The following is a 288,358-nucleotide window of genomic DNA, read 5'->3' as shown; positions in this document are numbered from 1 at the left end:
CTAGCCAAGGAAATAAGCCCAAGTTCAAAGAGATATCCTGCCTCAGAGGTAGAGATATCAACCGTACCTTCTGGTATCTATACACATACACATGCACAAGATGTACACGCACATGTATGCACTAACATCCAATAAATAAATCTCTTAAAATATTTCTGTGTCAAGAAAAAAGTTGAAGCCTCATATGTCCCTCTACCGACAATTTCTTCCTTTCTCCCTGCTAGCCACCCCCCTGAATTTGGAATTTATCATCTGAACCTGTTTTTATACTGCATATATATTGGGCTATAAATAATTTGGAGCACCGTTTTGCATGTTTCCAAACGTTATATTACCAGGCTGCAGAAATGCTATGCAATTAGATTTCTTTGATTCACCATTGGGTTCTTGCTATTTATCTATTATAACCACGTAGAAAGAAAGAGTGGCATGGAAGGGAACTGGGAGAGGAAACAGGGTCAGGACCAAGGAGAACTAGAAGGCAGGTGGCTCTAACACCATGCTTCCAAAGCATCCGTTATCTGTGTGTTTGTTGCTAAGAATGGAGCCTGTTTTGACCAGTTTGTGCACATTTTCTGTGCGCATGACTATGATTGTCCCTAGAGGGAGAAATAGTTCAATTCCAGCAGGTAACTCGTTAATGTTTTATTTGTTCTCTGAGCACAGAATCTTCCTCATCCCATGTGTACAGCTCCCTATAAAATGAAGGTCTGAGCCATGTAAGCTGGTCACCCTTCCATTCCATTAGGCTACAATTCTGAGAGATTTGCCTTCTTATAACCACACATCTGACAAGGACCTGTGACATCTACATATTCCCGTAAATGCTTGTTTCTAAACTTACTGATGGAATTTTATTATCTGTTCTTATGCAGTGTTTAAGCACGTTTTGATGAGGCTTACTTTTTAAAGTTGTCATCAGGACCACTTCCCCCCTCCATTGCTGATTTGGTGAGCTAGCTAATGCATCCCGGGGTGTGCCAGAGTCATCCCTACTGAGCTTCTCCAACAGGTAGAGAATATGAACAACCAGAGCAACCAAGCAAACAGACACTGCCAGGAGCGGGCTGCTTCACTGAACTAACTAACATAGGAGCCAGAACACGTTACGACACAGCAAGTGGAATGACTCTGATGCCACATCTTGAGTTCTGCCATTAGATGGGCTGGAGAAAGAAGCTGGACACATGTGGGAAAGAACACTCCAGGCAAAGGCAGCAGCAAGAGCAGCACTGGTGTGTCATGCATCAGGAAGAAAGGCCACAGGTAGGAACAGGGTGGCCAGAAACAGCAAGGGAGGTAGATATTAGCTAGGAAGCCCCCTGCCTGCATGAACGGTGACAGGGATGAGAAGGTGTGACCTGGAATATGATTTAAAGAGTCGGCTCTCTCTGAAAGAAACACTGGCAAAGGCAGTATCAGAAGAATGCACTTGGGGACAGGATTACCATCCAGACTCTGTGTGTATACATAAGCATGTGTGTTGGGGAGGGGAATGCTTTAGACTAGAATTTCTTAACTATAAAACTGGTGGTATCTTAAATGCAAGACCTACCACAGTGGGGTCTGGGCTACCTACAGATGACATCCACCTGTGAGACACTATGCACCTGGGATGGCAGGTGGTACACCTGGCCTCCACCCATGAGTCGATATACACACTGAACTTTTAGATTGTACTCTTCAATCTAGGAGCCGCCATGCTTCTGGGATGGTGGCGGTATACCCAGCCTTTACCCATGAGACATTATACACTTTGGCTAGTGGATGGTACAAATGGCCTCCATCCACAAGACACTATACACCTAGGATGGTGGGAAGTACGTTAGACTTGCATTTATGCCAGCAAAACCCTCTGTACCCAGGATGCTCAAAGTCCTCATAGATTTCCACGTACCTGACAGGCACCTCTGACTGTGAGTCACTGCAGTGACTTGAGGTTTCATCTCCCTGTGAGGTCTGGGGAGTCTGGAGAAATTCTAACCTTATCCTTTCCACCAGCCCAGGGTCCGACCATTCCTTGATGAATGCTCTTCCCGTCTGAGTAGTTGGGGTTTCCTACTTTCCAGCCTTGGCAGGAAGCTGATGGAGTCCTGAAGAAGACACCAACTGTCCACCCAAGGGTGTGTGTTCATGGAAGCTCCTCCACACTCTGGGGCACTCTGACTTTAAATCTGTCCTGACTCCACCATTTGATGGCCTCATTCTTTCAAAGCTGCCTGGCAGCCGGGTCGTTTTTCCACGGAAGAGCTGAAGTCTTCCTTCTTGTTCTTGGGCCCTCCGAGGACATAGGCAGAGCTGGAGGGAGTTACATTTCCTGTTCTGCTTATTCAGTGCTTTCTAATTAAAGGATTTCATTTTTCCCTGAAACGTCCTCATTCTTCTGTTAAAAATGTGCATAAAGAATGTACAATTGTGTAGGCATAATCCTGTCATTTAAAATGAAAACCTCTGACAAGCCCCCATCCCTTATAGGAAATGCCGTATCAAACCTCCATGTTAATGCACACAACCTTCACCATAAGGAATCGAATCTCTGTAGTGCAGTCTGTAACAAACTGTGGCAGTTCCCAAGAGAGGACAGGAGGCTATCAGGAGGCCACCTTGAGTCCCAACCCTGCCAGCCACGGTCCTCCTCACACATAACACGGCCTCTAGGTAGCATGATGAAACTCATAATCCCAGAACTTGGGAGGCTGAGGCAGGAGGGTTGGCATAAGCACTAAGCCAGTCAGAGCTACATTTTAGGGTCTTCCTTAGTCCCCCAGGTACCCAAAAGCCTGACTCTCCAAATGTTTTCTCTGCAGGCTACCTTCTCAGATGTTCCTATCCCAGGGCTGAAAACAGGCCACTGCTTCCATTTTATCCCACACATTCACACACCTCCTGGGCAGAGGGAGACAGATACAGGGGTGGAATGTTTAACGCCACTATCCAAACTCACAGTCCACAGGGACCTGTCCTGTATGTTGAAGTCAACAGTCACTTCTGAATGGGAAACTGACTCCTTCCCTTTGTCAATGAGTGACCCGGAGGCTAGAGCAACAGAGTGGGTGCACCTGGGCCATTTGCAGAGGGGTAGGGTGAGGCTTCTGAAATATCCAAAGCAAGTCTTCAGACAGAGTAGTTGGGACAGATGAGGGGTGAACCCCAGGATCTGGAGGCAGAAAGAAACTTTGAGATCACAGCAGTGGCTAAAGAGCTTTGTCACCAGAATACCTACCACTCTATTTCAGGTTGTTTTCAGTATTCTGTGCTGGTCTTGGTGTGACAGAGATGCTCCAGGCAAAGAAGTCTTAAAAACAACAACAACAACAACAACAACAACAACAACAAAAATCTTTTGGGCTCCAGCATGGGGCAGCACAGAGCATCTAGAATAAAAAGCAACACTACTTGTAGTGAAGGGAAAAGATGAATTTTAGTTAAATATTACAAGAACTGGGGGTGTCATATTGCTGGAGTGCTGAGGAAAGACTAGGTGGCATCTCTGAATTCTAGGTCAAACATCCCAGGAGACAGTTGGAGGGAGGCCGTCTCATTTCAGTGTGGGGATGGCAATTATTTTTTTAAAGATTAATTTATTATATGTGAGTACATTGTAGCTGTCTTCAGACACACCAGAAGAGGGTATCAGGTCTCATTACAGATGGTTTATGAGCCAGCATGTTGTTGCTGGGATTTGAACTCAGGACCTCTGGAAGAGTAGTTAGTACTCTTAACCACTGAGCCATCTCTCCAGCTCAGGAATCCTTAGAGGTGGCTCTTCACCAGGCTTCCTGGGGAATGTGTGAGCTTACTGTGACCACCGCTGAACTGTGTGCCTTTGAGTGACACCCAGTAAATGCCTCAGTGTGACTGGACTCACTCAGGGCATCTCATTCAAAGACAGCATGAGTTTCACCCAGGTAATAGAGATGGCCCTAATCCAATGTGACCAGGACCATTAGGAAATGGCTCAGCTAATAAAGTGTTATGCAAGTGTGAGCCCACAGAGCACAGGGACTCCAATGGAGGAGCTAAAGAAAGGGCTGAAGGAGCTGAAGGAGTTTGCAACCCCATGGGAAGAACAACAATATCAACCAATCAACCTCCCAGAGCTCCCACGGAATAAACCACCAACCAAAGAGTACACATGGATGGACCCAAGACTGCAGTTGCATATGTAGCAGAGGATGGCATTGTCTGGCATCAAAAGGAAAAGCCCTGGTCCTGTGAAGGCTCAATTCCCCAGTGTAGGAGAATGCCAGTGAGGTGGGGGTGGGTGGGTGGGAGGAGGAGCATCCTCATAGAATCAGGGGGAGGAAGTATGAGAGAGGGGGATAACATTTGAAATATAAATACATAAAATATCCAATAAAAAAGGGAAGAAAAAAAGTCAGGCACAGCATTGGAGAGGTGAAGGCTGGATGGTCCTGTGGACTGCTGGCAACTCTAGCTAATCAATGAGTTCAGGATCAGTAGAAACCTGTCTCAAAACTAAGGTGGTGAGTGGCATGTGATTCCAATCTCTGATTATATCCTTGTCATCTATGTAAACCCCTGCGGTGGTGTGAACATGCCTGGCCCATAGGGAGTGGCTCTGTGAAGAGGTGTGGCCTTGTTAGAGGAAGTCTATCACTGTGGGGGTAGGCTGTGGAAGTCTCCCCTGTGCTCAGTTTCCACCCAGTGGGGAAGAGCCAGTATCTCTTGGCTGCCTGTGGATCAAGATGCAGAACTCTCCACTCCTCCAGCACCATGTGTGCCTGCGTGCTGCTGTGCTTCCTGCCATAAAGAGTAGACTAAACCTCCGAATCTCTAAGCCAGGCCCAATTAAATGTTTGCCTTTATGACAGTTGCCTTGGTCATGGTGTCTCTTCACAGAAACGCACACCCTAACTAAGACAACCTCCCTCTCCCATCTCTGATTAGATCATTTGACTTGGGGCCTGTTCTAAGTTCTGAACTGTCTCATTTCTAGGCCCTCATCCTAGTAACATTTTCAAAAGCCTCCTGTGGCCAGTTAGATCACACTCAGAAGTTCTGGAATTAGGATGTGGACATACTTTGCTAAGGACATAATGTACAGTTTTCACAAACACAGAAAAACAAGCCACTGATAACAGCTTCTCGCCATTCCAGAGCTTATGCAATAAAAGCATAGGGGACATAGGGGACACTGACAGACTAAAGAGCAGCAGATTAGACTAGACAGGCATTATATTATACCACATTCCAGGTGACTAACAAGGGTCTGGGGAGAAATCTGGGACAACAGATAAGTGGTCACCATCTCATGCCCCTTGCCCTGACCCTCAGAGATACATACTTACCCTACCTATTTCATGCGGAAAAAAACCATCATGGGCTATCCTTAGAAAGAGTGACCTGGGGAGGAAAAGGCTGGAAAAGGCTGACTTAGCTGAGCTGGCACCATTTAGTTCTCTACCTTAGGTGAGGAGAGGAAGCTGGTAACAACACGACATCATTCTCACATTTGAGGAAAATCTAAAGGCACAAAAACTACCCTGATGCTTCCCTTCTAAGTGCTCAGGAAAACTAAGGCCATATACAAATAAGCAGGGGCCAGAGAGATGGCTCGGTGATTGAGAGCACTTGCTGTTCTTGCAGAGGACCCAGGTAGAGTTCCTAGTATCCATGTGGTGGTTCACAATCATCTGGAGCTCTAGTTGCAGAGGATCTGATGCATTTTTTTTACTTCCTTAGGCTCCAGCATGCATGTGGTGCACATATACATACTCAGGCATGCATGCACGCCCCTCCAACACACAGTACATATTAAAATGGATAGCTAGATAATGATGATGATGAAGATAGATATCTCTTTCTTCTTCTCCCTCTCTCCCTTTCTCTGCATACATGTGTGCTCCCTTTTTCTCTTCCTCCTCCCTGTTTTCTCCCTCTCCATGGCAATAAACCTGGCTATATATAGTTTTCAAAAATGATAGAAGAGATAGATAGATAGATAGATAGATAGATAGATAGATAGATAGATAGATGATAGATAGATAGATAGATAGATAGATAGATAGATAGATAGATGATAGATAGATAGATAGATAGATAGATAGATAGATAGATGCAATAGGAAGGGACTGTGGTCAGACGCAATTCACACTCATTATCTTTTGAAATTATGTTGAACAGAATCACATACTAATGGACAATTAAGACATACCAGATAGCGCTTCATCAGAATAGATATAAAAACCAATTTCCTATGTCTAAGATAATTTGAAGGGATTATGAAATTCCTTTCCCTGCTATGAGAAGTAGCAGAACAATACAAAACAGCCCATTTAGCTGTGCGTGTTGGCACATATCTATAATCCTATCACTTGGGGGGCTGAGACAAGTTAATGACTTTGAGGCCAGCCTGGGCTACATCACAATAGTCCTGTCTTATTAAAAATAAATCTGAAAGTTGAAAGATATACTTTTAAAGAGAAAAAAGAGAGTGGATGCTGTATACACACCTGACTGCTGGGATCTCAAGGGATACACTAGGAAAGTGACCATGGGAAGTTGCTGAAAACTCTCTGAGAAAGCAGGAAAGATGGTACAATGGTTAGGAGTGCATCCTATTCTTGCAAATAGGTCCCCAATACCTACATCTGCCTATAACTCCAGCTTTAGAGGTTTCTACTGCCTCCACTCTCCACAGGCACTTGCACTGGTGTGCACATACACATGCACATAATTAAAAATGAAGGAATTTTTTTTAAAGAAGCTTAACAAGATGGAACAGAATAAGAGGAGGTCTTTGATTTGAGTGCAGAAGATGGGCATCTGCATAGAGCAAACACCAATTCTAGAGATCAAAGTAAAAGCCTCAGAGAGTGCACACTCCACTTTCAGAATGAAGAGGGGTGCACACAAGCAGATGTGGGGGGAAGCAGGAGCCGAAAGGAAACAACACGGACTCAGAAAACACAGTTAACACTGGGCTCACTGCTGAATGAGTTTGTGTCCAGACAGTGATCTAGAGTTGGCCTGCAAAATTCTTCTAGTTACAGAAGGAAAGTTTTGGGTAAGGACCATGAGGAGCTCCAGAGGAGCCACAAATGCCTTTCAGAGTCAGTTCCTATCTGTACAGCAATAGCAAAGCTAGCCAACAGAGATCTACAAAGGAGGGATGAACCATGACATTTCTGTGCACAATGCAGTAAAGCTGTCCACCATGGTCCCTGACACAAGCCAGGAGCTGAAAAATCACCAGGGTCTACAACTTGCCACTAGTCCATCCAGTTCCAAAACACAAAGACCACTGAGATCAAGAAAGTGAAAGACAGAATGGCATAACCTGAAGACAAGAGAACTGAATTAGATCATAGAGACAAAAAAAAAAAAAAAAAAAGGAAGAAAAGACAGGCAGAACATGCAAGATCTCTGGTGTGCAACTAAACTTTCTGGTTCTCAGTGGGGAGAGTGGGAGGAAAGATAAGGTAAATGCACAGAGAACACTTTCAATAAAATTGTAGCTCAAAATTTCCAGGCTTACAGAAGACATGATCATCCAGGTTAAGCATTTAAAGCATCAGGCAGACAAGCAAAAAGAGTTTCCCCCAAACATATTATAGTAAAGCACTAAATACACAGAGGAATATGGAAAGCTGCAAGACAGAAGTACCAAGTTGCATATAAAAGTTGATTTAAATAAGATAAACCTGTTTGAATAACAGATTTCTCAACAAAACCCTGTAATCCAGGTCATGAAACCATATGCTTCAAACCCTAGAAGAAAGTTAACTGTCAACCCAGAAAGCTGTATCTAGCAAAGGTACCCTTCATAATTGAAGGAGAAATAAAAAATCTGTAATAAACACAAAGTTAAAAATCTTTGGGACTCCCTAAGCTAGCACTATATTTGCTTAAATACATCAACAGACCAAGAGAAAGAGAAAAATATTCATGTGGATACCAGAATTATAGACAAGCAACTGAAGTTTGTGAAAATATAAACACTATTAAAAAACAATAAAATGCAAGGTAATCATATATCTTGCAATTAATAACTTTAAATTCTAATGACCCCAATTCTCTAATCAAAATGCACAGACCAGTAGACTAGATTTTAAAATAGGGTCCAACTATTTGTAGCCTGCAAGAAATGCTCTTTATTGGCAAACAAACAAAGCCTTAGATTAAAGGTATCTAAAAAGATGTTGCAAAAAGCATGGCATTCAAAAGGTAGTGAAGTAGAAACCCTACCATCTAGTGAAGGAGGCTTCAAATCAGCATTAGAAAATATAGAAGTATAGACTGATTGATGATCTACTCTATCATGGTAATATTCTAAACAAAACACAAAACATCAGCACATCCAATTTCATAAATTCCACTGAATATAAAGGTAGAGATTGACCTTAACATAATGACAGTTGGTGCCTTAAGTATCCCACCCTCACCAAGATATAAATCTAGACAAAAAGAGCAATAAAAACACATCAGAGCTTAATGACATTATAGATCAATTGGACATAGCAGGTATTTTATAAAATGTTCCACTCAAAGGCCACAGAACACTTTCTCCTTGGCAGCCCATGAAACCTTCTCCAAAACAGGCCATATTTTAGGACCCAAAGCAAGTCTTAATAAATATATGAGAATTTGAATAACCCCCTATATTCTATGTGACCATAATAAACTAAAACTAGAAGTCAGCAGTGAGAGAAACTCCAGGATGTATGCACTTATGGGAATTGAAAAAATATACCATTTAATAATCAGTGGGTCACTGAAGAAATCTGGCAGAGAAATCTAAGAAATACCTAGAATCAAAAACTGAAACCACAGCATAGTAGAATCTATGGTATACAATGAAGGCAGTTATAGAAGGGTTTTTATATCTACAAATGGCCACTGTTTAAAAAGGGAAATCTAAAATTAATAACCTAATGATGCATCTTAATATCAAGCCCTTATCTTCAGTTCTTAGTAGAATATGGACAAGAAAATACAAATTTGGTAGCCAGGGGGAAAAGATCAGAGGAGAAGTGAACTGTATGAAACCAAAAAGAACAATACAAAGAATCAGTGCAATGAAGTGGGTTCTTTGAAAAGACGCACAAAACTGACCGACCCTGACCTGAGCCACTCAGTAGGTCCTGCTATTAAAAACCCAAAAGGGGATAAGGTGAAACACAGCCCAAGAATGGAGTTACATAAGAATTCTAAGTGCTTGTGAAAAAACTCCAAGAAAACAAGAGTCTTGTGACCTCCATTTCTTCAAAACACAAAATTGTCCTTGGAATGTGTTTTCCACCAAGACAGGAGTGAGTTCACTTCAGTGGCTGTTATTTTTATACCTCTGGGGAAAACATGGTTTTGCCACATGTGTCTCATCCCTGTGATTGTACACTTGCTCGTGTGAGTCTTCTCAACCCTCAGAGTATAAACTGCCTGATTCTCTGAATAAAGTTGGCTACTGCATGAGACTTTAGACCGCCTCCATTTTAGGCTTCCTCTTTCCCAGGTTCATGCCACCAATGAGGGTAGTGAACAAGTTACATCCTAACAGGACCTGGAGTTGGCTGTGAGATAAGAGAGTGGGGACCCTCCCAGGAAGAGGCGGGTGTGCAGAACGGGGCAGAAACCAGGGACGGTTTTGCCTTGTATGAAGCTTGTACGTCTTTGTTTTTAAAGAGAGGAGGAGCACAAGTTTAACATCACAGATATTAGACTGCTTGCAAGTTGGTTGTGATTATAATCTGTGGTTTCCAGGGGCAAAAAAAAAAGGAAGTTTAGATGAAGAAGTATGGGGCAGACCTTGAAAGACTATTGAAAAGGCACATAGTCTAGGGGGAAAGATCCTCATTCGGTTGTGGGCCGCTTAGGCATTAATTCAATCCATTATTAAAATGCTAAGGAAGATAAGAAGGATATTAATCATGAGGAAGAGAGGGCAAATTCCTTGAATGCATATAAAACTTGTAAAAGATGTGAAAGATGAGATTTTCTCCATTCAGGCAAAATCAAAAGTAGAAACAGCACCATCCACAACTCTGTTGGTGATGCTGGTCCCTTACTGGAGCCCCCTTTAGACAGGGATCCTCCATGGCCTGAAAATGATTCCAAAGCATGGGGTGAAGAATCTGATAATCAGTCTAATTCCACATTGCCTTCATTTCCTGATCAGGATTTCAGAGACACTTTGAAAATGTTAACTTTGCAACCTAAGCAAGCTAGAGTATGGAAGGGAGAAGGAACTCATTTCCCAGTTCCTTCTTAGCCACATGAGCTGCACTTGATAGTTCAGTGCACTAACAAGTCTATTTACAAGTCTAGAAGGGGAGACAACAGCACTAGACGGTCCTCCCATTATCATCTCATGAGGCAAGAGACTAACTACAGCTGTTTGAATCCAGACTAAAAGAAGCATTTGTGGATCCCTCGCTGCCTTTAAACTTACTCATTTTCTCCCACTAAATTGTCTCCTACAGATATTATAGCACAAGAGGACAAACCTTTAGGATGGATTTATTTATAGCATAAGGACAACAAAATGCTAACTGCTTACCTTACCTTTCTTGCTCAATTAGTAAATCAGAGGAGGACCTGATGTCAACAACTATGTGGATCTGATCATTACTGTTTTATGCTAGTTACCTTTAACTAGCAATCAGTTCTCAAGAGCATTGTACAACGCTGTGTGTTTTCTAATTTCATTTGGAGATGACAATGGAAGTACAGGAAATAGCTATGCAGCTGATAAACTATGGAATTCTCTCATAGGAGCTCAACTGATGACTACAAAAAAAGTGTTCAGTCTTCTCCCATTCCATAGGCAGATACTTATTTTATTGATAACTGATCTAATGGCATATTGGGGCTTTGTGGTCCACATAGTTATCAATCTATTAATACCTTTTTTTTCTCAGGAGGTGGAACTGGCTATTTTGACTCATCTGTTACAGTTAATTCATAAACCCTTAAGTATTATTTCTGCTTCTGTCGGGGGATTATTTCCAGCAATAGAAACTAATTTGTCTTCACATCTTATTATACCCACGATAGGAACTAAAACAACTGGTAGAAACCCACACACACCCCTTGTTTGTTGCTCATGCTCATGCATACTCTAACCTCCTTGATTTTATTGTAGAAGGAAGTAATCGAGCTGATGCATTAACTTGCCCTGTTTTTTACTTCTCTAAGAAGAAGACTTGGGAGGTGGTATGCATCTGTAATTGCAGATAGATCCACTGAAACATTATTGATTCCTCTTCAGCTCCTCTAGCCCTGAGCCATCAAGGACACTGGCAGAGGGAGAGAAGACAGAGGACGTCAGCAGAAAGAGAGCAAACCCAGCTAACGGGCAAAAGGAGCTGTTGAGCATATATAGCCTCAGAAGCCAAGTCTGCCCACCTGGGGCCAAGTTAAGGACTAATCACCAAGGGAGCAGCTACTTTACTCTGTTGATGACTGGACCTTGGGATCATAATAGACTCATTAATTCACCTGAAGAAGGGATTCTCTTTAATTTTTCCTTGGGATTTAAATCACTTTGTATCTACACAAGACATCAAAACACTTGTATTGCTATTAAAGGTGAATATAGGGTTATACTCTACCAATAAAACTAGACATACTTTGGATTCTGTTCTTGGTAGTAGAGTATTATACATGAAATTTTCACTGATTTAATATCATTCCTTTTGTTTATAGTTTGCTTACTTCATGCATCAAATGACAATTTGATTTATTGACAAAATCCTAAGTCAAAAACACTCTGAATATCCTGCTATTAAAAAGTAAAAGGGAGAGGTGGATGTCAGAGCACAGTCCAAGAATGGAGTTATGTGAGAATTCTGAATGCTGTGAAAGAACCTGAGTATAAATTACCTGATTGTCTGACTAAATTGACTACTGCATGGGACTTTAGACCTTCTCAGTTTTAGACCCTGTATTCCCACATTCATGCTGCCAGCCAGAGCAAGAAATACCAAGCTAACTAAAGCATACAGAGTGGGGATGCAAATTAGTAAAATATGAAGAGGAAGTGGAGCTGACCTTGTGCTAGAGCTCTCTATACCCAGACCTCACTGAGTGAGACCTGGTCCCACAGAACTGCTGGCACACATGAGAGCACAGGTAAGAGACTACTACTTCTGAGGGAGCCTTCAGAACACAGGAATGGAGAAGCAGTTTGGGACATGATCCTTCCACTTTTTGTCTGTGCCCTGTGCTGACCCTGTGCCACAGGTCTCTGTACCCAGGCCCTAATGTGAGAGAGCTGGTCCCCCAGTAGTGCTGACACACAGGTTTACAGGAGGGTCAAGCCACTGTCAAGATCAGCAAGACCAACTCACACCAGAAATAAGCAGCAGGAGGCAAGTCCAAGAATCTATGCAACAGAAACCAAGGCCACTTGGCACCATCAGAACCTAGTTCCCCTACCACAGTAAGTCCTGGATACCCCAACACACCGGAAAAAATTCTGATGTAAAATCACAACTCATGATGATGTTAGAGGACATTGAGTAGGTAATAAATAACTCCCTTAAATAAATACAAGACAGCACAGGTAAACATGTAGACACCCTTAAAAAGGAAACACAAAAACTACAAAAATTCTTTAGAGAATTATAGGAAAACACAAGCAAACAGATGAAGAATTGAACAAAACCACCCAGGATCTAAAAATGGAAATTAGAAAAAAAATAAATAAATCACAAAGGGAGACAACCTGGAGATAGAAAACCTAGGAAGGAGATCAGGAGTCATAAACGCAAGCATCACCAACAGAATACAAGAGATGGAAGAGAGAATCTCATCTCAGGGGCAGAAGACACCATAGAAAACATTGACACAACCCTCAAAGAAAATATAAAATGCAAAAAGCTTCTAACCCAAAACATCCTGGAAATTCAGGACACAATGAGAAGGTCAAACCTGAAGACAATAGAAATATAAGAGAGAGAAGATAAAGGTATTCCTAACATAAAGGGCCAGTAAATATTTTCAACACAATTATAGAAGAAAATTTCCCTAACCTAAAGAAAAATATGACCTTAAGCATATAAGAAGCTTATGGAACTCTGAGTAGATTGGACCAGAAAAAATAATTTCTCATGTCACATAATAGTCAAAACACCAAATGCACAAAACAAAGAAAGAATATTAAAAGCAGTAAAGAAAAAGGTTAAGTAACATAAAAAGGCATACCTATCAGAATCACACCAGACTTCCTGATAGAGACTATGAAAGCTAGAAGATCCTGGGTAGATATCATACAGATCCTAAGAGAACACAAATTCTAGCCCAGGCTACTATATCCAACTCAATAAACATAGATAGAGAAACCAAGATATACTCCATGACAAAACCAAATTTACACAATATATTTTCAAAATCCAGCCTTACAAAGGATAATAGTTGGAAAACTCCAATGCAAGGAGGGAAACTACACACTAGAAAAAGCAAGAAAGTGATCTTTCAACTACCCTGCAAGAAGACAATGACACAAACATAATTATACTTCTAACAACAAAAATAAGAGGAAACAACAATCACTGGTCCCTAATATCTCTCAACATCAATGAACGCAATTCTCCAATGAAAAGACACAGACTAACAGACTGGATACATAAAGAGGAACCAACATTGTGCTGCATACAGGAAACACACCTCAGTGACAAAGACAGAAAATACCTCAGAGTATAAGGCTGAAAAACAATTTTTCAAGCAAACAGTCCCAAGAAAGAAGCCAGAGGAGCCATTTGAATATTAAATAAGATCAACTTTCAACAAAAAGTTATCAAAAAAAATAAGGAAGAACACTTCATATTCATCGAAGGAAAAAGCCAGCAAGATGAAATCTCAATTCTGAATACCTGTGCTCCAAATGTAAGGACACCTACATTATTTTTTTTTTAACTTTATTTTAAAAAACAAAGATAAAAGAAAAAAATTTAAATATTTTTGCATAAATGTATACAAATACATTTTTGCCAATGCTTAGCTTTTTTTTTTCTTTTTTTTTAAGGTTTGATACTCTGCATTAAGGTCTTACTAGTTACAATGAGCAAAAAGTACATGTAAAACAGGATGTAACCCGGAATTAGTCAACGTTTTCTTGGTGTGTAAGGATTGAGCATAATGGTTTTTTTTTTTTTTTTTTTTTTTTTTTGTTTTGTTTTGTTTTGTTTTGTTTTGTTTTTTTCTTGAACTTCACATAGTCTGTGAGTTGTTTCTGGGGCAGTCTGAGCCTCTGGGGTTAGCATCCCACTATCAGTGACTGCATATTATGTCTGTTCTTTTGTGACTGAGTTATCTCACTCAGGATGATCTCTAGATGCAACCATTTTCTTAAGAATTTGGTTAAGTCATTGTTTCTGATAGCTGAGTAGTACTCCATTGTGTAAATGTACCACAATTTTTGTATCCATTCATCTACTGAAGGACATCTGGGTTCTTTCCAGCTTCTGGCTATTATAAATAAAGCCGCTATGAACATTGTGGTGCATGTATCTTTGTTGTATATTGGAGTGTCTCTGGGGTATATGCCCAGAAGTGGAATAGCTGGATCTTCAGGTAGTACTATGTCCAATTTTCTGAGGAATCGCCAGACTGATATAAGAGTGGTTGTATCAGTTTACAACCCCACCAACAGTGGAGAAGTGTTCCTCTTTCTCTACAACCTCGCCAGCATCTGCTGTCCTCTGAGTTTTGGATCTTGGCCAACCTGACTGGTGTGAGGTGAAATCTCAGGGTTGTTTTGATTTGCATTTCCCTGATGGCTAAAGATGTCGAGCACTTCCTTAGATGTTTCTCAGCCATTCCATATTCCTCAATTGAGAACTTTTTGTTTAGCTCTGTACCCCATTTTTAATAGGGTTGTTTGATTCTCTGGTGTCTAGCTTTTTGAGTTCTTTGTATACCTTGGATATTAGGGCTCTATCTGATGTGGAGTTGGTAAAGATCTTTTCCCATTCTGTTGGCTGCCATTTTGTTTTCTTGACAATGTCCTTAGCCTTACAGAAACTTTGAAATCTCATTAAGTCCCATTTGTTAATCTTTGACCTTAGAGCTTGAGCCATTGGTGTTTTGTTCAGGAAATTTTCTCCTGTGCCTATGTGTTCTAAGGTTTTCTCTACTTTCTCATCTAATAGTTTCAGTGTATCTGGTTTAATGTGGAGATCTTTGATCCACTTACACTTGAGCATTGTAAAAGGAGATAAGAAAGAGTCTATTTTCATTCTTCTGCATGCTGAGTGCCAGTTGGACCAACACCATTTGTTGAAGAGGCTGTCCTTTTTCCATTGAATGTTTATAGCTCCTTTGTCAAAAATCAGGTGACCATATACGTGAGGGCTCATTTCTGGATCTTCTATTCTATTCCATTGATCCACACGCCTATTTCTGTACCAGTACCATGCAGTTTTCAGCACAATTGCCTTGTAATATAGCTTGAGGTCAGGGATGGTAATTCCCACAGATGTTTTCTTGTTGTTGAGGATGGATTTTGCTATTCTAGGTCTTTTGTTATTCCAGATAAAATTGCACATTGATCTTTCCAACTCAATGAAGAACTGGGTTGGAATTTTGATGGGGATTGCATTGAATCTGTAGATTGCTTTTGGTAGGATGGCCATTTTTAAAATGTTGATCCTTCCAATCCATGAGCATGGGAGATCTTTCCATTTTCTGAGATCTTCCTCTATTTCCTTTTTTAGAGGTTTGAAGTTCTTGTCATACAGGTCCTTCACTTGCTTAGTTAGAGTCACACCAAGGTATTTCATAGTTTTTGTGACTATTGTGAAGTGTATCTTTTCCCTAATTTCTTTCTCCACATGTTTGTTTTTTGAATATAGGAAGGCTACTGATTTGTTTGAGTTAATTTTATATCCAGCCACTTTGCTGAACTTGTTAATCAGCTGTAGGAGTTCTCTGGTGGAATTTGTGGGGTCACTTAAGTACACTATCATGTCATCTGCAAAGAGTGATGTTTTTACTTCTTCCTTTCTGATCTGTATCCCTTTGATTTCCTTTTGCTGTCTAATTGCTCCAGCCAGGACTTCCAGTACTATGTTGAATAGGTAGGGGGAGAGTGGGCAGCCTTGTTGAGTCCCTGATTTTAGTGGGATTGCTTCAAGTTGGCACCTACATTCTTAAAAGAAATCTTACTAAAGCTCAAAGAACACATTGCACCTCATACAATATTGGTGGGAGACTTCAACACTGCACTCTCATCAATAGACAGACCAGGGAAACAGAAACTAAGCAGAGACACAGTGAAACTAACAGAAGTTATGAACCAACTGAATCTAACATATTTATAGAAAGTTTCATCCTAAAACAAAAAAAATATACCTTCTTCTCAGCACCTCATAGTACCTTTTCCAAAATTAATCACAATAATTGGTCACAAAACAGGCCTCAACAGATAGAAGAAGATTGTAATAATCCCATGTATCCTTTCAAATCACCATAAACTAAGACTGGTCTTCAATAACAACAAAAAGGACAGAAAGGCCACATACACATGGAAGCTTAACAATGTCCTACTCAATGATAACTTGGTCAAAGAAGAAATTAAAGACGTTTTTAAATTTAATGAAAATGAAGGCACAACATGCCCAAACTTATGGGACACAATGAAAGCAGTGGTAAGAAGAACACTTATAGCTCTGAATGCCTCCAAAAATAAACTGGAAAAAACATATACTAGCAGCTTGACAGAATACCTAAAAGCTCTAGAACAAAAATAAGCAAATATACCCAAGAGGAGTAGATATCAGGAAATAATCAAATTCAGGGCTGAAATCAATCAAGTAGAAAAAAAAGAAGTATACAAAGAATCAACAAAACCAGGAGCTGGTTCTTTGAGAACATCAACAAGATGGATAAACCCTAAGCAGAGGGTTCAGAGAGAGTATTCAAATTAACAAAATCAGAAATGAAAAGGGAGACACAACAACAGAAAAACTCATGAGATCTTACTACAAAAGCCTATATTCAACAAAAGTGGGAAGACGGGATGAAATGGACAATTTTCTAGACAGATACCAGGTACCAAAGTTAAATCAGGATCAAATAATATATTTAAACAGTTCCATAGCCCCTAAAGAAATAGAAGCAGTCACCAATAAAAGCCCAGGATCAGATGGATTTAGTACAGAATTCTATCAGACTTTCATAGAAGGCCTAATACCAATACCCTCCAAACTTTTCCACAAAATAAAAACAGAAGGAACACTACTCAATTCTTTATATGAAGCCATTCTTTCTATGAGACTACCTAATCCACACAAAGACCCAACAAAGAAATAAAACTCCAGACCAATTTTCCTTATGAATATCGATGCAAAAAAAAAAAAAAAAAAAAAAAAAAAAAAAAAAAAAAAAAAAACTCAATAAAATTCTTGCAAACCAAATCCAAGAACACATCAAAACAATCATCCATCACAATCAAGTAGGCTTCATCCCATGGATGCAGGGATGGTTCAATATATGTAAGTCCATCAATATAATCTACTATATAAACAAATGCAAAGGAAAAAAAACACATGATCATCTCATTAGATGCAGAGAAAGCATTTGACAAAATTCAACACTCCTTCATGTTAAAAGTGTTGGAAAATCAAGAATTCAAGGACCACACCTAAACATGGTAAAAGCAATATACAGCAAACCAGTAGCCAACATCAAACTAAATTGAGAGAAACTTGAAGTGATCCCACTAAAATCAGGGACTAGACAAAGATGCTATCTTAGTCACAAATAATATAAAATATATTGGTGTGACTCTAACCAAGCAAGTGAAAGATCTGTATAACAAAAACTTCAAGCCTCTGAAGAAATAAATTGAAGAAGATCTTAGAAGATGGAAAGATCTCCTATGTTTATAGGTTGGCAGGATTAACATAGTAAAAATGGCCATCTTGCCAAAAGCAATCTATAGGTTCAATGCAATCCTCATCAAAATTCCAACTCAGTTCTTTGCAACAGAGACAGAAAGGTAGATCAATGTAATAGAATTGAAGACTCAGAAATGAACCCACACACCTAGAGTCAGTTGATCTTTGACAAAGGAGCTAAAACCATTCAGTGGAAAAAGATAACATTTTCAAAAAATGGTGTTGGTCCAACTGGCAGTCAGCATATAGAAGAATACAAATTGATCCGTTCTTATTTCCCTGTACAAAGCTCAAGTCCAAGCAGATCAAGGACCTCCATATAAAACTAGATACACCCAAACTAATAGAAGAGAAAGTGGGAAAGAGTTTAGAACACATAGGCACTGGGGATATTTTCCTGAACAGAACACCAATGCCTTATGCTCTACGATCAAGAATCGACAAATGGGACCTCATAAAATGGCAAAGCTTCTGTAAGGCAAAGGACACTATCATTAGGACAAAACAGCAACCAACAGAATGGAAAAATGTCTTTGCCAACCCTATCTCCAATAGAGAACTAATATCCAATATATACAAGAAGTTAGACTCAAGAGAATCAAACAACCCTACTAAAAATGAGAAACAGAGCTAAACAAAGAATTCTCAACTAAGGAATATTGAATGGCTGAGAAGAACCTAAAGAAATGTTCAACATCCCTAGCCATCAGGGAAATGCAAATCAAAACAACCCTGAGGTTCCACTTCACACCAGTCAGAATGGCTAAAAATGAATGAAAACTAAAATATAACCCAGTGTATGTGACACAGAGATAGAAATGCTCAGAGAAAATCCATGGCTTTACTTCCCTAAGATGGAAGAATAGGCTCTAGTGAGTAACAAGAAAGTCTGTCTTACAAAACTCTTACAAAACTACAAGAGCAAGAGCCAGACAGAGGGAGGGAGGAAGGGAAGGAGGGGGGAGGGAGGGAGGAAGGGAAGGAAAAGGGAGGGAAGGAGGAAGGGAGGGAGGGAGGGAGGGAGGGAGAACTAAGTCTAAAGCATTCACAAGGTTAGAGTGGAACAAAGAAGGGAAAGCAGAAAACCCAGGGAAAGAAATCAGAATCTCCATGACACAGAACAACAGGATATCTGAGAGGAGACCCAGTGAGGTTCCAGTATTGCAGCAGAAGTCAGAGGCTTCATACCAGACCAATGAGTCATGCAATGAACATTTGCACTAAAAGAAGTCTGGACAAAAGAGTACTGGACACACTGTAACACACTACAGCTTCCACAAGAATTTTTCCTCTGTCCTGGGGAGTTGCAAGGGTGGAGGGCAGGTACAAGGGGAGAGGGAAATGAGTGGGATTAGGGTGCATGATATAAAATTCACAAAGAACCAATAAAAAGTTTTTGAAAACAAGAAATATAAAAAGGAAAAATCAGGTGTCTCACATAATCTGATTTCAAAGCCTCGGAATTTGAAATGTCTTATTGGTGAAAGACATAACAAGATAGTCATCCCACAGGGGCCTGAGAGAATGAGGACCCTATGAGTTGCCTGTACCTTGACTATGCTGGCAATTATGTGGCCATGTATCCCCCAAAATTCCTAAAGCTGGATACTAAATCAGGTAAGCTTTATTGTCCACAAATGATAGATTAATCCTTAAATTTTTACTGTTATCGTGTGAGGTGCATTATACAGGTCTGCATTTAAGGTCTGAAGATGGGCCTGTATGTGCATTCACATGTGGAGATTAGAGAACAATTTATGTGTCTTCTTCTATTGCTTTTTTCCATCTTGTTTTTTGAGACAGGTTCTCCTGCCAAACCTGGCGCTTGTCTTTTTAGTTATGCTGACTGACCAGCAAGGCTGCAGGGTCTGCCTTTTTGTGTCTCCCCCAGCACTGGGGTTATAGGAACATATCACCATGCCCAGCTTTTCCATGGGTGCTGGGAATCTGAACTTGGAGTTTTTTTCTCTTTAGATTTATTTAGTTTTATTTTTATGTGCCTGTACTCCATGTGTGTGACTGGTACCTGCTGAGTCCAGAAAGTGGGCATTATATCCCATGAAGCTAGAGTTATAATCGCTAGCCACCATGTGGGTGCTGAGAATCAAATCCAAGTCCTCTAAAAGAACAACAATTGCTCTTTATGCTGAGCCATCCTTCCATTCCCTGAACCTTAGGCCTTTCAGCTTTTCCAACAAACAGTTTGTCCACTAAGCCACCTTTTCGGTCCTTGAAAGTTTGGTTTCTTAAAAGAAACAGGGCTCAGAAGAAAATTATTGTCCCATATGATCAATGTAAAGGCAGTTTTTCTTAAAGATGGAAATTATAAAACTAAATAATCTCAAGTATTCAAAGCAACCTTTGGCAACACCCAAATTTGGAGTACTACTCAGCTATTAAAAACAATGACTTCATGAAATTCTTAGGCAAATGGATGGAACTAGAAACTATTATCCTGAGTGAGGTAACCCAATCACACATGGTAAGTGGTAATAAGCAGATATTAGCCCAAAAGCTCAGATTACCCAAGATACAAATCACAGACCACATGAAGCTCAAGAAGAAGGAATACCAAAGTGCAGATGTTTCAGTCCTTCACAGACAGGGGAACAAAAATATCCACAGGAGGAAACACAGAGACAAAGTGTGAAGCAGAGACTGAAGCAAAGGCCATCCAGAGACTACCCCACCTGAAGATCCAGCCCATATACAGCCACCAAAACCAGACAATATTACTGAGGCCAAGAAGTACATGCTGATAGGAGCCTGATATAGCTGTCCCCTGAGAGACTCTGCCAGATCATGACAAATACTGAGGTGGATGTTTACAGACAACCATTGAACTGAGAACAGGGTCCCCAATGGAGGAGTTAAAGAAAGGATTGAAGGAGCTGAAGGAGTTTACAACCCCATAAAAACAACAATACCAACCAACCAGAGCTCCCAAGGACAAAACCACCATCCAATGAGTAGAAATAGATGAACCTATGGCTCCATCTGCGTATGTAGCAGAGGACGGCCTTGTTGGGCATCAATGTGAAGAGAAATCCTTGGTCCTGCCAAGGTTCAATGCTCCAGTGTAAAGGAATATCAGGGCAGTGAGGCGAGAGGCAGTAGGAAGTTGGGGGGTACCCTTATAGAAGCAGGGGGATGGAATAGGGGGTTATAGAGGGAAAATTAGGAAATGGGATAAAACTTGAAATGTAAATAAAATATATCCAGTAAAAAAATCCAGAGTATCAAAGTTTAAAAAGAAAAGAATAAAAGAGCAAGTTGAAACCAATTTCCCTGATGAACGTGTATACCAAACATATTAATAAAATACTTGCAAACTAATGTAGTAATACATTAAAAAAAGATTATACACAGTGACCAAAATGGTTTTATATTAGGGATGCAAAGAGTTCAACACACACATGACAATCAATGCAGTATAACACATAAGTAGACTCAAAGACAGAAATCACATTATTATATCAATAGATACAGAAAAGATCCTTGACAAAGTTCAACACCCTTTCAAGATAAAACCCTTGAAGAAATTTGTAGAATAGACACAAATCAACACAATAAAGTCTGTATGCAAGAAACCTCAGTCAACATTATATGGGAAAAACTAAAAACAACCTCTCCTAAAATCTGGAACAGGAAGAAGGTGTTCACTCTCTGGGTTTCTACTCAGCAAAGTATTTTAAAATGTCAGACTATGCAATAAGGCAAGTGAAAGAAACAAAATGGACATAAATAGGAATAGACCAAGTCAAAGTATCCCTGTTCAATCTTGTCTGTCCCCAACTTGTACAATAATCAGTTAAAGTATGCTTTTCTCATTGGTATGCATTGGCAGTGATCAACAAGGCCCCTCAAGCCTGTGTAGTCAGGAACTACACATGGGTGAACTAATTAATGTTGAATATAGCAGAGGAAATGGTGATGTCTCTCTTGAAAGTTGCATTATTCAAAGTGTTTCATGACTAGGTGACCAGGACAAGCTGTGCATCATCCTAGACATCTGAAGAATGTGTCCCCCACTGTACATTCATCATCACAGTGAGACAACACCCACCAGTGTACAGTCACCAATGACTATGGTGGGCAGATGTCCTCCAGTGCACAGTCTCTCATCACAATGAGGATGTTCTCCAGTGTACAGTCACTGACCATCACAGTGAGGAAATATCCACCACTGTGCACTTGCCCATCACAATAAAGATGTCCTCCAGTGTGTAGTCACTTATCAAAATGAGAAGATGTCCACCACTGTGGGTTGATGTTAAGATGTAACATAGTTAGTCAGTGGGGAGGTAGGCAGAGAAAAGGCTAGGGAAATGGAAGGGAGAGAAGATTCTAGAAGAACCAAGATGGAGCTTTAAAAGGACAATCTAGATCCAGGTGACTTTAATTGGCGATAGGTAGATATGAATATTTTAATGGTTTTTATAGGTCCATTTATCTCATATAGAAGAGCAGTTTGTATCTTTGTCTATTGGATGTAAGATTATTGTGTAGAGAATTTGTAGATTGAGAATTTAATATATAAACCTGCTTGAAAGGCTACTGGGCTTTGGAGTCATGTTTGTACTGGGTGGTGGAGGAAAGACACCAGAGTGGTCTTATCCACCCAGGTCAGAAACAACAGGGGCGGTGGAGTGTTCTTAGAGGCGGCCTGGAGTGCCAAGTGGTGTGGGGACTGCATGTGTATGCTTGGCTCCACACTAGAGCCAGGTTCGTGAAGTGAGACCTCAGGAGGCCAATAAAGAATAAGCCTCCTTTTAATATTTACCGCAACAGTTGCCCACCATAATGAAGATATCTACCACTGTGCAGTCACTCATCACAAGGAGGATGTCCTCCAGTGTGCAGTTACTGACTATCACAATGTGCAGTCACCAATCACCATGGTGGGGAGATGTCCAACACTGCACAGTCACTTATCATCATAGTGAGAGATGGCCTCCAGTGTACAGTTACCAGTCACCCCTATCACCCCTGTGAGCAGATACCTAATAGCTGACTATTGCTCTTCGATAGTATGGTAGCCACCCACTGGTAAGAAGATGCCCACCAGTCTGGAAATACCACTGACTAACTTAATTGGTTGCTTAACTTAGCTTCCTAGACTTGAACAAGTCTTCCATCTTCTCATTACACTAGCTTTTTAAAGTCACCTTCCTTGCCTTTATACTTTGTCCCTATGTTTAATTTGTTGAGAAATAAGCAACTGGACTTGGGTCTAATAACATGACTAGAGAATCCCATAGGATCAAAACCATGATGTTATCACCTGTTGTTCTCAACTCTGCCTTCCAAGCTCCCCATCACACCCAAAACACTAAATACTTACCACCACAGGCCTCAGAACCCATCCCTGAGTCACACACAGCTCACATGGATTGGACTAAACTGTATGAGGTCTTACACTCTCCTGGCACCAACATTCATGGCATGGACTTAGAACAGATGTCTCATTATTTATATGTATTTGCTTTGTCCTCAAAGAACAGGTTCATTGTGATTCTTACTCATGACCACATCCCATGTCCTGTGTGTGTGTGTGTGTACATGTATTATATGTGTGTAGTACAATGTCTGTATGTGTGAGTGTGTATACATGTAACCCAAGAAAGGAAGCAAGAACTTTTTCAATTGGAGAATAGATATCTTGAAAATAACACTAAAAGTTGGAAAATAATGAAGCAAGTTTCAAAATTCCAAATGGAAGGGTAGCAAGATGGCTCAGAAGATTAGGGTGCTTGCTGCCAATCCTGACCAGCTAAATTCAATCCCTCGGACCTGTGTGGTGGAAAGAGAGAACCGACTTCTACAAGTTGTCCGCTGACTTCCACACTGAAGTCTGCGGCATGCACACGCACATAGATAGAGCCACAAATAAGTGTAAGTAAATGATAAATTCCAAATGAACCCCCATCTAGGGGTATCTGTACATAAAGAATTATCAAGTTTCTAAACACAGGAGAAACCCAAAGTTTACCTAGTGGAACTGGAGCTATGGAATCTACAGTGAGGTGCTCCCAGCACCAAGGGCAAGGAGGACAAACCAAAACATCAGAGGAGATGAGAAGCCTTATCTGGTAGAATCCATCTTCCCAGCAAGAAACTGAAGAAATCCCTGCTGTGCCTGAAAGTGCTGAGAGGAGAGCTGGGAGTTTAGACAGCTCATGAATAAACAAAGCTTATTAGTCCTACAAAAAAAACAAAGCCACCATCAAGGAAGTAAGTGTAAATATAACAATCCCTGAACGGTTTCTGTGGAAGCAAACCCGACTCGCAGAATTTCTACTGGGCCCAGGTGTCCTAACACCTTGCATACAGAGAAGTCACTGCTTAGGCACTGGAGCAAAACCATAGCCCTACTCAGCCCTGTCACTATCTGACAGACTGCTGGCTACCCTTTCTGGGCATCAGCATACTCACCCAAAACACAAGGAGAAAATGTACCCTGTGCAGGTTTTGGAAAGAGATGCTGGGCCTGCACAGAGCTCCTACAAAGAAAGAGATGCCGGGACTGCACAGAGCTCCTACAGGCAGCTCTTGCTCATGGCACTGTCTCTTCAACTACCATTTCTATTTGCACAGAATTTTAAAACCGCTAATAGCTCTTCTCGCTGATTTTAGGCCAGCATCTGAAACCACAGAGGTGCAGGATTGACAGACATTAGAAGCAGCTACATGTGAACATGGGTAGGTTACATAGAGGAGGCTGGGGGCTCAATGCTGCATAGCTGGGGAAAAGCCATGTCAGCACAAGCCAGTCTATGCTACAAAAAAAAAGGGGGGGGGGATAGGGACTCTCTGGAGAACAGAAGTGAACCCCAGGATACAAGGGTAGACCTAGTGGAGAGGCTGCCAAGGCTCCAAACCCTGCCTTTCCCATGTCATGACCCAGGACACAGCCCAGAACACTTTGAAGGGAGCTGTACGTTTCCCTGTCAGCTGTGATGAGCTGCTACCTGCTGTTTAGATAGTTGCTAGAGAACACTGAGAAGTAGCTACAAATAACCAGGTTATGGCTCCTCCATACAGACACCATAGCCCAGCTCTTCATGGAGATCAGCTGGGAGGACACAAAGATGCTGCTTTTGTCTATGTGTGAGACCTCCAGGAAGCATCCTAGATCAATGGCCCCCCACTCCCTACTACTTTTCTTTGGAGCCCCCCACTCAGAGCAGGGAGTCTCATATCAACTTGGTTAGAGCACACTCCATAGAGATGCCATATGGACATCAAAAGAAGCTCCAGAGTCAGGATCCCTGTAGCACAGTTCCCTAACATGAATGACCCTGGCTATCCCACACGCGATTTTCCAATGGTGTTTCCTAAAGGGCAAAGAGAATTCACTGCTGAAGAAGCCTGGCTTCATCTGTGTACTCTGTGGACCTTGAAGGGTGCTTCCTTCTTCCTGGATCACTTCACAGGCTTACCATCAGTGGGCTGTCGGCATAAGCATGAGCTATTTCCCCTCACTTATAATAACCTCGTTCTACTATCTTCTTCCTGAAGTAGTTATGGTGTAATGATGTCATGTATTTAAGCTTGATAAACATAATTACTATCAACATTTAATTGATTCTTGATTACAATCAATTATATTTCTGAAACAATCAAGCATCCTACAATTAAAAATAATTGGTTCATTAGCACACGCCCTTACTTGACAATTACACAAATGCATTATTTATGTAATTAGACACATTTACAGTTCATTATTACACATTTTATGCTATTGTTACAAAGCTACTAAACTCTTTAACTTACTTTTCAAACCTCCTTTAGCTAATACTGAGATGGAACAGTGAGTTGCTCCAAACAGATCTAGTAGAAAAAGGAAGTTACCTACTGCAACACAAGCTATAAATCAGAAGCCTGAATAGTACATTGATTCCAAAATAATAATTAACCAATTTATCACCGTTATTTTCAGAGAAAGACATGAGGGCCCATATTTGTGTGCATCCAATTGTGTACTTCAAAAGTTAAGCTGATCTTGATTGAGATGAAAAATCTTCATAGAGTTGATCAGGAATGTTAAAAAAAAAAAAAAAAAAAAAAAAGTAACCATGTGATCCATGAGATGTTGCTCTGATTCAAATGGTACAAAGTCTGCCTATGATTCTTTTTACCTCCACTGTCTAACAGAAAGGCTTATTCTATTAAATGACCACTTTAACAGCACGAAAGCCTAATGACTGGTCATTATTGTCCTTGGTCATTATATCTCCTAGTCCCCCTCACTACCAGGATGATGGTGTTTCCTTCCATGGCAAACATTTCTTGAGTAGAGCATCCTGTCTAATGGTGACACTGGTGGTTCCCTCCATGACTCCCAGGACTAGTCTTTCCCAATCATGGCCTGACTTGTACAGCTTTCTTGTTCACCCTCAGACACTATAGACTAGAGATCAGAAATCATCAATCCAGGCTGGAGCTGAGAATGGGAACCAGAGCCAGGAGCAAACCTGAGCCTGAGTAGCTCCATTAAAGAGGGAGCATCACATTGATAGACTAGATGTGCTAGAGCTGATAAGGCAAGACCCCAGTGCTAAGGGTCTTAGCTAGGAAAGCTGGGAGTCTCCTCCAGGATCTCAATACCCAGGAACCAGGGCAGAGACTAAGCTGGCTCCATACTTCCTCGGAAGATACATAGGAGAAAAGTAAGCAACAGTCCTGTGCAAGGACTTCTTAAGCATGGCAGGATGTCACATTGTGTGCAGGAAGCCTACTGCATCAGTCAGTGCATCCACCTCTCTATGGAACTGGGGCCAACACCACACTGAAGGAAAGACCTGGTAGAGAACCAGAGTGTAGAAGAGAAAAGGAAACAGAGGGGGAAAAGGGGAGAGGGGGAGAATGGATAAGAGAGAGAAAGAGAGAGAGACAAAGACACAGAAGGAGAGTGACATATACGGAGACAGAGAGAAAGAGAGAGTGGGAAGAGGGGAAGGAAAGCTGAAGTGAATGAAGAATACCTACATTTATCCATGCTTTCACATCCACCAGAAATACATAGCAAGGTGTTTGAAGATCATTAACAGCCTAAGTGAATCCCTTGAGAGAGAATAGCCAGATGATAGCCTCTCCAGAAGTTTCCTTTCAAGGAGAGAGGATGTCCCATGGTAGCAAAGCCATCTAACAAGATGGGGGTCCTGAAGAAAAGAAGCAACAGACACCTAATTGTGAACTCTATAGAAACTATGGGAATTCATATCACTGTTGCATACGTGAAGACCGAATTAATCTTCCTGAAAACATAACAGAGAAACATCACAGAGGTATGAAGGAAGACCTGGGATACCGAGGGCCACCCAGAACATTCCACAGTGAGCCACACAGAGAACAAAGAAGTGAGCTGATGAAATGCTTTAGAGAAAAGCACAAAGCATTAGACTAAGCACATAAAGCCCCTGAAGGTATAAGAAGTCTCATACTTAACATACTCTGTAGTGAAATGTCACTGTTTCAGGGATAATAATGATCCAGCCATCACTGGAATGCTGGGTCGCTGCAAACATGCATAAAATATTAATACAGAAATATCTGCATCATGTATTAGGAAGCCATGGGCAGCACACAGGGTACAGGGTGTCGGTTATGAACCAGTGAGAATAAGTGTGGCTGAGCGATTCGGGAAAGCCCTCTGGGAGGATGCATGGGAAAGCAAACACTCAGACTCAGATGCAGGCTGAAGCAGGACAGGGTCAAGGAGACATTTCCATCCATCATTTATTCTTAAAATATTAACTATCCCAAACCTCATCCATTTCAAAATTACAATAAATAGCAAACATTGCAGCAGCAAAAATCCATTCTCCTTTTGGCTGGGGCTTATCCGAGTGCTCTGCTCAGGGCCACTGTCACCTCATGTTGGAGCACACCACCATCTGCAGCACCAGTGGCTGCAGCGGCAGAGAGAATGAACAGGATCAGGGTGAAGCACAGGGCCAGGAAGTGGTAATGTCACACAAACAAGCCTGGTTGCTGGGGGTTGGGGTGGGGTGCCTTGCTAGGAAGTGGGGGTCAGGTATTCATTATGCTTTTCACTGAGAGGACTGGAAATCAGAGGGTATTAATCACAATGAGTGAGTAAGCCCAAAGGCTAAGCTACACTAGAAAGAGAGCAAATCGATACAAGTGAACATCAGGGAGCCTCCTTTTCAGGCTCATCAAGATTTAGGGAAAAACGAGTAGCTTTTCTGTAGGAAGTCACTAAATACATCGAATGGATTTAAAAATCAACAATAAGGTATATAATAAAGGAAGCATTTTAATGTGGAAAAATGGCAGAATAGAGACATCCCTTGATAGACAACACTGGAGAATCCATTGGCACTGGGTGCACAGGCATGCATGCATACACCACACACCACGTATATACACATATTTGGTGCATATATCACATAGAGTAGAGGAGAAGAGGTTCTTAAGACCCATCTGAAAGGACACTGGATGAAAACTGGAACTCATATAAAGAAATAAGAAATGGTAGCAAAGGAACCACTTTGATAAAAAACAAATGCAGCATGTACATAATGTTCTTAACTCTTCTCTAATTTGAAATCAAGGACGAAATAAATAAGGACAGTGAAATGACACCAGTGGGCTTTTCTACTAAGGATATGATTTACAGAGGGCTGCTCCGTAGGTAAAGCACTGGCCTTCAAAGTATGAGGACCTGAGTTGGACTCCCAGATCCACCTGAGGGAATGCAGAGGTCTAGTCCCTAACCCCAGTGCTCCTACGGAGAGATGGGAGGCAGACACAGGAGAACCCACGGACGATCTCAAGCCAATCATCCCGGTGTACCAACACCAAGCAACAAAGACCTTGTCTCAAACAAGGTGGAAAGTAAAGACCAAGATCTAGCCACAAAACCTTCCACCCAAAATTTGTCCTGCCTACAAGATGTAGAGAAATAAAGATGAAGCAGAGACTGAGGGGATCCAATCCCCTTGAACCCACCCCATGGGAGAGAGCCAAACCCTGACACTACTAATGATACTCTGCTATGTTTGCAGACAGGAGCCTAGCAAAACTTTCCTCTGAGAGGCTCCAGCCAGCAGCTGACTGAAACAAATACAGACACCCACAGCCAAACAGTAGGTGGGGCTTGGGGTGTCATGTGGAAGAGTAAAAAGAAGGAATGAAGAAGCCTGAGAGGTCAAGGACACCTCAAGAAGACCTACAGGGTCAACTGACCTGGGACCATAGGGACTCATAGACAACCAACCAAAGAGCATGCATGGGCTGGACCTAGATCCGCTGGACACATGTAGCAGATGTACACCTTGGTTTTTATATGGGTCTCCTAACAATTGGAGATGGGGCCTTCTCTGACTCTGTTGCCTGCCTGTGGACCCCTTACACCTAGCTGGGCTGCCTCAGTGAGAGAGAATGTACCTAGTCCAGTTGTGACTTGATGTGCCAGGGTGGTGTTGGTACCCATGGCAGGGGGTCTTCCCTTTTCAGAGGAGGAGAGAAGGAATGGGGTTAGGCATATGAGGGTAGAACTTGGAGAAGAGAGGGCCGTGATTGGGATATAAAGTGAAGAAAGAGAGAGAAGAAGAAGAAGAAGAAGAAGAAGAAGAAGAAGAAGAAGAAGAAGAAGAAGAAGAAGAAGAAGAAGAAGAAGAAGAAGAAGAAGAAGAAGAAGAAGAAAAAGAAGAAGAAGAAGAAGAAGAAGAAGAAGAAGAGGAGGAGGAGGAGGAGGAGGAGGAGGAGGAAGAGGAGGAGGAAGAAAGAAAGAAAGAAAGAAAGAATGAATGAATGAATGAATGAAAGGAAGGATTTTTTTAAAGGAAGGAAGTTAGAGGCAGGATGACAAGGTAGAGGAAGGGGTTAAGCAAATTAGGGATCTATTGAAAACCCTTATAGAAACCCTCTATTTTTAAGATTGATTGATTGATTATATGTAAGTACACTCTAGCTGTCTTTAGACACAGCAGAAGAGGGCATCGGATCCCATTACAGATGGTTGTGAGCCACCATATGGTTGCTGGGATTTGAATTCAGAGGCCTCTGGAAGAGCAGTCAGTGCTCTTAACTGCTGAGCCATATATCCAGCCCATAAATTCACTATTTTTTAAATGAAATTTTACTCAAGAAAGAAAGAGAGAAAGAAAGAAGGAAGGAAGGAAGGAAGGAAAAAAGGAAAAAAGGAAGAAAGAAAGAAGGAAGAGAGGGAGAAGGAAGGAAGGAAGGAAGAAAGGAAGGAAGGAAGAAAAGAAAGAAGGAAGGAAGAAAAGAAAGAAGGAAGGAAAAAAGAGAAGCTGATGTTGTCTTCTGACTTCCTGTTGTACACACCATGGCACACAGACACCTATGCTGACATGAACCTACACACAAGACCACACATACACACACACACACACTCACACACACACACACACACACACACAAGCCTATATACACACAATTATAAACACACACACATAAAACCATACACACAGAGAGACAAGAGCAAAACCAAGTAAAAATATTTAAATAGTTAACTTACAAGAAATAATAACACAAAGGAAGGGAATTTGAATACTATGTGGCAGCAAATATTTTGCATACTATTGAAGTTAATTTTTCATCATTATGACACTAATCATTAAAAATCCAGTCTATATAATATATAAAGTGTTCTTATGATTATTTGTAATAGCCAAAATTGGAAACATAAGCATGTCCACCAGTTGATAAATGGATAAATAGGGTATGGTATGTCCATACAATGGAATGTTATTTGGCAATGAAAAGGGATGAAGAACAAAAAGAGGACATGAAGTTGGAGGGCCAGAGAGTTAAGGATGGGTCTGAGAGGCATTAGAGCAGAGGTTCTCAACCTTCCTAATAACATAGTTCCTCATGTTGTGGTAACGCCCAACCTCAAAATTATTTTTGTTGTTGCCTTATAACTGTAATTTTGCTACTATTATAAATCAAAATGTAAATATCTGTTTTTCTACTTTGTCTTTAGGCAACCCCTGTCAAAGGGTCATTCGACCCTCCAAAGAGTCATGGCTGAGAACCACAGCACTGAGGGGAGAGGAGTGGTGGTTAAACATGGTCAAAGTAAAATACACTGCACAAAGTTCCCAAAGAATAGAAATATTTTTAAAGAAGTAAAGTATTGATAAAAACTACAACCAGGATGAGTTGTAGTTAAAACACTGCTAACTCCAAAAAGTGGCTGTGAAGGGCCATTTATTGATTATTCCACTTATATGGAATATCCAGAATAGTTAAAACCATGGGACTAGAAAGTAGAAAGTCACTAACAGTAGGTAGAAGGAGAGGGCAGTAAGAAGTCCTGTGTCTTTTCTGCATTAAAAAAAAAAAGTATGTTCTAAAATCCTTGGTGATGGCTATACAATCCTGAATGCATACACACACACACACACACACACACACACACACACACACACACACACACACACACATACACACACCCTTCATAGAGTAAATTTTACAGCATATAACTTTAATCTCAAAAAACCTCTTTCTTAAAATCAGGTACCACAGCACACCCTTATAACCCCAGCACCCAGGAGGTGGAGACAAGAGGATCAGGAGTTCAAGGCCAGCCTCAGCTACATGGCAAGTTCAAGGCCATCCTGAGCTACATTAAACCCTATCGCAAGGAAAAACAGAATGAACCCACGCAAAGAGAAGGTTGTTGCTTATAGAAAAGAAAGTGTGCATTATAAACAACTAGAACTGAAATGTGAATTAAGAAGATACCAAACTGAGGAGACAGAGAGATGGTTCAGCAGATAAGGGCACTTGTTTTCAAGAGGAACTGATTCCACCGCATACACAGTGCTTCACAGCCACTTCTAACTCCAGTTTCTGGGAATCCAATGCCCTCTCTAGCCTCTATGGGCACTTCCTGCACATGGTACATACAGATATACATGCAGGCAAACACTCATACACCTGAAAATTAAAAACAGCAAATCTTTAAGGTATCAAATTGATAAGAAACCGGATGAGGCTTCACTCAGAAGTAACCTAAGAAGTGACTGACACCTCTTAGAGTTAGAGGTGTTTTCAGAGATGTCAGAAGATGCTAATAATGCAGCAGAAAAACCTGCAAATGAATAATAATGGGAGGGTGGGAAGCTAGACCACAACACCAAAGAGAACAGAAAGCCCAAGTACACAACTGCACAAAGTTACTCATGAAGAACCCAAGGTCAACAGAATTGTTGTTGTCATGCTAGAAGACAAACTGGAAGAGTTCCTCCCTTAAAAGACAAACCACACAAACAAAAAGCATAAATCGCAAAATGCTATCGGACCTCTCCCACGGCAGTAAAGACTGGTAATAAGCTTCAAACACCTAAATAGAACATTAGTGAAACTTAACGCTGAGGTTGACATGTCCTTCAAAACTCCAGTCAGTACTGAAGGCTCATCCACACCGCTTCCTCTAATGTTCATGGATCATCTCAAAAGAGTCTGTGGAAAGAAATGGAGAGCCAGAGGAAGACCATACATTGAAGACTATGGCCTTCTGGGTAGGAGATGCATGCTACTACACGCTTGCTGTGATCATTGGCAAAGACTTGTGTAAGCATGGGGCGGCTGGTGTTCAGTCATGGAGGCCGTGAGACCCCACCCCTGAGACTTTACATGCACTTTATGGTTGCTAGGAGAGAGGGAAACAATTTGTTCAGTGGTATAGCCACTGGTAGTGTGGCCAGTGCTCCTGTGAGTAACCCCTCACCCGTGACCACAGAAGCAGCATCAACTATATTCATTGGGTCTCACATAAAGTGAAAGGGAGGCTTGGGAACAGAGAGGAGACCAGTGGCAGGACACGAGGTGGTGATGGGTTTGTATATAATCAGTATGCATCGCGTATACATTATATGTGTGTATAAAATAGTCATGAGGAAGTAAGAGATGCGAAAACAAACAACAACAAAACGCCTTAAAAAGAAAACCACAATCGGAGACAACTCTTCTGTTCCACAAATAATTGTCAGTCTGGTCTCAGTTTCCCTTCTACTACTTCAAAGACTTGAAAACATGGAGAAGGTATTAGGGCTAAAAGGTGAGATGAGCCTGGTAAGGATCCAATATTGATGGTATAGCGGAAGCCAGAGGTTTTGACCCAGACCAGTGACTCATTGCAATGAACATTTGCAAGTAAAGGCAAATGTTTAGGCAAAAGGGTACACCGTGTGACACACTGTGACATACCTCAGCTTCCAAGGTAAAATTTGCTTTGTTTTTGTTTTGTTTTGGGGGGTGTTGCAAAGGTGAAAGGTGGGGAGGGGAGATGGGTGGAGCTGCGGTACACGATATAAAATTCACAAAGGATCAATAAAAAATCTTTTTAAAAAGAAAAGAAGTTTTGGATGGGTATAGCTCTTACCTGTAATCCTAACACTTAGGAGACTTGAGGTGGAAAAATAGTTGCAATTTGTTGGCCAGCCTGGGCTACCTCTAAAAACAAGAAGTATGTGGATAGCCTCAAAGCTCTATGCCCGGCTGAGATTTCAGAACTATTGTTATCATTTCTGTCTTCAATATGAATGAAAACCCCTAAGGAGAAAAAGTGGCATTAAAGCCACTTGATCAAACAAACCTAATACTCATCAATTAGACAGTTTGGACATACAATCTTTGATGATAACACAATAACACACTTCCCGTGAAGAAGCAGAGGCCTTCATGGCAATATGATGGGGGCAGCAGAGCCAAAGGAAAGGTAAAAGAAAATAAATGTACCAATTTCCTCAATTTAGATAGAAAAAATCAATACATATGCTTCATTCTTGATGTAGGCATCTAGACAATGTATGCTTTCTCTTCTCTAGGAAAATGAGTCACCATAATTGAATCAATAAGCAATAAACAAAAAGCCATGTATGGAATTGGGAATGACATTCAAGAATTAATGCTCTCAAGTTCCCAGCATTTTGGGGGCTGGTTTTCCAACTGTCGTGGAACAAGTAATGTTCGTGCTGCATTTCCAGGGGATGTATGAAGAAGGACAGGGCCTGTATTCCCCAAGCTACGATGTCCTTGGGACCTGGGTAAGGATGGATGAAAAGAAGCATGGGGTGGGTTTGATGACTACAGATGCTGACATTACATAGGGAAATGGAACACACATGGAATCTCAAGGAAAGCACCCACACTGGAACAAGGCAGACCTGGCCCCAGGAAGAATGGAATGCTTTGGGGATGACAGGATGAAACCTTTTCATGTGCTGGGAAGGCATTGGTGGGCACTTCCCCATAAAGGAGACACTTCTTAGCCCGGTGAAGTGCATATGTAAACCGCCAAGCCAGCAGCCAAGGCTTAAACACAACTGCCTGTGGTAAATCCAATGCTATTGTCACTGGAAATCTTAGAGGAGCAGGAAGTGTTGTGTTTGCCCAGAATCCTTTCAGCTTGTTGAGGTAAAAAGGGAGGGAGGATGTACAAATGGATAGATACATTCATAGGCACATATAAGCTACTTAACTGTATATGTAATTATTGGGAAAGAGAGAAATTGGCATTTCTCAAACATAAAAGAGTACCTACCTGAAAAAGAAAAGCAATCTTAAAACAATATACCTTTAGAAGGTTTCTTCTTATTCCCTTTATTTTTTTTTTTTATTTTTTTGAGGTTATAATTATATAGTTTCCCCTTTCCCACCTCCAAAATCTTCCCATATACCACTCCTTACTTTCTCTGAAATTCATGGTCTTCTTTTTCATTAATTGTTGTTGCATGTATATATAAAATGCTTACTTTTAAAATCCACTAATATAAATTTGAAAAGGCACATCCCTCTTGGGAGCCACCCTGAACAGTCAGCAGTGAAAGAGAGATACTGTTCTGATCAGTCATACTGACTATGGAGGTTGACCTTAGAAGACACTGTCAGGCTCTGGTGCTGAGAACCAGGTCCTCACAGGACTTGGGACAAGAGAACTCAGCAAAAGGGGAACACGGTGTCCACACCAACAGATCACTGTAGAGGAGATGTGTGCTCCTGCCAAACTACTTTATGAATTGGATACAACACAATTGCTGCTTTAATATAATTTTGAAGTGAAATTGACCACAAAGGCCATCTCAAAGACCAAAGAGCACAGGCAAGAGAATTTAGAAAGAAGAGAAGCATGTGGTATGTTTCCTGCTGAAATAAAGCTGGTCTTTGAAAAGAAGGGGAAGATAACCAGAGCAGAGCACACAGCACACTCCTAGGTCAGGATAGAGCTCTGGATATGGCTGGGGACCTAGGAGCCATTGGCACAAGGCAAGCTGTGCCCCTTGATCTGAGAAGGTAACCCACACTGCCCAGGGCTCTTACTCCATAGTATCTGTGTGATGGCCTGGTGGCTCCTTGTCATTTTTTGCTTGGCCAGGAGAGAAGAATGGTAATAAACTATGTCACACAGGGATATAAGAAGGATAAACAGGAGCCATCTGTAAGGCCCTGTTAATCGGCCTGGACACAGAATAGTCTGTAGGAGATATTAAATAAAACAGCTGTGTGTGGGTATTATGGTGCATGCCTATAATCCCAGCCCTTGGGAAGCTAAGTTCCAGACCAGCCTTGACCACAGAGTGATAGCCTGTCTCCAAGCCAATTAGCTAAACAGGTACATTTCATTCGAAAACTGAATTAAGTGGGAGGGCATCTAACAAGCTGTGTGTGCTTGGCCACATACCCACTGATGAAGGACTGCAAAGGACTATCACAAAACATCACTTCCAAGTGATGGTCAGAGAGGGTGAGGGGGTCAGTGCCTAACCCTGGGTGGATAGCGTGTTTTAATGCAACAGAAAGAAGGAAGATGAAGCGATAGCAAGTAGGAAATGCTGGAAAACTGAGAGAACCGGCACCTTTTAATTTTTGATTTCTATTCTATGTGAATGTGTGTATGCCTGAGTGCGTGGTTTTGCACCCAAGTCTTCTGCAAAGGCAGTAAGTGCTCTTAACCACTGAGCCATCTCTCCAGGAAGCATCAGAGACCTCAGAAAGACAATGAGAGAGCTCTGTTCATGGCACTCAAGTGCTCAAGTAACTCTCTCTCTCTCTCTCTCTCTCTCTCTCTCTCTCTGTGTGTGTGTGTGTGTGTGTGTGTGTGTGTGTGTGTGTGTTCACCCTTCACCCCAGTGCACCTCATGTGTGTTTCCCCAGGCTCCCCCCCACTTTGTTTATTTGTCAATTAGTTTAGGTTGACTGGCCAGCAAGCCCCCAGGGTCCACATGTCTCCACCTCTCCAGTATGGACATCATACAAGTCTGTCAGCACAGATTTTCACAGGGGTTCTGGAACTCCTGCCCTCACACTTACACAGTAAGCACTTCACCAACAGAGACACCCCCAAGGCCCCATAATTCTGTTGAACATGATAGGGGCAGCGCCTATCTAAAAGAGAAAATAGTCAGGCTAAAGACAAAGGGAATTCCTAGCATGAGATTAGGGTCACCTGCATTCTCCAGGTTTCATCTCACCGGAACCTATAGAAAAGCCAAGCAAACCGACACATCATTAAAGGAAAGTCTTTTTATTTATTTATTTTTTTGCATTAAAAATATGCCATTTCTATGGAACAGCATCTGCTTGCTACCATTACTGACCCACATGAACATCAACACTGTATGTTTTCTGGAAGAAGAGTGGCCGCCGGGGCTGGGGAGAGGGGGCAAGGATGCACACAGGCAGTGGTGAACTGGGAATGCCACTGCGCTCGTCTCTGTGTGCAGCCACAGCTTCAAAGACTGCTGCAATGGGATCAAATCACACAGGGGCACCACAGGAAGCCCTGCCCCCACTGTACCACTAGCTTACTGCTATATCATTTGCAGGAAATATGAGGCACTAAAACTCTGACACCACGTCCCTTAGAGAAAAAATTGCAACGGGAAGAAGGAACGGCACGACATGAATCCAGCCTCTCAAATGGGTCGGCCAAGCCTTGACAATTGATCTAGTGTGCCATGATTTATCCCAGGAAGACACTGACCCTCGAGTCAAGTAGAGCCCCCCAGACAATCTAAAAGCGCCATGTGGGCTGTGTTACGCAGCACTGCGGAGGCAGAGTGTGCCCTTGGCAAGGACTTGAAGATGTGTGGAGATGGCTCACCACAGCCACTGTCACAGTGTCTGTCCCTCAGTGAAACAGAGGAGCAGGGAAAGCAGTAGTTTCCACCACATCCATCGGTACCCAGGAATTATCTAGCCCCAACTGTTCTAAAAGAAACAGTGCCTGTGCCCTCCTTGCACAGGAAAGGACAGTACACCCCCTCTGCTGGCAGCTAGCTTCAGGGACCGGTGTCAGTGTCTGGGCTCAGGAAGTAACATCTAGAGAACCAGCCAGAGCTCAGGTTCCTCGCAGAATAGAAAGGGACACACACCTTGGGTGACCTCCAGAGTCACCCATGAAGGCAACTTCTGGCTAGCCATGCCCTGACTGGCCCTTTGAGTTTGCTAGACCCCTCCCCATCCAATGGGCTCCTGGGTGCTTAAGGATTCTATTCATGTCTGCTACGATGCCAGAGACCCAGAGTGTGGAGGTGAGGTGGTGAAGTTCTGAGACTCCATGCCACACACTAAACAGAAAGCACAAGGGTCCCTCCCAGGTTTCAATTTCACTGTTCCCACGGGTAAGATGTTCTTAAGGGCACATGGGGTACCAGAGAAGGAAGGACAATGTGCCGTAGTAGCAGGAACAGTTTAAGAACAGCAGACCAAGCTCCTTCTAGACTCTTCTACTCTCTACTTACAGGTCGATCCTGACAAGCTCACGTCGTTTATCTTTTCTGAATTCCTTTCATAAAACTAGGCTGTGACTCCAGCTCAGCTCCCTCTGCCTTTCTCACATGGGGGGGGAGGGTACAGTCTGGAGAGTTGGTGATAGTATGTAGGTCATGGCTCTGACAGACAGGACAGCCGTGGTGGGTGGCTTGGGATGTTCTTCAGAAAGTGAAGGATGCTTCCAGAATTCTGATGCTCTGTGAGATCTGTGGAAAGCAACCCCACCCGAGGATGTGGCACAGGAAACAGGGTGAGTACCATGAGGTCCCTGTGGAAGCAAGCCTGCTCCCTCCTCTGCCCCCTTGCTACTCAAGTTTATAAGCTAACCTTCCTGTACCCTGTGCAAAGTGCCGCCTGGCCTCCGGCACTGGATTGTGGGGAAATGGACCTGACAAAGCAGAGACCTGAAGAAGCTGAAGGAAGGACTGTTTTTCTAGAGAACTCTGCCTAGCCCTAGCGCCCCCCACACCCCCACCGTGCAGCTCACCAGATAAATCAGCAGAGCCCCAAGCACTGCTTTGCACTGCTGTCTGAGGCTGGGATTTACCAGAAGCGGTTGTCTCCTCCTTTGTGACAGAAACCGTGCCAAAAGCTTCGATCCTAGCTCAGTGTGTCCCTGAGGCCGCCACAGAGGGTTACGCCTGTACCACCAGTGCAGATGGCTAACAGACGTGGCCTCCACGGGCCCCATCCCACATACCAAACTACCCGAGGTCCTGTGCAAAGTGCACTGGGCTTCCTCCCACGCTGCAGGGTCATAAAGGCATCCTCAGACACAGCAGCTCCGCTATAGTCAGGGACGCTCATCGGGAGGAAAAATGGCCTCTCGAAGAAGTGTGCCAGCAGCCGCTGATCTTTGTCCATCTCTGCAACAGATGCTGAAGCACCAGCTAGTCACAAGGATGCTGTGAGGCTGACAGCTGCCACTGTGCCTGTTACTGCCATCCTACACACGTGTGAGCACACTCACACAGACACTCGCGTAGCACAGAATAAGCACACTATGCCCCCTATCCTCTCTAGGCATTCTCTTTAGAGTCCATGTTCCTTCTTAACGGTGGTCACTTTACTTCTGGAAGGCAAAGGCCCCTCCCGACTTAATGAGCTTCCAACTTGCTGGCATCTACCCGACAGGCCTCTCTTCCCGGAGGAATGGTACTAGTTCTGAGGAGTGGTGCTACATGCTCCAAAAGGCCAAACCATCTGTTCATCTCTCATCCACGGAGATTGTATGAGCTGCCAGATGTTACGGTGTCCCTGAAAGTTCTCCCTGCTTTTAACAGCCACAGGCAGAACCAGAGAGGGAACGGCCTGTGGAGTTGAAAGGCTGGTGGCTTGGAGCAGCACCTACAATGGGGGTACTCAGAGCCAGAACTGCTGGGCAGTTAGTTCTCAGCGCCCTGACTGTCCAGGGGCCGAGTCGTCATGCACCTCCAAGGTTTGTAGTTCTCAGCCTCCAAGGAAGGACACTAAAAACTGCCTGGAAACGAAGTCATCAAGACTCAAGACAGACCTGGACAGGCCAGACAAGCCTTAGCAGCTCCCCCTAAGCCCCCCCAAGATAACTCTGGGAAAGCCAACGCTGGGGACATGGGAGGTTGTCAGAGTATGGGTGCAACTGTCACCAGAGAGAGACAACTGGGAGACTCTTCCTCCCAGCACCACTGTGGACCTGGGCAACATTGCAGCTCTGCCTGCCACAGCCTGAGGCCACACATGTGTTCTGCTCTTCAGAGCCTACTTCCAGAAGCTCCAGGGACATTGTGTAGAGTTTGTCTGAGACCAGTATGCCCCACTTACACACATGCTCAAGGTTTGTCTATGTTGTATGCCCCACTTACATACATGCTCAAGGTTTGTCTATGTTGTATGCCCCACTTACATACATGCTCAAGGTTTGTCTATGTTGTATGCCCCACTTACACACATGCTCAAGGTTTGTCTATGTTGTAGCATCACAGGTCAGGGTTGACGGACAGGGTGGCGCGGAACTCTGTTTGCTGCAGTAACAAATGACTATGAACACAGTCCCAGGAAGCACAGGCGAGGGACAGTGTCTAGGTTCTGACTCTTCAGGCACAATCACTCCTTGGTGGCCTAAGATGTCTTTGTTGATGTCATTCCTTCATCCATAGTGCCTATTGCTTGTGTCCACCTCTCTCCTCAGCACCCCCACCGAGCCATTCTGACTACCTTTCTACCTTCTTCTACCTCCCACAGGACCCGGGATGATACTGGATAAGCCCCAGTGCCACCTGACATCACAAGTCCCTGGCATGCAGAGACAGGCATTCATGAATGCCATTATGGTCAGCTTAGTTCAGGGGTCAGAAAGGTTTCTCTCCACTTCCATGATAGCTGAGGTCGGGCACCTGAAGCAGAGTTGGCCATGTGAGATACCATGTATAGGGCAGTGCCCCCAAGGCACAGCAATATCTGGAGGTGTGTAGAAGGCAACCATGGGGGTGCAGCTAGCATGGAGGAGAAGGATAGAGCCAAGGACCAGGGGCAGCCAAGCGGGGGCCTCAGATTTACTGAGGGCAATCAGAAACCATTCAAGGGTTTAAGCTGAAGAACGACCTTGTCTGATTTATATTTCTAAAAGATTGCTCTCTTGACTGACATTTGAAATGATATTTGAGATGCGCACTGAAAGCCCAGGTAGGATTTAGAACAAGGAGAGGGGGAAGTACACGGGTGCCAGACGATCCTGGCGACAGGAGAAAAAGAGGGGAGTGGAGCCAGTCCCTTGGATGAGGCAGAGGGGCCAAGGCTGGAACTGAGGAACCCTCTGCAGCAGCAGGGAAGGAGGGTGGGAGTCTGTAGGGTGTGGGGTCGGCTCTGTGAAGCTCCTTGAGCAATCGATAGGGCCGAGGCTGCGCTGGCAGCGCCTTTACATCATCATTAGACACCATTAAAGAATCAATAATTGGAATAAAGGGGAATCTTTGCAAAAGGTCATCTCCAGCGCTGCAGATACAGATCACCCCAGGCAGAGCCTGTCTGGGGCCAATACTCTCCACAGACACGCTCCGTTCCATTCAGGGAGTAGAATAGGGAATTAATTCACTCAGGGAGCTTGAAGGTAAGATCTGTCCTGCCTCCGCTTTCCTACTCATTCCTCTCTCCCTCTTTCCTTGATTCTAACACACAGACAGTTGTAATAGGTCAGAGAACTCTATAGGTTGTGACTGTGTGTATAGGAGGTGGAGGTTGAGTACAGGGGTTGAGTCTTATCCTGGGACAGGGGGATCATCCTCTAGAGAGGGGTCACCAGGTGGCTGAAAGCTGTGAAGACCTTAAGCTCAGGTCTAAGAGCCCCTCAGCAGAAGAATCCCCTCTCCCAGAATCGTACAGGAATCACCACAGTTTTTGCTCTAGTTTTCTCCGACTTTGTCACCAAAACAAAGAGGCGTGGGTGGTTTTCTACCTTTGTTAACAAATAGAAGAATGCATGCTTCAGAACAGAACCCAGGATCGTGAGTACTGTTAAACATAGTGCAAGGGAAAGCAGTAGATGGGGAAAATATGAGCTCTGTCTCTTTAAAGCCCTGTGCTGTCAGGGCAAATTCACTGTGTGTGGTCTCCCTCAGATTGAGAGAGGACAGAATCATTGCTAGAGGTGTCAGCTGCAGCAACCGTGCCTGCCTTATTTGTAGAGAAAAAGAAAATATGAACCTTCCCTGTGATCCACAGGCCTTTATATATTCTACGGAGTTGCTTAAGCCTTAAATTAGATGAACGCTGTCACAAGCAGCTCCGGCTTAGGGTGGCCGTGCCTCTGTCAGGCGCAGGAATGATGCTGCCACCACCCGCCACCACCAGTGTCTTGTTTGTCTCTCTTATTAAAAGGAAGGAGACCCCTGTGGGAAGGACCAGCTCTGGTCCAACAGAGGAGGAGTTAACCCTCCTCTTTCCTAGTGAGCACAAACATCATCCACATTCTCAGAAACAGTGATCTTGGCTCTGCCCAGGGACAGTCCTAGGCTGGCTCTCTCTTCAGGTCAGAACTGACTTGTTTCCTGGAATTCTGAAAAGGACACCCCAGGCATATGCCTGATTCTAGTTGCGCCTATTAATTTGTCCTCATCTCTTACATTTCACAAGATCCTGTGGGTTTATCAATGCTTCTGTCCATAACTCCAAACCAGAGGTGTACAGAACTACCCTCACTAAGGAAGAGGTCCAAGGACCTCAGAGGATGCTAGGTCAGCATTCTTGAGCCACTTTGGCACAAGGCACAGAACCATGTTTTTTTGGAAAAGGAAAGGGGGATTTAAAAAAACTGGGAGGGAAGGGAACCATTTTCTTCAGTGATGTAGCCACTGTCAAGACGCCTGAGCCCCAATAAATATCTTTCATTTATGTTCCTGCAAGCCATCTTAATTAACTCAGTGGCTCACACACAGAGAGACATGAGAGGGGAGATGAGAGAGAAGTGAGAATAATTACCTATATACATGCATAAAATCACAAATAATGGTAAACCCAGGAAAGCAGTGTCTAGAACCATGCAGGCCCAGGGGGGCAGACTTTACATCACAAGTCAATGGAACCTGGGGCCCATTGATGTCCCAGAGATCTTGACAGCCTGGTTCCTTCCCTTCAGGCCCCGATGATCCTGTGGCATCCTGGCACTCATACACTGAGCTCAAAAGATGGGTCCTGCTCATGGGGTCTTGGGAGGCAGATAGTTCTAACTTTTCGTTTCATTCGGGGTGATTCTAGTTTTTCATTTTGTTTGAACCTGTGAATATCACTGTGGGATATGAGCAGTGAAGGTCTGTCGAAATAGCAAGGGAATTAGCTCTAGTTGTGTGGCTACAATCCTCACTTCTAGAATTACCTCAAAGAGAACATGAGGTGGAGTCATATACATGTTCTCCCTTGGTCATTCTGCCATGGCAATAACTGGATGCTTTCAAGCTTTGTGGTATCTGCTCACATTCTGTAAACTTGAGAATTCGAGGGAACATTTTGCTGGTGGGAATAGTTCAGAGTCACAAAGTAACACTGGGCAGTCAGCCCGTGGTTAGAGGGTTCAGCTAGGAAACAGAACCAGACTCACTGAAGCAAGCTCACACTCAACACAATCCATCAAGCCCTTCTTGACCCAATCACCTTGCAAATGTCATCTTGTTGAAAGTCTTGCAACTCTGCAACGGGGATTAAATGTCAGTGTGAGTTTGAATAGAAACACCCAAACCATGGAGCATGAGTTTCCCAATCATTAGCTCACCCTGAGATACTCCATGATGGCTACGGAGACAAGATAGGTGGATTTTGGACCTCATTTGTGCAGGGAAGCAACCACTATCCTCAGCTAAAATGTACAGTCTGATAAGCAATTTAAAAATTACCACCCATGAACTTGACTGATGAAATCGGGTCACAGAGACCAGTGGGTTTCTTGCACTGTATCAGAGGCAGGAGAGTGTTACACACCAGAGAAAAGACTTACACAGATGCCTTGCTAAGATACATAAAAGAGGGACACATGAGATGTGCAAAGCTGTGTCCTTCTATGTCACAAGTTTAGCTCAACTCCATTGCTCCAGCTTTGGCACTACCATATCACTTCTGGCTTTACAGCCTTGCCAGACATGTAACCTGGCACCCCTTCACCTGCAGTGACTCCTAGCATTTGTGCTTACTCTTCAACCTGACTCCTTGCATTCCTGAGGTCCCATTAGCTTTTCCATTTCTATATAATTCAGCTGTTGAAGTATTCTGTGATTTGGGGATTATGAAATTAGTAACTGACCAAGAACAAAGTCACTGGAAACACTGTAGCCTCAATAAATCTGATGTCTTGGCCTGCTCTTTGTATGTCCTTACTTGTTTTTTGTCACTGTGATAAGTACCTTGAAAGGATTAATTACAACTTACAGGTAACAGTCCATGATCAAAGAAAGATAAGGCAGGAATCTGGAAGCAGGAACTGAAGCAGACCACAGAGGAATATTGCTTACTGCCTTGCTTCTTCTGGCTTGGGCAGTTATCCCTAAGATGCAGCACACACCGACCTGCATAGAGGTAGTACCACCCACAATAAGCTGGGTCCTTCTGTGTCAATCAGCAGTCAAGAAAATGTCCAGAAGCTGGGCATGTGGTACGTACGTACCTTTGATCTCAACACTCAGGAGGCAGAGGCAGGTGAGCTCTGTGAGTCTGAGGCTAACCTGGTCTACATAGGCAGCTGTAGGATGTTCAGAGCTATAATAAAGAGACACCACCTCAGAAAGAATAGAATAAATGAGTGGAGAGAGAGTGAGGATGGAGGAAGAGGAAGAGGGAGAGAGAGAGGAAGAGGGAGAGAGAGAGGGAGAAGGAGAGGGAGAGAGAGAGGGAGAGGGAGAGGGAGAGGGAGAGGGAGAGGGAGAGGGAGAGGGAGAGGGAGAGGGAGAGGGAGAGGGAGAGGGAGAGAGAATGCCCCACATGCCAATCTGACAGAGGCAATTCTTCAGCTGAGGTTGCCTTTTCATGTGATTTTAATGTGTGTTAAATTTACAATAACAACTAAGAACAGCATAGCTCTTTATGGAATGATCTTTAAAAAGGAGACACAAAGAAAAAAAAAGAGCACAGAGATAGGGTAAAGCACAGGTTCTCTAGCTAGTTCCATAACTGCCACAGAATCATAGAACTGGTCACAAATTTCCTCTTTCTAGGAATGCTAACACATGTCCTCTTCCCATGCCCATAGCTTGGCTTGTAGTTTCTGAAGGTCAGTACTTCAGCTCTGTGGCCCTTCAGCAGACAACAGTGGAGTATCTAGACCACCACAATCTTCCACATAGCACTGCCTCTTAGGTACATCTGTAAATGTGGGTACATTCACAGCCCTGGGGATGTGTCCAGGCATGTATCAGGGGTAGTTTCTTTGGAAACTGCCTGGAAACTCCAGTGAATTCCCTCTCTGGGAGCCCAGTGTCCTTTCCCATTCACATCTACCCTATCCTCTTGCAAGTGATCCTAGATGTCTCAAGTAAGGTGCAGTGTCCTGGGCCCTCTGAGAACACTGAGTGGTTTCAAAGAGCAGACACAAAAAAACCCACCAAGAGCTACAGCAGAAAAGCATCTGAGGAAACGAGCGGGCCACATGACATCAAAGTTGAAAAGGACACCCCCAACACACCTTGGTCCTTCTGGAATATGCTTCTTCCCCAATGAGCCGGACCCCTAGCCAGCAGGCCATGCATCTCCGTTTGTCTGGCTGTCTCTGTAGAAGGAACAAAGGAAAGAAGGCAAATTGGCCCATTTAGGAGCAGGCAAGCGGGCTACGAAGCAGTGTTGACATTCTAATGACTTGTTTCTGCTGCTTCTCTCCTTTCTCCTTCCTTTAATTCCCCAGGTACCCATGTATTTGTGAACACAGCTGCATACAGATATGCATACATAACACAAATGTACACATGAGTACATAGGAACACCCACATATCACACACACACACACACACACACACACACAGGTGCACAGAGGCAGATGCCAACACATTTGTACACACCAGCTAACTGCATTCATATACATGTCTGTGTGTACACAAAGACACCTGCCAGAAATATGTGTATGCTTATACACAGGGCAACTCATGGCTGGAGAGATTCACAACTGGGTTTTTACTCTGGGTCTGCCCTGTTGATGACCTGCTGCTGTGAACCAGCTTCCTGCTACACATCAGGAAAAAGAAATATGGAGCCATTATCACACCATTAACTCAGAGCTAATGGGCCAGGTTCATCACCCCTTTTTTCTGATGCGAGGTAACTGCACAGACCTGCTCCATCTGAACTGTGACTCATCACCATGGCCACAAATCAGCCTTGCTGGACAAAAGGAGCAGGGAGAGGCAGCTCCCCTAGACACAGATTGTGAGCAGGGGTTGTGTATGTTAGGCAGGAGCTAGGGCCTGCAAATAGCTTATAGTAGGGTCAGGCCTCCTAGAAAGTTGCCTGAAGAGCATTTGATTTCTATGTGAAGCTCCTTTTAGTGGGAGGTGTGGAATGAGAGTATTTACCACTGTAAAGGCAATGAAACCTGGGAGAATGGAACTTTAAAATTAAAGAGTCTTATGGAAGAGTTGGGGGAAGGATTAAGGTACCCATCAAGGGCAGGGACTCCACAGGAAGACCAACAGAGTCAACTACTCTAGACCCTTGGGGGTTCCCAGACATTGAAGCACCAACTGAAGAGTGAGCACAGGCTGGACCTAGGCCTCTCAGCATACATGTAGCAGATGTGCGACTTGGTCTTTATATGTGTCCCCCAACAACTGGAGAAGGGACTGTCCCTGACTCTGTTGCCTGCCTGTGGTTCCATTCCCCAAACTGGGCCACCTTGTCTGGCCTCAGTGAAGGAGGATGTGTCTAGTCCTGCAGTGACTGATGTGTGCGGGCTTGGAGGGGATGGTTCACAGAGTGGGGGTTCCCCCTTTTCAGAGAAGAAGGGGAGCAGCGAAGATCTGCATGAAGAAGTACTGGGGGGAGGAGGGCTGATATTGGAATAAATGAATATTTTATAAATGAATAAACAAGATTTCTTTTAAAAGAACCTCATGCAATTGCCAACTTTATTCAGAGCACCAGACAATTTCTATGCTGAGCATTAAGAAAGACCGTATAAGTAAAGTTCTTGTGAGTTCAACCTGTATACAATCTCAAGGACAAGCTGCACATGGGAAAAAACATGTTTTTCCATAGAGACATATAAACAAATAACAGTAGCCAGTTTTAATGAGTAGTCAGAAGTAAACTCACTCACCTAGCACATTTTGAGAACAACTCTGTTTCTGAAGAAACTGAGGTCACAAGATTCTTGTGTTATTTTCTTAGTTTTCTTTTCATAAGCACTCAGAATTCTCTTCAAACAGCTCCATTCTCGAACCATGTTCGGACGCTAGTGGCCAGGCCTGCCTGGGTGAATGGTTAGCATAGGGCTCACCCTCTGCCTGTGGGCTCTGAGCAAGTCTCCATCTCCCTAAGCTTCTGCTCCCTCAGTAACCAAGGGAGGCAGGGGAGAAGAGAGAGGAGACAGAGAGGAAAAAAAGAGGTCCCTAAGCTGCCCTACATTCCCTTCACACAGGGACAGTCAGGAGGTACCATCTATGAATGAGGGTACACAGCCCTCACCAAACCCCCAAATCTTCCAGAGTCTTGATTTTACTTAGACTTCCAGCCCTCAGAGAAGTATAAAGTGAATTTCTGCTGTCTGGGTTCCACATCTGCTCCCTTGTATGCACATGCACTGCAACACGCCCACCCAACACACACACACTGCTATAGCGCTTATGATGAGCAAGGTTGTCATCTGCATACAATTGTCTGGGAGACAAGCTCCCAGACATGCCTGTGAGGAAGTTTCCACATCAGGTTGACTGAGGAGAAAAGATCTAGTTTACCTGGCCAGCACCATGCGATGCCTCAGGATTGAGTGCAGGGTAAATGATGCAGAAGGCAAGCTGAACACCAGCCAGCGCTCATCACCCTCTGCTTTCTGATTGCAGACACAACGTGATCAGCTGCCTCAGGTTCCCACACAAGCAAGCCAAGAGAGCGGGCAAGGGTGAAGAAGGGTGGGCCATGGTGGTTCCTCACTGTGGCTGAATACTGAGCTGGCATTGTAGGCTCAGTAAGGAGAGAGGACAAGACAGGAAAGTGACAGAATCACATGCACACACACACACACACACACACACACACACACATGCCCTCACACTGCTGCCTCATGCCCTGCCTGAGGGTCCTGAGCTCATGCTGTGAGGACCAAGTCAAGAGATGGGTGGAAGTAAGCTCTCTGAATTCTGCCTCCCCAAGATCCTAGGAACATTATTACAATCTGTTGTCAATGATACATGACTTATGTTTTCCTAGCCCCCATAGTTCACCACTGGGGGAGCCCTGACTGGCAGGTGGGGCCAGCTAGTTACTATTGGGCAGTGTTCCATGCCCTGATTGGAAACTTTTTTATAAGAATTGATTGAACCCACTCACCCTGGCCCTTAGAAAAGCAGCCCTCTATGTTGTCCTTCCTTCCGAAGTGACACACTTTCTCTCATGCCTTCAGAACTCCCCCTGCCTGCCCTGCTCTGAAACCCAAAGCCTCAGAGTAACCAAGTCTACCTTTTTGCCACCTTCCTCTAGCTTGTCTCAGAACTGCAAACAAGGTCTGGCTTTGCTGTCCTTCCACTTGGCCACTAAGATAAAAACCTAGAAGCTGGCCATCCATATATGGTAACCTGACTGCCCTCCAAACTTGGGGTGTCTCGTGGGGAGCTATATTGTGTGAGGGATCAGGAAAGCATCATCTCATTGGGGTGTGGGTGAGACTGTCTCTGGGCAAAATTTGCCCTTTGTGTGTCCTCACTTGAAGGCCCTGCTCAGTAGGACAGAACAGACTGTACTGGGGTACAGTCCCCACCACCCCATCTCCTAGTCAGTGTCTATGGGTCATCCCAGGTTAGAAGGAAAGGGACTCAGGTGGGAGGGAGCTTACTTACCATCATGTGAGTGATCCAGATTGCTCTCCTGATGGCACATGGTCTGTAACCAATGAGCCACGTCCTCTACAGCACAGACATGCCTGGAAGGAAAGCCAGGAGGAAAGGCTGTTCTCCAGGGCTGCTACTTCCCAACTGTGTGACCCTGTGAGTTAATTAACCTCCAGGAGCCTCCTCTGTAAGGAGCGTAATGTGCATCCTGGGCTGTCATAAATGCAGAATCCACTGGTCATTACCACTGAGATAAGGGAATAAATACTGTGGACTTTTCTTTCTGGTCCCCACCTTTCCTTCTGACCTAACCCTTTCCTAAGTCTGGCATGCCATTGCATATTTACATCAGTTTTATGCTAGGTATTTCCCGTAAACCAAGTCAAACTGTCAGTGAAACAGAGCTAGCAAAAACAAATGAACACACAGACAGTTTCCCATGCCCCCCGGCTTGCCAAGGGCTCATGTCTTCCAGAGGGGTTCCCATTGATCGCCCTGCCCTTCCTGGTCCCTGACTCCTGACCCTTGACCCCTATTCCCCCAAGGAAAGAGCTGATCAGCAGCTTTCCTGCCGCCATCCATAAACCTTGCTGAGTTAGACCCTCATCCTTCTTTCTGATTAGACCTTCCGCTCCATTTGTCATCCGTCCGGGTGATCTACTTCCCTCCAGTCTGTCAAGTTGCCCCATAACCTCGTTCCCAGGGACTTCAATCTCTCAAAACCGGACTCAGATTTATTGTGAAGAACGTCCCCGGAATAGGAATTGCCTTGTCTCTCTTTGAAGGAAGATCAAAGCCCACAGGGCCCCTTCCCATAGGATGCTCTGATCCCCTCCCCCACCAGGCCCACAAAGCTGCATGAGCCACAGTGACCCTGACACCATGGTTGGCAACTAACAGACAGTGAGGACCACAGGAGCATGACATCAAGGTGACATCTCAGCTATAAGGGGGATCCCCCAAAACCAAGAACAGCAGGACCAGGCTCAGAAAGATTGTAACCTTGCCACAACCTCACTCCATTTCCAGCTGGGACCCATACTATCAGAAGTGTAAGTGGGTAGCATCTAAGACCAGCAGAATTTGTTCAGTTCTCTCCCTGAGTAAATAAGATCCTCTGGAGATGGCTCTGTGCTGATGTGACCTCATCCCCAGAAGCCATACAACATCAGAAATGTCAATAGGAACAACTGGCCCATCTCTGATCACTAGCACTGTCAGCTGATGAGCCAAGTGTCTGGTTGCCTAGGGTTGGTGGGAAGGTGCGCTGGCTAGTTTTATGTCGACTTGACACAATCTAAAGTCATCTGAGAGGACAGAACCTCAATTAAGAAAATCACTCCAGAAGATCAGGCTGTAGGCAGGCCTGTGAGGCATTTTCTTAATTAGTGGTTAGTAGGTGAGGGCCCAGCCCATTGTGGGTGGTGCTAAACCTAGGCTTGTAGTCCTGGGTTCTATAAGAAAGCAGGCTGAGCAAGCCATGGAGAGCAAATGAGAAAGGGGCACTTATCCATGGCCTCTGTATCAGCTCCTGCTTCTAAGTCTCCTGCCCTGTGTGAATTCCTGTCCTGGCTTCCTTCATAGATGGACTATGATATGGGAATATAAGCCAAACCCTTTCCCCCCCCCCAACTCGCTTATTGGTCATGGTGTTTTATTGCAACAATAGAAACCTAACTAAGACAGGAGGCTAGTCTAAGTTTACCTACCACATAGAACCTTCCAGAACCATTTGCATGCCCCTGCACCTCTGTGAAGAGACACCACGACAAAGGGAACTTGTAGAAGACATTTAATTGAGGCTCACAGTTCCAGAGGGCTGGAGTTCATAACCATCATGGTTGGGAGAATGGCAGCAGGCAAGTCAGGATGCTGCTGGAGCAGTAACTGAGACCTTACAGGTTTGTTTGTTCGTTTTAATTGGATTTTTTATTTATTTACATTTCAAATGTTACCCCTTTCCCTGGTTTCCCCTATGCAAACCACCAGCCTATCCCCCTCCCCCCTGCTTCTATGAGGTTGCTCCCCCACCCACCTACCCTCTCCTGCTTCACCACCCTAGCATTCCTCTACACGGGGGCATCAAGCCTTCGTGGGACCAAGGGCCCCCTCCCCCCATTGATGCCAGATAAGGGCATTGTCTGCTACATATGTGGCAGGAGCCATGGGTCCCTCCATGTGTACTCTTTGGTTGGTGGTTTAGTCCCTGGGAGCTCTGGAGGGTCTGGTTGGTTGATATTGTTGGTCTTCCCATGGGGTTTTAAACTCCTTCAACTCCTTCAGTCCTTCCATTAACTCCTCCATTGGGGTCCCTGTGGTTGGCTGTGAATTCCACATCTCTATTGGTCAGAGTCTGGCAGAGCCTCTCAGGAGACAGCTATATCAGGATCCTGTCAGCAAGCGCTTCTTGGCATCAGCAATAGTGTCTGGGTTTGGTGGCTGCATATGGGATGAATCCCCAGATGGGGCAGTTTCTGTATGTCCTTTCCTCAGTCTTTGTTCCATTCCTTGTCCTTGTAGTTCCTTGAGACAGGAGAAATTCTGGGTTAAAAATCTGGAGATGATTGGGTGACCCCATCCCCCAACCAGGGACCTTGTCTAACCTCTGGATATGGTCTCTACAGGTTCTCCCTCCCCTTTGTTGGCTGTTTCAGCTAATGCCACACCCACTGGTATATCTTTATCCACAAGCCCAAAGCAGTTGAGGGGGGAGGGACTAATGGGACATGACATGAGCTTTTGAAACCTCTAAGCCCACCCTAGTGACACATTTCCTCCAACAAGTTCACTTCTCCTAATCCTTTCGCAAACTGTTGTATTCACCATAGATCCAGCATTAAAACCTGAGCTCATGGAGACCACTGTCATTCAATCTACCACCACAGTGCCCCTGCATGTTCATTCCTTCTGTCTTTTCTATTTGGTCACTATTGGCAGGGCCTTGGTGGTCCCACCCTTCAGAGGAATCTGGATTCTTAGCGTCCCCGTGGAATAGCAGAGGACTTTGGTGACCTAACTCTGAGGAACATACAGGATAAAAACTAGATCCTGCTAGAGACCTTCCTATCCTGTGACCTTGGAAAAATCAGTCCCCAGCCCCCATACTATAACCGGCACACTAATCACAGCACTGTTCCCAGAGCCACTGAGGATGAGGAACAGAGGAGAAACTCAGCTGACTTACGTTGCTTATGTTTCCAGTGGCTTCCTTAGCTCATCCTTGTCATGGGAGGCTTTAGAATCCTGGGGTCTGAGTTGTAAGATGGAAATACTAGGTTGGGAGGCGGCTCCAGAGGCAGCGTTGAGAGGAATAGGATCTATACATGTGCTCCTCAGCCATCTTAGAAGACAGTAAACCTCCCTAGGTCACATGCTGCAAGGGGGTAAGGAACTCCCTCATAAGCTGTTATAAGCCAATGAAAAATCAGGAGGCAAGGCTTCACAACCTCACATCATGGAGAGTTTGGGGCAGGCCAGGTTCCTAAGGCTTAGACTACCACCTGTGCTCTGGGTTCCAGGCATAATGTGAACCCCAGATTGATTCTTCTGTGGATCGGAGAGAAGAGACCTGAGCTTCTGCTGCTGCACCGGGCTGACTCCAAGTAAGAGCTAAGTGAAAACACAGCAGCTGATGTGCCCATATGCCTGGGAATGCGGAGGGTGTCCTCCAGGGAGCTGAGCTGGATTGTGGTATTATTGGCTTCCAGAAGGAAGAGGGAGAGGAACAGAGTTCCTCCTTGATCTAGGTCATGTGGCAAAACTGGGGACAGATAAGAATCTGCCTCAGGAGACCAGGGTTCTGCAGTTTCAACAGGAAGTGTGTGGGCTGCATGTGACCTGTGTGCTGTGGCCAGGTTTACTTTCAACCTCCTGATTCCTGGAGCTAACAGGAGTGGAGTTTTCCCAGAGTTACGTTCTGCCTCCTAAATTTTTAAAGGCTGAATCTGTGTTTTATTAAAACAGCAGCTGGGCAAACCTTCAAGCATGCCCTCTGTATCCTTTTCCAGGCTCTGGGGAGGGCCCGCTGCAAGGCTGAAACAGACAGCCTTGTGCGGTGGCCATGGCACCTGGGGATGATTTTTTTACTTCACTGTGGCAACACAGATACACATTTCCCTTGAGAACATGTCTTGCCCAAGTTTCTTAATTAAAACTGCAAGAACGGTTATGTTCTTAGCCAATAAAAGGAGGCTTTTCTAAAAACATACCCTTTCCTCCCCTGGTGCTAGTCTGACTCAATGTCCTGGGACTCCCGCACATATGGGATAGACTTGAGCTAAGCTTTTGTATATCCACAGCTTCTCTTAGACACCCGGCATCACCTGCTCAGAGCAGCCTTGTACTTCTCTGGTCTGGCCTTCCTCCCTATCTAAACCGTTCTTTCCTCGGCTGTAAGAACCTTTGTGCCTTGGGGGACCATGGACCTACGTGGGGTTATTGCCTCCTTGGCTTACCTGCCCATTGAGGAACTTACTCCAGAGCTCCGCTTTAAAGTCAGGAAGGAGTGCTTCCTCCTGGCATTTATCTCCAATGTCCCCAAGGCATTTCTTAAGCCCAGTGCCTTCCACCCTCCTAAGCCAGTCTTCCCATAGCTCAGGCTTCTCTTTATGAAGCAACCCCACCATTCCTGTCCTGGTACATGTTAAAATAAATACATGGAGGCTTGTGAGCACATCATTTGTGTCTATATGCGTATAGGTGTACATATGTATGGGTGCATATGCACATACGTGCCCATGCATGTGGAGACAAGGGTCAACCTCAGTTGTTGTCCCTTGGCTGCCATCCAACTTGTTTTCTGAGATAGTCCCTTACTGGCCTAGTGTCCACCAGGACAGCTATGACGGCAGGCCAGTGAGCCTCAAGGATCTGCCTGTCTCTACCTCCCCAGAGCTGGGGTTACAGGAGCATGCTACCATTCGCTACTTTAAAAAACAGTTATGTTTTTGAAGGTCTCACACGTCCATATAATGAATTTCAATCATATCTATCCAATACCGCCTCCCTCCAGCCCCTTCTCCTGTCCTGCACTCCACCTGTCTCCAAACTTCTGGGTTTCGGTGATCAAACTCAGCTTCTCAGACTTTCCCAGCCAGCACTTTATCAACTGAGCCCTGTCTCCGGTCCCTGAATAATTTCTTAAACAAGTGAAAAGCCAGAGAATGTGGGCCTCTTGCCTGTTGGTACGTCAAGCCAGTCCCACTGTAATTCCATGTCCCCACCCATGGCCCATTGTGCTGTCCTACCTACTCCACATCTCCTTATGGAGCCTCACTCTTGTCCCTGAGGATCAATACATCATTGTCCCCGCCCACTGCAGCCACACTACCCTCTGATGCCCCAGTCTCTGTCCCATTCTCTTATAACTCTGTTACGATCCTGCAGATTAGGCAAGGTGACAATGCTACCTAACTGCCCTCCTCAGGAGGACCTCCGAATTTCCTAAAATGTCCTGCTCCATCATGAAGGACAAGGGAAACAGGGGCAGCATAGAAGACCCCTGCCACAGAGACAACAGCGAGGACCAAGAGGTAGGATGGCCACTCCCAAGTTTCAGTGTGGGGAAGAGGCATCATTCCGTATCAGGTACCTGTTGTATGTAGTGACTGGAGACAGGTACAAAAGGAGACTGGCCTAGCAGACACTGAGAAGCAGAGCATCACTATAGGGACATGCAGCCCAGCAGGGGACGAGTCTGCAGGTCTGAGAACTGAGGCTTCTGTCTGGCCCTGGTGAAGCCTTCTAACCAGGTGGGACTGAAGCAGTGTGGTGGGCCAGTGAGGGGAAGCACGGAAAGGAGCTAGGGCTATGCAGGATACTGGTGTCCCTGAGGAACAGTCACTGGATAAGGCGCAGGACTAGGGGATGCCCACCAGTAACAAGTTATCTTCCCCCAAGTGTGATACCGACCTTGGAGTAATATCACTGAACACAAAGCTGACTGTGCATGACCATGGAAGCTCGTGGCAGAGATGATGCGATTTTTTTCCTTACCGATTAGAAATAAAGTGTGGTGCTCATCATGGATATAAGCGCCACACACACTCAGCACATTTCCAAATCCATTCTGTTGTGAGGAACTCTGTGTCACTGTACCAACATGAATCAAGAAAATGGAGTACATAAGGAACATTGTCACCAAAAAGCACAGTTCTGTGCTGGGGAGCCCACGGGGGACCCACTATCTCTTCTTGGAAGCCTTTCCCTGGGGGACTGTAGGTGAGACTCAAGAAAAAAGAACCCTACTCGAAAGGAACCAGCTTGTAAACCCTATGGTGTCTGTCCTTTGGGATGTGTACCCAGAGCTAATGCTCCCTGCTGAGCACCCATGGCTTTGGGAATGCCCAGGCAGCCAGGGCAAAGAGCTCATTTGGCTGGGTGGTGGGTGCCCTGGGTGGCTCTGGGACCTCCAGCTGCCATTCTGAGCCTTGCAACCTTGCTCCATGCAGCACATTCAGAGCCATTACCTTCCTGCAGGATACATAGGAGGTTCATGGACCGTACCACTTCTCATGTGCTGGGCCTCTGATGTCCAGGTGTCAGGGAAGCCCTGGGATTCTATTTTAATTATTGATTAGATTTGACAATTCCATGTGTGTATAAACTATGTTCTGATTGCTGTCCCCACACCTCTTGCCTTCCTCCCACTCTTCAATCCATCTGTTTCCAACATTCACATCTTTTTGCTTTGTGACCTACTTGAATTTAAACGGGATCATCTGTATGGCCTTGGGCTTGGAACTATTAGTTGGAAACTGGCAGGCTGTCCCGTGGATGCCCAACTGACTCCTTCTCCTCTAGAATCTGTCACTAACCAGCATTTCATCAGTAAGGGATATGGCCCATAAGCCCTTCACCATCCATGGCTGACTGTTAACAAGTTCAGTCATGTGTAGGTCCAGAGCCAGTAGGAGCTGCTATGAAGTTAAGGTTGTAATGTCATGCCCAAAGATGGCACTTTGAGATTCTTCCCTCCATCCTCCAGCTCTTGCGTTCTCCCCTCCCCATGTTCTGCAATGTTACCTGAGCCTTAGATGGGATACTATAAATGCCCTGCTTAGGACTGGGCTTTCAGTTGCCACCTATGATGGATGATTCTACATCCACCAATATAAAAGTAGATATTTAGAAGGTAGTTTGGGGCTGAGAAGATGGCTCAGGGGTTAAGAGCACTGACTGCTCTTCCAGAGGACATGAGTTCAATTCCCAACAACCACATGATGGCTTACAATCATCTGTAATGGGATCCAACACCCTCTTCTGGTGTGTCTAAAGAAAGCCACAGTGTACTCACATACATAAAATAAATAAATAAATCTTTAGAAGGTGGTTTGATGCTGTACCAATTTAGTTAAGCAATAACAGTAAGTCCCTCTCCTAGAGCCTAGATCTCCTAGATCTTCCAAAGCATGTGTTTTCAACTGGGTTTGCAGTACCAAGTATAGGCTCTCTCCTATACAGTGAGCCTCAAACCCAATCAGAGAGTAGTTGGTTAACCCTATTACTGCACAGATGGGTACAGGCAGGTTGGTATGACGGTTCACAGCATTCTTACAGCGTACTCCCATTCAAATGGCATGAAGTAAATATGATCATTGTTCAAACAAACAAATCTATGTCTCTCTTCTCCATGGGAACTCTGTAAGGTTAGGACCTTTTGAATTTCCCTGGTTTGTTGATCCAAGAGAAGCATCTCCAGCACCCCAGGCCTTCCCATTCTGTGTCCCATCAACATGGGTGTTGTTTCCACACCATTTAAAATTAGATCTGCTTAGGCTTCACAGAATGAACGGTGGTTGGTAGGAGCCTGGTCCTGTGACAGCTGGGAGCTTTCCCAATGGGCCGAAGACTATAAGAGTATCCTACACCGGAAGCCTGGAGATCTCCCCAGATACAGAGACAAGGAGGGTCAGTAAGCTGATGCCAATTAATAATTAATGGCCCTGGGTACTAGAACCAGACAAGTTCCATGTGCTTTGAATAAGCTTAAAAAAATCTGTTTGCTTAGTAAATCTTTAATAAAGGCACATGTTTAATGTATAAAATAATACAGGTGCGGCCGGAAAAAGAAAAGGTGGGTGGGGGCTGAAGAGAAAGGACTGAGGAGAGGGAGGAGAGGGAAGGAAGCCCCAGCCAGGTCTCCCAGACTTACCAGAGGTACGGTTCTTCTTATAGCACACTACTCATATATTTTGCCTGTGTTTCATTCTTCAGTGTCTCAGAGGAGTTTAATTACTGGGAATTTCACTATTGTTGGCCTGTACAACCTATTTTTATATCATTTATTTATTTTAAACAGTCTTGAATATTTCTAATCATATTTGAAGGATTACTTGTGGTGCGGGTATCAGAACGGAAGTCAAGCCAGGACCTGGTACCTTACAGGTGTGTGCTTTTACCACTGAGCAGCACTACCAGACTTCTCCAGGCATGTTTGAGAGTGAGATTCTGCAGGTTGGTGGCAGGCTTTTCTTAGGAGGTGGACAGGGTTCCACAGGTATCATAATGAACCATCTTTTACTCCAAGGTACCAACACTCCACCAACTCTGCCCCCTGTGCACATATACTGTTCTCTCGGGTTCTTTGGAGAAGAGGGGTTTTCCCCTCTCCATAGAGTGGAGTGACAGCTGCCACTGCCTGTGTCCCACAAGGTAGATCTGCCTGTAACTGGCTGTCTCTGTTCGGTTCACCTCTACTGTGATACCCTGTATCCAGCATCCCTCCTGCTTCCCTTGTCTGCTTCTCCATCATATGCACACCACGCATACCTGCTGAGCAAGAACGCCTCCCTCACCCCTGCCTGCCTGTGCTCCAGACAGTCTCCTAAAAGTTGTGTGCTGATGGCTTAGCTCCTAGCTCATGTTAAAGAGATCTTGGGAAGGAAGGAAATAAACACTGAGCCCAATCTGTCATCTTGAGCCAGAAGTCTAGTCCTCTTTTGCAAACAAAGCATCCTTTCTGACTGGCACAGAAGCCTACTCTCAGAAAGCAGGGGTGGGGGTGGAGGGGAAAAGACATTGTGTCTAGGGTCACTTTCTGAGGGTATGCAGTACTCAAAATGCCTGGAACAAAAAGACAGAGACAGAGACAGAGACAGACCCATGCATGAGGGGCAGAATCTAGTCAGCTGGGGCCCTTCTGGAAAAGAAGAGAGGAAAATGACAGCAAAGAATTTACCATGTGTGCTTGGATTCTGTGAAGATGTCCCAATTCTGTGAACACCTTCCCTAACTGCTACATTGTCACAGTATGTCACACAGACATGTCTAATGGCATATGTGTGAGGGCACATCTAGATAGGCACCTTCTGCAGTCTGGAGTCCTTGAATTCTATCCCATATATACACATACGTGTACATATACATACACATATACATACACATGGGATATAACATTTTGTCTCCTGGAGATAGTAAGAGCCAGATGGAGGATAACACAGCCTCACCCATGGGCCCCAGCATCAGAAAGCAGAGGTTTTTAACTCACTGACTGAGGGTCAGAAAGCCCACTGAACTCCTCAGTGATTATCTAGGAACCCAGTTCATCAGGTCCCTGAATTCTTCACTTCCTCTACTTGCAAAGAAATGCTCACTGGGTCAGGTTGAGAGAAGCATGGAGAGCTCTGATTTTGGGATGAAGGATGCAACCTGGATTTGAACCTGCATCTGTGTGGTCCAAAGGCAGGGCTCTTCCAGCACATCACTGCTATCTCCTAACACCACAGGACACCACACAGACCCCGACACCACCTAGTGCTACCCTAACACCATACCAACAGCAGGTTAGAACAGTGCTGGTGCCACATTAGCATCACACAAATACCACACTAACCATGTTAATCCTGTGCCAGCACCATGCTACCATGCTAACATGCCCTAACCTCATACTAACACCATATAACCACACCAGAACTGCACTAAAGCCAACAGTATGTACCAATCACTGCAAAAGACCATGCATCAGCTTTACAAGAGAACACTGGACACATGTCACGACATGAACAACATGAACAACAGGAACGGAGCAACACCTATGGCAACCAGATTGATAAACTGAACTTCTCATACATGTCCCAGGCCGAAGTTCCTCATCACAATATGTGACAACAGACACCAAATCCTGCAGTTCCAAATACCCTCCTGGTACCATGAAAATGCTTCTGACGGCTGCCACAATGTGCCAGCAGAGCTCAAAGAATATAGCAATAGCCTGGTTAGAGCCACTGGAAGTGGGGACCTCAACATATTCTGGGTGCTCACTAATCTTTAATAGATGTACCTGTATCCCTTTCATGCTTCCCTCGCAGAAATGCTTGGTAGAGAACAGCCACCACCACCCGTGCCCTGACTGGCACACTGCTCCCAGAGTCATGCTCAACGGGACTTCTCCAGCATCTCTTTTGCTTGCTCACTCTTGTTCTTCCTTTGCCGTTGACAGTGCCTCAGTCCACTTGGAGGTAGACAGTTTATCTACAGTGACCTGTGGGGTCCTCATAGTGACGCCATCCTAGGTACAGGATGGGTAGTCATGGGTATTTCTGACTCTTGACTACAAGGTACACAAAAATAGTATAGAAACACACGCACACACACACACACACACACAGAAAGAGAGAGAGAGAGAGAGAGAGAGAGAGAGAGAGAGAGAGAGAGAGAGAGATACATGAGCAGAGACAGGGGAATCTGTATAGAAGGGTAGTTTGTGTTAGAGCTGGTAGCCTAGCTGTGATGATCTTATAAGGCAGCTCACAATATGTTTTCTGGAGAGAATCTGGGTAAAGAATCTATGGGCCCTTCCTGTTGTTTCTTACTATGAGCCTGTAATTGTAGCAAACCAAGGCTTCTTAAATACAGGAAATACATATTTCCCTGACCTTGCAAACGATGTCTGACCTGCATTTCTGGTTGGGCCAGGGAATGGGTGGCAAAAATAAGCACTTAAGTCAGCTAGGACTTCAAACCACCATTCAGAGTACCAATCTTCAGTTTTGTCCTCTGTTCCCTAGAGACACGGGGGCTGGAGAGAACAGCTTCCCACAGACTCCCTTAACAAAGCCTGGTGCAACACTAATGGCTACCAGAATCATTCAGGTGAGTGAATTCCCTCCACCGGCACAACATGGGTTCTGAAAGGAGTTTCAGCAGCCAGCATACAAATCAAAGATTGGGCAGAGCTGCCTTCTCTCGGTGGTTCTCTTTGCTTCACTAAACCATATCGCTCAAGTGATCTGGGCAGGCTGCGCGCTGCTTCCCCCGGCACTGTGCCACAAAACCCTGTCTACAGAGCCAGCATTCCCCGGCGGATGTGCTCGATCCTTCCAGCTGTCAGTCAGAGTGCCCGAGAATGATTCTATTCAGGGCACTGCATCATCAGAGGGAAGGCGGTGATGGGGAGTCGGGAGCCATGCGCTTTTTAATTATCTGCAGATCTCGACTGCAAAAATGATACTTCTGTCAAAGCGAAGGGTAACTAACGATTTTTCTGTGTGTGCTCAGCAGAGTGTGCCAAGAATTATGATAAGGGCGACACCTCATCCGCTCAGACCTTCCAAAGAAGGCTTGAGTTTCTCTCTCAATACTGAAGAGAGAAAAGAAAAAAAAAAAAAAAAAAAAAAAACTACAAGTGAAATCTGTGGGTCAGAGCAATGGACCTGTTTGATGAGGGTTAATGGAGACAAGAGATAACAATACCTCACCACCATCCTGATGCTGCACTCTGTGGTCCAGTCAGGGAGAGACTCAAATCATCCAGGATGGTGTGTTTATTAGGGTAACAAACTAACACATGCTCCATTCTGACCCAGTCTGAAGCTCAGATGGTTTGCAGCCAGGCAGCACTCACAGACCTCCTGCAGGGCCTAAGGACAGGCCCTAGTCGCCACCTGTGACTCTGCTAGAGAGCCCTTGCACCCAGATGTCCTGAACATAGGACCAGGGCCACTCCCGTGTGGCCACAGTGAGAATCCCCTGTGTTCTTGCTTTCCTCTCCCACCTGGCCATGACCACTGCCATCAGGTGAATTGCAGAATACATAGGGACTCTGAAGTGACTCGTGGGCTTCCTTAGCAAGCTGTGCATATCTGCAGCAGACCCAGAGAAGCACAATGCATTTATCAGCCCAGACACTATTATGAAACACAGCAGACCAGCATCTTAGTCAGCAGAAGGCAACTCACTTATAGTCATACAAGATGCAAGTCCATGACCAGAGTGCCAGCAGGGCCAGGTGCTAGCAAGCCCTTCTCTCTGGCTCAGAGAGCACATGCCTTTAATCAGACAGATCACCCTGGGCCTCTCTTCTCATCAGGACACTGATCTTGTGATGGGGACACCACCCATGGTCTCATTTCCAAATACCATTACACTGAAGATTAAACTAAAACATCTATGACACACGCTAAAATCACCTTGCATCTTGTGAGACAGTCCTTATGAGCCCACCTCCTCCAGCTTTAAACAAGGGTTTCTTAGCATATGCATGGTTTGTGTTTCTGACTGAGTATCTGTGAGCAGACCGTTCACTATGCTCCAGGAAGTTGTACGCTATGCCTGATCTCTATCCACTAGATGCCAGTAACACCCCATAACTGGGACATTCAAAATTGTCTGCAAAGATTCCCGACAGTTCTGAGGGAGATAAGAACCCCCTTGGTTGGAACCACAGACTTAAAGAGTACTCCTATCTCACAACACAGTTGGTACAGGGTATAAACCAAGATCACTCTTCATCCTAGGAATCAGGAAAACCAGACTCTCAGAGTTAATGCCAACCTTGAGATGCATTTGATATCTAAATTATCTATTTAGCTACATTCAGCTTTTATTGCTGTGCTCTGGAGCTGAAGGTGAACACACAGTGGAAACAGAGAAGGCTTCAAGCACCTAAGAGGAGGGACATTTACACCATGGAGATGTCAAAATCGGAAAATACAAACCCATAGGAAGAAAATACGAAGTCCCAGGATGGCTTCAGCCGATGACTTCAGATTACAGGTGAAAGCTAAAAATGTTGAACACAGTTGCATATGGTCAATCTCATTAGGAAGACTGGGAAGCAAAGCAAAGCTCAGCCTTTGAACCCAACTCAGGGCAGGGGTGAAGAGACTAAACCATTTTTGCAGAGGTTGGTTCCCAGCACCCACATTAGCGCTTTGCAACCACCTGTAACTCCAGCTCCAGGGCATCCAACATCCTTCTCTGGCCTTGGTGGGCACCTGCATTTACAATCCCATATACATACACATACACATATAAATAATTAAAAATAAAAATGAATCCTTAAAAAAACTAAAGATTGAATACAAGCAAGCAAGGAAGGAAGGAAGGAGGAAGGAAGAAAGGAGGGAAGGAAGGAAAGTAGGAAGGAGGGAAGAAAGGAAAGTGGGAAGGAGAAACCTACTGTGTAATTTCAAACTCCTGACCAAGAAAACTCCCAGCCCAGATAGTTTCGCTGCAGTTCTGCCAATGTCTAAAGGGGAAGTGAGACATACTAGACCACAACAGCCCTGAGTTCACAAGTCCAGCATGGATGATGTCAACAGTATGCAGATGAGAAAACCAAACACAGCCTTCATGGATGTAAATGCCAAACTTCTTGGCATGATGTTAGCAACGGAAACCAGTGAAGCTGGGTAAGAACAGCAGATGCCAGCAGAGGGCCTTTGTGGGGCATAAAACAATCAGCCAGCCATCCACTGTGTGAACAAATTGAAAGAACCCACACAATCTTACCAAACAGACACGTGATGCATTCAACAAAATGCAACTCCATTCCTGTAAAAGTTCTCAGTGTAGAAGGGCAGAAAAGAGTCTCCCAACCCTCACACAGGTGTCTCTGAAATCCAAAATGTTATCACCACACTTGCCCCAAGAAGCTTGCCATCCTCCCTCTTAGCTGTGCACAGCAGACCTCAGGGAGCTGAGCCAAGTGTGTGCTCCCAGATCTGACGTCCCCAGCCCTAAGCTAGAGTCAGTGTGGAACTCTTCCACATGAACAGCCCATGTCTTTCTGCCTCTCTCTGGGTTGACAGACTATATTGCTCAGAGCCACAGAAGAAAAATTTAGTTCAACTTTTGCAAATATATCTGCTTTGCTCATTTGCATTTTCCTTCCTTTATCCCAATGAAAGGTTTATGTCTAAACAGGACTGTTCTAAACAAGTAGATGCAACAAACACATGTCTACACACAAGAATGATAGACAAGGAAGATGGAATGCAAGCTCTGCCAACTGTGACCCAGAGGGAGCCTGGTGACTATAGGCTGTAAGGAACAATCTGGCTAAACACAGTCCACCTGTGGCCTTCAGTAGATACCTGCTTATTCTAACTGTGGGACTCAGCAACCTAGATGGGAGAGCCTGAGAGAGGACCCAAGTTTTCTGATACTAGGTGTGGTCAGATGTGGTCAAGTGTGCAATATCTGACTTGCCTTCCAATCTTGTTACATCAATGGCTTAGTGCAGGAAGGCCACTGAATCCTTTTGTCCTACATCCCAGCCATGTGGGCATCCGGTGATATTATCATCCAGCAAGGGAGGGATCTCGATGCAGGCATCATGGGGAGGGGTGAGTTGCCTGCCTCTCAGGTTACATAGAGGGTCATCTGCTGCCACAGGTTTGCACTTCTCTTATTGTGGACACTGTGCTGTGTTAGTGTGCCATGATTGATTGACAAGCCACCTACAAAGCTATGTGTGAGACAGAGAGAAGAGACAAGGGGAAAGAGAAGAGGGTGTGGTCTTAGCTCTCTGAATAAGTTCAGAGTGATTGAGAATCAGGAAATACCTGCCAGATGTCACTGCCTTTTAAGGCAGTTATGCAGGAGAGGTTTAACTAGCTCATTAAAACCTCCAGCTCATCTGAGTTTGCCTCACCCAAGGTCATCCCACAGCCAGGTTTCCGGTTCTTACACTGTGCCATGTTTTGATGAAAGCCATTACTCACCCAAGGGAATGGGGAGCTACAAACAGAATGACCCCAGACTAAGAGGACAAATGGTATCAACCCTCCCTGAGTCTGGCAATGCAGCCCACCTCTTGCCACACTAGGGTCTTTCATAAAGGCAATCCTCCTGGCTTGGCTGTGCTAACCCCACTCCTGCCACCATCCTGACACTCAGCACGATCTAGAGGAGTTTCAGAACACACACTAAGACATGTCCCCCCAGTGGAACCTGGGCCCACTCCATGGAAATCCCAGTGTCCTTCAAGCACAATGGCTTAATTTATTGCTGTTGACACTTTAAGTGGACTGCAGATTAATTTGTGGCATGAGGTCAGTCGAACGTCACTCTGCCATCTCCAGGGTTTGCCCTGCATATCTAAGGTCTATTATCTGCTTTGTTCCAGGACAGTAAAGAATTCTTCTTTTAACACAGAAAGAAAGGGAAGTAAATTATAACTCTCCGTCTTCCTAAAAGAAAGAGGAGAGGAAACTTATTTGTCATACCAAAATAATTTATATTCTGCAAAGTACTAATTTGTGGCGATAATTTGAAGTTTAGCCCCCTCTTTGGTGACAGAGTGACTGGGCCAGGGTGCTCAGACAACTGGCATGCCACTTATGATGTCCAGATTTTTAGTCACTGAAAGACAAGCACATATTAGGCTTTACCAACATCTTGTTATGCCTAATTTATGTGCCTTTTGGAGCCCTGGACACATCTCCAGCAGCAATAACCAATACTCTGCCAATAGGCATGGTAAGCTGGGGTGCCAATGTATAGGCAGCATTCTATGCTGTTTAGAGGTACAAAAGAAGTTGGTGCTACATCCAACATGACTCCAGGGACTTGGCCTGATGAGGAGCAGTAAAGAATAAGAAAAAGACACACACACACACACACACACAAGCACAAGCTGGGGTTGGGTAAACTACTCTTGGATGGTGCTACAGCACCAGGAATCTCATCATATTATTATGCACAGCTGGACAAGGAGGTGTGGTTACTGCATACAAGTAAACAAGGAGGCAGGGTTTGTGACAAGGAGGAGATTCTCATCTCTGTAAGAGCTGTCTCTATAGAAGGAAAAAACTATAGTGGGCATTTTTTTTTTTTTTTTTGCACACACTATCAACACCCACACTCAGATCTATCAAGGCAGACTTTGCCATTGTCCTCTGAGCCTCACCCAGGGAAGGTGGGTGTACTGGTTAGTTTTGTGTCAACTTGACACAAGCTGGAGTTATCACAGAGAAAGGATAGTTGAGGAAATGCCTCCATGAGATTCCAACTAGTGATCAAGCAGGGAGGTGGTGCCATCCTTGGGCTGATAGACCTGGGCTCTATAAGAAATCAGGCTGACCAAGCCAGTAAGTAGCATCCCTCCAAGGCCTCTGCATCAGCTCCTGCTTCCTGACCAGATTGAGTTCCAGTCCTGACTTCCTTTGATGATGAACAGCAATGTAGAAGTGTAAGCTGAATAAACCCTCTTCCTCCCCAACTTGCTTCTTGGTTATGATATTTTGTGCAGAAATAGAAACCCTGACTAATAGGAGAGCCTGCTATTTCCTTCTGGGTTTAAGGCATTGGGGTACTTAACATGACCGTGCCTACGTGAGCAGCCCACATTCACTCATGTTGTTCTTCACGCAGGGCTTTCTACATGCCCCACATGTGTCTTCTTGGCAATAAGGCCAAGGCCCTTCCAGCATATTCCTGACCCTGCTTCCCCCTTTTGTACTCCCAAATTCACCCTATTTTCCACTCCAGGCTCCAAAAGCATTCCATTCCCTCTTTAGTCCTTCAGATGAATATTTTGTTCCCTGTATAGTGGGAAGGGTGTGTGTGTGTGTGTGTGTGTGTGTGTGTGTGTGTGTGTGTGTGTATTTTCAAGTGCACACCTTTGGGGAGGTGTGGTAGTTAGAGAACAAACATTAGGCATCATTCTTCAGGCCCCATCTCCTTTGTTTTCTGTGTCAGGGTTCACTGGACTGAAGCTTACTGATTAAGCTAGGCTGGCTGGCCAGCAAACTCCAGAGATCAACCAATCTCTGTCTTTCTAGAGCTGAATTACAAATATTACAAATGTGTGCAACCATGCCCACTCGGCTATTCTTTTCATACATTTATTTTGATTATATTCGTTTCTCTCCCCAACTCCTCCCAGATACCCCCCTCTCTACCCACCCAGCTACATGTTCTCTCTGTCTATCTCTGTCCCTCTCTGTTTCTGTCTCTGTTCTCTCTATCTCTATCTCTGCCACTCTTTCAACACTCCCCCCATACTCATAACAACAACAACAATAACAACAAAAACCAACCAACCAAATAAACAAACAAAAAAATCCCATGGAGTCTCCACGGAGTATGGTTGATATTACAATAGTCAGTCCAGTAGAGAAAACTGATTTTTCTCTCTCCCAACACGTCAAATAGCTTCTTGGTTAGGGCTGGGACTTTGTACTCACATTCTCTTCTCCCTGGTGGGACTGTTCCTGGCTTAGACTTGGGCAGGTCTTGTGCAGCATGGTGTCACAGCCTCCATGAGTTCTTATGTGCATGAGCCCTGTTGTGTTTGCAAGACATTTTGTTCTTGGAGTCATCGATCACCTCTGTCTCTTACAATCTTTTTGCCTCCACTTTTGAATAAATCTCTGAGCCTTGAGGGCAAGGGCATGACACTGACCACTTAGGACTGAGTGCTTCAAGGTCTCAGTCTTTGGACACTGTCCAGTTGTGAGCTACAAGAAGCTTCTCTAACGAGGTCTGAGCCATGCTCTGATCTATGGGTAGAGAATTGTGTCACTAGGAGTCATTTGTTGCTGGTCTTTTAGCCGAGTAATAGTAGTGCCCTCTAGCCTCAGGGTCTTGTCCTCATCGGCAATGGCAGCTAAGGGTTTCATCTGAAGGACTGGACCTTAAATCCTATCAGAAAGTGGTTGGTTACCCCCAGGGAAAAAAAGCATTGCCTGTGTGCTTTTGTATGTGGGTGTTAGTTAGACCTTAAGCTTTAGGGTGTGAATGTATGTGATACCTAGTTAGGGACTAGGGGAGAAGAAGATCTCCCAAGGAAAAGAAAAATAAAATATAGTGTTAAAAAATAAAAGAGAAACTATGATGAATAAATTGGGTGGGCAGGGGGGTAAGGTAAAGAAGGGACTATAAGGAGGTATATAAAAGGTAAGAACTTTTAAGGTAAAAGACATTTTCCCACATTTCCTTGCATTAATCTGACAGTATTCTGGCAATGCCTGCCTTATCCTGGCCATCTTGTAGTTATTGAGGTAAAGCTCTTCAGACTCACGTCCACATGATGTTATACACACATGAGAAATCTCAGTCATGGTGCATGCACATAACAACCTTGACCATGGTCCACATGTGAGACTCCTCTGCATGGTGTGAACACGGGACTCCTCGACTGTTGTGCACACAATGGGGCCCTCCTACCATGGAGTAAGCAAAAACCTCTTTGCATAGACTATGCACAGACAAAAATACAGTCCATTTCTCCTTGGTTAGCAGATACGTGTTAAGCTGTCCATCCAGGGTAGAAGACTGCTACCTGCCAGTTCCTCACACTGGCTGTCTTTCATAAACTCAAATAAATACCTGTATTCCATGCACAGACCTAGTCATTTTAGTAGCATGTGTCCCCCCTTCCTGCTCCTTGGTGTCTTCTAATATCATTTGCCTCTTCAACAAACAACTCTCCTTTCTTCCAAAGCCTTCAGACATTTTCAAGTTTCCCTTAGGATTACACTGCCTATTCACAAGAATTTTTCTCACTCCCTAAGATTGAACTCCCTGAGAGCAGGAACATAGTCACACTGTTCCTAAACGTACTTATGAACAAGGCCCAGAGCACCTGCCATGCCTTGGTGATTTTCCCTCATTTCATGTGTCTGTATCAGGTTCCCAACTTGAGCTGAAAGCATGCTGTCCCTCTCCTCCACCTTTACTGAGTGAGCCACAGCACTGGCCAGCCAGCTGGTGTCTGCTGTTTCCTGCTGAAGATGCAGGGGCAATGGGCAAACTTAGTACCTTGATTAAGAACAAAAGAGAAATGCCAGACGTAGTGGTACATACCCTTAATCCCAGCACTCTGGAAGCAGAAGCAAGTGGAGCTCTGGTTTACATATAGAATTCCAGCCTAGCCAGGACTGCAGAGTACAAGACTAAGACAAGAGAGAAGAGAGGGTGGGGGACTTCAGTCCAATTGGACAGAGGCAGGCAGGGCATATCTCACTAGAACAACTGGGGGTGGGGGGTTGGCTCTGATATGCCTGCCTACAGGGCATGAAACAGTTACTTATGCAAATTTATAGGCCCGTGTGTATAACTGCACAATACAAATCAGAACTAACCCATCACAGTACAAACAGAGAGCCCCAGGCGCTTCAGTCTGAAATGAATGCTGCTCCTGCAGCAGGCTGTTCTCGGCCACCTTCATGGGTCCCTGGACAGAGTCTCCTCAGCACACAGCATCAGAACCAGAAGTAGCAGGTATGCGCAGAAGAGGCCAGCACCAGGCCGTACGCAGCCACAGACTTTCATCTGTCTGACCTAAACATGACTTCAGGAATCCCTCAGCCACCTAGGTGTGAACATTTGTTCTGGGGTTGGGGGTGGGTGGGGTGTGGGTGGCAGCAGCGGTTAAAGTGACTCAGTCATCTCTGCACACACACCCCACCCCCAGCCATCTCTACTCCCACCATTCCCGAATTGCAAAGCTGTGGCTCTCATCACAAGGCACGGCAGAAAGACCCTTGCAAATATACACTACTCCCTCTTGCAGATAAAGAAGCTGAGCAGGGAAGGTTCATGGCAAAAGGCAGAGGTAAAAATCTAAAAAGTCTGAGCCCAGGAGGATTGGCCTCTGAATTCCTGTTCTGCTGGGGCTGCCCAGCAGGTGTGATTCCCTTAATGCCAATAGCACAAACTCAGCCAACAGCGGACTGGAGACTTTTGGCCCACCCGATTCGCCCACAGCCTAATCCAATTCTCCCTGTATTTCCTCAGAATGGATTTACCGGGAGAGGTGTACACTGGACTTAAGTTAGAAGGTTTACCTTACAAATGAAGGATTTGTGAAATGGACTGGGCATGAGACAGAGGCATGGGGCAGCTCATCTTTAAAGGCTGGTCTGTGAGCTCTAGCTATGAACATGTCTGGAAGAAGCTATTCAGAGAGCACTTAACAGGGGGGGAGTCTCTACAGCAAGAAAAAAACAGGTAGTTCGGCAGCCCAACCTTGACTGCCTGTGGTACTCCATGAGTGCTCAGGATATAACCCCTGTGTCTTTGTGTTTATTCTCTCTCTCTCCCTCCCTCCCTCCCTCCCTCCCTCCCTCCCCCCCTTCTCTTCCCAGGCTCCATCCAAATCAAGGCAGGAAGACAGAGATGTTAGGGTGTCTGATAAAAGTCTCCCCAAAGATTGTAATACATGACATCAATTCCACAACATAACCCTTGCCTGTGCACACTTTAAATCCCTTCTTGAATAAATGTAACCCAGAAGCTAAAGCTTAAACAAAGGAGTGGCTCACCTTAATCTTCCCTCAACTTAATCACACTCAACGTCTTGCATATTTCAAAAGGAACACACATTAGCAGTGTTCGGTTGTGAACATGTGAAGGTCACGCTGGATTTATTCTCCACAGCTGGAAGGAGAGCTGTGGAAACTGTCAGGAAAGACGGTGTTCGTGTTGCCTTCAGGGGCCTGGGACTTCCAGCCCCTTCTTCATCACAATTTCCCTGGGGAACAGTCTAGGCTGGTGTCAAAGGTCAGAGTACTCTGGGAACCTCATTGACATTAGGTGGAGGTTTTTTAACTACACAGAAACAGACAGTTCAGCATTAGCTCTAGGAACTTCTTAACGATGAGGGTGTCTTAATTCTGTTGCAGAGAAAGGGCCCAAGAAGTAGAGCCCTTAGGTCCATCTTAGAATCTTCTCTTGGCGTCTTCAGGACATTGCTACTACCATGGAGGTCCTAGGCTGCATTCCGCACCCTGCATGGGAGCTGATGCCTCCACTTCCTAGCCTTGAATGACTAGGTTGAACCATGAAGCTCCGCAAAGGTAATAAATATTTCAGCTGGTTTTTGTCTGAAGCACTTAGCAGAGCACTAAGGCCCGGCATGCACTTGGTGAATGGATGGCGTCGAATACCTCTTTGTGGTGACCACAGGTGGTACATACTCAGGGAAACAATTTTACTCTATTGCCTATTGTTTCCGTGTTTGGTAGTCATCCTTCCCTAAAAGATCTGGGCAGTTTTGGAGGAAGATCTGTCTCTTTATTCTTCTAAATTTATCCTAGTAATGACATTTATTAGAGGACCGTGGCCCAGGCACTGTTAAACGAATAACATCCACTGATAAACACGAGCTGTGCTTAACCTCTGACCTTTTAACCTCTGACCTTTCAATATAAGCCTCCGAATGAGACATTTTCCCCCCAAAACTATTATGTTAAACATGACATAGAAATGCCAGTGAGCTTGGAGGGCTGGAGTGCACCTTAAAGGTAGAGCATGTACCTTCCATGTTAAAGGCTTCCAACAGGAAAGGGCTCAGGCGCACACACACACAGAGAAACTGGAGCACACATAGGCTCTTGGGCTGCCTCTCTGGGGAGGACAAAGCCTTTTTTCTCATCCTGACAGCTAACCTGCTGCTCAACCTGAGACTTCTGTCCTCTCCCCCAGCCTCATAGACAGCATGTGTGCTCTGAGATTCCTTTCAGGAGAATGGGACAGCGCTGTGAGCAGCAGATGGAGTGAAAAGGGAGAAGGTGCCCAGGGGATCCAGCAAGAGATCTTCCTGGAGGGAACATGGAGTCAGGCCTCCTACAGGGGCTATAGCCTCCTGGAAGCCATAATCTCTAATGAGTGCCACACAGCTGGCCAGCTGCCACAGCCCTGTCCAAATAGTGTCCAGACATCTACCACTCTGTACTGATTGCCAAATATGATTCTAACACCCACGATGTTTTTATCAAGCTCAAACCTGCTTCCTGTTAAGATTATTCATTAGTTTTCACAGATGTGTGTTCTTGAGCTTCGAAGCCTGGACTCCAATTTCACATCCACAAGAGTCTCCAACCAAGGTCACACTACCCTTGCCCTGAACTATCTTTACCCCATTGAAGTCCAAACCGTTCCAGGATATGGAGATGAGGCCACTCTATGCAGTACGCAGCCTGGGGAGGTAGCACAAGCTCCGTGTACCCTGGGCGGTGCTGAGCAGGGGTGCAGGGTGGAGGAAGGGCCATCGGCTGGGCCAGCAGTTGGCAGGCTACAGCTGTGCTGTTACCTGGTCACTACGGCACCAGTGAATACATATCAGTGAATGAGAGGTGCCCGTGGGTATGCGGACTATGAAGGTGGACACGTGTGACCTATCTAACTATACTTCAAGCTAGATGCCCTGTGGAATGGGTTAAAGTATGTCTGACCTGAGTGGTACCTTGGGGCCAGCAGGGTCCTCCTGAGTCCCTGCCCTGTGTCTGAGTCAGGACAATCCCATGACTTCTATGCACATGTGTGATACACCAGTATGACCATGCACTGAAGCCCAGGGTACACATGGTGCCCACTGTCCAGAGTACCTCAAATCAGACATCTAGGCCAGCTTTATCATCAGGAGGGGTGCCTCTACTCTACTAGGAGCAGACCTTGTCCAACATGGAGTGAAGCAAACCTTCTCTCCCTCCTCTCCCTCTCTTCCTGTTCCCATGTGCCTCTATTCTTTCTTTCCTCTTGGCTAGGTTAGAAATTCTGGTATCAAGTAATCCCTGTTTCAGCCTTCCAAGTAGCTGGGAATACTGAAGCTGGCTAGCGTATCCTTGTTTGACCACAGCTTTTTGCTTGAGAGAAGTGTTCCCAGCATAGAGGAGTCTGCACAGCACAACGGGGTGGGAGGGGTGTCACAGGACAAAGGGATCTCAGTGGCATGCACTCTTGCCACTAGCCGTTCCTAATTTCGTATCTCACCCTCTGCCTTCCTGAACCACAGGCTGCTGTGCTTAGTGCAACTCCCTCTGTAGTACAATCTAACTAACCTAGAGATTGGGTACATATGGATCTCTGCAAGGCCAAGAGCAGCCGCCTTACCCAGACACACCCTGATGTCTTCCAGACAAGGCAAGGCCCTGTGTGGCGGCAGTTGGTGTTCAGTGCTTCTCTGATAGGGGACCACAGCAAGTCCTCAGGTTCCATGCAAAGGCTTCAGGATTGTCCACTTGTATTGGCTGGTTTTGTGTCAACTTGACACAAGCTGGGGTTATCAGAGAAGGGAGCCTCAGCTGGGAAAATGCCTCCATGAGATCCAGCTGTAAGGCATTTTCTCAACTAGTGATCAAAGGGGAAGGGCCCAGCCCATTGTGGGTGGTGCCATCCCTGGGCTGGTAGACCTGGGTTCTGTAAGAAAGCAGGCTGATCAAGCCAGGGGAAGCCAGCCAGTAAGGAACATCCCTCCATGGCCTCTGCATCAGCTTCTGCTTCCTGACCTGCTTGAGTTCCAGTCCTGACTTCCTTTGGTGATAAACAGCAATGTGGAAGTGTAAGCTGAATAAACCCTTTCCTCCCCAACTTGCTTCTTGGTCATGATGTTTGTGCAGGAATAGAAACCCCGACAAAGACACCACTCCACATTGTTTCCCATGTACCCACATCCTCTGTGTCACAGGCACTGTCTCTTGGGGCACCTCTAAGTACTGATGACATCACACTGACAGCTGCCTGTCAGGGACAAGACAAAACTCAGAGGTCACCACACACTAGCCTTCCAAAGATGCTACCTGTGCCACTCTGACTTCTGTGGCAATACTGGCTAAGGAGATGAGCCAGGGCCCAAACCATGATAAAAGGGAGGGTGTGGGACCAAAGTTTTTTGAAGAGCTGCTGTCCCGGGGAACCCTACTGAAACCACAGCATAGATGTTGTCCAGTTTGTAGTGTTGTGTAGGGATGCACTCCACAGCATCCTTGTCTTGATGAGGATGTCGAGGTCAGCACTGGCAGGTAGCACACTGCCTAAGGGCATCAGGTGTGCCAGAGGGGAGCAGAAGACCTGGTGACCAACCTCACACAGAGCTTTGAGAGCAAGTATTAAAGAGTTCCACCTTCCCCTTCAGGAGAAGGGCCATGTCACCTTCAATTTATGGCTAGAGACTCCTGCCCAGAAAAGTAAAGAAACCTGACCTGATTCATCAGGAAGCCCCCCTACCAGTCAAACCTAGCCCCCAGGGTATCATGACCGCCTGCTTTACTATCAGTGCTGAAATTTAAAAAATCAATGCATGGTGTGGGGCAGGGTTAAAGCCACAGAATCACCTGGGACAATGCACTCCTGTGTCATGCTCCCACATGTGGCCACAGCCAGGCCTGAGTTCAGGGTACTTACACAGTAAGATCCAACTATTTGTGACTGGTGGTCTCAGGGAAGCCACGTCCTACTAAAGCTGGTTTAGCAGTCAGACCAATAAGAATGGCCTGAAGGAGCTGAAGGGATTTGCAGCCTCATAGGAAGAACAACAATATCAACCAACCAGAGCTCCCAAAGTCCCCAAGGACTAAACTACCAACCAAAGAATACAAGTACACATAGACAGATCCATGGCTCCTGCCACATATGTAGCAGAGGATGGCCTGGTTGGGCACCATTGGGAGGAGTGGCCCTTGGTCCTGTCAAGGCTCAATGTCCCAGTGTACAGGAATGCCAAGGAGATGAGAGGGAGTGGGTAGGTGGGTGGGTGAGCAGGGGGAAGGGGATGGAATAGGGGGTTTCTGGAGAGGAAACTGGGAAAGGGGATAACATTTGAAATGTTAAAAAAAATCCAAGAAAAGAAACCAAAACAAAACAGAAAGAATGGCTTTAATGGCTTTCACCTAGTATATGCTACCAACGCCGAAATACATGCCTAGGACCAAGTCTGATGCACACTTATGGGAGGCTGAAGCCAGAGAAGCTAGAGGCTATTCTTCTGTGGAATGCTCCTCCTTTCTACCAATAGAGCCTTCTCCCCTGGCCCCTGCACTATGGGCTAGGTCCTTAGCACCTGCCCCCCATCCCCCCGCCTTGACAGCTTCATCCATCAGGGGTGTGTACCTCAGCCCTCCCCAGTCTGCAGTGTAGCCAGCTCTGAGATGGCAATAGAAAGACAATTCCAGCACAAGGCTTTCCATACGCTTATTAAGCAGCAAGACACAACAGGGCATGAATTATTATGCAATAACTCGTGCCTGGAAGCAATTTCAGACGCAGAAGTCGGCGGATTCATCATTATCATATATTCGGTTCTATTTTTCTTTTTCAGGCTATAAAAAATCATGTCTAAATCTCCTAAAACCATCATAGTTACATCAAAAAGTAGATTGGGCTATCAACTTCGACAGTTTGAGATAAGCCAGGCGCTGAGCAGGAAACACTCTTAAGAGTTCTTTACTTAGGTTTGGGTTCTGTTACTGGGAGATGATGATAAATATGTGATTTCTTACTCCTACTCCTGCTTAAAAAAAAAAAAAAAAAAAAGAATACAGCAAAAAAAGGACGTTCCCAGTTAAGGGAGCCAGGTATGCCTCTAAGATGCTGCTGCCCACACACCACTGCCCCCACAAAAGGCAAGCAGCACGCAGCAGGGCAGGACTGTGGTAAGGGGGAAGCCATTCTCCCGGGGACAAGAAATCGTGGAGGCAGCCCTAATGGATGGATGGGTATGGGATAGCTCAATGCTATTCCGTGTCCTCATAGGAATATGGACATGGCACCTTGCCATCCCTAATGAAGAACGGACAGCAATGACAGGCTGCAGAGTCCCTTAAAGAGACTTAAGGGAAAACTCAGGATTCTGTGGCCACCCTTTCCTGGGACATTAACGATGGCCTCAGGCCAGCCGGAGGGAGGTGCCACTGGCAGCCGGAGGTAGCTCATTACAATAGACACCCAGCTGTAGGCTCTGGCTTTGGGCCCAGCTGCGGGACTCATTAGTTACATCGGAGAAATCAGTGATGCTGGAGAAATTTGAGTTCGAGGTCCCACCTATCCTGTGGAGAAAAGTACCTTCTCTACTGTTCCCATAGGGATGGGGGACAAGACCAGTGTCACCTGATGGGGACAAGTGAGGTGGTTAGAGCCTCAGATGGCACAGGCTGCTTTGGTTTTCAGCCCCCAAAGCTGTCAGCTGGTGACTTCCTCTTCTGAACCTTGGCCACGCCAGCACCTTATAGTATTCAGTCTATAAACCACCAGCACCTACTTGGTATCTACACTAGTATCTACTCCCAGTGCCTACCCACCTCAGCGTCTACCCTAGTACCTACCCTAATATACCTCAGTACCCACCCAGTACCTGCTTAATTATGTTAGTAACTGCCCGAATGCTTGTACTAGTCCCCACCCTAATATCTCTATCAGTACCTACCTTACTCCTGCTTTAAAAAAACATACAGTCGAAAAGGAGGTTCCCAGTCAAGAGTGACAGGAATGCCTCCAAGATGCTACTGCCCACACCCTGCTGCCCACATTATGCTGCCCACACAAAATGCAAGCAGTATACCCATCTCACTACCTCCTTTATTATCTGCACACAGCACCTGCCTGAATATCTACCCCAGAATCTACCCTAATGTACCCCAGTGCACCCCCCCAGCAGCTGTCCTGACACCTATACCCCAGTATCTGCCCTAGAATACCTGACACATATGCTGCAGTACCCACCCGACTCAGGACCTGCCCCAGTGCCCCTTGAGTCCCCCACAAGGCCAGCAGCCAAGACATAGGAAAGCACTGAGCCTTAGGGTCGAGCAGGCTGTCTGCTGCTGTGGTGCCTTAGCTGACCTCAAAGCCCTGGATCTTCATCTGCAAAGACTGGAAGACTGCGGCCAAGAACACCCTGAGATCAACAGGAATCAGGAAATGTCCATTCATAGGAACACAGCAGGGACTCCAGACAGAGGGGCTGAAGGCACAGCACGACATGTGTACCTCAAGACCATGCAGCTCTCCTGAACATCACCAGGACAGTGCTGAGTGACTGGCTTTGTGTGCTTGGCGATATCTTAGGAGCGCAGAGCACCAAGAGTGAGTTCATGTACCACAGCATCACTTACCATGACAGGTGGGCACGGATTGCCAGGTTCAACTGTCACACAGCAAGAGGAGCAGGCAGAGGTGAGCTAGAGGTGGGGGTGATTTGCCCAAGTGCTCCTAGCTCCAGCTCTCTGTGTAATTGGTCTGGAAGGCTTTTAACACTTGCTGATAGCTGCAGACCTCGAGAGTAGCTCAGTTATTTTCTGCATCAAAGCAGCGACCAAGCCAGCCCAGAAAGCACAGCCCCTTAATTCTGAGACTGTGGTGGGGGCTGATGGGTGTCCTGACAAATGTGTGCTCGGTCACATGCAGCTATTAGCACAGCACTACCCAGGACCAGAGGGTGATCTGCACTGACCTTGGGGAACCCTGACCAAAGTGGGCCTCTGTGGTATTTGTGTTGAAGGGCAATGCCCCCACAAAAGCCATTCCTCAGCAGGCTATGAGGCTCTGCACCAAGGAACTGCCAGGCATGAGCGGGAGGAACTAAGAATTATGACCATACCTGGTTTTAAATCACAGCTTGGTGACAGGCATTCCAACAATGATCCATGAGCAGTGGCACAGGTCTGCATGGCATGGCCTGTGGTTAATCTGTGTGAGTCGGTGACCTGGGTAGGGTCAGGGTGCTCTGCCGAGTTGCTGCTGGAGGCGTGGGACTGGCTCTGCTCTGGAGAAAACTAAGACACGGCTGACCTTCCATGGTAACCTCACGATGCTTTCTTTGCAACAAAAGCCAACAACCAGAAGCAGATCAACCCTAGCCTGTCCTGACAGTCCTGCCTAGAGGGACACCGAAGCTGGTTGTGTAGATGGATCTGATGGGGAGGCAGTGTGGTCAAGGTGCTCACTCAGATTGTTTCACCATGCCTGGCACGCCCACAGTCTTCACCCAAGAGCCAGAGTGCATCCTGGCCATGTGTGTGCCTGTCACAGGCAGTTGTCATGTGTGTCTCCTTCAGTGGAGGCAAACACCCAAGTGAACAGAACGGGGACTGTGATTTCATTTCACAGGCGAGGAGACGCCTCCTACGCAACTCTGAGCTTATCTGAGAGGCAGGCTCCCGACCAGCAAATTGCCACCCACCTACATACTCTGCACTTCCTCAGGAACTGAGTGAGAAGGCTCTTTAAGAAACAGATTTGGGATCTGCTCTTCTTTAATGATGATGTCCATTCCTCTTGGGGAAGCTCATCAACTTCCATCTACTGAGGAAGGGCTTAGGAGCTTTCTGGACATCAACTATTTCAAACATCACTGGGAGAACGAGACATCCAAATATTACCTGAAGGGGATGACTTGCTCTTTCCCACCTATAGTACCACCAGCAATCACAAATAATGAATCACTATTCCTCCACTTTCCTATCCAGGTTATGTCCCTCTGCTCCTGCACCTTACATGCCAGGCACATCTGCAACATCCTTTAGTTGTCTGTCTGAGAAACGAGTGTGCTTTTAAGGTGATTTTTATCAACCCGACCCGGATCAAACTCTCAAGCTTCCCAGTTGCTCCTGTGACCCATCTTAGGTCCACACTGGTACCATGCCCTGCCAGTGTATGTATCCCAGCTCCCAGATACCTCCCGCCTTGTTGCCTGTGTGCATGAAGGATGGCCCAGTACTGGTCAAGTGAGCCCGGCGGACCTTTCAACCCTCACTGCTGTTCCTCTCCTCCGCCCTTAACTATTTTCCATTGATTTATTTATTCTTGTTACATCCTGATCACAATCTCCTCTCCCCCCTCTCCTCTCAGTCCCATCCTCATACCCCCTCTCTCTCTTCTCGAAGAAGGGGAGGGCTCCCATGGGGAATTCCCCATGCTAGAATTCTGTCAAGCCACCCCTGTAGTGCCTCTTCACTAACAACTGGCACACAGGATGGTCTGGGTCACGTCGCTCGCTGGCCATGTGCCTTTGCACTCCATGTATCCTCATGCACAGAGGGAAGGGTCCCAGTCCACCAGGAAGGTGATTCATGTGTAGACGAGAGCTCTGTTGGCACAAACTAGCTGCTTGCCTCCCAGCCTCAGTAGCCTCGGCAACAGTCCATCAGGACCCTCTGAGTCCTGCCTGTACTGGCTGGTTGTGTGTCAGCTTGACACAAGCTGGAGTTATCACAAAGAAAGAAGCCTCAGTTGAGGAAATGACTCCATGAGATAGAGCTGTAAGGCATTTTCTCAACCAGTGATCAAAGGGGAGGGCCCAGCTCATTGTGGGTGGTGCCATCCCTGGGCTGGTAGACCTGGGTTCTGTAAGAAAGCAGGCTGAGCAAGCCAGAGGAAGCCAGCCAGTAAGTGACATCCCTCCATGGCCTCTGCATCAGCTCCTGCTTCCTGACCTGCCTGAGTTCCAGTCCTGACTTCCTTTGGTGATGAACAGCAATGTGGAAGTGTTAGCTGAATAAACCCTTTCCTCCTCAACTTGCTTCTTGGTCATGTTTGTGCAGGAATAGAAACCCTGACTAAGACAACATTGCTCTTAATCTAGCAGAGCCCAGGGTCCCTCAGTTTGGCAAGGCCACGAAGGGCGTCTGTGAGCAAGGTGTGCACAGCACCTTCTGTATAACCCCTCATGGCAGTTTCTATCCAAAACCCTTAAGTGCAACACCATCATAGTTGACAGATGAACCTCTTATGCAGAGAAAGGCACCCAAACCCATTACGAGTCATGGGACCCATATTGCTGCCCTGAGAAGTGGTATGCCCACCCCTCTCCCAGCAAAGGCCTGAGAGGCCAACCTAAAATCCCCACACACCAAATCTTGTTCACATTCATTTATGCTGACTCCACTTTCCTCTCTTGCACTCTGGCCCAGAAGACTGACTCTTCTAGGTTCTTCCTGACCACTCCCTCTTCTGTGATGGTGACTGCCCTGACCTGCAGAAGCTCTGGCTTCAGAGATGACAGATATGGTACATGGCTTGTCTTCTTCTCCCTTTTCCAGCATGGGACATCCGATGTTCTGGGAGGGTTTTCCAGACAAGGAGACACTCGTTTTGGGAAAGGTGGCTGAGGGCAGAATTCAGAGGCACTCCTGCAGATGTGTCTGTGATGGTGAGGAGACTAGGAAAATGCCCAGGGCCCCCATGGGTATTATAGCTATTATCTTGGTTCCTCCAGGGATGTCAGTGCAGGGGTGGGGAGTGGTGATGGGAACCTCAGATGGAGATGAAGGAGGTCAGCATACCATGAAGAGGCCTCAGGGGCTCTTGGTACCTACTGAGTTTCAGACCCTCATCCAACAGTATCCTCTGCTCCAGATGAGGACCATATAGTTGAACATTCTTAAAATGTCAATTATGGGCTGGAGAGATGGCTCAGTGGTTAAGAGCACTGACTGCTCTTCCAGAGGTCCTGAGTTCAATTCCCAGCAACCACATGATGGCTCACAACCATCTGTAATGTGATCTGATGCCCTCTTCTGCTGTGTCTGAAGACAGCTACAGTGTACTTATATATAATAAATAAATAAATCTTTAAAAAAATTCTTACAATTTAAAAAAATAAAAAATAAATAAATAAAATGTCAATTATCCAGGAAGGCATTTTATACCTGAAGAAACTAGATGAAGAAAGATGGCCAAGGTCAGGCCTTCATGGATCTAACAGAATACCCAACTGAATACCCAACTGCCACACCTCACCCTTGCCCTGCTCTTGTTTGCCCCCTGCTTCTCCCAGCCTTAGTCCAGCCTGTCCTGGGATTCAGAGTATAAAGCAGTTTTCTCTTTCAGTTGCTTTATGTACACAGGGGTGAGGGCAGGACTACGGGAGATCTGGTAGGGCCCTGGTGCTGTGGGCAGCAGAAGGCCCCGGAGCACTCATAGAAGCAGGTAGAAAGAAGGGTTTCCAACTTCCTTATGTGACTGTGGCAGTACCAACAGGGGCCATGGGAAGCTTCAGGCTGAGGATGTAGACTCTTCTTCTCTGACCTATCAGAGGATATGGGGTCTTTTTGGTTGTTCTGCCACTGGCCCCAGACGTAAGTGTGGCTTGAGAGGAATAGTAACTAGGAAACTTAGTCCTCAGGGAAGTGGTCACAGGATCCAGAAGGAGGCTCTAGGAATTCCAATGTTCTGGGAAATGGCCCATAAGGTCCAAAGGAATTCCTCATAAGAGATACTGCTCAGCAAGCAACAAGGTGAGGAAAACAGAGGTTATTCGAAATTACATAGCTGATAAGGAACTTACACCCAAAACAAGGAACCCTCAAAATCAATACTAATTAAACACACAATTAATTACCAACCAACTGAATTTACGGGCTTTGCCAAGGAGGACGTCAGATGGCTAATGAGTTCATGAGCTGTGTAGCAGGGGCAAGGTCTGCCGCGTATGAGGTTGAAGCATAGACTGTGGGTAAGGAACAGGCTCTACAGGGAGAGGAAGCCATGAAGCCTGGAAAGTACTAGACAGTGTACAAAGTTATATGCACAACTACCATGGACACTGAGATTCACAATTTGTTTGTTTCTTTGAGACAGGGCCTCACCATGTCTCCCAGGCTGGCCTCGAACTCACAGCAATCCTCCTTCAGGGTGGGTGCTCGGACTACAGATAAGTATATCACACCTGGACCTGAAACCCATTTCTCCTTGGAGCAGCACCAGTGAACCTGGAAGGGTCAGGGTCACTAGGTAGTCCTTCAGCTCAGGGGTTGACTGTCACATGCTTCCAGATGTGACATGGATTTGGTGACAGGGCCACAGCTGATCAGCCCCTGCGCAGAAATGAAAGTGTCTGTTCCCAGAGACTAGTGCATGCATTAGGGACAGCTCTACTGTTGACTACCAATCACAAGCTACGGAGAGCCTTTGATGGGAATGTTGCAATTGCTATGGGTCCCCACAGCAGAGTGTGGCCTGCAGGAAGAAGCAAGATGCCCTGGTACAGCTACCCAAGTATGATACTCTATGAAAGTGTCCACAGAAAACCATTCCATAGAGAGGAGGATCCAGATAGCCATGCCAAGAGCTGTGTGAACCCAAGACGGCAGGGAAGAGTCTGTGGTTTGACAAACCATTTTACACTGTAAAGATCCATAGCATGTACTGTGAAAGTGACATCATCCAGCAGGGCAGTGAGCATGTCTATGCACAATGTCTGTTCCTGCCTGTGCACAGGTACCCAGATCCAGGTTCAGTACGTGACCCTTAGGCACGCAATGTAGGCCATTCAGAGGAAGCAAGTACTCCAATTCCCAGGTATACAGATATGTCAGGTTAGGGCTTCAGACTGATGCAGAAGTTTGATGGACAGGCTGTGGGACTGGCTGGAACATCCCCTCTCTTCCATTTCCTCTCCTGACAGGTAGGAAAGGTAGGGTATCTGAGTAAGGAAACAGGGCCTGCAGGAACAAATGGACACCCCACCTACTGCCCTAGTTCCAAGGGGGCTTCTCAGGTGTGATCATGTGGCAGATATACAGGAAAAAGCTCCAGGACCCACACAAGAGGATAGGTCAGCAGTTTCCAGGGCTCCCTGAGGAACTGTTGGGGGTATGTGCTGCTGGCTGCCCAAGATGACTCTACGTGACAGAGACCAGCAAAAGGCTAGCTGGCCAGTTTGGTCCTACAAACAGAAGCAAGGATGTCCCAAAGAGAGTGAGTCCAACTTTACTAAATGTGCTGGGCAATTTTCTGTCAACTTGACACAAGCTAGAGTCATCTGAGAGGAGGGAACATCAATTAGAAATGTCTCCAGAAGATCATGCTGTGGGTAAGCCTATAATGCATTTTCTTAATTAGTGATTGATGATACGAAGGGCCCAGCCCATGGATATCACCCCTGGTCTGGTGGTCCTGGGTTCTATTAGGAAGAAGACCAAACAAGCCAGTAAGCAGCACTCTTCCAAGGCCTCTGCATCAGCTCCTGCCTCCAAGTTCCTGTCCTGACTTCCTTCAATGACAGAGGACAATGTGGAAATGCAAGCCAAGAAAAAACCCTTTCCTCCCCATTTGCTTTTCCATGGTGTTCCATCACAGCAGTAGTAACTGTAACTAAGATGCAATAGTGACCACTAACATCCCAGGCTCCCAGGGGTGGGCACTCATCCACCTGGGGCCAATAGTCCCCAGGAGCCTTGCCTGAGGGGTGGCACTGTGGGGAGGGCACACCTGTTCACAGGGGAGGGATGGCACTGTGGAGAGGGCACACCTGTCCACAGGGGAGGGGTGGCACTGTGGGGAGGGCACACCTGTCCACAGGGGAGGGGTGGCAATGTGGGGAGGGCACACCTGTCCACAGGGGAGGGATGGCACTGTGGGGAGGGCACACCTGTCCACAGGGGAGGGATGGCACTGTGGGGAGGGCACACCTGTCCACAGGGGAGGGATGGCACTGTGGGGAGGGCACACCTGTCCACAGGGGAGGGATGGCACTGTGGGGAGGGCACACCTGTCCACAGGGGAGGGATGGCACTATGGGGAGGGCACACCTGTCCACAGGGAGGGATGGCACTGTGGGGAGGGCACACCTGTCCACAGGGAGGGATGGCACTGTGGGGAGGGCACACCTGTCCACAGGGGAGGGATGGCACTGTGGACAGGTGTGCCCATGGCACTCATTTTTTCCGGGTGTGATAGAAAACACAAAGAGCCAATGATTTCCTCAGTGGGGCAGGGGCCTGAAAGGAGGCTGTATATAACCCACTGACTTTATTTGCTTGTAATCTCAGGACAACAGGAAGGTGGAAATACACTGGGGAAAAGTTAAACTCCCAACACCCTTAAAACAGAAACCCGACCAGAGACTGGGCATCCATCAATTCACACAGACACAGCTGTGTCCAGTATGGCTCCCTCCCATGCTGAGCAGTGTGTGGACTGCATCAGATGAGCTGCTGGCAGAAGCTCCATGTTCCTTAGAGCTCCAGGAGAAGCAATGCTGGTTCTCCCAAGGAGGGATCTGTGAAGGGAATTACCTCGTAGCTGCAGATTTCTGAGATTTTGCCAAGTACCAAGCAGGAGTGCCATGGGCTGCTAGAGCAGTATGTGGTACTTCAGTGCCCTGGGGACTCTGTTGATTACTAGTCTCCCATCGTAACTCAGGGAAGCAAACAGCCATGGGTCAGCTGAGGCCCAATCCACAGCATACACGCTGTCCTCATGTTCCTCATAGGTGGCAATAACGTTGTCCTGAAGTGGTTCCTTATTCCTACAGCCCAAGAGATAGAGAACTGAGTGAGCCACAGAAGATATAAGAGTTCACAGAGGAAAACATGGCAGGAACCATATGCAGCCTGTGTGGGGCCAGCATGCTGAAGCTCTAGAGCCCTCAGGACAGCTGAGGGCAGGGGACAACCTGTAGGTTATAGGCGTCATGGCAGTGCCTTGTCCCCATCTTTGGGACTGACTATGGGTTTCTGGGGTAATCATCTGTCTGGTATATTATGAGGACCCTGTCTAGGGACCAGGCCACTATGACTAGTAGAGAATAACAGCAAAGCTGCTAGCTAGCATGTGAGCCCAAAGGACACTGAAAGCAGTCAGGCCAGCTCTTGGCTGCACAAAGTAGCCAGAATATGGCTACAAAAGGCTCTGCCTAGGATCTCAGCTGAGGCTGCCCAAGGAACTAAGAGGAATGTTTTGTTCAGGTATATAGCCTACCTGGATGTGGTACTGGGTGGGGTAGCACCCTTTCTCTACATCCTTGGTAGTCCTCATAGAAAATCCAGGGCTGTACACATTGCCAAGGAGCAGGCCTCCTGGCCTGCATCAAGAGGTCTGAAACTCCAGGGCTTCCTGTCTGGAAAATGCAGCCCCAGTCTGTTCCACATACACAGGCAACTTCTCAGAAGGCTCAGCTGCTCAGCACTTTCTCCCCTCCCCATTTTACAGAATGACTTCCCAGCACTGAATGCAGTGGGGGCCCTGAGTGCCTGAACAAATGCTTCCTTTCCCCATTAGATTGCTGGAAATCTTAATGTCCTTCACCCACCCTTGAATTTCACCTGCGATCTAAGGTACCAAGAGCCCCTTTCCCAGCAGGTAAACCAGCCAGTGGTCAAAAAATACTTTGTGACAAATACCGGGAAGCATCTCCACAGGAAATCCCATTTTCCTGAATTCAGTGGCATCAACATGGCAGGATGTCACTAGGACAGTCTGCCAGCCACAACCCCCTCCTCTGCTTCTTCAATGCTTCCCACATGGGGGGCAGCACTCACATTAATCACTCTGCAGACGAAGGGAGCAAGTCAGTTCCTCCCCTGGCAGAGGGGAGGTGAGAGACGGCCTCCTTGGCAGAAGCCCCATCTACATGGCACCCGGGAAGAGCAGCTGGAGGCTCTGCACCTGTGCTCAGCAGTGCACCAGCGGGAAAGTGACAGTGGAGGAACAAACCCTGCAGCAGAGCCACACAGAGGTGTCTCCTCACAAAACAACTAGCCAGATGCAAGGAAACAAGAGTGTGTGGACACAGACCAGTACAGAGGCCTGCACTATGCTCTGGGCTCTCTAGCTGTCCAACTTGTTGGGTTTCACTCCAGAGCCTCCTTTTTCTGCAATCTGGGCATGAATTTCTGGAGTGTGCCTTGGGGAAAACAAGGTAAAACCACTGTAGAGGACAAAAGCATCTTCCCCCAGTGTGGGCCCCACCAAGCAAGCTATGGGCCCTGCCACCTTCTCTCACAACAAAATGAGAGCACCCATGCTGACTTGCACTGGGAGCCCAGGCAGGAACCCTACAATCATAGCAAAGGGTAACTTCAGAGTCCTATGTGTCTAAGAAACAGGAGCGCAGGCAAGGAGGGGATCTAGTCATCTCCCAGTCATGGGCACAAGTACCCGTGCGAACAGGTACATGACAAAGGGCTTTAGAAAACACTGGACCACAGCGGTGTGGCTGGGATGTGCATACCAGGACACTTTGAGCACTGCCTCAAGTCTGAGAGGCTGGACTGACTCACTGAACAGGACTGAGACCCCTATTAACAAGCTGAAGGCGATAAGGACATGGTCAGCATTAATGAACTATCCACTGAGAATCCTGACACTGTGATAGGGTCACAGGGAGCCTCAGTCACATTGTTGCCAGTGTTTAATCTGGAGACAACAGTAACCTTTCAGATGTGGCATGTGGCATTCAGTAAGACAACAGAGAATATAGATACAGGCTCAAACCACGTAGAAGGATACCTATAACGGCACTGTTTCTTATTTCACGGCTAATAACTGTGACTGCAGAGAGGAGGGGACATCATCCTTATCACACACAGAAATCTGTCCCAAATGTCACCCGTGATCATAGAGCATTCTTCATCAGAGTCACTCGAAACTGTATCCCTTACTTCTCAGCATGGTGCTCCTCTGGGTCACTGACATCATCGTCGTCTACTAGGTGGCCAAAGGGCTCTGAAGAGATAGACACCATGTTGGACAGGATGACTCTGCTGTCGCTGCTGCCAGTGAGGACCAGCTGGTCATGAGAGTGGTTGTAGCGAACGCTCCACACCCTGCAACAGTCATGAGCAGATGCACAGTTTTGAGTGTTCCTGACCTTATTGGAAAGGGTTGCATTAGGAGCAATGTAACCAATCAGCACTGACATGTGGGACTTTTGGGAAGGAGCTAAAAATCTACTAAGTGTAGATCCAAAATATACTTTTAGGACCTAGCAAACAAGACCAGAAGACTGAGTGTTGGCTTGTACCTGCAGAGGGAGAAGGCTTGTCACTTAGCATTCCACCTTCTGTGAAGCCACACACAGATTAACCACAACCTGGAATATCTAACAAAGTCGCACACATCTTTTCAGCCAGGCACTGCCACAGGATCCCGGACAAGGCCTGGGCATCCTCTAAGTATCAGGTCTGATACTGGGGCCATTCCTCCTCTCAGTGGCCAGGGACTCTGCTGAATCTGACCTCCCGATCCTTCCAAGACTGCAGAAGGCTCTAGTGCCTACCTATTTGGAAACTGCAGTAGAACTTACATGCAGAGCTGTGCTCAGCACAATGGACAGAGCTAAACTTTCTGCTTGGGCTGCAGCAAATTACAGCCATTCATCCAATTCATCTGAACTGCACAGGGAGGACCCTAAGGCTCTGCAGACACAGCATCACTTCTGGTAAGAAATTCACAAACCCAGACATAGAACTAGAAAGGAAAAGCCCTGGAGGGGCCTCCTCACCTAGGGAGAAATCATTGGAAAAGTGAATCTCTTAGCCAGAATTTCCTACACATACACACATCATGCATGCATGCATGCAGGCATATTCACATCTCCTATATATACACAAATACAGACACACAGACACATTATACATGTGTACACAATCACACATTTCCTATACATACACACATTCAAACACATGCACACACACATTTCCTACACACATACACAACCACACATTTCTAAAACATGCATATATGCACAAACACACATTTCCTATACATACATACAAATATTACACATGTATAGACATTCACAGACTTTCTACATACATACACACTCACACATTTCCTATACACATTACACATGCACACATTTCCTACACACAAGCACATGTGCACATGCACATATAGGCTTTGTTGGAATAAAAACATGGTTTCATGCCATATTTACTAGTCTGCATCACACCCCTTTCTCTCTCTCAGCATATGGTACACATCCAGACAATATTTGGAGAGGATGAATGGTCTTGGGCGTCCTTCCATATCCACACATACAGATACGCCTCATTCCTTCTGGCAGCTGCATAATCTCCCCTGCACGGATGTCACCAAATTTCCCTAACCAATCCCCCACTGATGGACATTTGGGTCGCTTCCAGGTTCCACGCGTGGCAAACAATGCTGTGTGAACATCTGCGCACATTCACGTTTCCACGCTTGAACCAGCGCAGTTGAAAGAGGAACCGAATCTGGTGTTTTTCTTCTTTTCCTACACTTATAAATCACAAACATTCACATTTGGAATTAGTGTTTCTTTAGGAAGAATAAAACTGGGCTGATTGAATGATTCACAGCAGCACAAACTAAGCTGGTTTGTGCTTTTCCAAATGGTAAAGTAATTAGCAAAATAAATTACATAATCCCCTCTTCCCTAAAGCAGCATGCAAATGGGTTTCTGTACCAGTGGGAGTGCTCCTCTAGGGTCTTCACAGGCTCAGTGACATTCCGTGTGTCCCAGAACTTCACCTTGCAGTCATCTCCACAGCTGGCGAGGTAATACTGCTTGTTGGGGTTGAAGTCTAGGTCACGCACCAGCTGCCCATGAGCGTTCTCTATGCAGTATATCTGGCTGGAGAGAGGACAGCACATGTAAAGAATGAATTGACTATAGAAACCACCTCACGTTTCCTGGCTCCACTTAGTCCCCCAGCTAAAGGAAGAGCTGGCCCATGCCCCTGCTAGCAGCCAAGCAGAGGGAATCCTAGCCTGGGTGCCTGGGCTCATCCACGTTTCTCCCCCTGAAGAAACTACTAATGGTAGAAACAGTGCTGGCATGCCAGGATTATATGTGCGGGTCCCCAGGCCAACTGGACAAGTGGACAATGGCTTGTAGATATCAAATATGATTTGGTGGGTCAGTGAGATGGCACAGTGGGTAAAGGTATCTGCCACTATGCTTGATCATCTGAGTTTGATGCCAGGGACAGACTGTGAAAGGAGAGTCAAATCCTTTAAATTGTCCTCTGCTTTCCACATGTTCACCAGCCCTCACTCCCATCCCCTCTAAATAAATGGATGCAATAGCTTGTAAAAGTATTTTTATAATGTATTTGGTCTCTTGAGAGTGGGAGAGGCCAGGGGGATAGTGACAGCCACGCAGAAGCTGGACCCTAGTGGCTCTCCAGCACAGAACGAGAAAGACGAGAGAAGACTGGACGGCATGTGTGATAGGTGGGAAATGTTGCTATTAGGAGAGATTGTAGAAAGAAAAAACAGGAGACAGGAGAAATAGAAAACCCAGGAGAAAAAAAATGGGTTTGCTTATTCCATGTCTGTTCCCATCCCTACTAGTTCTCAAAGCAGGAAGTATGGGAAGAGGGTTTCTGAAATTAGCCAAATGGTGGTTTAGAGTGCAGATGCTCAGTACACACACACACCTGAACATACGTGCACACTGTTTGCACACATATGTACTACTTACTCACATGCACACACACTTGTATATATTCACGTTCACTGTCTCTGTTTCTCTCTTCTCCTTTTTCTTTTCCTCTTCTCCCTACCCTAAACCCACCCCTGCTTCTCTGGCTGCCTCTCACAGGGTCTGAAATCCAAAAATTCTGGTCAGTAGGGTCTTCTTGATGCTACATATCCAAAACAGAGTCACGTTCAAGTACAGGTGGGCAGCAGCCCCAGCTAATGCTGGAGAGGGTATTCCAGCTGTGCTATCCCTGTCCTCAGGGAGCCTCAAGCCTCCAGGGCCAGCACTGGCTCCCTCACATGCTACGTAGCTCCAGTGGCATTTGGGGAACAACCTGGAAGTCTTAATTACCTTCCACACAGCAGAATCATATGTGTCCTGCAACAAATATTAACTCAACTCCTTTCCTTCTCCAGTCTGATGGCATTTAATCAATTAATCTGTGCATGAGTGAGATATGGGCTCATGTGTATTCATGTTCACGAGTGCAGGTGCACATGTGTGGAGGTCACAGGATAACCTTTAAGAACCTGTCCTGTCTTTCCACTTCAAGTTCTGAAACAGGGCCCTTTTGCTACTGTGTAACCTGTCATCTGCCCTTGAGTCTCTGGACATCCCCTAGCCTCTGCCTTCCACCCGTCACTCAATACCAGCAAGGTGTTCTGGAATGACAGATGCTTGTGTCTGGCTTTTATGTGGATGGGACCTGGGGATATGAGCTTGGGTTGTCAGGATCACGGGCAAGTGCCTTTGCCTATGGAAGTGTCTTCCCAGTCTGGCATTTGACATCTTCAGCTAGCTCCTCCTATACATTGCACTTTTTCAATGTCCTAGTATCTCTAGCTCCCCAAAAATCAGATGCCCCAAATTGTAAGAACTCTAGGGTGACACAAGGAAAGCTGTAAAATAAAAACTGCGAACCACTCTGGGGTCAAGGGCAGTCACAGGTACACTGTGATCCAACTGAAGCTTGCTTCCATTTCTGGCAGCACAACTTTAACACGTGCCAGAAGAAACAGTGCAGGCAGCCTGGCTAGACAAGAACAAACGGCGGTTGCCAAGGGAGTCACCATCACCGAGAGGAGCAAAGACTCTCCATTGTGCTGACAGTTCTTTGGTCGTCACAGAGACACCCTGGGCACAACAAGGTCACTGTGGGGAGCTGCCAGCCAATGCTGTGTGCATCTTGTATTTTGGTGTGTGAGCCAGTCTTTGAGCTTCTCATCTTTACATTCTTCAAAAGGCAGCAAGGAGAGAGGCCCAGAGGACAAGGAGAAGTGGGCTGTGTGGGATATCCATCACGGTTTGAGTCTACGGCCTCCAGCTTGATCAGGAAACCAAATCACTCCTTTGTGCAGATATGCACAGGGGAGGAGTGCCGACCGGTTATTTATCAGCCCTGGATTTTCACAGGGGCCTCAGAACTAAAATTAAAGGTGTTCCCCCACCGTGGAAGAAACTCACGTTATTACATGACATCCGTCTCTTCAGCTCAGTGATAAATGATGGTGTGCTAAGGGGATAAACTGCATCTTAAAGAAGCCTGTGCAGGCTCCTGTTGCCATGGCAACAGACATCCCACCATCACTCCTCTGCCTATCAAAATCACAACTGGAACAGAAAAATCGCTCTTGTTTGTTCCATTAGAGCTGCTGGTTGTTGCGTATAATTACTTAAATGACAAAATATGATTGCCCAATAGGTATGGCTCTTGAAAGCACGGAAATGGCCAGACAACTCCACAAGGGAGGCTTAGGCTGGGGATTGAAAGTGCCAGCCTACAGCGCTAATCACAGAGATGAAGCATCTGTGTCGCCATGGGGCTTGTGAGGCACCACAAAGCCCTAGACTTGGTTTCCTCCTACACTGCCTCTGACACAGGAAAAACTAAGGGACATCACAAAGCCAACAACGTGACAGCTCCCTGCAATGGACCTACCAGCTTAATTTGGGGTAAAAATAATTCCCACAGAAATAAGATGAAGACAGCAAGCCATGTGTCCCCAGTGCCTCTGGCTTTCAATCAACTCCTTCAAAGGAAGAGGAGGAGAAGGGAGAAAAGCAGGAATCCACCGTGTGGGTACATCACTGACCTCATGCTCCGTGTATCCCATCCTCGAAGGGTGGTATCACTTGCTGTGGCCACCTGGGTACAGTTGTGGTGTGGGCTCCACCGCCCCGCGGTAAACTTCAGCTGTCCCCTTCCTTCCAGTGCTGCTGAGCTGGCCAGCTGGGTATGATGGGTATTGTTCAAAGGAGAGAAGAAAGATCTGAACTCTTTATAAGATTCTTAGGATTTTATGGAAATAATTAGAATAATTTGGAGGTTCAGTCATTGTTTTCCCCCATTAAAAGGCAAGACCATTTGAACCTTATTGGACAAATAAAATAAAACAAAACCATGCACAGCAAAAAATAGAAGGCACATTAATAGCTCCTATTGTGGAGGGCTTGCTTCAAGTGTGTGATTTGAGACAATCAGCTCAAACTTGAGGAGAACAATATGGAATAACTCAAACATCTGGCTTTCCCAAAGAAAGAGAAAAACCAAGTCTCCATAGCCAGCTCCTTCCAAAATGGCACATGTTCTTTAATCAAATGTTGTTCCCAATATAATAATACAATCTCTTTCCCCTTTATCACGAGGAACACAGGATCCTCACAGGGGTTCACTCAATCTCCACAGGCTGGTGAGCCCACAAAGCTGTCTTTTGGGGTACTGAGAAAAGGCAGGCCTTGGCTCTAAGCCTGAGAGAGAAGCCCACTCCACTTTCCCCCTGCCTGAGATCTTTTGGCAAAGGCCCACAGGTCTTTCCATGTACCATTTGGAGCTCTATTCATCTACGTATCTTAAGCACTATCTCTTCTGCTTCTCCAACACCTCACACCCACTACTGATGAATTCATGTAAACCTTCAAACTGTGCTCCTCAGAGTTCCCTGAGAGGCTGTGTGGCCTAAGCATCTGGAGACAGTCAGGTTAGAGGGGTCTTCTGGGGTTGCTAATGAGGCACAATGTCCCATGGCAGGACCAGGTGTCCATGTGCCCTCCAACCATTAGAAAAACACAGGTCTGAATCACAGTACTAGAAAGCAAAGTCACGAGAGCACAGTATGGAAGAGACATCAGGGCTTCTGGGGAGGGAATGAGAAGCCATCCTCATCGGAAGCTTGGGCTCTCACCAGTGGAGGCCAATCAACACAGAAGTATATTGAGGCTGGAGTTTTAAGATCTCTACATGTTTTGAAAAAGCTGACGGGACACTGGAGACCCTACAACAATCCTGGCTGGGCACAAGAAGACAGGCGCACAAAGGTGGGGGCATCATGACAACTACAGCTCTCAGCTCTTGCGACCAGATAGTCTGAAAGCCATCACCCAGCACAGCATGTGTGACAAAAGGTCACAGGCAGGTGACAAAAAACATCCTGGCAGAAAAGAGTTCATGGAAATGGCCACAGGTGCCCAAACAGTGTCTCAAAAGTGGCTATGAAGATGCAGCTCCTATTCATCTCCCCCAGGCACGTAGAGAAAAGCACCCATCTTCTCTTCAGACAGACTAAGAGCCAGGAAAGGCACAAGCAGTACTTTGTCAGAACGTAGCCCAGGATGCAAACCTCTGTTTGCCGTCTGCTGCAGTGAGTGGCTTCTGCCCAAAAGGACTTCACTCCATTCTCTGAATAGTGCTAATTCTCTATCCCAGAAACACACTCTGTCTCTCTCTGTCTATCTACTTCTGATTCAGCAGCATGCTGTTTAGATAAGAAGCCCACATCTGAAGATCCACAGGCCTTACTGTCACAGACCTGATCTTTCATACCCCACCCTCACCCCCCAGAGAGCTGAGGGCCACTTCTGCTCTTGCATAGAAGGCATTTACTGTTTCCTGGGGACACTGAGAGAGTTATGCAGGTACCAGAAAAATACCCAAACAAGAGGACAACATGAGGGAAGAGAAGAGACTCCCTAGGTCTTTGGACCTTGTGCCCTGGAATCCAGAAGAGGGCATTTGAATCACCTGGGAATGGAGTTACAGATGGTTGCAAACCATCATTTTGGTGCTGAAACTCATACCTGGGTCCTCTGTAAGCTACTGTTCAAAGCCACTGAGCCAGCTCTCCAGCTCTGGCTCACGTCTTTAAAAGGTTACAGGTTCAAGAAGGGGCAGAGCAGGCTCACTGGTAAAGCTGTATGGGAGGATGCCTGGCACCATGCCAGGAGGAATGATCCTCCTCCGACCTCACAATGTCCAGCCCACTCCATGAAGGCCCTGTGGCAAAGCCTAGCCAGGAGGGTTAAGCACAGCTTTCCCCTGCTGAGCTTCACACCTGTGGACAGGTCTACATTTCTGAAACAATAAGCTGGTAGTTAATAAGTCACCGATTAACCAACAATTAATCACACAGTCAAACAGAAAGTGCTTACTGCTGTGCAAGCGGTGTCTGCTCAGTTACCTGGAAGTAAAGGCAGCAGAGTCAGGCAAGGTGCATAGAGCTAGCTACTAGTTCATTTCCTTGGTTATATCACCAAAAGTCACAAGACACAGATGAGGAAGCCTTGGCTGTCTCAAGCATTCAAACTATACGGCAATGAAGAAACATGGCAAATGTGTGGCTGGGGCTCAGTTAGCAATGATGGTGTTCATTTCCAAGACTTCCCAGCTGCAGGAGAGACTGTAGTTTTCTGAGAGGCAGCCACAAAAAGGAGTGAGGCACTCAAGGCAGAGGCAAGAACAGGAACAGGACATCCTCAAGACAGCCAGGAAACTGAGCTATGGGAAGATGAACTGCCTCTGTTGGGGCTAGAGACAAAATGCCTGTGGCTGGGCCATAAACATTCAAAAGTGGTCTCAGCGACTCACTCTCCTGGGCAATTGATCCGTAACTAGCCCCACCTCAGGGACCAATCTCACTGTGAGAAACCGGCTCAGCCATCAGGAGCTGTGTTCTCCAAAAGCCATGTTGCTGAGTTTGGAAGCAGGTAAGCCTCCTGTCAGTCACTAGCCCACAGATCCAGAGATAGTTCATGTGGCGGGTCCATTGGATCACACCCAGGTCTCAAGTGGTACATAAAGCCCACACATATCAGTGTGGGCTGTGTGAGACAGGCAATGTTCTGGCCAAGTGTAAGACACAGCAGAGGTCCTAAGCTGATATAGCAGGAAGTTCAGAGGTCAAGGTGAGATTGAATAAAAAAGAACCTCAAGTTTAGAGACTCCATAGGTCCTCTTACATCACAGATGGGAAGACTAGATCTCAGGCGGTGTGAGGAGCTCACTTATAGCCAAGCAGTCAGTTGAGGAGAAACCAGGACCTGACCCCTGACCAGACTCCCGAGGCAAGGAAGAGAGAAGATAAGCCTTAGAAACAACCCACTCCAGCATACACTGCAAGGATGGCTGTCAGCCTGTTTCCTTGCAGCATGGAGATAGCTCAGCAAGATCCCACAGGGATGACAAACATGTCATGTTCTCAGCACTCGAAAGTATGCAGGGCTTCCTGGTCCAAATGGATGATTAAAGGCATCTAGCAAACACTTTCAGATGAAATGTCTCTAACACCAGAACACAAACAAAAGGAAACACCATCCAATGAACAAAATATGGTGACCTGTATCTTTCTTGAGCCTCACATGGGTATATTTCAGAAAAGCCCTGGAGTTGAAGTAGTGAAGAGCTAGGAAGCAGCCAGGAGCAAGCACTACATTCAAGGTGGCCCTGCAAAGGGCATCAAGCACCTCTGTCCCGCTTCCTTTAAGGAGAAGCAAGGCTGGGGTGCTCACGATGTAGGTACCAACGAGCAACCTGAGAAGGCTGTGTGAAGGGCAAGGCAAGCGCAGCTTCAGTGACAACTCTGACTATTCTACCCTAAGCCCCTTCCAGCCTTGAGCCAGCTGCTTGAAGCCAGTGACTAGTTAGAAATGACATAGGAATGTGCTTGACACCTGCACAGAGGAATCAGCTCTTTGCGGGTGCTGCAGGGATATTGGTGTGATGGCTGGAACTGTTGCAGCTGTCTTGTCCGCATCATGACAAATCAGTGATAGGTGGATATGGCAGAGCAGAAGGATGGGAGGAGACCTTCATGCGGTTGAGAAACTGAATCAATCAAGATTGGATCTGCTTTGTCTTCTTTATTCTTGCATCACTGTCCAACTCTCCTTTTTCTTAAGCCAATTTTGCACTTGGAGACAAATGTAGCCTGTTATCTCGTAACACCATCTGAAAGTACTGAGTACAGTAGCTGCCACCCACTCACCCTACTCCATCATCTCAGGCTAGAAACTCCACTCCAAGCGTGGCCCAGCTCTGCTAGCTTCTGAGGATTAGCCTAGGCAGGTCACTATGTCTTAGGAGGAGTGGCACTGTAACTCCTTACAGTCCCAGTATAGACAGTCCTTACAGGACTGAGTGTACAGGACCAAATAAAACATCGCAACTGTCTGGTACATGGTGGCTGCACTAAAGTTTTTTCTTCATTTTGTCATGATGCAATATAGTGTGTGGGTCATTTCAGGAGCTCAGGGATGCCCTGGGAATCAGGTCAGGGCAAAGGTACAGTCCATGTACAGCTAGTGGGACTGATATTCATGTGGAAGCCTGGGTTTAAGGAGGGCAGACTAACCTGCAGAAAGAAACCACAAGACTGAGGTAGCCAGGCTTACAGTGAGAATCCGAAGTTAAAACAGCAAAATGACCTTGAAATTATGTACTTTGGCTAAAAACCAAGCATACTGAAGACCATGGACAAACTGACATAGCTGCTAATGAGACTAAAGTTACTAGAAAGACCTCCCTTTTCAATGAAACAGAAGGAAGTCTACTTGAGGGCACCTCAGAAACTGGGCAGATCCCCTGGGCTCACAGGGATGAGAGAAAAAACTACAGAAAGACTTTCCCCTGAGACAAAGCACCCAGGGTTCCTTCTTTTAGAGGAAGCCCCCCCCCCCCCAAAATGTTCTTGTAGGATTTCTTTTGCTGTGTTCAGCCACCCAGGCATTCAGAGGCTGTTACCAGTCCAAGAAGACCTGGCTGCCACTCAAGCTGGCAGAAGACTTCGGCATCATCCACATGATGCTAATTTTACAGGGATGCAGAAAATGAGAGCTGCAGGGTCATGGAAGCTTCCACCAAGATTTGAGAGGAAAGACTGGGAGGTCAGGCAGTGTATGAAAGCGCAGTGTTCCCAACAGCAAGGCCCCTGAGAGAGTAGGGTGGACCTGTCAGGGTGAGATCTCAACATGTTGGGGTAAAAAGAACACAGAACATCTACAAGGGAAAGCCGTGGGCACTGAACAGAGCCAGCCCAGGAGAGAAGCCCTGTGCTCTGCAATTGGCCAGGCTATAGGCACACGGCCACCAAAGTCCTCTGGCCTTCACATCATACGGCTGTGTGCTGGTTGCCAGAGTTAAAACTAGGGATTTTAACATTTATCCTGCTGAGTTCCAGTTTTGCTTTGGCCCAGTCTTTCATTACTGTCTTCCTTTTCCTTCCTTTTGAAATGGAGATGTTTACTTGGTGCCATTATGTACTGGAGTGAGCAGTTGGCTTTTTGAGTTATATATGGCACACAACTAAGAGTGGCCTTGAGTCAACATAGGCTTTTGAACGATGTTTGAAATGTTAAAACTACACACTGTTAGAGATGGGCTTAAGTCACTTTGCATTATAGGATAGCCATAACCTTTGGGGTCAGAAGAAGAATGTTACACTTCAAATATGAAATGCTCTCTCAGTCTCATGGTTTGAATGGTTGGCTCCCAACTGGTGGTACCATATTTTGGGAGGGATTGTAAATCTTAGGAGGCAGGGCCTAGCTGAAGAAACTAGGCTATTGGGATGTGCCTCTTAAGGAGGTACCTTGTCTGAGTTCTGTCTTTGTTCTGCTGTGCTTCCTGGCCACCATGAAGAATGTTCTGCTCTGTTCTCTGCTCCCAACAGGGTGTGAACTGCTCTGCTCTACCACCATAATAATGGTGAGCTGAAACTGAGCAAAATATGTCTTTCTTCCTTGTACATCATTTGTAACAGGAACCGTGACACAGCAACAGAAAAGCTAATGCAGCCAAAGACCTGGAGACAAGGTAACAGATGGGATCCTGCCATATTTGTGTGGGAAACACAGCTTGTGACACAGAAGCCAGTGTGTCATCTATGTACATATCAAGGGTGCATTTCCCTGGGATGGTGTGCTCTGAATTGTACTCCACTGGCTAGTTTAAGGGTCTGGAGGGGCCTCCTAGGAAAGGGAGTCTTCCTGCTTAGAAAATGCGCATAGGTATGGGTGACGGCATCAGGTAGTAAATTATGTGTCACAGCCATGTACTCAGGATATACCAGACATGGTTTGCAGGCCTCTGCTTGCACTTCACCTTGTTTTAAAGAGCACCTTGGTCCTGGAAGGCCACAAATGCAAGTTCACATGTATTTGCCAGGATGGGCCAGGATACAAAATTTGTTTCTATGACACCATTAGACCCAGTGACCTCTGAGGAGAACATCTTAGCTACAGTCAATTTCTTGGCCAGGAACAAAGACTTTGGTGAGGAACAACTAAGCTGCACTATGTCCACGGTGTGACTTCACTTTATTTTGTTTTTTGAGATAGGAACTCTCTAGGTAGCCTAAGATGACCTTGAACTTGAGCTCCTCCTTCTTGGGTCTTCAAGAGCTGAGCTTGGACACACCTAAGTTTTTCATGCTTGAATATTGATCATTACTTGTTGACTTTGAGAATATCATTTATTCAGGACATAAATACAACCTGCTTTCTGGTGTCTCAGTTTCTTCGTTCTCTATCTCTTGCCTCTCTGTTCTAGGATCTTTGGTGACCATTATCAATAATCTAGTTTGGATATCAAGTACTATAACATACCATACATGCATACATGTATGTCCCCATGCATCAGTGTGCCCATTCGTCGACCAGTGCGCCTATCTATCTAGCCTCCCACTCAGAGGCCTACCATTCACCCACTCACTCACTCACCTCTCTGTCAGGTAGTCGCCAAGTGCTAGCCATACCAGTTAGAGAGTCTATCCTTATGCAACTCTGCTACTACATTCCATGCTCTCTAACTCAAAATGCAGATGAAGATGCTTGGACAGTCGAGCAAGGCAACCTGCGAAGGCTCATCCTGTTACACACCAGCATTAAACAGGCCTTCATTCTAAAGCCTGCAATACCAACCTGGTGACAGGCATTCCCTTGCTTGTACCCCTTTACCTCAGCCCTGACCCATGCCAAGGCATTGTCTGTAGCCATAGGTTCTCCAGTGGGTCACCTGTAAGATGACCCTGGATGTGGAGAGAGGGTCATTCAAAATTGAGACTGCACCACAACTCCACTGTTAGCAGCTCCTTTTCGTAAACATATTTAGTCCTAAAGATGTGGATCTACTTGTTGCCAGGAAGGTGCCCCTACAGTTGGTGATACCAGACTCAGCTGTTAAGACATATGACTCCAGTGTTGGGGATTTGAAATGTTTACAAAATCTAAGGACACAGGTAAGAATACTGTCTACTCAGTCACTTAGTAAATTACAAAACTCTGCACCTTAAACATAGTTTGCTTTAAACGAAGATAGCTTTACATATAAAGCTCAAGTTCAGCTCTGAATTTACTCTGTAGCATCAAGCAGACCATGAATACTTGAGGCTCCTGCCTCGGGCTCCCAGTACTTGTGATAGTTTGGATATGCTTGGCACAGGGAGTGGCACTATTAGGAGGTGTGGCCTTGTTGGAAGTGTGTCATTTGTGTGGGCTTTAAGATCCTCATCCTAGCTGCCTGGAAGCCAGTCTCCTCCTGTTTGCCTTTGGAATTACACACAAAACTCTCAGCTCCTCTTAAGCCATGATTCCACCTTGATGATAACAGACTGGACCTCTGAACCTGTAAGCCAGCCCCAATTAAATATCATCCTTATAAGAGTTGCCTTGGTCATGGTTTCTCTTCACAGCAGTAAAACCCTAACCAAGACAGTACTCAAATTACAGATGTGCCACTACACCCAGCACAGCTGTCCTAAGTGCAAGTGCACTGGTCTGCGCATCAAGTCTAGGTGCTGACGATGATACTTTCATGATCCACCAAGGCTCACAACACATTAGAGTGCAAGACTCATAAGAAAACCAGTTTTCGGGGCTGGAGAGAGCACTGACTGCTCTTCCAGAGGTCCTGCGTTCAATTACCAGCAACCACATGGTGGCTCACAACCATCTATAACAGGATCTGATTCCCTCTTCTGGTGTGTCTGAAGACAGTGACAGCGTACTCATATAAATAAATAAATCTAAAAAAAAAAGAAAGAAAAAAAAAGAAAACCAGTTTTCCATTTATTTTTTTACATGTCCACCAAAAGCTTTACAAGTTTCATTAATGATCTTGTTTTCAACATGTTGTTCCAAATTGTTCTTTTCCACAAATCAAACATACCCTCCCTGGGCACAATGTCACTGACCACTGTAGCCACTCAAACTGAAGTCATGAGCCAGTTACTGAGATTCCCCCTTCCTAAAGGATAGAGACAGGGCCTGGGAAGGTGAGGATCTTGGGAATCCCCATTGCTGGAATAAGCAGGCCAATCCTGTATTTGTCACTCATATCAAGTCCCCTGCAGAAGGCTCCTTTGGCCTCTTTAAGCCTTTTGCTTTCATCTGCAAGTCAGAGGGCCAATGAACTCATAGCCAGGAGACCCATATCTCAGTTTAAATGTATTCAAACATGGGTGAGAACTGACTGCTCACTGCAAAGCTGCCAACTGCCTCTCCAAGGCTACCAGGAACCACTGCTGACATCAGCTGGCCTACGCCTGGCACGTAGCTCTTACAGTTAGCCTTAGCCCTAGGTCACAGGCAATGCATGAACAATGCCTGTCGTCTTCACTGTGCTGCCAGCCACTACTGCTCGTCCTGCCTGCTTGCTTTCTTCCTCCCATTCTCCCTGGGACTGGCTAAGGAAAGACTCATGCAGGGCATTCATCCCCATGGGTGTGGATGTTAGGGCTTTTCTTGGATTAGAGACAACAAAATTCCCATATCATCCAAGTCTCCATACATAAGGCAGGAAGGGAAGATACCAAAGGAAGACCTACTAATAGAAGGTACCGTAGACCGTCTTTCCTCTACTCTGTTCTGCAAAGCAAACTGTAGCTGCTGCAAGACATAAGGCAATGCCAGGAGGAAGAAAGCAAGAGGCTGCCCAGGAGGAACTTGGGTTATTCACAGGATTTTTTAAAGCCTTACTTGTCTCAGATGTATAGCCAGAGAAGTCACAGCAGTAAAAACTAGTAGAAAAGACCCAGAAATGCCTTATGAAAGTCTGTATACCCCTATAAAATGTGTGTATAAGTAAGCCAGGAAACTTCCAGATAGCCACCACTCTAAACACCTCAGTAGAAAAGCTCTAAATAGAAACACGAACTCTCATAGTCACCTGGCTGGTATGAGACCCCATTATCCCACTGCGCAGAGTCTAAGATGTGGGACCTTAGATAAATATAGCCTGAAGTGGCTCACAGACCTCAATGTATCACAGAGAAACATAGGCACCTAGGAAGACCAGTATGTAAGCCTTTAGGATGCAAGGTTGCTCGGGTTCTCAGGCTTACACACCAAGAGGAAGAGTATTGGGTACAAGTGGGTATAAAAAGACATGGGAACCTTACATGCATTGGCAAAGTGAGAGAAGCTGAGATGAACACGTCAAGTCTCAATTCTGTGGCATTCTGGGAAAAACAAAGCTGAGCAAATCGTGACAAGGCAAGAAGATAGGGGGTTACCAGAGGCACAAGACAAGAACAGAGAAAAGCTAACACTGGGCCTTGAGGGCTGCAGTGAGCTCCCCTGCAGGAGCCCCATCACTGTGCATCTGTCTGGACACAGGGTCCAACCCAAGGGCAAGCCTTGCGTACTGTGGAATTTGGGGGTGCGATGCAACAAGAGTGGCTAACACCAGGAAGTGCTGTCTGGGTTGCTGCTGAGAGAGCTGGGCTACTGCCTCTCTTGGGTCTCTGCTGCTCTAGAGATCAAATTCAGGGCTTGCTAGCACGTGTTCTACCAGAGTTAGAACTCTGCCCTTTTAACTTTTAATTTTGAAACGGGGTCTCACTAAGTTGTCCTTTCTGACCTTATACACACTCTATAATCAAGAAAGTCTTGAAATTGCAATTCTCCTGTGTAAGCATCCTGATTAGCTAGATTATAGGCCTGTACCTCGTAAAGTCTTTTTTTTTTTTTTTTTTTAAATCTCTTATGGTAGAAGGTAGAGGGTGGTGGGATAACAGAGTGTTAGGAAGAGATATGACAAAAATATCTTTTTCAAAATGTAATAAATGCTAATATGTATACTAATTGAAATTTAGTTGGGTAGGTGAGGAGGTGGGGCTGAGGATCTGGAATTGGGGGAGGGGATAAATAATTAAAATATATAAAATTCTCAGTGAATAAATAAAAAGAGTAAAAAAGAAATCAAGAATATCAAACATGTTGATACTAAAAAGATGAAAAGATAGGTAGGTTACCCGGCAGGAGAAAACACTTCCAAACTACATCCAGTTCTGGAGAAAGGAAACCTAAAAGTCAAAGAAATGCTTCCTGTGTGCACTGATCATCAACTTCAGGCAGTATTGTGTCTCTGAAGCACGCTCTGCTCCTTCCATGTGGAAGAGCCATCACCCCGAGGAAGCCCTGTGTGGACACTAGCGGAGGTGCCACCAGACTCTGTTTTCCACAGGACAGAAGCACTGATGTCCACGGAGCCGAGCGAGCAGATGGGAGCAGGGAGGTAGCCCATCCCTTCATCGGGGTCCACACACCCCACAGACCCTCACACTCCAGGCCTCCCCAGGGCTCAGCTAATGATTATAAATGGCAAAGGATCTCCAATTTAATTGCAGAAGGTAATGATGCAGTGAGCATAAGATTAAATTTACCACAGAAGGCAATATCCTCAAACAATAGAAGAAGAGAAGCCAGTATGAGGAGGCTGCAATCGATGGGAAGGTTCTGTATTAAATACCACGGCACTGGGTCACAAAGGGGTATTGACAGAACTGCTGACAGCAGATAAAAAAGGGGGAGAGAAAACTAAATTGGTCTCTGCAGAAAATAAGTTACAGATTAATCACCCCGACATGAAATGCCTTAGCGATGACTTGGGGTGTGAAGATGTGTTTACTATCTGACCACAGCGCAGGACAGCAAAGGTCAAATGGAGCCTTCTCAACTCCAGTGTGGCCATTCGGGCCTCTGCTGAGCACATCCCCTGCTAGTGCTTGGGGAGGCCGTGCTAGGTCTTCCCCAGGGTCACAGCAAAGCCTGCCAGGAGAGGAGTGTCCTTTCTTTTTCTGGAAAGCATGGCAGCTAACACACAGCTGAAGAAGGAATTAGAGGGCTGGCGACCACAGTCCAACCCCACACCATCTCCTGAGGGTAGGGGCTGTGGGTGTGTTCTCAGTGTTGGACCTGCCCACAAGTTAGCCCAGGCTCTCTCCCATGTCTGACCTTTTACCATAAACACTCCTGTGGATTTGGGTTTATCACATAGAATGTGAGTTGTCTTTTTAAAATGGTTTGTTTCCCTTAAACACCATCAGTGCTCTAGGAAAACAGGCCAAGTCAAACTTTAGACAGCATGGCCAGAGTTTTTAAGTGTTAAATCGTCACTTACTACTCTAAGAAGTCTATCCTCTGCCTCATATCAGCATATGCACCATCACCCATGTTCTGTCTTTAACGAGGGGCACGGTTAATGCTGCACCAAGAGAGCAGAGAGCTCAGTCAGTGCCACGGGAACAAATAACCATAAGCCATGGCCACCTGAGGAACCTGGGGGCTCTGATGCTGAGGAGGTGACCATGTGGTCCCTGGGGACATGACATTTGTTTCATTGCAGGGTTCCAGATTTTTTTTTCTTTCTCTAATGGATACTTTGACAACACATACAATGAAATTATGAATGCCTGTGAACACACATTTTAAAAAGAGAAAGATTTAAGGAACCAAACACCAAACACACACACAATACTTAACTCTACAAAATACTCAAAATGAATGTCTGAAAATAAACTGACTCCCAAGAAAGTGATAAAATTTATTTTTAAAATCCATGTAAATACATTGGAAAGATAGTCAGCACCGTGGAATTACGTCTGCATGAATGTCCCCCCTCAGAGTGTGACTTTCTTTGAAGAGAACACTCTGGAACCTGAAGCCATCCTCAGTGAGCCTCAGTATCACTCACAGTGCTTTCAACTTATACCCACAAGGCCCAGCACTCAGTTCTCGGCTTCATGCCCCAGTCTCAGCACCATTCTGAATTCAGCCAAAAGGTGCAACTCCAAAGACCACCCAGTGAGAGCGTCTTCCTTCTTACTCACCACAGCCTGGCTTGAGCTGGGCTGGAGGTCCCACAGAAGGATGTGGCTGTCGGCCAGGGAAATGACTTTCTTCCCATCCCCCATCGGCTCCCACACGACACTAAAGAAAAACAAATGCCAAATATTAATGTGAGCAATGGGGACCACCACGGCTATAGCCTGCATCTTTTACACACTACTCACACTTCTGAAGCTCTTTCCTGGCCCAGAGCCTTTAGTGTTTATTAACACTGGTTATCTAGTGACATCTGTCTGAGACACTTCCATTGTTCAGTGTCTACAAAGTTATGTGTCAAAGCTGTGACCTATCTTGATGGGACCTAAGTCTCTATAAGAGGAGAGAGCAGAATTTGTAGTCCCTGTTTCTGACCACCATGTGAGGACAGCAAGAAGGCAACCATATAAGTCACAAACAAAACAGACAACAAATCTCACCAAGAATTAAATTAGCCAATACCAGAATGTTGGCCTTCCAGCCTCACAAGCCACAAGATGCCTCCAATGCTCACACTACATAGCTCCCTGGTAGCTTAAGCTCAAACAGCTGGCCCAGGAAGATGGGCAACTGGAGAAGTTACAGGAGGGAGTTGATTTCACATGTGAATCTTTTGTCTTTGGTAGGACAAAGGCAACACCTTGCAGGGGTCAGTAGGGCAAAACTGAGAACTGCACTGTACTCCAGATTCTAGATGGGACACCCACTTGTGATAGAAGCTATTTCCCTGTCTGAGCCAATCAGTCAGTGCCCCCACTGCTGCAACCCAACTACTCTAACAATGGATCTAGAGGGTTAACTGTAGTGAGAATTTTGGATTCATTAAAAACATAAAAATGTTATGTGAATATGTTTTGTCTTAATCCTAGGTGTGGGGTATGCAGCTACTTCATATTGTCCACAGCAGTTATGATTTGTCTTGTAATTTGGCAAGGGTGTGATTCTACCCGCTGAAAATAGTTTTACGTTCGAAATTCTGGAGACTTTTGAGAGTATATAAAAATGCCGGAGCAGATCAGCTGCGGTGTGTTAAGTGGCCGTGAGCAAAGAGAAAAGAAGAAATTGGATATCCTGATGCCTAAGACCAACATTGCCTCACGATATTGATGCCCCCTTTCTCCCTCTTATCCTTCTTTCTCCCCTACCTAGTGTTGGAGGGGAGCTGAGAAGGAATAAGGTTGGGAAAGGGCGACAGATTTAAAAAAAAAAAAAAACCAATAGAGTAGCAAAAAGTATGGCTATGGTAGCAATGGTAACTGACTCAGAGAGCTGGGGTGGTTGTGATCAAGGCACACATGAATAAGGGTTTCTTTTGCTCCACATCCTCTCCAGCACTTGTAGGCTGTTTTGTTGATCCTTGCCATTCTGATTGGAGTAAGATAGAATCTAAAGTTGTTTTGACTTGTAGTTCCCTAATTGTTAGAACTGAACATTTTTTGAGATGTTTCTTAGACTTTTTTACTTCTGAGACCCCTCTTTTCAGATCTGTAGCATATTTTTTGATTGCAAAACAAAACAAAACATCCTCCCAATAGACTAAGGACCTAAAACACTGAGACTGCTGGAAGAGAATGCAGGCCACCCGACAGGGCAGGGTAGGAAAGGCATTTGTGGATAGGATTCTTTTTGCCTAGGGATTGAGACAATGACTGGCAAGTGCAACTTCATAAAACTAAAAAGCACAACAATGTAGATTGTCCTGTTCTATTTTAATGTTAATTCCACTTCCCCAAGAAGGGCTGTTTAGTCATGTGACTCCAACTGAACCTTCCCATTTTAATTAATAAAATAAAGGAAATCCAGTGACTGGGCAGGTGAGGTAAGTAGAGAGGGCTGAAAACTCTGAGGAGGTCAGAGGATGGAGGGTGAAGGTTGTCGTGGCAACATGGAGTTTCCCAAGGACCAGCTAGACCCAGGTGATATTAATTGGCATTAAATAACTATGAACATTAAGGATTTTATAGATCTAGCATCTTATATGAAGGGCAGTTTGTATCTTTGTCTATTTGATGTAATCTTGTTGTGTAGAGGGTTTGTGGATTGAGAGTTGAACATATAAACCTGTATGGAAAGCTATCAGGCTGTAGAGTTGTATTTGTATGGGATTTGGGGGTAGAGAAACACATCGGGACAGAGGTGGAGAACAGGTGGTAGTAAACCGCCAAGGGAAGGGAGCTGCATGGACAAGTTGGGCTGTGGTGGTTTGGACCAGGCTCCAGAGGTACACATGGCTCCGTATCAGGGTCGGGCCTGAGGAGTGAGACCTCAGGGCTGGAAAAGAGATAAACCATTTTTATTTTTTAATATTTACTGCAACACAACAATCAATCAAGATGATGCTGAAGATAAGAAAAGGAAGAAGAACACAGAATGGGAGAGACTCTTTGCCAGCTATACATCTGGCAGAGGGTTAATATCCAGAATACATAAGAAACTCAGAAGTTTAAAAAAATTAAGAAACAGGAGGTAAGGGGACTTGGGGATCTAAACAGAGTTCTTAAACAATTTTAAAAAGCTAAGGAATATCTCAAAAATATGCTCACCATCCCAAGCTATTAGGGAATTACAGATCAAAGCAACTTAGAGATTCTATATTACCCAGTCAAAATGGAACCAACAACAAATGCTGGAGAAGATGTGGAGGAGAAGGAAATCCTCATCCACTGTAGGTGTGATTACAAACTGGTCCAGCCACTCTAGAAATCAGTGTGGAGAGCCCTCAGAAGGAATCTATTTTAGCCAAAACCCAGCTATACTACTCCTCAGCACATGGCCAAAGGACCCAACAACCTGTCCTACAAATAATTCTTCCTTCATGTTCACTGACACTCTACTCACAACACCTAGAAAGTGGAAACCACCTAAATGTCTTTCAACCGAGGAATACATACATACATACATACATTATTTACACTGTGATTCATTACAGTAGCAAAGGTACACTTATGAAGCAGCAATAAAAATAATTTTATAAGGCTCCCCCCATGTCACCACAACATGAGCAACTAACTGTACTAAAGGGTCACATATTAGGAAGGTTAAGAACCACCACTGGTTTTATAAAATAGTTGTTGTGGGATCTTCTCTGAGATCCATGACTTCACTAGCCCTAGAGAGTTGCTGGGTTTTTAGTACTAGGCATGATTTCCCTTTTGTTGAGTGGACTTTATGTACAACTAGAGAGTCGTTGGTTATTGCACACCACCTCTGCACCCTTAGGGTTGTCGTGACTTACTGGTTGCTGCTTTAGCTCATGGGTATCATATCTTGGTGGACTATTGGTTGCTTCACTCTCTTGGATGTTTGCATGGAACTTTCTAACACTATTAAACTAGTCTTCAATAATTTAAATGGCAGGAGTAGAGATCCTGAGGGAAAGTGCTGAGTGGGGGGGAGGGGAACCCAGGGACGTAAAATAAAGAAGACAAAACAATAGCTAAGATCAGGGGCTCTTGCATAATCTGATGCAACTCTGTCAAGAAGTACAGCGGCTTGTATACTGTTTGCAGGGGGATGGCCAAGATCAGTAGAGAGCTAATTGACAATACTGGCAAAGAGAACACAGGATGCCTCAGATGCAGATGCCTTAGGACTGATAACCACAGCTCAGGGGGAGGAGTTGACTCCCCAGAAACTTGACCCCTTTGAGGCACTGGCTCCAGTATCAGATAGGCCTTGCCATGTCCATTCTTGGACAAGGACACAAAACTAAAGCTCCCTTTGTTATCTGGGTTATCACACTCAATATGATCTTATCTTGGTCCACTCATTTACTTACAAAGTTTATGATTTCTTTCTTTTCTTTCTTTCTTTCTTTCTTTCTTTCTTTCTTTCTTTCTTTCTTCCTTCCTTCCTTCCTTCCTTCCTTTCTTTCTCTTTCTTTCTTTCTTTCTTTCTTGTCACCCCAAGGGGTGGAGATCCACAGGTTGAGAACCAAGACACTATACCATAAATTAAACTCTAAATATTTCTTTGTATAGCCACAGGTAAGTATAGGTCTTATCTATGTATATCCTTGTCTATCTAGATCTATGGTATCTATACCCTCTCATCAAGAAGCATCTCCTAACAGATGAAGAACTTTGCAGAACTACAGCTGATGAAAATGCAGAGAACAAGTGAGCATTAGGTGCCTAGACAAATACACAACCCAATTCCTGAACCTAAGGCTCAGGGTTCATAGAAGGTGAGGTGGAAAGATTCTAAGAGCCAGAGGAACAGTAAGTTTGGTGTGAGATTTTATCTCTTAGATATATCTGTGAAATCTCACTAGTGTGGGTTAGCCTTAGGTGTAGGGGTTGGCTTCTCTTCCTTCTGAGCTGTTTCCTGTCTATGGAGACATAAGCAGGGAGCGTCTTCCAGTTATCATGCCTTTGCTGCCACAACAAACCGTGCCCTTTCAAACAATGAGCCCAAATAAATCCTCCCTCCTTTATGTTGTTTCTGTCAGATATATAGTCACAGCCATGAGAAAGGTCACCTGTACACAGAAAACCAGCTATGCATATCCCATGCCAGAAGCACAAGACCTTGTGATCAAGGCATTGCTCCTGCTAGCACAAGACTACAGTGGCACCTTTTCCCTGAGCAGCATGATATGGGGCCACACACTGCTCCACCTTGCCTCCTCATTGGCAGATCTGTCAGTCTCTGAGAAAAAGCTCACATTTCCCAGTATTTTGAACAGAGGAGAAGATAAAATGATTTTCAAGTGGCTGTAGAAGTAACTTTTGTGTCAAAAAAAGAGAAATATATTCTAATTTGAAAAGAAGCCTCACATGCTTAAGGCTCACAGGAGGCAACATTCATTTACTTTAGAGAATAACCTGGTTTTGAGTTATTACAGCCATTTGCAAAAGCTCCGTGTCCCAGACCCAAGTTCTCTGTCATTATTTCTGAAGGTCACAATGAATATAAAACCTAAAAGACAACATCTATGAAGCCTGGAAGAGGCAGGTAGGCAAGGCATGGTATTTGCCAAATTCAGAGAAGCTCGTTCCTACTTTTGAACCCCAAAGGCTGGGTAGATACATGACAGTATCACAGGCTGGCCTAGGGAGACCAGCTGACCCTGCAGTTTACTAAATACTCACTGAACAAGGACACAGACAAGGCTAGAAATAGTCATGGGGCTGCCTGCTGGTAGACAGGACTCTCCCTGAAATAGCTGCCCTGTGAACCTAGTGTCCTGCAGGTGACACTAGGAAATTTCCAGGCACCCAATCATAAGCACACAAGCATGTTACACACGCCTCTAATCTGAGGTAGGGATTATCACTGTTCTTCACTGGCCCAGAACTGAACCAAAAAGAGCAAGTCAGCTATAGGGAACCACAGTCTTCAGTATTAAGCACCTCCCTCTTACCACCTCTCCCACAGACAGAGCCGTGAGTCAGCCTAACTGGACACATCACTTCTCACACTGTTCACAATGTCTGGCTTCCTGGCCCAATGTCAATCCTCACAGCCTAGACGAGCACTGCACAGGAGAGCACTGAGGAGAGGTGAGACTTCTCTCTGATTCTTACATGTCCAGTATACCTAAGATGTACAGAGGAGAACTGAGTAGATCCCATGTACCGGGTACAGCTCAGGGAAGAGAAGCCCGTTCACAGGGCTGCATCCCAGGAATATAGGCTCGTCCCCAGGAAGAGGGCTGGCTACTAGGGAGATAATTCTTGTGACTTTTGGGAAGCAGGTAATTAAAGACCTGCAGACCTTTGACGGACACAGACTCTTAGGCCCTTATCCAAATGTGTCCACTCTCATTCCCAAGTGTAAACTGTAGTGCAGCCTCATGTTGAAGTCAATGCTCACACTCATCCAGCTTGTATGCACTGCCAACTGCGTTACTGGCAATGTCGCTTCTTCACCTGGATGTCCTAGGTACCAGATGCAGACCTCTGCCATGCTGCCCCTCTTCTCAGCAGAGGTATCTGTAGGGACACAAGTTTGAGAGCAATCTTCTATGTCCATCATTTTTAAACTCCACAGGCAAAACTAAGCTTGCTAATTTTATCTTTTGAGAACCACACACCATCATATTTTATGGAAATACTGCCTGGTCAGTTTTAGTTCCATGCAATTCTCAACAGGAAGCCTGATACAACAATAAATACTGCAGTAACAGGATACATGCCAGACGCTGCATGTCACTACTACCCTATGCAAGATACTGCATAACACCGCCTGCCATGAGCTGGGTGCTGCATGCGATCTCTTTCCTTAATGCAGATACTCACCACTGCACACTTAACGGGGATACGTGTCACTGTAAACTTAATGCAGATACCACTACACATTTAACACGGATACTCACCACTACAAAATTCCCTCTTACAAGTTCTTTGCTACACCCCATAAATCTTGCTGTGATTTCACTATCATTTGTCTACAGACATTTATTGCCCTAAAAGTGCTGACTTGTTCTGTTAAGCCTGGTGGCTGAAAAGCACCTATAGCGTTCTCTCTCATCCTACTGCTGTTGGGGGCTTAGCACACAGACTTGCTGTGTGTTTGTGGTCCTGGTTTCCCTGATCTTCACAGGGTTTGCTAATGGCAGCTCAGCTGACCCTCTTTACTGCTCCCACGTCCCATGTCCTCTCTCCTTCCTCAGTGAGTTTGGAAAACATAACCACTCAAATCTAAAAACTTTTGTTAACAAAGTAATAAGCAATCCTGAGTGGGCCTAGAAGAGTTTTCTTCTGGGCATGAAGTTCAAGATGGCACCAGCATTGGTGACAACTCATTGAATTGTGGTGTCAACCTATTCTGCACACAAAGTCAAATGCCCAAGTTAAAACATGTGAAGTGAGAAAAACTGGTATCTCTCACATTCTCCCCTCCTGGGAGGACAGACTGCTTGAGTCACATTGCTCTCTAGGTCATCTCTAGCATGCAGCGTGCAAATAGCACATTAAGGTTCCTGGAGAATTGTCACCAGCCATTGGTATCACTGTGAAACCTCTGTTCTTTCTTAAAATCACCCTGGTCATTCTAGGTCAAACACACACACTTCTATCCACAGTCTTCACAGAAGTCAATAATATAGATTTCTGTGATTGTTCATATTTTTTTCATTTTCTGTGCATTAGTGTTTTGCCTGCATGCATGTCTATGTACCATATGAGTACCTGGTAACCATGGAGGCCAGAAATGGACATTAGAGATCAGATCCCCTGGACCTGGAGTTACAGACAGTTGCAAGCTGCCACGTGAGCATTGGAAATCAAACCCTGGTCCTCTGCACAAACAGTAAATGCTTTTAGCCACTGACCTATCTGTAGCCCCAGAATTTCCGTGTCTTTAAAATATAGTTACTACTGTATGACAGTTCTGGGCTTTTTTCCAATTTTTCACACAACTGATTTGTATGGTAAAGCAGTAGGTATCTTGGCGATACACTTCTTGGCACTTGTGAAGATCAAATCAGTTCTCAGAACTGCAATTTCAGGCTCAACAGACAGATGTGCTTGCAGACTCTTCCCACAGAGGTGCTTCCTCAGTTTTGGTCATAAATGTGATCCTGGCCATTCTGTTAAGAACTCCCAACCCTCTCCCCCCACCAAAGCTTACTTATGTGCTGCTCTGATTTACATTTCCATGACAACAAGGTAGTTTGTACAGCCTGTAAAGTGTGACTGGCTGCCTCTGGTTCTCTTGTGAACCCCTTGTTCTTTATGACGCAGTCTCTAAAAGGCACCCTTCACAGGAACACGTGCTGACTTGTGAGGACTCATTCACCATCAGTGTCTCAGTGGAACAAATTCGCAGTGAGCAGAGGCCTGAGTGTGTGAACAATTACAGGACCGGAGAATCCCCAGTCTTTCTTTTAGAGCTTAAATTTAATCAACTGTAAAGTAAAAACCATAAAACTACTCATAACATTAAGCAAAATCCATAATTTGTTCAACAAGAATTTGAAAATCTAAAAGTTAGGAGCTGCTGTGTGAAGCAGCCTGAGGAAGTGTAATCAAGCCTCCCCACAAGGGTTGGATGGTAAACAGTGTGGACCAGAAGAGCAGTGTGGTTTCTAGACCAGCAGAGTGCTCCCTGATGCACAAAAGCAGCTATTGGCAACACAGGACCGAGCCATGGCAGCGCAATGCGGTGAAACTTTATTTACTCGAGGGCCCCAGTGAGTGGGAGGTGAAAGCAAAGGATTAGCAGGGATACAGAGCTCTTCTGTTCTGAGTGACCCACTGTGCTGAGTCTTTTCTCAGTAAAATACCCAAGGCATCCATTTAATGTCAATTTGTGCTCTGCTCCAAACATGTGGGCATCCTCCTCATTATCATCCTTCTTGCAATCTTGAAACAGGCATGGAACCCTCAGAGATGTGGCCAAGCTCCCTCATGCATTAAGAACAAGCACCTGGGAGGAGAGCACATGCTGAAGTCTTGGCTGTCAGGCCACGCGGCCAGCCTCTACGGATTATACCACAGAATATTAACCCAGGAGTTCAGAGGATACCAAAATGGCCCAGGCTTGGCCACAATAGCCCACGAAAGGGGCTGCTGGATCCCGACAGAAGAACTATAATCTCATCCTGCTCATTCTGTGTCCTGTGACTCTACCTGTCCCCAACCTCCCTGTGAAAGCACAGTGCTCTGACCCTGGATGGCAAGCATCTGCATTCACGTCCCAGAAGTTCCCGGATACACCGGTAGCCTCCTTCCAGCCCTTGGCTCACTCACAGCACTCTCCCTTCCAACAAAACGCTACCTTTCCTGAGTGGAGGACTCAGCAGAAAGAAGACAGACACCTTGTAGCCAAAAACCACATCTTTGAGAAGAGAGTGCAAGTCCTGGGGTTTAGCAGGCCACGGGTAGAAAATGCTCATGAAAGAGCTTTCTTTTTCTAAGAAAAAAAAAAAAAACCTGAGTAAGGAATTTCAATGAAAGTCATTTTTATGAATGCAAAAGTCACAAATGATTTCTATTAGCAACCTAGAAGCTGAGGTGCAAGCCTACAAGCAAAATTTCCCCAGAAACAGTAAACTGAGGCCATAAGAAGAAAAATAAAGCCAGCATGGTGGTACACACCTTTAACCCCAGTACTCTAGAGGTAAAGACAGGAAGATTATTGTGAGTTTAAGGGAGTTACTTGGAGCTGCAGATGTGATGTCAGCAAGGGAATGCAGGTCACATGACATCTGCAGTCAGGATGTAGGGACAAGTGCTGATGCTCAGTTCCCTTTCTCCTTTCTGGATGGTTCAGGAACCCAGTCTCTGAGATAGTGGCCCCTGTGGTTGTGGTAAGTCCTCTTCAGCGAATGCTTTATGTATACTCTACATGTGTTACAGAGTCTGGGAACTAAGTGTGGGCTTACACATGATATCCATTCAGGTAGTAGCAGCAGCAACTCTGGTCACTAGAAGCATCTTTTGAAAACATATCCATGCACACCCACATGCACACAAGGCAATGTGCCAACAATCAAAGCTTGATGTGACACACTGGTATTTCAAAACTTGTCTGCAGTGGGCTGAGGCCTTCAGGTTCTTGCTTTACAGCTGTCTGTCTTTCCTGTTCAGAAGCACAGAAAACCCTTGGGGCCCTGCAACTAGTGTTCTCAGGCAGGGCCCAAAGTCATGTCATCTCTAAAACATGAGTAAGTTATAAGTAAAGCTCTAACATGTTTCCTAAAGACTGCATAATTTTAAGGTATAGGGTGACCAAAAAAATAATAGAAATTCTTTGTTTGGGCAATCACTCCTTACCCATTACTAAATGTTGGCCAGCACTAGGATTGGTCTAAATGTAAAGAGTTTGGGATGAAGAACACCTTTATCAAGCATTACTGTAACTGACTCCCATGTGTTGTCTGAAGGCTGGAGTCTCAACTCCATCTGTTTACCATGACCCTTAGGTTAGAGTTCAGCAGAGGAAGGCATGCTTTGTAATCAGGGCCAAGTCACATTCATGTTCCACACATTTCCACATAAAACGTTAGCTGAAGAGAACTTACCACAACCAAAGGGACCACCATCTCAGAGCCTGGGATCCTGAACTAGAAAGGAGAAAGTGAGCTGAGCACCACCCTGACTACAGATGTCATGTGACCTGCACTCCCTTCCTGACATCACATCTGCAGCTCCATCATGACTTCACCGCCATAATGAACTATACACTCAAACTAGGAGCCCAAACAAGCCCTTCCTTCCCAGATTCCTGTTGTCAAATACTTTGTTAATGAATACAACTCTGTTTATACAAATGCACCAAAGAGTTCCAGAGAATGGTTTTAAGGGGGGAAAGTCAGCAGCAGAGGCCAGACACTAAACTCTTGGCTCTGTAAAGCACAGACACTTAGCTATGTTTTGCTTTCCTGTACATATCAAGTCCTGGATCAGAGTCACCTTCACAGTACTTGGCTTAGGATCATCCAAGTCAGGCGGGTGCCAAGCCATGGTCCCAGGTGCTCCGGTGACAGCGACTATGCCAGTCTTTTTAAGGCAAACTGGGAGAAGCAAACAACCATCCCATCAGAACAGAGGAAGCTCCTAGACACTTCCTTGCAGGACAAGTTCAAAGTGGGCTTAAAGATCAGGGAAGAGAAATCAAGGATGTTCTAAGAAGAAAACCAGAGGCACTACACACAAGATCTATCTCATCCTAGTCAAGGTGACAGTGCAGCTTCCTGATGCCACTACCATAGCCCCAGCCCCAGGAAGGGAGCATGGGGAAAGACCTAAAAGCTGAGATGTTTCAGAGTCAGGCTTCTTAGAGTCTCTGACAGTAGACTCCCAAAAAACATTGCAAAAAAATTTTGACAGCTCACCAATTAAAATCGGTAGGCAAAATAAACACACCACCACACAGAAGGCAGACAAAAGAAAACTGCCATCACACAAAACATGCCCCATGTAGAGCCCAGTCTTCCTTCAGATAACTGTGGTTCCTACAATTCACTTGCAGAAGGCAGAAACCCCACAGAGAACACACTCTGCCCACAGGCTTTCCCTCTGCTGTTGTTAGGCATGGGTCTCTGCTAGGAGGATGTTGTAAGTGATGACAATTCTTACTTCCCGGTTTGTTTTTCCCTACAACATGTACTCGCAAAAGACACTGGGAGAAAGAACTCTTGCTTCCTCCAAGCAGCATGGAGCTGCAACACTGAGCACGGCTGGCAGAGCTTCTACAGAACTGCAGCAACAATGACCTTTAGCTCTGGTGTTGTTTTACAGGTTACTCTCCTCTGGCATCATGTTTGTGATAGCTGTACGACACAAAATCCAATAAAAAGGGAAATTCCATCTTCTTGTATATCATCACCATGAAACCAGTGCTATAAACAGAGGAAACAGCCTACAGTTCCTGCCATCCTTTCCAAACTAAGTTTTATTTATTTATTGTTCATGAAAACCACCTACTTTTTTATCACATTCTACCAAAATAAAAGACATAAACAATATTAACAAGTCAAGAATATAGTAGAATTAGCACACAGCCAGTAGAAATGTGTTCTGTCCCAATACAACCATGATGCAAAAAAACACAAGCAAGGGCTGACTGGAAGTAAACCCAATAAAGTTATAGCTGAGGTCCTTTGAAGATGTCACCAAGGGCCACAGGAACAGGATGATGGCTCCAATTCATCAAGTCTCATGTTCAAACAAAAACCACATTTTTCTTTAAGTATGTGAGCCCCAAACTAATAATTCTCCATCAGCACCTAGGGAAGGGACAGTTCCACCACCATCAGGAGACTCTCAGGGCAACCCCCATACAGCGTACATCGGCAGTCTCCAGACATGCTCATGCTTCCTTAGTGCAGGGCATCTAACAGAGGGTAGGGCAGTCCACACAGGTCCCACTGCATGAGAAGCAGTAGCCACAGCTGCCAGGTTCTCCACATACCACTTACTGAGTAGGAGAGGGCAGAGCTTAGGGTAAGAAATGCCTGTGTAAAAAAGTAAGTCAACTCTTTTAAAATATATATTACATAAGAAATTCAATGTAATAAAAATTTTCCTCGGATCACAGAACAATGCTCCTGTGGCACACAGATCTGGTTAGTAAACTTCACACAAGTGCTCTAAGGATTGAAAAGGCAGCTTTGAGAACCATCAGAAAGTCAACAAGCCCTTCTGATCTATCTGCAGAGGTGCACGGCCTTTATGCTGTGGCATTAAGAAACACTTCCAGTGACAGAGTCATGTTGATATGTTGCCTGGGAGCTTTCTGACAGGTGAGCATGTAACTTCTGACACCAGGTGACTTGGTTATTAAAAGTCTGCTTATTCTGACATCTCACTGGGACAAACTTATGGCACTATCAACCAAAAAAAAAAAAAAAAAAAAAAAAAAAAAAAATCCACTTTCAGGCAAACAGAAAGCTAAAATCACAGCCTGGAGGTGAGGTGAAGGTGGTTATGTCAGGTGTTTTTCTCTTCTTTGGAGTACAACATACAGTTAGCAATTCAGTAGAACTCCACAGTATGTGTGCTCAACTTGACTGAGAGAAACCTTCCACCAGTAAGAACTCAAGAGCAAAGATAATCAAGAGTCTGAAAGTAACAGGAAAGCTCCCCCACCTCCATACAAGAGAGACACATGCAAGAGACACAATACCTACCCCTGGATACACTGCTGCTTGGGGTGGAACAGGGTTGAAGGACAGATAGAGCACACAGGACTCTGCTATAGCCTGTTCCTATCTTAGAGCTGAACAAGCAGAGCTGCCTTAGGTCATCCTAATTATTGTGGGGAATTCAAAATCCACACCAGCCTAACCAGGCTCATACTTAGAGCAGACTCCTTTACACAGCTACTAACGCCCAACACTCTCCTCACAGGACTCCTCCCAAGAGTCAGGAAGAACACAGCAAGCCCAAGTTCCCCTGACTTCCAAACACGCATTACATAACTCCAAATATTCTTGTTCCTAGGTCTCAGAAAAGTCAAAGTTAGCTTTTTAAATTATAGTAAATTTTGAAGTAAAGAACATGCTAATACAAGAAGATCAGAAGCCTTTCTGATCATCCAAGTAAGATGTCCTTCTTTGTCCTCTCATCTCTCACCTCCTTAGAAGTGAGAGCTATAGAGAAACGTCCTAACACATGGATCACCATACTTTTAGATTTATAATTGTTATTGGACCTCAAGCTTCAATAACAGACCTTCAATACCACTGATGGTCTCATCAAAAGCAACAAGGCCCTGGGAGCTCATCTTCCTGTGGATGCAGGAAGACACAGAGATAGAAGCCACCAGTGAGTTGGACAGAGGGACTTACTTCATCAGACTCCAGGTCTGCAGGGAATATAAGCTTGAATTTTTTGACATCAAGACTGGTGGGAATGAAATTCTGTCATTAAAAGCTGTCCAGTTTGTAGCACTTGGTGGTAGCAGTCAGAATGGACTAGCTTCCTCCCTTTCCACAGGGCATAATTGTGCTCTGTTTCTTCCCATGTTCTAACTGATACTTGGTTCAGGAAAGGACTAACAGAAACACACTCTTGAAACATTTTATTTAAGGGAAACATGAACTAAAATTTGAGGAGATTACAAATTTCTCTTTGCTGTAAATAATGACCTATATTTTCTACACTGTATTTTCAGATTTCTGCATTTGATTCTTCCCGGGAAATTCTGTCTGTGCATTGCATTTTAATACTTAATTTTTCAAATACTCATGGGGAAAGGACAATGACACACATCACCTTTTACAGTGTCACTGAGGAAACAGCAAAGAACCTTCATAGTACCCTTTAGCATCATAGAACTGTCCTTTTCCTCCACAAACTAAGCAATAATCTAAGAGACAAGTTTGGTACTGAGCAGCAGTCAGGAATCAGCTTGTGCGTGTGTGCTCAGAGACAACAGTAACATTGAGATGACTCTTCTAAAGTCGTGATGGCCTAACAATGACCTGCACTGACCACTGGCAGATATCTGCTGTCTCAGCACAGTCAGAACACAAACTTCTGAAACCTTCCCTTAAGCAGCTTTGCAGGACTTTGGACAACCATCAACTCACTCCTCACAATATTCACCCTATGACAGCATCCTCGGTTTCCTCAAATAAACTAAACTTAGAAAGGAAAGAGACACCAGGCCAGGTCTTCTACTCCTGACAAATACTCTGGGTCCCCTCCCTATCCTCTCTCAACACCACTCCTGCCCTTTACTTCCTAATCACCATCTTGCTATGCACACCAGCCCTCCCAGGTGTCCTGCATGCTCAGCCTGGCTGGCATTTCAGTGTGATATTTACTCTCTCCGTAGGGGAGGGGTCTTCTTCTCCAGCAGCTGGCTTGGAAAGCAGGGGTCAGTTGGCTGTGCAGTGCCACAGCTATTCAAAATGCTGCCAGAGAAAGTAATGCCTGCATGGAGCTGCATGCTTAAGAACTTATGAAACCTACTATGATACAAGCCAGATCCTGGATACAGTGGCTGGGAACATGGCACAGTGGGCTTCTATTAATTTTACATACATCTTCAAAGTTTCTGACTACTAATAAAGCAAATTCTCCTATGAAGAAGATCTGCATCACCCAAGAGACTGGTTTGCAGAACTGCTCCATATACTACTGGAAGAGGTGCACACAACACAATGTACTGAGGTTTCTATTGTTTTGGCTTTTCATCTGTTGACCAAAGTGCTCACTAACAAGCAAATAGAGATCTCTTGATCACCAGGAGATAGAGAGTGGCAAAATTGCCCTGCTGTGGCTAATTGGCCATTAGACCCATGGTGACATTGCTATATTATATTGCTCTTGGTAGGTAATCACCTCCTTTCCTTCTCACAAATTGAGTTCCAGAAAACCTCTCCTTTATCAGGACCCCAAACATGCTGGGATGTGCCAGTTGGGCATGTACAAATTGCTAGGAAGCATTCAGGCCTGGTGGCCCAGAGCTGATACACCTAATCCATATTAAACCATCACGTAAGCATCAGTCTAGCCACAAACTCAAGGAGAACTACACAAAACATAATTGGAAGTTTTTTAAAAGACCATTTTCAGGCTGGAGAGATGGCTCAGTGGTTAAGAGCACTGGCTGCTCCTGCAGAGTACTCTAATTCTGTTCTCAGCACCCACATGGTGCTTCATGCCATCTGCAGCTCCAGTTTTAATGGATCCTCTTCTACCCACCATGTGGCACCAAGAACACATGTGGTACAGAGACATATGTGAAGGCAAAACACTGGAAGCCTTCTCTGATGCAGTGAAGCATCCCCAACACCTGAGGCAACAGTCAGATTCCAAGTGATGATAGCTGCTTCTGCTCCTGTGGTGGTGAGGCAACCCAACAGTCCTATAAGGAGCCAGCAAGCCTGTGCACTCTGCTTCACTCCCCCAGGCTACAGGACACTGGCAGATCTTTCCATGAGATCAGTGGAGAAACAGCCCTGGCTCACTGACAGGGTGTCTGTCTCACAGTGGTACTGAGTCATCTCCTGACACTGGGCCTGGCGCTGTCCGTGGTGCTGAAGACACACTTGCCCCTGACCAGACTCAGCACTTACAGGGAGCATGCTTAGGAAGGAGGACAGGAGCCCAGGACTATGCCTCTTCTGGAAGAACATCTGATGGGTCATATGCTGGAATGCAAGCCTTTCCTATCAGGAGAAAGACTCATCATCTCCGCTCTGTATCCAACTCCTCTTTGCTACAGAACCAAAAGCAGACTGCTCAAGGACAAACTGTTCTTTTGAGATGGCCTCGAGGAGCAAGGTCCCTGACTTGTTCCTTCAGTGGCAGACACACTTCTGACCTGCAGGGCGTAAGTAGCAGCAGAGACAATACTAGGGCAGTAGGACCTGAACTCCTACACATAAGCACAGGTTGTTTGTGAAACCTCCAGTGATAGTGAAGTCACTAGTGTTCCATCATCATGTAGTTACCAGAGGAACCCAAGTGAAGGGTGCACAGGGCTCCCTACAACTGCTAGTGGGATTGTAATTAAAGTAAAACACTTAAAACAAGCAAAAGTGGGAAAAGTGTGCAAGGATGCACTGAAAAAAAAAAAAGAGGGTGAGCTATTTTGAACAGTAACACCAAGGTCAAACTCACGAGCACTCCAGATGAATCTAAGGACAGCCAACAACCACACGCACTGGACCAGCCATTATAGCATGTACATAGGCAGAAGGCAACTGAGCAAGCACTTTAATACCCAGTTTCCTACAGGGCACACAGGTGTGCCATGTCCTTCTGAGTGGTGTGTACTGGAGTACTTGCATGCTAGAAGTCAAGGAAGCCACCTTCAGGTGCCTCATCCCCAGGTATCAGCTAACCACACAGCAAGGTCTGCTTAATCTGGTAAAACAATCACTGTGTGTCATGAACTCTGCAAAAGAACTCTGTAACTCACAGACTCTGTACTCAGACAGTAGACTGACAGCACTCAGGTGTTCATGCTGGCAGCTTAAGGACACATTGGCTTCCCCTTGCCTGTGAAATTAGGTGATGCCAGTACTTAGAGTGACTCTAGACAAGCAAATGGCTACTGACCAAGTAGAAACAGCAACCATGCAAACAAATCCCCTAGGACTAGCACTGAACCCTGAGAGTCTCCACATAGCTTAACTGTGACAACAAGACTGGTCTCACAGTGCCCAGTTTCAGGTGCTACCTCCAGGTGAGTCCTCCTGTAAACATGACTCACTGCTTCCTGCTGGAGCACAGTACACACTGCTGACAGCCAGGGTATGTTACAGACTCAGGTCATGGCAGGCTGTTGTGCTCAGGGTCTCTCCTAGGTACAATGACTCCTTAAGATCAGATCCCCTGACCTTCACCCATCATCCTTGAACCCTGACAGAGGGTGTGCAACAGCTGTTTAATAGTTTGCTGGGCTGGGTTTGTTTAAGGGGCTGAGCTGACTGCTTTCAGAGGATCCATGTCTCCTCACAGAAATGTACATGTGGACATGGGCGATTGCACTTAAGTGTATGGTACCAAGTAAGGCAACGATTCTTGCTGAGAACAGACATGCAGTGATGTCTGAAGCTATGGCCACTGTGTGCATGGGTAGATAAAGCCAACTTCTAACCACATAGAGAGGAACTGCCCAGAAGCCCCACAAATGGTAGTCACATTTCTTCATCACACATGCCATAGGACTGACAGGAAATAAGAGGAAAGGACAGAGATGGAGGGACCTGGGGACACTGCCAGGTGTGTCCTACCTTCCTATAGAGTCAACAGCAAGAGAAAGTTGCATCTTTGAGGCTGAGGTGATGGGTGATTGTCATGAATGCTACATGGGGCCAGGCTAGTCTAGTACTGTCAGGTGACTGCAGGCAATGTGAATGGGAAGAGGGAAAGGGTGGGATGTGTTTATCAGCACTCTTGGTGGGAGGTGTTCTATAGCTGTGACTATCCTAGAAAACACCTGAGACTAAAAGTGACAATCAAGTATAAACATCTTTGTAGAGAAAGAGTAACAGAAGTGGGAAGCAATGGGAGGAAACTGGATGAAGTGAAGGAAACCTCGCACACAGCACCTGAGCAGCCTTTAGGCTTCTTCCCAGTGTATAAAATATGTATCATCCTACCAGGCCACGTTGCCTTGGGCCGAGTTGTCAAGGTGACAGAGCAGCTCCAGGGTCTGAGCAGTGCTTGCAGGGTCGTCAGGGGACTCGTGGCTACCGGATTCTAATTCCTTGGGCATCCTCCACACAGCTGCACACGCCTGGACTCGACTGTCTGAAGCTAAGCAAAAGAGAAATGTCAGCAGAGCTCCATCCCACATACACTCAACACTTAACCAGCCTTTAAGAAGGGCACGCTGCTCCCAGAAATACTAATGTGTAGGTAACAGAGTGCAGAGTCCACCCAACCTGAGCAGCAGGGAATCTACCATCTCTGGCTTGTCATTCTGCTTGAGAACGTAACCTCCTCAAACTCTGTTTCATCCTGTTCTCTGACAGTGGTTTTTAAGAAAGGGAACAAGATAAAGGCACTGCCATAATTGCCAGGCCGTGCTTGGGGTTTCTATTCGTAGCTTCATGGAATCACACAAAAATGTCGAACACTGAGGTGTTCTTCAATTGTCTAATGTTCTGCCTTAGTTTGCCTGAAATGACCTGTGTCTGGGCCAAGAGGGCCGACTAAGTGCTACAAGCTGAAATCCATGTGTTCCTCATGGCAAGCTAGCATGTAGGAGGACAGCAACCACCCAAGGGCACCTGCACAGTGCCCCGTGTGAACATGTGGCTTCCTACCATTCTCAGATCCTGGATGCCCAGTATTCTAAGGTGCTCCAGGGATCTGGGTCTTCTTAGAGTACCCTGAAAATTCATGTGTAGATATAGAAAATAAACTCATCTGAGAGAGTGGACTCAGCTCTCCAACCCATGCCAGGGGCAGGCTTTGGGCACCCCAGAAAAAGAGAGGGTGTTTTAAAATACAGTTTTAACTAGATTCTAAGATATACACTTTAAGCTTTGCTTTCCATTTGGTTTTAGCTTGGTTTGGGTTTCATTGTTGTTTCTGTTTTCTGAGGCAGCCTCATGTGGCCCGGGCAGGCTTTGAACTAGCTATATAACCAAGGATTCCACTTCCCAGGTACTGGGATTTGCAGCTGGAAATGTGCTAAACAGCATCCTTTGGCATTAAAGATTACCTCAATGAACAATCCCTGGTGTGAAATCTGCACTGGGAGTTGGGGGAGGGGGGCAGTGAAAAAGCAACAGCTCTGTGGAGGGAACAGGGTGGGGGCGGGGGGGTGGAAGGGTCCATGAGCTGTCCAAGCAGTTGTTCTGTGAGGTCCTCTAGGTCAGGTCCCTGTTGTGATGGCAGATGCTCTGTGGGGTAATCATCTGTCTTACCCTGGCTGCTCACCAGAGTCCTTGATCAAGTCAGTAAATAATGAAACTGTGCTTGTGGCATGGTAATTCCACTTCCTAATACGCTCTCTCCCTTCAAAACCCATACCAGCCGCAGGTCCACTCTGCTTACTGAGAGTGCTTCCTCTCTGTTTACCCGGTACTAGCCTGAGCTGATACCCACACCTGAGCCTCCTGTAGAGCAGTCAAGGTAATACTGTCCACAGACTACACACTTGCTTCGGTTGCTATACCATCCTGTATTTCGCCTCACAAACAAAAAGAATCTGTTTCTTTTCTTTTTTTTTTTTTTTATTTATTCTTGCTTTTCTTCTGTTTTAAAGATATATACCCACATGGACAGACATACAGAAGAGGGAAAGCAGATGGCTCAGTGCCAAATGACCTCCCATACAAGAAAACTGACCCCAAGCAGCAGTGGGACAAGCTTGTTCTCAACACCCAGACTCGCACTGGCTGCCTACAGAAGCCGGATAAACAAAAGAACAGGTAAGGAAAAAAGTCAGGCACAGTGGCCCTAGCCTGCAATTCCTCTAATAGGGAGGCTGAGGCAGAAACACCATGTGTTATATAGAAAGATCCTGTCTTGGCACAAACAAGAAAATATACACAAAATCTAAACAAGATCAAGGCCAGCAGTTTTGTTCTTAGAGCAGGAATATAGGTTGGCATAGGCTGGCAATATCTTGGGAGAAAGGTGATGTCACAACAGACAGATACTGTAAAGCATCACACAGAGATGTTAGATTCATATTAAAGATGCTCAGAATTCAAATGAAATAGTAAATTCATAGAAAGACCAACATTTAAAAGAATTAACAAAAGAAATAAACTTTCTGACTAGACAGGATATATTTAAAGCCTGGAGAGATGGTCAGTTGGTAAAGGCAATGGCCCTCAAGCCTAAGACTGAATTTAATTCCTGGGACCCACAAGGTAGGAGAGATTGAACTCCTATAAATTGTCTTCTCATTTCTATACCTATGTGTGCGCACACATACACACATGAATGAATGGAAAATTAATTCTTACACAGAAACCACTAGCTCAGCTAATTACACCACAAATCTTTCCAAACATTTAAACAAAAGACAAGATACCAGTATGACAGTTTCTGCCTATAACCCCAGCACTTACAAAGGAGAAGAAATGAAAAATTCAAAATTTGCTGTGCTACAAAGTGAGATACAATCTAGACATGGGAAGGAGAGGGAGAGGAAAGAAAGGAGGGAGAGAGGAAAGGAGGACTGAGGAGGATGAGAGGAGAGAGGATACAGGGAAGAGGGAGGGCGCGGGAAGGAAGACTACCTATTTAATAGCAAGAATCTAGAAGTAATTATAAGATATCCTATAGCCCCACCTCACTAATATAGATATAAAAGTGATAATAAATAAAGCTCAATGGTGTATACAAACAGCATCACATAAAAATGAGGTTGGCCAGAAGATGGCTTAATGGGTAAAGGCACTTGCCTCCAGCCTGGCAACCTGAGTTCAATTCTCAGAACCCACAGAATGGAAGAAAAGAATCAGCTCCTGCAAGCTATCCTCTGACCTCCACATATACACTGTAGTCTAAGTGTGTCACCAACACACATAAATGAATGAATGCACACTTGAGTGAAATGATTAAAAATAAATGAGAAAATGAAGTTGGTTCTGAATTAAGCAACCTAATATCATTTTAACTAAAGGGAAGCTAAAGGGAAAAAAAAGTATGATCACCGAAAATCAGAAACAACCAATACAGTTCAGCATTGTTTTACAATACTCTTTGAAGACTAGAATTGGAAGAAAATGTAGTCATAGGGGAAGGAAGAGAAAGGGGGAGGAAAGAGTTGGAAGCAAAAGTAAAATCCTACAGACATGTAAGCATTGGAGATGAAGTGTACAAGCGAGAAAGGGAAGGGGCGCGGCTTCACACAGCCAAGGCCACTTAACAAAATAAAAGGAAAGCTACTTCATCTGTGTGGAGACAGGAAAAGAAGAAATCACACTGCCACTGCTAGCTAGAAAATGCACATGAATCTGCATCATACCCTCAGGAGCAAAGCATCTGAACAGTGATGGGAAACTCAGCTCTCTGTCGACTGGTTACCAGCAACAAGACGGAAGATTTAAAACGATGCCGAACAAAAGCACTATGAGCTAAAGAGATTGCTCTCAGTAAAAAGCAGCATGGCACTCTTCCAAAGAACCTGAGTTCAGTCCACACATGACATGTCATGTCATAAACACCTGTGCCTCTAGCCTCTACAGCCACCTGTGTGCATGTGCACCCACACACATAAAAATAATAAAAATCTTTTTAAACATACTGAAAAATTTAGTGTCAAATAATATTTTAACTAAAAAAAGTACGTGTGTGTGTGTGTGTGTGTGTGTGTGTGTGTGTGTGTGTGTTTAAACAAATAACAGTGACAAGTAAAACCAAACAAGTAAACAAATGGTAGAAAGGCCATGTTCATGGATGGAAGTTTACTCAGCACTGGATAAAATTTATGGGGAGTAGAAATCAAGACCTTGCATAAGAGTTGGGCAGTGGTGGCTCACACCTTTAATCCCAGCACTTAGGAGGCAGAGGCAGGCTGACCTCTGAGGTCCAGTCCAGCCTGATCTACAGAGTGAGTTTGAGGACAGTCAGAGCTACACAGAGAAACCTAGTCTTGGAAAAACAAAGAATCTGCATGAGAATGTGCACACCCCAGATACCCAACAATCTTGAGAAAGAAAAACAAAATGGGGGTGATTTACAAACCAGGTGTCAGTTTTCTGTGGGTACAGATGGGCAAGTGGTCCAAAAGAGAACAAGAGTCCAGAAAGGACTTCTATCAATACAGTCACTTGATGTTCAGCAAAAATCCCTCTGCATGAGAGTGAACAGAGGCCTTTGAGCAAATGATGTCAGTTTTGTATCCAAATGGAAAAGACACCTTTCTCCCTTCCGTAACAGTCCCAAATACCAAGAGCAGATGACTGGAGATGATGGCAGAAGAGGAGCCAGGACAGAAATGTGCCAGGCACACAGTAACACCTCACAACCTGAGGCCAGCAGAGTCCTTCAACAGCAGAGGCACACTAGCCACTAGAGAAAAGACAGACAACAAGCAACATAGCCCAGAAAGCTCTGAATACCCCAGAAACAACTCACTGACCATATGAAGCTCAAAAAGAAGGAAGGCCAAAATGTGGATGCCTCAGTCCTTCTTAGAAAAAAAAGTAAGTGTATAGCTTCCTCTCAGAGTGGGGTACACCTAGACCTTAAATCATTAATAATTCAAGAGCTAAGAATGCAGCCTTGTGGCAATCCTTGGTATTTAAAAATCATTATGTTTAATCTTTACACACCAAGAGAACTTTGACTATTTCCATGTTACATTTTGTTTTATATGTACTTTATGCTCATTGAAACTAGTAAGTTTTCAATTAATACTACCAAACCTTTAAAAATATCAAGTACTGACAAAAATATTCATAGTTTTATGCAAAATGCCTTTAAAACATGTACATTTATTTCTGTTTTAAAAAATAAAGTTTTTTAAGTTAAAAAGTTTTTTAAAAATTAAGCATATCTACTCACCAAAACACACTATTATTTGAGCTTCATCAAAATACAACTGTATTAAAAAGAAGCAAAGCAAAGGAGGAAAAGCAAAAATGGGAGAAACATTGTATTACACAGAACTTACTAAGGGCTGTGCCCAGAAGTTATAAAGAACCTTTCAACTCCATAATAAAACAGACAGCACATTTTAAAAATGGTATCAGACTGAATGAGACACTTTAGCAATGAACATGTATAAATGGTCAGCATGTTCCAGATACTCCACACCTTCAGTAACTAAAGAACTGCAAGTAAAATTGAGGACAAAGCATACCCAGCAGGACAGCAAATGCCTAATGCAAAAAAGACAACTTGGAGTATGTGAATAGTTGAAGAAGCAGATCTCTCACGGGTTGAGGAGTGAGAAAACAGCATACACACTTCCAAAACAGCAGATGACCCAACAATTCCCATCTTAAGAAAGCCTGCTCAAGCTTTGCGGCAACTTCCAACCATCTGGCAGTTAAGCCTGGTCCTTCCTCTAGTGGCCATGTGTAGACTGCTGCAGCCAAAAGTCAGGAAGGCCTAAGCACCGGGAGGGACCTGAGGAGCACTGAGGGGATGAAAATGAGGTGGCTCTCCCAGGGGCACACAGACAGGCATCCAACAACAGTGTTCCCTGCCTAACATGCATGCACATGTGTGTATAGACAGATACAATGAAAAGGGTAATGGTGAGTGAGCAGAAAGCTGAGAGAAGGCAGCCTTGACCAAGGCTCAGCTGAGCCAGTTTAAACCTGGATCCACTGACTATAGAGACAGCAGCCCAGGGGTGAGGAGCCTGCAGTTCTAGAACAGTATGCACCATAATAATCACTGGGCAAAGATTTACAAACACCTAGCTATGGCAAGGCCTACCAGAAAGGTGTGCGCTCATACTACCACGTGGAGATCCAGGTGTCACCATGACACTCAGGACCAAATGCCAAGTAAAGTTCTAAATTTTACTTACAGAAGGCCCTCAGAGTGGGCTCTCTGTGTCATCTCCACAGTCCATGTATGTAAGATGAGACCCACGGGAACGGCAGTTTGGGGATGTCCATGTCTATGGCCTGTGTAGTCACAGAGCTTTTGAAACTGCTGGCTCCCTCACACTGCCAGAGGGTGGTAGAGACGCCAGCCTACTCCCTCCCAGAACAAAAGGAAGGCTGGAGACTGGATACACAGAGAAACAGTGGAAAGCAGAGTACAGTCTTCCATGGAGCCGTGTCTGCTCCCCTACAGCCTACGGACTACCTCACAAGACATCACACTGATCAGTGTTTGGTGACATCATGCTAACTAGGCAGGAGGAAAATGCAGAATGCCTCAGGGACAGGAGATGCAGCCACCCAGATTCAGGGGCCTGGCACATCTGTCAAAGTTCAAAAGGCCAAGCTATCCAGAGAAAAGCAAGAGCTCTGTGCCTGCTCCATGAGAAAGGAAACCCAGAGCTGGACAGACTTACTCTACAGCCAGCCCAGCAGTCACAGAAGGCTGTCAGTTGAGGACCAGAAAAGCCTGTAGAAAGCTCAGAAAGGAAGGAGACGACCCTGTCACATTCCATCTGGAGGCCTTGCAGTATGGAGCAAGTCAGTGGAAGAACGTCACAGCAAGCACAAGAACAGTCCCACCACTGTCTTTAAATCCTGACATCTATCTCCAGCAGAGTTATGCATCCTTTGACCATACTGACAGCTCTGACCACACTGCTGGGTCAACAGGTGATCCCCAGATTATGAGCCAACGTGTCCCATGTCACTCATGAGACTAGCTCAGTCCTAGGCACCGGTTCTAAAGCAAGGCAGGCCAGTAATGTACACCCAGACCGGAAAACATGCAAAAGTATATAGTAGAGTCCAGGCCTAATACGACCCACTGCCCCCCTGTACATGGGGCTGGAGCCACCTTCACACAGGGTCTTAGGAACCTATACACTTAGTTGAGGAAGAGGAAAAGGCAGAGCTGGTGGATCAACAGGGAAGGCTCAGCTTAGAGGTAAGAACTAAAACTACACAGTAGGCACTAGCATCCATTCTTAGGAACTGTTGACCAGACAGACAAAGAAGAAACTACTCAAGACAAGACCTGAAACACTGCTCTGTCCTCAAGCCATGCAAACAGAGATGGCATTCACTCAAGGCATGACCGACGGCCCAGCTGGATGCTTAGCAGACTAGAAAGGAAAGATACACCATCAGAACAAGGACTAGATATTCACCTGGTGGCAAGCAGATGTTTCAGGCCCCATCAGCCATCAAAGAGCATTCTCCATTCTCACTGTAACAAACACCTACTCTAGGCTTGAGTTTGGCCCTGAACTCTGAGCCAGTCAGTACACTGATGCCCTCAAGTATATTCACACATACAGAATCTGAACAAGAAAGCCATTGAACTACTGAGTGTGCAGACTGACCCAGGAGCCACTGTCCTATCATACCGCCTTTTCAAAGATGGTCAGGCTCTGCAGAGGGCAACCCAGCATCGCTTAAGCTGTGAGCACAAAACATCACTGTGCCCCAGCAAGTGGCAGGGACAGTCCAGCATCTTTACTTGTAGCTATCAGAAATTGTATGTATGTATGACAGATAGTATTATGTTCTGAATTGTGTAAGCACTGAGATGAAAAAAAAATGAAACCAAATTAATATAGGCATTACTTTACAACCGCTAAAGTCTATTTCTTTAACTGACTTTCAGGCAAACAATAGACCTCTGGTTTTGAACCTTTCCCTCGTCTTAGTGAAATTTGTCTTTAGACCAACATTCCCTTATGCATACCCCAGCCCCTGGTTAACCACCATTCCCTTGGCTCTATGGCTAGATGAAATGGGATAATGCAGAACTGTTCTTCTGTGTTTGGCTTGTTACACCCAGCACAGAGTTGGCCACGCTCACCCCAGGTCTGCTTCCCAGGCTGATGGTATCCACTGTGCATGTCCTTCCACTGAAGCTATTTCCACAGCCACATTCACAGCACAAGTCCTACTGCCATCCCGACCTCCCAACCCCAGCCTCATTTTCTACTTGTCAGGAGCTCTTTCCCAGTTTTCTGGCCTACCTATACACTCTCACAGAAACACACATATATGACAATTAAGGGAGACAGGTATGGTGGTGCACACCTCTAATCCCGGCACTTAGGAGGCAAAAGCAAGCTGATCTCTAAGTTTGAGGCCAGCCTGGTCCACAAAGCTAGTTCCAGGTCAGCCAAGGCTACACTGGGGGTTGGGGGGGGCAACAGCGAGAGGGGGAGGGGAGAGGGGAGGGGTGGAGGAGGGAGGAGAGGAGAGGAGAGGAGAGGAGAGGAGAGGAGATCAAGGGATGGAGAGATGTGTTAACCCCACAGTTCCAAGTTTGACCTCCAAAACACAAGGGAAAAACAAACTCTGGAAAAAGTTTCCTCTGAGTTCCACAGGCATGCTGTAGTGCACTGACTCACATTCTCAGACACACAATAAATAAAACTTGATTTTAAAAGATGACAAACTAGGATACACAGAGTGGTGTTTCCTTCCTAAGCCAAGGTAGCCTCCCTCAATGTATTTTCTATTTCCATCCATTTTCCTCAAACATTCATAGAGAAGCAAAGACTTCTAATATTTTTCACCATCATCCCTCAGCACGGAACTTGCTTGCATTGCTTGACTTTGAAAACCGCTGCTTGAGTTGCTGACAGAGTCTCAAGCAAAATCATTCAAAGAGGGGCTGGAGAGACAGCTCTGCAGTTAAGAGCACTTCTGTTCTTGCAGAGGACCTGATTTGGTTTTGAGACCCGCATCAGGCAGCTTGCAACCACTCCAGCTCTAGGGGATCTGACACCCTCTTCTGGCCTCAGAAGGTACACACATGGAACACGGACACTGAACACACAGGCAGACAGGCACGCACCCCCACCACACACAAATAAACTAAAAATAATAATAATAATAATAATAATCCGTCAATGCATTTTGGCTGGGGATCACGATAGGATTTACAACAATTTTAGAAAAACCCTGAATGTGCTTCTGCTGTTTTGTTATGTATTTTTTCAAAGCTGTCTTCTCAGCATTGATCATGATGATCACAAAACCAAAATACTGATCAACTCTGAAAAATGTTGAAGATGTCCTGTGTCCTCCAGTATCAAGTACTCAGCCAATATTCAATTCTATGTGAAAATAAATAAGCACATCCACCTCCTGTGTGGGGTTTTTCATCTTTAACATAGTTACATTGTATGTACACCAGAGAATTGTTTTAAAAGCAATTTCTTTATGAATGTGAAATGCTTGATACGCATAACTACTTTATATACTAAGGTAGCATAAATATGTCTCAGGCAGGGGGGGGGCTAAAGAGGAAAGGTACAGCAATCCTTCCTCCCGATGAATGTAAAGAGGAGCCAATTAGCAGACACTGCTGGAAGATGCCTATGGGTGGAGGACAACACTAGTGTCCCCATCCCAGGGTCTGGCTAGTTTGCTTGTGCAGTGGACATAACCAAACCTTATCAGACACTTTGAAAAATGTTGCAAATCATCGTTTATCAGTCCAGCACCAAACTGTCAGCCCTGAAGACACAGGAGCAACGCTGCACAGACCAAGCAGGGAGCGTTCAGTGGGTATGAATATGAATATGCATGCAACAAGAATAAAACAGGACATAAATTTGGAAGAGAGCACAAAAGGGGGTATATGGAATGGTTTGGAGGGAGGAAAGGCAAGGGAGAAATGATGTAGTATTATAAAATAAAGGAAAAGTGTTGTGAATCAATACATTTCTCTAAAAATTAGTAAGTAAAAAAGCAAAAAGGACTGTCAAGTGTATGTAAATTTATTTCGAAAAATTACAACTTCTGTTCCAAAGCTTATACTGAAATTTTAATGGGTTCAAGAACATCCAAAATTACTCACAGAAAGATATTAACACACAAATACACCAGGGAGACAAGAAAGCTGCAGGTGTCTCACTCCGGCAGCAACTGCCCGCACCATGGCCCCAGAGATAAAGCCAGCTTAATAAGAACTGTGGTGTCAGTCCAAGGAAACAGTAGGCACTACAGGAAAGTCTGCACCCTCAGAAGCTGATGAAATTTAAGGTAAACAGAGCTAAGCAAGAAATACAGGAAGTATGCCACAGAGACACACAAATTGGTTCTGAAACTCTGAGGATTTCCAGAGCTGCATGCATCTCAGCAGAGCAGTCAGTGCACATCCAGTGGATATCAAAGAAGCAGAGGTGCTTTCAAGGAGGAAAGCCCACTTTCAGAAGCAACGGGCTCTAATAAGCAGGGAGGCATTGATTGGGCTTTCATCTCTATTGTAACACCTGCCTGAAATAAGGAACTATGATGTAACCACCCGGGCAAGATTAATATTACCATGACTAGGAGCTTACAGAGGGTACCAGGCACAGACCCTGTATAAAACAAAGCCTCAGCATGGCACAAGAGATAAGGTCTGTGTGCAAACAAGACAGCATACCAGGCACAGCCTCTGGACAGAAACAGGCCACCACAAGGAGACAGGATCTGCATTCAACCAAGCCAGGGCACTATAAACAGCTAAGCTGGGGCGCCAGGCACAGCCTCTATGCAAACAAATCAGAGCACTGCTGCACACAGCAACCCTGTTCATGTGGCTACAGAGCCAGAGAGCCACAGGGCAGCTAAGCTAGAAAGCAATTCAATTGTCACTCAGTAATCACTCAGTAACCTGGCCTCTCTATTTTAGCAATGAGGAAACTGAGGCTAGATGAAGGTAACTGACTCTTCCAAGTTCACAAGGTGCATGATATTACCAACAGCAGAAATAAAATAGAGCCTCTTGCCTCAGAACAGTCCACTGCTTTAAAAGAAAAAATACTAAGTTCTGCCTTTAAGACCAATTTGATGCTTCTATTTTTTATATGAAACACAAGAGCTAAAAGCACTTAATGAGATAAAAAGATAATCAGGGCAAAATGAATGGAAGAGGCATACTTGAGGCTCCAACTGTATCCTTGGAGTGTGCTGTGTGCAGTAAGGGATTAGAGTCAAAAGGCTTAGAGGAATTCAAAGGAGATTAGAGCCTTTGTGGGCTGAATAGCAGCTGCAGCCAGCTTGCTAAAGGGCTAACAATGCCCAGGCTGGGGGACGTGGTGTGATCCCCAGCTGGAGGAGGAGGAGGCTTCCACCGGCTGCTGCATAATGAGCATATTCAGAGTCTAAGGGCTATTTTTAGAGACTGCAGCCACCTCAGCACCTGGTGCAGACCAGGCAGGTGAGTGAGAGGAAACCCAGAGGCAATCACCTGACACAGGATAGCTCCCGGTGCGCAAAGAGCCCTGGCACCTGAGACTAAGAATACCTTCTCCAGTGGCCTCCAGGGTGCTTCAGATGTGGTCACAGGCAGAATGCACAATCAGTATGAGGGATGATACACAGGCTGACTGTAGTGAAGGGATGGGGCTGTAGGTATCCCAGCATAGCATCACGTCTGTCCCCTTGTTCGGCACTTGTCCCTTTCCAGGCAAATATAGTAGGGCACAGGCAACTCTGGAGTTTCTGAGCAGGTGTCAGGTGCGTTCCTGCTCACAGTGGAAAGGCCGGCTGTGAAGTGGGCTTGAGAGAAAGGGTGTTGTCAGCAATACAAGAGTTCTAGCCAGCAGCTCCGGTGCACTTGAGCACTCACTACACGATTCACTGCAGGTCCCAGGAGAGCTCTGTCCTAAGTGATCAGGAAACAGTCATGGCCTTTTGTGCCATTCCTCACCTGAGACAAGTCACAGACCAAGCCCTCAGTCTCAGGATGACCCCAGCTCTCCCAAAGAAAAGTAGCTAAACCTGTAAACACTGCCTCTAGGACCATGGACTGGGCCAATTCCTACAGACTGGACACATAGGTCTGTGCTCATGTGGGACTGCAGTGCTCTGTCTCAAATCCAGCTCTCAGAGGCTGGCACTGACTTCCCTAATTCCTGAATGTGTATCAGAAAAGATGGCCCAGAAACTTGCAAGGCCAATCCTTTCTCTCTGGCAGCATACCACTTTTGGTATTCAGGACAGCCTGTCATATTAAGGAGGACAGGAAAGTTCTAAAAAGTTTAGTTTGAAAATAGCCTGTCTAAAGCACCAAACATTACATCATGGATGGCACAAAGCAAGGCTTCCATAAATCCTGAGTTGGCTGCAGTCCTTTTTTCCCAGCCCCAAGGCAGAATCTGTTGGCCTGAGCATAAAGCTTGTAGAGAAGGATGCACATAGCCAGGTTCTCCAGCAGGGGGTGCAGTCCAGGTGTGCCACTGCTACACAAAAGAGCACAGGCCAGATTTAACACTGAGATTGATGCAGCCCTTCTTTTCACCAGAGCAATTGGAAAGGGTCCTCAGAGACACCTATTATTACCTAGCAGGGCCAGGTACACACACACACACACACACACACACACACACTGTCCTGCTACAGACCTGTATCATTCCTTGAGTTCTCCACAAAAGCTGGCCAGGGGCTGAAGGAGTATGTACTGGTCAAGTCTGGCCTATTGCCTGTTTTGTGTGTCCATAAGCTGTGACTGGCATAGAAGGACAGCAGGAAGAATGTGGGACCGTGCGGCCTTTAGAGCCCTGCCTCTTTGGTCCTTTCTAGCTTCTATATCCATGTCCTGTTACCAACTTTCACTTCGGCACTAACCTCACTAGCACCCTCTGCTCTGTGCACACTGCGCAGAGGACTTACTGCTCTTAAGAAAGACACTGGAAGGAGACTGCAGAGGGAGGCTAGCACAATGCAAGCATTTAAGTGGTCACTATCATAGGCTTCTTTGTGCCCTCTGCTTTGCTCTGGTCCCTTATTCCCCAAGCCTCTCCACAGAGACTGTGGATAGCTTCTTGCCCACACCAGCCCTAGAAAGTGGTTCCCATTCCCACTGAAGGCTGACAGTAGTCTCCCAAGCCTCTGCACCCCACGGATGTTTGGAAAGCGGTCTGTCAATGGCTTGCCCAGAAGAGGCAGTCAAGCTCTGGACTGTTCCGGCCCAGGTTCTTTGCCTTCTGGACCTGGACGACACTACTCCACAGGCTCAGCACCATTTCAAGGTCTCTTTTCCTTAGGTATCCTGGCATTCTACCAAAAGTCTCCTTCTACATGAGGGCAGCTACTTCTTTCCTCTCTAGTAATTCTTCTCTGAACTTTGCTGTTTAACTTGCCATCTGCTTTGTACCCAAACCAGAATGCACAGACCAGTAGGGTGCCAAAGACCTCATATTATCTGGTTAACAGCGGCCACTGGGGTTGGAGGGTTTCCTTAGATGGCCAAGGAAAACAGGTACACAGGGGTGGAAAGTAGGCCCCATGGAGTTCCCAGCACTATTACAGTGACTCTTCCAGGACCAGCGGCCTGGAGCAGCATGAGGCACTTTTGCCACTAAAAAGCCAACTTGTGGCCTTTTTGGGACTGGAAGGTACCACTTGACTTGCTGACAGTGGGGCTGCACCCAGTGACCTTCAAAACTGGTAGTTATACTTAAATCTTAGTGTGTGGCATCACACTGGCATCCACGGAGTCAGGGAGCAAACGAGGACACCTTCAGTGAGATAAACACAGCTGGATGCTAAGGTCTGAAAGCCAAGTAGTGAGTGCCCTTTACACACACCTTCTCCTGTCAAGAGACAGTCCAAGCCAGACATGGCAGCAGACACCTGCAGCTCTGGTACATGGGAGACTATACAAAGCTAATAACTCTGGTCCTAGTGGAAGAGAAGAAACTCCATGACACAAGGAGGACTGTGTCACATGTGAGTGTGGGCAACCCTGTTGACCATAGCACAGGTATATGCCACCTGTTCCCCAGTGGAGTTTCATGCTCTGTAAACACTATCACTTCAAGAAGGTAGCGAAGGAAGGTGCTCAATCGGGACTCTCCTACACAATGTCCGGTGCTCACTGGGGAGTCCTAAAGCCTGAGACTAAGAAGGAGGCTGCCCTCAGCATTCAGAGATCTACCTCAAACATGGCTCTACACAGGAGGGCTGCTGAAAGAGACTGAAGGGAAATCCTAGGAGACAAAAGCCAGAGAGACAACCCGGACACTCGCACTCTCCAGAGGAGTCAGTCTGAAACAATGCCTTCGCTCGCTGGTAGGCAGGCTATTTGACTAAGGCATAGACAGTACAGGCCTGGCCCCGTGAGGAGCATTTGTGACCAGGAAGCCCTGCTCTGCTGCTGCCAGCAGTAACTAAGGCCTGATGTGCACTGCCTATGCCCCCAGTGACTAAGATCTGTGTTGCCCCAGTATCCTCTAGGATGAAGGCGTCGCAGTGTCCTGGATGAGGCCCTTCTTTCTGAAGTAGTATGGTTGCTAGGCACCAGTGACCAAGCCTGATATCATAAGCAGAAGGTAGGTCTTCACAGACATCAGTAAATCTGTGGATGGTTAGACTGGGTTGTGTCTAAGATCATATGTCCAGGTGAAAAGGACCACTAAGTAGCTTGACACCTGCAGCTGAAGGCTAGTGACAGACACAAAGGATTGAAAGTAACATGTTCAACACTTTATTTTACTTATCAGCTGGCAATAGTCTAGGACTTCTGATGTTAGCAACACTGACAACAATTTGCTATAAAGTTACTAGACAAAGTTTCTGCTGCACCGTCCATAAAATTACTAGACACTATTAAACACAAAGCTTACTTTCAAAAGACACAAAGAACACAACCAAGAGCAAAAACCAAAGTTAATCAGAAGAGCCGGTGTGAATACAGCTTCCCTGTCAGTACTGGAGCCTCCTGAGACCCCAGGACTCACACAGAGCAGGAAATTAAGCTGCAGACATACATGAGACAGCTGGGGCTGAGACCTCTGTGTGATGACCAAGGCTCTTAGATTAACGCCTGAGCAAGGAAAGATGATTCTCAGCTGCTACTGGAACCATTAAGAACATATTTATCCTCTACATAGACACTGCTTTCTATTCTGAGAAAGGGTCACATATGTGGCTCCTTTAAATGTCTGATTTGGGGGGAGGGGTGCACAGAAAGATGGCTCAGTGGGTAAAAGTTGTTGCTACCAAACTTGGCAACCTGAGTTTAATCCCTGAAACCCATATGATAGGAGACAACTGACCCCTACAAGTTGTCCTCTGCTCTCTGTGCACATTGTGTGGCTCACATAGAGAAGCAGCACACGACGGCATGTGTGTACAACCCACACACCACCAGCACAATACAATAAATACCTATTTTCTTTGTGTTTGTTTTCAGAATTCTACAGCAGGAACTCAGTCCAGGATAAGAGTGGCAGAGTGGAGAGGAGCAAGCAGTCTAGGGCCCCAGCTGCCACTTCCCAACAAGAAAAGGCAGCCCTGGGGAAGAAGCTGGCAGTCTACCCAATGCCCATAGCTCCTGCAAGCCTAAGATAGAACCAAGGGTTACAGTGAAGTGGTAACTTCTGCTTCCTGAGTGGTCAGCAGCGGAGGAAATTGTCTGGACTTCCATGTCTGAGGCTGTGGCCGAGCACCATCTAAAGAGGGAGAAGAGGCTGAGCTACCCTGAAGGCCTGAGGAGAGAAGCAATCATAAATTAGGGCCTGTGGGCAAGTCTGTGTGGTACTGTCTTGATAAGACTGATGTGGAAGGGCCAGCCCACTGTGGCTGTTGTCACCACCAGGTAGGTGGCTCTGGGTGGTATAAGAAAGCATGCTAGCTAACAAGCCATGGAAGAAAAAACAGTAAGCAGCATGGTCTCTGGCTCTGCTTCTGCCCTGGCGTCCCTCAGTGATGGGCTGTGACCTAAGAGATGAAATAAGCCCACTCTTTCCCAACTTTTGGTCATGTGTTTATCACAGTGACAGAGCAAATAGGACAGATGGTGAACACTGTCAACCTGACAGGATCTACGAGGGCCTAGAAGATAAGCCCTGGGGCATGTCTATAAAGGAGTCTCTGGACTGGGGTAGTTGAGACAGACTGGCAGTGCCATTCCATAGATTGGGCTCCTAGACTAAAGAAAAAGGAGATTTTCCTTTTCTAAAATAAGATGACCAAGATAACCTATGGAAAAGAGTTTATCTAGGGTTTATAGTTTCAAGGGTTAGAGTTCAAGGTGGAAGAACAAAGGCATGAGGACAGGAATATCTAGTCACTTACGTCTTAAATTTGCAAATAAGAGACTGAGAACGAGACACTGGGAATGGCACATTTCAAAACCTCAAAGCCTGCCCTCAGTGACACACCTTCTCTACAAGACCACACCTCTTAATCCTTCCCAAGCAAGTCTTCAAACATATGAGCACATGGAGCCACTGTCACTCAAGCCACTCGTCACTCTGCTTTCTAACTGCATGCCTCACTCCTGCCACCACGCCTTTCTCAGCACAGGGCTGCACCTCCACTGTGAGTGGCTTTTATTTGGGGGTTACTGCTATTGCAGCAGTTGCTTTTCCCCACTTCGGTGCAGGGGATTTCCTTTGGGGAGGGTGCGTATTTTGTCAAAACAGCAGGAACAGCAACTGACCACAGGACTCAAGAACTCAATGGAGGAAAAGGCACAGTGAGAAGTGGCATCAATAAAACACAACCAAGAAGAAAAGATTACTGAGTAGAAAACAGGAACAAGGAAACTCTAAACTCAGGTATCAAAAAACAAGCAAGAATGCCCGGTTAAATTTGAATTTTACAACTCTACTGGATGTTATAATAATGAGTAAAGCAGTCATATGGAAAAGCAAAACTAGAGCATCTAAAAACTCTGGGCCATGGTCAGGACACCAGATCTAAGAACTCAATCCTAAGAAGTAGCTGAGATAAAAACTAAAGGCATATAAAATATATTCAATTAAATTAGAGCAGAAACTTCCCAAAATCTGAGTTAAAAGTTTACATTTTCTTCTTTTTAATCATGTGTATAAGAGAGGAGCTGTACATGAGTGTAGGCGTCCAGAGACCAAGTGAGTCAGATGCTCCTGAAGTTATAGGAAGTTGTGAACTACCCAATATGGGTGCTGAGAATCAACACCAGGTCCTCCGCAAGAGCAAGCAGTACCTGTTCTTAACGACTAGGTATCTCACCAGCCCTAAGTTTACAAATTCACCATCTTAGATGTTTTCATTATCTTTATAAAATAATAATGGTGGACCAGAGGAAAAAAATGAGTGAGGACTCCAAACCACAAATGAGAAGACTCAAGACTGAACTCCTGCCTCCTCTACTCACCTGGTCCCTCCTGAAATGTGCTCACCTGTGGTCCTGCGCTGCTTCTAAGAACAGTAGCTCATTTATCTCGTTTAGTGCCTGGTTGCAATCTATTGACCCTTTAACTAACTTTAATCAAAAAAAAAAAAAAAAAAAAAAAAAAAAAAAGTGCTGGGGATGTAGTGTCTCAGGTTGGGAGGAACTGCTGATAACAGAGCTTGGAGCCTGAATCATTCCTCTTACCCTTGGAAACAAGATATCCTTTAAAATCTCCCCCGTTTGAATCCTGGAGCGGCACTGTACTACTTTCTGCCCTGTACAAGAGGCACACCCAACCAGGCCTCAACCTCTCAAATCCCTCTTTTCCACTCCATCCTCTCCCTCCTATCCCTTCTCCCCGTCCCTCTGCAGAGAATTGAAGCCAGTACCATCTGAAGTGTCTTCCAGTGAACTGCAGCCCCAGGCCCTGGCAACTTTCTGAAATCTGGGGAGACTTGTGCACAACATATCCTGAGCTGAGAGAGAGAGAGAGAGAGAGAGAGAGAGAGAGAGAGAGAGAGAGAGAGAGAGAGAGAGAGAGAAACCCCCGAGGCTGTAGGCAGCCCCAGGCATTTTTACAGAGCCCAGAACTCACTGTGGCTAGAGGAACACACCTACAAGTCATCCTCAATCCTGTAGAGGTAGAGCAGCCTTATGGGAACTTATGTAAACCGTGATACAACTCACAAACAAAACTGAGCTTGAGTGAAAGTTGGCCAAAGAAAGGACAGAAGAGAACAGACCTGCACCTCCACTGACCTCAGTCACCTCAACCTTAAAGATGTTCAAGTGAGTGATGGAATACAAAGGCGAGTGAATAACAATACTGCCAAATTTTAAAAGAGGCCTTTTGGGACTCTTCTTTATTTTTTAGAATTAAATAAAGTGTCTAGAAATAAAAATGACAGTTATTTTAAAATATCTCACTTGGCAATTTAACAGCAGTTCAGAAAATTCCTGTGCTGAAACTGATTGGGATAAAGATGTCAAGAAAGCATCGGACACAGCTCAGGAAACTGCGGAGGTGGCATGGAAAAAACAGGGTGCTATGACAGCTGCCCCACAATTAAGTGGGGTACAAGGGAAAATCAGTGATGCCAAGGCCTGAAAGCTTTACAGAATCTGAAGTCTGAAGAAAGAAATATACAAATTCTCTGTCAGAAAGTATAACAATTTCCAATCAGCATAATAACTAAATCAAATCCATTCCTGGGCTAGCTATAGAAAAGTGTAGAACCTCTAGGAACAGACAAAATCTGAAAATGACAGACCTGTGAGCAGCCTGAAGCTAGTTTCTCTGAAGGAACCAAGGAGTCCAGAGCAGTGCATTCTGGGCTGCATAGAGGGTGTCCAGCCAGCAGAGCAAGACACTCAAGAAACATGGGCTTTGCCTGTGCTCACAATCCCAACACACATGAGACAAAGACAGGGGAGTTCTCAGGCAGCCTAGACAACATAAGAAGACCCTGTCTCAACCTTCCCCACCCAAAAGAGAACCATAGGCTTTCTCAAGTTATCGGAAGCATAAGAATTGCTCCCCGAAGACCCTCTGTAGGCAGCTTCTAAGACACCCCCCCCAAAAAAAGAGGCACCATGACCAAGAAGGTTACAGCTAAGAAAAGCCAATGGCAACAACTGAGATAGCATCTAGACATGGGGGATTCTGATGAGAAAAGTAATTTTAACTCTGTGGTTGATGAAAGTGAAATTTTAAACCTGTCCAACAATGTACGGAGTGTGGGTGCAGAGGCATTCTCATTTCTTACAATGTGGGGAGGATGGCAGGGACTATTTAACGTAAGTTTTACATTCAATATGAACAATAAACCTCAAGAATAACCACTTTTAAGAACTGAAAAGCACCAAGTAACTATAAGTAACAAAGGGCTACTTAAGGCTCACAACCACTGGAGAAACCAGAATAACAAAGCTCACATAATATCAGATGAGAGATTCCATGATCACCAAGCTGTAATGAGCTAATTCATCAGCTACAGACTGCCAGACAGTTTGTAAAAACTAGCACAACACTAGGCCAGGAGCTAGCTCTGAGTGAAAAGGCACTTGCCTCCAAGCCTGACTTCCCAAGTCAGTCCCGGGAGCCCACAGACATGGGAGATGAATGACTCCAGAAAATTGTCCTTTGGACCCCGAACCAACACATTCACAGTAAGTAAATAAATGTATTTTTTAAAAAGTCAGTGAAACATTCTTTTCAAGAAATAACCCTAAACTTAAGGGCACAGACAGTAAACAGAAAATGATAAAGTATTGGGAACAGCCAGAATGTTTAAGGGCATAATCAAAGTTTCAATCCACTGAAATATACAGAAATCCTTTCAAGATAATTCTTATTTTGTTTAATTGTGATATGGCATCGTGATATAAAGTCCCCATGTTCTCATTCCATCCCCTTTCCTCTGCCTCCCACAGACTGGGGTTACAGGTGTATGTCTCTGAACTTTACTTTACATGTTTGATAAATATGTCACAGGAATGAGAGCCATTAAGACTCCCCTTTCATTAATTGAAATTCAATGGTAAAAATTAAGGCATCACAAGATTTAAATACAACTTTTCTCAAACATAAATATAACATACAAAGAGTCATACATAAAGCACTAAAAACTTCAAACACTTGGCAAACAATCACATTTTATTTTTCATGAATGTCTCTACCACAAGAAACAGACTCTACATCACATTGTAATGTTTGAAAACCACCAGGAAAGATTAAGAGACTAGGGAAATCTTTTATCTTCAAAGATACATCTTCCTCTTAAAGGTCCCAGCAAACAGAGATGACCATGGAAGCGAGAAAGAAGCCATTACCTCCCAGTGTGATGCCTGCTGTCCTCAGACACTTAATGCCAGCATCACAACCACGGACAAGGCAGCTGCACGCAAGGACAGAGCACACACAGAGCTGGGCTCAGGGCCATAGCCAGATGTTAGCTGATAGATACCACAGGTGCCGATGACCTGGCCCAAAATATTAGGGCAAGCAGTGAAAGGACCACACTAGAGAAGTAAGCCACTCCACTGGGAGATGGCACTGGTACTTTCAAACATATTCTCAAGACAAATGCACTCGGTTTTCAAAATGGCCATTTAGGGTAAGGATTAATTGTTCACTTTCTTGTTGTTGCAAATGGTATACTTGAGATTTATAAGATGTTTCCTTCGTGATTTATTGGAGGTACAGTAGCTTCTCTGACAGACTCCACAGTCATCCATGGTGAGTGTGCTGAAGTCCTGGGATGGCAGGTACTCAGTGCAAGAGCCTCTCCTCCATAGGAAATGATGCTTTCCAAGAAACCTAAGAGGCAGCCCACAGGAATGGAAGGCCATCTTCCTGCTACTCTAAAGGACTATTTTTCTTATTTTTTTCAATTGAAGAACTTTATTTAAAAAAAAAAAAAACAAAGATAAATGTACAGATTTTAAAAGCATTTCTGCGTAAAAGTGTATGTATACATTTTTGTCGGTACTTGATTTTTTTAAAGGTTTGGTACTATGCCTTAAAATCTTAATAGTTACGATGAGCATAAAGTACATGTAAAACAAGATGTAACCTGGAAATAGTCAAAGTTTTCTTGATGTGTAAAAATTAAGCATAATAATTTTTCTTTTTTTTTTCTTTTTTTCGTTTTTTTTTTTTTTTTTTTTTTTTTTTGGCCTTTGTTTTTCTTGAACTTCATATAGTCTGTAAGTTGTTTCTGGGGTGTTCAGAGCTTTCTGGGGTTAGTATCCAATTATCAGTGACTGCATACTATGTCTGTTCTTTTGTGACTGGGTTACCTCACTCAGGATGATATTCTCTAGATGCATTCATTTTCTTAAGAATTTGGTTAAATCATTGCTTCTGATAGCTGAGTAGTACTCCACTGTCTAAATATACCACAAGTTTTGTATCCATTCATCTACTGAAAGACATCTGGGTTCTTTCCAGCTTCTGGCTATTATAAATAGAGCTGCTATGAACATTGTGGTACATGTGTCTTTTTTGTATGTTGGAGCATCATTGGGGTATATGCTCAGAAGTGGAATAACTGGGTCTTCAGGTAGGACTATGTCCAATTTTCTAAGGAACCGCCAGACTGATTTCCAGAGTGGTTGTACCAGTTTACAACCCCACCAACAGTGGAGAAGTGTTCCTCTTTCTCTGCATCTTCACCAGCATCTGCTGTCATCTGAATTTTTGATCTTAGCCATTCTGACTGGTGTGAGGTGGAATCTCAGGGTTGTTTTGATTTGCATTTCCCTGATAGCTAAGGATGTCGCACACTTCCTTAGATGCTTTTTCACCATTCGATATTCCTCGATTGAGAACTTTTTGTTTAGCTCTGTACCCCATTTTTAATAGGGTTGTTTGATTCTCTGGTGTCTAACTTCTTGAGTTCATTGTATACCTTGGATATTAGGTCTCTATCAGATGTGGGGTTGGTAAAGATCTTTTCCCAATCTGTTGGCTGCCATTTTGTTTTCTTGACAGTGTCCTTAGCCTTACAGAAACTTTGCAATCTCATTAAGTCCCATTTGTTGATATTTGACCTTAGAGCATGAGCCATTGGTGTTCTGCTCAGGAAATTTTCTCCTGTGCCTATGTGTTCTAAGGTTTTCCCTACTTTCTCTTCTAATAGTTTCAGTGTACCTGGTTAAATGTGAAGATCTTTGATCCACTTACACTTGAGCTTTGTACAAAGACATAAGAAAGGGTCTATTTTCATTCTTCTGCATGCTGAGTGCCAGTTGGACCAACACCATTTGTTGAAGAGGCTGTCCTTTTTCCATTGAATGTTTACAGTTCCTTTGTCAAAAAACAAGTGACCATATATGTGAGGGCTCATTTCTGGATCTTCTATTCTATTCCATTGATCCATGTGCCTATCTCTGTACCAGTACCATGCAGTTTTTAACACAATTGCTCTGTAATATAGCTTGAGGTCAGGGATGGATTCCCGCAAATGTTTTCTTGTTGTTGAGGATGGAATGACTATTTTTCTAAAGTGGGAAAAGCCCAGACCACCAACTCCTTTCATCCAGTAATCCATAGCCTTGGGTCTATCGGCACAGGCAAACAGTAGCCTCCACTTGAGTTTGCCACCTGGTCTAAAGCTGTGACTGATACTCGCCCCACAATCCTTGCTTCACATTGACTGTTCTAAACAGTCCAAGGACAGCTGTGCTTGTGGGCCTGCAACTGTGCTAGGTGCTATGGGTAACACTTGCAGACTTCAGGATCACTTGTTACAGATAATGTTCTCTGCTGGTATAGCCTGGGTAGACAGCTCCCTATGAGTCCCAATTGTTCAGTGCTGGAAATATGGCTCAATGATTATAAAAACTTGCTGCTCTTGAAGAACCTAAGATAAGTTCTCACATCTACCTGTGACTTCAGAGAATCTGATGGCCTTTCTAGCTTCCAAGGGAACATGTGTGTGTGTGTGTGTGTGTGTGTGTGTGTGTGTGTGTGTATTTTTCTTCAAAAAAATAGTAAGTAAAAATAAATCCCTGTTGTCTTAACAAAAATGTAAGTATAGCTAATGTGAAAAATAGCAGCCTGAATAGACTTAAGATACTGTCACAGGCATATCAACTATCTGAAAAACCTTTAAGAGTTACAGGTTATACTTTCAGCAATACAATGTGGAGTCACCTGGGGAAGAAGACAATAAAATGAGGACACAGACACCGTGGTTATACATCACAATTTGAATCCCGTATTGATACCCAACAGAGCTCTCCAATTCCTCTGAGAAGACGAATCCCACCAATATCTCAGCCCAAGTCCTCAGTCCACCTGGGCTTCTACTCAACTGGCAAAACCCATTTATCCCAGCTGTGTGTTGTCTTGGTTAAATACTGATTTAAAATACTAAAGAGACGTTTCTGTGAAAATGATGTACAATGTTCTTAAAAGCCTCAGGAATAGCAAGCTATTAAAAAATCCTGCCAACTCGGAAGACAAAAACAAAAACAAAAGAAAACAAACAATATGCATACAGGGGCAGGGCTCACATCAGCAGAGCCTCTACATTCAGACTGTGCATTCCCTCCATGATGCTCTACAACTAAAACTGGAAACCCAGAGAGGGATTTTATGGGAAGTGTTATGAAAAAGGGGAAACTGGTGTAGGAGACAGAACTCGGTGGAATGCCTTGATCTCTATCACAGATAAATAGCATAAAAATTATGACAACCAGTGCTGAAGAGATGGCTCCACAGTTAAAGTGTGTATGTGCAGTGCACTTGCAGAGGATCCAGGTTCCATTCCCCGGACCCATGGCAGCGGGCTCCCAACATCCTCTAACTCTAGCTCTAGGAAAAAGCCAATGCCCAGCCTCCATGCATAGGGTATAGCCACGTACAGACATACACACATACACAAAATTTAAAAATAAGTAAGTAAATAACCAATGTCATGAACACACATCTACCTAAAACAGTGGCTTTACGTGAGTCTCCAAACAAATGTTGGCAAACAATAATGCTTATGGGAAAAGGGCAACCTGCCCATGGTTTGCTTCTTAAGCAATTGACCAGCCTTTGTTGATGAGTGAGGGCCTAGTGTCTCCTGAGTGTGTGGGGTCACTTGGGTGGTGCTCTATCTGAGTCTGCTATCTTGTAAAATCCTAGTTCAGTTGTGCAACATCTGTGAAGGCAGCTATCTTGTGTGTGAGCCTCAAGGACTACTCAGAAGACAGAGAAGTAAAAAGCAAATCACTAAGAGTCCTTCCTCTCCTTCATGGCTCTGGCTGGGAGCTGGAGCATCACTTAGCATATCAGCTGAATGGAACACAGGAAAACAATTATAACTGTTCTTCCCCGCCCCCACCCCTCACACACAGAGCCTTTCCTGAAACTGCATCCTTAGTCATTCCTGAGATTATCAGGAATGCACCTGCAGCTGCAGTGCGCCTCAGGACATCTCTAAAGCTTGACTCCAAGTCCTTTCAAATGATAAACCCCAGAGGTCTGGAGGGCAGCAAGCAGACTGATGGCGGAGCCATCTACAGCCACTCTCTCCAACCCAGGCTTCCCTGCCTTCTCCAGACTTCTGATTTCCTACCTAACATGAATATGTCTCCACCCACATAGGCTCTGAGAATGCCTTCTAACAGGGTTGCAGTACCCAGAGCCCTGTCTTCTTTGAGCACAGCTCCTATTTCACTATTCCCCTAGACCTGCAGGACACCTGACAGGGAAGTCAAGACATAGTCAGATTCAACCATGCAGCAGCACAAGCTAACAGCCAAAGTGCTCTCTCAGGGATGGTGAAACACTGCAGTCAGTAAAGTGCTTATGTTGCAACATAATGACCTGAGTCTAAGAATCAGGTAAAAGGCTTCCAGAGCTGGGGAGGCAGAGACAGATGAGGAAACACTCAGGCTTGCTGGCCTTGGTCTACTTGGCAAGCTCCAGGCCTGGCCTATGAGACATATCCCCCCTTTCCCCCCACAACGCCTCCCTCTGGAGCTACAGTTAGAGACTGTTACGAACCTGCTGACATGGGTCCTAGGAATGGAACCTGGTTCCTCTATGAGTGTATCCTCTTGGACATCAAGTAGCAATGTTAAAATTCTGTCTCTGCTGTTCCCTTCCAACTTTTCATGTACAGGATGACCTATTCCCATAGATATCTGTCCCAGCCACTTCTTTAATGAAGCTGGTGGCTCTCTCCCTGAGTTAAGCCTGATTCAAGGAGCCCTGCCTATTGGAAAGGTTTGCCCTTCTAGAAATGAAGTAAATGCAGGATGCAAATGTCTCCAGGGGATGGATGAGACAGAGTGTGAGTGTTTCTGCTGTACTGACACCCTGTTACCTAGCCTGGCCTGGCCTAATAGAGAACTCTTCAGTCTCTACCCCAGGCAAAGGAGGCAATTGGCAGGTGAAGCAGAAAAGATTGATACACAGTTGATACATATGTCTGCCTGCTCTCTAGAGCAAACTTCCATAACCAAAAAAGGGCAGTGGCACCCACAAAATGTCAAACTATTTGCTCTCTAGAGAACATTCTTATTATAGAGAAATGGTGGGTCCACAGCATGAGCTGAAGCCTCAGAGCTGAGAGATGGGGTTTTACACCGATCAGAGCACTACTCAGGCACTCAGCCATGTCAGACATTAATTAACACCCTTGCAAAAATAAAAAAAAAAAAAAATCACACCTTCATTCTTTGAAAATCTAACGATTTGCAGACTGTTGTGTTTAGGTTTCTACTATTTTTCCTTGGGCTGAAATACCAAAAAACACTCTTACAAAAATATCCACTTGATACAATTTGCACCTAAAAATCTTGGTTTTCTGAGTAAATGCAAGGAACATTGTTCCACCTGCTACAAAGAAGGTGTGCAGGGCAGCCATCAAGAAAGTCTACTTGACCATCAAAGGAAGCACGTCATATTTCTGGCTTCTGCTCATCAGCTGTCTGACCACAGGCAAGCTACTCTGGGAAGTTCATAGCCTTTAGTGCCTTTGCCTGTAAAATGTAGACAGGTCTCAATCTCTGGGGACTTTGGAAAAGAGAAAGGAAAAATGAGCATTGCCCTATGCTTGAGACAGGCTGACAGCAAAAGAAACAGGTCATCAGTAGGGCCAGTAACTAACACAAGAAGTCAGTGTAAAAACAGCTCCACTAAGCCTGTGCATGCAAACTGACCATGGCAGAGAACACCATGGTAGATGTCTTACTTAGGGTTTCTACTGTGTGAAGAAATACCATGACCATGACAACTCTTAGGAAACAACATTTAATTGGAGCTGGCTTACAGTTTCAGAGGTTTAGTCCATTATCATCATGGTAGGAACCATGGCAGCATCCAGGCAAACTTGGTGCTAGAGAAGGAGCTAAGAACTACATCTTGATCTGAAGGCAACTAGGAAGAGACTGTTCCTAGGGAGAAAGGTCTCTTCTGCCCTGGGTATAGCTTAAACATAGGACCTCAAAAGCCCATACCAACAGTGCCATACTTCCTCCGACAAGGCCACACCTCCTTTGACAAAGCCACACCTCCTAATAATGTCACTTCTTGGGCCAAGCACATAAAAGAGAACCAGCAGGCCAGCCTTACATGGAGGAGAGAGCATGGCTCTGTGCTACAACAGTCCCCACTGATGACAACATATCACAGGTCTCGGGATTATAGCTCACAGCAGCCCCTGGGGAGGGAGCCTCATGCTTACTGTGTCGTGCTGCATCCTGTAGCTCACAGCTAAACTTTCACACGTGTCCTTTGGTAAAGGGAGAGAAAAGCAGTATAAACTCAACGTTCCATCTTTTTTTTCTTTTATAATCTCTTGATGATGATGATGATGATGATGATGATGATGATGATGATGATGATGATGATGATGATGATGATGATGATGCTAGGTAAAGACACTTGCCACCAAATGTGATGACTAGAATTCAAGCTCTAGGACCCGCATGGTCAAAGAGGAGTGCTGATTCCCACAGGTTGTCATCTGACCTCTGCATACACACCCCAGCAATCGCACACATCCATACATACACAGACACAAAATAAATGTAAAGTTTTTAAATAAAATAGAAAAAGGGGAAATGATGCAGCTGATTACTTTGTGATTTTTTCAAGCTGTTGGGGAGAGGAGACACCCCATATGTCCAGTCTTATGCTGCAAAATCCTGTTAAGCCCTGTTTAGCACATTGGCAAAGTCTTTTCATGTCATCCTTTCTCTTCACGCATTTTATATTGTTATATGCATCCTCTAATGGGTCAAGAAAACTGTAAAGAAGTTATACATGGACACTGACTCCCTGGGAGGGACTGGGGACCAGGCTATCCTCCATGCGGCACTCTCTTCCCTCCTCCTGCTGCCTTAGGGAGAACTGGTTCACTTTGGAAGAACTGTATTAGCTGACAGCTTGCAAAGATTCTTCTGACCCCAGGCCTAGGAGAAAGGGAACATTCGTGTCATCAAATAAATGGCACTGGGAGGATGTGGCATTCCCACATATCAGAGCTCCACCTGGGCAGATGCTTTTGTGCCCTGAGTGACCTGTCTCCCTCACTGAAAATGAGGAGGCTGACAGCAACCAGGCTACCTGGCTCACTCCCATTAGCATGTCCACAGTTGAAAAAAGCTCCTGAGTAGGAAATCTGGCTGCTCTCTGACCTATTCTAGCCTTGCTCCAATTCTAGCAGAAACAAGTAAGCCCTTCTGCTTTAGGGATGCTCTTCTTCAATTCCATCAAAGGTTCCCACAAACACAGCTGCAATGTGGCAACACCCACTGAGACACAGAAAGAGAGAAAGTAGGCCTGCGTTCAAGGGCACTCCAGGGCAGATGACGCCTCTCAATACCATTCACCTGCCTCAGCTATGCACCCAGTGTCTGGGTTCTGCAGTGACATGAATGGCTCCTCTCATCTCCATTCACCTGTACACTCAGGGTCTGGGTTCTGCAGGTGCAAGGCCTGCACTACTGCAGGGATCTGCTCATGTCCCAGGGTTATTTCTGTGAATCACCTGCCTGACCCTACTGAACATTGTTCCTTAAGCCAGTTTTTTATTGGGGACTAAGCACTATCAAATTGTTTCCTGGGACCAAACAGAGAAAAAGGGTTGCCTGGGCTCATAAATACCTAAACTAGCTTTGCACCTTGGTGTCCAAATGCCTGACTAAAACAACCTAGAGAAAGAACTGATTTACCTTGGTTTCAGGCCAAGGTCACTGGCCTGGCTCTGTGAGCCTGAGACAAGGTGAAAGCAGGGATAAAAAATGCAAGGTGGTGCAGTGTATAAGTGGTGAAGTTTCTCACCTCAAGGGAGGCATGGAGAAAAAGACCAGAGAAAACAGTTCCTTCAAAGACATACCTCCAAAGCCCTACCTTCTCCAAACAGACCCAGCCCCCAACAGTTTATTTAAGCTATCTTTGCTCCTATGAGCACAATTAGTTACACTACTTATATCTACTTTGAACCATGTGCAATCACAGTTTGGCTCATACTCATGAGAGAAGTCTACAACTGAAAAGGAAAGAAAATTGAATTTCTCTTTTTATACAAAGGTGCCTCTGTTTTGGGGTCCCACCCCCACTTTCACAGCATTGTTAGTACTGCTGGACATCACCAACCAGAGCACACACTCTTGAACAGGCGGGGTCACAGGCAGTTCTAAGGTGGACTGGCGTGTGCGCGTGTACACACCTACAGGTCTATAGCCTTATGAAGGAGGACAGAAAGCAGGAGAAGGAGCCAGGGCACACCTCTTCAGAGACAGCCACACAGGTGAAGCTCAGCACTGGTACCAGACACGTGGAGCAAAGCCTAGAACTCAGCAGAGCCTTGCAAGTTCCCTTCCTATAGCCAATTCCAAAACACTGCTGATTCCCTGCACTGTTACACAGTGTGAATAAAATTCATCCTTGTCCATCTCAATATCCTGAAATTGAAATTCTATGCTGAAATTTGATTCCAAAAGAAACCATTTAAAATTTCCACATTCTTCAAATATACTGTGTTTATTTCAAATCTCTATAGATGAATCAAAAAGAAAGAGAAAAAAGTAACACATTATTTGAAAAGAAAAAGGGATTAAGATCCACGTTAGCCCAAAAGACCCCTTATTAGGGATGTGATGATAAGAAAGTCCATTCAGGATCCAGCATGCTCAGGATAGAGGCAGAGGTGTCATGCTCAGCAAAACACGCCTAGAGGAACAGCACTGGGAGGAACAAATGTCAGTAAGGATCTGGTCTAGGAAAACTCCAGGTGAAAGCATGCCAACACCAAGGTTCATGTAACACCACCAGAACTGCTGCCACCCGCTCCCATCCTATGCCAGTCAAGAAGGATCAGCAGCTTGTTCTGGTGGGTTATCTCTCCCTCACAGCAGCAATGCCCACACTGGGGACCCCACTCTGGGGACCCCACACAGGAGCCTGATAACCGTGGCTGGACACAGCTGACAAGCAATGCACTCTGTCCTCTGGCCTGTGATCTGGAGCAAGGAGACTTGTCACAGGCTCCCATTGGATGGTAATTCCTCTTCTCTCCTCCCTCTCACTGTGCACTGTGTCTAACCAAAGACAGAACTGCACTTCAATTCCTTCCCTTTAACCTTGGAGATGGCGACTAAGGTACCTACCACCCATCCCACAGAGTGGCACAGACTGCAAAACCGACTCTTGGCTGGTGTGTACTCTGACAGGGCAAAGCCAAAAACCATGCTGCCCGGGGGACAGCTGCTGAAGTGAGAGCTCCAAGGCTGTGCTCCACTGGGCACCTCTGCTATTCTCAGAAAAGCCAGGAAGACCCAGCTCGTGCCCATTAACACTTTCCAGTACAGGAACAAGGGGACTTACTTGTAGGGGCCCCACCCTTCCTGCTGACAAAAAGGCTGTGTGGCTGCCCACTAATGAGCCCAGTGTCCCCCACACCTGAGACCACATACAGAGGTATGAAGAAATAATCATCTCCACAACGGTTCTCAACAGCACCAGTTCAATGAAACAACAGAAATAGCCAGCACACCTACAGCTTGATCAGCCCTTCCGGTGCCTTTCATTACTGCAGTTATTTACAGGCATTCCATTCCAATTAGTCTTCTGGCCGTGTCTATAGTCCTCACTCAAAAGCATACAAAACACACAAGCCGTGCCATTGTGTGCAGTCCTGGGAGCCCAGCTGCCCCTGACCGGTGCTCCCTGCTTTTCTCAGTATCAAGGAGGAAAATAGGAGAGGTAACTAGGAGAAGCCTAACTGGGCAGAGGCTTATTCTGTCCCCACCTCCTAAGGTGCACCGGGTCACTCAGAATAGCTAGCCTGGCAACATCTAGCCCTCATACCCCTATAGACTGTCTAATGCCACACACTCCTGTCTCTACATTCTGTCACCTATGAAGCTGCTGGTTCTGTGAGCAGTGTGTGTATGCGTCTGTGTTTGTGTGTCTCTCTGTGTGTCTGTGTCTATATATGTATATCTCTCTGTATGTCTCTATCTGTGTGTATGTGTATACATGCATATATATGTATATATGTATATGTAGGGAGTATTACTGAAGATGGAATCCTGAGCCACACACCTGCAAGGCAAGCTCTTTACTACTGAGTTACAACTCTAGCCATCTACTAAAAGAGCACTAGCTACATTATAGAGAATCTCACACTGCAACAGGACCTGGCCACCTTGGAACAAGCTGGGCAATTCAGCCAGCCAGGGATTCTGTAACCACGTGTACCAGAGACCCCAGTCTAGAAGAAGGGGTTACAGATACGGCGGTAGGGGGATGCTCTAGCCACAGAAAGGACTAAAATCAGGGGCCACAGCCCATGACACAAGACAACAACAACATGATTCCCAACAGGCACTACAATGTTTGTTCTTCAGAGGTGGAGAGTTGGCTCTGAGGGTAAGATCACTTGTTCTTGCAGAGGACTCAGGTTCAATTCCCACTACCCACAAAGTGTCTCACAACCATTAGTAACTGCAGTCCCAGGGGCTCTGACATCTTCTGATCTCCGAGGGCACCAGACAAGCATATAGTATACATGTGTACATACAGACAAAACACTCATATACATAAAGTAATGATAAAATCAGGTTGAGCAGTCGTGGCACAAGCATTTAATCCAAGAGGCAGAGGCAGGGGATCTCTGTAAATTGAGGCCATCCTAGTCTACAGAGCTAGTTCTAAGATAGCAAAGGCTACATTAAAAAAAAAAAAGTAAAATTCATATAAAAGCAAATAGTGGTTTTCAGAAGACTAGACTGATTCCATGACAGCCTTCAAACTGGCAGTTAAGGAGACTAGGCTTGAGAATTGGACAAGTCCAAGCAAGCCCAGGAAAGTCAATTACTAATAGAAACAAACAAACAAACCCAGGCTCTAGCCTCCACGCCTAATAATGGTTCCGGAATGTCTAGAGATAGAGTAAGATAAAGCTCATCTACCCCAGAATTCCAATGTGCTTTAAAATTGAACCTGCAAGCTCACTAAGCTGTCTCTCTATCTTGGTAATGAGAGACCCCAGCATGCTGGACTTCTGCAGAATAAAACACTCTTTGCATTAACATACTATTTGAGTCCAGGGTACCATTCATCGGAGAATCACAGACCCTTACTGTTTTAAATACCTGCCTTCATGTACCTCCAGCTATCAGGGTCTGCACGTCAGAAAGCTATAAGACACAGCCCAGAAGATGCAGGACACATACCACCAGAGCTGGCTTCCTATGAGGCACAGCCTGAACATACAAAAACCAGGGAATGAGCACACTGTTTTTAATGATGTATCCAGGGGATGTCTATTTTTATCTCAGAAGCACCTGGGCATGTTCCTAAGCAAACATAAAGGCAGCTCTCTCGGGGTGGGGCATCTTTTAGTCAGGGACCCCAACAACACATAAACCAGTGACTGTCAGACCCTGTACCCATGTATCATAAAGTTGACCTAGAGTACCCTTGGGGCTCAGTGCCTGTGGGGGCTTGAATAAGAATGGCCCCCATAGGCTCCTGCATTTGAATGCTTAGTCAACAGGGAGCAGAACTCTCTGAAAAGATTAGGACTATGAGGTGTGGTCTCACTGAGGATGGCATTGAGGTTTCAAAGACCTATGTCAGGCCTATGCTCTTTCTCTGCTTATAGATCATGATGCAATAATCTCAGTTCCTCCAGCACTTGCCAGCATGCTGCCATGCTGCCCCCACCCCGCCATGATGACAATGGAATAACCCTCTGAAACTGTAAGCCAGCATCCAATCAAATGCCTTCTTTTAAACAAATTGCCTTGGGGAAAATAGAATAGATTCTGTAGGTGGACTGAGGGCAGGTGCAAATGGGAACAAGAGGAATCGGGTGGGGATTGGGGAATGGAAGAGGGAGAGAGAAAGAACTGAAGAGATGACTGGAATTGGCAAACTGGGGGAGGGGACGGCAATAGAGAAACCTGGTAGTGTGGAAACTACCTGTAATCTATGAGAGTTACCCCAGTGAAGTCCCCTAGTAGTGGGGAATATGGAGCCCAAACTGTCCATCTTCTATAACCAGGTAAAGCTCCCAGCAATAGGACTGGGACATCAACTCAGCCACAAAACCTTTGACCTATGATCTGTCCTGACTGTAAGATGTGCTGAAGTAATTAAGGATGGTACAGAACTTGTGGGAATGGCCAAACAATGACTGGTCCAACTCGAGGCCCATGTCCCTAGACTTGTCCATGCCTGCCACTACCTGGATGGCCAGGAACCAGAGTCAGGACAACCCAGAGACCTAAGAACCAAACATGACTGGCAAAAAAAAGTCAATAAAATTATTCTTAATGATATTCTGTTATACCAATAGATTAGTGCCTAGCCCAGTTGTCATTAGAAGGGTGTCATCCAGCAACTGATGAGGTCATATACAGAATCAAAAAAGCCAAACACTAGGCAGAGCCAGAGGAAACCCATAGATGAGGGGGAGGAGGATTGTAGGAGCCATAGGGAGTAGAGAACAAATGAGACCATGCCTACAGACTCAACTAAGCAGGGGCAACTCATAGAGGTTCACATGGACCCTGTATGGGTCTGAGCTAGGTCCTCTGCATATACTTTATGGTTATGTAGTCTGGTGTTTGGGGAGGTTTGAATATGCTTGGCCCTAGGAGTGGCATGATTAGGAGGTGTGGCCTTGTTAGAATAGGTGTGGCATTGTCAGAACAAGTGGGTTACTTTGGGGATAGGCTTTGAGACCCTCCTCCTAGCTGCCTGGAAGATAGTAGTCTTCAGATCAAAATGTAAAACTCTCATGTCTGCCAGCACCACATCTGCCTGGATGCTACCATGCTTCCCACCATGGTGATAATGGACTGAACCTCAGAACCTGTAAGCCAGCTATCATTAAATGTCCTTTATAAAGGTTGCCTTGGTCATGGTGTCTCTTCACAGCAATCAAACCCAAACTAACACACTACACTTGTAGGACTCCCAAGAATGGGAGTAGGGGTTGTCTCAGACTGTTTTGTTTGTGCTTAGGACCCTTTTCTTCTGCCTGAGCCTCCAAGTCCATGATATGAGGGTTTGTGCCCAGTCTTAATTGTATCTTGTTATGCTCTGTTCAGTGGATATCCCTGGGACCCCCACCCCTCTCTCAACAGAGTAGAAGTTAATCTGGGGAAGAGGGAAAGTGGAAGGAGGACTGGAAAGAGTGAAGAGAAACTGCAGTCAGGATGTACTATATGAAAGAAATAGAAGATGAAATAAGAAAAAAAGAATTACCTTGACCTTGATCATATGTCTCTCCACAACAACACAACAGTATCTAAGACAATGCCCAATCACGAATACAACATATCCAGCTCACAGTGCAATTTGATGACAACCTGCCAAGGACCAGCCTCGGCATGGAAAGGGGTTCTGAGAAAAGGGTGTCTGGTAACAGAGAAAAGAACAGCAGAGGTTAAATCATGGATCCAAGCTAATGACCTGTCTTCTACTTCATACAGCTTTTCAAGTCTGCTTCTCTCTATGTTTTGCTTTCTCTCTGATCTCTCTGTTTGTATTCTTTAAGCTTGCTATTCTATGAGATCTCTTTGTCCATGTCCTGTGTGTGTGTTTGTGTGTGTGTGTGTGTATGTTGCATCTGTGTGTCTATGTGCTTGTCTCTGTCTGTCAACTCTCCAAGCAGTTCTCTTTTTATCAAAAAAAAAAAAAAAAAAAAAAAAAAAAAATCCTCTGGATAAGCTAATCTCCTGAAAAACACAGGTTCTATTCAGTCATTTACTCCAATTCTTAAGAGACAACAAGCATACATTTTTTTTCTTAACATTATAAAAGAATTCAGATCTGTCTGCCTTTCTAAAGCACAAACAATAAGCTAATTTGGTGGGACCCTGACCTGAAACTACTATTTCTACCCCACCTAGGCCTAACCTTCTCAATCTGCCCTAGGTTGACCTGGAATATGCCTGCCTTTGTATCTTTCTGACAAGCTGGCTCATAGTATAGCTGTCTTTGTTCCTTGACATTAATGAAGCCCTTCTAATTCATATTGCATCCTTACATTTTGCAAAGTTGAAAAATTATATATTTTTGAACCTATGTGTCTAGAGCTCTTTCCCATAGACTTAAGGGCTGTCTTTGAAGGTCCCAGTGTTTACCATTTTACTGAGACATTAGCTACACCTTCACCTCCTGGACTCAAGCTGTCAGATTATCATGGAGTCATTAATGTTAACAGAGAGGACATTCCTCAAAGGAATGTGAAAACATGTACATTATTATACAAACAAGCCTTACATCTCCCAGCTATTGAGAGTAGTGGAGGCTCACACTGGGACCCTGTCCTAGGGGCAGGAACATGTCACTATGTCACTTTGTCCTCACCAGGGCCACACCGAGCTTGGCAGCAACCCACTAGCAAGGAACACGCTGAGGCCACTGTGACTCTATAACATGTCCAGTTGCCAGGGTCCACTCCCTCTTCTTCTGGACCCAGGCTATAATGGGGCAGTGGATCTGCACTAGAGGACTTAGAATAGAAGAACATCAGGCTACATCCTAGATCTAGCTCCAGGTTTCAGGAAGGTAACATCTGCTGCTAATGTTACTTATACACAGAGACTTGCTGAGAAGGTAGCCTGCCTCAATGGCATACCTTGAATGAGTGAAGGCATGCTGCAGCCTCCATGGCCCCCACACTTGATGGCAGAAGCTGAGACCAACTGTTTCACACTTTCCTAAAAGAAAAGAAAGAAGTCCCCTTGCCCTGAAGACATCTCTCCTTCCCAACACTGTTTTTCACCAGCTCTTCCCACTCCGCTCCTCTGCATTCTCAAGGCTTTGCTGAGTCTGTGCCCTTCTCTCCATTCTTGGAAGAGACTCTCCTACATGTGAAGCCTGTGTCCACCTTCCAGGACTGTAAAAATGGACCCTCTTCCCTACTAACCCTGCCTCTCAGGTGTGAGTCAGAGACTGGCAGGTGGTGGATGCCACAGGGAACAGCTGAGCCTGAGGTCAGATCAGGTGGCAGAGGCAGCCTGTAACCCTGAAATGTCACTTAGTTGGTAGGAAGGATATTTGCTCTCAATTGTTTATTCACTCAGAGGTCTTCTAAAATACAGATTGAAAGCAACTCAACAGTAATCCCCCCCACCCCAGAGTAATTTTCTTTTGGTAATAGTTCTGTAAATTAATATACAAAGTAATAGATTTAACTCTGCATTTTCATAATACTTTGTTCTTACTGATCCCCTTCTCTGCCCCCCTACTGGATATGGATCATGAAGCTATAAAGGAGACCATGAGAAAAATAAAAATCTTAGGTGAGAGGAGAGGAACATATATGTGACAACAACACTGAGTTTGAAGTGCATGCTGGGAGTACTCCCACAGTTCCAGCACACTTCATCCCAACTCTCCCAGTCCTCTGAAAGTTACCACAGGGCAGAAAAAGGAATGACTGCAGAACACCAAATGTCAATACTAAAGAGGTCTGTCTCCCAGTCTGCCATGGTGCTTGCAGGGTTCCCTTGCTTCTCTGTTGGTGTCAAGTAAACAAGTTACCAAGGAGGCAATAATGTGGGGAGGAAGTGCTTCCAATGACAAAGTCAGACATCACTGTGGTCCTTAAAGAGGCAGAGTGAAGCTGTTGCTAGGCAACAGCTCTGCTACCCTCCAGTGGGCTCAGGTATCTGCTGTGTGGCCTGCCAGCTCATGTCAGAAGGTGGCAGCAACCTGACTTGGGCCCAAATGTGCAGATCACAGATGGGATGACCTTTTACTGTCTGAGAGAAGGCTTTTTTTTTTTTTTTGAGAACACAGCCACTGTGGCACAGGAAAGCACATGTCAGAAAGTAGGCATTTCATAATAAAGCTGCAATGGGAGGTGTGCGCATAAGGTTGGAGGAATACTATTTCAAATAAGATGCAGTACCCTCAGATCGATTCGTGCACACGCCTAGCCCAGCCTATCCCAGCAGCCACCTTGAACCTCTCCAGGACAGGCTGTGTGAACACACACCAACTCCATATCATCCTGCTCGAGAGTACCAAATATTTCCCCCAAGAGCCTGCCCACCAACACCTCATCTGACAAACACCCAGGCTGACATCTGAGCTCTGTAGAGTGTTCCAGGGACTAACTTGTCCTTTTGCTCTCTCCCCGCAAGGGTGTTACTGTGTTCTTCCCTGTCTCTGGCTGCGGGGAACCCTGTTTTCAAGGTAAGAGGCAAATTTCTGCTGCTCTATCATCTACTTCTCAGGGCTTACTGTCTCTTTCTCGGTCACTCTGCTGGCTTTTCATCACCTTCAGAATTGTGGTTTCAAACAAAAAAGCCAATTTCAGAGCATACCTTCTCTGTCCTGACAGAGGGACAGTGAGTCAATGACCTGGAGCAGGTGGCTGCACTTTAGTGACCCTGACTATAGGGTCACTTGCTTGCTACATAATAGCAGGAAGAGGGGCAAGCAGCAGGTCCAGACCCCTCATTACTCTGCCGTTCAGCCTCTTGTTCCAGGCTCTCCTAGTGCTCCAGTGCTCACTGGCTTCCTAGTTCCCTCCTAAGCTCTGTTGAATTTCATGGCTGCTCTCTACACATGTACTGGGCATATTCATCAACTCCACAGCTGGGCTCATATAATGTTGAGTGGTGAGCGGTGCCATATGTAATCCATACCCTCTATCCCCAGGCCCCAATACTGGGAAACATGGTTCACCCAGCACATGAGATCTTGAACTTGTCTTGATCCTCAAGTTCTCTCACACCAGACATTAAACATACCATCTATTGTGCCGTTCATTCCATGGGGCTCTATTTACTCTGCTCAGCCTAAAATACCATCCCCTGACCACATGCTTTCTCTCTGTCCTCAGAATAAACAGAGTTTATTTATACATCATGTGTTTGGTACAGCAAGGCCTTGCCTGTTGTTGCTACCTGCTTGGAGGGGATAAAACATGCCACTGGTCCTCACACCAATGAAGCTCCATGACGAAGACCTTTGCCAGCTCAGGGCCTTGTCCTCAGTTCTAGAACACTGCCCAACTCTCCAACTCCAACAAATCCTTAGTAGCTGGTGAATGCATGATGCTGACGTATATGATAAGCACAAACAGACTAAATATATGCAAAATACTTTAAAAACAACAGATCTCAAAATTGATGATTTCTTTGTAAAGATATTTCATCCCTAGATGCTATTGTGAACTAGGTGTGGGACATTGGAATTGGGGCTGTTGGTTGACCCCAGGTACCAAAGCCATATGTTGACAGCAAGATCGTCTTTAAGATCCTTTCCTAGAGGTCATTAGTGCTGAGTGTTCCCAATAATCCTTGCCTTTAACCATCTGTACTGGACATACTGTGGTGGTCTCAGAGGCAGCATGGTGGAACACGTGTGGCTGACCCCAGCAGGCATAAGAGACGGAGAAGCACAGTGTTTTCCAACACCCAGTTTCTCAAACTGTGGGTCACAGCCTCCATCTGAGTTCATGCAACTGAACCCACGTTAGCAACAGTAGACGGTTCTGAACATATAGCACATATTCCTTCAAAGTCAAATATGTCCTAAATGTGAGGTGTTTCTGCCCACGCTCATCCATGCTACACCCAACAGCATTGCCACAGCCTTGGCTCTGCCCAGAAACACCAAAGAAAGGAGCCTGAGATACATGAGACCACAATCACCGTTGCAGTTCCTGTACTCCACAGGCAAAGTCTTCTGCTCTTTCAGAGCATGATGGTTTAATTACGGGGCGAAGGGTCTTCTAGCACCTTCTTCCTATGGCCATTCCTCAGCATGCATAGATTAAAGTGTTTGATTTTTTTTTAATTGATGTTTGAGTTGCTGATTTGAGTTTTGTGAGGAAAAAAAATCATTCAATAAATTTTGGCTTAGGATTAGGGCAGAAGTTCCAACAATTTCTGAACTGAGACCAAACATACTCGTACTATGCACTTGTACAAAGTGGAGTTTAAAATGAGGCAGGAAAATAGAAACGGAGGGGCTGGGAAAATGGATCAGTGATTAGAAACAAATAGTTTTATTGAAGAAGACCAGGGTCAAAGGCCCAGCACCCACATCGGGTGGCTCATAATTGCCTATATTCCAGATCCAGGGGTCTGGTCTCCACTCACATGTATGCATGTACACTCACACACCCATGCATGCACACACACCTTCTATAAAAGGACAATAAAATGAGGAGGGAGTCCCAGGGATTGGCATGGGAAAGGCAGAGCCTCGCGCCCCACTTTCACTAGGCTCATTAAGGTAGCAAGCTCCAAAGGCCCAAGTTATACAATCCTGGGAGAGGCAGGCAACTATGTGCATGAAAGAACTCCATTTGCACTTTCCCTCCCTTCTGAAATCAGACCACAGGGGAGACGTGGAACACGCCTAGGCCCCTTTGCAACTCTTAATTTCTGTAACTCCACATGCATCTGTGCAAACTCCCTGGAAAGAGACACAGGAGACTGAGCTCTCTAGCACCTGCCTTCCAGACTCACATCCTTGCTTGTGACTGCTTGCTCAGCACCAAGTCAGAGGATCCATCAACTCTGACAAACTGAAGATACTCCACATCCTGCAGTGTTAAATATTCAGCTTACTACAATAAAACAGCAATGGGGAGGTGACTTTGTAGACTTGAGGGCTGATGTGGCCAAGCCCAGGGGTCTGATGACTGGAAAAGCTACTTAAGAAGGAAAGGGAAACACTGCTGGCCAAGGCCAGTAAATGGCAGGGACTACTGCAGCCTCCTAGAGGCCAGAAAGAAAATGTTGTACTCTGTGCACTGGCTTCTACCACTTTCCTCATTCTGCTAAGGACTTTTTTATTTTTTGAAGCAGGGTCTTTCTGTATATCCCTGGCTGACTTGACACTTGATATATAGACCCAGGCTAGCCTTCGCTCACAAATATCTGTCTGCCTTTCTATTAAGTACTTTAATTATGATGTGAATAAAGTGTTGGTTTGTGAAAAATAAAATGCAGCCAAAATGAATTCTTTGTAAAAATAAACACACTCATTAACATGTAAATTTAATCTTTAATAAATGGTAAAGCAGTATGTATGCCACAAAAAATCTGTGTATAATAAAGCTTTAATTTAGTACCAGCAAATGTTTGATTTATATACTTGTCTTACATACATATATACCCAAGCACATGTGAAGAGGTTGTGAATGGGAAGTTTGAAGAGCACTGGTTTAACCCACCAGACCCACTGACAGCAAGTTCCAAGTACTTATGGGTGTAACAGGTGTTCCCATAGCTGCGCAGGAGCCTGCCTATCTGCATGGGCTATGGACCAGGGATGAGCAGGGTAACTTCTGCTCACACTGCTAAGAGGGCCTTCATCTGGTGGAGTGATAAGGATATGTACTGGACACTGAAAAGCCAGGGCCCACCAAATGAGCAAAGCTCATACACCAAATGCCAGTACTAACAACAGTAGAGACAATGCAGGATGAGGTGAGAGCTCAGAGAAGAGCCACAGCCCCATCCAGCATCACTACACACACTTAGTGGCCAAGAACTCAGGTTTTATAATTAGAATCCACCCCAGTGCAAAATGGGATGCTGTACTATGTGACTATTTAAAAGTCACTATTTCATTACGTACCTGAATGTCTGTGTGCCCGTGTGCTGGGCACAGAATATCTATAGCTCCTATGCTGTCTGTTTCAAGAGTCATCTAGGTGCTGAATGCATTATGATGTAGATTGAACTGTATTACAAAAGTGATGCCAAATGTTTCAAAAAGCCTTTATCTAATGTACTGTATGGCTCCTAAGATAACAGTTTTAAAGCAACCAGAGTTTTCCATCTATTCATCTTTATTAAGAAACATACTTAAAGCACACATGGAGTGATACAATGAGTCTGTGAAAGAAGAATGGTCCCAGAATCTTGCCTGTACTCTTCCTGTAATCTGAACAACAAATCTGTAGATCATGATCCTTCTAGAACAGGAGTTATCATCATTCAAAAAACAACTGGTAACCAAATAGAGAATAAGCCAGACAAAGCCACATGTCCTCAGGCAATATCACACAGTGCTCTCCTGCTGACCCAGAGCTGATTGCGGGCTGCACTTGGGCCTCGAAGCCCATATTGTCCCGCAGCCCCACTCCTGGACTTTGAATGGATACCTTACATCAAGACTTGTCCCTTCCGGCTACATGCCAGCAGCATTGAGAAAGGCTACTCCGCCAATATGTAGGTCTACCTGGGAAGTATTCTGACCGAGATGAAGCCAGCACATGGGTTCACAGGATCCCTGTAAGACCAGCCCAGCAAGCAGCTGGTTAGTTGTACATTTTTGTTAAAGGTTCATCATCTGAAACTTACATAGTAAAAAGTGTCTGGTGCCTTCTGGATCTACTTCCTCTACTGCGTTGAGCAGGCTGTGAGGGACAGCAGCCTAACCCTGACTCATGTCCTCCTACTTCCTGTGCTTTCAGTATATACCACTTTCTGTATGTATGCATTTCTCAGAGAGGTTAAGAAATGTCGCCCAGGGTATTGAGCCTCAGGTTAAAACTGTCACCCAAACCCAAAAGTGACTAACACTTGTACTTTCTCTGACTCTAGCAGCCCTGTGATGAATTGGAAACAGCCAGGCAAGAGCCTTTAATCCCTCCACAACAGCACAGAACAGAAAACAATGCCAAGATCATAATAGATTCTGGTACTCCAGAAAATCTTAATGTTTAAGACAGAGAAGGAAATATTTTGTCCCCTACTCCCACAAAAAAAAAAAAAAAAAAAAAAAAAAAAAAAAAAAAAACACATTATCAGCTAATCTAGAAGACAAAATTATTAGCTGGAATAAAACAAGCTGATTTTTCCACATTAAACAAGACAAGTTATTTTAAACCAATCTTACCAAATGTCTACCTGAAGCACCGGCTTTCAAGCTCAAAGTAGCCATAATCTTCTTCTACAGTACACCCCATTCCCTTTCCCAGGGGCCCTTCATTTCCCTTCACTTCCCCAAAGAGCCCAACACTGTAGACTGACTTGATCTGCCAAAGGCTAACCTCAGCAACATCTTTGCAGCACCCCAGCCCTCCACATGCTTCCTCTACACTCCCAGGACCAGAGGATGGTCCAGAAGGAAAGAGCATAGCTCTAGGTGGACTTGGGAAGTACTGGTAAAGGGCAGTATTGAACGGGACATATTGGGAAGAAGGTCGTATGTAGATGAGAAATGCCCAGTGGACAGCCAGCCGCCCATCAGATACTAACATCAGAGGCCAGCATGACTGGAACTCAGAGAAACCCTGATTCACAGCCTGTCAGCCACACTGCCCAGTGGCCTTGTGTGCATCCTAACCTGTATCTACTACTCTGTGCCTGCCCATGTCCACGATATGTGAGCTAAGGAGTGGGAACAGGGTTGGGGATGGGGGCTGCGTGACGCTCTAACATACCGGAGGTGAAGACTTAGCTCTTAGATGTCAGATCCAGATGGAGTCAGGCTTCTCCACCACACCGAGCCAAAATAAGACAGCACTGTTCACATCACATACTAATTATGAGGCAGTACAGCAGAGCTCAGTGAACAGTAGGTGTCTGAGAAATCTCAGTGCCCAAACCCCAACAACGAATGAAGGGTGCAGTCCCTTCTGTATCTGAGGCTTTGTGATGAGGTAGGCCCAACTTCACAGTCAGCCTTGCTACATGGGGAACATAGACTCTCCTGCTTTTCCATGGTACTGCAAACATTTCTCAATGCAGCTAGTAGCAACTATGTATCCATTACAGCGCCTCAGCTCTGTCACTGCAGCAAAAGCACCCACAGATAATGTGAGCTTCTACCCACCTCACCTCACCCAGAGTACTGGCACTTCAGTGCTAGCTCTACCCAGGGGATAGAGATAGATAGATAGATAGATAGATAGATAGATAGATAGATAGATAGATAGATAGATACATACATACATACATACATACATACATACATACATACATACACATACATATATACATACATACATAGATACATACATACATACATACATACATACATACATACATACATACACACACATACATACAAATATATGAGACACATATGCTCACAAGTACACACCCAAATACACAGTCATGTGTAGGTTTGATCAAATTATGAACAACAGGCATCCTGTCATTTTAGGTGCAATCTTATCCATCTGTAAGATGTCTCCCCAACCTGGAATTATCCATCCTAACAGCACAGGTAGGGGAGTGGTCTGGGCAGAAAAGACAAAAGACTCAGTTCTAGGCTCAACACCACCACCACCTGTCTGCACCAGGCAATCTGGACCAACTGCTGTCTTTTCAGGACAACAAAAGTCTGCCAAAGCAACAGCTTTCCCTGCAGGTGTGCTTCCTACCCATAGGCAGTGGTAGGTGTGCAGACAACCACTGGTCCTCAACACGCTTCCTTCCTTCCCTACATAGGCACCTACCGCCTGCCACGCCCTGCAGCCATGTCTGCTCACTCACTCTGAGGCTTTGTCATAACTGGTTCCTAAAAGGGTTTGAGAGCCCCTTCCTTGGGTCCCCCCCCCCCTCTCTCTCTCTCTCTGTGTGTGTGTGTGTGTGTGTGTGTGTGTGTGTGTGCGTGTGAGTGAGTGAGTGAGAGAGAGACCCTAAAGCCTTGCATGGTCCTGTTCCCACCCCCCAGACCCCCAGACACTTTTGCATGCCACTTTCTAACTAGCCCCTAGAAATCACATGGTGTGGGCTCCAATGAGCCTGTCCAAATTCTTTCTTGCCACTACCAGTTTGCACCAAAAGGAAGGAAGAAAGGAAGGAAGGAAGGCAGGAAGGAAGGAAGGAAGGAAGGAAGGAAGGAAGGAAGGAAGGAAGGAAGGAAGGAAGGAAGGAAGGAAGGAAGGAATCTGTCTTGAGAAGAAGAAAAACACTGAGGCCTGCCCTCACTTTAAGGCTAGGACCACCAAGTCTGCTTAAGATAGTCTAGGGACCCTAGAGGTGCAGATAAACCTTCAGGGGCTTGAGACTCAGTTTCCATGAGATAAGGCATATGACAACAGACATTCATCTCTTCCCCATCTCATTAACAAGCACAGAGCTTCACCTATGAGCGAGCCACTGAATCTGTATAAATGCTGGGACTTCTAAGCCAGGCTGCTAACCTGAGAATCTTTCCCTCCTTTCCAGGGAGGTCAGGCTGGCAGCAAGTGAAGGATAGTAGTTGGGGACTGACAAGGGGCCAGAACTATCACCTGCCTAATAGACCACAATTGTGTTAGAAACAAAACAACTTTGAGAGATACATCTGGTCTTGCAACACTGGTCTAACAGTTCAAATTTTTCCTCCCCATTCAGACGTACTAGATGTTGGCTCAGATGACAAACTGAGGGGTGCAATACAGACACAGCCACGGTGCCAAGGGAGGGGATAATCATGTATCTCCTCCAATGTTTCATTCCACCGTTTATATTACCCTAGGTCTCAGCTGTGGCAGGTGTTTTCATTAGAACACAAGGGAATAGGAACAAATGGGTCAAGAGGCCAGGAGGTGGGGCTACACATTAATTAGGACTTGACAGGACCACAAGAAGACTTGGGGAGAGGGAGCTGCCAGATGCAGTGAGGCAGAATGTAGAAGACTTTTTAATGGGACTCCTGAGCCTGCACACATTGCAGCAAAATCTCCAGAGTGTAATGAACTCAAGACACTGCATATAGAATACTCCCTGGGCGGCTTGAGGTTTCCAAGCCATTTGAAAGCCTCTCAGTACACAGCAAGAGAAATCACTTCCTGAACTCCTAGCTCTAGTGTGATAAGGGCATCCCTGGCAGTACCTAGTAGAAAGATCATAAACCCTGCTGACTTCTATGCTGGTGGCAGAGCACACACAAGACCACCCTAAAGCAGACAGAAAGCTGATTTTAAAAGCAGAAAACAGAATTTGAAACTAGATTGCTGAGTTGTTTGTAGAAGACTTTCTTCCAAGTCAGTCACACAGTGAGCTTCGAGTGCTATTGCAGGGTGACCTGCAGGTGACACAGCTTCAGGCTGCTGCTCCACATTCAACACCAGCTTTACCACACACCCACCTTATCTTCACTCTACTCAGCTGCCTGGAAGCCTACTATACTCACCATGATGGTCACTGGGGGGACTCTCAGGCCTTGGCTCTGAATCACCCTTTAGCCTTCTCTGAGTACTGATTCTTCCCACTGCCCTCCAGGACCACCATGCCCCTGCACCATGGTCCTGCACCAAGGTCACTCTGGTGAACAGCTGTCTGTCTGCTGCCTGCCTTCCCCACACAATTTCAAGGGAGGCCAGGACTTCACACTGGGTGTACCCACAGTACAATGAATAGAAAGTAGGACAGACTTAAGCCAAAAGCAAGGTAGGAGGGAAGCTCTGAGGGGCCACAGCAAGGAACTTAGGCCCTATGACCCAGTTCCCTCCCCCATGAAGTGCTATCAAGAGTCTTAGTCTGGCTGCCATCAGCTTCACCACAATTTTATAAAAGGCCAATTTGGGGATCTTACAAAGCCTGATGTTGAATATACTTTTCACTTTCAGCAACAATCCATAAAATATGAGCCCAAGAACTGTGGAGTACTATGGAGTAGGGTGATGGAGGGAAGAAGTTGGAGGTAGTTTACAGAAGGAGGGATGGTGTGGTACTGGCAAGCCAGAGCCTGGCGTCTACATTAGCCATCCACTGCAGATGAGCCATTCAAGGGAGGGCCAACCCCTTGCCTGGGGTACAGAGATAGAGAGCCAACAAACCAGAATAAAGCTTATGTTTACCACCCTCTTTCACCACCTCTGATGTACACAAAGGACTTAGACTTGATCACACTGATCTGGTATGCGACTTGATTTCAGGTGAGTGCCAAAGGGCCAAGCCAGGGCCTTGGAGGAAGTTGGGAGATAATGTGCTCCTGGTGGGGTAGGGAGATGAGGAAAAGGCAGACCTTACTAGCATGCATAACCCTGGGGTCTCAATTATCAGGTGCCCCAGCAAGAGCTTGAGCAGTCCCCATCCACAGCTCCAAGAAGAGCATCCTGCCTATCCCTGGTGCACACAATCCCACTCTCCCCCAGCCCAGGAGCCCCAGCAGGAGCACTGAACACAGTCAGTATTTCATCTGCAGCACGTGCTGTCAGCTCCTGTGGTTCTAATTTCCTGAGGATGTAGTGCTGACATGATCTACGCTCTTCCTGACATTTCACCTTCCTCTGCTGAAAAATTCATGCTGGTCCTCATGCAGAATGCTCTTGCCTGAGCATACAGCAGAAGATGGACGCTGGCCTCCCTCACTCATATCTGCTGCCACTTGCTGCCCTTCTGCAGTCAGGGATGGAGCTCAGAAAGTCATCGTTTACAGACTTTAAAGCGTCTAATTTACCAACCATCTGCCACAGTTCAGAGTCCCTAGCTTCACACAGTATTGTCTACTCTATTTCTGCCACTTTGTCTGCTGAGACAAGGGTCCAGACTGACAGGCAGAAGAGTTTGAGAAGGAGGGCTAGGCAACCTTAGCTTCAGACTGGAGACTTGTCTTGGTTGTCTTGGGCCTGCTCTTGTTCCTATTCCTGAGCCTTTCTTGTCCCTTACCAGTCCCCTGGAAACACGCCTGATCCCAAAGGCACTGGTTCTATATTCTGATGAGGTCACTATGATGACCTGCAACAGCCATACTGTGTGCACTGGGTCACCTTATCATGCCCAGTCTCACACTGTGAGACTCCAGCCCTGCATAGCCTACCCTCGCTCCCTTCACACTACCTCGCCTTATACTGCCCTAGAGCCCCAACCTGATGTGCTCACCAAAATGCCAGTCAGCTTCCTTCTAGCCACAGGACCAGCACAGTCTGTCACTCACTCACAACTTCCCTGGCAAGTTGCCCAACCATGTCCACACAGCACTTCCATCTGTATGACACAGGTCATACAGATGAGAACGTATACACCTCCACATCATTTCCCACCACCCCCATGTCCTCACTACCACCACCACCTCCTGCCACCCTTACCATCCTGCCATCATCATCACCACTACCATCCCTACAAACACCAGTACTCCACCATCACCAGCATCCTCACATTATCCCACCATTATGACTCTACCCGGCCCCTCACCCTTCTCACTCCTACCCCATAACCACCATTTACACCATCACTACCACCATTCCCACCCAACCTTCAACACATGAGGCCAAGCACAATGTGAACTCACAGATGACAATTATACCTGATTTTTCAGACTCAGAAACAAAGTCATGAGTCAAACACATGATTCGGCCACCAATGTCCTCTGAATATAAAAGTGGTCCTATAAGTTTATAATAGGCTCCACTTTTTCTGGTCACAACACCTTGCTATACCTAAGAGAGACCCAACAGCAAGCAGCTCAAAATGCCCCTAGTACATACACACAGTGTGGCCTGCAGAATGTCACTTCTAATCAGAAACACAAAGCAGAATGTGTGCAACCTGGGGACCAGATGTGCTTTGCACGGGGTATGGCTCACGGAGCCACAGGAATGCAGAAGTGGTGAAAGGTGAGCTGCCTCACAGCTGGTGTGAGAACCTAAAGGTGACATAAGGACCTTCCCAAATCTCCCCATAAATAACAAATAAAAAAGACATTAAGGCTGTTACAGATTTACATATGTTAAAGTCCCAAGTCCCAGGTGACCATGTATGAAAATAGGTTTCTAGAAAGAACTAAGGTTAAATAGGTCACAGGGTAGGGCTGTGGCCTGACATGACTGTTATCCTTATAAAAGACAGGCAAGAGAGAATACAGAGGAAAGACCGCTGAACACCCAAGTCACAGAGAAAGCCATGGGAGGCATGAACTGCTAGACCATCCTCTTGGACTTCCAAGCTGCAGAGCCATTATGGAGTAAGTCTCTGTTGTTTAAACCCCAGCAGAGAGGACCAGCACAGAGCCTCAGCACCTTTGTGAAAAGGGTACACAATACACAGGGCAAGGAACCACTTCAAGGCCACCTTCCTGATGCAGAGCCCAGGCCTCTAAAAGCTAGGGAGACATACTCCCACTCTGTATCTCTAGAGCAGAACTGCAGCTGCTTCGGGAGAGGTGAGGGCCAAGGACAGAGAACAAATACCAGGCTGTGGGCAAGCACAGCAAATGACCCATCTGGAGTGGAGGGGGGAAACGGGAGGAAACAGGCTCAGTGTTTTTTATGGTCTTACTGAAAAAATTAATTCAGATTGGGTTTTGTCAAAGCACCCCCATGGGCTGAGACCAGGAGGAAGGACTATAAACAAAGCAACACTGATAAATAGCAGAGCACTGAGCTTTGAGGGGCATCCGGGGTGCTCTGGGACCAGGTCTTATTTAACATCTTCATTAGTGATCTGGAAGGAGCAGTAAACAGCACATTAATTACACATCCAGATGATTCTGAATTTGGAGGTGCTGCAGAAAGTCAATGAGGACAGAGAAATGACGCAAGTGGGACCCAGAGGCCTTTGTGAGGAGCATAGTATCCTTGGCTCAGGCTCACATAAAAGAGAATGATAAGAACAGAACACTCAGGGCTCTGAGTCAACACCTACTGCCCAAGTAGCAGTGTCTGGGCAGATGCAAGTCAGGTCTTCCCCACCCACAACTAAACAGTAAAAGACAACAGCACTTAAACAAACGCTACAGTCCAAAGCTCCCTTGACTGTGGTGACTCAAAACATTCAGGTCTCATGCAACACCCAACCCCAAGCTTGTGCTCCACACTCAGCTGAGGTCACTGTGGTACAGGTGCCAAGGTGAACACCCAGAAAGAGAATAATTATGACTCTTTGGACTTAGTAACAAAGATAATACTTGAGTTCCTAGAATTTTATTGCATTCTAAAGATATAAAAGATACATGTTTAATGCCTTTGAACTCATGACCTCTGAACTCAAATATGTAAAAGTTACTACAAACAAAACATGAAGTAACAGTTACAGCTCAATTCCACGGGACCAAAAAGAAAGAAACACAATGTCTATTTACAAAATGTACATCCCAGAAGCAAATCATTGAGGCCTATGCCCTTGGGCCAAATGCTGTTCTTCTGAAACAACAAATTCAAACAAATTCAACAAATTCAGAAGGACCAAAATCCCAAACATACTGCTCTGGAAAAAAAAAAAAATTATAAAATCACTTTCTAGAAGATATTTATTTACATGTTAAAAGACTTATTAGTAGAAAATGGAAATGTGCAGAATATGACATCAGCCACAGTGTGATAATAAAGTCACATATGTATGCAAAGCATAAACTCTCTGGGATAGCAGCAGTGGTGAGTGAAATAGGACAGTCCTAAAGAAAGGCACAAGGGGAAAAGCTGGTGACTGCACACAGCAGGGCAACAACAGACACCATGAAAGCCATGACAAACAAGCTCCGTCCTCAGAGGACACAGACCAGCTGCACACAGAGTCGCCTTCACAAATGCACATGTTGATGTGCAATGCACACAGAGCACACAGAGCAATGCTGCACACTGAACCTTTCTGAGTCAGACTGTCAAGAAAGAATAAAGCAAATGGAAGCTGTCTTAAGGTCCTCATTACATCACACTCCCAGCAGAGCGAGGTGGTGAAGACGGCCTGGTTTATGAACTAGAAATATAATGCTAAATGTTTCAGGGAAGTCAGCAGACAACCACTTGAGGGTAGGCCGTGAGACCTAGCTGACCCACATGAGCAGGAGCTCTGATCTGATTCTCACACTGTGACAGAAAGTATGCCTTCCTTCGGGGCCTGGCACCCTTCAAAGCACACACTCTCATGCACTTTTCTACCAGGCAGATTTGGATCCAACCCCATCTGCACAGAAACTTCTGGGGACAAGCTCACAGACACACCAAGGTGCTTTCTAATTCTGCCACACCTACTCCTGCTGCATCGCCTTTTCCAGTGGTAATCGAGAAGTGGGGTAGTACTCAGGATCTCCATACGAGATTGCAGCACACAACTGCAATCAGTACCAGCCTCCTGACTAATGGCACCTGACCTAGATGCTAAGCAGCCTTGTGCTGCTTGCTTACACAGTCACTAGTGATTCTTCAGTAGGGAAATGGAAAAGAGAACACAGGAGCAGCAAGGCACGGCACATGCATGCAATCCCAGCCTTCGGAAGGCAAAGGCAGCACGATCGCCCATTTGAGATCAGCCTGGTACACAAAACTCTCCTCCAAGAAAATAGCCTATTGGCTAGACATGTAGCTTGGTAAAAGTGTGTCTCCCAGGGCAGCCATCTTCAGCACACAGCTATTCCAGAAGGGGCAGCTCAACCAATGTGACATTTGCTCATCACAGAAAAACTAAGACTCATTAGATAAGGTAATGAACTTCATGCTAATTCAGTCAGGGATAAGCTGCACATTAAGAGTGGCTCAAAGTCTTCATCACCTAGTGATGTCACAGTACAGTACATTACTTATGTGAGTACTGATGTTGGTCTGGGGGAGCATGCCACACACAACTACACACTCTAGTGATAGTTAACTGTTACTGGTTTATGTATTTACCACACTAAACTGAACTGATCTACTTACCAAAGATATAGTGTTAAACAACTATCATGTTATGGGAAGTAGTATTTTGATACACCATTCTTTCTTGTGCTAGATTTACCTTTAAGTTTTTCTGTATTTGGCCCTAACAGAAGCAGGCTATATGAGATACACATGCCCTGTACCCTGATATCTGTCAGGCCACATCATCTAGGGGATATAAGCACTCTCTATGATGCTATGACAAAATTACCTAGCCACACAATTCTCAGAATGTGCCCATGTTATTAAGTTAACTTGCTGTATTTAAGTTTAAACTTAAATACAAAATGTTTCATTTCAAAACATATTGTAGTGTGAAAGCTAGTATGAAACTGCAGACAAGGTCTAGCAATGCTGAGACACTCACATTTCACATCTGAGGAGCACAAGGGTTCTGAAAAGAAGCCTGCCACCAACAGACTAATAGGAAGGGTACTTGGGAGCCCCAGCGTGTGAAGAGCCCCAAGGGTCTCCAGAGTGACAGGTCCTCAGCAGTAAGCTATTGATTCGTCTCTCTTTTTCAAAGAACTCTTTCTTGGCCCAAGATCATGAGAAAAGCTAGCCCTGCCGTTTCTAAGTATGTATTACCTTAAAACAAAGTTGGTATTCAGTCTTAATATCTGCTCAGCAAGCACGAAGGGAAGTAAGCAAAGACAGACGCCAGTGAGCTTCAGAGATATGCAGCAGGGCCCCGCGTGCAGCCAGGCATCCTCTGGTCCCACATTTAATTAGCATCCCCTCGACAGTGATCCTCATGGACTCTAATTGTTCTCCCTACCTCTCCTGGGTGCCATTCTCAAAGGACTCTTGATCATTTCATCTCAGAATTCTGGTTTTATAAAGAGAAGCCTTAAGATACTCTCTACCCAGGAAACCCTTCTTCTCTTAGCTCATTTTCACCATGCAATCATTTAAATTGAAAAATGTAATTCTTTTCTAATATTGCACAGAGATAAAGGGGAAATGGTAGCTTTTAACAAGCATTGTACCCTGACCCATGGATGTGGCCATTACTGTAATCAGAGCACTTAGGGTACGGGGGCCACAGGGTATCATGGACCACCTGCCTCAGCAACTTCATGCTACAGATAAACAAACTGAGCCAGGGAGACTCAAGCAGGAAAGCCCCTGGGATGTCCCTCCATGCTCCTCTGAAGAAGCCCCATGATCAACAGCAGGAGACCCAGAGCAACAGTCATGGGTTAACTTCCCTTCCCAGCACTTCAGGAGCATGCATTTCATGGTTCCACAAACAAGCTCAAGTGACAGCAGTTGCTCTGAAAAGCCATTTCACAGCCTCTGACCCACAGAGTGGACAGTTACCCTTACCTCATGAGAAGATACAACATTCAAACCACACAAAGCAACTGGCATTGCTGCCAGCCACATCTATCTGCCCCTCTGGACCACATGGTCTAGAACCCTGTACTGGTACTGTGTCCTCCTCTCTACCATCCTCACAGACCAGTCACAGTGCTCACACCCAAGCAACAACTTTTACCTAGGCTGACTATGCGGACAGCCATGTGGTGTTCCACAAAGACTCAGTTCCTCCATAAGAAATGTATTGCACTCATCTTAACAGAGCAGGGGTGCTGGGATGTGAGGTGGGGAAATGAAGATGCAGAATGCCATCCTGGAGAGTACCCCAGAGAGCTCTGAATACCCAAGCAACAACTCACAGACCATATGAAGCTCAAAAAACAGAAAGGCCAAAATGTGGAAGCCTCAGTCCTTCTTAGAAAAAATATACTAAGTGTATAATAGCACCCTCTCAGAGTGGGGTACACCTAGACCTTAAATCATTAATAACTCAAGAGCTAAGAAGATAGCCTTGTGGCAATTTTTGGTATTTAAAAATCATTATATTTAATCTTTACACACCAAGAAAACTTTGACTATTTCCATGTTATGTTTTCTTTTACAATTACTTTATGCTCATTGTAACTAGTGAGATTTCAATGCATACTATCAAACCTTTAAAAACATCAAGTACTGACAAAAATATATTCATATAGTTTTATGCCAACGTGCATTTTAAAATCTGTACATGTATCTCTGTTTTTTTAAAAAAAAAAAAAAAGTTGTAAAAAAAAAAAAAGATTAACTTGACAGCACTGATATTAAAATAATGCCAGGACTGAGTAAACACTGCCTAACACAATGGACTGCCCCACTGCACTTCTCAAAACACCCCATGTAGACACACCCCATGTAGACAAGCTATCTGTGAGCTCAACAGTTACAAATAGCCAAGATGGTCCTCCCTATCTTACAGACAAGAAAACTGCGGCTCGGAGGCAATAAGAACCTACCCTCAGAGTTGTGCTAATATGTAAAATGGTATGGTCATCCTTCCCTTCTGGACTGGACCCTTCTTATAACTGGTTGCTGCCTTTGGGAATGTGGTTGATACCATGTGAGAATGAGACAGAGTGGGCACCTCAGGCCAGATCAGAAATCTTCACAGCTATTCTTAGGACCAACTCCAGCTTCATCCTCTCTTTGAGGGATGGTAACAAAACCAAACATCATTTCTGGAACAGTCTGCTGAGTGTGAATGTTTAAAGGGCTCATCTTCCGACACTGAACTCAGGCTTCATTCACAAGCACAGGCAGGCCTAGCATCAAAGTTACCTTTGTAGGGTTTCAGCCCTGAGCAGGTGGCACCTCATGGACCATTCTGCTACATGCACCAGGTCCAGTTGCTCACAGTGCACCAGTCTACTCACTGTTGGCTAATTCATTCACATTCTGAGAGCTGGCCATGCCACACCACACCAGGTACCACGTGTGGTACACTCCACTACGACTTGTTATATTTTGAGTGTAAAATGTCTCCAACAAAATCATGTGTCTGACCAGTTACTCTCTCTCTATCTGGTAGCTTAGGGTAGGCTTTGAAAGCTATGGTTCAGCTCTGCTTCTAGCCAAAGACCCACTTCCAGCCCAAGTTCATAGCTTCCTGGTATATCACAATGTGAGCAAGAAGCCATAGGCTTCTGCTACCATGCCTACTGCTCCATGATGAACTAAGCCCTCTTATACCATACATCAAAATAAATTCTACCCCACCCCTTAAATTTCTTTTGTTAAGTACCTGTTACAATGGAAGAAAGGCAACTAATGTACTGTTCCTGGCAACAAGGTGCCAGGCACCTCTGATGCTAGTGGATGATGCTACTCCACCCATGCAGCTTGTAACTCAAAGCAGGCTCCTGGTCATATGTGCTCCTCAGAGTGCCCAGACAGTGGGGCAGACTTCTGTCAGCCACTTGTTACTGTAACCTGCTCCAGCAAGCCAGGGAGGCCCACAAAGACAGGGGCACTCTGATGACAACTCTGGCACTAGTATGCAGAGAAACTAGGATTCCCAAATCTGAGGAAGCCCAGGAAAACACAGCCACATAGCAAATCTTCTGCTCATACTTGAAGTTCTTTCATGACTATGTTCTCCCCTATCCTATTTGGTAGGAAGGGAGGGAGGGAGGGAGGGAGGGAGGGAAAAAAAGGAAAAAAAGAAACAAAGTGCATCTTGACAAAACAATGTCCTTTACAAACTATAAGTGTTTACGTAACAGATCTGAGTGGTCCTCAGTAGTCTTGTGCTTTATTCATGAGAGTCCTGTGAATTCTGCATTCTGCTTGCTAACATATCTAAATGCATTTTATACTATAAATAATCTTTTCACTGCTTAAAATCAATACAGTTGACACTAGAAAAAGATATACCAGTTCTACCCTATGAATCTGGCCCCCTCTGCAGCTGCCCTAGTTCCTACTACCATCACAGAAAGGCTGCATGAATAAGGTGTGCACATGGTGACCTAGAGGGCAAAGGTACACCACATTCAGGTTCTGGCCAGTCCACCTACCATATTCTAGCCATCCCAAGTACTAACAGTCCCCTAGTACTGAAGAACCACCTATGAATTCCTGTGGTTTAGGAGTCAGGAATTAAATTCTCTACGGATCTGTGCCAACCCTGTGAATGCACACTGCCCACAAGTGTACAGATAGCAGGAATCAATCTAAGGCTGAGACATGTCTTCCATGTAAGGCCAGAGAGTCAGAGGATACTTGTAGAAGAATCAGAAGAAAAGGTTTCAGGAATGGCATGTAGTCATTCAGAGCAGTAGTAAAGATTGAGGCCACCAGAACACATAATGTGGGGACCCTGTGATGGGCCACAAATAAGGACACAGTGTCAGGACAAGGGTGCCCTCTACTGACTGTGAGATCACAGCTACATGGGTATCAACAAGGACAGTGTCAGCAGAGGCAGAACACAAACCACACACTCACACACATGCACGCTTGTGTCAATGGTATGGGTACACATGTGTAAGAGAATACCATAAACATGCAAACTACACACACTACACACAGGGACAGTATGAACACACACAATACACTCTAATTCAGAAAAATAAAAATGCTTTCAAAGCAGGATAGTTGGGGCTGGAGATATGGCTCAGCAGTTAAGAGAGCACTTGCTGCTTTTTCAAAGAACTGGAGTTCAAGTCCCACCGACCTTGGTAGCTCCTACCTGCATGTAACTCCAGCTCCAGAGGCTCTGGTGTCCTCTTCTGGTTTCTGAGAACACCACACACATGGAGCAAACATTCAGAGACACACACATGTACACATAAAGATAAAATAAATCTTAAATACATAAAATAGCAAAGTCTTTTCACTGACACATGTGCTTTCCTTCTCCCACGTGTGAACTATATGAAAACCTTGTAAGTAACCACGAACCTTGTAAGTGAACATGAAGCCAGCCCAAGAGGCAAAATCCTTATAAGGCTCAACCAGAAGCATGTTTTGAAAGAGGCAGACTACAAAAAGCCCTGGCAGGCCAAAGGCAGTGATCTCTGCCTTACTTGAGTGCCTGAACTTTTTCCAGATGGCAATAACACCACCTTTACATAAGCAAGCAATCAAGACCTGCCATCTGTCACCACTGTCCTCATGGCCCACCAGCAATTTGATAGCTTGTGCTAAGTACTCACAAGTTCCATGTATGTTCTACTATGCAAATATCTCCATTTTGTTCATAGGGACACATGCTCTTTAAAGAGTTATCAGTACAAGGGCTGGGGACGAAGCTCAAAAGGAAGAGGATCTGCTTTGTATGTGAGCCCTGAGTTCAGTCCCCAAAACTGCTAAAATACTGATTAGAGCAAAAAGGTAGAGCTGACCTTTTATATCCTCACTATGCAGCTCCCAAGCACCACCCTAAGTTTGAAAACATCTGTTTTAGTCTTTATAGGCAATAGCTAAATACAGACCCATAATGCACAAACCCCTTTTCAATAACCTGTTTCAATATGTGCCTGTACATACATCCTTGGAGAGGCAGAAGCAAAAATGGATGAGTCACAGTTTGATAACAATTCTCAATCCTCAGGTTTCTTTATCTCATACAAGATCTTGCCCCTCTGAAGAGCAGCACTCAGCAAGAGTCCAACCTGTAGTCACAAAGACCTTTCTTTGCCTTTCCTCCCAAGAACTAAGAGGGTTTTGTCATCTGCACCACCTATTACCCAAATGTACTCTCAAGGCTCTTGAGTGCATGCGTATCCATCAAGATGCCACCATTCTCAGACTTCCAGGGACTGGGCAGAGTCTGCATGTCCCAATTAAGACACGACCTGAGCACTGACTGCTGTTGACAGTAATATCCACAACAAGATTCCTACACAAGGGCATACCTTTCTAAGTGCATTCCATGTGTGAATCTCTTCTTAAAGGCTACCTTCCCATGCTTCAGTCTCCAATCTTCCCAATAAGATCCACTAAGAATCTAGCACACAAGTGAAAGGGGACACAGACACTGACCTGAGAACACAAAGTCATTAAAAAGTGGTTCCCAAAACCTGCTGGCCTCAGCCCATCGATCTACTTCCCAGACGTTTCCCCCCAACCAGCTGTACACTTTGAGACACATGTCGAAGGCCTCAGCCCTGACTAAAGGTGCTACCCCTCCCACCATATTCCACTGAAGAGCACAGACATACACACTAACAAATGATCACATAGAAACCTAGTAGTTCATAGGTAATCTGCATGTACAAAAAAAAGATACAAGCATTCACTTGCAAAGTTTGATAGGTAGTTCTCCCTGAGAAGGGTGTCTTATGCAGTCACACATGGCAGATCTGTGACCTGTAAAGTAAGGCTTTTCTAGAGGCATCTGGAGGGAAGATAGGCACCAGGCCCCATGATGGTGACTGCCACCACAGATCATCTGAATAGATTGGGTACACCACAAAGCATGGCTTCTAAGATCAAAGATCTGAGGGACTCAAGTTCACCAGCTCCTGCTGGCTGCACTGAGAAGAGCTTAGCTTTCCTGAAAACAGTGCTGCCTACAGACCAAACCTGCAAACAGCATTCCTGGAATTCAAACTTACATGCTATCAAACTGCCTCCTTCCTAGAGACGGTGACAGATGAGAAAAACACTGAATGGTGGGCCAGACTGCCTTCAACATTTAGTGGAAAGAGCTAGTCTCTCAAAGGTCCTTGAAAAGATTCAGCATAACTAGAAGAAAGTGTTACACACATGGCAACCAGTCCTTTTCAAACCAATTTGCTGCTGTTGCTACCCACTGCCAGGTAAGCAGCTCAAATCACCATCAGCCCCATAAAGCTTGAGGAGCTGATAAGCCCCCAAGTGAAGAGGCAAAAATCTGACATTCAGATCCAGAAGCTCTAGAAACTGAATTATATCCATAATCAGGTCTCACAACAAGACTCCAAATGCACTTAACACTTCCCAGGGAACTCAGCAGAATAACCACTAAGCCACCAGCCTGTACTCTGGAGCTTGGGGACAGACAGCGCTGCCCAAAAGCCCATCTCTTTAGTGGTGGGTGTATAAAGTTGTACAGTGGGTGCTGTGGTAGCAAACCCCTACTGTGGGCAGCTGCTCTGGATCACAGCAATTGGGAAACTTATGGAAGAAAGAAATGTAGATAAACTGAAATGGTACTGATTCAACAGGAGTTAGTCTACAGCAAGCACCAAGGCCCAGCGGGAACTGAAAAGTGTGGACATGCTGGCAGAAGGCAGAGCAAGGCCGCCTCTGCCTTGGCCTGAAGTGTGATGTAGTCCCTCAACACTGGTCACCACAGATGGGGTACTGTGAAAATGTGAGGGGAGAGAAATAAATGGAGGGAGGAGTTGTTGACAGAGGGAACAATGACTGGAAAGCTCAGCTCTACACACCAAAAGCTAAAGAGGCTGACCTCAGGACAGCCTGAAGAATGGCATGGAAGTGTGGCTAGAACAGCCTAAGGAGGACGGTGGGTCTATGGAAGACGGTGGGTCTATGGAGGATGGGGGTCTATGGAGGACAGTGGGTCTATGGAGGATGGGGGTCTATGGAGGACAGTGGGTCTATGGAGCACAGTGGGTCTATGGAGGACGGTGGGTCTATGGAGGACGGGGGGTCTATGGAGGACAGTGGGTCTAAGGAGGACAGTGGGTCTATGGAGGACGGTGGGTCTAAGGAGGACAGTGGGTCTATGGAAGATGGTGGGTCTAAGGAGGACGGTGGGTCTATGGAAGACGGTGGGTCTATGGAGGACGGTGGGTCTGTGGAGGACGGTGGGTCTAAGGAGGACGGTGGGTCTGTGGAGGACGGTGGGTCTAAGGAGGACGGTGGGTCTGTGGAGGACGGTGGGTCTAAGGAGGACGGTGGGTCTGTGGAGGACGGTGGGTCTAAGGAGGACAGTGGGTCTGTGGAGGACGGTGGGTCTGTGGAGGATGGTGGGTCTAAGGAGGACGGTGGGTCTAAGGAGGACAGTGGGTCTAAGGAGGACGGTGTGTCTGTGGAGGACGGTGGGTCTAAGGAGGACGGTGGGTCTATGGAGGACGGTGGGTCTATGGAGGACGGTGGGTCTGTGGAGGACGGTGGGTCTAAGGAGGACGGTGGGTCTAAGGAGGACGGTGGGTCTGTGGAGGACGGTGGGTCTAAGGAGGACGGTGGGTCTGTGGAGGACGGTGGGTCTATGGAGGACGGTGGGTCTAAGGAGGACGGTGGGTCTGTGGAGGGCGGTGGGTCTATGGAGGACGGTGGGTCTAAGGAGGACGGTGGGTCTAAGGAGGACGGTGGGTCTGTGGAGGAAAGTGAGTCTGGAGAACAGTGAGCATATGGAGGACAGTGTGCCTGGGAGTAGAGGGCACCTAGGAGGAAAGACGACCATAGGGTGAGAATAAAAACCAGCACTTGCCCTGAGGACTTCAGCAGGCACCCAGTGAGTTCTAGAGCTCACCATGGACCATGGCTCCTGGCTACCTTCCATCTGCCTTTTGTGAATAGAATGCAATAGTGACCATTCCTGGCCACCACTGTGTACAGTATGAGCAGCAGGCAAGTCATCTGATGTTCCAAACCACCAGCTGGAGAAACACCATGCCCAAGGAACTTTGCTGACAAAACCATCAGAGTACTCTGCACCCACCACCTCAGATGGTGTACCCTGGATAACCAGCAGACCCTGTGGCTGAGCCTCTGAGGTCAAGAACTGGCTCTGCACATGGACCAGGACTCACCTTCATGCAACCAGCTCAGTGCAGAGCGGGACCTGTCAGATCTGAAGGTTCCAAAGGCCAGCTGATTTGTATTAAACACAAAGATCACCCACCTATCTAAATGTTACTTTCCTGAGACTGCTGCCTTCGTCCACAGAAACTTGGCTCTCTTCAACTGCTGGAATCTCCCTATTAATAGGTTATATCTCAACAAATCAAGCCAAATCAAGCCAGATTATATTATATTAAAGGCAGCCATATTGAGAAGCTGCTTGCTCTTGGGCAAGTTCACTGGCCCTAAGGATTGAGGCCATGGAAATCATAGGGGTTGGGGGTAGGGGAAGGATGGACATACTCAAAAAGAGAGAGAGAAGAGAAGAGGAGAGGGGGAGAGAGGGAGAGGAAGGAGGAGGGGTAGGGGAAGGTGGGGTAGGAGGGTAGGGAGGAGGAGGAGGAGGAAGGAGGGGAGGATGGAGAAGAGGAGGGGGGAGAGGGAGGAGGGTGGGGGAGGGGGAGGGGAGAGAGAGAGAGAGAGAGAGAGAGAGAGAGAATACAAAATGTCTGGATTATATGGGGAGAATATTCTAGGGGAAGAGTAGTCCAGCCTCTGGGCTAGAAAGTTCAGGGTTGAGGACAGGGTGTGCCAGGTAGGGACTGAGGAATTCTGGGACAACCTAGAGGCCAGGTCTACTTTGATATATAAAATGTACACTTCAGTCCCTCATCCAGGGTCTGAAACCAAACACCTAAAAGGAGAGAAGGTGAAGGCAGAAAGCTAGAATGGATGTGGCAGCCAAGGAACAGAGGCAGCAATCATAGCAAGGAGACTACAGACAGGTTGACTTCAGAGGTAAGTAGAGTCTGCTCAAGTGACATGGGTCAGGATTTGCATTACTGTTCCATACAGCGCAGGAAAGGAGTATAACACATTCGCCATCTCACATGCACCAGTGTGAAGACATGGGAGAGCTGTGTCTCTGGAGGCAAAGCAACAGACTAACACCTCCTAGAGAAATGCACTAAAGACAGGAGAGGCTGGATGTGATGGTTTGAATAAAAATGGCTCATTCATACAAATGCTTGTCCACAGTTCATGAAGCTGACAGAAAAGGATTAGGAGCTGTGGTCTTCTTGGAGGAAGTACATCATTGGAATTGGGGTTTGAAGCTTCAAAAGCCCACACCATTCCCAGTTAGCCCTTTGCCTCTGCCTCTGCGTTACCTCTCTGCCTTTCTCTCTCTGCCTCTGCCTGGTCATGGTTTCAGGAGTAAGCCCTCAGCTACTGCTCCTGTGCCATGCTTGCCTGCTTGCTGCCATGCTCCCTGACGTGGTGGTCAGAGACTCACCCTCTGAAACTACAAGCATGCTCCCATGTTTTGTTTTGTTTTTTTATAAGTTGCCTTGTCATTGTGTCTCTTCACAGCAATAGAACATTAATTAAGACAGGGAAATTCAATGTGAATGTCTTAATCAAATGGAGTAACGCTATGCAAAAAGATAAAAGTAAGAGATGTGTGTCGGCAGGTATCTGTAACCCAAGAATATGGGAGGTTTAGGCAGGAAGGTCAAGAATTCAAGACCAACTTGAGCTATATAAAAGTCCCTCTCATGGGAGGAAAAGAGGGAGGGAGGGAGGGAAGGAGGAAGGGAGGGAGGGAGGGAGAGAGGGAGGGAGGGAGGGAAGGAGAAAAGTCTCAGTGAATTATGGGAGGAAAAGACCTTCCATCAACTTTGTTTAATAAACATTTTTAAACTGGGAATGAGAAACTATATTTAAAATAAAGACAGGTTGGCTTGAAGTGAGATGCAAACAAGTGAACATAGAGAATCCTATGGAGGCAGAGTCTAGGGTAGTTCTAGAAGCAGGCTTCCTGAGAGCCACCCATCAGAAAGTGATTCACTCTGACATGAGCTTTTCCCCTGAAACTACCATCAGGAAAGTTAAAGAGAGCAAGGAGAATTAAGGGAGAAGTGAGGTCAGCTCACTGACTATCTGATAGAAATGTTGAAGGTCCCAGAATCTGGAGCACTAGGCTGGCAAGTGGAGGCCTGCCAAGCACAGGGATATACAACCAACATGAATACAGCATCACCGCTGCCAGAGAGGACTACACCGCAGCTGGTGACACTCTATGTCCCCAACATCAGACAGCAGGAAGGAGGCAAGTTGCTCCCATGCCTGTGGTGGTGTGGCTCACACCAGAGCAAAGACTCCCTTCTCAGGACTCCTCAGGTACAATACTCCTGAAACAGCAATCAACCCAGAAGTCCAAACATCCACCCCCAGTGTCAGTGTGTACAGACAGAACCTAGGTGGACGGTAACACCTTCTAAGTCACATACAGGCCCATTAGCAATATAAAATCACTCTCATATGACACCCCCAGCTGACACAGAACATTAAGCACAGCACTTACTTTTGTTGTAGCAGGTGGCCAGCACACCTTTATCTGCCGGGCTGGCACTGATGTGCCAGATCTCACCCGCTTGATGGAGGAGGACATTTTTATTTATAATGTTATTTTCGTCATCAAAGTCTATGATGTGGATCTACAAATGCAAGCAAAGGACAATCAGCATCCCAAATGGTTTTCTTGGCACCTTAATAAGCACCATGACTATAAAGAACCAAGTGCAAACTTAATGACAGCTATACCTTTGAACAGTACACACCGCTGCAGCTTAGTTCTCACCGAGCCCCTCCCAAGGACAGAGTGGCAAGTCCTCATACAGTGCTTCCACCGTACCAAGCTGCAGAACGCTGCCAGCTAGTCTTCTCCAGTCTAAATTCCTAAGGTGCTAAAAACCTCTACTCTCAAGAGGCTTGGTGAGGGCATGCCAGCCTGACAGATTCTCAGATCTGGTCTATGGTTGTCGGGAAGATGGGAAGTGGAATAGTCTAGAGTGACCAGGAGCAGCTGCCCAGTGAAATCCAGAGTGACCATGGGGCTGCTGCCCAGTGAGGTCAAGGGTTCAGAGTAACCATGGGGCTGCTGCCCAATGGGACTGGGTAACCGTGGGGCCTGCTGCTCAGTGAGATCTGAGAATAACTGCATGGGTTACTAAGGGTGGCCATGGAGGCTGCTGTCCAGTGGGGACCAGGTGAACTACTCCTAGTCTCTCTATGCTGGGCAAGACTCAACTCAACTGAGATGAGACAGTATTTTAGCACATTTTGGTTTACTTAACAATTAGACCAACATATCAGCACCTGTGACTCTACATTATTAATTACAACAGTGTTAAATGTAGGTCTCTGGGGGAGAAGGTTAACTACGCCATCTCCCTGCTTTTCTGGAAAAAAAAATTAGAGAAACTGAAATGATCTTCACACTCAATCTCTCTGTTCTATACTCAAGCCAGTAGAAAACACTTAATTTTAAAATACACATATTCTAGGAAAATAACATGGATCTGCACAAATTTCTTCCAAGAAAGCTCTCCAGTGGCATTGATTACTGTAATGAAAGAAAGAGTCAAAGCCACCTCAATGCCTGGGACAAGTTCAGCTAGTACCTGGCTGCGACAGAATCCCATGAAGCTATTTAGTACCTGGTAAACTATTTAGCAGCATGGAAAGTTGTCCATATGTATATTAAAGAAGACAGGAAAATAAAAGGAACTACATAAACATGGTACCCACTCTTGTTTTAGAAAGTACATGTGTCCCCCAGGACAGAGTAGAAACAAAAGAACTCATTCCCGAGGTGGGGGCCACAGCCTTTGCCTTTGAATCTCTGAGCTTTGCATTTTTACTGACTTTTCTAAGTGTTTACACAATAGCTGACATATTTATGTGGTACAGCTTCAGAAGGCTCCTTGCTTAACCAGGACTCTTCCTCCTCTTCGGGTAGCCAGTTTCGGCCACATACAATGTTAACCAGGCCAGTTAGCACAAACAAAGCCAGCACACAGTGCAGTCCCCTTCCCTGTGGGAGACTAGGATACAACCACCCTTTAAAATGGTGTTTGTGAGTTTCTCTCTACCCTGGAGCTCAGTTCAAATGTAGATGAGAAATGTAAGGTAGCAGAGACCAGACATGGCAATGCTGTGGATACTGGGCAAAACAACAAACCAAAAGTGGGTAGCATGTGTATCTCTCCCACCTCAATGCACAAAAAAAAAAAAAAAAAAAAAAAAAAAAAATTAATACAATAAAATTTTTCTAGCCACGCATGATAGCACAATGCCTTTAATCCACAGCACTTGAGAAGTAAGAACAGATAGTTTTTTGTGAGTTCAAAGACAGCAAGTTCTAAGCCAGGCAGGGCTAGATAGTGAGACCCTGTCTCAAAAAGTTAAAAGTCAAAAGCACAAGATGGTTCACAGATTTCACCACACCTGATGACCTAAGTTTGGTCCCTGGAACCTAGATGGGGGAAGGAAAGATTTGACTCCTGTGGTTGTCCTCTGACTTCCACACATACAATAAGTAAAAGTGGAGTTGGGGAAATGGCTTGGTAAGGAAAGTGTTTGCCATACAAGCATGCGGACCTGAGTTCAGATCCCCAGCACCCACTAAAAAGTCAGGAATGACTACATGCATCTGTAACTCCAACACAGTGGAGTGGAGACAGGAACCCCACAGCTCACTAGCCAGTGGGGGAAGTGAGCTAAGTACAGTAAGGGGATCCTGTCTCAATAGGATGGAGGGGATTAAAGAGAACACCCAATGTCCACCACTCTCTCCACAGGTACAGCACACACACACACTCACACACACACACACACACACATACACACTGGACACTGTGACTCCTCCAGCTACTCACTAGCTTTCCTTGCCTGAAGCCCTGACTACAACCAGCTCTCAACTCATAGTTCAATGATAATGACAGCCCTCCTGGGCTAGGGCTAGACAAGGCAGGCCATTTTCATGGTCGTGTCTCACTAATTTTCTCAGTCCCAATTAAAGTTAGTGACACTAAAAACACTAGTCTGTTTCGCTCCATCACATAAATCAGGAAACCTGGGACCCAGCCTGGAATCTGCCACTTCCTCACTATGTTAAAATAAGTGAGTACTAAGACCTTCTGGGATCTTACTTTAGCATTTATAAATTTACAGAATTTCATTTCTGTATCTATTTCACTAAAGCCAGTTTGCATCCTTCAGCTGTGAACTTAAATAAGAAATGGCACGTTAGTAAATAAAACACACTTTTCCAGTGCTAATTAGGCATATTAGTGTGTTTCCCTCCCTACTGAGTCGTCTACTGCAGGACATGATTCCCAAGGATGCTGGGAAGGTCAGAGAATCAAAGACACCCTAAATCCAAGAACCCCTTGGGACTGTGACTGTATCTTTTGAAACAATGAATAAGAAAAATACTTTGCACCATGAAACCAAGGCTTAACCAGGTTACTGCCACCAGCTGTCTTGTTTTATTAGATGTAAATCTAAAACTCTAAAATACCTGAGTTTAGGATTTTTTCCTTTTAACCTTTATTTTTATTTCATGTATTTGGTTATTTTGCCCCCATGTATGTCTACAATCACATGCATGCAGTGCCTATGGAGGCCAGGGGAGGACAGTGGTCACCCTGGGACTGGAGTCAAACCTGGGTTTTCTCCAGGAGCAGCCAGTGCTCCTTGTCATTGAGCCATCTCACCAGACCCAAATATAGCATTTTAAAAAGAAATTATGCAAAACACCAATGCACACAAAATAAAAACAAATCATTTTTAAAAGGAAGAAAGACATTATGGGGGGCATAATCAATAATACATCAGATGAGACCAAAGTTCTCAGACAGCAAAGAGCAGGACTCATAGAGGCAAGAAGGCAAGGTAAGCATGGCAGGGGACTGGCTCTCTTGGTCTCTGTCTCCCCTGATATCAAATCACACTTTCAAACTGCACCAGGTACAGAATCCCAGGAAAAGTAACCAGCAGCCAATCCTGGGGGTGCTCTAGCAATCCTGATGAAACAGACTGCTGGGAAATCCTTGACCTAAACCCATCAGCACATCTCCTAGATGTTTCTATCGGAAGCATGAGCAGACCCATTGTGCTCCACTGCATCCCAACTGAGGGCGGTGGCACAACTGCAGGACAAGGTGACTATGGTGGTTTGGATATGCTTGAGCCAGGGAGTGAGTAGTACTATTAGGAGGTGTGGCCTTGTTGGAGAAAGTGTATCACTGAGCAGGTGGGCTTTGAGAGACCTTCTCCTAGCTGCCTGAAGCCAGTCTGCTCCTATTTGCCTTCAGAACAAGATAAAGAACTCTTAGCTCCTTCTCCAGCACCTTATCTGCCTAGACACTGCCATGTTTCCTGCCTTGATCATAACAAACTCAACCTCTGAACCTGTAAGCCAGCCACAATCAAATATTGTCCTTTACAAGAGTTGCCTTGGTCATGGTGTCTGTTCACAGCAACGGACACCCTAAGACAATAACACAAAAGCCTACAAAAAGCTCTCGGGTATTGGCTTCAAATCCTCTAGCAGACTAACTCACAATAGGTTTAAAGTGAGACCTCCCTGATACCTAGCCCAACAAGCCCAAAGGATCCACTGAGGTAAGTCACAGAATGAGCTACTGGCACAAGAGCCTGGATATCATCATATTCATAGAAGAAACAAATATCTGATTTGATGGCCTAGAACTATAACAAATGCCAAAGAAAATCTAGGCCATTACAAGATTTCCTTGTAAAGTAAACAAATACATTTCTTTTAATATTAGAAATAAGCATGGGAACCAGAAAGATAGCTCAGTCATTAAGAGTGTGTACTGTTCTTGCAAAAGACCTGGTCACCTCTGGGCTTCTCATGCCCTTGTATTCACAGGTGCATACCCACACGCAGATGTATACACATATATGTAAATTAAAAATAAATCCAAAAAAATAAAAAATTGTTGCCAAGGTGTCTGACCTTCCTCAACATAAAGTCATCTGTGGCAGGGTAACAGGCATTAAACAGTCCTTAGTCCTCAGAAGATGTCCAGTGCAGATGACAGTAGAGAAGAACAAAATGAAGAAAAACAGATACAGAAAAAAACTCTAAAGTAGGAGCCCTACACTGAAGGGGCATATCCCAGAGAACGGGTAAGAGCAGAGGCAACAGCTGCTTCCAAACTAGGGAAGAAGGAAGGGGAAGGGGTCACATGGGCACAGCTGAGAAAGATGAAGACTCAGAAACTCTGGGAAGGACACTCAAAGTGTCCACATACCCTCTTTATGGCAGATCCAGAGGCCACAAACACATATCTTTTTGGAAGAAACTCTATTTTGTATGTATGAGTGTTTTGCCTGAATGTGTTTCTGTATATTTCTAGTGCCCAAAGGGTATCAGATTCCCTGGAATGAGAGCTACTCATGGTTATGAGCTACCATGTGGGTGCTGTGAACCAAACCCAGGTTCTCTGGAAGAACAGCCAGTGATCTAAAACTCTGATCCATCTGTCCACATCTCCAACCAACTCACTTTAGAAAAAATTTTAACTGTATTTTGTCAGCCCCTTTTATACATTATAGGTATATGTATGTGTCTGAGAATGAGTTTGTACATGTGAGCACAGAGAATGAATACTATCTCAATGTGGTAATAGGGACGGGGTGGAGCATGAGTCACCACTCAAAATAAAAATTTTGTTACTGTCCAACCTAAAATTGGCACGTTTTCATATTCTGATCACTTCTGATATTTCCTGAGTACCACTGTAGTTACTGTTATTTATATACAAAGCTTTTTCTAGGTTTTGGATACATAACAGAAGTGTTCACTTACAGAAGCTCTATCTAGGAATGACTGCGCCAGTTTTTAACTCCTCAGCAGCATGCAAGGATGACAATTTCGCCACGCCTACCCAGCACCACTGTGTGTCAACAGCTGTTAATGCTATTTCCTGGGTGAAACTATCAACTGGGCAAGGGCCTTCTACCATGACTAATATGGTATTACAAACCTTTTCCCAGTGTCAAGAATAATGTGATTTTCATGATATTTGTGGTCTCTCTGTAAGGTCCATAGAGCAGGCATGCTTATTTCTATTTTTATAATAAGGAAAATTAAGTCCAGCAAAGTTAATCTATTTGTTAAAGGTCATTCGGTTAGTACCAAACCACAAACTGACTCCAGATCCCCTAAGCATCCACTGAAGTGTCCAAAGAAGCAAATGAGTCTCTTCTTGTTGAGATGGGATCATGACCTGTTCCAGATTTAATTACACATAGTACTAGGAGCCACAAGAAACGGCCCAATGATCACATCTCCACACTGCTTCTTAGTCACTTACATAGTAAAACCTGTTTCACCAAGAAACAAAGCAAACTACAAAAGCAACAGAACAGGGCTAAGGAAGATGGCACTGTCTTTAAACTGCTCGCTGCATGATCGTGAAGACCTGAGTTTAGGTTGCCCACACTCACTTGAAAGCCAGGGATGATAGCACAAACCTTTGACCCTAGCACTAGAGAGGTAGAGACACAGACAGATCTCTGGAGCTCGTGAACCTGGCCAAGCCAATGAGCTCTAGGTGCAATGAGCTCAGCTTACAAGGTACTGCCTGGCTTGGCAGTGCATCTTTAATCTCAGCACTCAAGGGGCAGAGGCAGGTAGATCTCTTGGAGTTTGAGGCCACTTGGATGTACTTAGTTCCAGGCCAGACTACAGAGAAAGATATCTTACACTGTTACTTACTTACTTACTTATACACACAAACACACACACACACACACACGCAATGGAAGGAGAAGAGGGGGAAGGAGACAAATACAGACAAATGGACAGAGAGGGAGACAGAGAGACAGAGACATTGACAGGAAGAAAATACAATTGAAGAAAATACCCAAAGTCAACCTCTAACCTCCACATACACATGCACCTATGTACACACACACACACACACACACACACACACACACACACACACACACACCATGCACACACATAAAGAAGAAACAGAAAACAGAATATTTAAATTATTGCAATCAATCATTGCATAGTTGGATAATAGTTACGACTTGGAAATATATATTTAAATCTAATGAAAATTTTGTTTGTGTGGCATTAAATTTTTTTAAAATGTTGTTTGAAAAAATCAAGAGCAAGATGGATATGAAACTAAGAATAAGCTTCGTAATTAACATGTATATATTTGTCAAAAATAGTTACCTGATTATCATATTTAAGAGACTGCGTCCCAACCAAGAAGCGAATGGCATCTGTTTCCGCAGTTTGAGGTGTTAGAGCACGTGCCTGAGGAGGGAGGAAACGCATACACATTTATGAAGTTAGGCTTAATAGACCCAGAAAGTCGGCTGATCTCATCTGCTGAGTGAAGGATAAATCAGTAGTGTCTAGAGGCGACTGTACACTCCTAACACAATTGCACTTCAAATCTGTACGTGAAATAACTCTAAGTGGGCACTAATCTAAGCAATAAAGATACAAATTATTTACACAGCGATAGTTAAGTTGTGCAATAAAACTGCCGTGTCAGCGATAAATAGATTGGTTCAACAAATTATACTTCATCAAAACAACACAACAGAAAGGCTTCCAGTGATGCAATGCAGGTAGTTTAAGCCAAGTTCCCTGCAGAGAACTAGAAAAGCAATACAAAATACAAGGCCTCCATTGTGTGTCAAGAAGCCCAGGGTCTTTCCTTTGCTCCTGCAGGTTTAAGGCTGAGGGGAGCTGTGACCAGATAGGAGATTTAGAATGCAAACATGCATGGGCAGGGCCCACCACCGAAACACTGGAACAGATCTCAAGAAGGCTGGCACACAGTGAGAGTGCATACTCTCAGTCCTTCATCTGACAAACAGACCACTGCTCCTAGGCTGGGGAAAACTGCCAGCAACCAGTCTTCCACAGGAAGGAAACATCCAAAGTTATTATGCAGAAACCTAACCTCCAATCAAAACTAAGTCATTTCACAGTAAGACAAAACCACAGGGCCAAAAGAAGGGGGGGGGGGGGATGGAAAAGAGCAGAAAGTCCAAACGGCCCGTTCTCTGCTCTAACCTTACTGTTTGTGTACCTGGAAAAGTGGAACTCGGCATTTGCTACAGAAGCCTGCCACTCAAGGGGCTAGGCTTTCTACCATGCACCTCAGTTCAGCAGCTAGGACTGCAAGTTGTCTCTGGAGAGTAGAATGGCCTTGGGCAAAGTGCCTCTGCAGGAAAAGTCACTCCAGTTATAGGACTCAACTAAGAGCTACCAGCCACCAGCAAACTCAGAAGCCATCAGTCTTCCTGAGGTGAAGTCTAGAAAACTTAGGCCAGCATGAACTGCAGCAACTGTGCTTAGAGCATTCATAATAAAAGGCAAAATTTTAAGTTTCACACTTTGAGAAAAAAAAAAAGATTACCCAACTCTGACTGGTGCTTCAAGCTTATAAACTAGCTCAGCTCTTTCAGTGTAATCACTACCAGGACCCAGGCCAAGGCCCTGTAACATACACCTTACTTCCTGCTGTAGGTACAATAATGGCCCATTAAAAATGTCTACACCCTGATTCTTTGATATATGCATGTGTTCATACACTCAGTGAAGGGCTGTGCAGCTTCCACTAAGTCAAGGACTAGAGGAAGGAGAATGTCCAGGATGTTGTTCACTTGTGCTCAAAACCAGGACAGCTCTCGTGACTGCAGTCACAGACACATGGAAATAAAGCAGAGTAGAGGTGAGCTACAGAGGGGAACCTCGATCAACCCTCCAGTGTCATTTGCTCCTATTTACATGCAGCACTGAATGCCCATGATCCCAGACATAGAGTCATGAGTTCAAGGTCATCCTGGGGTACATAATGAGACCCTCCCTCAGTTATTGAGAAAAAGGGACCATCCAATCTGGAGGTCAAGCAGCTAAGCCACATATTATTAGTCTGCCAGAGATAACAGGTCTGCTGTGTAGGGCTACAAGTTTCGTGGCCCACTTTTACTGAGAGGTTATTCTTCACTTAAAGTACAGTTTTCCATGGGTGATTAGAGCACAGCAAGAGGTTTGCTGTTGGTCTCCTGGGCAGCCTTGTCTTTAGGACAGATCCTATTATGCTCTGCATAGACACATTGATCACTGGTAAGTATTTTGTCCAGAACTGTAGTATGAGGCTTACTTGACCTAGACTTATGTCTCTCTCCTCCCACTTCAAAGTTAAAGATTCTTAAGCAGCCATGACTATGACTGGACACTCCAGACCATGGAAGGGGGGAAGAGAGGGGACACCCTGTGTTCCTGGAAGATCTCCTCATTCTCAGAAAAGACAAGGATATGCCTTGTGTCTCAGCTTCTCTCCTTATCATTCGAATTATGGTCCTTTTGGATAAGAGATGCTGATTTGTGAGCAAAGCTCCCTCCCTTGTTTCCTTTAATGTTCTTTTAACCTTAACACTTCTCTCAGAAACTGGGTTTTCAGTAAGATGAGCCTCCAATAACACTAATAGTAGATTTAGAAAGATGTAGGTAATTGCAAGGACTCAGACAGCTGTTGCTGACTCTAAAAATGGAGGAAGGAACTACATAGTCAGGAATGTGGGTACCACTGGATGCTGGAAAGAGGCAACAGATGCTCACATGGAGCCACCCCAAAATGACAAAGATCCCAGTGATCGGTTTTAGTAAACAAAGGCCTGTGTCGAGCTTCTCACCTAGGGAAAGGTGAAAGCGTCTAAATTTCTATAATTTGTCACATCAGCAACAAGAAGCCCCTCCATCACTAGCTCACCACTGTCCACAGCAGCTCTCTCACAGTAGCCTTCTTCCTAACTATCACAGCTGAGCGCCTTATATATTCTCTCTCTCTCTCTCTCTCTCTCTCTCTCTCTCTCTCTCTCTCTCTCATATATATATATATATATATATATATATATGGTTAGTTAGTTTTTCTTTCTTTTTTCTTTGAAGATAATAAAAGAATAAGTTTAACAGCTGTCTTGACCATTCACTCTAAACTATTTGTACTGTCTTCACAGTTGGTACAAATTTCAGATTTTAGAAGACCAACCACACTGCCTCTGTGTCCCCACCCTTCTATCAGGGACAGCAACACTAAATTGATAAGTGTATTTAAATAAAATGGAGGAACTATCCACCCAGGGTGACACATGCACTCTACCATCTGGAAAAGGTGACCATCCACTCAACAGGCGAAAGGCTAAGGATGCAAGTCCACTCTTGCCTCCACTTCTGCACACTTGGATGGACATTTGGACAGCCTTAAACCAGTTTATAAAATGGTTAATTCTTTGTGAATCTAGAAATCTGCACAGACATGTACCAAAACTGGAGACTATCAGTAACACCTCAGAACCTTTGAGCTTTATGTGCCTTTTAAAAACCTAGTTTAGGCCACACTGACTGTTGAAAGGAAGAAGACACTCACCAAGGCTAGAACTCAGGCTCACCCTGGTGGGAAGAAAATAGAGGATGGGCTCCACCTTAAGATTAGTACATGAAGACCTTCAAATGCAACCTGAGATCACACAAATGACACAAGGCCTAGAGTATCCAAAAATAGGACCAGGGAGAAGACCCAACTGAGAGGGAATGCCTATTTCACACTAAAAGTCTTTTCTGCATTTCAAGTTGATGACAACAGTTGATGTATGTGTGTCTCCTGCTCTATAAGGACCAAAGTGTCCAAGAAATTCAAGTCATCACTATAGAAGACAAACAGCTAGAAAGATCAAAAGACAAACTACTGTTGTATTAAGTATCAAAGACACTGGCATAGACCACAGCAACAGGTAAACTTTTAACAAAATTACCCTCTGGCTCAATATTAGGCAGAAAAGAAGATTTGCAAATATTATCATTTTACAAAAGAAGGAAATCAAAATTAAGTGACCTCCAGTAGCAGCCATCCTAGAAAAGAAGAACAATTCCAGAATGCTGACATTCCTGGGTGAAGACAATAGGCAGGCACACAGGTCACTTCTCACATCATGCACGCTACCCAAGTGAGCAGACAGAATTCCAATGCCATTACTGACCTGGAGGTATTTTCCTCAATCTCACACAATGCACGGGTTGGTTGTGTTTGTTTTGTTTTTAGAAAAAACAGATAAGTGAAATTGTCACAAACAAATCTGAAATGTGTCTGCAAACATCTCAAGAATATTTAAACTAAGAGCCTTTCACTTTCAGGAGAGGTTATTTGTTAGGCAGACTTACTAAGATTGTTTCATTCTAGCATTTCTGGTGTCAGACTTTTCAGTAGCAGAGAAAAGAAAACACTTTACAAGATCTAAAGACAAACTGTTACAGGATCAAATATCAAAGACACTTGCACAGAACACAGTAGCAAGTTAGTTCTTAATAAAATCATCCTCTGGCTCAATACTGGGTAGAAAACAGGATTAAGTATAATCACTTATAGAAGTTAAACCAAAATTAAGTGACCTGCATTAGCAGTTTGGTCTGGTCAGGAAGATAGTCTCACAGGTTCCACTGAACCCATTCTAAGTCCGAGTTATTTTTAAATGTTTATTCATATATGTGAGTATGTCTGTGTGAGAGTAAGCCAAATGTGTAGAAGTGCCTATGTCCCCAGAACAAAGCATCAGACCCCCTGGAGTTACAGGCAACTGAGAGCTACCCAACATGAAGCTAGGAACCAAACTGGTATCCTTGAAAAAGCATAAGCACTTCTAACCACTTTCCAGCCCCAAGATCAAGTTCTTATAATGGGTCACAGACATTTCCACAAGCCTAGTCTTGATTCACTCCCCTGCTTCTATAATGGACATGGAAGGCCATGTGGATGTGATTGCCATTCAATAGATAAAGATACTAAAGACATTAAATGTCTTAGCATCTGCCCCAAAGCTATATAAGAAAAAATAATCAACAATAACAAAAACTAGACTTTCAATCTTAGATCTGCCTGACTCTAGAGCTCTAGAACAGGTAACATATGTAGCTGTAGTTAGAATAGCAACTTTTTTTTTCTTTCTTTCTTTATAGATTTATTTATTTATTTATTTATTTATTTATTTATTTATTTAATGCATGTGAGTACACTGTAGCTAACTTCAAACACACCAGAAGAGGGCATCAGATTCACAACATTATAGATGGTTGTGAGTTGCTATGTAGTTGATGGGAATTGAACTCTGGACCTCTGGAAGAGCAGTCAGTGCTCTTAACCACTGAGTCATCTCTCCAGTCCTTGCAGCCACCTTACCTAATTCCATGTGTCCTCTCATTCTCATACACACAGGCTTTGGCATGTTTTTTATGAGACATCTAGTCATTGGTCTCCATGAAGTACGGCAAGCCAGTAACAAAAACTGGAACTGAGGAAGGATCAAGATAATGGCAGAAAATAGTCACCAGGACGTTCAGGAGTCTACAGCACTCACTGGGGAACTTGGCATCTTATCCGGCTGCTTACTAAAGTAATGCATGGTTACCTGCACAGCAGATAGCCAACTGCAGCTAACAGCAGTAGTTGTGAAAGAGTAATGCTAACTTAGGAGAAACAGGGAAGAAAGAGCTGTGCTCTACTAAAGAGCAAGGCCAGGCTAGCCGTTTCCTGGAGTCAGGAGACTCTGAACAAACAGTCCCTCGCCAAGGCAGCAGGACAGCATGCCAGTAAAAGTTGGAGTGCAGGTGACTGAAGGACCATAGAAAAAAAAGAAGGAAGAAAAAAATAAAATAAAATAAAACACATATATTAAAGAGCCACCTAATGAGTGACTGGACTCACATGCAGAAGACTCAATATTCCATCCCAGCACCACAGAAACCAACTGATCAACTGAACCCACAAACCAGTTCACAGAACACCTCTGCCCTGGGCATGGTAAGCTGAATGCACAAGAGCTGTAACTTGTCTGTTTCCCCCTCTGCTGTGATCCACTGCACACAAAAGGCCTGGCACACAGTACGCACTAAGTAATTACTTGATGTCCTGACCAGTTTGTGGTCAACTTTATGCAAGCTAAAATTATCTAGGAAGAACTTCAACTGACAAAATGCTTCAATCAGATTTGCCTTTAGGGCGCATTTTCTTGATTAACATTTGGTGTGGCAGTGCCACCCCTGAGCAGGTGGTTCTGGGCAATACAGGAAAGGCTGCTGGTCATGGATCTGAGAGTAAGCCAGTAAGCACCATTACTTCATGTCTCTGCTTCTGTTCCTGCCCCCACCATGCTGCCTTGAGTTCCACCCTGACTTCCCTTCATAATATGCTGATGAGATGAAATTAAGCCTTTCCTCCCAAGGCTCCTTTTGGTCGTAGTGTTTATCACAGCAATAGAAAACCAAGCTAAGCTGGGTGGTAGGGGTGGTGCCTTTAACCCCAGCACTTAGGAGACAGAGGCAGGCGTTTCTCTGAGTTTAAAGCCGAATTGGTCTACAGAAGTGAGTTCTGGAACAGCCAAGACTACACAGAGAAACCCTGTCTTGGGTTAGGGGGAGGGTGGAGGTAGGAGGACAAAAACCTAGCTAAGACATTTGTCAACTGAATAATGACTAGATTCCGCCAGGAAAACAGGCTGCCAAAAATTATCTCAAAAGAAAGAGGGCCCGGAGAGATGGCTCAGGGGTGAAGAATAATTGTTGCACTTACAGAGAACCTAGGTTCAATTCCTAGCACCCAAATGGTAGCTCACAACTATCTGTGACTCCAGTTCCCAGGGATCTGAGGTGCTCTTCTGGCTTCTGTGAGCACATAGACACACAAGCAAGCAAAACACTGATCCACAAAAAAATAAAAATAACTCTAAAAAAGAAAGAAAATTCTTCTAAAGCTCCCACTGAGCTCACCCTGGCACAAGATTGATGGGCCCTGACTTTGTCACTTAATGTCTGTCACTTCTTTGTGCAAATTTTCCCCGTCTGCTTCTGCCATTCTGCACCCATATATCAGACATGCCTGTCTGTTGATAGTACACAGAGCAATCTGAACACAGTTTATTGAACATGTGTGTGTGCTGTCTCAGTTAAGTCAGGCTTGCCTGCCCACTTTGAGCCTAGAGGTTTACACTGATTACTGGGACTATGCATCTCATTTATAAACGATCACAGTCCCTGGACAGACCTCCCAGAAACATCTTCAAGTAACTTCCATTTCTACTTAGGTTTCAAAAAGAACACTAAAAATGGACTCTGAACATATTCCACACATTTCTTCTCATTCTATAACCTATCTGATACCCCAGATAGGTTAAACACTCTCAACAGGCTCAGTACAGATATCTAGGCATATCCTCACTCCATCCTTTATTATCTGACCTTAGCCCTACCATACTATCCCTCTATGCATCAATATCTTCATTCTTTATCTGTAAAATGGGTATATAGAATCACCTGCAAAGAGCTGACTTTCTTCTCCCATCAGAAGTCAAGGACAACTCCACAAAGTAATCATTACAAAACGGTGTTCAAAAACACAGTGTCCAAAGATTTTATTTTTATGGAAGGATCACAAAAGAAGGGAGTGAGGGGCAATGAGGCTATACCGGATTTGATCCCATAAAGATGTCAGATGTAATTTCTAGGACAACAAAGAAAATGATCGAAGTAGACAAGAGTCAAAGGCAGGGAGCACAGAATAGGCGTCCTGATTCTTAGAATGGGAGCAGGAAGGCTCTGAAAATGGCAGAAGTCTCCAGTAAATTCTTAGCAAGCCATGGTCTGGTCTGAAGAACTCCCTGGAAGATGGAAACCCCCATCCCACTATTAACTCGAATCTGTAATGAGTTTAATAACTACAGAAATAAAAAGTCCATAAGGAAAGAAGCAAGTATATTCCCAACCTGAGTGAACGAACTGCTTCACAACACCCACCCAACCAGCACTCCCCTCCTCCCAAAGTCTCTCTTTGACGCTCTTGTACTGAGTAGCATCCAACCTCAATGCTTAATAATTGCTACTCAAGGCCCCAGAAGTACGAGTGTAATGAAATCACCTGCGGAGTCGAGTGCTCACTCTCTGCCGTCCATGCCAGCCCTAGGCCTCACTTTGCCACACTCCGCGCGCGTCCCCTCTCCCCAAATCCCGGCCTTGAAGCCCAGAATCCTTGGAACCAGACTGAATGAGAGTGCGCTCACTGGTGAAGGCCAGGGGCTGGCCCTAAAATTCCGCCATGCTCACCTGGAATTCCAGCCCGTAGATCACCGGAGCGTCGTCTTCCATGATACTCTGCCTGCCTAAGTACTCAAGCCTCAGAGCCCGAGTCCCGCTTCACCAGGGATCGGCCAGAACCCATTCATTCCCCGCCTAAAAACGGACTACGAGCCCGAGACCGGCTCCCTGACGGCTCACTTCCTGTTTTCTTCGTCGCGTCATCAATACGCTCTTCCCCGGTGGCCAATAGCAGCTGTACCTTTATTCTGCGCATGCTCATTTGAGCTTTCATCAGAAACTGCAGCCGCTAGAGGTCCTGGGTTGGAGGGCGGAGCCATAAGCAAATGCTGCGGGAATGGACGGCCATCAGGGCGGCGCTCTTAAGATCCTGAGCTGCTCCCTTGAGTTCTCAAGTCCTGAGCCCTGAAGAGAGCAGTTAATTGGCATTATGATTGACAGAACTCTACTCCTAAACCGTGATCCTGAGTACCAGGGCGCTGCCCAACCCACTGCCAGGACCTTTGATCGAGCTTCAGAAGCAGGCTCTTAGAAGTCCATTTAAAGATGCTGCAAGCTTTAATCAAGACCATGGTGATGGTGTAGGTGAGCAGTGAAGTATAGCGAGCAGTGTGCACTTCATGTGACTACCCAGTCCTGCACAGCGACACAGCTAAGCCCATGATGTCCAGAGCATTCAGAGATGGAAAGCTTTATGTCCTGGCATGGGAAATACTGCAAGATAAGAACGCACCGTAGGAAATTAACTAGCCGGGTTCTATGAAGTTCTGGATCTACACACACGTTTCTTCTGTGTGACTGCTGCCAGTGTCTCCTGACTGACCTTCATGATAACAGTTTCTGTGATGCTACCATAAGCCCCCTTAATAGCCATCCATTGCCCACCTGTGTCTTACATTGACTTTCTAATAAAACCTCTGGCCACTAGCTTCTACCAATCCCTAAACTATTAAAGTCATAAGATAGCGCCTGAGACCTATAGCAGAGCGTTCCCTGCTGTGTTGTAACCCACCTACCCACTGCCTCCAATGAGTGCTTGAGAAGTGTGTTGTTTTATTGTTAACTGTAAAACGTCATCAAATTGTTATCATGCTGGGCAGAATTTAAGGTGAGTTGAATCTATGTTCCCAAGTTATAGTCACTCACCATTGACTCCAGAATAAAATCTTCTCCCCTTTGAGATGAGAGCTGTGTTTTTACATTGTCATAGAAATGTGACACAGAAAATGAAGAAAGCAAGGTCCTTGTGTTGAGACCAGTTCTCAACCAACCACAAGTTCAGCAACCAAGGCTGACTCTTGACACTCCTTACTCCTTCCCGCAACTTTATGGATGTTAGCACACACTGCCACAAACACAAGGTGGGGAATGTGGAGAACCAGCAAGCACAAAGACAAAGTTCTAGGAAAAAGCATCCTTGGTTGGTGACAAGCCCAAGGACAGATGATTTTCTTCAATCTCCTCTAAACAATTTGGCTTTAGGCCCCGCCCACAGCTCTTGAGCCGGAAATGCGCCGGTTCCCCTGGAGAGCTAGCAGCTCCCGAACTGAGCATGTGCGGAAGTCCGGGCTCAGTGGCACACGCAGTCGTACAAGCGCGCGGGACCTTGGATCTTGAGTTTATTTCCGGTCTTCCGTCATCTCTTCGGACCCTTTTCGCCTGTGGGTGACCCGACCTCAGTGGCGGGTGGCAGGTGAGGAGCGGGTCACAGTGAGGAGGGTCGCCGGGACTCTCGACCCTCCCACAGAGGGCGGCGTCCTCACGTTAATCACCTCTCTCGGCCACGCAGAGCAGCCCCAATAGCAATTGGGGCTTTAGCCAATTCTGTGTGGTCCCTGTGGTTTGGACAAGATGCACACCCTCCTGGCCTCGGTTTTATGTGTACAAAATGCGGGTTCATGGGCATGCTTAATAGGTGCCCGTGTTACATCACCAGTTCTCGTGCTGTTTTTGTTTTGCTCCTGCGGTCTTCGGTGTGACATATCCCCACCATGAAGCACTGCAGTAAGCAGACGTCGGGGTGAAGGGTATGGGGTGCCTTAGACATAACCTGAGTACTGAAGAATGAGCAGGATTGTGTGGGCAAAGTGTAAGCCCAGCGTTCAGGAGATTGTGAGGGGGAACGTTTAAGTTTGAGGTCAGCCTGGGCTAAATAAGGAGACACCCTACCCCTCGAAAGAAAGAATAGAGTCTAAAAACTAAAACAAGGGTTGACAGGATGGCTCAGTGTCTCCCACCAGTCCTGATAACCTGAGCTGGATCCACAGGGCCCACGTGATGGGAGAAGTGCTTCCATACGATTGTCTTCTGACCATAAATACACAAATGAATAAATAGGACACGGTGTTGGTGCTCAGCCTGTATCTGAGCAAAAAAGTATCAGCCAGCAGCCAGCCAGTGTTTAGTGAAATTGAAGTATGCATACACTGTTGCAGGGAATAGGGAAACGGCGGTAGAAAAAACTGTAGTTCCTTCTGAAAATAAGAGGTGACGACTGTTGGCAGTGATGGCACATGCCTTTACTCTCAGCACTCAAGAGACAGAGGCAGGCGGATCTCTGAGTTTGACACCAGCCTTGTCTACAGTGTGAGTTCCAGGTCAGGCGGGGCTATTCAGATAAACACTTGTCTTTAAAAACACAGTCAAAATGTGATGGTCATGATCTAACACGTTGAACTCCGGGCGTTGAAATAGGAATATGCTATACCAAAGAATTGAAATTAGAGTCTCCAAGATAGACCTTCACATCCTGTTCACAAAAGCACTGTGCACTTCTATAGGCTAGAAGAAACCTAAGTATCCATTTAACAGGTATAGAGGTGAGCTAACTGCTGCACGCCTGCAGTGCCGGGTTGTCATTCACCTGTCAGAGGGAAGGAAAGCCCTTCCGTTCATGCTGAAGCATGGGTGTTCTGCACAGTGGAGAATGAATGGCGGTGGCTGTGCTTTCCGGTTCAGATGAGTAGGCATTTAGCAGGCAGAGAGCAAATAGCACATAGACGGAAACAACCAGTAGACAGTAAAACCTCATCCGGTCAGGGCTCACAATAGCCAACAGAGAAGACGACAGCAGCCTGATTGAAAGAGGGAGCAAAAGGCATCAAGTTGGTGCTCACAACATTCCCAGCATCTGTTGGGGAAGCAGCAGTCAAGAGTGGAGGGTCCTGGACAGAGCAGAGCAGTCTCTGTGGTTACCTTCTAGCTGTTGTCAAGAGCTTGTTTTTACTTTCAAGATGTGTGGCTGTTCTCAGTACCCAGACAAGGCCCCTTGGAGGACACTAGGAGATAGATATGGCTGGGCCTGAAATGGGGACAGAGCGGGAAGGGCGGATCCCAGCTTCACAGTAAGGGCAGACCATATAGTGCAGTGGACCAAGGATGTCATGATGGATGCTTTATGATTCTACTTACTTGAGGTCCCTAGGAAATATAAAAGATGGGAAATAGGATGGTGTTTGCCTGTATGTGAGTACAGGGAGTTATTAAATGGGTATAAATGGGTTTAGAACTCTTTGCAAGATGATCAAAATTCTAGGAGTTAATTGGACAATAATGAGAATGTACTAAATATTTCTGAACTGAACACTTAAAAATGGTGGCTAGTAAATTTTATGTGTGTCTTATCCTAATTAAAAAATCAGTAAACTAGGAAAAGAGAAACTTCTAATTTTGTGCCATTTGGTTGTGGAACTGTTAAACATTTGTCCCATTGAGCGACAAGATAAAAAGAGCACAGAACTATGTCTCAAAACTGCAGAGGTTATGAGTTCAAGTCCACCCAGGTTATGTGAGATCCTCTCAGAAAAAAAAAAAAAAAAAAGCAAGTTATTTACCAATACTTGAAATAAAACCATGGTGTGATTCACAACTGTCTCTACTTTCAGACAACATGGAAGCGACTAAAGATGGTGAGCAGAGGGCAAGTGAGGTTTCTCCTCCAGCCCAGGCGGGTCCTGAAAACATCCCAGAGCCGGTGTCTCCGGAGGAGGGCCAGCCCTTGTACCATGAGGAGACCATTGATCTTGGTGGAGATGAGTTTGCATCTGAAGAGAATGAGCCCATATCCGAAGGTTCTCACAACTTCGGAGATAAGCTTAATGAGCAAATGATGGAGAGCGTGCTCATCTCCGACTCTCCTAACAACAGTGAGGGTGACATGGGCGACCTCGGCTGCCTGCAGGATGTCGGGGAGCCCCCCAGAGGTGCCACTGATCACAGACTGCCCAATAGCACAGGCAAAGAAATGGTAGACACTCTGAGTAATGGCAGTGAAACCGACGGAGACGATACTCCCAGAGACGTCTCAGACATGACGCCTGATAGCAGAGCCTCTCTGAAAGAAGACTCCACACAGGAAGATGTGACGGGCATGGCTGCACTGGAGAATGCTGGCCCAGAGGAATTGGGGCCTAAGGACAGCCTCGCACACCCAGAAGAGCAGACCTCGGAAGTGTCCTCCAGTCAATCCTCCTCCAAAGACGAGCCCTTGCCTGTCTGCACCATCTTCAGCCAGGTGTCCACTCCCTCCCAGCCACACTTGTTTCTGCAGGACGGCTTTGAGTCCCAGATGGTGAAATCGCCCAGTTTCAGTAGCACCAGTGAGACATCAGCCAAGACCCCTCCTCCGATGGTCCAGCCCAGTCCCAGCCTGAGTACATTTTTTGGAGATACAGTGAGCTCTAATTCCTTGGCCTCTGACTTCTTTGATTCCTTTACAACTTCTACATTCATTTCAGTCAGTAATCCCAACGCAGGTTCACCTGTTCCAGAAAAGCTGTCTTCACTCGCCGCCCCTGTGGAAGGAAAGTCACCAGATTCCACCAGCCCGTCTTACTCTACAAGGATGGACAGATCGGAATCGGGTATTTCTCGGGCCACTATGGAGGTCCCTGAATCTCCAAAGCCATTCTCACAGATCCAGGCTGTGTTTGCTGGGAGTGATGACCCCTTCGCCACGGCCCTGAGCATGAGCGAGATGGACCGGAGGAATGACGCATGGCTTCCCAGTCAGGCGACCAGAGAAGTCCTGATGTCAGTAGCAACCCAACAGTACGGCACCGTGTTCATAGACAAGGAGAACCTCACTATGCCCGGCCTCAAGTTTGACAACATTCAGGTAGGATGAGGAATGTTTCCATGTCCGTATCTCACTGCATGTAATCTCTTTCCAGAAATGTGCATACCAGAGAGACCTGCATTAACTCTGGCTTTTCTAGTTACTAGGCTTGACAGCCTCTATAACTGCAGCCTCCGAAGCAGAATATTCTGAGTGTGTTTCTTAAGCATGTGGATCCTACCTACTTCTTATTTCCTGTAGCAGCAAGTTGGCCTTCAATGCCTTCCGGTGGAATGCAGGGGAGGGCACGGATGGAGGCCTTAACCTCCTGGTTCCCCAGAGGGTGCCTTTAGGAACTTGAGGAAACCGTTTACTCTTGTTGGCTAAAGCATTGGGAGGTTAGCAAAATGCTAAGTGTCTGCAGGGGCTGGGGAGTGTTATCCAATGTAAAAGCATCTTCTCCAGATGTAGGCCATTAAGAAACTGACCAAGGCCAGGCCTGGTGGTGCTCCCCACCCCCAGGCAGGGGCAGGAGAATCTCTGTGATTTCAAGGCCAGCGTGGTCTACAGATTGAGCTCCAGGACAGCTAGGGCTACACAGAGAAACACTGTCTCCAAACATGACTGAGCAGGGTTACCTTCAGTGAGGTCAAATCTGGAAGCACTGTGATCGGTCCTCATCCTGGCTTTAGTTACTCGGGCCCTTTCCCGAAGCCACCATGAAGTAGTAGGGCATTCATTGGCTAGCAGAGTTAGGGAGCCACACAACATGTAGAGCTTCTTCCAAGAGTCAACTGTGGTGCTGTTGCTTTCTTTCTGCCTCCTCTAAGTTACCCTGATTTCCTCACCTCTACCTTATGGGAAGTGGAGTTTGAGCCAACACACCCACGCCTCGGAGAGGCACGTGTGCTGGGTGTTCACCTGATCGGTTTCTTTACAGCTCTACGTGATGCTGAAAAGCCTTTGTGTTCCTGGGGTAGAAAAGAAAAATGATTGCACTTCATGTTGAAGTGCTGTAGAATGTTTTTGCCAAAGGCTTGAGATTGGTTTGACAAAGAGTTCTTTCTGTTGGCTTTCCATGCAAACCAGGTTTTCATGATCGTTGCTGCAAAATGCAGCTCTTACTTCAAAGATAGTTTATTCAGAGCCAAATGTGAATGACCATGGCCTGGGAATGTGGTCTTATGTGGCCTTGAATAACATGTTCCAACATGGAAACATAACAAAAGAAAGTCATGAATCAAGTCACTTACCAGATACATGTGTGGGGAAATCAGGTAGGCTGTTGCAAGCAGTAGGAAGGTCTCCAATGCTGTCTGATATGCTTAGCTTTTGTGTTGCTAGAGCCTAGTGGTCTGTTAGGACCCCAACAACTGGAGTGGGGACTTTTGCTGATTCTGTTGCCTCCATGTGAATCCTGTTCCTCTAACTGGGCTGTCTTGTCTGGCCTTAGTGGACGAAGATGTACCTAGTCCTGCAGTGACGTGAGATGTCAGGGAGGGTTGGTGCCCAGAGGGGACCTCCCCCTTCTCAGAGGTGGAGAGGAGGGTTGGGGAAGGGGCCATGTGAGGGGGTACTGGGAGGAGGAGGGGGTGTGATCAGGATGTAAAGTGAATAAATGAATAAATTAATGGAAAAAGGAGAATGCTTTCTAAGGTGGGGCTGTGTATGCCTTTAATCCCAGCACTTGGGAAGGAGAGGCAGGCAGACTTCTGAGTTTGAAGCTAGCCTGATCTACAGAATGTGTTCCAGGACAGCCACAGCACTACCCATTGTGCGCCCCACCACCACCAATGTATTCTAGAGCTCAGTTAAGAGCACTGGGTACTCTTTGAGAGGACCTGGGTGTTGGAGTAAATACTTAAAAATATAAATTGTTTATCTCTCTACCAGCCTTGAGGTCTCACTTTCAGGCCTGATTTTAGTTTGGAGCTGCGAGCACCTCTGGCACCCAGTCTGAGCGCTGCTTGTCCACGCAGCTCCCTTCCCTTGGCAGTTTACTACCCCCTGTTCTCTGCCTCAGTCCCAATGTGTTTCTCTACCCCAAAATCCCACATAAACCCAACTCTGGAGCCTGACAGCTTTTCATACAGGTTTATATACTCAACTCTCAATCCACAAACCCTCTACACAACAAGACTGCATCAAATAGACAAAGATACAAACTGCCCTTCTGTATGAGATACTAGACCTATAAAATCCTTAATGTTCATAGCTATTTAACACCAACTAATGTCACCTGGATCTAGCTGGTTCTTGGGAACCTCCATCTTGCCACGACCTCTCCTCTCTGGCCTCTGACCTCCTCAGACCTCTCAGCCCTCTCCACCCTCTCCACCTCCTTCACCCCTGTCCAGTCACTAGCTTTCCTTTATTTTACTAATTAAAATGGGAAGATTCAGTTGGAGTCACAAGCCTAGGCAACCCTTCTTGGGAAAGTGGAATTAACATTAAAATACAAACAGCTTCAGGACAATCTACACCTGGGTTCAGTTTCCAGCACCCACCTTGGTAGTTTACAGCTCTCTGTAACTACAGCTCCAGGGGATGTGACAACCTTTTCTGGCACACATGTGGTGCACAGACATACAGGCAGGCAAAACATTCATAGACATAAAAGAAAATAATATTTTGAAAAAAATAATAATAAAAGGATATATTCTAGGGCTGGAGAGATGGCTCAGTGCTTGCTGCTTTTCCAGAGCACTAGAGTTTGGTTCCCAGTGCCGACATCATATAGCTCACAGCTGCAAATGAGCTCTTAAGGCTTCTGAAGACATTGTATTCAGGTACATACCCCATAGATAGGCTCTCTCCCTCCCTCCCTCCCTCCCTCCCTCTCTCCGTGTCTCTCTCTCTCTCTCTCTCTCTCTCTCTCTCTCTCACACACACACACACACACACACACCACTAAAAACTAAGTCTTTATGAAAGTGCATTCCAGTAGTGTTAGCTGAGAGTCAGGAGATTAGGTCAGACCCAGATCTGTAACTCTCCAGGCTTCTGAAATCAAGAAGCTCTAATCAGTCAGTCTTGCAGGGCCTTCAGTGTAGGTGTGACTTTCTTCTGTGAAGATGCCAGTCAGATGTTTTCCCTCTGACACTGTTGTGGGTAGAGTGTCCTTTGTTCTAAATCAGTTCCTTAAATACTTACACTGAGGTTTCCAAGTGGCTAATCTTAGTACCTAAAGGTCTCTTTTTTTTTTTTTTAATGGGATAACCTTTTTTTTTTTTTTTTTTTTTTTTTTTTTACTTATTTATTAAGCAACTCTGGTGGCAATCAAATTAAGTTAGAGAAGCCTTAGAGTTATGTTTGGAAAGCTGTGTTCAGCTGTAGTAGCATCCCTCAAGGACATGCACATTTTTATCCAACTGCTTTGCTGGATGGTGTCTTAGTTAGGGTTTCTATTGATGTGACCAAAAAAAAAAAAAAATGACCAAAAGCAACTTGGGAAAGAGAGTGTTTATTTTTGTTACAGTTCCATTTAATAGTTCATGCAGTGAGGGCAGGAACCTGGAGGCAAGAGCTGATGCAGAGGCCATGGAGGAGTGCTTCTTACTGGCTTGCTCCCCATGGCTGGCTCAGCCTGATTTCTTTGAAAACCCTGGACCACCAGCCCAGGAATGGCACCATCCACAATGGTCTGGGCCCTCTACCATCTATCACTAATTAAGGAAATGCCTTACAGGTTTGTTTGCTTATGGGAACTTTTTTAACTGAGGCTCCTTCCCTATTAGTGACTCTAGCATGTGTCAAGTTCACATAAAGCTAGCCCACATAGGTGGCATCTGTTCCTTTCCATCATGTGTAGTAGGCATAGAGTATCATAGATTTTCACTGTGACATTTCCATACACCACGTGTCCTTTGCTCATATTCACCTCCCATCACATTCCTTTGTCCCCTCTGTCACTGGCCAGCTTCTTTTCTCCAGAGTGCATTCTGCTTGCCATGGTGGATGTGCATGTGTGCATGCATGCGTGTTTAATCTGAGTTCCACATATGAAAGATAACATAAGATATTTGTCTTTCCCATTTATTGTTCTCTCTTGCTTCCCACCATGGACCCTTCCCTCCCCCAGTAGAGCCCCTTTCTACTTTCACATCTTGTATTTTTTAACATAGAGACCTCACTGGACAGGAAACATATAATATTTGTCTTCAGGTTCTGCTTTATTTCATTTAAAACAGTCTCCACTGGGATATATTTGCCTGCAAATGACATGACTTCATTCTTCTTTATAGCTGCATAAAGTTGCATTGTGTGTCTAGGCCATCTTGTCTTTATCTGTTGGTGGCGTCTAGGCTGGTTCTGCGTTTTGAATGTTGTGGGCCCTGCTACAGAACACTTGGATGGTCAGGTATCTCTGTGCTGTGCTTCAGTACACATGAACGTCAGGTCTGTGCTGGCTGTAGTACACGTGGATGGTCAGGTGTACTGTGGGGGCTGACATCATGTGCTTGACTTCCTTTGAGGGTAAACCTAAAATGGCGTAGCTGGAGTGTGTGGTAGTTTTGTTTGTTCTGTTTGGTTTTGAGACAGTTTTTCCACATAAAGTCCGGGTTGCCCTTGAACTTACTGTGTTACTCAGACTAACATCAAACTCATAGTCCCCCTGCCTTAGCCTCCTGAGCATGGGATCAGTCCTGAACCACCATACAATTATAACCACCTCATAATAGTTCCTTTTTCACAGAATCTCCATAAGGATTCCCTATAATGTCTATACCAGCTGACATTCTCCGGGCTCTCACCACGGTTCCGAGTGCTCTGTCTTATGTTGTGCTGTATATATCTACCATAAAGATGACAAATTATGTTTCAGATCTATATCTGAGCTGAAGAACTAGAAGTTGCCTCTAATTATCTGGAAAATGGAAATCACAGAGAATGTCACCTCATTCCTGTTAGGATGGCAGTTAACAAAAAGAAGGGTTATAGCAGTAATCACAGCGAATGTAAATTAGTAAGCCATTATGGAAGGCAGCATGGAGGTGCTTCGAGATATTAAAACTGGAATTACCATGTGATCCAACTGAAATCAAAATCTGTATCTTAGAAAAAGCTGAACTCCCATGTTCAGTAGAGCCATGCTCATAATAGAGCCATACAGTCAGCCTGAGTATCCATCTTGGGTGCAGAGATGAAGAGAACCTGCTTGATCTCCTTTGCAGGTAAACCTGCAATGGCACAGCAGGATTACTTTTGTTTGTTTGTTTGTTTTTGAAACAGTTTTGCTACATATGGTACATGCAGCTGATGGTTATCCAGTCTTTGAAGGACGTTATAGTAAATGAAATAACTCAAGCAAAGAAACACAGATACCACGTATTCTTTCTTCTAGAATCAAAAAATAAATTAAAAAAAAAAAAAAAAACCAAAACAAAAAACTGAACTCATGGTCAGGAGTACAGTAGGAATTGGTGGGAACCACATTTGAGGTGAGCTGGATGATGACCCAGTTATAGTACTCTATAGTTAACTTAGAATTTATGAGAGCAGGCTTTAAATACACACACACACACACACACACACACACACACTGTAATTATGGGTTGTGGTGGTGTTTGATTCATTTGTGTTATTCAGTACATCCTATCCAAATATTAAATCAGCTCGTTGGACACTCTGAATACACATAATTTTTTGTGTCAGTTAAATATCTTTTTGAGGACAGATAAAGCCAGGCATAGTTAGTGCACACCTGTATCCCTGTATTTTCGAAGTGGAGGCAAGAGATCAGGAGGAGTTCAGGGTCAACCTAAGTACCAAGGTGAAAGTCAAACTAGGTATGCTGGCTTATGTCAACTTGGCAGGAGCTGTAGTCATCTGAAAGGAAGGAAGCCCAATTGAGAAAATGTCTCCATTAGATCTTGCTATAGAACATTTCTTAATAGTGATTGATGGGGCCATCCCTGGTCTGATAGTCCTGGGCTGAGCAAGCCAAGGAGAGCAAACCAGTGAGCAGCACTCCTCCATGGCTTCTGCATCAGCTCCTGTCCTGTTTGAGTTCCTGTCCTGACTTCCTTCAATGAGGAACAGTGCTGTGGAAGTGTAAACCAAGTAAACCCTTTCCTCCCCAGGTTGATTTTGGTCATGATTCATCACAGCAATAGTAATCCTAAGACATTGGACTATATGAGACCTTGCTTTAAAAAAAAAAAACTATAAATCAATCAATCAATAAATGCTTTATCCTTGACCACATTCCTTTTTAAAGAATTAGAGGGCTGGAAAAGTGGCTCTGTGGTTAAAGTGCTTTATGCTCTTGCCAGAGACCCAACTGTTGTTCCTAGCACCAGGTCAGACAGCTCACAGCCTCCTGTGACTCCAGCTCCAGGCATTTATGCAGAGTCCTGTGTGTGGATGTAAGCCACTGTTTGCCTTAGCTTGGCTGTGGAAAATGTGTGCTTAGCTCAGTAAGAAGTAGCAGAGCAGGCTTCCAAAATGGACATGCCAGTTTATGTTGTTTGCAGCACCATGTGGTTGTCCTGGTAAACTTGACGTGTTGTCGTTGCTGCTGTTGCTTTACTTTACAGTCCTGGTGGCTGTGTCATACTATTTCCTTGGAAATTAAATTGCATTCTTTAATCACTTTCAATATCAAACACCTTTTGCTATATATGCTACTTTTAAATCTTTTTTCCTTATATTTATTTACTTACTGACTTTTAAAACTCTTAATGGAAGCGACTATTATCTATAGCAAATATTTTCTCTATTTTGGGTCTTCCTAGTACATAGTCTTATGGTGTCTGTTGAAGCCAAACTCTCTTTTTTTGTAAATCATAGGCCTATTGTCCATCTATTTTCTCCTAGGTGTTGTCAGTTTGAAAACTTATTACATCTTCATTTCTGAAGGCACAGGGACACCTTGTCTTCTGTAGCTCATGTGTACTTCCACCCAGGATGCCCTTAAGATTTCACCACTCTGGGGTGGAAAGATGGCTTGGTGGTTAAGAGCACATGATATTCTGAGGACTGAGATTCAATTCCAAGCACCTACATGGCAGCTTACAACCACCCATAACTCCAGTCCCAAGGGATCTGACACCCTCTTCTGACCTCTTCAGGTTTCAGACATGCACATGCACACATGCAGACAAAACACTAGAACATATAAAATAAATACCTCTCTAAAGGAGAAAATTTAAAGATCTAATCAACCCTGGGGCTGGGCTGTTGAGATGGTTGTGCAATCAAGACCACTTGCTGCTTTTTCAGAGGACCCAAGTTCAGCTCCCAGCCCCAGCACTCTGACCTTCGAGAACTACTGATGCCCCTCAGGAGAAGGGTGTGGTGTCCTCGCCTTCCCTCCATGACCTCCATCCTTTCCTGGGCTAAAGTGAACTTGAGGTTGCAGTCATATCACAGCCCACTGCAGCAGCACAGCTTCCTCTCCTTGTTCTTTATCCTCTTCCTCATCCATGAAGAATGTAATGCAGAAAATTCACCTTCAGTTTAGGAAGACAGCAGGCCCAAGATGTGTCGTAAGATGTGTGGTGACAGCTTTGGGCTGTCTTAAATGGGACAATTATTAGTCAACCATACCTTTCTACCCAAAGAGTCTGCTGTCGTAACTAATTCTTTTTTTAATTTTTATATTATTAGTTTGGGCAGTATGTTTATGTGCAAGTGTGCGTACGTGTGTGTGTGTGTGTGTGTGTGTGTGTGTGTGTGTGTGTGTGTGTGTTCTGCAGAGCATACTTGGAGACAACTTGATAGAGTTGGTTCTCCCCTTCACCTTTGCCTGGACTCCCAGGACTGAGTGCTGGTTGCCAGGCTTGTGTGGTGCAAGGGAAGCACAGTGCAGAGCCATCTTTACAAAAACTAAACTTGAAGAAAAAGAATTTTAAGGATAAACCATATTTACAGTGTGATGTCATTAGTGTAGAATGTCTCTGGGATACAGGAGATCCAGATTTGAGTTTGCCTTTTGCCCAGCTCTCTGCCCCCGGCAGCTCCAGAAATTCTCTGCGTTTGGCACAGGTAGGATTTCAGTAGTTCATGGGATCACACATTTTAGCCCATTTTTATTTGCTCGTTAAACATTGCTTGTAGATCACTCAGCTACTCTTCATGGCTACGATACTTGGAGTATTTTAACTTTATTCTTCAAAAGCAGAGATTACAAAACTGCTGCTACTAAATATTTGGCCCAGTGTAGTAAGATATGTGGCCTGGCCTCTTTAAGCACCAGGCTCAACCACCACAGAGCCAGATGACCTCCTGCTGAGGTAGGCAGCCTATCTCTCTAGGTGTCTAAGGAAGGGACAGCATCAAAAGGACTGGAGGCACCATCTTCAGCAAGGCTTGGGTTCTCCTGCAGCCTATGCAGCACAGGGCTCTGCACTGTCAGCTTCTTGGTATGAGCATACCGAATACATGTCCCCATTTGTCACTAACTTTATACAGCAACCACCTCATTCATGTAGCCATAGAGAATCAGGATCTTGTGAAGTCAGCATTTGGCATGTTCCATGCTTCATGTCAGATTGTTCCTGTCATTCCAGGCCCTTACCAACCTTTCTCCCTGGTGACTCACATGTGCCTTTCCTCCTCCCCTGCTCTTCTGTGACTTCTCTTTTAAAGTAAGCAAAATGCTTGAAGTAACACTTGATATCTTCCATCTTGCTTACAGATGGGCAAAGCAAAAAGAATGAAGTTAGTCAAAAATGGCCCAGTGCAGAGACAGTTTTAAAGTGCATCCTCCAACTCCAACAAGCCCAGAGCCCTGGGTACAAGACTACAAGAGTCCTGTTCATATTGGGCTTGGCTAGTGAATTTATCCTTAAGAAGCGACCACCAGCATGCTGGTGAAGGTAATGTCTCACACACACAAGGCATCCCAGTAAGCTTAAGGAGCTGTTTGGTCTTCCACATGGTGCTTCTCTGGGTGTGTCACCTCATGGGGGTTCTCCCCTGTGCTGAAAGTCTGTCATTGACAGGTTGTGGTCTCTCCTGAAAGCCTGATGCAGCTGTGATATACTACTTTCTTCTCAAAATAAAGAATAGTTGTAAAACTAGGAATCTTCTACAAGTTATGGCTTAGCTTCTGGCTGATTGTAAACATTTCATTATCTCTGCCTCTCTCTCCCACATTCTTTCCAGGGGGATGCAGTTAAAGACTTGATGCTTCGCTTCCTGGGTGAGAAGGCTGCTGCAAAGAGGCAAGTCTTAAATGCCAGCTCAGTGGAACAGTCCTTCGTGGGGCTGAAGCAGCTCATTGTAAGTAACCACACACTGATTTCAACTGTCTTTGATAAGGCCTGGCTTCCTTCTCAGTCCTTCCCTGGAAGTTAATTGCTCTAAATATAACACAAGAAGCTGTTTCAGAGAAAGCGTTGTTGTGTTTGCTGTCAGTCCTAGGAAGCGAAGAGCACCACATTAGCATGCTGATCATGTGAAATTCATTTGGTTACTTTGAACAATCTAAAGGCTACAGCCAGCCAGGTAGCAGAGACTCCCATTCGCTAGAACAAATATGGATAATTTGTTTGTTTTATTTGTTCATTTGTATTTTTTGAGATAGAGTCTCACTGTGTCACCCAGGCTGTCCTCATTTCCACAGGCTCAAGGGACCCTCCCCACTCTCTTCTTGCCTTGATGATAATTTCAAGTGCACTCCATTCAGTCTGGGCTTCCTGTTTAACTGGTGAATTCCTGAGCACTTTTAAAGTTCACCCTGTTCTGTGCACAGGTCTCTCTATTCTGCACTGTCAGCAGTACACGGGCTGATCCCTTCCCATGAATGCTGGACCGTGAAAGAGCTTCAGCAGTGTTGGTTGCTCCTCTGGATTATTAGGGGAAAGTCCTAGAAGTTGATCGCATGAGTCTCCCGTAGGAATCCTCAGACAGCCTTCTGATAAATGCTCTCAAATGGAAGCCTTATGTCAGACTCAGACTGCACCTCCTTCCCCTGCCTCACTCATGAACTCTGGTGTTACTCCCCACCATGGTGTCCATGTCTGAGTGTGGTCCGTGGGCATCCCTTGTCAAAGGGATCTGGGAAGCCTTGTGTTTGACTAAAGCAATGGCAGGTCCAGCCCTGGCCCTGACCATCCAGTCACTCTCCTGATTGCAATGGGCAGACCGAAGGATTCACTGAGTTTCTACTTTAACCACTCATTTTTTCAGGAGTTGTGTCTTGGGTTTCGATTTATTTTGCTTGTTTTGTTTTTTTCCCTGTCGTACTAGTTTTCTGTTTCAAGCAAGATTTAGGACCTAAAGGTATAATATTTATTCGAGAGGCTTACACTTTTATTAAGGATTAACTGCAGATTATCTAAATAAGGTAAAGGAAGCAGGTGAGGAGGCTCAGGGGGTAAAGCCTAGAGGGCTGGCTTTAATTACCAAGTCTGACAAGAAGGAAGGAGAAAACTGACTCCTAAAATTGCCCTCTTGACTTCCACATGCATGCTCACACACACACACACACACACACACACACACACACACGCACGCACGCACGCACACACGCACGCACACACACACAACAAAGAAAATGAAATAAAATGTTTCTCTGTCAGGTGAAGGTTAGCATATGAACTAAATTCAAAAAAGCTTTCTGAGTTTATGTTGGAGACGCCCTTTGTGGAGTGCTCGAGGCTGTGATTACACCTTTCACCTCAGGCACAGGCCTTAGCTGCGTGAGTAGTTTACGGTACAGTGCAGAGTAAGATAAGCCCCAGTCCCATACTGACACTAGTTCCACGTTTAACGCAGATGTGAACGGCAAGTAAACCTCACACGTCCTTACCTGGCAGAGCTTACAGAAGCTTGAGATGTGCCCTCAGTCACAGCTAGGGGATACTAGATGTCTTATCTTAACAGAGCAGTGTGGATTTTCTCTTTCATTGACAGGTTCTCTTGAATTCTGATGCCCAAGCCACATGAAGGATTTTTTTTTTATTTAAAAAGTGTATTATTTATAAATTTTAAGTTTGCGTGTATGTGTGGGTGTTTTGCCTGCATGCATGTCTGTGCACCATGTGTGTCCACAGTTCCTCCACAGACTAGAGATCATATCCAGGTCCCTGGGACTGGAATGACAGTTGATTGTTAGCCACCATGTGGGTGCTGGGATTCAAACCTGGGTGCTCTAGAAGAGTGGCCATTGCTCTTAACTTCTGAACCATCTCTCCAACCCCTACATATAGTTTTGACATCTGTCTTCCATGGTTTAGCAGGAGTCAGGCTGCCTCTGTAACTGAGCCACAAGCAGCAATGAAAACCTTGTCCCAGAGTGTAGACATGTAGGCCTTCCGGGACGCTGGGCAGAGACAGCCTCTATGGTGGCTCAGCCAGGACTTCTGCCCTTGGTGCTTGGTTCCTGCCCCACTGCTTCCTGCCTGGAGCTGCAGTTTTCATCCCAATGTCTTCTTAGCGGCACACATGACACCTGTGTCCTACAAAGGCCAAAGGAAAAGGAACTGAAAATTGCTCCTGTCACCGAGAGATTCGCTTCTTAGTCTTCAGTGGCTGGTTTTAATCTTCCTTTCTTCCCTGGTCTTTTGCGCAGAAAACCTTTTTGATCTTGTCCGCACACACACCCAAAAAATCCAGTCTTTTGGTAATACATCTAGCCTTTCCAAGCACTCTGTCCCCAGACAATAATGACTTCAGTGTCAGTGGGCAATCTGTCTATCACTTTGGATGCAGCAGGGCCATATTAAACTTAGCCCTATAATAAGTATCCTAAGGGTCTGGAAACTGCTGTCTTACCGACAGAATCTGTACACAGAAGGTGTATAGAGAACTATAGAGAATTGGCTCTGGGCAGGAAGCTGAAACAGTAGGGTCAGAATGCTGGTTTGGAAAAATGGAAGAAAAGAGGCTAGTAAGATGACTCAGTGGGTACAGGCTTACTGCCATGCTTGATAACATGAGTTTGATCCTGACATGGTGGAAGGAGAGAACCAATTACTATACGTTGTCTCCTACATCCATGTATGCACATGACATTCACACCCACCCACATACATATGTGTATAATAAATAAAAGGTATGTTTTGAAAAGAGAAATGGAAATTAAGCCAGGCAAGGTGGTCACATGCTTTCAGTATACAGGAGGTCACTACTTTGAGATGAGGTGGTCCTAGTCACAGACTGAGAGACAGAGACAGAGAGACAGACTGACTGAATTAATGAATGAATGAATGAATGAATGAATGAATGTGACTGACTGACTGACTGACTGACTTTAGTACTCTTCTATTGCTGTGATTAAACCCCTTTAAAGAAGGAGGCTGGGCTGGAGAGTTGGCTCAATGGTTAAGAACACTGACTGTTCTTCCAGAGGTCCTGAGTTCAAATCCCAGCAACTACATGGTGGCTCACAACCATCTGTTATGGACTCTGATGCCCTCTTCTGGTGTGTCTGAAGACAGTGTCAATATACTCACATAAAATAAATAAATAAATAAATCTTTACGGGGTGGGGGGGAGGAGGCTTCATGCGGGGCTTGCCACACAAAGTCCAAAGGGGTAAACCTTGATGATAGTAGAATGGAAGCAGTAGGTGGCACACGGCTGGAACAGGAGCTGTGAGAAGGAAATAGAGCACAGTGAGAATGCCATGGGTCTTTGAAGAAGCATCAAAGCCCTGCCCCAGTGACATTCCTGTTTAAGGAAGGCCACCTCCTTCCCAAACAGTTTCATGAACTGAGGACCAAACATTCAAATGTGTGAGCCTGGGGGCATATTCTCATCCAGACCACACAGATTGGTGTGAAGTTCACACAGGACAGATGAAACATGCCCATGCTGCCTCCAGGACCCTGAGCTTCACCAGAGGGGCCTCAGGAGATGGACATGGAAGGCTACAAGCCAGCCTAGGGTACAGCATTTCACCTTGCCCATTCTTTGTGTGGAAGTCTCACTTTTGTATCATTTATGGGAATAAAAAGAGGGAAGTGTATGAACTTTTCACTTTAAAACAAAAGTAGAAGCCTGAGGAGATGTTGGGGTACACATACGCAATGCCAGCACTGAAGACGTGGAGGCAAGAACAGAGTTCAAGGTCAGCCTGAGCTACATAGTGAGTTCAAGGCCAGTCTAGGCAACAGGAGACTTTGTCTTTGGGATTTTTGTTTTTTTTAAACTGACTGCTTTCTAATCAGCAAAGTAAGGGGGGCGGGGGTCTCTAACATAAAGGACAACATCACCCTACCTTCTTGTCTGTTTCGCTGTGATGGGCTGTAATTTGAAACCATGACACTAAATAAACTTTTTCCCAAAACTGGGGAGGAACTTGTTTGGGGGAACTATTGCCACCCAAAAGTCCTTACTTTGCAGATTAGAAAACAAGAACCTAAGGCAATGTCCTAAATGTCCCAGTGCTGCCTAGGTACTGCACAGACCCTGAAGACCATGCTTTCTGCTGGACTTGTGTCATTTCCTGCCACGGGATGTAGTATTTCTGAACCACTGTGTACTGGGGTTTATGCTTTATAAAGTTATAATTAGAGCTACACTATGTCTGGGAGTAAGATGTGTATGTCTTTCTGTGTGTTTTTGTGTATATCAGTGTGTCTGTGTGTATATCTGTCTGTATGTCTATGTATGCATTTGTGTGTCTCTGGGTGTCTGTTTCTGATGGACTTGAGACACATTCCATATTCTGTTTTCTCCGCTTATATGTGTTTATTCAGCAAATACATACCAGGCTTCTGGCTCTGAAAACTGGTAGCAAAAGCTCCTGGCTGGTCCTTGCTCTCTGAAGGCACACTTTCACAGTCACGTGTACAGTGGACTCTGAGTTAGAGATGTGATACTGTTAAAACTTCACATCCCAGACCCACTGGCCTGAGGGGGCTCATCAGCATCCTCAGCCCAGAGAGACGACCCAGCTTTCCTGACCCTGATAGTGAATGTTGGCTTGCTTTTTCTCTCTCACCACTGTGCCTTCACACATAGCTGCTTGTTCGGTGCCTGAATAGCAGTTCCCTGAGTCCAGTCACCACCAGGAATCCCTTGGGCCTTTTGTGCCCAGGGTAGAGTCCCAGCTTTTTCCCTTGGGGAGACTGGGGGATATTTCCAGAGTCTGAGATGCCAAACCCTCCACGCCTCCCCTTCTCTACAGTTGTTCTAGAACAATTGTGTAGTCACCAGAAACATACTCACATCTTCACTCAACAACTTAGAAGAGTACTGGACCCCAGTAGAGACCTTGTCCTATGACAAAAGCAGGCAGCTGTCACCGTGGTAGGCATTTATCAGCCCAACCCTGAGTCTACCAACAACAGTGTGCCCCCAGAATTACTATTCCTCTCAGCATCTTTCACTACACTACCGATTTGTTCTCAGAAAGGTCAGTGACTCACATGCTGTGGTATATTATATACATAACAAGTAGGGTTTAATTTTTAGTGAATGTCAATCTAATGTCCCGTTGGTTCTCTTACTAAAATGATTCGGTGGTTATTCCTGTGATTAAAAGCTGTATGTTGCTCTGCATGTCGACAGGTTCCTGTCATTTCAGCAGTCAGAGGCTGAGATGGGTGGATTATGAGCTTGAGACCAGTCAGTCTGGGGTATGTAGCAAGATATTTAAGAAAATAAGGCTTTGTTGGAGAAAAAAAGCAAGATGCTATGTGGTTTGGTTTTTTGTTTGTTTTTAAGCAGGGACAGCTGCTTTAAGTGTCTGCTTTTCTGTTATTGCTAGTGAGGTTGTAGGTGACCATCTCTATGACCCACGTGAGCTGGTAATTGAGCAGACCATTCCATGGTAAGAGGTGGCTGTTCTTAATTTGGACTTAAAAAACAAAACAAACAAACAAACAAAAAAAGCATGCCCTGACTTGGGCAGGCTTCATTTCCAAGTACATCTCTAAAGTACTCACAGGCCCTGTACTGATTGTAATCCATCTGCCTGGTGTTTCTCCAGTCTGTAGTATTCCTTATGACAATACATGCTTTTATTTTTCTTTCATATGCTGAAAATGCCAAGGCCATTGGAGATCCCACTGCAGGGACTGAACCAGATAGCATCTTCAAGAGATGGTCCATTTATAGACAGACCATGGTGTTTACTTGTGACCTAAGTAATTCCTGACATCTTTAAGGACAAGAAAGAGCTTCTAAATATATTTTCCTAAGTCACATCATCAGAGTGTTTCAAAACTGTAATTTACAGATAAGCGAATGTCACTGCCTGGAGAGAAGAGCATTTTAGTCGCTCCTGTGGTGTTCTGTGCAGAGTGAATGCTGTCCTCTGAGTGCATGTGGGTGAGCAGTGCACTTAATCTAATCACTCAGATCCTTCACACTGGGCCATTTGCCCTAACATTGGAAATCAGAGAGTGCCTGTGTTCAGTTTTCAGAGTTCTGTCTTATTTCCTAGTTTTTAAAAAGTAATATTTATTTAAATTTAGAAACGTTTCTCCTTCCAAGCTAAAGTCATTATCAGAGTGCAGCATGGCCTTTGTGTCAGTAGAGACAGACTTTCTATAAGATTTCTTGGATCTTAGCATATTATGTGGCATGCTTCAAATTCTAATTTTAAAAAGTATTTCTTTACCAAACATTTCCAATACCTAACATTGAAAATAGGAGGGAAACAAGATAGAAAATGCACAGAATAGCAAAAACACACTAAGAAAATATCATTCCCAACAGCAGAAGGTGGGTGAGTGATCATGAGAAGCAGCGCTGGGCAGGGAGGGTAGCTCAGAGGTGGACTGATTGTCCAGTGTATGTGGGGTCAGATCCTGCACCACCTACACCACCCCAAAAATTTTAAACATTGAAGGAAAACAATGGAAAAGACTGAATAATCTAAAACTTTGAATATTCGGAAATGACAGAAGACCTGCATTCAAGATATAAAAAGAGTTTCTCAGACTAAGAAGAAGAAATGGGATGGTAGGAAAAGAGATAAAAGACATGAAGAGGCCTCTGGAAATCAGGTGGTCAGCCAATATGGACATGTCAACCCCAGCAGCTTAGCAGAGGTCAGCAGCATTGCCAGTAGCTGGAACAAGGGGTCCATAAACAGACTGAGAACAGCTACTGAATGGTTTGTCTTAGGTAGGTTTCTGTTGCTATGGTGAAACACCATGAACAAAAGTAGCTTGAGGAAGAAAGGGTTTATTTGGCTTAAACATCCTGGGTTCCAGTCCATTGAGGGCAGCCAAGACAGGAACTCAAGCAGGAACCTGGAGGCAGAAGCTGATACAGAGGCCATGGAGGGGTGCTGCTTACTGGCTTACTCCCTATGTCTTGCTCAGCCTGCTTTCTTATAGGACCCAGGACCACCAGCCCAGAGGTGGCACTGCCCCCACTTTAAGTTGGGTCCACCCACATCAATCATCAACCAAGAAAATGCACTGCAGGTTTTCCCATTGGCCAGTATAATGGGAAGGAACATTTTCTCAATTGAGGTTGCCTCCTTCTAAATGGCTATAGTATGTATCAAGTTGACATAAAAATCAGCCTTCACAGGGGTGTTTGATAACCTTAGGCCCCACTTCCAATGTTAGGCTTTGGAAAACTTGGAAGACAGGTGTGGTGGCTCATACCTGCAACCCCAGCAGGGGATTGGGAGATGAAAGCAGAAGGATCCAAGGTTCTAGACCAGCCTAATCTACCTCAGATCCTTCCTGTCTTAGAGATCCAGAATACACGCCAGAAGTTCCCACAGAGAGGATAGGTTCATAGCTTAGAAGCAGAGCACTGGTTTAGTATGCACAAGGCCCTGAGCTTGTCTTCAACATCACAGAAAAAGGAGAGCAGAGGCCTAAGAGATTATGAGTGACAATAAAGACAGGGTTTCACAAAAGGCAAGGCAAAAGAGAAGAACACCTAAAAGCCCAGCCCTCCAGGTGGAAGTAGGAGGGTTGCTTCACTGAGCTGCACTCTCAAGAATATCTCAAAAAATCAAGGAATCGGCAAACAGAAAAAAACCTCCTGTATGCAGGTATAGAAAGATATGGCAAAAACATCTCTTACAACCAGGTATGGTGGGGAACTTCTTCCATCTCAATACTGTGGAGGCAGAGGCAGGCACATCTCTGAGTCTACAGCCAGCCTGGTTTGCAAATCAAGTTCTAGGGCAGGCAAGGCTAAAAAGTTACAAGGGCTGACAGCTGATGGATCAGTGGATAAAAGTGCTTAATGCAGGGGGCCCAGGTTCAAATCCCCTAACACCCACATAAAAGACAAGCATAGTTGCATATTCCTGTCATTGTAGCACTGGGGAAGAAACAGATGGGGCCCAGGAACTCACTGGCCAGCCAGCAAAGCCAAAAAGGCAAGGTTCCTGTGCAGTGAGAGATGCTGTTTCTGGGGAATAAAGCCAAGAGCAATAGAGGAAGGCACCCAGCTTTCTCTTCTGGCCTCTACATACATGTGCACCTACATGCTGGCACACACAAAAGTGCATTTGTTACACATTTGTAACAACAACAAAGAACATTTTGTTATATACAGTCAACTAAACACTTTGGAGTAATTGAAATAAATGAGCCACAGCCATATTTATCAATATGGATAAATTTGAAAAGCAATATTGAACAATAAAAGCAAATTACACAGGCTTGCCTAGACGGTGCCAGTTTATATTCATATGGAGAACTTGATGATACCTTGGCTATGGGAAAGTCAGGCAAACTCTTAAGTTTTTTTTTTTTTTTTTTTTGATTGGAATCTTACCAGCTCTCTTAGCACCTGCCCTACATGTGTTCCCAGCACCTTTACAAGTTGTTCCCGGTGTTAACAGGTCCTGAAAGATCTTGTCCCTTGCTACTTTTTGGTTCTTCCTCACCCATGGGACATCTCTTCCTCACTCTTCAGGAACCCATCCTTGACAGAGCAGTGACTCCTCTGTCCTGGCTGACTCCCAAAGGATCTGATAGTTCTGAAACACAAGGCAAACTTGAGCCAAATGAGTATTCTGTATTCTCTCCCTGGGAAATAAAGAGCAGGGGAGGCGCAGAGTTGAAGCCCTGAGCTAAATCTACTACCGTGCAGTGTGGGTTCATCTCTCAGCTCCTGGTGACTTTCTGTTTAAATAGCAGTCTGAGGGAAACACCCCTTTCTGCTTCTCACTTGCCTGGTTGACCCAGGCTAGACATCCAAATCACAGCTAGCAGTTGGTCCTAAGTTACCAGGAGCCCTTTCTGCCTGCATATTCCAGATCTAAACCTGGACCTTGACTCTACCACAAGTTCCTTGTCCCCAAATGCTGTTACTACAAAGCCCTTAAGACTCCTGAGAAATAAAGGTGGCAGGCTGTCAGGCTGCTGCCCTGGGCTGCAGTGTGTTATGGTGACTCCCAGAGTTTGGCTGTCATGTTAGTCTGAGCTTTCTCAGCTTCCATGCATGCTGTGTAGATCAGTTAGAGCAGTCAACAGGGAAATCTCCAGTCCGGTATCTGTGGGATGCTACTCTGGGAGAGGCTGGGAACACCAGAATGCTTCTGCATTCTGCTTATCCAGGGAAGAAGCCACTTCCACAAGATTTATATTTACTTAAAAGATAAATAATTAAGATGCTGGGTTTTGCTTCATTTTTATTAGCAGATCTAGTTTGAGATAGAGAAGACAACTCAGTATATGGAATCACAGTGGGCTCCACAGGGTTTTTAAGACACTTCACTATTTTTAATCATTTATGGAGCTCTTCATATCTGTAAATTCCTTACAGATAATTTTATTGCACATTTAAGTGTTTTGCTTGTGGTGGATATGCATACAGAGTGGTTATAAAATAGGAGCCTTTACTGCATAAGAATTGTTTTTAAAATATGTGGGCAGATTTTTCTCATGTACGTATTTTTTGCCTATACACAAATTCTAATTGACTTTCTAATGTGTTAAACAGATACAAACGTACAATGTGGCATCATAAAAGTTAACATTAGGAGATTCAGTATCTACTGCAGTCATCCCTTTTATCCAAGGAGAGAGATGGTTTTCAGGAACCCCAAGGGAGGGGTACCAAAACATGTGGATGTTCAGATCCTTTGTATACCATAGCATGGTGTCTGTGTTTCTTACACACAGCCCCCAGTGTAGTTTTGCCCACTGTTTCCCCCTCACCTGTGTGTCTGCAGCATAGGCTGTGTTGAGGAAAGTCTGGCATGAAAACAGCCCACACATAGTTTTCTTTCTTTCTTTTTTTTCTTCTGTGTTTTTTTTTTTTCTTACAACTTTATTTTTAAAAAAGAGAGATACATGTACAGATTTTTAAAAGCATTTTGTCATAAAACTATATGAATATATTTTTGTCAGTACTTGATTCTTTTAAAGGTTTGATAGTATGCACTGAAATCTTACTAGTTGCGGTAGTTTTATAACACTGTCCATTGGTTAGATTTGCGCCTGAAGATAGCGTGAGTACAGAGGGCTGCTGGGTCTAAATCCTTAAACTTTTCAACACACTCCCACACCTGACCTCTGCTTGCTGCTTGTCTGATCCTACCATGGTCACCATGTGGCAGCTGGAAGGAGTGTTGTGACTGCTGAAAAGTCAAGCAGGCTGTGTGGCCACAGGAAGCAAACAGGAGAGGCATGGTCATTAGTCACCTGCAGCTCCTGTGTGTTCTGGCTCTGAAAGGCAGATTGAAACAGCATCACTGGGTATGGTGTGGGAAGACAGTAATAGACATGCCCATTTCCAGAGGGCCAGAAAGTAGGAGCTGGAGTGTGTGTGTGTGTGTGTGTGTGTGTGTGTGTGTGTGTGTGTGTGTGAGAGAGAGAGAGAGAGAGAGAGAGAGAGAGAGAGAGAGAGAGAGAGAGAGAGATGTGATGTATATGTGTCTATGAAAGTAATTATTTTAGGTATATTTACAAAAATACTTCACTCAAATTTCACATGATACTTCCCTATAGCTTTGTGTATAAGGTACAGTTTTCTTACATTAGAGAATCCCCTTTTTAGCTACCATACTTACTTGCCCACAGATGGCCCTACTTAATCTAACACTTGAAGTAGCAACATGTGAAATGTTGGTGCTAAGAAAACTGGGCAGCATTGAAAGAATATATTTGGTGGCTGCTTGTTGACCCCACCCAGTTGCCCCTGTCCTGGGTGGTGGTAGAGCTGGAACTCGGTGGCTTTGCCGCCATACCTCCACTGCCTCCACCCTCCAGTTTTCTGGTTACTCTGTTCTCCTTCCCCTCCACTCCTGATGCTGAACCAGTGTAAACCAGTCTGTGTCTCCACTGACAACTAGTTTGTTCAGCCTTCTCTCCCAGAGTAGAGGAAAGGCTGTGGTGGCCTGCTTGAGCAATGACAGAATGGATTGGCTATCATGGGCACTTTCCACCGAGCTAGTCCTACATCTCTGCTCCCTGCGGCTGGCCGCCACAGTCTTGCCTGGTTCTCCAGCAGTTACCACAGTCCTTCCAGCCTGTGAGTGGTGGCCATGGTGGGGTCAGGTGAGCGGCAAGCTGAGCAGCTCAGGCATGGAAATGTGCTGTGCATTTCTCCCAGGGATGCCACCGTGGACTTTTAAAGCCCCGGCTACATAGCAGCCAGCGGGAGGTCCTCATCACAGCGCCCTTCCAGAGGCATAACATGAAGACCTGCTAGTGGCTCTGTAGCCGGGAGCCATCATACACACCCTGAGGCCGACCACCGTGCTTCTTTCTTCTTTCTCTTTCTTCGGGGTTAATCTTAGGAGGAAAATGCCGAAGATCGTGCATACTGTTTTCCAGAGAGAACACTGCGTTCCCACTTATCCCTGCCACTTTAGTCCTCCCTATTTGCCTCCACTTCTGTCTTCTGAAACTTTTTCCCAATTTCTTAGGCAAACAAAGGCATCTGCTTCGTGTGTGTGTGTGTGTGTGTGTGTGTGTGTGTGTGTGTATTTGTTAAAACACCAGGCACACTTTAATAAGTTTGTAATCACACACTTATAATCCCCACACTGAGGAAACAGAGCAGACAGACCCTCAGGACTCACTGATCAGCCGATCTGGGCTGCTTGGTTAGTGAAAGACCCTGTCTCAAGAAAACAAGATGGAGCACATCTGAGAAATGCTACCCGTAGTGGCTATTCCTGGATGTTAACTTGACTGTATCTAGAATGAACTACAATCCATAGTTGGAAGGCTCACCTGTGATCCTGATCTTGAAGCTGGGAGAAACAAGTTTCTGACCTGGATCTTGGCATGGAGATCTTGAGGCATAGTAGCTATGAAATCCCAGGACACTAAGGCAAGGAGATCTCTGAGTTCAAGGTCATCTGGGACATACCTTCTGTTGGAGACCTACATAAGGACACTGGAAGAAGGAAGGCTCTCTCTCTTTGCCTGCTTGCCTTGTGGGACTGAGCAACTGTTAGATCCTTTTGGACTTCCATTCACAGCTGCTGCTGACCATTGTTGGGGAGTTGGGCCACAGACTGTATGTCACCAAGATAAATTCTGTGACTCTAGAGAACCCTGACTAATACAATACCCAAGGTTGTCCTCTGACTTCCACAGCCTTGTACAAACACACCAAAAATCATTTCCATCTAAGCCCCATGGGAGGTTAAGTGCTAAGGAATAAAACTGTTAGACACTGTTAGTATTTGGTGGCCACTGACCATTGAGACCCAAGATTCTTTAATCCCCAAGAGCTGAGTCCCACCTCTCAGTGCAGTCATGCCGAGCGTGTGCATGAGGCAGTGAAGAGCAGGACAGCTTCCCACGAGCTGGAAAGTGAGTCTGCACCTGCAGCACTGCTGGCTTGATTAAAGGGAGACAGAGTACAAGGGAGTCAGCAGTAGAGTGGGGTGGGAGGGTTTAGAGACCAGGACAGACTGGGACAGTTCTCAGAGGGAGCCATTGGGAGTCTGGTGAAGCTCTTTTGAATAATTGATGTAATTATGCTTCCCCTAATGGTTGCGTTAGCCCTGGGCAGCTCACTGCTGATGCAGGTGTGTGCTTACAGAGGCAGAAAGGGAAAGGTCCTGACTGAGCTGTGGGCTCCAGACAGTTAGAGAATGACAAGAATAAAGAAAGTGTATGAGACATGTATTTAGTAAGTGCCTGCTGTGTACAGAGGAGCGTACTGGGTGTCATTACCAAGTAAGCAATCATTCTTGTTCCAGGTCTGGTCCACAGGACACCCATAGCTGTTTTGTGGCAGCCTCGTCCCCTGGGACTGCCCCAGGCCACTCTGCTACATCCGTTAACTCCCATTCTCAGTTTCATAAGCAAATCGGCAGTCTACAGCCCCTAACCTGTGTGGCCATCTCGATATTTTCCCACTTTTTCTCTTCTCACCCTTCCTCCATTTGTCACAGTGAGAAGATGAATCCTTGCCCTCCGTGCATCTCCGAAAAAGGTGCAGATAATTTTTTTTCAGAACAACTAAGCCTTACCCAGGTACACATTATCTTATGACCGCCATGCCCTTTTATTTTGGAGTTTAGAGTTTTGTTTTTAAGGATCTATTTATTTTATTTATGAGTACACTGTAGCTGTCTTCAGACACACCAGAAGAGGGTATCAGATCCCATTACAGATGGTTGTGAGCCACCGTGTGGTTGCAGGGAATTGAACTCAGGTCCACTGGAAGAACAGTCTCTTAACCGCTGAGCCATCTCTCCAGCCTGGGTTTGGAGTTTTATGTTATTTGTTCATAGGACTTTTTGTTGTTTGTGTTTTGTTCTGGTTTTTCAGTTAGCGTTTCTATCACTGTGAAGAGACACCGTGATCACAGCAACTCTTATAAAGAAAAAGGTAATTGGAGCTGGCTCGCAGTTCAGAGGACAGCCCATTGTGGACATGGTGGGAAGCATGGGAGCATGGTGGCAGACATGGTGCTGGAGAGGCAGCCAGGAGCTCTGCATCCAGACAGGCAGGCAGCAGAAAGAGAATGAGATTCAGTGGGACTGGCTTGAGTTTCTGAAACCTTAATGTCCACCCTCAGTGACACACTTCTTCCAACAAGGCCACACCTACTCTAGCAAGGTCACAACCCTTGATGGTACTACTCTCTAGTGGGCCGCTGGGAGCCATTTTCTTTCAAACCACCACGCCTAGACTGGCCTCATACTCACCATGTAACCTCAAACTGTAACGCTACAGGCATATGCCACCATGCCAGCTCCACCACCAGATCCAGATGCACAGGCCAGTTTGACCCTGCAGTGGTTGCTGCACTCTGGTCAGCTCTGAGGCCCCACACCCTGGGCCATCTTCTGACTCCAGCCCTGCCTCCCTGTTGCTTTGTAGCTTCCTGAGCACAGTGTATTCCCACAGGTTTCAAGATCACCTTTCACTCCAGCCACTTGTTATCTCATGATAACAGCAGCCCAGGCGGTCTTTGCCATCTGTGACTGAGCTTGGGCATGTGAGCAAGCAGTACCTTCTCACTTCTCCCTGCACAAGTGCACACTTGCGTGCCCAACAGATGCTTTAGTTATCCACAGTTAGACTGAACCAAATGTCACATTGTTGAATCATGTCTCTTCCCTTCTCCATGTTTCTCCCTGGTATTTCCCTGGACCCACAGTTCTGAATCTAAAATTCTTCCCCCCCACAACCTCCCACCATATCATCACTGGCCTGGTTCCCCACCCTTCTGTACAGTCCTGTAACATACGCCCTCTTCCCTCAGACCCTTTAGGTTGTCATGAAAGGGATGGTTTTGTCTTGTTGCTGTTGTGGTTTTCTCTCTTTTTTGGGTTGGGTTGGGTTGAGTTGGTTTTTTTGGTTTTTGAAACAGTGTAGCCCTGGCTGTCTTGGAATTCACTGTGTGGACCAGACTGGCCCTGAACTCAGTTCCACCTGCCTCTGCCTCCCCAAGTACTGAGATTAAAGGCGTGTGCCACCACCACCTGGCTGATAGCTAAATTTTTAATTTTGAACTTCTCATCTCTACCATACTGAAGCTGTTTTGGTAGTCACTATGAGTTGGTAATATGAAAGAAGAAGCAGAAAGTGTACACATGCAGCTTTCTTTTTTTCGTCGTTGCCTTAGCCCAATAAGATGCCTGTCTTACTCTCTGCGCCAGTCCAGTCAGATCCGCCTTCATGCCACAGCCCTCCGGAAGTAACAGCCAACATTGTTATACACAGCCATAGTGAGGCTAGACAAGGCTTTCTGGCTGTGCAGTATCTGTTGCAGCTACACATCTAACAGCTAGGCACCATCCATGGTTTCACTGTGACAACACCAAGAGAAGTCTGGGAGCCTCTTCACACACTCCAGTCAAGAGCAGGCCAACCTTGGCTGTTAGTTTTCCTGGTGGCCTCAGTTTCATCTACTCAGCCTTATAAACCCACTCAAGAAGCCTCAGCCTTCAAGACAACACCCTCGGAAGTCTGTCAATAGTACCGAGGCCTGGCCTCACCTGCCTCCCAGTTGCCCCTTTCTTCTCAGACAGGTGGCTCAGCCTCACCTTTGCAGCCCACCATCAGGAGCCTTTGTGCCCTCACTCTCACTCACCCCATCACCTTACTCCCAGAACTCTCCAAGGCTTTGCACACTGTCTTCCTCTGGAGTCCCTGCTCTCCTTACTGGGATGCTTTTCCTGAGGGAAGATGTAAACTCTATTTACAACAAGTGCCACTAGCAGGCAAGGCCAGTATGCCTGAGTAAGAGCATAGGAAAAGAGCAGCAGTGCCCTGGGGTCTGCCCCAACACAGACTAGAACTGGCTCCTGCTTGACAGATAATTTCCCTCTTACTCTCCTATTTGTAATTCAGTGCAAGTATACATAGGCTCTTGTCACACAGTGTGAGCATTGCCAAGTTTAGAGAGAGCATTTGGGTAAATTATCGTAACTAATCTAAAGATATCTCTGAGCTATGAGTCAGAGCATGAGCCCCACATAGAAACTGGTGCTATGATTTGGACAGTACAGAGAAACACAGCATCAGGTTCATCCAAGCAGTTGACTGCCGGTTCTCAGACTGAAGGGCTGTGTGTGACCTGCTCTGAGGAAAGCCATAAACTCCTCTAACTGTAAGCAGTAAGTACCCAGTGTCTAGAACTCCTGGCTGAACAGTGTCCTCCACACCAGAAGGAGGCAAAGCTCCAGGGTGTCCTGGTCCTCCAGCTAGCGCTTAGAGCTTCCTGGATGTTTGGGCCGGTACAGTCTGTCACCTCTGCTGGCGCAAGAAGGAGGAACCGAAGCAGAGGAAGCTTAGTTGGTGTGCATACTCTCATCCAAAATGGAGGGAAAGGGTTCTCCCACAGGGGGTGGGGCTGGCTGGAGTGTGCTGCCCGACACATGGGGTATTTCCCTGTGTGCTGTTATCAACCACTCCCTCTAAGCATCTTCATCAGAACAGCTGTGGCCACTTGCAAGCAACCTCCTAATATCAGGGAGATGGTAGAGCAAATAGTCAGTTGAAGGTTTACTGAAGGGAGCGCCCCATCTGTGAAGCTATGGGGAAGTTGTTGTCCATGCCAGGGTGGGACATTCTGATGGCATGACTGCATTGAGGTTACCTGGGCTCCTGTAGGTAACCCCACCTGTGCTCTCTAAGGAAAACAGTGAACTCGTGGGCTCCTCAGGTTGGACTTCAGTTTGTCATTGGTGACAATAAAGAAGGGTAATACATCTGTCTCCCATGGAAAGTCTCCACAACAGCCTCTCATTTAATATTCCATCCCTGAGGCACAGTCCATGGCCTCAGCTTAGAATCAGGTCAACCCTGAACCTGAAAGGTTAACACATGCTTGAGCCTTCACCAGTGAGGCCTCTGTTTCCTGACTGGCAAGGCAGCCCCCTGCTTCAGCCACCTCGTGAAGCTAGAGAATGCACATCTAGGAATCCCAGTTAAAAACTGAGATCCATTGTCTGCACAGGAGCTTCCCATGAAGAAGGACTGATGTTGTTTCCTCACTGGTTTTGGGTACCAAAAGGGGGTTGAGTGCACAATTTCATGCATAGAGAAAATATATGCCAAACTCTAATATGTCTTTCAAATCCATCCCCTGCTTTGAATCCCTCATGCTCCTCTTGCCTTTGCCTGTTCCTTGCTGCCCTGGCTCTTCTTCCTTCTTCCTTTTGGTGGGACCCAGACATTGTTTCTGGTGCTTGCTCTGCCTAAAGGATCCCTCCCTTTTCCTTCCCTGCCTGATCCCTGAGTGTCCTGTTGCTCCCTCCTTGTCCTTCCTCTTCTCTTCACCACATCTGAGGTTCAGTTTAGCCTCCCAGCTGTGCACACCCACCTCATTCACACACTGAACTGGTCTGAGAGCCACTCCCTGTGCACGCAGTTGTTCCATCCTTCCCTGAAAGGCACTGGATGTCTGTCCTTATAAGATCCTAGCAGTAATGAGGCCATTCACCACTTTGTCCATAGCATCTGTTGGCAGCCTGTTTGTTGACTAACTCATGTGTCCTCAAACACAGTGCAGTTAGTGCCAGTTGTGTTGAGAAACCATGTTTGAGGATCTTTTAGTCCCTACAAAGGTTGAAGTGCTGATATTGTCCTGAAGTTCTTCTTCGTGATTCTTGTTACTGTACAGGAAAGAGCCCGAGTAAATGAGTCCTTTGCCCTTGTTACCAGCCTGTCCATCCGTGCCTCAAGTTTTGACTGGATGCAGCATGAAGGAAATGTGCTGTGTGTTGATGGGGAGTCCTGCCTGGGCCTAGTTCACTAACTATTCATATTGAGGAAGTAGAATCGTGCTAACATATAAGATGCCATACTTTATAGTCTGTGCAGATCCTACAGACACAATAAAAAAAATATCTGGCACATTTAACATAAAACTGAACTGATTATACATTGACAGAAATCATACTCTAGCCCTTTCTGCTACAGAGGAAGTCAGTCTCATTAGGGGTTGGGACGCTGTCCAGTAAGACCTCCCCATGTTGTAGGTATCATTCACTTCTAATGTTGGGTCTGAATGTTGTGACACACCCACTCTTTGTACCTTTTCCTGCCAAGTCACAGTGGCCATGTTGTCAAGTTACAACTAGCCTCTGCACCGGCTAGCCAGATGCCCTTGCCCTGGTGGCTAAGATCTGGATGGCGCTGCTCCCACAAAGCAAGAAAGTAAGTGTGTGGCTGACACTGCCTGTTCCTGTCCTTACAGAGCTGCAGGAACTGGAGGGCAGCAGTTGACCTGTGTGGACGCCTGCTCACAGCCCACGGACAAGGCTATGGCAAGAGTGGGCTGCCCACCAGCCACACCACGGACTCCTTGCAGGTAAGATCTCCTGTTGTGTTGTTACCTTGTTCACCATCACTTAGGGACTATAGGGACCATGGCCTTTCATGTAAGGTGACTAGAACAAGGATTTCTACTGGTCCTTCCTTCCTAAATAATCCTGTTTAATCCTTCCAGAAAGACTCAAGGATCTGTCTCCAGCAAGCATAGAGCTCACCTATTCTAAGACGAGGCATGTAAAAGAGAGATGTGCATGGAAGGAACCTCCTCTGATGAGGAACAGCCTTGGAAGTCCTTCAGGACTCACCCCTCCATGTGGAGTTTTTTAGTTCAATTCTAAGGTCCCCAGGAGTCCAGAATGGACCATGTCCCCCACACTCTCCACCACTGAGAAGAGCTTCCAGAGGCCTATCTGGAGCAGCCTGTGGCTTCTTGCTCTCGGGTGTCTGCCTACCAAGGGCTTATGCACTTGGAGAATGGGGGTACTGGTAGCTCAGCCCCACTGTCCTCGTGTCTCCTGCCTCGATATCTTGAGACACACTCATGGGAATGGTGCCTAGCATCTTTCCATTTGTGAAGTCATGGCCAATGTGCTTTTCTCAGATAAAGTACTCTTACTGTCCTGACCACGGCAGCTTCCTCCTACACCTTGCTCAGTGGACTCTCCCCATCTGTGGGTCAGCATGTTTTGACAAACAACAGAAGTTTTTGGTGTGTGCATTCACTGTGGAATAAGTGGAGCATTCTAACATGGACATTATGATACTTGCACAAGTGAGATCCTGCAGGGCTTGCCTCTTTGTGCCTCCAGTACCTCACTTAGCATTAATGTTCCCCATGTGGTCTTATGACAGGATTTTCTGTTCTTAGCATGACAGGTGTTCCACCAAAGCCCATACACTGTGTTTGCCTTACCCACCAGTAAGCACCTCCCTGTCCCGTCAGTAAGAGAAGACCAGCCTTCAGTCAGGATGGCATTCTAACCTGAGTCCTCTGTCTCTGTTGGGCCTTCAGCATTATAGCCTCAGGTGCTCACCTTGCTCACACCTCACAACACTCCTTTGTTCACACCCTTCCCTGAGCTTGCAGGTCCTCCCCTGAGTCAGCCCTTCCATTCCAAAAGGCCATCCTCACACAACCTGAGTACCCCACCTGTCCCTGCACTTCTCTGCTGTCCACACTGGTCTCTGCAGTGAGAGGGGATATTTTCTCTTCATTAGCTGACGTGCTGCTTAGGCATATACCTTGTATTATTGAATTAGGTTCAGGTAATGAAATTCTTCACACTGCTGCTGTGGAGCTTAGCAGTGTGTTTGTAAACTTGGAACTGTGTGAACTTATGAGGACAGCAGTAATCGTAGCCCTGAGCCCTCAATTTCTCATATTAGAGGTAGGGCCCCACACAAGGCCAATAGGACAAGGAGTCTGGCTGACATGGAGTATCCAATCCTACATTTCAGCTCTGGTTTGTGAGGTTGGCGCTGCTGGTGAAGTTGGGCCTTTTCCAGAATGCTGAGATGGAATTTGAACCATTTGGAAATCTGGATCAGCCAGACCTGTATTATGAATACTACCCACACGTGTACCCAGGACGCAGGGGTAAGGCAGTGCCGCTTCATGCCAGTGAAATTGTATGTGTTCTACTCTGCTTTGCTGTGGGTTATACAAACTTGGAAACACTGGCCCTTCTCTACCTACAAAAAGTCTTAAAAAACCAAATCAGTAGTGTAGCACAAAGCCTAAAGCTACAAATACTCAAGCAGTTTTATGGACATGCTGACTTGGAAGTACTTAGTGTTTTCTGGGTCTCTTAGAGGCCAGCTAGCCAGCACCTGCTAGAACCTGTTACCCAATGTTCTTCAAGTGAACACTGCCATTGTGCCAGGGCCTAGCAAAAGTATATGTTCCCGAATTTTCTACGTTGACAGCTGCTGGGAGTCTCTGTTCTTAATTTATTTTAAAATTTTGGTTACAGCAATAGAGGGCATCACAGTCTCTCCCATTGTTTGGAAACACAAGGCCACAGCATGTACTGTTCTAGGACAGGGGCAACACACAAGGCTAGAGAAGAGGAGAATAAAACTGTCTAGTGCTTAGGCCCCAGTTGGTGGAACTGATTGGAAGAGGGAAGAGGTATGGCCTTGTTGGAGAAGGTGTGTCACTAGAAGTGAGCTTCTATGTTTCAAAAGCCTCCACTGCTTCCCAGCATTTGCTCTGCCTTGTGGGTGTGGATCAGGATGTGAGCTTTTTGTTGTTCCTTTGCTCCACCATCATTGACTCTCACCCTCTAAAACCATAAGCCAAAATAACTCCTTTCTCTCGTAAGTTGCTTTGGTTATGGTGCTTTATCACAGCAACAGAGAGCTAAAGCACAAAAGCAGCGTGTCAGACGGAGAGAGCTGTCTCAGAAGGACATTTTCTGAGCGACTTGGAACTGGCTGCCGGGAACTGGGTCCTTTATTTGTACCTATCTGACCAAGGCTGGCTTGCACTGGTAGCCATGTTTCCTGGACAAGCTCACTGGTACCTGTGTGCTCCAACACCCTTAACTAGCCAACCAGGGTGGAAGATCCTCACCTAGGTGTGTGGAGATTATGCCATCTGTGTAAATGCCTTTACACTTTATACTTTACAGCTAGCACAGGAGATAGTAAATCTTCCATTCTATGCTATTTTGAGTTCATTAGTGACACATGCTATGTTCATGAAAATGTTTGTGGACAGCATTTGTTGTCCTCAGAAGCTCTGCACAGAGAGGCCCTGGATGTCAGGAAATGCAGCTCGAGGTGTGAGACAGGCCGGAGGGTGTAAAGACGAGGCTGGTCACACTTGTCAGAACCTTATATTCATGTCAGCATTTTAGGTGTTATCAAATGCACTAAGAAAGTGTTTCGCCACTCTGTGCTGTTCTTAAGCTCAAATCCCGAGGCTTGTGAGGGATGTGAGAAGAATGGAAAAGGTGGCTCTCTGGGTTTGCTTGTACTTCCCCTTGACTTCACAAAACAGCTGGGGGGAGCTCATCCTTCTTAACCCAGGACCGGCTCTCAACCATGTAGTTCAGGGTGGGTTTTAAGCTTCACCTGCACTAGTAGCATTTTTTTCTGAATAGAGGAACTTAAGCTTCTAAGGAAAATAACTAAAATAGAGCATAAATCCAAGTCCTTATTCTGAAGTGGGCTTATGAGTCAGAGGAAGTGAACCAGCATGCCAGACAGACTTCATATGAGACAGACTGGCCTCAGCGGTAGGGCCTCTCCAGTCTTTAATGGGTAACTCTTCATTCAGCCAAGGCCATTCAATTCCTGTTAACCTCTGCACAAGCAGGGCAGCCAGGAGAAGAACTACAGCTAGGCTCTTCCAGGTGGCATCTAGAAGCAATGTCCCTCCCTCACCCTATCAGCAGCTGAAGGAGATGGGACAGATGCTCCCCTATCTGAGGCTATCCTGGAATACCATACTCTAATGCCCCCCCCCAAAACACACTGTAACTGGAAAGCTACCTGGTGTGTCTAGAGCAACATCAGAGTTGTCATCTTGCTTTCTCTGTGAAAAGGTCACTCATGTCTTCCCCAGTGTCCATCAGTGAATCAGGGGCTGCTTTCCAGGCTGCGAGCTGACAAGCATCACTGATGCGTCCCCACTCTTTCCTCATCCACAAGTCTTCACTGCTTAAGGGTCTTTCCATGTAAGGCAGAGAACACTAGAAATGTCATGCAGTAGCAGACCATGTGAGGTCCTGGGCAGTAAGCACTAAAGGTTGGAGTTCAGTGGTTCAGCATGTGTGGCATCTTGCATTCAATTACCAGTATAATGCTATATATTTTTTCACCATATGTATCAGTTACTTTTCTGTTGGTGTGACAAAACACTATGACCAAAGCAATTTATAAAAGAAAGAGTTCATTTGGACTTAAAGTTCCAGAGAGTTAGTTTATGATGGCAGAGTGAGAGCACCAAAGGAGGCAACTAGAACAACCACTGAGAACTCACATCTTGATCAGCCCAAGGCAAAGAGAGCTTTTAAAAATTCAAAGCCCATCCCTAGTGATACATCTCCTCCAACAAGGCCACACCTCCTAATCCTTCCCAAACAGTTCTACCAACTCAGGACCAAATATTCAAACATGAGATTTGAAGCCATTCTCATTCAAGCCAGCACACCATACTTCACTCAGTACTGTGTTAAAATCCCCGAGAATTCAAGTTAAGGAAGGACAGGCTATTTTGATTCACAGTATCAGAAGGGACACAGCCCATCATGGATGGGAAGTATGGTGGTGAGGGGCATGAGGCAGCTAGTCACAGTTCACCTGCAGTCTGCATGCAGAGAGAGGAATGGATTACTGGTACTCCGCTCCGTATCTGAATTCATTCCTGGACCCTAGCCCATGGAAGGTGCTACTCACATTCAAGTGGGTCCTCCTTTGTTAGTTAAGCATTTCTGAGCTGTCTTTACAGACAGGCCCAGAGGTGTATCTCCTGGATGATTCCAAATTCAGTCAAGTCATTAATGAAGAGTAACGGCCCCTGTTATATGCAGAGAGGTCTGACAGGTTAAAGACTTCACTGTGTATGGGAACTGGGGGTACAAGAGTTCTTTTGCTTGATCATTCAGATCATCAGGAGACAACTCATGATTTTTCTCATGAAGAAAGCTATTTTCTTAAAGCAAAAGAAACATTTCCTCACACACTGTCTGCCACACTCTGCCTTGGCCTTAAGGTTAGCAACTAGATTGTTTTGGGGTTTTTTTGTTTGTTTGTTTGTTTTGTTGTTGTTTTGTTTTTTTTGTCTAGGGGTTTTGTCTGTGACCAACAGAGGCTCATCTCTCTCTGGTGCCAGGCTACTAATAAGCACATAGTTGCACAAAGGCCTGGGCTCTTCCTAGTGACATTCACGAGAAATGCAGATGCAGAATTACTATTTCATATCAGTGGCTTTAGAGCACTAGACAGCTGTTGGAGAACAGTCTAAAAATCAGGTATTTCCTGTGGGAGTGATAAAAAGCTCAGCTCCCTGGGTGTCTGGCCACCACTGTCTTGCTGCTCAGTGTCATCGGATCTAGTCAGTAACACACAGGCCCCTGCACCACATTCTTCTATGAGGACTTTCCAAGGAGCGACGTGTTTAAGTCCGGGCGTAGCCTGTTGTTACTGTACAGGCTGAGGCCGTATCTCCCCAGCAGATACACAGCATGCAGATGTGCCGCCTAAAATACATGCAAGTGTGCAGGCTGAAGAGCAGGCAGATACGCCGCCTGTATTCCGCTTCTATCTGAAATGGCACCTGGATGTGGATGAAGAGAAGAAAGGAGCTGTGCATCATTAAGCAGTTAATTCGAGTAATGAAATGGGCATACATCATGCATGCTCAAGTGTTAACATGCATTCATAGTGATAGGCTGGACTCTGGCTAATGCTGCTTATCATTTTGTGGCATTACAAGCATAAATGTTAAACATTTGATTCATTCACTTCATTTTAGCTCACAATATATAAGCAAAGCAAACCATTAAAATGTGCTTTTAAAAGGAGGTTATAATCATACAGACAAATAAATAACTTTTATGAACAAGCTTTAATATATTTCATTTAAGATTGGGTATAATTTGTAGCAATTCATGATATTCATAACAAGACTTTAACTGTGTATGGAGCTGATGAGGTTGTATTTGTTTTTCATTCATAAAAGGGACAGTACTGTGTTTGATATATTTCTAGGACATCTAAGCAGTTTCTATCTAGTGTTCAGCTGTCTGCAAGCACCGTTAGCATTGTCTACTGACCCTCAGGCCCACCTGGTCTGCTGTGCAGTCCTCTTCTTGCTCATGGGAGCAGCAAGGGGGACAGTGAGTTCAGGCAGAACAGCCACAGCATTCACAGTGTCCTGCCCTCTGTCCTCTGCCCTCTGAGCCTGCACTCCCACCACATTCACTGCTCTTTCCCTACCAAGGCTGCATGTCCCTCCCCTGCACTGAGGGCCCATGAATTTAGCTCCTGCCCCCTCCTAAAATCCATTCCAAGCAGGAGCCCCTGTACTTCAGATCCAGGGGTTACATGTTCACACATATGCAGTGAACATACTTGCTGTCTGTGTGTCAGGAGCATGCCTTCCTTGGTTTGGGAAAACCACTTTCCCTGGGTTGCTAAAATTCCTTCCTAGGAGGAGATGTAAATTTCTGTCCCTCCTCCTAAGGTCCCAAGGACACAAGAGCCATGATCCCACCACAGCTCGCCCTAGGGAACCAGTGAGTTTACTGCAGTTCTCTCAGAGCATAGGTGAGGGCTACTTACAAGAGGTGAGGTGCTCCTCCGCCCAACAGGCTGCACAGGAAACCTTTACTCAGCGGGAGTTTACTTAACAGGTGGTGGGAAGTGGCTGGATAGTCAGGGAAGGGCCTCCTGACCTCATCCTTCATGGTGGGATGTAAACAGTCAACAAGCCCAACTGGGATGATCCCTCTGCGGCTGAACTCCCCCAAGATTGCAGTCGCTTGGCTCAAGAGCAAAGCTACAGCACAGCTCTGCCCCAGGGGGCAGTTTAGCCTCTTTTCAGTGTGAGGTTCCTACAAAGGCTGGTATAGGCATCGTTGCACGTTTCTCTGTGTGAACATCTATGGTATTCTCCAAGGTCTGAGTTAAAAGAGGTTTTACTAAAGCCTGTTATGCCAGAGTTTTCAGTTTAGTAAGAAGCCAGATTGCTGTCAAAACAGCCCTGTGCCCTCCTTTCCCTCTCAGCCCCAATATGTGGTTTTCTTTCCTTACTCAAGGCAGCCTGGTTGGACTGTGACTCTGGCCCTGCAGCCCCACCTGTTGGTCTTTCTGTTCTTCTATCTCCTGTTCCGCTGGGCTTCCTCCCCAGGAGCTAGCTCACTCTCACACAAGCTTTATTTCCTGTTGCTCATTTATTGATGTTCTTTTCCTGTTATGGGCAATTAATCTTTTGTTAGTCATTTTAAAGGTAGCCTCTAGGAAGGATTAATTTCCAAGCCTGAAGAAGGCACTCTGACTTCAGAGGCCCAACCTAGCCTTCTTATTTAGTAGCAACTCCTGGTAACCTCATATACACTATGCCTAAATCATAACCACAAACAAACTGCGGTGTTGTTTGGATCAGACTAGGAATTGAGTCACATGGAGACAAGTACCAGACAACTTTCTGGAATGTGTTCTTAACTAAGCCACAACGCACTGCTGCCCTGGCTATCAACCGGACAGTGACGTATATAGCTCTAAGTACATGAATAGTATTCCCCAGCAGCTATGGACAGCTGTTGACAGCTGCCCAGGTGCCCTGCTCTCTGTGCAGGTCTGCTGTTCTCCCTCCCTCAGGTCCACGTACCACTTTTTCCTTCTCCAACGAAAGGAAACAGGAAGTACAGTTAGCTTGGCACATGTTCCTGTGGAGTCTCTGCCTCAGAATGTTTTGAGCCCAGAGTCAGACAACCATCTGACCCCAGATATGTCTCAGCTATCCATTGCTACTTCTGTGCTCCCAGGGGGTGTCCCACCCCACTGCTAGCAAGGAGGGGTAAAACAAAGGGGTCAGGTTTTGTCTGTTTGTTTGTAATGTTCAAGACAGAACAACTGCTCTTAGGGACTTAAGATCTTTACCAACCCTGTTCTGTTTGGCTTTTAAAAACCTTTCTTGTGCCTTCTGGGATCTATTTTCTTTTAATTAGCCTGATTTTTTTTTTTTTTTTTTTTTTTTTTTTGTGACACACTAGAGCAGGTTGTTTCTCCAACCACAGGGTTTGTGTTCAGGTGTTGACAGGAGCAGCGTCCCTGGATAGTATCAGTAGCTTGCTCACTGTATTCTTGGATTAGCACCGCGTGTAGGTGTGGTACAGCGTGTGTGGCACGGTTGTAACTGGTGACCTGCCGCCGACTCGTGATTAACAGTTGGTCTCGATTTCCAGTGAGCTTGCCCTGCTGAGTGCATTTGTTGCGTCTCTGTCTTCCAAGCCGTGCAATGCCCACACACTACCGCTTTCAGGCTGCTGAGAGCCCTCTCCGTGGGAAGGAGAGACTCACCATGGCTCGAGTTCGGGGTTTCCATGGCATTGCTCATATTTGCACAGTCTCTTCCCTTTCGTTGCATGGGAGGATATGAGGTAAATGCTCTCACACTGGAAAGAATACACGTTTTTATTATCCTCCGTACACCCTGCTAGCAGCGCCCCTGGCAGGCTGTGGTCTGTGTGTTTGGTTAGGGTTCAGTAGCTGCAATGTTGCTGTGGAAACCCACTTCTGAACTTAGTCCTGAGGACAAATCACCCTCACATCATCAAACCAGATGTACAAACTCTTGAATTAACTCAGTGCTAAGTTTCTGTCCTCCCTGCAGCCATCTGCTCCTCGGAATTCTCATCGTCTTCAGTCTCCCTCTGCTCCCTCCAGTGTCTGCAACTCACAGGTCTCTTTCTCAAGCTAAATTCTGAATCTCTTTTATATGCACACAAAGCCTGACATGACTGCTCAGAATTAAACGCACAGCATAATATCTCAAACATCTGGAATTTCATTCTTTACTGCAAAATCAGTTTACCTCCCACAGCTAACACGCTACGCTGACATTAGATTTAGATTTATAGTTCACATTACTCTGCCTGAACTCCTGAGCACCAAGAAGGATGTCCTCCTCCTGCTTCCTGCAACTGGCAGAGGAAGGGCTACTCTTCTGTTACCCCAACTCCCAATACAGTTGAGAAGCCAGCTGGAGCACTGCCTGGGTTGGGTGACCTAGTCCATGTTTTTATAGCACCCTACTTCCATCTAAAATCCTTGACCAAATTGACCACTTAAATGATGAATATTTGATCTAGGATATTTTTTGTTCATGTATGAATGTAGCATTAGGTGGAAGATGTCTTCATGGGGTTGAGAGTAGTGTGTGTCCTTGAACACTCACACACAGCAGTGTCTCAGCAATGGTGGAGTAATCAGTATCCTCATCAGCTGCCAGCCATCTCCCCCTGGTGATGGGGAGGAGGATACCAGGAGAGGTAGGAGAGGAGAGAGGGTGTCCAGGGTCACCTGATGGATCATTGAATCTAGTCAAGTGTTCCAGTTAGAAGAATGAAAGAGAAAGACCGAGACCTGCTTCTGGGCCTGTGCCTCAGAGAAGGAGGAGGCTACAGTGGGACTCTCCCCACATGCTCTCTGTTGCCCATGGCAGCCATAACCATAGCATTGGGTACATGACAGCAAGTCCAGCTGTGCCTCTGCCCCATGCTACCAGAAGCTGCCTCCCTCTGAGAACAGCGGGGACCCACAGAGGTCACGCCAGTGTGGCTCTCTGCTCTCATTTTTCAGTGCAAACGCCAAGGCCTGGCAGATTTCTAGCACATTCCTCCTTGCCTTTCCACGGTGGTAGTGTAGATCTTCAACACTGCAGGGGACTGTCTGAAGTAAATTTTGAAGTGCTGTTTTTATTTAATGTTTTCTTTCTTCTTATTTTTTTCACCACTACCATCACCCCAGCCTCATTTAATGTTTTCTAAACAGTTAATGAGAATCCTTCTACAATATCATGTCAACCTAGATTTAGGCAGGTCCCGACTGTACCCAGGAGTCACTCACACGCACACGGCTGACTAGGAAATGTATCTTCTTACAGATGGTGACTGGCCGTGCTCTGTTGTACTGGGTAGCCAACAGTACAGCAGCAGCTCAGACAGGCAGGCTCGTCCACACTCAGGGAGTGTGGTGGTTTGATTTGGACATTTGAATGCCTGGTGCCCAGGTGGTGCTGCAGCTAGGGAGTGTGGTCTTTCTGAGGGAAGTGTGCCACACTTGTAGAGTGTGTTTGCACTTGAAGAGACAGAAGGCTATGTCTGTCTCATGCTGTGACCAGCGCGTGGCCTCTACTTGGTTCTTAAAACTTGCCAGGTAACTTGTAAATTAAATCTTTGTGCTTAGCATGGAACTGATAGATGGTATTTCCCCAGTGTCCTCTTCTGCCTTGGTTCTAGAACCTCTGTTCTCCTGTTTAGTTCCCATCGGCTTCCTCTTTCACATGCGCCACATGCTATTCTCCTGACTGGCAACCCTGAAGACTCTAACCTGCAGACTCCTCTGTGCAAGCAAACCCATGAGCTTTCCTGCCCCAGCTCCACTCTGTGCCACACCAGCAGGAGCCCAGGATGGAGAAATACCCTTGCTGAGATGTCTGGCCCCTCTCTGGCATCCTCAGGAACACCTCCTAAACCCTGTTCTGTGAGCCCAGGATAGAGAGGTCCCCTTGCTGAGCTATCTGCCCCCTTTCTGGCATCCCCAGGAGCACCTCCAGAGCCAGTTGCTTTCTTTGTAGCCCTTCCTGCTGGGAAATACACACTAACATACTTAGTCAATGTTTGATACCAAGTTGACCAAGGCAACTCTTATAAAAGAAAGCATTTAATTGGGGGCTTGCTTAGTTTCAGAGGGTTATTTCATCATCATTATGGAGAGGACCATGGCCATGCGGGTAGGCTGAGAACCTCATCCTGGTTGGGGAAAAGAGGTTGTCCAGGGTGGGCTTGGAGAGATGGGCCTGCTGGAGCTTTTGAAACATCAAAGTCCACCCTTTCTCTAATAAGGCCATAACCCCTTAATCCTTTAAAGTCACTCTCTGCTGACTAAGCATTCAAATCGATGAGCCTCTGGGGGAGGGGCATTCTCATTCACACTCCACAGTCACTCGGCTCACACTCCCAGTCTGGCCTATGCAGTACGATGTTACAGCTTTCATTGGTGGTCACTTGGTATCTGCTACTGAATTCATCCCTGAGACCCTATGTGGTTGCTGCAGAGCTGTGGCGATAGTGGTGACGTCTGTCTCCTTTGGTAACTGGCTCAATATGTGAGATGTGGGCTAGCAGAGAACACCAGCTTGTACTCTACAGCTAAACCAAAGTCAAAGGGCTTCTGTTCTTGCCTCCACTGCAACACCCGTGTCCTGTCTAGCGTTTTGTCAGCTATACAACCTAAAGTCTCTCGGGAAACAATCCTACCAGATCGGCCTGTGGGCAAGTCTGTGAAGTACTTTCTTGATTGATTTGGGAGGACCCAGGTTGCTGGGACCTGTGCCACCCCAGGGCAGGTGGTCCTGGATGATAGAAGAAGCAAGTCAGTAAGTAGCACTCATCCACAGCCTCTGCATCAGTGCCTGCCTCCAGGTTCCTGCCTTGAGTTCCTGCTCTGACTTTCCTGGATGCTGAACTACAAGCTGTAAGGTGTAGTAAGCTTTTTCCCCCCTGGTTACTTTTTGGTCATGGTGTTTTATCCCAGCAATAGAAAGCATAGCTAAGATGCCCTGTATGCCTCCTTCCTCTATACAGTCCAAAGACACACGCATCTATAGCAAGCTCATTGACTCTGGTTTCTACTCTAGGCTCCATGGTCCCCTTTTCGATGCGTATTCTGCATGCAGAACTGCAACAATATCTGGGGAACCCACAGGAGTCCCTGGACCGATTACACAGGGTCAAGACCGTCTGCAGCAAGGTAATTGTCATGGTGTTCGGTCCTCTTCCTCTCAGAATTCACATCACGGCATTCTCCGCCTGTCCCCCAGGGACTGTCTGACTTCTTCCTCAAACACAAGGTTCTAAAATAGTGTTACCATGGTATTCACACCTAAAGTTTTATGTTTCAGAGGCTAGAGACTGGTTTGGCGCAGAGCATCTGTAAGCCAGTTTGCCCAGATGAACCTACCTTTCTGGAAGACTCGGGGAATGGACAGTCTGTGTGCTTCGCATGCCTGGCTTAGATCAGGGCTTTGCTCTTATGGAGCGTCCTGTTATATTGAGACATCACTTACTTTTCATAGAGGAGTCTAGTGTTAGTTTCGTTTATTGCCTTTGAGTCATTTGGTGACTTCTCGTGTCTGGTTTAAGTGGAATCCTGTGTACCATGCTGCCACGACACAGAAGCCCATGGCTGCCACTGTCTGCAGATGCCTGTCTTCTGCTTTCTACACCTCCCTTTCTGGCTCTGCAGGCTGTCTGTTTCCCGGGTCTCACCAGAGTTTCGCAAACTGCCTAGGAAAGAACCCACATAGCAGAGACAGTCCTAAGAGCCATTTGTATAAATAAGTGTAATCTATAAACAGTAAGGTACAATTAGCTTGAGGTTAATTTCATTTCCCAATGCAGATGAACCACCCCTGCTCCGCAATCCCAGGTAGGTTTGGCTTTGGGGAGCTAGGTAGAAAGGTTTCCTCAGAGCTTCTGCTGCAGCAGATAAGGCTCTGTCTCAGGCACTCAGAAAAAGAGGAGCGTGGGTTGTAGTGTGGCCCGCTTCTCTGCTGATGGCTGACAAGAGCCTGAGAGCTCTGTTCCAGGAAGGATTGGTGTCTTTGCTAAAAGGGGCTTCTGACAGATGGGAGCACTTGGGTTTGCTGCTTTACAGTAGACAAAGTTAGAAATACAGAACAACAGCCACCACCATCCTCTCACTGTGGGTTCAGGCAGGCCAGCCATCAACCCCCTAATGGCTTCTGCCCGCTGCTGGCGCTCCCCTGCTCCAGATGCTTCACTTGCTCCACTTTCCTACTGCTCCTGCAGAGAACAAATTAATTGTGACTTAATCAGAGAAGACGGGGCATTCAGAAAGCCACTTAAAGAAGTAGAAAGAGCGATTAAGGACTGCTTCATTCCTCTGGGCTGCAGACATGCACCCTGCGCCCCAGGCTCACACTCCTGCCCCGTGTCTACCCCGAGCAAACTGCCCTCAGTAACGGAGCTGTAACTCCCTTCATCTGAGTTTGCAGGATTGCTGCCCTGGGGGGGCTCACAGTCAGAACCTCTGACTGGCACCATTATAAATCCAAGGGTGTGGACAGTAAAGCCATTGGGCACTGCCACAGCAGCATGGAATTCTGGTACACCAAAGGACTAAAGAGGGACACATGAGAGCCCAGAGGAAAACAGGCTTTCTGGCTAGTAAAAACATCTTCTGTTCAGTCTTCTTTGCCTTTCTTTTCTCAGCACATATATCCCCTCAGACTGAGTAGAAAGAAAAGCATACATACACCCCTTTTCAAGGTGTGGAGGTCCTAGAGGTATCAATATGAGGACATCTGGAGTCATATCATCTGGGTGGAAACACCCAGCTACATATCCTGACCAGACCCTGCCTGATATGCTGAACAAAGCTGCTAGTCACCCACACTACTAACCACTCAGTGCTGGAGCAGTGGGGGTGTTTAATAATTCTTCAAGTGCCCAAGAACACCCTGAGAACCCTCTTCCCTGTGGGAAGCCTACCATCCAGTCCAGAAAGCCCCTAGTTGGCAATGGTAAAGACAGGAAGGCCTACTTGTTGGTCAGAACCAAAGAGGGTCCTTGAGTTGGTGTTAGTCTCCCATGTGTGTGCTGAGGCCTCATGACTACAATATGCCTCACCCATGACAGCTCCTGCAGGCCAAGGCAGGAGCCCAGAGAGGCATGCAGCAAGTTAGGACACCTGCTAAGCCATCTCCTCAGGTAACTGTAAAACTCAAAGCAGGGATCTGGGCCTTTTTAAATACTGTGGCAAGCAAGTGGTGGTGGCTGTACACAGAGTCAAGCAGGGTGCCAAAGTCACTTCAGACATCATTCCCCCTTGGACACATAGTCTTCCTATAGTGTGGGTGTGTAGAGAGAATTGTCCGCATTTTAGGAGTGGAGTCTGTTTTTCAGATCTAATCCAGTATGTGCCCAGGACTTGGGATCCAGAAGAGCCCCTCTGCTTTAGGGAGCCTTCTCATCAAAGAAATTGCCAAGTCAGGAGCCCTCTCTCCCAGCCCCATGCTTCACCTTCATCGTTTCCTCCCAAGGCCTGCCCACTCAGTTCCAAGTACCTCTTTCCACGACTGAACATGATTACAGTGCTGAGCTCGTAAGACACCCAATGAGGGATACATTTCAGGCTGTGCAGATTGAATGAGCTGAGATTCTAAAGTGTCTCAGCTCACTGCTCCTCATGGGAAGCTCTAAATTGAAAGTGGTACAAGGTAACCTTGACTCAGCTGCACATTTGTGATCATCTGCTGCCGAGCAAATTAGTCTATGGCTTCAAGCAGTTTCTTTAATTTTGATTAGTGGGTTAATTGACCTGTTGCTGGGTCTAGGCACTGTATTTTGATGCATGCAAATCCAGCCTCCTTTACCAACCTTTTGCCTACCTCTAGCACCTCTACAGTCAGATGGTCTAAACTTGCACCTGGAGAGCAAGCAGGCCACTCTGCCCACCAGTTTCACCAGTGTTACTGCAGGTGACAGAACTCTGTTCTCTCCTCCCCCACACCACTCAGCTGTGTGCGGCTGCCATATGTCCCCTGTCCACTCTGAGTGGGCAGTACTGCAGCAGCATGACACCTGTGGGGCAGACAGATATCTCCCTTTGGCTATGAAAGTGCTGGATCATGTGTTACTATGAAAACGCAGGAGACAGGAATTGTTGGAAGAAAACCAACTTGTTCAGGGTAAGCCCTGAAGGAGACAGGAACTTCAGATCTCTCTCAATAGGTGGGAAGAACCATAAGGGAGATTCGAATGGGTTGCAAGAGCCTGAAGGCACTCTAGGCATTTCATGAGGAGAAAGTGTTTTTAAGCATCACACCTTGCCTAGTTGGCTAGGATCTGTCTGTCATCCTTAAGGATGAGTATTTCATTGGTGTGCTTCAGGGGAACCCTGCCCTCCATTCCTCCTCCCTGACAGTTGCTGTGCCTGAAACCCTGGTGTGAGCCCCTGACTCTAGGAGGAGCCTAGTGTCAGGTGTCTGGAGAAACCGTCCCAGTGGCCTGGACATAGGCCACAGATCTCACCTTCCTCCACAGCAGCCCGCACAGCCTGCTGAGAAAGCTCCCAGAAGTTCCAGAGACCCACTTACTATTTAGCAGTCAGCAAGTGTTAGCCTCATTGCTCCCAGATCACGAATTTCCAAACCTTTTATATTTGTTACAGGGATGAAGGCAGAGAAAAAGACCACAGGAAAAATCTGAGGCGGTGGAGCAGTTTTAATTTTTTTTAATTTCTTGTTGCTGCTCCGTGTAATTAATTTTCCCTAGGCACTTTTAAAGTTTACAAAACACTATAAGTACATTCTCCGTGGAGCCCCCACAGTCTGTAATGCAGACGAGAACAGCGTGTTGGAGTATCCGGTGAGAAATAGACATTAGAGATGATAAGCTTAGTCATCCTGAACCTGAAGCGGCATCTCAGGGACCTGGAGTTCCCACTGTGGCTGGGCCTTGGTCTACCACGGGCATGAACGTCTGTGTTCCGGACTGACAGTGCCATATCCATGATTCCCTGGAGTTCACAGGACAGCTCCCTGAGGTGAGAGTGAAGTGTCCACCCACCCATGGAAATACACATTCTGCTGGGTGTCCACTCAGCAGTGTGCCTTGTGTGGTCACTCAGTCCCGTGCAGTCACTGCACTGTGCAGTGCCTCGTCCTGTGAGGTCACTGTCCCATGTTGTCATTTCGCCCCGCATTTTGCTCTTTACAAGGTGTTGTCTCAGAACAGATTTGGGCCACATACAGTATGCAACAAAGTCCTAATTACGTGGGTGAACCCATGAGTTCAAAACCAGCCTAAGACATATTGAGAGACCTCTTTTTTTTTTTTTTTTTTTTGAGGGGAGGGGGCTACCTATCCTCCCTCTTCTTATTTCAAAATAAGCTATCCTACTGGAGAGCCATGACCTAGATTAGCAGATTGCCTACTTCTGTGGCACTGCTTTGGCTGAACCTCACCCAAAACTTCTCTGTGTCATCACCTGATTCTGGGTGGGGGAAGGCAGGGAAAGAAGGAGGTGGGGCTTTGGGGTGAAGGAGCAAATGAAGCCCACACACTGCAGACCTGTCTCATCCCCAACAGAGGTCGCTATTGTGGGTGCCGGCTACAATGTACTTGTCATTTAAATTTGGTAGAGGTGAAAAAATCCTTCAGATTTATCCAATAAAATACTGGAGAACTGCCAGACAGCCTTCTGTAGACCTGATTCAAGGCAGTACCATTCTGCCATCTTGCTTAGTGGGGCCTCTGCCCTCAAAGCATGTTCAGGAACACCGTGGTACACTGCCTACTGAGGGGTCTAGCTGATACTTGATCTCTGGTTGTTTCCAGGCCACGATGGACCTGTGGGTGGTGGTGCTGGCACACCATATTCACAAGTTCAGCCTTTCCCTATTGTATCTACATTTTCTAAACAATACAGACACGGCCACTGCGGGTCAGATACCTGCAGTAGACATGCCCTTCTCTCGTCTGTCGTCAGAACCTGGGGTGGTGTCCTTCCCACTGGTGCTCAAGCCCCTTAGTGGCCTGGGACACTGCAGACCCTGGAGCTTCACATACGCCCTACCCAGCTCACAGGGTTGAGAAAGGCTGTAACCTGAGCCCCTCGTGCTGAGTGGGCATGCGCTGTTAGTTCTTAAAAGTGCTGTGACCCAGACCCAACACAAAGCACTTTAAGGTACAAAGTTGTTTGGATTAATGGTTTTAGAAGCTTCAGACTAGTCCCTGAGCATTGCAGGAAGATTGTATGGCACAAGCAGTTTACTTAATAACAAATGGTCCAAAGACCTTTTCTGGTACCTGCTTCCACCAGCTAACCCATACTTTGTGAGATTTCTAGAACCTCTCAGTAGTGCCACCAGTTTAGGACATGGACATTAACCAGTGATGGGGATCATTTCACATCCAAGCCATTCCCCAGACTGTCACAAGGCCAGGAGAGCCCAGAGCGGGCAGTAGAGCCCTCAGTGGCTCTGCCTTCACCTCATACACTGCTCCTCGTTCCCATTCTCTGCTGCTCCTCTGAAGTGCCTCACTTCTTCAGAGTCAACCGCAGGCAGATCCTACCCTCCCAGTGGGTGCTGACCGAGCTCTCTGTGGCTCCACAGATACAGCCTTACCCAGCCCTGAATGCCTAGTACAGAGATGGAGTATATTCTGAGATGCATGGTATGGTAGGCCTGAAACAACTGTGTACATAGATCCTCCACAGACCTAAGACCTTTCCCGGTGTGTGTGTGTGTGTGTGTGTGTGTGTGTGTGTGTGTGTGCGTGCGTGCGCGCGCGCGCGCGCGCGCGCGCGCATGTGTGCGGGTGTGTTCCTAGATTAAGTGCCAGCCTTTGTCCTAGTTCACTGAGCTCTTGAACTCGGTCCTGAATTCTGGTACCCTCTGCTGTCCGGGATCCCTTCCCTTTCTTCCTTGCTCCCTCCACTCCAGCCTGGAGAATTAAGACTGTACTCCCTTGTCACTTTCTGCCTTCATGATTACTTATCAGAAAATATTAGCTGGGAAATGCCATTTTACCTGGTTTGATCTGGCTCGTTTCTCTCCAAGGTCACAGTCTTTAACCCAGTGTCTGTCCCCTGAATCTTTCAGAGGTCACAGTTGCAAGCCCCACGTGTTTCCTGAGTCACAGTCCACAGTTAATTGTGCTCTTGATTATATAAAATAATGACTTTACAAAGGAGGGTGCCCAATGTAGCATGGATGAGTGGAGGAGAGGGGACACTCAGTGGTATCTTCCACTGCCTGCCTGCCTCCTCGGGATAGCCACCAGGTGAGTCACCCAGTAGGTGGTGGGAGGAAGGCAGGGTTTCCACAGAGCAGAAAGATTGCATGAGAACCTTTTCCATTAACATTATCCCCAGTTTTCTTCTACACATAGTCCTTACTCATAACACTATCTTTACCTTGCCCTTCAAAATAATAATTATGATAATAATAATAATAAATCTTTTCTCCACGTCACAAGGACCTTAGCAGCTTTTCTTTCAGGGAAAACCCAAATACAGATGAAACAATGGAAAGGTTTTAACCAAACAATAGAAACTATGCAGTGACAACTTCACAGAATGGACCCAGTGCTGAAGGAAAGTGGAGGAGGGTGGGGCTGATGTTCCCACAGAAGTTGATCACTTGTGTGCAGCACATCTGATGCTTTTCCTGAAAAGAAAAACCAAGCACTCACTGTGTTCAGTGTGTGAGAAGGCTCTGAGTCTCACAAGCCTAAATTCCACCTTCCACCAGAGAGTGGGGCCTGCTCTTGTCCTTACCTCCTGGCAGACATCACAATGCAAAAGACATTCCTTGCCTGATGGGTTTTTCACTCAGAAATTTGCTGTCTGAAATTTATGATGACATTTGTAGCCACAAATTCACTCACAGTTTTGTTGTCCTTGTTTGCCATGACTGCAGATCCTGGCCAACTTGGAGCAAGGCTTAGCTGAAGACGGTGGTCTAAGCAGCGTCACCCAGGAAAGCAGGCAAGGTAAGCAATGCCCTTCTGTTAGCGGAACTGACCACCCAGGTATTCACGACTCAACAGTTTACCCAACAGTGATTGTCCCTTCACCAGTTTCCCTGTAGCATCTACTCCGGGTAGTTAACAGAAGATCACACGGGGTTTATCCAATGATGAGAAATACGAATGGGCTGAGGGCGGCCCAACCCAACTCCTTGGTACACTTGGACTTTTCATCTGCCTGAACAGATTTTCATGGCAGGAGGGGAAGGGAGCCAGTGTGACCTGTCAGTGGCTGAACATCCGGATCGTTCATGGGACCTTGGCAATCACCCATGGACACATGGTGGACTACAGGGGCAGATCAGCGTCTGAGAGGATTGTGCCTCGGTCTCTATCCATTTGCTGTAATCCAAATCTGATTATTTGTAAGGGAGAGAGTTGTACTGGACTCATGGTTCTGGAGTCTGGGATGCCCATGAGATGGTGCTGACATGTGGTGAGGTCCTCTGCATGGTGGCAGAAAGTGGGCATCATATGACGAGACATGGAAGCATCTTCTTAGCTCTGTTATAAAACCACCAGTGAAGCCAGGCCCGATGCCACACGTCCTTAATACCAGCACTTGGGAGACAGAGGTAGGCAGATTGGCATGAGTTTGAGGCCAGCCTGGACAACTACAAAGTCAGTTCCAGGACAGGCAGGGCTGTTACACAGAGAAACAACAACAATAATGATAATAATTGTAATAATTAATAAATAAAATTACCAATGCTGTGGTAAAGCCTCACGTCAGGACTTCACCTCACCTCCTAATGCCTTTCCAAGGACCCCTCCCATTTCAGATACCGTCAACCTGTGGCTTTAGGGACTGTGTCCTCAGTATAGAAACTTTGTGTACACATTTCTACCATAGCAGTTATTCTGATCACAGTGTGCTGAATACACTAGCAAGGAGCCAGTTCCTTTCAGAGAGGTCATGATTCCTGGGTTTGAAGGGTCAAGTGTGTATGTGCGCTATGTGGGTAATTGATAAGTGGTGTTTGCATGTGTGACATGGTTTGTGTGTGGTGTGTGTGTATACATTTACATAAGTGTATCCTGCTGATAACTAGGCTCTAGGCTCTGAGACCCAAAGGTATACGTGTATCTGCTTGCCCTAGTTGATGCAAGCAGTATAGTCCCCAGCTCAGCTCTTTTTCCTGATGATCTCAAGAATCTTCAGCCAGCCCTCCCCTCGCATCACACATCTGTGAAGACATCCTTCCAAGTACAGCGAGGTCACACAGAGCCAGTTTGAACACCAAAGAAGAGTTTGGTCAGTGAAAGTTCTGAACCAGGACACGGCTGGTATCAGACGTGAGCAGAGGTGCACCGTCCCTTTGTCTGCAGCGTCCACAGCCGTGGGTACTGGATTATCCTGTCTTCCAGTAGGGGTGCTTCTGTTCTTTCATGGAGCACTTTTGTGGCCACCACTGGTGTCCACCCTCAGTAGAACCTGTGAGAAAAGCAGACCAGTGCTGCTCCCACCTAAAACTAAAGGAAGCGGTCAGTTCCTTTCATGCTGCAGGGACTAAAACAGCCACCAAACCAGCTTCCCCAAAGCTGCTAGACACAGCGGGCCGTGTGCGTGGGTCAGCCTCTACCCTGGGCAGCAGGTGTGCGTGTCTCCGTCAGGTGTGCTCACGGGCTTAGGGCGTGGCTTAGAAGTGGGCTCCTGGTTACAGCTTGGTCTTCTGTCTGAGCTGGGCTGCATTTCTAGCTGCATCTGTGCAGATGGTGTCTTATGGGAGCCCACTCGGGGCAGCCCACTGAGAACACTGTCTTCTGTCTCCAGTTGCAGCCCTGTGAATAAAACATTCTTGGTGAGACCTGGTAAAGGTAGGCTGGGAGGTGTGCGGGGCTTTGTTTCAGCAGTTGCCAGCTCACAGGAGCATGCTTGCTTGTGCACACTCACACCTCTCTCTCCTGCAGCCTCTGTTCAGCTGTGGAGGTCTCGTCTGGGCCGTGTTCTGTACTCCATGGCAAACTGTCTGCTCCTGATGAAGGTATGTGGGCGGCTGAGCTGTAGAGCACCTTGTTCTAGCAGACAGTGTCAGCTGGAGGCTGCAAGAGGTGCTGTGTGTTCCGAAAGGCTGACAGGGACGGGAGCCGTGGGCTCGGCAGTGTTCATCATGGCCTAGATTGCTCAGTAGAATCCACTCTCACCTGGGGGCCTAACTTGTCGTTTTAAAATTTCCACAGAAAACAGTTTATATTACTGACTTTAATTGCACGGGCCTAGGTCTAAATCTAATTAGAACTGCTCATTCTGCCCGTTTTCCTCTGAACTCCGTCCAGAAAAACGTCCTTTGTTCTGCTTGTGTTAGTGTGAGGGCCTTTTTTTTCTTTTCTTTTCTTTTCTTTTTTTTTTTTTAAATGATTGATGGTTTTGACATCTGAAGGCGGGCTTTCCCACCAGACCCACTTGTGAGGAACTCACTCTGAGCTTTGCACCTGAGGAGCCAGTGTGAATCAGGGAGCCCAGCCGGGCTGTCAGTCACTGTACTTCCAGTCTATTCTCCACACAGGCCCTGCCAGCCCAGGCAGCCGTGTTTTCAGGCTTCTCTCTCATTTCAAATCCGTCCCATGCCTGGCTTGCCTCCCGCCCTGGGCACGGGTGGCCTGCCACCGAGCTGGCAGCCTTGCTGCCAGCTGCAGACACTGAAGCCGCCACAGAATCTGTCAGCAGCAGACGCCCAGAGCGGTGCTGTTAACACCTTCCGAGCTGTGGTGAGACAGCTCATCACTCCTCCCACGGCCAAGGTCATCCTGCTCCAACTGAGCTTCACCAGCGGGCAGGTTACCAAGTGGAGAAACGTGCCCCTCGATTTAGCCCGACTGGCAGCCCTCCATGTGGCCATCTTCTGGCATTTGGCAGGAAAGTGTGTGGCCACAGCCCAGCCGTAAGTCAGTGGGCCTCCTCTGCACCTCTGCAGACATGCAATGTTTGACATTGAGTGTAGACAGGCTCATCTAGTCGGTGACCTTGAAACGGGAAGAATGGGTTTCCTACAATCTCTCCCAGCTCGTCCTCACAGCTCTTTCCTACTTTTGAACACATTACAGTTTTTAGAAGGTCTGTGCCTGAAATATTTGCACACGGTCTGTTGCCTGTAGGGCCACTTTGTTCCTGGTTTCTTCCCTCCTCCACCTCCCTGGTGACATCATTGCAGAGCCTGCCCCCACCTCCCCATGTGCTGCAGCCCTCAGCCAAGGAGGGCGTCCCCCTCCTCCTCTGTCCCACTGCCCCGTTAGAAGGCGAGCATCCAGTGTCTCCTGGGAGTCTGAGTCTTGGTTGCCAAGCCTTCTTAGGCTTACAGCACTGGTGAGGAAGTCACTGCTCTGCTGCAGGGCCCTCAGCTTGCATAACTGAGATGCTGGGTTAGAAAACAGTGTAACAAAAATGCTTTTCTTTGTCTTACTGCAGTAGTGATACCACCAGCAATGTAGGCACAGGCACCAAGCGTCTGCCTGTGGCATCCCGTCACCCAAGACTGAGTTTGGGACAGATTAACATGTCTCAAAAATACTTCCACAGTGGATGTAATTTAAATTAAAAGTTTGGTTTAATCTTGATTTTTTTTTTTTTTTTAATGAGTTAAAGGAATGAAGGAAATGTAAGAGGACGCAAGCATATGCATTCTGCTGCCATCTAGTGGACACAACCAGTATTACCACAGTAGCTGGGCTGCATAGCTGGGGGCCTGTGTGCTAGCTAACAATGACCTAATTAATCAGTCTTTTTATGATAGGAAATTTGCTCATATGTTTCAATTCTGAGTGGCCCACAATATGTGTTCAGGAACACTCGCTTGCAAAACAAAACTTCTGTTCATGAATGTGATATGCTTGGGTCTCACAGGAGCCTTAAGATATCTGTGCCCCTGGAGTGAACCTGGACACTCATCAGCTCCACACACCCATACCTCCCACACACCATTCTGACTGCTGTGGCTTCTGTTTTGTGGGAAAGAACCTGCCACACACAGGGTGCCTCCTCTTTGCTTAGGTCACACTACATAAAGCCTTTGTTGGCAAGAGAAAAGCCATTAATATGATTTAGCAGTCACTCAGCCAATGCAGGTTTTAGGTGCAAGTCAGGCAAGAATGCTTCTGCCCACATATGAGTGTCTGTATTTCTCTTCGAGAGCGGGTCAGGGCAGTCAGAAGAGTAGAGTAGGCACTCTCTAAGAAGCCGTTGTCAGCTGCTCTCCAGGTTCCCAGAATGAGTGATTTCACAGAGTAGTAACCAACTAGAAGGCCCTAAATACTCCTTCTAACAAGCTCGCCCTAACCTCTGAGGCTTGTTGACATATGCTAACACTGATGCTGCGAACACCTACCTGACGATTTCTTCTCTGCTGCTGCTTTCTCTGATCAGTCCCAAAGCTGTGGATCTAACCTGCCTCCTATGAGAGCTATAAAATCCCATCAAAGCTGGGCATGGTGGTGCACACCTTTAATCCTAACATGGGAGACAGAGGCAGATGGATCTCTTGAGAGTTCAAGACCAGCTGAGTCTGTATAGTTAGCTACAGGCTGTACCGTAAGACTCAGTCTCAAAAAAATTATATACAGTGGGTATATTTATAGCCTGTTTCTTTTCTGTTGGGCCATCCTCAGTAGCATGAACCCCTGACCCCGGGCAAGTTTGAAAGGCAGCAATGCCCATCAAAAAGCCTAGGATCCTAGCAGGACTTGCTGCTGAGGCGTACTGAGCTCTCCGTGCTCCCGCCCTGGCTCTGTCCACAGCATTATGAGCGGAATGGAGCCCAGGTCACGATGGCCTGTACTCAGACGCAGCACTGTGACTCGGCCGTCTGCCCTCTGCTCGCTGAAATCAAATGTAAGGGCACATACCAGGTTAGAGGGGACAGCAGGATGCATCGTGGGGGCCATGGCCCTCTTGAGGGAAGTAAGACTGGCTGCTGCTCATCTGTGCAGTGACCTAGACGCCAGGCCACAGGTCTGAAAGCAGGTGCGCAGGCTGCAGGGGGGTGGCGTGTCCTCTCAGCCATGACCCTGGCTTCCCAAAGGCAGAGGAGCTGTCAGAAGCCTTCTCTTCTGACACCGCACGGTACATGCACACATACACGTGCGCCTGCTGGCACAGTGATAAGTAAGGCAGGCTGGCCTTGGGCAGCAGTGACAGGCAGCAAAACGTGGTGGGAGAGGAAATCAAGGCATGTGTGGTCTGGCTCCTTGTGAGCATCAGGCCTTGAATAAAATTAGTTTTAACGAGCTGCACTTGAAGGTACCAGACTGGAGAGTCTTCATTTTTTTTTCCCCCTGCCAAACTGGAATTTTACTTGTCGTCTGTCTTTATAACCTCCCAATTAGCAAGCTCAGTAGCTGCAGTCCCAGTTTGGAGGAAACTGAAAGTTTAGAACAGAGAAATGAAATACCTTCCAGAATCTTACGGTTAGGAGGGAATCAGCAGTGCTGGCCCTAGACTGGTCACCATGTGTGTAACTGAGAGGAAACAAGCCGAGGCCTGGCTCTTGCCACAAAGCTTGCTCAGCTACTCGCTACAGAGGGTGTAGAAGGAGCTGACCTCTGAACCCTGTGACAGGCAGTACCTGTCTCACTGAAACCAGCTCTCACACCTTTTTATACTGTGGACCAAAAGTAGGAAATGGACACTAGGTGGGTGGTAGACAGACTTTACCTCAAGGAAGGGCTGCAGGCAGGGGTGGTGTGAGGGAACCACCGGGCAGGTGCTCAGAGCTGAAGCACCAAGGACAGAGCTCTGTAAGATGCAGACAACAAGCCCACAACACCTTCAGTGTCTCTGTACACGTACTTTAAAGTGTGGCTTATGGTGTTTGGAGGATGAGATGGTGGAGAACTACAAGTCCTTACAACAAAGTCTGCCAGAAAAGAGGGAGGCACCAAGTGTGGGGACCTCTGGTTTCTGCTTAGGAAGTGGGAGCAAAAAGCAGCCTTCACGCCAGATTCTTGGTCCAGAGCCCTGTGATAACAGAAGGATAGTATGTCACACAGAATTCAGAGGCTTTGCTCCCACCACCTTTGGCGGGAGGGTCCTATGCTGGCCTGCTGCCTCCACGGTTCTGTGTGTGTGTATCCTTGGTCTATAATGCACTGCGAACAGCTGTACAGCTTCTCCAGCTCACTCAATGCTTTTGGTCTCTCACCATAGGACTACGTGTTGGCTGTAGACGCTTACCTCACAGTAATCAAGTACTACCCGGAGCAGGAGCCACAGCTACTGAGTGGCATCGGCCGCATTCTCCTACAGGTACTGGCCACACTACTCACAGCCCAACAGCCGAGTGCAACAGCTGCAGCCCAGTAAGGTTGCCTGGGAATTCTGTCCCTCAGAACTTACAGAAGCAGGCAGTAGCAAGGAAACAGTTCAGTTCAAATGAATATGACCATTAAGGTGTTCGTTGCCATGATCCTGTTGTGTGATGTTCTGTCCTGTTGCAGTCAGGGTCATCTGCTAACTGCAGCTGCTGTGTTGAGGGAACATTCAATTGCACCTGACACAGGGGCTGCAGTAATGCAGAAGCTCGGCCACCTTAGCAAGGTTCTCTTGCATTTGGTACATCTTGTCAGTTCCAGGATCATGGTCTCTCACTGCAGGCCGCCCAGGATATAGGCTTTGTCCCTTGAGAGGCTCTAAATATGGGAGAAGTGGGTGGGTTAAGAACAGCTAATGGCAAGAGAAGGAGCCCACCCAGAGTTACAGGGCCACAGGAGCCAAGCACTGCTACACTCATGACCTCACAGAATTCTGCACCCTGCATGGCCACCACACCTTAACAGCACCTGTAGTTAGAATGCCTTCCTGGCAGGTGGGAGTCTGGAACTCATGGGTACCGGAGTCCGATATTCCCTGACTCCTTGGCAGGGATTTCCTGCTCGGAAAACTCAGAGTGCAGGAGAGGGCCACCTACATACATATCTGGGAACACTGAAACTATTGTGCAGAGTAGGAAATTGTGTCCCTCATACATAGATCACATTTCCACAGTGAAAGCCACATTACATAAGGAATGCTTATGGGAAGAGACTGACTTCATTACTGAACTGGAGCTGTTTAATGTTGAGTGCATGGGAAGATAATGGGAAAGGGTGCCCTGGCTCCATCTTGAATGTGATCTACAAATCAGAGGAGGCCCCTGGCTTATTTCCACCAGCTGCCCCTGGGAGCAAAAAGGAGGAGTAGCGTCCTCGGTAGCTAGAGAAAGAGCAAAACATAAGAGTAGTAGGTTTGCTGTGTAGGGGCTGGGCTGTTCAGCCTTGGGGGCTGCTACAGGCCTTGTGTTCCATCTCAGATCCAATGCAAAGGAAAGGCACAGTCCTCAGGACATACTGCTACAAAAGAGAGATGTGGTACCCACCAGGCCAAGGAATCAGAGCCCATAGAAAACAGGTCTTCAAGGCCAAGATCCCTGGGCACTGTTGAGTGTGGCCTGCGAGCAGTGTGGTCCTGGCTTCTGCATCTCACACCTCTTGTCTCGCCCTCAGTGCACAAGCGTAACTGGGCAGCCTTCAGTGAGAAAGAGCAGCAGCCTCCCTCTGCAGCCATCCCAGCAGGCTCAGATCCTCGTCAGTAGGACATGGCCAGGCTTAAGATACACGAGTCAGCAGAGTGCACCCCTCCATGGCCATTTTTGTCTCGAGTGAGTGAAGCCAAATGTGGACATACACACATGTTCTCAGTGGCCATGCCTGGCTTCTGTCTGGGAAAACACGTACATGCTGGAAAGCAGACACTGATGTCAACAGGGCGAGGCGCCTTCAATATGATGTTCAAGTGTGGGGCTAGAAGCCTTCACTACAGACTAAGGGCAGAGGGCTGTGGGAAAGTCTGCTGACTTCATGGATGGACTGCACCAACCAAGATGAAGTAAATGACAGACAGTGGGTTCCCAGATGATCTCACCGTGCACCTTCTCTGTGGGCTTCTCACTTGTATTTATTTACATTTGCTTTTAAGACTTTTTTCTAAGACATTGTGTGGCCCACGAATGGGTGAGCTATCATTTTATCACCCCTACAATTGCTGGCCCTCAGAGGAAGACAGCTTTGACAAATATGAGTGCCCCAGAGGCGCATGCCCCCCCCCAAGGCTCTGCTACATCTCCTGGCCACAACCCCCTGTTGTAATTCTTCAGGCTGTTTTATCCTGAAGAGCAGTCTTCATTCTTTCTGTGACAGCTGAGAACCCAGCTCAGGCATGCAGCACAGTAAAGGGCTTATTTTTATTACTCAGTTCCCAGATTTGAGGGAACTCTTAATGCCTTTGCCTGTCCCCACAGTCTTGGCTACCTTCTCTCCACACTCCCTGCCAGCCTTCAGAGAGGCCAGTTGGCATCTGCATATTTGAAACTCTCAGGCCTGTGGATGTCACTGTCACACACAGCATCCTGTAGACCATGTGTGCCTTCTCAGAAAGCAGGTGGGCAGTGGCTAGGGGAGGGAAGTGGACAAGAGAAGTATTCCACATTGAGGAAGCCTGTTCGCAGAAAGGCTGGAGGTGCCTGTATCTGGGAGCTTCTCAGACAGTCCAAAGGCAGAACAGAGTAATCCAGTCTCTGGACATCTGGGGCATTCATCCCTTGAAGTTACTTCTCTGGCTCAGACTCTGCCCCTCTGGATATTTTCATGTGGGTCTTAGGAGGTCATCACTCACACCAGCAAGATAGCTTTGAGCCACCATGGAAGTGCAGTAGCTATGGAAGCCGCTGTGTGAAAGCAGCTCTGCTGTCCAGGGCAGGACAGGAAAACACTCGTGATCACTTGACTTCAGAGCCGGAGACCCATGGCTGTCAGTTCGCTGGAGAGCCAGGAAGCTGCCAGACCATAGGGGCCTGCAGGAAGCCAGGGAGTGACTACTGGAACTCAGTGGGGAGGAGCAACAGAGACCTAAACACGTCAGAGATGGAGGCAGCTTAGCAGATGGGGAGGTCAGTTAGTGCAGCCATGAGTAGCAGCAGGTGGAGAACAGCAGCCCACGGATCCCTGAGAGATGGTGCTGTATACCTTGATATGTCCTAGACATCACATTAGACATCTGTACTATATACATGCAGCTCGTTAACCAGCAGTCAGACCTGGAGAAAACTTAGAAGGGAATGGTCTCCAGCTTGCAAAGATGTCAACCCCTCCCCAGGAAATTTTAAAAAAACAAAACAAAAAAAAAAACTTTTGCTTATTTTCTGAGCCATTGAATGGCTAGAAGTGATAAGGACAAATAGCAAAGGGGAGATGTCCATTCAAGAACATCAGTGAGAAGGCTGAAGTTCTTTAACCAGGGCTGCCACCCATCCCCAACTCAGCCAGCGTGAGGAGCCCAAGCTAGGCAGCGCTCCTTCCACCGACCCCTCCCTCGTGCCTATTGCTGAGTGGAGTCCAGGTCAGTGCAGAGTCAAGGGGCTCTGCCTCCCCAGGCTAGGATAGTGGTCACACTAATTGTCCATTACCCCCGCTGCTTAGTAAAGCAGTATGGGACCTCAGGTTCTGTCTCCCTATCTGCCCTCCCCTGTGTGCCCGAGAATCACTCTGGTTCCAGTAACAGGCCTGCCGATAAATAGCTGGCGATCTGCTTCCCAGAGCACTGACTCCCTATGTACAACCTAAGGCAGAAGTCGACCCAAGGGTGTTCCCAGTGACAAAGTACTGCCAAAGGGGAGAGCCACCAGGCTGAGAAAGCCAAAGCAAACCTCCCAATACATAAAATGGACTTTACTAAAATCAATAACTCATTTAGCTCAATCCCTCAGAGATCCTCCAGGAATTAGGAGGCAAACGGGGCGTTTATTAGAATAAGGTATAGTGCGGTCAAAAGATGGTATTTTGTGGGACTTTTGTTAGTGTCCTTCAGGCAGACCCTAATCACATGGGTCATTCTTCTGCCTCTTAGCAGGGTGTGAAGCTGCTATGTGACAGGACCCTTTGTCTCCCACTTCTTGGTACAAGCCTAACTTAGAGCATTGGGTTCCCTTCATACTCTTAAAGCAACGGAAGAGCACACATATCTCACTCAGCCCCATGTCTTCCTGACACTTCCCCGTCACTGATGGAGAGCCAGGGCTGAGTTGTTAGAGGAAGAGTCTGAACTTTTTTGCCTCAGAGTATGAGTTCCCTTCATCTCCCTTGGTGCCTATCCCAAGAGCCCTACTTTGTTTGAGGGGGATGATGGGTTTCCTCACAAAAGATGCCAGTAGGTCTGTTGATTTATTTTTATAGTAGGATTCTGTATTATTTAGTCAAGATATGACTTTGAAGTTGACAAGCTGGTGGAATCTACTCTGACCCCAGCCAGAACTATCTCAGAAAGTGACTTAGGCCTGTTGTGTTTTACCAGCGTTTTTACTAAGTGCTACAGCACAATTTATTTTCGGGGGCACAACCACTAAGTTGTAAGTCTTGAACCAGGCATTCATGTTAACATAATTCACTGTCAGAGATGAGAAGCACCAGACACTGGGTGGGGTAGTTTTGATCTTATCACTGGATGTTAACTTGAGACCGTCTTTAAATGTCTCCTGCTCACTAGGTGGGCTCTGGGATCCCCTGTATGATATATAGAGACTTCCTGTTCTGATATGATACTGGAACAATGTGATTTTACACTTACATCTCTTTTAACCTGTCAGCTAAACTGACTGGATAACTTTGTTAAAGCAGATTGGAGACATAAAAACAGCGGAAAAGTATTTTCAAGACGTTGAGAGAGTAACTCAGAAGTTGGATGGACTGCAGGGTAAAATAATGGTTTTAATGAACAGGTAAATATCTTCTAATTATTTACTTTGTGTGTCCATGTACACGTGCATGCTGAGTTCACAGGACCACTGTGGAGAGTTGGCTCCAACACGCATGAGCTCCAGCAACTGAACTCAGGGTTCCAAGGACATCAGGAGACTCAGGCTGCTGAGCCACCTTATTGGCCCACAGTTTATCTGACTGTCCCTGTCCTCAGTGCTGAGACCCAGAACCCTCAGGCCAGGGAGCATGCTGTTCTTCTAGAATCCCATATTACAAGATCATGAGTGTGTGGCCATCAGGACAAGACTGCTCCCCCACCCCCCATCTAACCACACCAGAAAGTGAGCATGGTCCAGGGGTCAGTTTATAAGACAGGAAGTAACCTTGGTTGGAGCTACTGCATCTGGACTGGAACCTGGATGGCAGACTTGCCAGTGACTGATGTTTCAGTCAGCAATAAAGCCACTGCCTCCATCTGAGAGCACACAACTCACTCTGATGTACCTGCCTGATATGTCCACGGTGCATGATGAAACTTACCCGGGCTGGTGGGCACCCCTGGCTTTCCTGTGCTCACTGCTTTATCTGTTGTGTACATTGCAGAGCCTTTCTGTACCTTGGCCAGAATAACTTTGCAGAAGCTCACAAGTTCTTCACAGAGATTTTGAGGATGGACCCAACAAATGCAGTGGTAAGACATGCAGACTGGGTACCCCACAGGCCCCTCTACCTTTTGCAGACCAGTAAACCCAGATTCCTGCTCTAGCCTGACCTGCCCTGGTCTGCAGTAGCTAAAGAGGTCTACAAAGGGTCTGATGAGATTTGGGGACCAGGGACCACCAAGAACAGGCAGGTTTGTGTCTTTGCCACTCTGAGCACGTGTCCTTTGCTCCAGGCCAACAACAATGCTGCCGTGTGTCTGCTTTACCTGGGAAAGCTCAAGGACTCCCTGCGGCAGCTGGAGGCCATGGTGCAGCAGGACCCCAGGCACTACCTCCACGAGAGTGTGCTCTTCAACCTGACCACCATGTATGAGCTGGAGTCCTCAAGGAGCATGCAGAAGAAGCAGAGCCTACTTGAGGCCGTTGCTAGCAAAGAAGGGGACAGCTTCAACACACAGTGCCTGAAGCTGGCCTAGTTCCCTCCAGGTCTCTGTACCCTGCAGACACTTGAGCAGATGGATCAGTAAAAGCACTTGACGGGTGTGCAGGAGCGTGCCTTAAGCTGGGCTTCTCTCAGACCCCCTGACCTGCCTACCATGCAGTTCCACATACTGACTATTGGTGAAGGTGGGCCATATGCATGGCATTCAGAAACAGGAAATACAAAAACTCGGGGTTCCTTTGTTTGTTCATGGAAGCTAACTTGCTCCTTTGTCACTTCTGAATACTCGGTTGGTATATAATATTGCCTGTTCTCACTGTAGGCCTAAATGATCACAGTTCGCTTTGATTATTCAGCTCCCTCAGAACAAAGCTGGGGCAAGAAGCATCAGAGGCTGGCACAGCATCTGTGTGTTCCTGTGAGCCTAGAAGGCAGGAGATGTTAAGGTGTTGCTTAACACCCGTACACTTTTTCTACTTTGCAAAACGTAAAGGTCCTGCAAATGGTTTTGGGTACCCAGCTTTCCTAATCCATGTAAAAACACTCATTTTAAAGTGGGGTACATGACTGTGGGATGCAGAGGAGCACAATTTGTGCCTCACATGCTGGGGGCCTGGGTTCCACCCCAGGTCCATCATCAAATGTCTGTGTCACAGAACTGCTGTCTCTTCGTGTCTGTAATAAAGTGAAAAGTGCTTGTGTTATGTCCTGGGGAGACATGAGCAAATACCTCAGGTGTGGCACAGATGACAGACCAAATGGTCTTACCCGAGACTTAAGTTACAGAAGCAGTGAGTTTTGGGGGCTCACTCACAGGAACATGAACATCCCCCCTCCGTAACGACTGTCTAAGCTGCATCTCTGGAGCCCCTGCAGGACTTAGAGGCAGCTCAGCTGGCCATTATTACTGCTGTGTAACCTCGAGGAGGGGCCTTATGAACATAGCAGGTTCCACGGGAGCTGTTCCTCCAGGAAGCTGTAGTTCAGTTCAGAGGAGGTGGCTACAGTGCTCCACCCCCTTATCAACTCACATTCTTTCCACACCCCCAGCAGCAGTCACTCTCAGGAGCTTCCGTCATCTCTGGAATAAGCACGTTTCAGGGGGCATTTGCACAGGCACAGCACGGCTGTGTTGACAGAAGCAGAGTGGTGCTCACCCCACTGTGCCTGTGACCTGCCCAGACACAGGCTGCCCTGCTTTTCAGTTCCAAACATGGGTTCCCTCCAGGGGAGCACACTTAGAAGCCAGAAGAAAGCACTGGATCCCCTAGAGCTGGAGTTACAGGAGACTGGGAGTTTCGTGATACAGGTCCTGGGAACCGAACTCTGGTCCTTTTCAAGATCAGCAAGCAGTCTTAACCCTGAGCCATCTCGTCTGAGCTTGTGTACTGCAAGTTCTTAAGGCTAGAACTAGCAATATGGCATGTGGGAGAGGTGATGCTAAGTGCACTGCCAGCAAAGGCAGAAGGCAGGTCAGTCTTACACACGAGAAACCAGGCCCACGAGGCTGAGGCAGAACACCTTGCCTGTATTGGGCCGTCAGGGATGTGAGAGCTAAGCCACAGGGCTCCTTGGCTCTGACCATTCTGGCAAATTCATCCTGCTCCCCTCAGGCAGCATCGACAGACAGCATGCCAGGGGCCACTGGATGTCCAGGCAACAAAAACTGGATGTCTCTGGTCGACCCAATACCCTCCCAGCATGCCCCATCGTCTTAGTAATTCCGTTGCTGTGAAGAGACACTAGGACCACAGCAATGCTTATAAACATTAACTGGGGCTGGCTTAGTTTCAGAAGTTTAGTCCATTATCATCATGGAGGGAACCATAACATGGTGCTAGAGAAGTAGCTGAGAATTCTCCAGGAAAAAAGAGCCACTGGGCCTGGCCTGAGCTTTTGAAACCTCAAAGCTCACCCACCCTCAGTGACACATTTCCTCCAAGGCCATACCTCCCAATCCTCAAATAGTGACTCTTCCTGGTCACTAAGCATTCAGATCTGAGCCTATGGGAGTCACTCCTATTCATTCACCCATTTCGAGGCAAGGGCCAGAGAAAATAGGCTGTTCTTGTAGTCCTGAGATCTGGCCCAAGATTTTGGCCATTTTGTGGATCAGCTTTGGGCCTCTGTGTTAAAGCTACCCACAGCTGACATCACAAACTGGACCCAAACAGTGGGCAGACTCCAGGTTCTCCCTGCCTTTCTCTTTAGCATCGGGCTCAGCATGGGACCTCTGACAATCAGGGCAGATGCTGGTATACACGTCACTCTTATGATGAGGACAGCTATAACAAATTAAGACTCCCTCACACAAGGGAACCCAGTTATCCTGGCCTCCCAAGCCATCATCACTCTGGCACCAGAACTGACAGGCTGTTTGTCAAAGTTCACTATGCCAAGTTTTAACAGCCATTATTGTTATGATCAGTCACGATAAACTGCCACTGTCCCTCAGGAGCAATCCCCTTTTCTTGTTTTCTCCTAGAGGTTAATCCCTGCAGGTCTTGGACCCATTTGAACAGCAACACATCCATGAAGCCCTGTCCAATCACAATGGTGAGGAGTAACAGGCCACAGTATGACCATCCCTTCACACAGAACCCATTAGGAAGCCCACTGGGAGGGAACATCCTGTCTGGAGTTCACCCAGGTCTGGGTTAAGCAGAGCCAATACCAAAACCTTCATGTGCCACACACGATCCTTGCTACGCATTGTTGGGTGCGTGAGCTACAGGATGCACAGACAGGTCAAAGTTCTTACTGGCCTGTGGACACTCATCTAACATAAAGCACAGCACACAGGAAAAAGGAAGCCCGTGTGATAAACACCAGAATCTTTTGGGAAGGTAAGAGTTTATTTCATCTCCAGGGTTACAGTCAATCAATCATGAAGTCAGGGCAGAAACCTAGGGACAGTAACTGAAGCAAAAGCCATGAAGGAACATTGGTATACTGACTTGCTCACCCTGCTTTCACCATCCAGAACCACCTGCCCATGGGTAGCTCTACCCACAGAGAGCTGAATTCTCCCATACCAATGGTTAATCAAGAAAATACCCTGCAGATGCCCCTTAAAAATGTTTTCTCAATTAAGATTTCCTCTTTCCAAAAAAGTCTGGGTTTGTCAAGTTGACAAGAACCAACCAGCATAGTGGCTGGAAAGGACACCACATCCCCTGCACTGAGGATTTATTTTGTTGCTGAAACAGTTTTTCCCTGTGTAGGTAAACTAGACACACGTGGAACACTTGGTCCTCTGGCCTCAGCTTCCAGAGTGCTAGGGTCACATGTATATGCTACCACACCCAGCTTGGACCACTTCTTAACTGGTTCTGTTCCCACCCATTGCTTTGTCAGACCATGCCTTCTCTCTCCCTGAGCTCTCCAGGTTCTACCTTGGAGAGAGAGCCAAGGCCCTACTGCATAGCAAATTATGGAATCTGCTTCCACCAAGACCTATTCCCTCCTTACTGTCCCAGCCACATGGGCCATCAGTCCTAGTCCTTCCCAAGGACCTTGGTCTGCTGGACGTTTTTTCCATTGTTAGAACTAAAATATCCATAATATCTATACACTGAAGTCCTTGTCCAGTGTGACTGGATTTGGAGATGGGACAGGGCTAATTAGAATTAAGACCTGTATAAGGCTGAAGCACTGACATACATTGAAGGACACAGTAGTAAGGACACTCCAGGAGGCCCAACCTTGTGATGGGACTGTTGATCTCAAGTTCAAGATACCCAGCCTCCAGTGATGTCACTAGTCTCCCAATCTGTAGTATTTCTTTTGACAGCCCTAGTGCCCTGCTCTGCAGAGCAGCCACCTCACTTGTGTGTGTCAGTACATAATCCACCGAACACCTGGGAGGAGCAAGGCTGCACCACTCACTGGTATTCCTGGCTCTGCTCTCCCACAAGATTTGTTCTATTGCCTATCCTGTTCCCACCTGGAAGCTGGCTGCAAGGATCTTAACCATTCACAGCCCTGGAAGCTCGTGAGTGTCCGTCTCAGGCATGCATGAATCTGCCGTGCCTTCTCTCAGCAAGTTCACAGTAAGCATGGAGTGGAGAAGCCAACACAGCACCACGTCCTAGATGATGTCTCTGGGTGCTTCAAAGTCCTGCTCTGGGGGAGGGACAGGGTGGAAAACAGGCCTCTGAAAGTGTCTCTGTCCCTGGCCCTGCTGGCATCCCTGAGCTTGGATGGTAAGCCTTCTTTGTTCTCCTGGAGACGCAATAATCAATTATGCCAGGGCGCCTGAAAGCCATCAGGATTAATGAACGACTGGCCAGGCTGAAAGATGTATAGACTGCAAGGCCAATGGCTGATTGCATCGATCTATCTGCCAGACAGGTGTGTGGACTTTGGACAGGAGAGCTTTCTGTAACAGCTGCCACAGACAAGCACATTTAACCCATTGAGACATAATGACAAGGGACAGCAGTAAGCTGAGTATATAGCTCAGAGGCAGACTACATTCTTAGCATGTGCAAGGCTATGGGCTCAGTCTCCATGCTGGAAACTATCAGTGTTCACTAACTCCCTATCGTGGCTAGAGCCCATGTGATTAAATTATTCAACACCACCACTAACTAGGGATCAAATCTTCCATACACGAGACTCTTGGGATATAGCATATTCCAGGTTTGACAAGGCTAATGGGAAGAGCTAGATTTATTGTCTATTACCTACAGCAAGGCTGTACTGCTACAGGTAAGCTGGATACCTACAAATGGATTCCCTTCAGGGATGGCACATACCTAGACCTCTACCAGACAGCTGTGCAGACCACCCTTGACCTCACTGACCCATAAACACCTGTAGGTTTCAGGGCATCCAGTGCCATCCACATGTCAATGCCCAAGAGTCGCAAGGTCACACCCACCCGGCTTACCATCAATGCAGCAAGGCCAATGCCACACAGCCTGTCCACAAGCCACCAGACTTCACAGCCTGCCCACAGCACCCTGAAGCTACAGACAGTACAGGAAACCTACCTCAAAAAGAACTCTTAGCTAAAATACCAATGGCTCAGGCTCTCTCTATTCAGAGGGAAGAGACCTAAGCAAAATCCACAGCATTTTATTTTATTTTTTTGGTTTCTTGGGGAGTATGGGGAATTACATTCTAAACAAATACCCAGTCCTGCAGCTCACTGAAAGATTTCAGAGGCTCCTGAGCAACCAGAGCCAAAAGCATTAGAATCAGGTCAGTACTGTATAACTTCCCTCTTTCATCTGGCCATCTTTAAGATGCTGTGTGGGTATTGTATAAGCCATAAAATTATTTGAGGTTTTTGAAACCTTTTACATAGTGTACTTTCCAAAGGAAAACAGTTTTCAGAAAAAATGATTGTTCCAGCTCATACATCTGAACAAGAATCATATTCATCACCCTCTACCCGCCCACTCATCAACTCAACCCATCTTCCTATTCACCCACTCCATCCACCCACCCACTCATCAATACAACCCATCTTCCTACCCTCCCACTCATCAATCCAGTACATCTGTGTATCCACCCACCACTACCCAGTCACTCCCCCAGCTACCCAGCCACCCTCCCCACCATGTACCCACCCTTTCCTGTGGCCCTCAACACTCCACCTATTTACTCACCAATCTCTTCACCTATCTACCCTCCCACTTTCCAGGTCCACCATGTGAGACTTATGCATTTATCCCATGGTGTGATCAGCCCGGCACCAACCCACTGGAGCCCCCAGGGCACCAACAACTCCAGCCTAGCACAAGCAAAAGGCTCCACTTAGAGATGCCAAAGCTATATTAAGGAAATAAGGGGCCTAATGGATTCTACCCCAGCACCAAACCCAAGAAAGCAAGAGAAAAAAGCATGTGTCTATAGCTGTGAACCTCACTGTATAAGTCAGGAAAACACCTCCTCCATGAGAAATGGCTTCCCTCCTCCAGACTTAGATGTAGTCTGTACAAAACTGGGCCAGGGGCCATTTAATCAGAAGTAGGGTCTGAAGATGCAATGATAGAACTTAGTTACCATCCCAGAGCCATTGTGGTAGTCTACCTGCATCCCAGCTACTCAAGAAACAAGAGGCAGGGGAATCACATAAGCCAGGACTTCCAGACTTACCTTTGAAAATTTACTCTAGGGTCCAGTGTGGAGGCTTTTACCTATAATCCCAGTACTCAGAAGGCATTTGAGTACTCTGCATTTGAGGCTAGTCTGGTCTACATTCTAGGCCAGCCAGAGCTATATAGTGAGACCCAATCTCAAAAACAAAACAGGGCCTCCCATCAAACCTAATAACCTAATTTCAATCACTCAGACTCATAGGAAGAAGGAATTAACTCCCTCAAGTTATCCTCTGATTTCCACTTGTGTACTGTAGGACATACATTCATTCTCTCCCTCCCTCCCTCTCTCGCACACACACTTGAAAAATGAACAAAAAGTATGAATAATGAATACTCTTGAAAAACTAAGAAATTGTTACCTTTCCTAGGGATACTGACAGAATTCTGTTACCTTCATTGGTAGTTTGAATAGGTTAGGTCCCCATAAACTCATGTGTTTGCTTGGCCCACAGGGATTGGCACTATTAGATGTGGCCTAGTTGGAATAGGTGTGGCCTTGTTGGAGGAAGTGTGTCACAATAGGGGTGAGCTTTAGGGTCTTATACTCAAGCTCCACCCAGTATGGAAGCAGTTTTCTCTTGGCTGCCTTTGGATCAAGATGTAGAACTTTAGCCTCCTCTAGTCCACATCTGCCTGGATGCGGTCATGCTCACCAGGATAATGAACTGAACCTCTGAAACTGTGAGCCAGCCCCAATTAAGTATTTTCTAGGAGTTGCCTTGGTTTCTTCATAGCAATGGAAACTTTAAGAGACCTTCCTCAATCTGTGAGGTCATGGCTCACACACAAGACCTATCAACATATAGCACATAATGAAAAACATATTCAGTCTTCAACAGGAACAAGGCCATTCACAGTGGACAGTTAGAACAAGAGCCACAAAGAATAAAAACAATGCAAGTGCTGGCAAACATCTGTAATCACAACTCAGGAAACAAGGGTAGAAAGAGGTCAAGTCCAGCCATCCTGGAACTAGAAAATTGGAACAGGGGCTAGGGCTGAAGCTTGCTTGGTGCAGTATTTGCCTAGCAGGCGTGAAGCCCTGGGTTTCATCCCCAGCACTGTGTAAACCATGTATAGTGACTGATACCTGTAATACCAGCACTCAGGAAGTACAATGAAGATTAGGACTTGAAGATCATCCTTACCTTCTCAAAGTCATCCTCAATTTAATGATGACTTTGAGACCAACCTGGGGTACAAGAGACCCTATCACAAACAACAAATTGTGCCTGCAGAAATGACTCAGTAGTTAAGAGCACTTGCTGCTCTTGCAGTAGACACTTAGGGCTTGGCTCTGTCTGACCTCAGTGTTAAGTTTAAATCCCAACTTCCATACAGCAACTGACAATCATCTATAACATAACTCTAGTCCCAGGGGATGACAAACTCTTCTGACTTGTGGTGGGCACCACACATACACAGAGTGCACATATATGCATGTAGGCAAAGTACCCAAACACAAAATGAACTTTTTTTAAAAGATTTATTTATTTATTTTATCTGAGTACACTGTAGCTATCTTCAGACACACCAGAAGAGGGCATCTGATCCCATTACAGATGGTTGTGAGTCACCATGTAGTTGCTGGGAATTGAACTTAGGACCTTTGGAAGAGCAGTCAGTGCTCTTAACCGATAAGCCATCTCTCCAGCCCCAAATGAACTTTTTAAAAGTTAAATCCAGGCATGTATTATACACCTTTCATCTCAGCACTCAGGAGGCAATTTCAGGGGAGTATCTGAGTTCAAAGCCAGCCTGATCTACATATCAAGTTCCAGGTTAGCCACTTTACAGAGTAAGACAGTCTTAAAAACAAATAAGCAACAAAACCCACCAAAAATACTAGGTTGACAAAAGATCAGTCCTTATTGACAGTAATTCTAGAGGGAGAGAAGCCAGGATATGCTGCCTGTACACATCTGAGTTCTAAGGCTGAGGCAACTTCAGTCACCTCCCCATGGCTCAGGCTTCCCAAAAGCCTTTGTAGGGGAAGCAAGTCCCCAAACCATCAGTTATCAAGGTAATGGGCATCCTCACACTGAGAGTGGCCACTCAGAGAACGGCCTACAGTCGTCTTCTACAGCACATACTATTGAGGTTTTCTGTAACTATAACACATTACACAGAAACATTTCAGAATTATTATTCTTTATTTGTAATGCTGGGGCTCATGCTCAAAGCTTTGCATTTGCAAGGTTAGATTTCCACACCTAGGCTATGTGTCCCAAGGTACTGCAGTAGAAAAATCAAATATTACCTCTTTTGAATCTTGATTGGAAGGACGAAAAGGTACACTGAAAATATCTACCCTAATGTAGAAATTAATGATGTACATATAAAATCATATGAGGAATCTAAATTAGAGGCTTTAATGAACCAAGAAAAATACTGTATGTACACATGAGTACAATACAGCTTAGCTGTGAGCATACATTTAAGCTAACTTAGTTTGAAGAAAGAACAACAACCCCACTTCCCCACCCAAAGATCCAAGAGGGAGGAAAACATCATCTGGTTAGTTGTGCTGGGTATAACTGCCCTCTACCAGAGAGCATGGCTTCAAACCCACAACAGACACCTACCGAAGGACCTTCTGGGAGATGAAGATTGGCTATGCATGAATGCACATATACCCAGGGCTCCCATACCTCTAAATCTTGACAGTTAGGGAAAATTAAGGTCACTTGTTCACATTTTTGAGGCTTCCATGTAAAAATCACTTTTAGAGATGCTTTCATTTAAAACTCTGATCTATAAAAGCAGAGAGGTGAGCAACTTTCCAATCGGTTACCACAGCAGGAGATTCACACAGTGCAGGTTAACTCTTTGAGGAGCACTGCTATGCTGTTCCTTCCAAAAACCTCACATACTGTACCCGGGCATCAAAATGATCAGCTGGCCGGTTGTATGGTGTCCACACAGGTTCTCCAACAAACAGCCGCATGGCCTTCACATAATTCTAGAAAACAAGCCACACATCTCATTGAGTGCTTCTACTCATCTATCTGGGAACCCTTGACGCTGTCTCACCTACTCAGGGCTCAGCCCTGACTGACCTCACTGTGAGTGAACACCTCCAGGCAGCATAAGCATCTGCAGGCCCTGGTTAGGGTCCACACGGGAGCAGAAACAAGTCTGGACCCCACCCACCCTCCCACAGTGCTCCTCGGAACCAGCTCCAGGCCCTGTTGCTGGTTAGAGAATAACTTGTCAGTATTTTTCTAAACGGGAAATGAAGTCTCCACGCAGCACTTACCTTCACCCTACAAATAAGCATACCCAGGTAAAAATGACAAATGTATGTTACTTACAGAATTACTCACAGCCATGAGCAAAGTAGGAATATCACTAGGGATTCCCCACACAGTGCGTAAATCACACTTAAATAAATCAGGATCAGGCATGTCTGACAATGCAGCTGTAAACAAGCGGAAGGGCTCCTTATGCACCCCCCCAGGCACACCAAGCAGAAAAAGTAACGTAGAGCCTGCTGCCTCCTGGGTAAAAGGAGGGAAGAATTGTGACTCTTGAATATACACACACCCCCAAAAGCAGTGGTTCTCAACATGTGGGTCACAACCCCTTTAGGGGGTCACTTATCAGACATCCTGCATATTTGGAAACTGCATTACAATTCTTAACAGTAGCAAAATTGCAGTCATAAAGTAGCAAGACATTAATTTTATGGTTCTACAATATGAGGAGCTGTTTTAAAGGGTCCCGGCATTGAGAAGGATGAGAACCACTGTTCTAAAGGAACTATTAAAATACAGACAATAAACCCTTCAAGGATAAAATTGGGGCCATGAGGAACAGAGGAGAGGACATTCACTATTGATAAACACCCTGTACCCATTTCATAATTTTTCTTTTATTTTGTTTTTCTTTCTTTCTTTTTTTTTTTAAGTATAGAGTTTATTCAGGACATGGGGAGGGGAGTCAACAGGGTAGTAGAGGCAGAGAAAGGCAGAAAGAGAGTAGAGAAGCCAGACATGAGCACCTGAAGAGTTTGTTTTCTGTTTGTTTGTTTTGTTTTTTTGACACAGAATCTCAGCTAGCCCAGCCTGTTCTTGAAACTTGACCTACAGCTGCAGATGACCTTGAGACAGCTGCAGGTGACCTTGAGGTCCCGATCCTCCCCTCTAACCCTCCCAACTGCTGAGATAACAGGCATATGCTTGTTATTTCACTATTCACCTGGAAGGCTAGAGAGATGGCTCAGTGGTTAAGAGTGGCCAAGGTCAGTTCCCAGCACTCACGTCAGGTGGCCCACAATCACAACTCCAGTTCCAGAAGAACCAGCACCCTCTTCTGGATTCCATGGGAATTGTATTCATATGTACATACCCCAACACATAATTTAAAAATAAAAATCTATATACTTTTAGTTAACTTGGGATAAGGATGTAGCTTGGTTAAGACGCCTGCCCAGCACCACAGAAATCAGGCGTGGTGATGAACACTTGTCGTCTCTGCACTGGAAGGTTAAGATAGGAAGATCCGAATTTCAGTGTCACCCTCAACTACATTGTGAATGTGGTCTGAAATACATGAAACCCTGTCTCAAAAACCAAAAATGATATGGAAATGTCAGGGTTAACCCAAATCATCCTGACACACTAAGAACTAATTCTTGTGCTTACTTCCAGTCCTAATGACTGTACTGCAAAACCACTGAGGAGCTCTCCAGATGAGAGCACCCCCACACTACAGCACATTACAGCCAAAAGCCCCAAGTCAATGCACGTTCCCCACTAGGAGCTCTCACTCCTGAAAATATCTGCCCCTTGACCAAAGCCATGTGGATTAATGCTGCCTCACTGTCCAACAAGAACAAAGGTGAAATTCTGACCCTTCCTTCCCAGGCTCTGTAGCCACAGGCTCTTCTGGTTCCACCAGCTCTCTCTGAAAGAGCTGTGATTGGCCATGTGTCTAGGCAATGAGCCTCACACAACACAGCTAGTGGGTCATCATGGTCGCCTGTGATGTCTATGCACAGACCATGGCACGGCACACTCTCACCTTCTCGTCCAGCGTGAAGCGGTGATAGATGCCGGCAGGAAGCGTGATCATGTCCCCCTTCTCCATGGAAATCCGGATCCACTTGTCCTCCTTGTCCCTGACATCAAAGTACCCGCTGCCCTCCAGGATGTAGCGGATCTCCTCATCCAGATGCAGATGTTCCTCAAAGAACATCTTGATCTAATGTAAGAGGGAGCCTGTGAGTTTCCTGGAGACCTGTCACACTGACCCCACCCTTACAGCTAGACTACAGTGAATGATGCATGTTATTAAAAGTATCAAGAGCTGAGCCAGGGAAATGACACTGCCAGTAAAGGGACCTGCCACTAAGACTAAGTCTTAAGTTTAGTAGACTTAAATTTAGTAGAACCTAAATGGTAGGAGCAAACTGCAACAGAGTCTCATGTAGCCCAGGCTGTCCTCGAACTTGCTATGTAGCTGAGATAACCTTGAACTTATGATCCTCCTGTCCTCATCTACCGGATGCTGAGATTACCTACCTGAAACCATGCTCCACTGGAAATAACTCTATACCACTAAACTCAAATGGTCCCAGTAAAGTGGTCAGGTACCCACCCTGAAGACACCACCCCTAAGCTTGCAGGAAAATGTATCGTCCAATCAACGACAAGTCTAGGGAAGAGCCAGATGCAGAGCTATGAATCCCATGAAGAAACCCCAAGCCAATCCAAGCATCACTGGTAGATCTACCACACATAAGGGACACATTACCACCAAATTCCTGCCCCTCTAAAGAGCTGGAAGAAAGGGAATCACTCCAGCTAATTCTATGAGAACAGCATTGTAAAGGAATTTTAATCCAGAAACGTGTCTGCTCAAGCAGGAATGACATCCAAAGACCTAGGTCTATGTAATCCAGCTGGAATGCAGACACATCCATCACACACTTTTAATCCCTGTGCCTAAAATACAAACACGTCCTTAGTCCACTCCTTTAATGCCAAACAATAAAAGGAAGGTTAGTTTACAGAAGGAAGCATATTTGAAAAGGACGTCTGAGAGGCATACAAAGTGAGGAATCAGAGAAAGATTTCACAGAATGAGTCAGAGAGGATATGCCCAACTCTCACTAGAACAGCAGAGGAAAGAGGTGACTTAAGAGAGCAGTGCATGATGACTCTAGAGGAGGCAGTTTTACAGAGATAGGCTGCAGAAGATTAGAACAGATTGCCAGAGTTAGAGACCAAGCAGAGATTTTTCAGTCTGAAGCCAAGCGATGCCAGTTTGAATCAGTCAGCTAGAAGAGTTTTGAGCCGGAACAGCTAAGCTGAACCAGCCAGCCAGAGTTCAGAAAGAACTCGAGTGAGTGTATTCAGCAGTAAGCCTCACAATCACAAAGCATCACTCTGTCCCAAAACCTCACTAATTCTCTCCAAGCAGGGCCTGCTCACCTTCTCCTCATAATTGGGAAGTGTATCTTTGCATATGGTGATGATATCCATCCATGAGTAGTTTCTCGTTTTCCGGATCTGTTCCAGTTCTGGATCGTTCTCATACTTGTCCGCATCTAGCTGCATACGTTTAAGGAAAGCAGAGGTCACCTTAGCACAAGGATGCACAGCAAATGAGCTGGGAATATAGCTCCCTGGTATAGTGCTTGCCTAGCGGTGCCCGAGACTCTAGGTCTGCTCCCAGCCACATGTCCTTCCAGACCTGTGGCTGGATCATCTTAAGAGCATCGCTTATTCTTTGCCAGTCCTAGCACAACCTCCACCTCCTCTCTTGATGGACTGACCATTTTCACAGTGCCAGGTGGAAATTTCAGTTCTGCTGTTTTCAGGTGACATTCTTATTCCTCACAGATGCCAAGACACAGCTCACGCAGTGTGTATGGCCACTCCGCCACCTCCCCTGCAGCAAGTCTTACTTGGCTCTCTGTGGTCAGCATGCTTCCCAGGGCCACAGATCATGCTCAAACTCACTGAGATGGAGTGGCCGATCCTCTGGCCCCATTTGACTTTTCTGCTTCTCTCTGTCCCATCTGTCTACTGCAAAAGAAATCTAGATTCTAAATTAAAAAGAACCATTCACTACTCTTAAAAACTTCTGATTCGTGTTGTGGCCCATGACTGTAATTCCAGCTATTCAGAATACAGGAGAGATTTATGAGGTGGAAGCTAGCCTGGACTACAAAGCAAAACTCCACCTCAAAAAAGAAAATAAAGGGGCTGGAGAGATGGCTCAGTGGTTAAGAGCACTGACTGCTCCTCCAGAGGTCCTGAGTTCAAATCCCAGCAACCACATGGTGGCTCACAACCATCTATAACAGGATCTGATTCCCTCTTCTGGTGTGTCTGAAGACAGCTACAGTGTACTTACATATAGTAAATAAATAAATATTTTTTTAAAAATAAAAATAATACATAGGCATACCCTTTTATGGCAAGTTCCCACTCACAATTTTTCATTCATCACAATCCTACCTACCCTTTAATCTCCAAAACCAAGGACACCCTCTTCCTGACTGGCTCTCCAAAGGCTCCTGGCAGAACTAATCTGAAATCCTACGTGGAACTACTGGTAAGGAATTTAGTGACATTTAGTTTTGTTTTACGATGAAGTGCACATTTTATCATCGTGGAACAGGACACCAGCACACAGGCATCGATCTATTTTATGCGTACCGGTACCTTGCATGCATGCATGTCTGGGTACCACTCTAGTGTCTGATGTCTACAAGGCCAGGAGAGAACATGTGATCCCCTGGAACTGGAGTTACAATTACAAGCCGACGGCAATGGAACCTATGCTCTTAGCACAGAGCCATCTCTCCAGTCCTAATCTATCTATTTTTAACAACAACAAAGAAGCATAACGCTGAACGAGCTCCTTCCTAATCCCTGCGTGGAAACTTCATCACCCACAGGATGACATAAAAGGTGGCCCTCTGGGCAGAGTAACAACTGCTCCTGACAGAGATGAGGGGCTTTACTGGGGAGCTGTGTAAGACTTCTGTGAGAAGTTAGCTATGCGTGGACCTTCACCAGACACCGGAAGCACCTGATCAGATCACAGACTACGGTGCAGCCAGTTTCTCTTGTTTACAGACTATCCGGTGTATACGAAGTCCTGAGTTTGACTCCTAATCTAAGGTATCCATGATGACCTCAGGAAGGGATGAAGGCAGTATTCCAAAGGAAAGCTCTCTCCCTCCAACTCCATAGTCATGAGGGGGCCTTTCTGTCACACTGCTCTGTCCCCTACCCCTAGCAACTTCTGCCATGGGAACAAAGATTAACTCCTTAATAGGAATGTCTTGCCAAGCAAACCTCTCATCCTCCCACCCCAACCCAACACCAACCCCACAACCCTGAGACACTGCTTGCATTAGGTCAGTTGGCTTCAGTTAACTAAAATCAATTTGGGAGGCCGCTAGCTCATGGATGCCTAGATTACTACCCAGAAACTGGAAGGCTGTGTTTTTAAACCACTCCTCAAGCCTGAGCTGGCGTCCCACGAGTGACCTTTTAATTCAGGAGGACAAAAGTGCACCAACACATCTGTCCCATGCAGATTTTGAATGTGCACAGCACAGATTATTCTACAACCACCTATTTCCCTGCTTTCTATACCAAAAATATCCTACCCCTTGCAAACATGGTCACCCCCACCTTCATGTGACCACCCCACACATTGACTTTGCAGCGTTCACAGGTCGTTGCTTTAGCTGTGGACACAAACAGGCCTTCATGGCTTTAAGGGGCATGACTCTGCAAAGGATTCATCAAACATTCCTCAGGCATGGCTCCAGCTAGTAGGTTTGCACTTCATTTTGACTATCCCGATACAGACAGGCTAGCTCCAGTTACCCCTCCACCAACCCAGATTCTCTGAGGCTTTCTTTCCCGTGTTTGAACTGCGTTACCCGTGGCACTACCATGTGACTGGCAGCTGGCCGTGCGTTTGCAAACAGTAGCTGTGAGCGCGATTGAGTGTCATGAGAAAAGCAGACGCCACCAGCCCACGGCCTTCTCCGCAGTTACAGAAATTTCTGGAAACAGCGGCCAGGCTGAGCTAGTGCAGCGCCCTAACCCCCCTTCATCCCCCCCACCCTCTCGGCGTGCGCGTGCGCAGGCGCGTGGTGCTCCGGCCTGCACTTATACCTTCCAATAGAGCACTCCGAGCGTGCGCAGATGCTCCAAGCTCACAGGGCGATCGGGCTGTGCGCGGTGGGGCATCCGCGGATCGGCCGTGGACTCGTCCATGTACCAGGCCTGCACCATGTTGGCCGCGGCTTCCACGAACTGGCTGGAGGGGGCGGGGCCTGAACAAGCCGGAACCGTTGTGGGCGGGTATGGGGCGGGGCTTCAGGAAGGCGTGGCCGCTCAGGTGGAATCCTGGACCAGGAAGGAAGGGTTTCTCACCCTCAGATGAAAGCATATCCACCGTCTCAGCAGTTACGTGTCTATCCTGTTTTTCTTGCTGATGCTACGATAAAATACCCTTACAATGGCAGCTTTCAGGCAGAAAGGGTTTATTTGGCTCACAATTCCAGGCTAAATTTCATGATTGGGGCAGCGGAACTGTCAGAGCAGGAGCTTGAAGTACCTAGTTCACAGCCAAGAGAGTTGTTTACTATACTTTTTTTAAATATAAATGTGATCTAGATACTCCCTCATAGACAGGCCACAGGCCAACCTAATCTAGACCATTTCTCATTAATATTCACCCTCTAGGTGATTCTAGCTATGTTGACAGTTAAAATTAACTTCCATGGGCCTGGAAAGATGACTCGAGCAGTTAAGAAGAGCGTTTGTTGCTCTTCCAGAGAACTCAGGTACAATTCCCTGCAGCCACTTGGTAGTTAGTTCACGACCATCCATAGTTCTGGGGGAGCTGGTGCTCTCTTCTGAATTCTGTGGGTATGTTCATATGTACTGCCCATCCAAGGCAAAACACTTCTAAATAAATCTAAAGTAAATAGATAAAACTAACCTCCATGCTATAAGAAGGTGCAGCACAGGTTAAGGATGGGTGTTTCCTTTTCTAATAATCTGATTAAGTCCCACTGGTGGGACTTAGACCTCACAATATCACACACGGGCTAATTCATTATCTGTACAAGCAGGGTATTATAAAGAGTAAGGTCTGTCATCTCAAGACTGGGTAAACAGAAGCACACAAATAGGTTTATGGAATACTGGCGCTTGGTGGGATAGCCATCTCTGATTTTTTAAAAAAATTTTTAAGATAACTGAGTCTCAAATAGCTTTAAGGAATTTTTGTCCACAGGAAGTACTAAGGCAGGGGTTTGAATTCAGGAAGCCTTACCCAAAAGTCTCTGCATATAGCTGCTAAAATACAGAGCAAGAAGCAAAACCTTGGCTCAGCCATAGAAATAACTGTCTTGAAACTGGAAAGCTGCCCCTCACCTGCTTCTGGTAGAGCAGCACAGCAGGACCCCTGAGCACTGCATGATGGCCTCTGTCTTACACGGAGATCTTTTCCTGTCCCACCAGGGATGAGAGAAGGCAGCAGGCTCATGCCAAGAAAATCATACTTTCAAAAAGTAAGACAGCCGAGATGCCCCAAGGGATTGTGGAGGGAAACTCGGCATCCGCCAGCCCCAGTTTAAGCAGAATCACGGAAACAGCACGGTCCGTCTGCTGCAGCCGTCCTGCCCATGAGAGTCTCCTTTGAAGGAGACTCTTCTGAACTTGAACTGTTTCTTCCAGAATAGCCAGCAGCAGCCCAGAATCATGTTTCATGACCAGAATTTATTGCCCTGGTTAAGAACCGGGAGAGAACAGTTCAAATGTTTTGAAAGACAGCTAGTCTCCTGAATTGCAAACCTGCATGGGCTGGTACCCCTCTAGGCTTTGAAATATGTGAGGGTAGTGTATAGGTTCCTATATAACAGTCTTTCTTGTTGTTGCTGTTGCTTTTAGTCAGGGTTTCATTATGTAGCCCTGGCTGGCTTGGAACTTTCAGACCAAGCTGGTCTCACACCCTCCTGTATCTGCCTCTCTAGTGCTGGGATTAAGGGTGTGTCACCATATCCAGCCCTGTAGAGGTCATTTCTAAATATAAAGGCTAGTCGTAGGTTTGAGCACAGGGTGCATTCATGTGATTCTAGCACTTGAGACATTTCATCAGGAGGATTAAAAGTTTAAGGCCAGGCTGGGCTAATAAGCAAGATTCAGTTTCAAACAATAGTAGTAGTAAGGAAACATGCTGGGAATTAGTCTCAAACAATAGCAGTAGTAACGAAACATGCTGGGAATCAGCCAGTGCTGAATTCACAACATTTAAAAAAACACAAAAACTTTTGTTGTTGTTTTCCAGTGGAATGGCCCTGGCTGTCCTGGACTCCATTCCTTTTTTTTTTTTTTTAAGATTTATTTACTTTATGCATGAGTACACTGTCGCTGTCTTCAGACACACCAGAAGAGGGCATCAGATCCCATTACAGATGGTTGTGAGCCACCATGTGGTTGCTGGGAATTGAACTCAGGACCTCTGGAAGAGCGGTCAGTGCTCTTAGCTGTGTTGAGCCATTTCTCCATCTCCCCTGGACTCCATTTCTTGATGAGTCCACCAAGCTGGCCTCAAACTCACAGAGATCCACCTGCCTCTGCATCTCTAGTGCTGGGAGTAAAGACCTGCACCACCACAAATGGTTTACAAAAACATTCTTAAAGATTGATTTATCTTGGTTTTGTTTTTCATGTGTAGGAACATTTGCTTGCATGAGTGGATATATATGTAGCCCAAGTTTGTACTGCCTGAAGAGGCCAGAAAAAGACCTTAGATCTCCTGGAACTGGAGTTACCAACCGTTTCAATATACCGTGTGGGTACTGGTAGCCAAACCAGGATTTTCCACAAGAGCGGCCAGTGCCCAAACCACTCTACAGGCCCACAAAATATTCTTAAGATGGAAAGTCATAATATAATCCCAGCACCAGAGAGGCCAAGGCAGAAGGATAATAAATTTGAGGCCAGCCTGGGCTACATAAGAGCATTTCTCATAAACAATAAAATCCTTAGCTTGGAGAGCATTCCAAAGAGGTAACAGGATGTACCTGGCTCTGTTTAACTGTGGATCCTGCTGTGTGCTATTAATAATTTTTATCTGATCGCCACGTACCTACCTCTCCTGACCATGTGGGGGTAGGGATATATCGTTGTGAGACTTTACCTTGTTTGCAAGCTAACAACAGGTTAGCCCTGCCCAGTGCATGGACATAACCCAGAGAGACCTCACACAGTGATGAGAACTAATGAGTCCTTCTGAGGACATGTGGCCCAACTGCCTGTTAAAGGGCCCGCCACCTCTCTGCTGAGGACCAGCATGAACGTTTCACACATGGGCTCTGCAGATGAATGCAAAGCACAGGACAGCTACCAGCAACTGTCTCTACAGCTTACTAGCAATCCAGAGGGAGGGCTCTTTATACAACATCTGGCATCCAGTCTTCCGGCAATTTCCAGACAGCTAAAGCAAAAACAACAACAAACCCATCAAAACAAACCACCTGTGCATGTCTGTAGGACTGGGGTGTTGCTCTGAGCAGCAGCCAGTTAGGGTCAGCATGAGGTAGGAGAGGACAAACAGAAGCATGCCAAGGCAGATGGCCACACCCACTGCCAGGCTGCTCAAGCCTCTTGCTTCCTGTATGTCTAGTAGAAGAGGGACTGGGACACAGACAGGCCCTCTTCATGGCCCCCACCCGTTGCAGAGCTTATCTTCAAACTACTTTTCCTGCTAAGGTCAGAACTGAATTAATAATGTCTTCAAACTGGAAGAGCCCGGAGGGCTTTGTGGGGAATGGGAAATGCTAAAGGGGGGGAGGGGTGTCGTGTAATGACTAATTGAAGATGCACCAATGGCTGGAAGCTATGTGAGACTCCGGGGTACAGGAGATGGCTCTGGACAACAAAGAACAGAAAATAACGGTGCACTCTGAAAGTCAAGGGTCCGTCTATAAGTAAGCACAGGTAAGCAGAAGACATGGATGATGAGAATCTCTGAGACTGACATGGATCCCACACATCAGGGAAACCCAGAGAGCACCTACCAGACAGGAAACAATATATTCCTGCCTCTGGCTTAAACAAGGAGCCATCCCAGAATACCCTTCGAAACTAACTTAAAATATACAATACCATTTTTAAGTTATTATCTGCATATTAAAAAACAAGGAAGCTGGGCAGTGGTGGCCACACACCCTTAAACTCCAGATATTGGGAGGCAGAAGGAGGTGGAGCTCTGTGTGTTTGAGGCCATCCTGGTCTACAAAGTGAGTTCCAGGACAGCCAAAGCTACACTGAGAAACTATGTCTCAAAAATTTTAAAAATCCTACCTCACACCAATCAGAATGGCTAAGATCAAAAACTCAGATGACAGCAGATGTTGGCGAGGATGCAGAGAAAGAGAAACATTCCTCCACTGTCAGTGGGGTTGTAAGCTGGTATAACCACTCTGAAAATCAGTCTGGCGGTTCCTCAAAAAATTGGACATAGTACTACCTGAAGACCCAGTTATTCCACTTCTGGGCATATACCCCAAAGATGCTCTAACATACAATAAGGACACATGCACCACATTGTTCATAGCAGCCCTATTTATAATAGCCAGAAGCTGGAAAGAACCCAGATGTTCTTCAGTAGATGAATGGATACAAAAATTGTAGTATATTTACACAATGGACTACTACTCAACTATCAGAAACAATGACTTTATGAAATTCCTAGGAAAATGGATGCATCTAGAGAATATCATCCTGAGTGAGGTAACCCAGTCACAAAAGAACAGACATAATATGCAGTCACTAATAATTGGATATACTAGCTCTGAATACCCCAGATACAACTCACAGGTCATATGATGCTAAAAAAAAAAAAAAAAAAAAAAAGCCAAAAAGTGAAAGAAAGCCTCAGTCCTTTTTAGAAATAAATAAATAAATAAATAAATAAATAAATAAATAAATAAATAAGTGTATAGCACCCTCTTAGAGGGTGGTACACCCAGACCTTAAATCATTAATAATTCAAGAGCTAAGAATATAGCCTGGCAATTTTGGTATTCAAAAATTATTATGTTTAATTTATACACACCAAGAAAACTCTGTTTCCATGTTACATTCTGTTCTACATGTACTTTATGTACATATGGTAACTAGTAAATTTCAATGCATACTATCAAACATCTAAAAGAATCAAGTACTGACAAAAATATATTTATATAGTTTTATGCCAAAATGCTTTTTAAAATCTGTACATGTATCTCTGTTTTTTAAATAAAGTTGTAAGAAAAAAATTTAAAAAACAAGGGGGAGCAGGCCATTTGTGCATGCAATTTTTTTTTAATTGAGGGAGAAAAATAATAGAAATCTAGAGGGGCTAGATTTCTCAACAAGTAAGCCATGCCTACAAACATCTGCTTGAAGGTCACACTCAGCAAAACGTTGTTCAAACTAATTAAAAGAAAAACCTGCCTCCTGGTCCTAATAACATGTCTCTGAAGGAAACACGGATGACGTGAGTATAACCCTAGGCTCTTTTCCTAGGGAAAAAACCAAGGGCATATGGTCAAGATGATCTCAATCAGCTCTGCTCCTGGGACAAATACTTGATAAGATTCCCCCTTGTCCTCAGAGTCAGGCTTTCACTGTCCCCCGAACATGCAATGAAACACTTCTCTGCCACATTAGTTGAAAGAGATGGCAGGTCTCTTGCTCACCTTCTGAGGCTTCTGGTGCCCTGGGTGGTGGCACCTTTAACCCTAGCACTCAGAGGCGGAAGCAGGTGGATCCCTAAGGGTTTGAGGCCACCCTTGTCTGCACAGTAAGCTCCAGGCCAGCCTGGTCCTGCATAGTGAACCTGTCTCAATAGGCAAATAAAGAAATGAAAATGCATTGGCATATAATTGCAGCTGCTGTTAGCCCTCAGTGTCGTGATCTCTTCTGATCCCCGTGGCCTTTCAAAGGCACTACTTTCCAACACGTGCAACTGCGGAGAGTCTAAACTCCTTAGGTGAAGAAACTGTCCAACAGTGACAAACATTTTGCTATTTGGGGAGGCATCTACTTCTGAATGTTCACAAAATATTCTGTGATAAGCCCTATTTTGTGGCATTTGGGTAATGGGGCTATGGAAGGAAAGCAGAAACTAAAGACAGGATGAAGTAAGAATCGAGGAATTTGATAGCCCAGTCCTAATAAGCAAGGGAATGTAAGAGAAGGTGGATTATGCAGATAGTCTTTCACAGAGCGGTTCTCACGGTGACAGGTTCTCACTCAGCAGGTCCCCACACTGAAATGATCTGACATGGCAAAGCCATCACTGCCCCCAGCCTGAGCCTCTATAGTGAACTCCCGATCTTGAATCTTCTACATTGTGCCACTTCTCACTAGGGACAACCTGACTTGTAAGACTCACGGAAGGATTGGAGAGATTGCTCAGTGGTGAAGAGTATCTTTGCTGGTGGCTTCCAAATCCATTTCTGGCCTCTGAGGTTACCAGACAAGTACATGGTACACAAACATACATTCAGCAAAATGCCCACACACTCCCCCTTTTAAATTAAAATTAAGGAGAGAAAAGAGAAGCCAAGAACAGCACTCCCCCCTTTTCCCGGCTGTCTCCCTGGTACAATGCAGGCTTTCTTTTCCTGGCCTCTCCTTCACTGTGCATTCTTCTGTACCATGGGCACTACCCCAGTGTCCTCAGAGTGTCATTTCTTTCCCTCCAGCCGTGGGCAGTCTGTGAAAGCCCTGTAGACTACCTCTGTGGCCTGGTCCCTGCATTCCGAGGCACTGGGACAGGCCAGCAACCTCCCTATTCTGCTGATTTCACTTGACCTCCAGCCTTTGCAGAGATTTGGGTGCAGGCACTCAGGTCGTTTTCCATGATGGCCCACCCAAACTCAGGGCTACTTTTCAAGAGGCCAACTGCAAGCAAGGGCTCTCTATGGACGCAACTACACATCTCAGCAATATAAACTCCAGGAGTTTAAAAATCCTGTCAGGTGTGTGCCCTTGGGCGCAGGAAACAACTGAGCAGCAAGGGCACAGGCTGCTCACTGTTCTGGGGATGTGCTGATTGCAGAGGCTGGAATGTAAACAAGAGCCCTCAAAGCTGATGAAGGGAGCCTGCTCTGACATTTCCTTCCTGTGACACAAGTTTCCTCCAGAGAGCTCTCAGCCTCCGCCAGGCATCATCAGAACAGTCCTGACAGCCCCGTGGGGCTTCAGCTGTGACAGGAAGTGTCTAAATCCTAGTGGAGTCAATTCAACCGACTGCAGCTTGTGTAAAACTGCCCCAGATGGGACTCACATTAGAGAGACAAGCCAGGAGTGACTCCAGAGATCAGGGGAAAGCACTAGCAGGACATCCAAGGCCTGCTCCATGCTAAGTGAGCCTCCACTGCTAACCAGCTGCTGTTGACTAGGGACACAAAAGCCAAACAGCAAGGAATCCATCTAGGCCACATCTCTGGTTGTATTTGTGAAGGAGTATCCTTCACTGGGCTAAGTGAAGTAGGAAAACTTACTCTGAATGTGGGCAGCACCATTCTGTGGACTAAGAGCCAGAAGTGAGAAGGCAAGCTGAGTGATCAGCTGCCTGATATCCCTCCGCCATACCTCCCTTCCATGATGGACAGTACTGCCTCAAACCCTGAACCAGAATAAATATCTGCTTACATAGCTTTTGTAAAGAACTTACTCACGGGCTGGAGAGATGGCTCACTAAGTTCAAATCCCAGCAACCACACGGTGGCTCACAACCATCTGTAATGGGATCTGTTGCTCTCTTCTGGTGTCTGAAGACAGCTACAGTGTACACATATATAATTTAAAAAAAAAACTTGCAACAAAAGTAAACAGTACAACATCCCACCAGCTTTGTAGCTACTGACAACATGATATGCATAGGAAGAAGAAAATTTTATTTCATTCACTAGAGGGATGTGTACAACTCAAACCCAGTGCAATTAAAAAAGCGCATGGATGTGTTTATTGCTGTGTCTGTGCATATGTCTGTCTGTAACATGTATATTTATGCCATGGCTTGTGGTGATAGGACACTTTGCATGAGTCTGTTCTTTCCTTCCACTGTGTGGGTTCCAGGGATGAAACTTGGGTCATCAGCCTTGGTGGCAGGTGACATTACCTGCTGAGCCATCCAATAGGCCTCCCCTGCACATTTTCTGAGCTTGGAGTCATGCTTGTTTCATGCTGGATTTTCAAGTTACTTATATAAAGTCATCCCAGACCATCTACTTCTTAGGAATGTGACCTCATGGAAAGGACCTGTGGCCTAATGCTCAAGATAAGGACTCCTGGGACTGTAGCTTTCACTTCCCGGATCGCAGAGGCCCCGAGCACCCTGAGTTCGTACTGTGTACCTTGACAACGTGACCGTGACCATGCCATGGTATAGCTAAGTGGAAGGTTTGTATTGCGGATAGGAGAGGAAGAACAGTCAGTGGCATCTGGATGAATTCAGAGCAGAAAGACAAAGCAGTAGTAGACTGAACATGGCCAGGAAACTGGACCTGGCCATGAGAGAAGCAGGAACAGAGCAGAGAGAGGAACAAAGAAAGAGGGAGAATGCATGGCCAAGTTAGCAGGGTCATAAGGAGAGTTGAACAGCTGGGAGAAGGAAAAGCTGGTGGGGAGGTGAGGACTATACCCGAGACACTGAGGGGCCTGGAGGCAAGCTCGCAAACAGGCACCAAAGATAGCCATTTGTCCCTTTTGCCTTTTGGGATTTGGGAAAATGGAATTTCCTTTGGAACTGATAACACAACACAGAGAGATGCCTCCTTTACACATGGGGACTCAAGCCACAGCCAGGTAGACGGTGCACTGACAAAGAAAGCCTCAAGGGGAGCTGGTGTCTAGGTGGCATATGGACAGTAATGGGGTAAGTAGCCAGCAAAACGTAGTCACAAGGTAAAGCAGGGCGGCCCTTGGCCATGCAGCCTGCAGAGGCTGTAGAATGTACAGTAACTCAGTGATATATTGGTGGATGCCAAGAGATAATCAGAGAAAAGCACCCTAAATGGTGAAGGGTGAGACCCATCTCACCCCCAGCGGGCTCTCTCGGATGTACTCCAGCCTTTCCCACCTGAGTGGGAAGTGTAAGGAGCCTGGCAATTAGCTCTCAGGCAGTAGGAGAGCTGCGAGCACTGGAAGGAGTGAGATGAGTGTCCTCAGCAGGCGATGGGGCTGCACGCCTGGGAAGTGCAAGGCAATTAGCAGGGATGCTAAGAGGAGCTCCACAAGCAGTTCCGATGCTGGCTTGCAAGAGACGGCCGCTTTTCTGTGCGGAACAATACTCTTAGCTGCTAATTACATTAGAAACCGGAATTGCTGAATGGCTTTGAGATTTCTTAGCCCATCTAAATCCCTGGGTGCACTCCCCAGCACACCCACGCTGTCAGTCCATTTTGTCCAGCTGTGGCAGGCCACCAACTAGGGTGTTCTTTCCATACCCACTGTGGTCCTGGGGATTGAACCAGGACCTCATGCACCAGGCAAGAACTCTACAACTGAGCTCTACCCCCAGTTGCCAATGACCAGCACGTGATGGGCAAACACCAGCAGGTAGATGATGAGGGGTCAGTGTTGAGAGCAGCTGACAGGGATGGATCCAGATACCTACAGGAGCTGACATAGTTGATGGATGGAGAAACAATGTTCCAGTCCCACAAGTTATAGTTTCTTCCGTAGCTTTTATATCTCAGCAAAACCTTCCAAGCAGCATAAAATTACAATATGCTTATGTCTTACTTTTCTTCTAGTAAACGATTTTTTAAGTATGTTTGCTGATAACTTTATAAGAAACAACATTATGTAGTACAGGTAAAGAAAACAAACTATTTCCCCAAACCCACATACATTTGTAGCTAAGCAACTTGTTACAGATAAACAAAGTGTAAGCAAGCAAGCAAGGTAGTTTTCTCAGCTAGTTTCTCTTACTGGCAGCTGCCTACCAAATTTCAGTTACAAAGAAAGGAGTAATTACTTTATTATTTATCTTTAAAAGTAATCTTGTAAATATCTTGAGAATCACAAATCAAAACTTTCATATAAAAATCAGTCATGTCTACCTTTAAATCCTCAGAATGTGTATGTACTCATCAGCAATTTTTAATAAATCATATCAGGAAGCTGAGGGCAAAAATGGGTATAAGAAATCAATCAATCAATCAGTCAGTCACTACCAGTCCAGCCTCAGTGAGAGTCACATCAGCCAGTGCTGAGGACATAGGACTCTTGCTGCCTGTAATACCAGCACTGGGGAGGTAGAGACAGGCAGCAACTAGGGTTTGCTAACCAGTCTAGCTAAACTGGTGAGCTCTAGGAACCAGAGTCAAAAACAAGGTGATTGGGCGGTGGCACATGCCTTCAATCCTAGTGCTCAGAGGCAGGGGCAGGAGATCTGAGTCTGAGGCCAGCTTCCTTTACAAGTCAACAGTAAGATCCAGGTCAGCTAAGGCTGCCACATACTGACTCCACAGCTCAAATTAAGTAAGGTTGAGTGACTGAAGACACCCACGACACACCTCCATATCCACATGCACACGGGAATGAGAACACATCCAGGGACACATACACAAACAAACAAACAAACAAAAAACCCCACAAAAACAGCAGCAAGTGCCTATAATCCTGGCACTTTGGAGGTAGAAACAGGTGGGTTACTGAGGCTTGGCTAGGTCAGTCGGTGAGCTCCAGCTCCAGTGAGAGATACTTTTTCAAACACAAGCTGTGGGGCTGGAAACATGACAGCTCAGAGCACTCGCTGCTCTTACAGACCCAAGGTCAGTTCTCAGCTCCTGTGGATCCAGCTCTGGAGGGTGCCAGCACACATGGACACAAACACGTAAGTGAAAACGTAAGGTGGTTTTAGGATGCATTTTGACTGTAATATGCACCCATTCCATGAGGCACGGGTATGCAGACTGACCAAATGTACTATACATCCATTCCCAAAGAACAATTTTATTATGAATCACACACCCTTTTAACACAGTCAAGATTGCAACAGTATCTCAGGACTTCACACATGATGTCCTTAGTGTATTATCCTAGAGTCTGAGCTTGACTGTGATAGACTTCCTATAAAAACACAGAAGAGCTGGCTTCTGTCTACTAGACTAGTATTGAGGCCTTTGCTCTCTATATAGAACAACTTTGAATACTAGCTTGGTGTGAGGATTGTCTAGAAGACAGAGCCTCAAGAAGATGACAGTCTAGCCTCAAACTTGCAAAAGCTGACCTTAAACTCCTAACCTCCTGCTTTGCCTCCCAAACCCTGAAATTAAGGTGTCTTAGTTAGAACTTTACTGCTGTAAACAGTCACCAGAACAAGGCAACTCTCATACGGACAACATTTAATTGCAGCTGGCTTACAGGTTCAAAGGTTTAGCCTAGTATCCTCAAGGCGGAAGCGTGGCAGTATGTAGGCAGGCATGGTGGCGGCAGAGCTGAGACATTTCCATCTTAAGGCGGCTAGTGGAAGACTGACTTCCAGGCAGCTAGGGTGAGGGTCTTAAGCCACACCCACACTGACAGACCTATTGACATTCCCTGGGCTAAGCATATACAAACCATCACATGAGGTATGTGCTACCACACCTGGTTAATACAGGATTTTGTGTTTATGCACATGTGTAGAGGTATAGCAGAAGACACCAGATACTGGATGACCTACTCTATCACCCTGTTCACAGGCTCTCTCCACTAAACCTAAAAGCTCGGATTTTGGACAGGCTGAATGTCCTGCAACTCAGAAGGTCTATTTTTATCCTGCACAGCACTGGGGTTCCAAGCAAGCCTTGGCCATTCAAATCCTGCTGCATGCTGCCGGGGTTCTAAACACAGGCCAGGTCCCCAAGCTGATGAAGCACGCATGAGCCATTTCTCCCTAACCCTCATCAGGACTTTGAGCTGTATTACTCCACAGATCACACACCAAGCCAGCAGAGACGGCTCATCATAGCCTCACTCAGACCCACCACCCTGCTCTGCCCAAGACACAGGTGTGCTTCTTGGGCACTTCAGAGACCTACTCTGTGACATGCAAACATATACAGCTGTCACTGCTTGTCAGGGGTGACTTCATTGTCCTGGGCTCCAGCAGATGGCCCAGCTTTCCAGTCAGCCCAGTGACAGTACTGTCTTAGTGTCACTGTCATTCCATGACCTTCCATTGCGTAAGGGCAATGCAAGGGTTTGCATGAGAACAAACAGGCCAGCCCATCCCTCTAGTAATTTTTCTCAATTTCTAGTTTTAGATAGTAAAGGATACTCATCTTTAACAGTAACTCAAACTAGATGTGTTTTGTGCCATTCCTGTATATTTTTATTATAAAAAATAAAGATAATTTCAAACATATTCTAAATTTATACAGTATTTTTAAGAAAAAATAGGCAAAAAAAATTTATTAGCAATATATTTATGCATCTTGGATTTTTGAAGGTCTCAGCTGTTCCTTTAAGGTGATCCAGGAGTCAAGGTCGCCTGAGTGCAGACTCTGCCGGCCCAAGGCAGCCTCAGGTCCACATGGCCATATCATCTCTGATGCACAGAGGCACAGGGTAGGTGCAGGGCAAGAGTCTTGCACTTGTGCAAACTGGAAGGAAAATAAACCTGCTAGAACTTAGGCCACATGTACTGACCGGTGTCTCACTGCCTCAGACTAAACTCCAGCTGGAGCATGTGGGACAGACACAGAGGTACAAACCCTGAAATCTCACAGAAGTGGGACTCAACCCTTCTTTCCATTATTTAAGGGCTTCTCACCAGACTGCCACACAGTCTCCTCCATGCACATCTCAGTGCACAGCAGGGTGAGAATACAGCCACTGCCTCAGGTCTGAGTGGGCAGCGACCACTCTGCTCAGTCCTCAGACTGCTTCGCTCCTTCCCTTGCCAGTCTGTCCGCTTCTTCGTTTCCCACAAATCCTGAGTGGCCAGGAATGTGCATCTGTTAAAATAAAAATTCCCCTTTAATTTTTCCTGATCTTTACATGTGCAGTACATGGCCATATCTCACACCAAAAGAAGCTCATGTGTCAGAAGAGACAGGGGCTAACAGTAGCCCACACTAGGGCTGGAGCCATAGCTCAGCTAACTAGCAGTCAGTCTGGGGCTCAATCCTCAGTGGCACACAATCTGAGTGAGATGACACGTGCTATAATCCCAACACTGGCAGGGTCATACTAAAGAACAAAGTGGATGTCACAGAATGCCATCTTCCAGGCAAGACATGGCTACTGTACTCATGAACACACGTAGCACAGGCTCTACACGGGACTGGACCAGTCAGCAGATGGGGATGTTCTGTCCTCCCTGGGCTTTTAATAGTTGTTGAGGCAGTCAATGGTTGCTGAGGGAAGAATAGACACTTTCTTCAGTGCTGTAGATACTAAGGTACCTGTGCTCCTGTAAGCAACCAGTGAGACATACTGCACTCAGAGGAGGAGGGAAAGAGGAAGAGGGGCATACAACTAAAACGCATGGTGTGCATTTGCAAAGATGTTGTAACGAAACCCGTTCTTGTATATAACTAGCACACACTAACAAATACACACATTAACTTTACGAAAGCTGCTACTTTAACCTTTAGAATAAGCACCTTCAAAACACCATTCTTTCAGCTAAGTCAGACCGTGCGTGTGAAGTGTGACTCACCCACTGGATGTCCATGCCCTGGGTGAGCTCATCCAGCTCCATGAAGTCCTCCTTGTTGATCACGTCTTTCCCAGTACTCGTTCTCCAGCCATTCTTCTTCCAGCCCTGAACCCAGTTAGTTATCCCTAGGGAACACATGCTCACAGACTCATTCATCAGGACGGCTGGCCTATCTTGCTCCAGAATCTCTTCTCACAGTGGCTCCTCTTGTGAGTCAAAACCTGGATGGTTCCCTTCCTTCAGTGCCCTCCCTTGCTTGTTAAGCCTTTAGCATACTCCCCAACCTTTCTTCTTCCTGCTAGCTGCATCCAGTCAGATAAGCAAGGATCTTCCTCAGGGAAGCCTCCCCCATGTGCTTCTATGTGGCCACTTCTGTGACCTGAAGTTGCTCACATTCTAACCAAGGTGTTATGAAGCCAAGAAGCCTAGCTCCCTAAAACAGCAGAGTCCCATTCTCTGAACCTGAAGAGCCCAATGTCATTCAGGACTGTTCTAGTATCCCCTACTAGGAAGAAAGTTTCCCTTCACAGTGCATGGGACAGCTTACCATTGATGGTGAACATGCTGTCTGTGTACAGGACCAGCTTGCTGATGTTCTGAGCCTTGGCTTGTGTGATGGCTTTGCAGGCTGCCTTGAAAAAGCAAGTCCATAGTCATGGTATATAGAAAATGTCTGCCATTTTACATTACCGATCAAGTGTTTCTTTCTGGACCACCATGTTGTCTTCTCTATGTGAAGAAGGGTAAACCTACAACAGCCCATAGCACCTACGGAAAACAACTCCAGGACTTTTTAGAGAGAATTACTGTCTTTAAAGACTGTTGCTAACCTGGAAATTTCTTGTGGCCTTTCAATACCTTCTACCTCAGACAGGAAAGGAAAAACCAGGCTGATCTTATGGTCACAGGGAGGAAGGCAGACTCAGGTTTATCTGGGAACTTACATGGATCTCAGCCCTCTGGTTTGTCTGTCGCCCAGGAAGTCTTACACCAACATTTCTGTTTCAGAGCAACATAAAAAAGAAAAACAAAATTACAATGCTAACTCCCAAAGCAATTCTTCTCAACAGATAACAAACTAGTGTTCACTTTCAACTGAAACATAAAACCTAAACACAAACAAGTCTTCAAAAACCAAACCAGGGCTGGGACACAGCTCTGTGGTGGTGTGCTTGCCAAGTACCCACAAGATACCTGCAAACAACAAACCCAGAAAACCACACACCTGTAATCCCAGCACTCAGGAGGCCGAGGCAGGAATGGTGTGAGGAAGAGACTAACCTGGTCTACACAGAGAGTTCCAGGACAATCAGAGCTACATAGAAACCCTGTCTGAAGAAAACAATATCAAAACAAAAAGATCCAAGTTAAAGATTCAGAGTTCATTATGTTAGGTTGGGCATGGTGGTGCACATTTTTAAGACAGGGTTTCTCTGTGTAGTCCTAGCTGTCCTTGAACTCCTTCTGTAGACCAGACTGGCCTCCAGTTCACCCTCTGCCTCCTGAGTAGTGGAATGAAAGTTGAGCAACTGTCTGCCTTGGTGCCATTGCTAATCCCCAGTACCTGGGAGGCTAAAGCTGGAGAATCTCCACAAATTACCACCACCCAGGCTACACTGTGAGACAAATGAGAAATGTATATAAACTGTGTCTGTCAACAGTTCCTGATGAACAGCAGACCTGATGTAAGAAAACCTCATGGAGTGGCTGACAGACATTACTTCATATCGCTCACCACAGAGACCAGGCATATGTGAACGGTCCAGTTTTACACCTTTGACTTGTTGTTGGACAACCTCTAAGTCAAGCATCTTCATAAAAGTCTAAAAGTCACCAGATGTGATAGTATTTTCATCTCAAGCACTTGGGAGAGTCAAAGGCAGAAGGATGTCCATGAGTGCTGGGTCAGTCACAGTGAGTTTTTGGCTAACCAAAGCTATATAATGAGACACTGCCTCAAAAACAAGTCTAGCAGTCTAATGATGGGACAGGTTCTGAGCTGGTGCCTGTCCCTGCATCACTGCTGACCGGTTCTTCTGCTCATGCCTTGTGACTTATAGAGACCCAAGGAAACACCAAGGCTCGGTATTTAGCACGGTCAAGAACCAAGTTGTCTGGCACCAATATAACTCAGTCAGTCGCTTTTCTATGCTCAGCCAACACTGTTTACCTAACAGGTTTAGAAAATACATCAATAAGCAGCAAAGACATCAATAAGCTAGTCCTGCCCAAGACTTGGTAAAAGTAATGCTCACTCAGTCGTATTTACTTACAAGGGGTGGCCTGGCCCCCAGTAAACACCGATTCCTGCTCGGGCCCGCTTCCGTCCATTACTGGAACAACAGCCATCCGTGTAGACAACGACTGACTCTCCTGTAAGAGGGAAGAGTGAGGCCACAGCATGGACCTGCTCAACAGTGACCACTGCCCGAGTTGTCTGTTCAGGACAGCATGGATTTCCCACTATGGGGTGTGGTCATGCTTTGCTTGTTCTGAACACCATGTGAGTTATATATAGGACAGAATTTCCACTGAGACCTGCTTATAGCTCAAGCTAAAGAGGTCGGTCCCTCGTGCCTGGGTCCCTTCTCTCAGGCTGTTCCTCCAGAGAAGGCAGTGCTTTGAGTAAGGCTAGCCCTACATACCAGAAAGCCAACTTTGCTGGCTAGTGGTCTCATTTTCTCTTAGCACATTTGCCACTAACTGTAAAGTTAGTGTAAAGTTGTTCTCATCTCTGTTTCCTCCTTTTAAACATAGTTTGCTCAAGTGGGAAGGGCAGACCTGAGGCACTGTCTGTCCCGTGTGTGGCCAGCAGCACACCCTCAGCAGACTGCAGGGAGAAACTGAATAGCAAAGTATCTGGGTGGGAGAAGTGAAGTCAGACCACCTGCACACTAGGAACTGTCCAGAGGACGGTGGCCTGAGCACACCAAAGCTTTCTATTGCTTCTAGTCCTGAGGTGGAGCACAGTAACCAAAAGCACTCAGGGA

At 45.8% G+C, this 288,358-nt stretch overlaps 4 protein-coding genes across 5 annotated transcripts in view; 1 reads left to right on the top strand and 3 right to left on the bottom strand.

The window, feature by feature from the left end:
* Positions 1-81,831: 81,831 nt before the first annotated feature.
* On the bottom strand, positions 81,832-194,491 carry EIPR1 (EARP complex and GARP complex interacting protein 1). The gene is made up of 9 exons (XM_080923400.1): positions 194,321-194,491; positions 186,389-186,472; positions 179,684-179,816; positions 119,143-119,299; positions 101,636-101,735; positions 89,351-89,487; positions 86,238-86,405; positions 84,451-84,615; positions 81,832-82,316 (listed from the first exon to the last, which is right to left on the bottom strand). The coding sequence occupies exons 1-9, from the start codon at positions 194,360-194,362 to the stop codon at positions 82,142-82,144; spliced, it is 1,161 nt and encodes a 386-aa protein (XP_080779526.1). The 5' UTR covers positions 194,363-194,491; the 3' UTR covers positions 81,832-82,141.
* A 1,372-nt stretch (positions 194,492-195,863) lies between these two features.
* On the top strand, positions 195,864-257,249 carry TRAPPC12 (trafficking protein particle complex subunit 12). The gene is made up of 12 exons (XM_080922899.1): positions 195,864-196,004; positions 198,196-199,427; positions 208,479-208,595; positions 226,365-226,478; positions 227,900-228,038; positions 237,813-237,925; positions 244,626-244,698; positions 246,646-246,719; positions 250,874-250,972; positions 255,373-255,473; positions 256,057-256,144; positions 256,349-257,249. The coding sequence occupies exons 2-12, from the start codon at positions 198,201-198,203 to the stop codon at positions 256,589-256,591; spliced, it is 2,388 nt and encodes a 795-aa protein (XP_080779025.1). The 5' UTR covers positions 195,864-196,004; positions 198,196-198,200; the 3' UTR covers positions 256,592-257,249.
* A 6,936-nt stretch (positions 257,250-264,185) lies between these two features.
* On the bottom strand, positions 264,186-271,945 carry ADI1 (acireductone dioxygenase 1). The gene is made up of 4 exons (XM_080937107.1): positions 271,820-271,945; positions 269,108-269,227; positions 267,696-267,875; positions 264,186-265,632 (listed from the first exon to the last, which is right to left on the bottom strand). Exons 1-4 carry the CDS (start codon positions 271,937-271,939, stop codon positions 265,513-265,515), a joined length of 540 nt encoding a protein of 179 aa, XP_080793233.1. The 5' UTR covers positions 271,940-271,945; the 3' UTR covers positions 264,186-265,512.
* Positions 271,946-284,114: 12,169 nt separating this feature from the next.
* Positions 284,115-288,358, bottom strand: part of RNASEH1 (ribonuclease H1) — a 9,498-nt gene continuing 5,254 nt past the window's right edge. The window contains exons 4-9 of one of the 2 annotated variants that reach the window (XR_013975336.1): positions 287,642-287,741; positions 286,313-286,367; positions 285,916-286,000; positions 285,369-285,493; positions 284,478-284,661; positions 284,115-284,307 (exon numbers count right to left, since the gene is read on the bottom strand). Coding sequence is in view for 1 of the 2 variants with exons in the window: in XM_080929104.1 (XP_080785230.1) it covers positions 284,575-284,661; positions 285,369-285,493; positions 285,916-286,000; positions 286,313-286,367; positions 287,642-287,741 (452 nt within the window). In the remaining variant the exon portion in view is untranslated. Of the gene's footprint in view, positions 284,662-285,368; positions 285,494-285,915; positions 286,001-286,312; positions 286,368-287,641; positions 287,742-288,358 lie in introns of both variants that reach the window. The other variant, XM_080929104.1, reaches the window with a different exon arrangement.

Source organism: Micromys minutus, assembly GCF_963924665.1.
Source record: "Micromys minutus genome assembly, chromosome: 1".
In the NCBI taxonomy this organism is placed as follows: domain Eukaryota; kingdom Metazoa; phylum Chordata; class Mammalia; order Rodentia; family Muridae; genus Micromys; species Micromys minutus.
Note: the sequence above shows the minus strand (reverse complement) of the source record. Positions and strands in the feature narration are given on the sequence as shown.

Coding starts and splice junctions, on each gene's coding strand:
- TRAPPC12 (XM_080922899.1), top strand. CDS start 198,201: ATGGAAGCGACTAAAGATGGTGAGCAGAGGGCAAGTGAGGTTTCTCCT. Junction 199,428..208,478: donor TCAAGTTTGACAACATTCAG/GTAGGATGAGGA, acceptor CATTCTTTCCAG/GGGGATGCAGTTAAAGACTT. Junction 226,479..227,899: donor ACACCACGGACTCCTTGCAG/GTAAGATCTCCT, acceptor CCTACATTTCAG/CTCTGGTTTGTGAGGTTGGC.
- EIPR1 (XM_080923400.1), bottom strand. CDS start 194,362: ATGGAAGACGACGCTCCGGTGATCTACGGGCTGGAATTCCAG. Junction 89,488..101,635: donor CCAGCTCAAGCCAGGCTGTG/GTGAGTAAGAAG, acceptor CATCATACCCAG/CTGGCCAGCTCAGCAGCACT. Junction 84,616..86,237: donor CTAGAGGAGCACTCCCACTG/GTACAGAAACCC, acceptor TGACTGTTGCAG/GGTGTGGAGCGTTCGCTACA.
- ADI1 (XM_080937107.1), bottom strand. CDS start 271,939: ATGGTGCAGGCCTGGTACATGGACGAGTCCACGGCCGATCCGCGGATG. Junction 269,228..271,819: donor TCGGAGTGCTCTATTGGAAG/GTATAAGTGCAG, acceptor AAACGTATGCAG/CTAGATGCGGACAAGTATGA. Junction 265,633..267,695: donor GCTTCACGCTGGACGAGAAG/GTGAGAGTGTGC, acceptor CTTGTTTTCTAG/AATTATGTGAAGGCCATGCG.